Source organism: Lucilia sericata, unplaced genomic scaffold (genome assembly GCF_015586225.1).
Source record: "Lucilia sericata isolate MDLA Ls3-8-SP2 unplaced genomic scaffold, ASM1558622v1 Contig000086F_arrow, whole genome shotgun sequence".
In the NCBI taxonomy this organism is placed as follows: Eukaryota; Metazoa; Arthropoda; class Insecta; order Diptera; family Calliphoridae; genus Lucilia; species Lucilia sericata.
The window spans coordinates 335748-600000 of record NW_023994119.1 but is presented as its reverse complement, the minus strand read 5'-3'; the positions used below and the strand labels follow the sequence as shown (position 1 = coordinate 600000).

The 264253-nt window shown below is 31.1% G+C and overlaps 3 protein-coding genes across 4 annotated transcripts; 2 read left to right on the top strand and 1 right to left on the bottom strand.

Annotated features, from left to right (window-relative positions):
- Positions 1-23091: 23091 nt before the first annotated feature.
- LOC119599714 (trypsin-1) lies at positions 23092-169687 on the bottom strand. Of its 2 annotated transcripts, XR_005231093.1 has the most exons (4): positions 169374-169687; positions 77182-77568; positions 23578-23788; positions 23321-23515 (listed from the first exon to the last, which is right to left on the bottom strand). XR_005231093.1 is itself a non-coding variant. In XM_037949611.1 (3 exons), the coding sequence occupies exons 1-3, from the start codon at positions 169603-169605 to the stop codon at positions 23160-23162; spliced, it is 975 nt and encodes a 324-aa protein (XP_037805539.1). In that variant the 5' UTR covers positions 169606-169687; the 3' UTR covers positions 23092-23159. The 2 variants fall into 2 exon arrangements, 1 of the variants encoding a protein (XP_037805539.1); XM_037949611.1 differs by lacking the exon at positions 23578-23788 and having other exon boundaries at positions 23092-23515.
- An 11618-nt stretch (positions 169688-181305) lies between these two features.
- LOC119599715 lies at positions 181306-182082 on the top strand. The gene has a single exon (XM_037949612.1). The coding sequence runs from the start codon at positions 181306-181308 to the stop codon at positions 182080-182082; it is 777 nt and encodes a 258-aa protein (XP_037805540.1).
- A 57820-nt stretch (positions 182083-239902) lies between these two features.
- Positions 239903-242244, top strand: LOC119599720. The gene is made up of 2 exons (XM_037949617.1): positions 239903-239930; positions 239985-242244. Exon 2 carries the CDS (start codon positions 240065-240067, stop codon positions 242219-242221), a length of 2157 nt encoding a protein of 718 aa, XP_037805545.1. The 5' UTR covers positions 239903-239930; positions 239985-240064; the 3' UTR covers positions 242222-242244.
- The last annotated feature ends 22009 nt before the right edge of the window (positions 242245-264253 follow it).

Below are 264253 nucleotides of genomic sequence, written 5' to 3'. Positions count from 1 at the left end.
ATAGATCTGAAAATTTCTGTCTGACCTACTATCAAATAGTACTAACTTTAGTCAAATTTCATCGAAATCGATTTTTTGAGTTTGATCACTTGATATGAAATTCCCCATTTATATTTTTATTTACACATTTTTTCTGCATTTTCGCAAGCAAGTACTTAAAGTACACGGTGTAAAGCATCATATCCTCAATATTCATTGTTTCGTTTGGGTACTCATGTTCAAATGTTTGAATAAAAGAAATTCCCAACAAATTCCCAAGCTAGCTACATATGTTTTCGAATTGCGAATAACCCCATTATGGTTTCCAAATTCCCGATGTTTTTTGATTCCCGGGAATCGGGAAAAAAATATTAACATTCCCGGGAACCCGGGAATTCCCGATAAAATAAAAAATAATTAGAAAAGCGTTTACGCGATGTATTATTGAATTTTTGTAACTTAGAAATGTGTATATATAAAATCAGGGCAAATCAGGCAATAGTTTTGAAGCAGTGAAAAGATAAGGGTAACGGTATTTGGATTATATCGGTAACGTTATTTTAGCAGTAATGGTAGTGAGATTAAAGGGTATTTTAAATATAGGAAAAATTATTTACAAATAATATAAAATAACGGTAATTCGGTAGCGATATTTTAGAGATAACGGTAGTAGAGTTGAGGAAACGTGGCCAAGCTTTATTTAAATAAAGTAAATAAATTACTTTATTATTTTCTTTTTAAATACATACATATGCGTATGTCTGCATTAATATAAGTTTTAGTGAAATTAGTGTTTATTGACAAAATATGCATTTAATTATTAATTGTTTTCATAAAATATAGCACTATTTCAATAAAATTATATGTGAGTTGTCGTGATAAAATCAGAATTTTGTTACCCCTATGTATTAACATAAACAAAAAACTGACAATTTTTCTGCCGACGTTTTGTCAAGTGCCGTGATAAATATTTGTTAATATAGATATGTTTGATATGAGCGTTGAATATACTTATGTACCCCGTGTCTATATTAGACAAATATTTGTTATGCTAAACGACATTTATTAGAGTTATAACGTCGTTATGACAGTGTTGTATAAACAATTGTTTAGACAACGTTGTCTTGATAACAAACGTCATTGTATTATAAAATGTTTATAGAATTATGTTTTTTCTATTAAAATAATTTGTGCAAAATTTTAAAAATCAAGTACTAAACGGCTGAACCGATTTTCTTCAAATTTTCACAGCGTATTCCTGCATGTCTGGAATAGGTAATGGGCTACTTTATTTTGAAATTCCAAGTGGGCGGGGAGCCACACTTTTTTGATTTTTGAAAAAATAATATCCTTTTTTAAATAAAACCAATTGTCAGTATTTCTGTATACTTATTTTTGAGATTAACTGTATGTGGTACCAAGCCACCCATTGAAAGTCCGCCCGTTATTCTGTAAATGCTCTCATGAATGTTAAAGTTCTTCATGTAAAATTTGAACATTCTAGCTCTAATAGTTTCTCAGTGGGAGCTTCAAGCTCCACAGATGAAAGCCCGCACTTTATCCCCAAAATGTTCAGATGAATATTAAAATAATTTGAGCAAAATTTTAAGAATCAATTTCGATTAGTTTCCCAGATAAACGAAATTTTATATTTAATTCATATGGGAGGTGCAAAGTTCCCCATTGAAAGTCCGTCCGTTATACTCTAAATGTTCAGATGAATGTCAAAATTCTTCAAGTAAAATTTGAAGATTCTAGCCCTAATATTTTCTCAGATATACGAATTTTTCTATTTAATTCATATGGAAGCTATTATTTATTAAAAACAATTATGATAATTATTATTCACTACTTTTTTCCGGGTTATTTTGGTTACTTGAGTTCTCATTTAAGGTGTAGTTAAATAGGTACAAAATTTTCGTCACAAAAGTAAGTATACAGATAATTTCAATGTGTATTTGGCTTAATGATATTAACAAAATTCATGAAAATTTTACCTGTTTGAATGTAATTATTTTATAATAAAATATTCTGTACACTATAACATGGAAAAAATTCACTTTTTGTTCCGAAAAATTTAAATTTTTGGTAATTGATCTGAATATTATTTATAGGAGCATTTTTTCCTATTTAAGAACATTAAACCCCCGGAGTTTTGGATCGGGTATTCAATAATATCCCTCGTTTGTTCATTATGATGCATTGGAAGACGATATTTTAACTTTTAAATTAATTGTTTCTTTACAATAATTACAATCCATTGCGGAACATTGCCGTTTTTAACATAGTATAGAGTTCATATTCGATATTTAACGGCGATTTCCTAAAATTTATATCATAAAATGCGATTTTAATAATATTTGCACTAGTATCCATTAATTAAAACAAGTTTTTTGGTTCCAATCATCCATTACACATTCCTAAATACTACCAATAATCGTCAAATGGTGACCATGTCAATAACTTACACTACATATCGGTTCTGAAATTGATTATTGTCCAAAGAAAAGAAAATATATAGAATTATCCAAATTTTAAAGTTTATGTTGTAAGTCTTAAGAAATCGGAGTTAAATTTCGGGTTTTTAAGAACGTACTGTGTTCAGAATGGCCAAATCCATGCATATAACATTAATTTCGAAATAACAACTCTTTTCAAAATTCTATTTCCAATGCATCATTTGGAGGGTTCAATGACCACCAGATCCACAATCCGGGGTCTAAAGTGGAAAAAAATAACAACTCTTTTCAAAATTCTATTTCCAATGCATCATTTGGAGGGTTCAATGACCACCAGATCCACAATCCGGGGTCTAAAGTGGAAAAAAAATCGTAGAAATGAGAAAAAACTGTTCTACTAATTAATTCCGGAGCCAATCGGCCCAAATTTCAAGATTTCGGAACTAAAAGTAGATTTTTTCCAAGTTATTGTGTAAAAAATATTTTATTAAAAAGTAATTATATTAATACAAGTAAAATTTTCATAAATTTTGTTAATATCATTAAACCAAATATATACTGAAATGATCTGTATACTTACTTTTGTGACGTAAATTTTGCACCTTTTTAACTTTAGCTTAAATGAGAACTCAAAGAACCAAAATATGAAGAAAAAAAGTAGTGAATAATAATTATCATAATTGTTTTTAATAAATAAATGTGTTACTTTCTTGTTTTTTGAAAAAATAATAAGTTTTTTTAAATAAAACCAATCGTCAGTATTTCTGTATACTTATTTTTGTGATTAACTGTATATGAATTAATTACAAAATTCCGTGTATCTAGGAAACTCTTATATTTTTCAAAATTTTCATAGATAGATAGAAATTGGCGATGGATAAAAACAGGCGAACTTGCAATAATTTGCTTGACATCTCTCATATGTAACATATTGTAAATCTGGAAAACTATTGTAGTTAGAATCTTCAAAATCGTTAAGTGGGTTTTTTATTTATACATATTGCATTTAGGGTAGCAAATCACACTGGGTATAGCTAGTAAACATATAAACATATAAACTTATAAACATATAAACATATAAACATATAAACATATAAACATATAAACATATAAACATATAAACATATAAACATATAAACATATAAACATATAAACATATAAACATATAAACATATAAACATATAAACATATAAACATATAAACATATAAACATATAAACATATAAACATATAAACATATAAACATATAAACATATAAACACATAAACATATAAGCATATAAGCATATAAACATATAAACATATAAAAATTTAAACATTTAAACATATAAACATATAAACATGTAAACGTATAAACATATAAACATACAAAAAAACATACATTCATTTTTATATATATAGATAAAAGATAGCCTCCACCAGCAATCTGCTTCCAATTAAAACCCATTTAACTATCTAATTTTAAGATAATTTGGCATAAGTTTTGTGTCCGTATTATAAATTAGTAATTTCATTATGCATACATATATGGAACTTATTTTTGAAAAAAAGTTATGTTAAGTGATTTTCGGATGTGGACTTTTTACGGGTGCTATGACCTATTATCGGCTAATCTTGCCGATGCCAAAAAATTTAGGAGAATAATTTGTCTATTTACAAACCAGATTACAGTCGAGTTTTAGTCCGAAGTCAAAATTTTTAATGAATTACATATATTCGTTTAAGTGTTTTTCGAAACACATTTATGTCGAATTTTATCCCGATAACTTTGATTGTCATTGTGCATTTAAGTAATTTTTGGAAATGGTCCTTATATGGGAGTTGTGACCAATTATGGACCAATAAAGAATTTGATGATGATGATTTATATGAAGAAAAAAATTCAAGTCGAATGTTACTCCAACAGATTTATTAATCAATGCAATATGTGCGTTTAGGTGATTTCCGGAAGTGGACTTTATATAGGAGTTACGATCAATTACCGGCATATCCGAAAAAATTTCGTAGTGTGATTCATATGTACACAAAACATATTTGTGTAAAATTTTATCAAGATATCTTTATTTGAGAATGAAATATGTGCGTTTAAGTGATCTTTTGAAGTGGACCTTGTATAGGAGCTATTAAATATGGACCGATCCGGAAAAAATTTGTAGAATGATTTATATGCTCACAAAACATATTCTAGTCGTACTTTATCCCGATAGCTTTATTATTCAAAGAAATATATTCGTCTAAGTGATTTTCGAAAGTGGACCATATATGGGAGCCTATCTGGAAACATTTCGTAGAGTGATTCATATTTAGACAAAATATATTTGTGTAGAATTTTATGAAGATAACTTTATTTAACTTGAAATATGTGCGTTTAAGTGATTTTCGGAAGAGGGCCTTATATGGGAGCTATGACCAATAATGGACCGATCGTGGAAAAAAGTGTTAGAATGATTTATATGTACACAAAACATATTCAAGTCGAATTTTATCCCTATAACTTTCGAATTCAATGAAATATATGCTTTTAAGTGATTTTCAGAAGATCTTATATATGACCTTATAAAGAAAAAGATTCGTAAAGTGATTTATATTTAGACAAAACATATTTGTGCCGAATTTTATCAAGATAGCTTTATTTGACAATGAAATATGTGGTTTTAAAGCCCACTTCACACGAGCACACAAGTAATATGATCTGTCAAAATTTTGAGTAGAAAAATTTCGTAAAGTGATTCATATTTAGACAAAACAAATTTGTGTCGAATTTTATCAAGATAGCTTTATTTGGCAATGAAATATGTGCTTTTAAGTGATTTTCGGAAGTGGGCCTTATATGTGAGGTATGACCAATAATGGACCGATCCGCTTACTTATATGGGAGCTATGACAAATTGTGGACCGAATGAGATCTACGTTGACGATTTCTGTTCATATTATATTTGCATGTACAAAATATTGTGTTGATACCGATATATTTGAGGGACTTATTCACGATAAACTAATTTCCGAGAATATATATGTGATTTTCGGAAGTGGACCTTATATGGGAGCTATGACTAATTGTGGACCGAATGAGATCTACGTTGATGATTTCTGTTCATATTATATTTGCATGTACAAAATTTTGTGTTGATACCGATATATTTGAGGGAGTTATTCACGATAAACTAATGTGAAATATTCGATGCTGCCCTGAAAAAATAAGGTGTGACAAAATTCATCGAAATATCTTTGGTAGTTTATGAGAAAACTTCTTAAGAATTAGGAAAAAACGTAATTTTTTTCGAGGTTGTCTGAAATTTTTACTCATAGCTTTTTACGTTGTAAACCGATTGTGCTGATTTTTAATACCAAACTGCTTAGGATAATAATAAATATTTTGGGTGAATTTGGGTTATTTCAATTGCTTAGCTTTAACGTGAGCGTGTTTTACACAGACAGACAGACAAACGGACATAGCTAAATCGACTCAGAATTTCATAAGGACCCATAATATATATACTTTGTTGGGTCTTAGATGAACATTTCTTGGTCGGGAAAAAATCCGGGGAAATGTAGAAAAATGCAACCATGTTTATTGTAACACATTTTATACAACAAAAATGGACAGGTATTCCTTTAAAAAGTTGCCCGAGGGACACTTCAATGCAGACATACGCATATGTATGTATTTAAAAAGAAAATAATAAAGTATTTTATTTACTTTATTTAAATAAAGCTTGGCTAAGTTTCCTCAGCTCTACCACCGTTATCTCTAAAATATCACTATCGAATTACCGTTATTTCATATTATTTTTAAATAATTTTTCCTATATTTAAAATACCCTTTTATCTCACTACCATTACCACTAAAATAACGTTACCGAAATAATCCAAATACCGTTACCCTTATCTTTTCACTGCTTCAAAACTATTGCCAACCCTGATTTTATATATACACATTTCTAAGTTACAAAAATTCAATAAAACATCGCGTAAACGCTTTTTAATTATTTTTTATTTTATCGGGAATTCCCGGGTTCCCGGGAATGCGAATATTTTTTTCCCGATTCCCGGGAATCAAAAAACGTCGGGAATTTGGAAACCCTAGGACACACTTTGTATTAAAAAATTATAAGTAAATAGCTGTATTACTTCTCAGCAAAAAATAACTTCTAAGGAAGCGAAAAAGAAGTAGAATTTACTCCATGGAAGTACTGAAAAAGACCTGAAGAAGTGAAGATGCCATAGGACGGATGTCCTTTTTATTTGATTCCAAATTCACGTACTCTGTTTTTCATTTTCTGATCGTTCGTCCTTTTTAAAGGACTTTAAAGTTGGAGGTACATAGAATTTTAAAAAATTTTTATAAAATATTTGTAGTCACCCTATTATAGCAATATGGGTATCAAACGAAAGAGGACAATTCTAATATTTATATCTTGCATTTCGTTTTATTTTTTAAGAATAAAAAAATTTAAAAACAAGTAAGAAAGTATAGTCGGGCGTGGCCGACCATGTGATACCCTACACCAGTTATGAATATAAAATGTGATTTATTTTTCATAATAAAGCATTTATCTTCAATATTCCCTTGTTCCGATACATTTAGGCAATTTCTGGATGAAAAACTAATTTTCTGAAAGAGGCTTTATATGGGGGCTAGGGGCTAATATGGACCAAGCCCGATAAAATTTACATAATATATTTGTGTTTATAAGTTAATTTGGGACATTCAAGTAATTTTCTGAAGGGGACTTTGTATGGGAGCTAGGGTCAAATGGGGCCCGATCTTTATGAAATTTGGCAGGGTCATCAAGACTTCTATAAGACTTAGTTGTGCCGTATTTTATCGATATATCTGTATATTTAATATAATTATGAGCTCAGAAGCGCTTTTCGGGGGGTTCTGTTCTATGGGGGCTAGGTGAAATAATGGACCGATTTTAACCATTTTTCAATAGGCTTCGTCCTTGGGTCAAATAAAACGTGCGTGCCAAATTGCGACCTGTACCTTGCGCACAAGGTTTACATGGACAGCCAGTCAGACGGACGGACGGACATAGCTTAATCGACTCAGCAAACGATTCTAAGCCGATTGGTATACTTTAAGGTGGGTCTAGGACGAATATTTTTGTATGTTACAAACATCAGCACAAATCCAATATACCCTCCCCACTAAAGTGGTGTAGGGTATAAATATCCTTATAAAAGTTTATCCTTTATTATCCTTGAAATTTTATAATCATTTTTTCCAAAAAAATATATTTATAAAAAAGATATTAGAATGGAGTATATCTCTTTCAAATTTGGTGTTCATATCTCTATTTGTTTAACTTTTATTATTTTTTTTAATTATCCCAGATAATAAATTAAAAATTTTTTCACATCGGAAAACTTCAAAGTGTTTTTTAGCTAAAATAATATGAATAGAAATATGAAATTTGACAATGTGAAACGGAGTGTCATTTTCTCTATGATATAATTAAAAAATAATAATAATGTGGAAAACCTTGTAGGATATGAAAGTATAAAAACCACTAAGGATATTATTTTAGTTTTTATCATGTCATGTTAAAAATACTTTATGTGAAAGAATGTTGATATTTACCACTTTCAATTGATATCCATTAAATTGTTCTAAATCATATAAGTAGAAGTTTATAGTTTTTATTAAAAAATACAAAAATTAGGTATATCAAGGACCTCACCCCTCCTCACCATGAATAAAAAAGGCTGGAATAACTTTATTGCTAATTCTTGGGCAATCATTAGTCCGAAGATTATAGATTAGTTCGAATTATTTGGCATAATCGGTGGGAAAATAAATTTTTTGAGACATTTATTTTTTAAACTTAGGAGATGGACGTTTTGTCAAGCCTAAAAGAGTCATATTGTCAATGGACATAACTTCCACTTTTAAAAGTGTCATTATGTCCATAGTCTTTGTGACACTATTAAAACATAAATGTATTGCAAGGAAAGAATTGCTCTTAACTTTACTGTATGTTGTTTTTTGGATTCATTTAAAAAAGTCTCCAGAATTGGCGGTCTTCGGCCGGGTGCAGAAGTTTTAAACTTCGGTGTATTTGGCTATATCTATCAAGCCTTTTCATAATAAATGGACTATAGGTAATCCCTGGACTTTATGCCACTTTTCTCATGGATATTGAGACTCTTATCAAAGTGTAATAACCTCCATGGACATTATGACAAGCCACCATAAAATAAAGTTGTTTTTAACTTTCAAGTGATATTCTATGGTAAATATACAAATTATTTCCAACAAACATATTTTTTAATTTATGCATTGAACACATTGAAGACAGCAGACTACCAACTGCAATCTGTCAAAAATAAAATGTGAAGACGATTCTTTTGACGACAGCACAGCTACACGACCACTCGACTGCTTTTGTCGCTGCAGTCGAATTAAGCTAATTACTATTTTTGTCAACCACAAAAACAGAAACAGTGTTGCTAATATAATAAAAAATTGAAGTGCTTAAAAATAATATTTTTTTTTACTTTATTGAGAGAAGTTCTGATAACCATATTGGAATTAATTAATAATAGGTATGTAAATTATTACAACATATATATTTTTACTCAAAATAATAGTTTAAATCTTAATTACTTTGAAATGTTATACGTTTATTTTTTATTAATGTAAAAACAAAAAACGATAAAGTGACACCACTGAATTATAAATTCATATCAACAAGAAACAGCTGTTTATTTATATTACTTGTAGCTGTAGTCTTTAAAATAATTCAGTAGCTACCACACGACTACAACTGCAGCACAGCAGCATTTGTGTTCGTGTAGTCGTGTAGCCTGCTGTCTTCAATGTGTTCCAAGCATTAAGTAAATGTTTGCTTGCTTTAAAATTTTTTTTAACAAGAAACTGATAGAGATAAAAGCACGAAATTTTTCAGTCAGAAACTCCATAATATTCAATTTAACATATATTTTTTTCAAAAAAAAAAAAAAAAAAAATTGACTATAAAAAATAAGGATATTAAAGGATTAAAATTTTAAACGACATTTTTGTCTGTTTTTTTATTCTGGCATTTTCAAATTATTTCATTCGTAAGAATACTGCTATTCTCCTCTTTTATTCAATACCCATATTAACCTACTAGACCAAATCAAATTTTAGCTAAATATAATTATACTTACTCTTCCTTTCAAACTTTAAAGTCCTTTTAAAAGAAGAAACGACCAGAAAATAAAAAACCAAAAATGTAGTACAACTATATTAAGTATGTAGTTTCCAACGTATATGGTCTTGCTCATGTGTGCAACAATTTTTCCCAATTTGTTGTACGGTGTTATAGATTACAACTAATTTGACTTAAATAATATTACCCACCCTACCTGAATTTCGAGAATAAAGATTATTCACTAAAACGAAGAAATTTCGAAATAAAAATGTTCGAGAAGACTTCGATAATTTAAAATATTTTGAATCCTCGATAATTTTCCGCTAAGTAAATTTACAGGAAATCAAATTGTTAAATAAATATATTAAATATGATAAAATAAGTACTACCACCCTGACTATATTACCATTTATATATGATAAATCAGTTCAGAAAAAATCCAATAAATGTTTAAATTGTGGTAGCAAAAACATCGATTTATACAGTATAGGTAGGTCCATTTTCCGAAGTTCGCTTGATATTTAAGACACATGATTTGATGGAGGGTAAGATTAAGATAAGATTCGGCACAGCCGAATATAGCACTCTTACTTCTTTTATTTTAGGTGATTCTTTCATACACAGGCTTTACGTCCTGTATATGAACGTGCTGTCGTTTTTTTCCCATTTGAACTATTAAAATGTTGTTGGTGACTTTCCCGACAATTTTATGATGGCCGCTAAACTTCTGGGCCAGTTTGGCTGCGAAGTGGTCCACAGCAGAAGAAAGGTGATGATTCCGATAGTATATTTAGTCGCCAATCTTCGGAATCCATTCCGGGCGTCTCTCAACGAGATAGCGAGACATTCAAGAATTACCCTCGTTTGGGTAAAGGACACGGGGATATAATTAGCAATAATATTGCTGATATCTTGCGGCATCCCCCTAGCGGCCATTAAGAAACAAATACACAACATTTGTTTAAGTTCAGCTCAAGACCGGTGGTCTCAAGAACATACTTGCTCGATTGCTAAGATGCTATGGCCCTATATGGATCCTCACAAAACATCCTGAATATTAGGGCTAAGCAGAACACATCTAAGCACTCTGTTATTAGTTCTTACTGGTCATTCCAAGTTCGGAAAGCATGCAAGACGCATTGGTCTTCCATACAATGACTTTTGTAGGAGCTGTCAAAATGAGGAAGAAGTGGAAACAATTGAATCGATTCGTTCTCAGGCAATAGGGTCGACATACTTTTCTGATCTATCAACTGTTCAACCTGAACGTATTCTCGAATTTCTAAAATTGTCGAAATGGGTGTTCTTCACTTCTCTATAGGCTCGTTACCATCCTTATCTATTCAATTTATTCTTTACTCCTTAAATACTATATTTACTGTCTTGGACCTAGGTAAAGCTATACTCGTGGTAGTATACAGTCTGCAGAACCTAACCTAACATTTGAGGGAGTTATTAACGATAAAATATTTTCCGGGAATATATACCGTTGTATGGGGGCTATGGGAAATATTCGATCAATTGTAAAGATTTTGAACATTATTGATCACTGACCTGAAAAAATAACGTGTGACAAAATTCATCGAAACATTTTTGGTACTTTCTGAGAAAACTTCTTAAGAATTAGGAAAAAAACGTAATTTTTTTGAGGTAGACAGACGGACATGGCTAAATCAACTCAGAATTTCATAAGGACCCAGAATATATATATTTTGTTGGGTATTAGATAAATATTTCTTGGTGTTACACACGGAACGACAAACTTATATATACCCACTATCACCGCTGATGGTGGTGGAGTGTATAATAAATATGGAGGTATAGGTTTGTGATTTGTAACTGCACGTTACAAAGTTTCATATGATCAAAAATCTCCCTATCAAATTTTATGTGGATCGGTCCATAGTTGATCCTACCCCCATATAAGGTCAAAAAATGACTTTAACGCTCATTATTGGCTTAAAAATACTAGTATAGCAATGCAATTTGGCATAAATAAGTCTCTCATGATCTAAAATCTCTCTACCAAATTTTATGTGGATCGGTCCATAATTGACCCTACCCCCATATAAGGTCCCCTTCAAAAAAATTATTATAACGCTCATTACTGACTTAAAAATACGAGTATAGCGAGCCAAAATCTCTTAATCAAGTTTTTTGTGGATCGGTCCATAATTGACACTACCCTCCATATAAAGTCCCCTTCAAAAAATTACTTTAACGCTCATTACTGGCTTAAAAATACTAGTATAGCAATGAAATTTGGCATAAGTAATTCCCTTATGATCTAAAACCACTTTACTAAGTTTTATGTGGAACGGTCCATATAAGGTCCCCTTCAAAAAATGAATTTAACAATAATTAGTGGCTTAAAAATACGAGTAAAGCTATGAAATTCGACCCAAGTAAGTTTTATGTGGATTGGTCCATAATTGACCTTACCCCACTATAAGATCCCATTCAGATAATTAACTTAACGCTCATTACTGGTATGAGTATAGAGATGAAATTCGACATAAGAAAGTTTCTTACGAGCCAGAACCTCTCTACTGACTTTTATGAGATTCTGCATATGATTGACCCCCATATAAGCTCCCCTTCCGAAAATAACTTTAAAGCTCATTACTGGCTTAGAAATAAATACAACAAAAGCCATGAAATTCGACACACATATGTTTTATACGAGTTAAAATCTCTCTACCAAATTTATTGAGGATCGGTATACGGCATACGGTTTGATGGTGGGTATATGAGATTCGGCTCAGCCGAATATAACACTCTCGCTTGTTTTAATTTACAAATTTTTAATTATTTCTTTTTATACCCTCGACTACCATTAGTGGTGATAGAATGTATATATAAATTTGTCGTTCCAAGTGTAACACCAAGAAATAGTCATCTGAGACCTAAAAAATGATACATATTGGGTCATTATCAAATTCTGAGTCGATTTAGCTATGTCCGTCTATGTAAAACAAGCTCACGTTAAAACTAAGCAAAGGAAATCAACCAAATCGGTTCACGTTTTCACATAGCCTCCATATAAGTGGACCCATAACTGTTTAACAAGTTTTATACGAACCAAAATCTATCTGCAAAATTTTTATCAGCATCGGTCAATAATTGACCCTACCCTCCGTATAAAGTCCTCTTCTGGAAATGGCTTTAACACTCATTAATCGCTTCAAAATACGAGTACAACGATAAAACACAGATATATTTTATTCGAATGGAAATTATTCTACCAAATTTCATGAGGATCATTCCATAATTGCCCCTACCTACCATATAAGGCACCCTTAAGAAAATGACTTTAACGCTCATTGCTGGACATGTTTCATATAAATCGAAATCTCTCTAACAAATTTTGTGAGGATAGGTCCTTAAATGCGTTTAACTCCTATATAACACTCTAAAAAATGCATGTAAAATTACTACTACAGAGTATGTTAGATTTCATGTAAAAATATATTAAATGCTTATATTTAGACATAATATGTTTAACAAAATTATTTACATTAATTTATCTTCAAAAATACATACAAAATTAAGTATTTTAGATTTTTCGTAAACATGTTTCTAAAGATATAAACATTTTAGCTTTAAGTTTACATACTTTTTAGTAAAATTATTTGTTTAAGCACAAAACGTGTAATTTTACTTTTCAAGGTATGTATTGAATATGTCATAGTTTTAGTTTTAAAATAATAAAAATTAAAAATTATTGGAAACATATTTTCCCTTTAAATTATAATATAAGTGTTTATTATAAATATATATTATTATAAATATTATATATAATGCGTATTAAATATGTAAAGAGTGATGTTGATGTTAAATAATAAGAATTCTAAAAGAATTGGAGGAGAAAGCTGTTGTCTTGAGCTTTGTATTTTATAATAAGTCTATGACGATCAAGTTCTTACTCTTAAGGTGGAAGTACACAACACGCGTTTTACGCTTTTCAAACTTTCGCTTTACAAGCTGCCTTATATATATATATATATATATATATATATATATATATATATATATATATATATATACTATACCCACTACACTATACCCATATACACTATACCCACCTTAAAGTATACCAATCGGCTAGAATCGTTTTTTGAGTCGATTAAGCTATGTCCGTCCGTCTGGCTGGCTGTCCATGTATTGTATTGAAAATGGTTAAAATCGGTTCATTATTTCTCCTAGCCCCCATAGAACAGAACCCCCCGAAAAGGGCTTCTGAGCTCATAATTATGTTAAATATACAGGTATATCGATAAAATGCGGCACAACTAAGTTTTATAGAAGTCTTGATGACCCTGCCAAATTTCATAAAGATCGGGCCCCATTTGACCCAAGCTCCCATACAAAGTCCCCTTCAGAAAATTACTTGAATGTTCCAAATTAACTTATAAACACAAATATCGAGATGAAATTCAGCACAATAAAATATTATGTAAATATAAATATATTCACAAAATTTTATCGGGCTTGGTCCATATTTGCCCCTAGCCATATAAAGCCTCTTTCAGAAAATTAGTTTTTCATCCATAAATTGCTTAAATGTATCGGAACAAGGGAATATTGAAGATAAATGCTTTATTATGAAAAATAAATCACATTTAATATTCATAACTGGTGTAGGGTATCATATGGTCGGCCACGCCCGACTATACTTTCTTACTTGTTTTTTAATATTTTTCTTTCATTGTTGGTGAAATTTATTTCATTTTAGTTTATTCTTATTCTACACAAAACAAAATGCAACCATCAGCTGCCGACGCGTCAAAAGTTGAAAGTTGCTGAACTTTTCGCTGCAGACGCGTTACAAACTACAGTGTGTAACTTGTTAAATGAAAATACACTATTTCAACTTTTTTTGACAGAAGCCTATAACGCGCTGCCGCGTACAACGCGTGTTGTGTACTTTCACCCTTATAGTGAATATGTCGAAGTGCTTTACGTGAACACCTGTTGTGTTGGTCTTATTACACGGAGGTACTTTTTCAACCGCTGGGTGAGCTGACTACAGGTGGAAGGGGGCAGAGCCCTGCGCCGACAAATATTAACGGCGGCGGCGACTGACACTAAATATGTCGGCGGCGGCTTAAAATCGACTGTAAGCCGGCTAAGTTTTCAACTACGTTTAGTTTTTAATTTTTCTACGATTTTAAATAGAAACGGAATTCGAGAGATCAGAAAGTGGGATTTTGGAAGCAAATATATTGTTTATAACAACAAAACAGAGCAAGCTCAAAAGTTGTGTGAGAAATTATGCAGGGATGAAAAAAAAAAAATTCTTAAAAATTAAAAATAAATCCTTTCTCCAAGTTTTACTAGGATCTACCGATATTTAACCCTATCCTCCATATAAAACATATTGCAGAAAATCAGTTTACCAAAAAATAGATAAATAAAAAATTTTGCATTAAGAAAATGATCAATAACGTAAAAACAAAGATTTTTTATTTGTTTATTTACTAACTATACCCAGTGTGCTGTGCTACCCTAAAAGCAATATAACCCAATAAACATCGATTCAAACCTGTGAATATTTTTGAAAATTTTCTTAACTAAATAATGTATTTTCCAAATTGTTTTCAAATTTTAAAGTTTAGCCTTTGAAATACACATGATAATTTCAAAAAACGTTTAAAAAAATATAATGTGTGATATTTATAAAATTTTCAAAGTTTTGTTTTAATTGAACTTAGAAAAGTTTCTTTCAAAAAATAAATTATTTTAGAAAAATAAAAACAGAACATTTTTTCTACGGCAAGGGAGCGAAAAAACGTAAAAAATAGGAGAAATAATCGGAGATATAAAAGAAAAATATGCTAAAATAAATGTATGAATGTTTTATTTTCAGGTGATGTAAAAAAATATATGAATTTTGCAATATTTAGCATTATAATTAGGGTTTGAAATATGTATGAAAATAATAATAAAGAATACTTGAAATACGTTTGAAAATTTTTTTAGTTTCAAGCTTACCTCTAGCCTTTTTTTAAATTTGAAATACATTTGAAAAATACGTTTGATTTCTAACTGCCTTTTTGTTTGAGAAGGCCATAATTTTCCATTTGAAAACAAAAATTTTCAAATTTGTTCTCAAAAGCTATGTATGAAATTTGAATTGGTTTTCAAATACATATTTACATAATTTCAAAGGTTTTTGCTTATTGGGAAATAAGAAACCCACTTAACGATTTTGATGATTCTAACTACAATGGTTTTCCAGATATACAATTTGTTACATATGGGAGATTCCACGCAAATTATTGCAATTTCGCCAATTATTCCGAACGTTAACTAAGATTTTAATTTAATCTATGAAAAATTTGAATAATCTAATAGCTTCCCAGATATACAAAATTTTGTATTAAATTCATATAGGAAGTGCCAAGCCCCCCATTCTCTAAATGTTCTTCAGTAAAATTTGAAGATTCTAGCTCTAATAGTTTCTCAGATATACGAATTTTTCTATTTAATTCAAGCCCCCCAGATGAAAGTTCGCCCTTTTTTCTTCAAAATGTTCAGATAAATATTAAAGGTCTTCGTGCAAAATTTTAAGAATTTAGTTATATCAGTTTCCCAGATAAACGAATTTGTGTATTTAATTCATATGGTAGGTTCCGCTCCCCTCATTGGTAATCCCCCAATTTATTACCCAAAATGTTTACATGGATGTTAAAGTTCTTCCAGAACAACATCATTTAAAGGGATCACAAAGAGATTGAAAAATATTCCAAAAGTTTCACTTTGAAAACCTTATTAGAGTGTATGAAAACTCGCAACTCTAAAGGCAGACTATTCCTATTTTAGCGGTAATTTATGATTAAAATAAGTTAGAAGTAAGAGTTATATTCGGTAAATCATATGTCGTAAAAAAGCAAATTTTGGAAGTGGTCATATACATATATATATGGACTTTGATCATTAGATTAATAAGAACGTGACCGTGATTTTCGGATAAGGGGCTTAAATGTGGAATAGGATCAATTATGGACAAAGTTCTCTATAATTTAAAGTATTGTTATACCCTACACCACTTCAGTGGGGAGGGTATATTGGGTTTGTGCTGATGTTTGTAACGCACAATAATATTGGTCCTATACCCACCTTAAAGTATACCAATCGGCTCAGAATCATTTTCTGAGTCGATTTAGCTATGTCCGTCCGTCCATGTAAACCTTGTAATCAAACTACAGGTCGCAATTTTGAAGATAATTCAATGAAATTTGGTACATGATCTTCTATTGTCCCAGGGACGAAGTCTATTGAAAATGGTTAAGATCGCTCCATTATTTCACCTAGCCTCCATACGACTGAACCCCCCGAATAGGGCTTTTAAACTTTGTAATCAAACTGCAGGTCGCAATTTTGGAGATAATTCAATGAAATTTGGCACATGATCTTTTATGGCACCGTAGACAAAGTCTATTGAAAATGGTTAACATCGGTCCATTATTTCACCTAGCCCCCATACGACTGAACCCCCCAATAGGGCTTTTAAACTTTCTAATCAAACTACAGTTCGCAATTTTGGAGATAATTCAATGAAATTTGGCACATGATCTTTTATGGTACCGTAAACGAAGCCTGTTGAAAATGGTTTACATCGGTCCATTATTTCACCTAGCCCCCATACAACTGAACCCGCCGAATAGGGCTTTTAAGTTCATAATTATGTTTAATATACTCATATCTCGACAAAAAGCTGCAAAAACCAAGTTCTATACAAGATTTGATGACCCTCACGAATTCCATAATAATAGGTCCTCATATGACCCTAGCCCCTATAAAAAGCCCCCATCAAAATTTCACTTAAATGTCCACAATTTTATTCAACAATAAACGGCTTAAGTATGTATATCTGAGGTAATGTACAATTCAATTTAAATGCTTTATTATGGCAAATAAATCACATTATATTTTTGTCAAAGGTGTAGGGTATTATATGGTCGGCCTCGCCCGACTATAATTTCTTACTTGTTTTTAATTCTACCATAATTCTATCATAATGATAACTTTTGGAATGATGTATTAGCTATAAACTGATTTTCTATAAGATGGTTATATTGGCGGACCGATCCTCATAATTTTATTTTTCATAAATGTAGGTTTCGGTTCCTAAAAATGTTTTTTTCGTAGACATCGACATTTGAAAGCCATTTATGTGCGTTTAAGTCATTTTCTGAAGAAGATTTCATATACATATTTTCGTTCCAACAAAAATTGTTTTATTATGGTATTATTAAATACATAGAAAACGTTAAAATCAATTTATGAATGGGGCAGGGTCAATTATGGCCTATAGAGATTTCGATTGATATCGAGCCCTTTTTGCAAAATGGATGTAAGCGAGATAAATTTTCGTTCAATTAGGATACTGCGTGTTTAATTTTATGTTTATATATTCAATATTTTAGAAAATTCAAAAAGTACCAGTTAAAGAACGAAAAATTACCAGAAATACTCCATTTTAAATTTTCATTCACTCAAGTCTCTGATTGCTTAGTTTTGTGTTTTTAGGTTCATTATAATAGAAAATTCAAATAGAACCACTTGTAGAACGAAAAAGTTCCAAAAAGTCCCGTTTTATATGTTCTCACTTACTCCATGCCCTACAGGTTTAATTTTATGTCTATAGGTTCAATATTATAGAAAATTCAAAAAATACCTTTTGAAGAACGAAGAAGTACCAAAAAGTCCCCTTTTATATGTTATCACTTAATCCGGGCTGTACATTCTTAATTTCATATTTCTAGGTTCAATATTATAAAAAATTCAAAAAGTACCAGTCGAAGAACGAAAAAGTACTAAAAAGTCCCTTTTTATAGATTATAATTTACTCCGGGCTCTACATATTTATTTTTATGTTTCTAGGTTTAATTTTATGGAAAACTCAAGAAGTACCAGTCGAAGTACGTTAAAGTTCCCATTTTATAGATTGTCATTTACTCCAGGCTCTAAGTGCATAATTTCATGTTTCCAGGTTCAAATTTTGTAGCAAGCTCAAATAGTAGCAGTCAAAGAACGAAAAAGTACCATTTTATAGATTCACATTTACTCCAGGCTCTACGTGCATAATTTCATGTTTTTATGTTCAATTTAATAGAAAACTCAAAAAGTACCTTTTGAAGAACGAAAAAGTACCAAAAAGTCCATTTTTATAGATTCTCAAGTGCTTAATTACATGTTTCTAAGTTCTAAGTCAAAAAAGTACCAGTTGCAACATCGTATTGGGAGCCCGTTATTATGTATTCATATGTATAAGTTAATAAACCAAAAACAATTTTTTATAAAAAAGTACCAAAAATAGGTACAATTTTCACCTCTTAAACGTCCGAATATCCAAAAAGTACTAAATTCATATTTTTATTTGTTCGTCAAGTTATGAAGGATTCAAAAATATTTTTTGAATGTTCTCTGGTTTAAAAGATACATGGGGTGCAAAAGAAGTACCAAATTACAGTTTCTACCCGTTTATTCCCCAAAGGGGCCGAATTTGAAAAAATTACCGGATACCTGTCCGCTTTTTTTAAATGAACGACGATAAGCTTCAACTGTTTTTGTAACTTTTCTAGTTTGGGATATTTGAGGTTACCGAATTCACGTTTTTACCCTTTTTAACCCCCAAAAAATTCGAATTTTCAAAAATCCCGTCTTATTGGATACATTTGGGGGGAGACCAACCAAACCAACCAAATTTCAGCTCTTTAGCTTCAAGGCTCTAGGCTCTACGATGATGAATCAGTCAGTCAGTCAGTAACGTTAGAATTTTATATACATACGTATGTATGTATATAGATTTCGTGCATTGAATTATACTGTAAAAACATTGTAATGTTCGACTTGAATTCAAGTTTCGTTTACACTGGAGAATGCTATTGAATTAAAGTATAATGAAAGTGTATTTCAACACTTGAAATTTGAATGTTTGACTGGAATTAAACTTGTTTTAAACTTTAATTCCAGCAAGAATGCTTATTTGGTATAGTGTGACAACTATAAGGGATCTAAAGTCGACATAAAGCCCACAATGGTTAGTACCAATATTTTGCCCAAACAACATCTACATACCTAGCCAAGTTATATCCTCTAGGTCCGTGAAGACATTCTCTACAAAGCTATAAATTTGTATAAAAGGCGGCTTAACAATTGTTTCTTGTAAATATTCGGCCACCATAGTGTTTGGAGACAACAAGAGCTTCACTGAAAGGCACACCTGACAGACATCGCGCTCTATTATGGGTGTATGTTAGTAATTCTGCTGAGATCAATGGTATAATAATAAGTATGCATCCCAAGGATACCCCCTGAATACGGCAATCAGCTTCCGTTCATTGCCTCTAGGTGATAATATACCATGTCACCACTAGCCTCCTAGGAGGACATATACAATTGCCACTCTCCAAGAGAGTGGGACTTCTTCCACGAGACCCTCATGATGCCTTCTCTTTCTTTCTCTAATATAAGAGACGAATAATTAATTATTTAACATGTAATGTACTTACATTTTTTAATATTCTTCTAGATCTCACAAACAACAGGCCAAATCTATCAATATTTTTAGTAAAATACTAAAAATACTTTTATACTCTTCAATAAACAATTAATGTTATTTCCAAATTATATATATTTTATAATTTTTTTAAAAGAATTCAAAAAAATTTCAAAATTTAACACGTTCTGCGTTTGTTACAAACTCAAAATGTATGTAAAATGCAGAACATGATAAAAAAGAATTTGCTAAAAATTGGCGCGAAAACATGCAACTGCGCGCAAAAAATTGCAGAATTTTTCCTTCAAACAGATTTTGTTTGATGTCCCATTTAAATACATTGGTTTGACGACTTAGGAAACTTTGGTTTGTCAAACAGCAATGTATTTTTCGTATCTCGTGTTTGCTACAAACACTTACAAAGTGTTTGAAGTAAAAGCAGCGAAATAAACTTTTCTTCTCTCAATGAGAGAGCGATCACAATTCTCTCCGAAAACAACTCCGAAACCCTGGGTTGCTGTTCTCTCTATTTAATACACAATCTATCAACTGTTAATGTAAAGTAGTATTGCCAAGGTATTATCAAGGCGACCACCTTATTTGAGGTGGTGTTATTCAATCAGTTGATTATTTTTTCTTCACTTGACTCGCCTTGGGTGCATTCAGTGGTGGCAGATCTGCAACAATTAAAAGTATTGTATTAAAAAAAATAAACTTTTCTTCTCAATCGGTATGACATACCAGCAATGTAAAAAGGTGTAGCTCCGTTGACGCCAACGAAGTTGGTTTGAAGTAAAAGCAGCGACTCGAATTAGGCGCGTAAAACACGAAAATATCTGAGGCGAAGCATATACATCGAACGTTGAGCAAAGTTCTACACCACCGGTCAAATTTCAATGAGCGGCTTATTATTAGATGAAAGAAAACTTGCTTAAATGCAAACAAATTAATTTTATATTGTAAAATTCCATAAATTTAGCGAAAGTTTTCTGTAAATTGTACAAAATATGGAGAAATTTTCAAGCCGTATTAAGCTGAAAAATTTTCGGCGGCGGCGGCTTTGACATTTTGTTCGGCGGCTAGGCTTAGTCGGCTTAAGCCGAATCGGCGCAAGTCTCTGGAAGGGGGCCATTTTTCTACATGGTTCTACTTAGATATCTAATCTCTGACAATGGCTGCCTCTTTACTTAACTTCCGAAATGCAAAAACATAACTTCCGCTTACAGCCACGCAGACGGGATGGCCTCTGTTGAGAGTCGACAAACCGGAACCATCAAAGAAGATGAGGACTTGTTCTTATTCTCGGAGAACATACTGTGGCAAATCTGGTATGAACAGAGTAAACCCTAAACATACCTGGACAAGGAAGGAAAACTCAATGGTATCACTTGCTTAAGATACCTTTCATCCACCACCATACAACCCAGCACACTTCTTATTCATTCGACGCACTCTTAGAGAACAACATCCGTCACACGTGCATCCCGAATGGACCTTTCCAATAACCGGGGTATGACAAAGACCGAAACTCTGCCAGATTATGTGGTAGTGGTCCGATCCCATGTCAAATCATTCCAAGGAAATTCATTATAGTTTATTGAAACACTCAATTAACTCAAAAGGTATATGGTTTTATTAATATCTCTCGAAGATCAGTTATTTCTTTTTTAAATAGTTTCAGATCGCCGTGCAACAATACCGGAAAAAATTAATTTGTTTGCTAATTTTATAATGGTGGTTTTAATAAACCTAATTAAACCCCATAATTCCATAATACTATTATTATATTTATTTAATCTGTTACTTTACTAAATAACAATTTCTATTCCATAAAAGATCATTTAAAACAAATATTTGTTGTAATATATTCTGAAGGTGTGTAAGTTTAAATATTGGTATACAATTTTAAACACTTTAAATGTATCTCCACTTTCAACATCTATATTTTTACACTCAAAATGTTTAAATATTGGAATGTTGCTAAACATTTTTAAACATATAAGTGAGTAAAAATATTAAATTTGTATCCAGTATTTTTACATACAATGGGTTTAAAATTTGTAAATACTTTTCGATATGTATTTTTAGACTAATTATACTAGGGGTCTGGTTACCTACAATAAATAGTGTAAATTTAAACAAAACTTTATAAGAGTGAAGGTCTCCTTCAAAAAATAACTTTAACGCTCATTACAGTCTTAAAAATATGAGTACAGCAATGAAATTCGACATAAACCAGTTGAATGGGAACGAAAATCCCTTTAGCAAATTTAATGAGGATCGGTCCATTATTGACCCCATCTTCCATGTAAGGTGCACTGCAAAAATTATTCTAGCGCTTATTACTGACTTAAAAATACAAATACAAATTTTAAACGAACGAAGATCTATCTGCCAAATTTTATAACGGTCCATAATTGACCCTAACCTCCATATAAGCGCGCTGCAGAAAATTACTTTAATGCTCATTACTGGCACAGTGATGAAAATTAACATAAACGAGTTTTATACTAACCGAAAACACCCTGATCGATCCGTACCCGACCCTTCCCCCCTATAAGGCCCCTTTCAGAAAATTACTAACTCTCATCACTGGCTTAAAAATACGTGTATAGCGGTGAAATTCGACGAAATTCTATATAAAAGAAATGTGAATCTAAAAGCATCGGTGAATCTAAAAGCATTGACTCTACTCCTAATATGCATTTTTACAGAAAACCAGTTTATGGTTATGAAAATTGGACAAAAATTATTGTTTTCTAAAATTTATACATTTTTAATTCGGCAGAACTTTGTTCGTAATTGACTTAAGCGCTCATTAATATCGATTATAAAATTCAACATATGTATGTATGTAAATCTAATATGCCTGTAATACCTCGGTTATACTGGATATGATTTTATTTCCTTTAAAATTTGTTAAATAAAACCAAAATGCATTCTTTTAGATACAATTTTCAAAATAAGTTATTTTTATAAACAGTTATGTCAAAAAAAAAAAAAAAATAATATAATATATAATGTCACTCAAAATATAAATTAAAAATAAATTTTACACCAAACTTGTTTCATATTTATGAACACAAACAAGTGTTTTCTAAGTTAGACCTTATCCAAGGAATAAATTTACTAACTCTTGTATAAACTCCTGGGTAGCCTTCCCTACCACAACCAACTCCCCATGAAACAATACCAACAATGAAGTATTTAACTCCGTTAGAAAGCAATAATGGACCACCACTGTCTCCTTGACAAGAATCCATATTTGGCCTTCCAGCACAAAGCATAGTAGACGTAATTCTAGAGCTTTTGTATTTTTGGTTTCTGCATTCTGTAATAGACATTATAGGTACCTTAACTTGGTTAACGATGGATGGAAGTTCACCTCCTTCCGCAGTTCTTCCCCAACCAACAGCAGTTCCAATCCGACCTATAAATATATAAAAATATATTAGTTGCATTTTTTTTATCAATTCAACCAATAACTATTACATTTAATATTTGGGGTATGAGCAACGTGACCAGACATCCCGCCAAAAGCGGGATTATCCCGCTTAGACATTCACTTTTAAATAATAATTGTATTATAATTAGTTACAAATGAAAATTAACTTTTTGGAGCCGTGACTTTTAAGTTATAAAGTTGCGCTTTTTGCCGAGTGAGTTACAAGCAGTGTTGCCAAAACCTAATTGCGTAAAAGTGCTAGATTGTTTTGAAAAAAAAAATGCTAGAAAGTGTTAAAAATAAAGAAAAAAATGCTAGAAAAAGTTCTAACAAAAATAAGGTTTTTTATTGTAAAATATTTAAATTCAAATTTTTAAAATAAACTACATAAATGATATTTAACTTAGTACACAGAAAAAACTGAAAAACGATTTCAATTACCAAAACCTCGTTTTCAATTATTTTATTTTTTGAAGTTCAACCTATAACAAAAATTGTATATTCAATTAGTACTTATAATTGATTTCGTACACAAAATTTTTATTTTTTTTCTACTTTTGTTGTTGTTAAATACGTATTTGATTATACATTTTTATGAATCAAATACAAAACGAATTGAACCCTTTTAAAATTTTTGATTAATCGTTTAATTGAAAATTTGTTAAAATTAATTTTTTCTGTGTACGCAAATGGACCAACTCCACTTATTATGGGTCGATTTTAATACAGAACAAAATGTTTATAATAACTAGTTTTAGAGGAATTAGAAATGCTTATTCAATAAATTTTTTTGAATTTTTTAGATCGGAAGTAAACAACCAGATTCTGGAACTGCGACATTGCAACTAATAATATCGCCATTAATTCTCGAAAAAGTTCTGTCGAAATATGTTGTAATTAAAAAGTTCCGATGAAATCATTTCTTTCAATATTTCCATTGTTACAAATATTTACATTGGGATACTAGTCCAGATTTTAAAAACAACTACTTCAAACCAGTAGAAAAATACTTCGAAGTTATTGCAAGAAAATTTAATTATAATTGACGGTTTCCAAAAATTTATCTCAATCTCAACAATTTGAATCATAAATCGCTGGAAAAAGATCTAGTTCTAAAGAAGGTGTATATGTTCTCTAAAGCTTCTCTAGAACTATATCTGAGGATAGCAAAATCGAACTTAAATCATTGATTAAAGAATTAGTTCTAGAAACGTTCCATTGAACGAGTTTGTTGATGCGTAATGCAAAAATTTGTGGTTCTATCTAATTTTTAGATAACTTTTTTTTTGTCGAACTAATTTTGATTAGGTTCAGAAAAATGTATATTAATAGGCCAGATAGAAAACATTTTAATAGAATGATGTATCTATACACAGAACATACTCATGTCGAATTTTATCCGGATTTAATAATTTAATAACGAATTAAGTGGTATTAAGTGATTTTCAGAAGTTAACCTTATATGGGAGTTAAGACAACTTATGGACCGGTCCGGAAAAAATTCCGTACAATGATTTATGTATATACATTTTATACCTATAACTTTGATTGTCAATGTGCGTTAAGTAATTTTCGAAAATGGATCGACCACGAAATAATTTCGTATAATGATTTATATGAAAAAAAATCAAGTCTTATTTTACTCCAATAGCTCTATTAATTAATGAAATATATGCGTTTAGGTAAAAGACAAAACATATTTGTGTCGAATTTTCTCAAGGTAACTTTAGTAGACAATGAAATATGTGCGTTTAAGTGACTTTCAGAAGTGTACCTTATATGGGAGCTATGACCAATAATGGACCGATCCGGGAAAAAAGAGGTAGAATGATTTATATGTACACAAAACATATCCAAGTCGAATTTTATCCCTACAGCTTTAGAATTCAATGAAATATATGCGTTTAAGTGATTTTCGGAAGTGGACCTTATATGAAAACTATGGCCAACTATGGGCCTATCCGGAAAAATTTCGTAAAGTGATTCATATTTAGACAAAACATATTTGTGTCGAATTTTATCAAGATAGCTTTATTTGACAATGAAATATGTGCTTTTAAGTGATTTTCGGGAGTGGGCCTTATATGGGAGCTATGGCCAATAATGGACCGATCGTACACCGATGCGTACACAAAAGATATTCAAGTCGAATTTTATCCCTATAGCTTTAGAATTCAATGAAATATATACGTTTGAGTGATTTTCGGAAGTGGACCTTATATGGGAGCTATGACCAATTATGGTCCTATCCGTAAAAAATTTCGTAAAGTGATTCATGTTTTGACAAAACATAGCTGTGTCGAATTTTATCAAGATAGCTTTATTGGACAATGAAATATGTGCTTTTAAGTTATTTTCGGAAGTGGGCCTTATATAGGAGCTATGACCAATAATGGACCGAACCATAAAAAATTTTGTAGAATGATTTGTATATACACGAAACATATGCAACTCGAATTTTATCAATGAAATAATTCAATGAAATATGTGCGTTTAGGTCATTTTCGGAAGTGGACCTTATATGAGAGGACCGACTGAGATCTGCGTTGATATTATGATTTCTGTTCATATTATATTTGCATGTACAAAATTTTATGTTGATACCGATATATTTAAGGGAGTTATTAATGATAAACTAATTTCCGGGAATATGTACCTTTGTATGGGGGCTATGGGAAATATTGGATCGATTGTAAAGATTTTGAACATAATTGACCACTTTCCTGAAAAAATAATGTGTGACAAAATTTATTGAAATATCTTTGGTAGTTTCTGAGAAAACTTCAAAAGAATTAGGAAAAAAACGTAATTTTTTTCGAGGTAGTCTGAAATTTTTACTTATAACTTTTTACGTTGTGAACTGATTTTGTAAATATTTCGGGTGAATTTGGTTGATTCCCTTTGCTTAGTTTTAACGTGAGCGTGTTTTACACAGACAGACAGACGGACTCAGAATTTCATAAGGACCCAGAATATATATACTTTGTTGGGTCTTAGATGAATATTTCTTGTTGTTACACACGGAACGACAAACTTATATATACCCTCTATCAAAATTGATGGTGGTGGAGGGTATAAAAATCCTAAAATGTGCTAAAAAAAGTGCCAAAAAACATTTGAAAAATGCTAAAAAAGATGCTAGGTGCTAGATTACATTTTGGGTTCCAAATGAGTTTAAAAAGTGCTAAATTGGCAACACTGGTTACAAGAAAAATATCAATCCAAGGTTATGACCAGTATAACTTATCCTCACTTTAAGTGACGGTTCAAATAAAGTATATATATTCTGGGACCTCGTAAAATTCTAAGACGATCTAGCTCGATAGCGACCACAAAAAAGAGATATGAGATGAAATTTTCCCAAAATATTTTTTATTGATCAGAAATGTTCGGTATTGAAAATGGGCAAAATCGGTTAACGATTTCACATAGCCCCCATACAAATGTACCCCCGGAATATTGTGTAATAAGCTTCAAACGTTCACAAATTCGTTGTTTATGAAGCAAATGGCACAAAATTTCGCATAAGTCAGTTTTTTGAAATAAATAATAAATAAGAAATAAAATTCTGAATTATGGTGGACATAGGACCACAATTGGCCCTACCCCCCATATAAGGTCCCCTTTGAAAATTACTATAATGCTGATTACTGGCTTAAACATACGAATATAGCGATGAAATTTGACACACATAGGTTTCATGCAAGCCAATATCTCAAACTTTATGTGGATCGGTCCATAATTGACCCTACCCCCCATATAAGGTCCCTTTCAGAAAATGACTTTAACGCTCATTATTGGCGTAAAAATAAGAGTATAGCGATAAAATTTGGCATAAGTAAGATTGATATGAGCCAAAATCTCTCTACCAAATTTTATGTGGATCGGTCCATAAGTGGACCTACCCGCCCTTCAGAAAATAGTTTAATTTTGGCGTAAAAATACAAGTATAGCGAAGAAATTTGACATAAGTAAGTATCTTAGGAGCCACAACCTTTCCAGCAAATTTTATGTGGATCGGTCCATAATTGACCCTACCCACCATATAAGGTCCCCTCCATAAAATTACTTTAGCGCTCATTACTGGCTTAAAAATACGAGTATAGCGATGAAATTTCACTGAAGTAAGTTTGATATGAGCCAAAATCTCTCTACCAAATTTTATGTGGATCGGTCCATAAGTGGCCCTACCCGCCCTTCAGAAAATAGTTTAATTTTGGCGTAAAAATACGAGTATAGCGAAGAAATTTGACATAAATAAGTATCTTAGGAGCCAAAACCTTTCCACCAAATTTTATGTGGATCGTGCAATAAATGACCATATCCCCATATAAGGTCCCCAACAGAAAATTATTTTATCGCTCATTACTGGCCTAAAAAACGAGTAAAGCGATAAAATTCGATATAGTTTTGAATGAGCTAACATCTCTCTACAAAATTTTGTGAGGATCGCTCCATAATTGACCCTACCCTTCATTTGAGGTGCCCATCAGAAAATCATTTAAACGCTCATTACTGGTTTAAAAGAGCGAGTACTTCGATGAAATTCTACACTGATAAGTTCTATAGGAACCGAAATCTCTCTAACAATTTGTATACGGATCAGTTTATTATAACCCCACCCCATATAAATTCCCCCTCAGAAAATGACTACATCGAGAAAATACGAATACCGCAATTCAATTCGACATAAACTAATTTTATGCTAAAATCTCTCTACCATATTTTATGAGAATCGGTCCATAATTAACCCTAACCCCGTATAAGGTCCCTTTAAGAAAATGACTTTAATGCTCATTACTGGCTTAAAAATACAAGTAGATCTATGAAATTTGAAATAGACTGAAATCTTCCTACTGATTTATGAGAATTGGACCTCTTTCAAATATTACCCTGATGTTCTCATTAATATCGATATATAATAATAAAATATTCAAAATATCAAACAGTGATTTGATGGTGGCTATATAAGATTCGGCATAGCCGAATATAACACTTTTATTTGTTTTATATTAATTTTCTTCAACTTATAAATAAATACTGAATTACCTGTGTCTAATTTTTTATTAAATGGAGTTTTACTTTATAATCCTCTTTGGGAATGTAGGCGACGAATGTGACCCATTAAATGCCACAGCAACCCCGGTTAGGGGCAGCTTCGGCGAATCTGACTGTTTTGACAAACTCTAAAAATATGTAACTAATACTAATTTATCATAAGTTTTTGGTACGAGTTTTTATCATTCATTATCTTAGAAGAATAACCAGCGACAAAATTTTTATCTGTTGAATAAGTACTTAGATATAGAGCTCTAAACAAAAAGTGCCGAATCTGCCCCAGTCTCCCCTATACATTTTTATATACTATTTAACGTGATGAATTAATACATTAATTTACAATCATTAACTAAAAAAATTATGCATTTATGTTTGATAGATTAAAAATTAAGAGGTTTTAATTTATTTATGCATACATATATTCGAATGCATTTTTTTTAATTGCATTAAATTCAAAATGGTTATATTTTTTCAAACGGCTTATAGATTTTACTATAGACTTCATTAACAGCAACCTAAAAGAATATAATATTATTAATTTTAATGAGCGGGAAGGATGTGTTTCATTAGTTTTTCTTGAAAGAAAAACACTGCTTTTTCTGCAACGAGAAACTTTGATGCAAATATTTTCGCGGTTACGGAATATTATATTCCCCGCGGACCAAAAACTGGAAAAAAACATGGAAAATAAAAATAAAATGATGAATGTTACGGTGCAGTGTTGATCCACTCGTGTGTCGCGTGTCGTCGTCATCCTGCAATCGTGAGAAAAATACTACTACGGAGGTGGGTACCTTGGCCTCCGTGGCGGACAATGCGTCAAGTGTACAGCATGCCATTAACAAAAACATAGGGGTGAAAGAGTAGGATGTACTCGGAGCGAGCTCTAAGCTACCTCAACCTTTAAATATAGGTGAGGGTTCCAACTCTGAATCCTCAGAAGATAATATGAAGTAGGTCAAATGGTGAAACAGGTGAGTGATAGCATAGCTAAACAACCTATTATTAGAAAAGACTATCTGGAGCACAGAGGAGGAAGCTGAAAAAGATGCTTCAGGAAATCATAGTTACTCAATCCAACGACACTCCAAAGAAAAAATTAGACTCTCTCACAAGATCTGCGGAAAAGAGGATCAGGTCTCCCGAAGAGTTGACAACTGAGAATAAACCTAAGAAGAAAAAGAGCTCCCCGTCTTCTAATACACAGTCGAAGCCAATCCATACTTCACTCAAAGGAACCTCAAGTCAGAAATCTGAGAGTAAGGATGACAACGTCAAGATAGATATCCCGAAGACGACCACGTCGGCGAAAACAAACTCGAAGGTACGAGTATCTCAAAAGAAGCTCCGAAAAGCGAGGAAAGATAGGCTAGACAGTGGAAAAGGAAAAGAGCCACCATCTTACTCCAAAGTTGCCAAAAGAAGGCAGCGGGACGATCTCTGTTATGCAGTTTACGATGCCGGTAATCCGACAGGCAAAATTCCAGTAGACCAACAGAGTAAGGTAGAAGATCTGGTGAACAATAAGATAGTGGACCACGCAATCGCTTTAAATGGCAAACAACCAATAGAGAGCGTGAGCTGCGAGTTCAGAATTGGCGTGATGTTGATGAGGTTGGCATCTCACCAATGTGTTAGCACCCTAAGGAACTTGGTGGAAAGTATCCCTCCTCCCTGGGACGGCGCTAGGCTGGGACTGGCAAAGAAGAGCGAGCTTCCGGTGCTCTTAAAGTCCACTGTCTACATAAAAGGATGGGGCAGTAAACTGGCTAATGAACGTGTACTGGAAATTCTTGGTGGTCAAAATGCTGAGCTGGCCGTGGAAAAATGGGACGTCTTTTACAGGAAAGAAGAACCTGAGGAAACTTTATTTGTAACAGGTATCGACCAGAAATCTATGGCTAGTCTTGCCAAGAATAAAGGTAGGGCTTACTTCGCCTCTAAAGCTGTCATATTCAAAATTGGGAAGGTGCCGATTGGAAGGGCTGTTACAACAAGCCTCAAAAAGGACACTAAAATACCTAACGCCACAGCATCAGTAGCAACTACTGATAACGTTGAGGAGTAAAATCCTAAAAGCGAGGAAGATACCACTAACTCGCCAAAAGAAGGTGCAGCTGTCCTTTCCAAAATTGGGGAGGTGCCGATTGAAAAGGATGTCAAAACCGGCCCCGATAAGTACTCTAAAACACCTTAGACGGTACACTAACAGTACATTAACAAGTACTGGTAATTTTGAGGAGTCAAATCCTAAAAGCGAGGAGGAAATTACTCACTCGCCAGAAGACAAAACAGCAGTGCTGTCCAAAATTGGGAAAGTGTCAATTAAAAAGACTGATCTTCCTATGCCTGATAAGGACACCGCAGTGCCATCAATGGTACCCACTGCATCAATAGCCACTTCAGGTTACCCGGAGGAGTCAAATCTAACGAGCGGGGATGTGATCACTAGCTCGCTGGAAGACAGTTTAAATGGATGACAATGATTTAGGTTATTCAAATAAACCTCCATCGGAGCGAGACGGCTACCAACGCTCTGATGGCTAAAATTAACACAGGTTAGATACATATAGCTTTAATCCAGGAACCTTGGACGATTCGCAACAAGGTTTCTGGATTAAATCACGTAAATTTCCAACTTTTCTACGCTGATGTAGGGTCTCGACCGAGAAGAATTTATGTCACAAGAATTTATGTTTTCTCCTTTCAACAAGATTATCCACATCGGATGCAACGGTACTGAAGCAAGGTCGTGGCAACATATACCTTGCATCTGTTTACCTGCCTTTTGATTCTCCGACACTACCACCAACGTCGGAGCTGATGAAACTGGTAGAAGAGGCACAAAGGCAAAATAAGAAAATTGTAATAGGTTGTGATGCCAACTCCCACCATGTAGCTTGGGGTAGTACAAACACCAATCGCAGGGGACAAGCTCTTATGGATCTCCTTAATACTAAAGACTTGATCACATCGAACTTAGATAATAAAGCTACCTTCGTCAATAGAATCAAAGAAGAAGTATTATATATAACTATATGTTCAGAAGAGCTTACAAACGAAATTCAGGATTGGAGAGTTTCGGACGAGCACTCCTTTTCTGACCATCGGTACATAAGATTCAAAATACTACGGCCGCCACCAAAGCCGACAAAGTTTCAGAATAAGTCTAAAACTAATTGGACAATATTCGGTTCCTTACTAAAGAATCGTTTATGTCAGAACACTTAGACGAAAAGGAGAAATGCTCACAAGTGCCTTGGTTGAATCGTTCGAGGACAGCTGCCCTCTGCGAGAGCGGAGATCTGCCCAGGAGAAACCCTGGGTAACCGGGGAGATCCGGAACCTTGGTAAGACTCTTCGCAAACTATTTAATCGGGCACTGCGTAAAAAGACCGCAGTATACTGGGATAAGTATCGTAGTAAACTTGGTGAATATAAGAAAATTGTTCGTAAAGCCAAACGAGACTCCTGGAAACTTTTCTGTGAGACGGCGTAAATGACGTATCGAAGATAAAAAATTCCTATCCAAAACTCATGTCCAACCGGAATCTATGGTCGATGATACGGGCAGGAGGCTGGAGGATATGGAGGAGACAATGGAACTCCTAATGGACTCTCATTTTCCACCCGGTATATCGAATAACATAGATGAACCGATATTGGAGGAAGGGGAGGCTAACACGGAAATTGTAATTACATCTGATATGGGTAAAGGGGCAATCAAGAGCTTCGCTCCCATAAAGCTGCAGGGCCGGATGGCATTTTCCCGGCACTTTTACAGATGGAGGCGGGACTGGTTTCCGTACATCTGCCTCAAATATTCACTGCATGCTTGAAATTCACATATACCCCCATTAAATGGCAGGATGCAAGGGTAATATTTATACCTAAACCAGGGAAACCTAGCTATGCGGCACCTAAGTATTATCGATCAATAAGTCTTACGTCCTTCCTACTTAAAACTTTGAAACGGATAGTTGATAGTATGCTGAAAAGCTATACCCGACAAAGACCTAAAATTTAAGCAACATGCTTATGTAAAAGGACGATCGGTGGAAACCGCTTTAAACGAAGTTGTCCACTACATAGGTGCATCCTTTGAAAGCAAACTGTATACACTGGCGGTATGCATTGACATCGAAGGCGCCTTCAATAACGTGCACACTGATACTCTTATCCAATCCCTATGTTGACCGGGTGCTCCGTAACTGGATCAACCACATGCTAAGGAACAGATGGATAAGCTGCGAGATGTACGATATAACTATAAGGTAAAAGGTATTTCGCGGTATACCACAGGGTGGCATTTTGTCACCTTTACTCTGGGTTACCACGATTAATAGCCACTTAAGGACCCTAACCGAGAAAGGACTTAGACCTGTCTGCTATGCAGACGATGTCGTAATACTTTTAAAGGGAAAGGATCCAAATTACTTGTGTAGAAGAGCTGAGGAGGCTTTGAATACGGTTTTGAGCTGGGCTCACCCGAGAGGCCTAAAACGGAAATCTGTCTTTTCTCAAGAAAGACAAAAATTTCTACTTATACTGAACCTTGCTTCCTGGGCAAGAAGATACCAGTGACAGACAAAGTTAAATACTTAGGTGTAATCCTCGATCGGAAATTAAAATGGAGACACCACATAGAGGATAGGATCAACAAGGCACATCGGTGCTGAGCGATATGTAGGAGAACTATAGGCATGAAATGGGGTCTTAGTCCTACTATGACAAATTGGCTTTATAAAAGTGTAATTAGACCAATTCTAGCTTATGCTTCAATAATCTGGTGGAATGCTTTAGACAAAAAGTGCAATATCAAACTACTACAGGGAGTTCAGCGTACATGTTGCTTGGGTATAAGTGGTGCCATGTGTACTACTTCAACCAAGGCTCTGGAAACGTTGCTAGATATTCATCAATGTATACTGGACACATTGGAAGGTTATACACAATCATCGGACGTGCCTGATCGTATACAAGACACAGAATATGTCGGAAACTTTGAAACGCTGATCCCATATAGAATGTCTTGGTCAAGCGGAACATTAGAGCAAATATCATTAAGAATCCATTGTAACACGGATGGCTCTAAATTGGGGGACAAAGTGTTAAGTGTTACCAATTTTAATTAGCGGTTTAGCCGCGTTTTCGGCGAAAGAGAAATTTTGATGAAATTTCTTTTGTAGTTAACATATCCCTTCTTATATACAATTAACAACTTTTTTCATTCCTAAATTTAAATGAATTATTAATTCAAAAATCCGTTCAAATGAAAACCAGTTCATTTAATTTAAATTTTGTAAAGAAATTATATATTTACATGAATGAAATTTTTTATATTTTTTAATGCAAAAAACGTACTTTTTTTCGAACGGCTTATCGATTTTCGTATAAGCATCATTGTGAGCTACTGGTTGATGTTTAATATTACCAATTTAAATTAGCGGCTTGGGTGTGCTTCATCGATTTTTGTTGTGAAAGAAACCTCTCGTATTCAATCCACGAAATGCCTTGATTACAATTTTTTGATGCAAACCAATTCTTTCTATATAAACATTGATTACTAATAAAATTCAGAGTTTAAAATTTGTTTATAATGCAAAAATTCGCTAAAATAAAAAAAGAAATATTCGCAATTTTTTTGTATTCGCTCTAACATCTTAGCATGCTAATATTTTATCACGGCTTTATGATTTCAACATGCAAAATATGAAAGTATTTCGATCACGCGATATTTTGGGTATATTGAAGTTTCGCTGTTAGTGTGCTTCGCGAAAAGTCCTTTTTTTTTTTGAAACTTTCCAATATTTAAGCTTCTCCTACAGTGGTATCTTCTCGAGTACATAATTACAATGTCTATTTTTTCTTATTTCAAAATATTCTATAACCATAGAGCCGCAAATATTCTATACAAAAAAATGCAAATTTTGTTAAATTGACTTTCTTATTTGTAAGCCGCACTCATAATACCAAAAAGTTGTAAAAAAACTAGTTGGTTTGAATCAGTTTTTTGAGAAATTTTGTAGTAAGTAGAAAAGTAAGTAAAATTCGAAGGAAAGACTACTTCCTTTTCTACTAAAAAGAGTACTTATTTTTGTTCGTGATGTCCCAAAAAATCCCTTATTTTTTTGGCTAATAAGTTGTTTTATAAGTTGAGTTATTTATAGACTAATTTATAAAAAATTAAAAAATAAAAAGCCGACTCAGACAGGGGTTGAACTTGGAACCTTCCGGCTGCCAGTTCGCCACACAAAAAAATCCCTTATTTTTTTGGCTAATAAGTTGTTTTATAAGTTGAGTTATTTATAGATTAATTTATAAAAAAATAAAAAGCCGACTCAGACAGGGGTTGAACTTAGAACCTTCCGGCTGCCAATTCGCCACACTCTCTCTACACCACCGCTTAGCTGTCTTATTGTGCGTCAAATAATGGTTTTCACATACAAATACTATTTTATTTTCTGTTTGTCTAAAAATAAACATTTGCTAACGCGTAATAAAAAAGAAACAAATTGAGAAAATGCAACAGTTTTATTTTTTTGTTTATGTATTTTGATTTTTTTAGATTTTACCTACAACGTAAGTCATTAAAAAAGTAGTTCCTGGGTTGTTACATAACAGGTCAATCAGCCTTAATTTTATTGTAATAAACTTGGGATTTATTACTTAAAGTTATTAAAATGTTTAAACTTTAAATTTAAACATTTTGGTTAAAATAGAGATTCAAAATAAATATTCTGGTATTTTTAATAACTTTTCAAAATTTGGGTAATAAAAAATTTAAATAATAATTGTATTATATTTAGTGACAAGTGAAAATTAACTTTTTGGAGCCGTGACTTTTAACTATAAAGTTGTGCTTTTTGCCGAGTGAGTTACAAGAAAAATATCAATCCAATTTTATGACCAGTATGAATTTAACTTATCCTCACTTTAAGTGATGGTTAAAATACATCAGAACACACTTATATTTAACAAACAGGAGAAGGAGTTCCCTTTTTTATTTTTGCAATTGATATTTGACTATTCAGATTTTAGTCAGAATTCTCGAGGAACATACGAAATATGCTGTATAAAAAGTTTTATTTATACACAGGCCAACAAAAATTTAAAAAAAGGCGAAAGGTAGAAATGTTACTTAAAATTCGAATTTGAATTTTTTATATCACATCAGGTTTTCGTGTCACGTTTGCCTTACCTTTATTAATCAAAATTCAATCCTTAAGAATAGTATATCTTGGTCTCAAGCTAAAAATTTTTCCCTGTGTAATTTTTTAATTTTTCATAGAAATTTCATAGACGTTTCTCAATGCGTGAATGTTGTGCCGCAATAACGTTCAACCTATATATTTCGGTTCTTTTTGATCACATTGATACCAAATTTCGAACACACATTTTGTTTGAAACAATCTTTGAATAACAGTACCCAGCAAAAACAAAACAGTACCCAGCAAAAATAAAACGAAGTACTTCCAAAAGAATAACATTTATCAACACTTCAAAAGTAGCACTAAGTGAATTTTTTACCTTCTGTTGAAGTGATGTTTAGTGACATCCGAAGAAGCGAAAATAATTCTATTTTTTCATTGCTGAAGATATATTTTTTGTTCTAACTATATCTATTATTTACACCGATTTTTTATATAAAGCGTGAGCACCCTTTTGTTGTTTATTGCAAACTATGTAAAACAGCTGATTTTTATTATTACGAAAAAATTAAATTTAATGTATAAAGACTATAAACTCAATCACTAGAAAGTTCCCAAACTTATACTGGGGTTGTTTGATATTAATATGTGATTGAGGGCGGAATGGGGCCAGTGGTAAGCCCCTCAAAGTTGATAACCTCGGGTATTTATTTTTTGTTAAAAACTTGCCAAAAATCAATTTATGATCTGAATGAGCTGAAATTTTAAATATAACTACTCCTTGAGAAGGTCTGCAAAAATATGGTTACATGTGTTTGTTATCTTTTTTGCTTTAAGAGATATTTATGTTGGTTTAATTTTTTAGTGGGGAGGGTATATTGGATTTGTGCTGATGTTTGTAACATACAAAAATATTCGTCCTAGACCCACCTTAAAGTATACCAATCGGCTTAGAATTCGAGTCGATTAAGCTATGTCCGTCCATCTGGCTGGCTGGATGGCTGTCCATGTAAACCTTGTGCGTAAGGTACAGGTCGCACGTTTTAATTGACCCAAGGACAAAGCCTATTGAAAATGGTTAAAATCGGTCCATTATTTCTCCTAGCCCCCATAGAACAGAACCCCCCGAAAAGGGCTTCTGAGCTCATAATTATGTTAAATATACAGATATATCGATAAAATACGGCACAACTAAGTTTTATAGAAGTCTTGATGACCCTGCCAAATTTCATAAAGATCGGGCAACATTTGACCCTAGCTCCCATACAAAGTCCCCTTCTGAAAATTACTTGAATGTCCCAAATTAACTTATAAACACAAATATCGCGATGAAATTCAGCACAATAAAATATTATGTAAATATAAATGTATTCACAAAATTTTATCGGGCTTGGCCCATATTTGCCCCTAGCCCCCATATAAAGCCTCTTTCAGAAAATTAGTTTTTCATCCATAAATTGCTTAAATGTATCGGAACAAGGGAATATTGAAAATAAATGCTTTACTATGAAAAATAAATCACATTTAATATTCATAACTGGTGTAGGGTATCATATGGTCGGCCTCGCCCGACTATACTTTCTTACTTGTTATTTTTAGTTTTTTAAATGTTGCGGGCCTACGGAGGGTCTTAAAATTGTTTAAAAATATCCTCTAGATTTCGGATAAAATTCTAAATAAAACAAGTTAGAGTGCTATATTCGGCTGAGCCGAATCTTAAATACCCTCCACCAGCTACTATTATATCTTAAATCTACTACAATTCCAAGATTTATAAAAGTGTAATTAGACCAATTCTAGCTTATGCTTCAATAAGCTGGTGGACTGCTTTAGACAAAAAGTGCAATATCAAACTACTACAGGGAGTTCAGCGTACATGTTGCTTGGGTATAAGTGGTGCCATGTGTACTACTTCAACCAAGGCTCTGGAAACGTTGCTAGATATTCATCAATGTATACTGGACACATTGGAAGGTTATACACAATCATCGGACACAGAATATGTCGGAAACTTTGAAACGCTGATCCCATATAGAATGTCTTGGTCAAGCGGAACATTAGAGCAAATATCATTAAGAATCCATTGTAACACGGATGGCTCTAAATTGGTGGACAAAGTGGGGCTGGGGTTCTATATTGAAGACCCAGAAACAGAAATATACCACCGTTTACCAAATCATAAGACAAGCTTCCAGGCAGAAGTACGAGCAATAACGGAATGCGTAAATCGGATTAGAATAAATATGGCGCCAACAGCGCTTAATATATTTATCGATAGCCAGAAGGCAATTAGGGCGATATCAGGCGATAGAACTAAATCTAAGACCGTATTGGATTGTAAGAAAGCTTTAACTGAATACTCTCCCAGAGATAAGGTTTACATCATATGGGTACCAACCCACTCGGGAGTAGTCGGTAGCGAAAGGGCGAATGTAATGGCTTTAAAGGGTAGGGAGCTCGAGGCAGTTAACCTGACAAACGCGAAACCAACAAAAGCTGAACTAAAAATATGGGTGAGAGAATTCCATAAGGCCTCTTGGAATAATGAAACAGTGGGTAGAACCACGAAGATCCTATGGGGTGACCCTGATGAGAACAAGACTAAAAATCTCATCAAAATGAGCAAGTCTGAAGTTAGTGTGATGGTATGTATTCTGAGTGGACACACAGGACTACGAGCACATCTCTGCAAAATTGGACGTGCGGATTCAGACGAATGTAGAGCATATGGAGAGGACAGTGAAACTCTCGAGCACTTTCTTTGCCACTGCCAGGCATTCGTCGAAGTTAGATTCAAGTATCTTGGAAGTGATGTTATTCCGGAAATAACATTCCTGACTAAAACTGATTGGAAGATTCTTAAGAATTACGTTCAGGAAACTGGGTTTCTGAACACTGAAAAATAATTCATTCAGTGAATTTTTTTTTCATGATAAGGAGCGCACAACAGGCCCGATAGTGGCCTAGGTGTATTTCTTCGGATTTGATGTAGTATACATCCTCCTATCAACCTACCTACCTACCTAGCCAATAACAGCTTGTTTATAGTTATCTTCTGCTTCCATTTCTGAATTTAAATGAGTAAATATTATAAAAACCGTTAAAAAATCTATATAAAATTTGGAAATAAATTTTATACACATGACCGAACTTTTTTCAATACATTTAATACAAAATCGTACTTTTTTCTAAGGGCTTATCGATTTTGGTATAAGCATCATTGTCAGTTACCGATTAATGTTAAGTGTTACCAATTTTAATTAGCGGTTTAGCCGCGTTTTCGGCGAAAGAGAAATTTTGATGAAATTTCTTTTGTAGTTAACATATCCCTTCTTATATGCAATTAACAACTTTTTTCATTCCTAAATTTAAATGAATTATTAATTCAAAAATCCGTTCAAATGAAAACCAGTTCATTTAATTTAAATTTTGTAAAGAAATTATATATTTACATGAATGAAATTTTTTATATTTTTTAATGCAAAAAACGTACTTTTTTTCGAACGGCTTATCGATTTTCGTATAAGCATCATTGTGAGCTACTGGTTGATGTTTAATGTTACCAATTTAAATTAGCGGCTTGGGTGTGCTTCATCGATTTTTGTTGTGAAAGAAACCCCGCGTATTCAATCCACGAAATGCCTTGATTACAATTTTTTGATGCAAACCAATTCTTTCTATATAAACATTGATTACTAATAAAATTCAGAGTTTAAAATTTGTTTATAATGCAAAAATTCGCTAAAATAAAAAAAGAAATATTCGTAATTTTTTTGTATTCGCTCTAACATCTTAGCATGCTAATATTTTATCACGGCTTTATGATTTCAACATGCAAAATATGAAAGTATTTCGATCACGCGATATTTTGGGTATATTGAAGTTTCGCAGTTAGTGTGCTTCGCGAAAAGTCCTTTTTTTCGAAACTTTCCAATATTTAAGCTTCTCCTACAGTGGTATCTTCTCGAGTACATAATTACAATGTCTATTTTTTCTTATTTCAAAATATTCTATAACCATAGAGCCGCAAATATTCTATACAAAAAAATGCAAATTTTGTTAAATTGACTTTCTTATTTGTAAGCCGCACTCATAATACCAAAAAGTTGTAAAAAAACTAGTTGGTTTGAATCAGTTTTTTGAGAAATTTTGTAGTAAGTAGAAAAGTAAGTAAAATTCGAAGGAAAGACTACTTCCTTTTCTACTAAAAAGAGTACTTATTTTTGTTCGTGATGTCCCAAAAAAAATCCCTTATTTTTTTGGCTAATAAGTTGTTTTATAAGTTGAGTTATTTATAGACTAATTTATAAAAAATTAAAAAATAAAAAGCCGACTCAGACAGGGGTTGAACTTGGAACATTCCGGCTGCCAGTTCGCCACACAAAAAAATCCCTTATTTTTTTGGCTAATAAGTTGTTTTATAAGTTGAGTTATTTATAGATTAATTTATAAAAAAATAAAAAGCCGACTCAGACAGGGGTTGAACTTAGAACCTTCCGGCTGCCAATTCGCCACACTCTCTCTACACCACCGCTTAGCTGTCTTATTGTGCGTCAAATAATGGTTTTCCCATACAAATACTATTTTATTTTCTGTTTGTCTAAAAATAAACATTTGCTAACGCGTAATAAAAAAGAAACAAATTGAGAAAATGCAACAGTTTTATTTTTTTGTTTATGTATTTTGATTTTTTTAGATTTTACCTACAACGTAAGTCATTAAAAAAGTAGTTCCTGGGTTGTTACATAACAGGTCAATCAGCCTTAATTTTATTGTAATAAACTTGGGATTTATTACTTAAAGTTATTAAAATGTTTAAACTTTAAATTTAAACATTTTGGTTAAAATAGAGATTCAAAATAAATATTCTGGTATTTTTAATAACTTTTCAAAATTTGGGTAATAAAAAATTTAAATAATAATTGTATTATATTTAGTGACAAGTGAAAATTAACTTTTTGGAGCCGTGACTTTTAACTATAAAGTTGTGCTTTTTGTCGAGTGAGTTACAAGAAAAATATCAATCCAATTTTATGACCAGTATGAATTTAACTTATCCTCACTTTAAGTGATGGTTAAAATACGTCAGAACACACTTATATTTAACAAACAGGAGAAGGAGTTCCCTTTTTTATTTTTGCAATTGATATTTGACTATTCAGATTTTAGTCAGAATTCTCGAGGAACATACGAAATATGCTGTATAAAAAGTTTTATTTATACACAGGCCAACAAAAATTTAAAAAAAGGCGAAAGGTAGAAATGTTACTTAAAATTCGAATTTGAATTTTTTTATCACATCAGGTTTTCGTGTCACGTTTGCCTTACCTTTATTAATCAAAATTCAATCCTTAAGAATAGTCACTTTAAGTGATGGTTAAAATACGTCAGAACACACTTATATTTAACAAACAGGAGAAGGAGTTCCCTTTTTTATTTTTGCAATTGATATTTGACTATTCAGATTTTAGTCAGAATTCTCGAGGAACATACGAAATATGCTGTATAAAAAGTTTTATTTATACACAGGCCAACAAAAATTTAAAAAAAGGCGAAAGGTAGAAATGTTACTTAAAATTCGAATTTGAATTTTTTTTATCACATCAGGTTTTCGTGTCACGTTTGCCTTACCTTTATTAATCAAAATTCAATCCTTAAGAATAGTATATCTTGGTCTCAAGCTAAAAATTTTTCCCTGTGTAATTTTTTAATTTTTCATAGAAATTTCATAGACGTTTCTCAATGCGTGAATGTTGTGCCGCAATAACGTTCAACCTATATATTTCGGTTCTTTTTGATCACATTGATACCAAATTTCGAACACACATTTTGTTTGAAACAATCTTTGAATAACAGTACCCAGCAAAAATAAAACGAAGTACTTCCAAAAGAATAACATTTATCAACACTTCAAAAGTAGCACTAAGTGAATTTTTTACCTTCTGTTGAAGTGATGTTTAGTGACATCCGAAGAAGCGAAAATAATTCTATTTTTTCATTGCTGAAGATATATTTTTTGTTCTTACATTTTTACGAGTTAAAAAAATGTTATATTTGGGGTTTTGTATTAACTATATCTATTATTTACACCGATTTTTTATATAAAGCGTGAGCACCCTTTTGTTGTTTATTGCAAACTATGTAAAACAGCTGATTTTTATTATTACGAAAAAATTAAATTTAATGTATAAAGACTATAAACTCAATCACTAGAAAGTTCCCAAACTTATACTGGGGTTGTTTGATATTAATATGTGATTGAGGGCGGAATGGGGCCAGTGGTAAGCCCCTCAAAGTTGATAACCTCGGGTATTTATTTTTTGTTAAAAACTTGCCAAAAATCAATTTATGATCTGAATGAGCTGAAATTTTAAATATAACTACTCCTTGAGAAGGTCTGCAAAAATATGGTTACATGTGTTTGTTATCTTTTTTGCTTTAAGAGATATTTATGTTGGTTTAATTTTTTAGTGGGGAGGGTATATTGGATTTGTGCTGATGTTTGTAACATACAAAAATATTCGTCCTAGACCCACCTTAAAGTATACCAATCGGCTTAGAATTCGAGTCGATTAAGCTATGTCCGTCCATCTGGCTGGCTGGATGGCTGTCCATGTAAACCTTGTGCGTAAGGTACAGGTCGCACGTTTTAATTGACCCAAGGACAAAGCCTATTGAAAATGGTTAAAATCGGTCCATTATTTCTCCTAGCCCCCATAGAACAGAACCCCCCGAAAAGGGCTTCTGAGCTCATAATTATGTTAAATATACAGATATATCGATAAAATACGGCACAACTAAGTTTTATAGAAGTCTTGATGACCCTGCCAAATTTCATAAAGATCGGGCAACATTTGACCCTAGCTCCCATACAAAGTCCCCTTCTGAAAATTACTTGAATGTCCCAAATTAACTTATAAACACAAATATCGCGATGAAATTCAGCACAATAAAATATTATGTAAATATAAATGTATTCACAAAATTTTATCGGGCTTGGCCCATATTTGCCCCTAGCCCCCATATAAAGCCTCTTTCAGAAAATTAGTTTTTCATCCATAAATTGCTTAAATGTATCGGAACAAGGGAATATTGAAAATAAATGCTTTACTATGAAAAATAAATCACATTTAATATTCATAACTGGTGTAGGGTATCATATGGTCGGCCTCGCCCGACTATACTTTCTTACTTGTTATTTTTAGTTTTTTAAATGTTGCGGGCCTACGGAGGGTCTTAAAATTGTTTAAAAATATCCTCTAGATTTCGGATAAAATTCTAAATAAAACAAGTTAGAGTGCTATATTCGGCTGAGCCGAATCTTAAATACCCTCCACCAGCTACTATTATATCTTAAATCTACTACAATTCCAAGTGTAATTAGACCAATTCTAGCTTATGCTTCAATAATCTGGTGGACTGCTTTAGACAAAAAGTGCAATATCAAACTACTACAGGGAGTTCAGCGTACATGTTGCTTGGGTATAAGTGATGCCATGTGTACTACTTCAACCAAGGCTCTGGAAACGTTGCTAGATATTCATCAATGTATACTGGACACATTGGAAGGTTATACACAATCATCGGACGTGCCTGATCGTATACAAGACACAGAATATGTCGGAAACTTTGAAACGCTGATCCCATATAGAATGTCTTGGTCAAGCGGAACATTAGAGCAAATATCATTAAGAATCCATTGTAACACGGATGGCTCTAAATTGGTGGACAAAGTGGGGCTGGGGTTCTATATTGAAGACCCAGAAACAGAAATATACCACCGTTTACCAAATCATAAGACAAGCTTCCAGGCAGAAGTACGAGCAATAACGGAATGCGTAAATCGGATTAGAATAAATATGGCGCCAACAGCGCTTAATATATTTATCGATAGCCAGAAGGCAATTAGGGCGATATCAGGCGATAGAACTAAATCTAAGACCGTATTGGATTGTAAGAAAGCTTTAACTGAATACTCTCCCAGAGGTAAGGTTTACATCATATGGGTACCAACCCACTCGGGAGTAGTCGGTAGCGAAAGGGCGAATGTAATGGCTTTAAAGGGTAGGGAGCTCGAGGCAGTTAACCTGACAAACGCGAAACCAACAAAAGCTGAACTAAAAATATGGGTGAGAGAATTCCATAAGGCCTCTTCGAATAATGAAACAGTGGGTAGAACCACGAAGATCCTATGGGGTGACCCTGATGAGAACAAGACTAAAAATCTCATCAAAATGAGCAAGTCTGAAGTTAGTATGATGGTAATCTCTGCAAAATTGGACGTGCGGATTCAGACGAATGTAGAGCATATGGAGAGGACAGTGAAACTCTCGAGCACTTTCTTTGCCACTGCCAGGCATTCGTCGAAGTTAGATTCAAGTATCTTGGAAGTGATGTTATTCCGGAAATAACATTCCTGACTAACACTGATTGGAAGATTCTTAAGAATTACGTTCAGGAAACTGGGTTTCTGAACACTGAAAAATAATTCATTCAGTGAATTTTTTTTTCATGATAAGGAGCGCACAACAGGCCCGATAGTGGCCTAGGTGTATTTCTTCGGATTTGATGTAGTATACATCCTCCTATCAACCTACCTACCTACCTAGCCAATAACAGCTTGTTTATAGTTATCTTCTGCTTCCATTTCTGAATTTAAATGAGTAAATATTATAAAAACCGTTAAAAAATCTATATAAAGTTTGGAAATAAATTTTATACACATGACCGAACTTTTTTCAATACATTTAATACAAAATCGTACTTTTTTCTAAGGGCTTATCGATTTTGGTATAAGCATCATTGTCAGTTACCGATTAATGTTAAGTGTTACCAATTTTAATTAGCGGTTTAGCCGCGTTTTCGGCGAAAGAGAAATTTTGATGAAATTTCTTTTGTAGTTAACATATCCCTTCTTATATGCAATTAACAACTTTTTTCATTCCTAAATTTAAATGAATTATTAATTCAAAAATCCGTTCAAATGAAAACCAGTTCATTTAATTTAAATTTTGTAAAGAAATTATATATTTACATGAATGAAATTTTTTATATTTTTTAATGCAAAAAACGTACTTTTTTTCGAACGGCTTATCGATTTTCGTATAAGCATCATTGTGAGCTACTGGTTGATGTTTAATGTTACCAATTTAAATTAGCGGCTTGGGTGTGCTTCATCGATTTTTGTTGTGAAAGAAACCCCGCGTATTCAATCCACGAAATGCCTTGATTACAATTTTTTGATGCAAACCAATTCTTTCTATATAAACATTGATTACTAATAAAATTCAGAGTTTAAAATTTGTTTATAATGCAAAAATTCGCTAAAATAAAAAAAGAAATATTCGTAATTTTTTTGTATTCGCTCTAACATCTTAGCATGCTAATATTTTATCACGGCTTTATGATTTCAACATGCAAAATATGAAAGTATTTCGATCACGCGATATTTTGGGTATATTGAAGTTTCGCAGTTAGTGTGCTTCGCGAAAAGTCCTTTTTTTCGAAACTTTCCAATATTTAAGCTTCTCCTACAGTGGTATCTTCTCGAGTACATAATTACAATGTCTATTTTTTCTTATTTCAAAATATTCTATAACCATAGAGCCGCAAATATTCTATACAAAAAAATGCAAATTTTGTTAAATTGACTTTCTTATTTGTAAGCCGCACTCATAATACCAAAAAGTTGTAAAAAAACTAGTTGGTTTGAATCAGTTTTTTGAGAAATTTTGTAGTAAGTAGAAAAGTAAGTAAAATTCGAAGGAAAGACTACTTCCTTTTCTACTAAAAAGAGTACTTATTTTTGTTCGTGATGTCCCAAAAAAAATCCCTTATTTTTTTGGCTAATAAGTTGTTTTATAAGTTGAGTTATTTATAGACTAATTTATAAAAAATTAAAAAATAAAAAGCCGACTCAGACAGGGGTTGAACTTGGAACCTTCCGGCTGCCAGTTCGCCACACAAAAAAATCCCTTATTTTTTTGGCTAATAAGTTGTTTTATAAGTTGAGTTATTTATAGATTAATTTATAAAAAAATAAAAAGCCGACTCAGACAGGAGTTGAACTTAGAACCTTCCGGCTGCCAATTCGCCACACTCTCTCTACACCACCGCTTAGCTGTCTTATTGTGCGTCAAATAATGGTTTTCACATACAAATACTATTTTATTTTCTGTTTGTCTAAAAATAAACATTTGCTAACGCGTAATAAAAAAGAAACAAATTGAGAAAATGCAACAGTTTTATTTTTTTGTTTATGTATTTTGATTTTTTTAGATTTTACCTACAACGTAAGTCATTAAAAAAGTAGTTCCTGGGTTGTTACATAACAGGTCAATCAGCCTTAATTTTATTGTAATAAACTTGGGATTTATTACTTAAAGTTATTAAAATGTTTAAACTTTAAATTTAAACATTTTGGTTAAAATAGAGATTCAAAATAAATATTCTGGTATTTTTAATAACTTTTCAAAATTTGGGTAATAAAAAATTTAAATAATAATTGTATTATATTTAGTGACAAGTGAAAATTAACTTTTTGGAGCCGTGACTTTTAACTATAAAGTTGTGCTTTTTGTCGAGTGAGTTACAAGAAAAATATCAATCCAATTTTATGACCAGTATGAATTTAACTTATCCTCACTTTAAGTGATGGTTAAAATACGTCAGAACACACTTATATTTAACAAACAGGAGAAGGAGTTCCCTTTTTTATTTTTGCAATTGATATTTGACTATTCAGATTTTAGTCAGAATTCTCGAGGAACATACGAAATATGCTGTATAAAAAGTTTTATTTATACACAGGCCAACAAAAATTTAAAAAAAGGCGAAAGGTAGAAATGTTACTTAAAATTCGAATTTGAATTTTTTTTATCACATCAGGTTTTCGTGTCACGTTTGCCTTACCTTTATTAATCAAAATTCAATCCTTAAGAATAGTCACTTTAAGTGATGGTTAAAATACGTCAGAACACACTTATATTTAACAAACAGGAGAAGGAGTTCCCTTTTTTATTTTTGCAATTGATATTTGACTATTCAGATTTTAGTCAGAATTCTCGAGGAACATACGAAATATGCTGTATAAAAAGTTTTATTTATACACAGGCCAACAAAAATTTAAAAAAAGGCGAAAGGTAGAAATGTTACTTAAAATTCGAATTTGAATTTTTTTTATCACATCAGGTTTTCGTGTCACGTTTGCCTTACCTTTATTAATCAAAATTCAATCCTTAAGAATAGTATATCTTGGTCTCAAGCTAAAAATTTTTCCCTGTGTAATTTTTTAATTTTTCATAGAAATTTCATAGACGTTTCTCAATGCGTGAATGTTGTGCCGCAATAACGTTCAACCTATATATTTCGGTTCTTTTTGATCACATTGATACCAAATTTCGAACACACATTTTGTTTGAAACAATCTTTGAATAACAGTACCCAGCAAAAACAAAACAGTACCCAGCAAAAATAAAACGAAGTACTTCCAAAAGAATAACATTTATCAACACTTCAGAAGTAGCACTAAGTGAATTTTTTACCTTCTGTTGAAGTGATGTTTAGTGACATCCGAAGAAGCGAAAATAATTCTATTTTTTCATTGCTGAAGATATATTTTTTGTTCTTACATTTTTACGAGTTAAAAAAATGTTATATTTGGGGTTTTGTATTAACTATATCTATTATTTACACCGATTTTTTATATAAAGCGTGAGCACCCTTTTGTTGTTTATTGCAAACTATGTAAAACAGCTGATTTTTATTATTACGAAAAAATTAAATTTAATGTATAAAGACTATAAACTCAATCACTAGAAAGTTCCCAAACTTATACTGGGGTTGTTTGATATTAATATGTGATTGAGGGCGGAATGGGGCCAGTGGTAAGCCCCTCAAAGTTGATAACCTCGGGTATTTATTTTTTGTTAAAAACTTGCCAAAAATCAATTTATGATCTGAATGAGCTGAAATTTTAAATATAACTACTCCTTGAGAAGGTCTGCAAAAATATGGTTACATGTGTTTGTTATCTTTTTTGCTTTAAGAGATATTTATGTTGGTTTAATTTTTTAGTGGGGAGGGTATATTGGATTTGTGCTGATGTTTGTAACATACAAAAATATTCGTCCTAGACCCACCTTAAAGTATACCAATCGGCTTAGAATTCGAGTCGATTAAGCTATGTCCGTCCATCTGGCTGGCTGGATGGCTGTCCATGTAAACCTTGTGCGTAAGGTACAGGTCGCACGTTTTAATTGACCCAAGGACAAAGCCTATTGAAAATGGTTAAAATCGGTCCATTATTTCTCCTAGCCCCCATAGAACAGAACCCCCCGAAAAGGGCTTCTGAGCTCATAATTATGTTAAATATACAGATATATCGATAAAATACGGCACAACTAAGTTTTATAGAAGTCTTGATGACCCTGCCAAATTTCATAAAGATCGGGCAACATTTGACCCTAGCTCCCATACAAAGTCCCCTTCTGAAAATTACTTGAATGTCCCAAATTAACTTATAAACACAAATATCGCGATGAAATTCAGCACAATAAAATATTATGTAAATATAAATGTATTCACAAAATTTTATCGGGCTTGGCCCATATTTGCCCCTAGCCCCCATATAAAGCCTCTTTCAGAAAATTAGTTTTTCATCCATAAATTGCTTAAATGTATCGGAACAAGGGAATATTGAAAATAAATGCTTTACTATGAAAAATAAATCACATTTAATATTCATAACTGGTGTAGGGTATCATATGGTCGGCCTCGCCCGACTATACTTTCTTACTTGTTATTTTTAGTTTTTTAAATGTTGCGGGCCTACGGAGGGTCTTAAAATTGTTTAAAAATATCCTCTAGATTTCGGATAAAATTCTAAATAAAACAAGTTAGAGTGCTATATTCGGCTGAGCCGAATCTTAAATACCCTCCACCAGCTACTATTATATCTGAAATCTACTACAATTCCAAGATTTATTGAACATTACAAACGCCATATTCTTTTATATTTTTATAGCGCCCTAAGATATGCATTAGCGATATTTAGTATGTATACGCATGTGTGTGAAAGATGTAAGGATTTTCAAAATACATACATATATATAATTTTGTTCTACACAAATTGATAAAAGTAAAAGGACCTTGTATGGGATTATTATGTATATAAAGACAAAATTTCAAAATTCTGTATCTATATCATTAATTGGTAATGAATATAGTGCATTTAAGTGATTTTCTGGAGGGGACCTAGTATGAGAGCTATGACCAAATATGGACCGATCGTAAAACAATTTTATAGTGTAATTTATGTATATAAGAGCAATATTTTTGCTAAATGTATGGATATCAAGATTTGGTAATGAGTTATGTGCGTTTAAGTGATTTTCGAAAGGGAACCTTGTATGGGAGCTATGACCAAGGATGGACCGATAGGAAAACAATTTCACAGTAATATTTCTCTGTATATAAGCAATACTTCTGCTAAACTTTATATGGATATCTTAATTTAGTAATGAGTTATGTGCGTTTAAGTGATTTTCGGGAGGGGACCTTGTATGGGAGCTATGACCAGTTATGGGCCGATCGAAAAAAATTTCTCAGTAATATTTCTGTGCATATATGCAATACTTATACCAAATTTTATATGGATATCTTAATTAAGTAATGAGTTATGCGTGTTTAAGTGATTTTCAAGAGGGGACCTTGTATGTGAGCTATGACCAATTATGGACCGATCGGAAAATAATTTCACAGTAATATTTCTGTGCATATAAGTAATACTTGATATCTTAATTTAGTAATGAGTTATGCGCGTTTAAGTGATTTTCGGGAGGGGACCTTGCATGGGAGCTATGACCAATTATGGACCGATCCATAAAATTTTTCCTCTAAAAGAATTCCATTGACATAAGATTTTAATTTGTAAAATTTTGTGAAGATATCGACATTGTGACGAAAGTTATTAACAAAAAACCCATTTTCCGGGATTATGTACTTTTGTATGGGAAGTATATGAAATTGTGGACCGATTCTGGCAATTTTCAGCAGCGATCAAGCTCTTGTGTAGTAACGAATGTGTGGTAAATTACATCAGAATGTGTAAAAAATGCTTATTTTTTTCGAGGTTGTTTTAAATTTTGATTCATAACTTTTCCCGGTGTGAACCGATTTTGCCCATTTTCAATACCAAACAACTTAGGAAAATGAAGAACATTTTGGGTGAATTTGGTTATTGCTTCGTTTTATCGTGAGCGTGTTTTACACAGGCAGAAGGACATAGCTAAATCGACTCAGAATTTGATAAGGACCCAGAATATATACACTTTGTTGGGTCTCAGATGAATATTTCTTGGTGTTACACACGGAATGACAAAGTTATATATAACCTCTATCACCATTGATGGTGGTGGAGGGTACAACAAACAACAACAGTTATCTTGTCCCTATAAAAAGTTAGACGCATTCAAAATTGCAGCATGTAAAAAGTCCAGTATTTTTTGGGTTTCCCCAAAAAGTCCCTGTATTCTTTCTTTTACAGAAAAAAAAATTTTATTTGGAACTTAATACAAATTTTATATGATCCGAAAAGAGAACTTAATGTAGAAGCGTGTAAAATAAAACTTGGCTCACATCAGCGGACACTTCTCCCACCAGTCCTATCCAAACTTGGTCAATTTTGAAAAAATATTTTGATTGAAAAAACGCAAGGCACCGATCCTCACAACAATCACATATTTATATAGCCATAATGTTCCTTAAATATATACAAAGTATTTCTATTATCACACGGTAAATAACGGCACAGTGGTCACTTTTATCAAAAAACACATTTTTTGGAATAAATTTTTTCCGCTTTAGGAATTTCGGTATTTTTATATAGAAAATTAGATAAATGGTAACGGTATATTTATAGAAAGACTTGAATCTATCTATGTCCAATGTGTTCAATGATACCAAATACTTGTATAAAGACTGTAAACTTAATCACTAGAAAGTTCCCAAACTTATACTCCATTCGATATTTTTAATGCTTTTTTATGATTTGCAAGCTAATTACACCTATTAGTCCTGCCCCTGAAAAGGAAAAATTGTCCTTGGAAAGTATAATCTAAGAAATGACTACTGCGACGTTATTTACCGTGAGATAGTAGAAATACTTTGTATATATTTAAGGAACATACATACATATGTGGCTATAAAAGTATTGGTTCGTTGTGAGGATCGGTGCGTTGCGCTTTTTAAATTTTTTATTCAAATCTACATAAAAGGATGGGCAGTATACTGGTTAATGAACGTATACTGGAAATTTTTGGTGGTCAAAATGTTGAGTCTTTTAAAGGAAAGAAGAACCTGAGGGAACTTTATTTGTAATTGTTATCGACAAGAAATCTATGGCTAGTCTTGCCAAGGTAGGGCTTACTTCGCCTTTAAAGCTGTCATATTCGAAATTGGGAAGGTACCGATTGGAAGGGCTGTTACAACAAGCCTCGAAAAAGACACTAAAAACCTAAGACAACAGCATCAGTAGCCACTACTGATAACGTTGAGGAGTCAAATCCTAAAAGCGAGGAAGTTGCCACTAACTCGCCAAAAGAAATCGCCGATTGAAAGAGCTGTCAAAACCGGCTCCGCTGAGGACACTAAAACACCTAAGACGGTACCCAAAGCATCATTAGTACAGGTAACTTTGAGGAGTCAAATCCTAAAAGCGAGGAGGTAATCACTCAGTCGCCCGAAAAGAGAAGAGCAGTGCTTTCCAAAATTGGAAAAGTGGTGATTAAAAAGTCTGCTATTTTGTCACAAGATCTTATGTTTTCTCCTCTCACCAGGATTATCCACATCGGATGCAACGGTGCTAAAGCAAGGTCGTAGCATCTGTTTACCTGCCTTTCGATTTTCTGACACTATCACCAACGTCGGAGCTGATTAAACTGGTTGAAGAGGCACAAAGGAAAAATAAGAAAATTGTAATAGGTTGTGATGCCAACTCTCACCATGTAGCTTGGGGTAGTATAAACACCAATCGCAGAGGACAAGCCCTCATGGATTTCCTTAATACTAAAAACGTGATCATATTGAACTTAGGTAATAAAGCTATCTTTGTCAATAGAAACAGAGAAGAAGTATTAGATATAACTATTTATATTTTCAAAAGAGCTTATAAACGAAATTCAAGATTGGAGAGTTTTGGACGAGCACTCCTTTCCTGACCATCGGTACATAAGATTCAACATACTACGGCCGAGACCAAAGCCGATACAGTTTCGGAATAATTCTAAAACTAATTGGACAATGTTCGGGACCTTACTTAGGATCTGTTTATGTCAGGACTTAAGACCCGTTTATGTCAATGTCGAAATAAAGAGGACATAGACGCTAAAGTAGAAATGCTTACAAGTGTCCTGGTTGAATCGTTCGAGGACAGCTGCCCTCTGCGAGAGCGGAGATTATGCCCAGGTGAAACTCTGAGTAACAGGGGAGATCCGGAACCTTGGATCTCCCCTGTTGGATGTGTTTGGAACTCTTCCAAAACACATGTCCAACCGGAATCAGGAGGCTGAAGGACATGGAGGAAACGCCTAATGGACTCTCATTTCCCACCCGGTATATCGAATAACATAGATGAACCGCTATTGGAGGAAGGGGAGGCTAACACGGAAATTGTAATTACATTTGATATGGTTAAAGGAGCAATCAAGAGCTTTATTCCCTATAAAGCTGCAGATGCAGACATCCCCATTAAATGCCAGGATGCAAGGATAATATTTATACCAAAACCAGGGAAACCTAGCTATTCGACACCTAAGTCTTATCGATCGATAAGTCTTACGTCCTTCCTATTTAAAACCTTGGAATGGATAGTTGATAGTATGGTTAAAAGCAGTATACCCGACAAAGACCTAAAATTTTAGCAGCATGCTTATGTAAAGGGACTATCGATGGAATCCGCTTTAAACGAAATTGTCCACTACATAGGTCAATTCTTCGATAACAAATTGTATACACTGGCGCTATGCATTGACATCGAAGGCGCTTTCAATAAGGTGCACAATGATACTCTTATCCAATCCATAGACCAGTTTTATGTTGACCGGGTGCACCGTAACTGGATCAACCACATGCTAAGGAACAGATGGATAAGCTGCAAGATGTACGATATAACTATCAGGAAAAAGGTATTTCGCGGTATTATTAATAGCCTCCTAAGGACCCTAACTGAGAAAGGACTTAGACCTGTCTGCTATGCAGACTATGTCGTGATATCTTAAAAAGGAAAGGATCCAAATTACTTGTGTAGAAGAGCTGAGGAGGCTCAGAATACGGCCTTGAGACCTAAAATTTAAGCTACTAACTAAGGCTCTGGAAACGTTGCTAGATATTCCACCCATTGAAACATATTTAAAATATGAGGGGGCGCTTAAAGCCGAACGTCGCTTTACTTAGGCGAACTTGCCAAAAGCGGTTATAGGACCCGTTAGCAATGTATACTGGGTATTGGATAGTTATTCACAATCATCGGACGTGCCTAGTCGATTACCAGACACAGAATATGTAGGAAACTTTGAAACGCTGATCCCAGATAGAATGTCTTGGTCATGCGGATAACTAAAGCAAATACCAATAGGAATCCGTTGTTACACGGATGGCTCTAAACTGGGGGATAAAGTGGGCCTGAAGTTCTTTATTGAAGACCCAGAAACAGAAATATACCACATTTTACCTAATCATAACACAAGCTTCCTGGCCCGAGCAATAACGGAATGTGTAAATTGGATTAGAATAAATAAGGCACCCACAGGTCTTAATATATTTACCGACAGCCAGAAAACAATTAGGACGATATCAGGTGATATAATTAAATCTAAGACCGTATTGGATTATAAGAAAGCTTTAACTGAATACTCTCCCAGAGGTAAGGTTTGCATCATATGGGTACCAGGCCACTCGGGAGTAGTCGGCAACGAAAGGGCGAATGTAATAGCTTTAAAGGGAAGGGAGCTGGATGTAGTTAACCTGACGATGTAGACAAAACTAAAATATGGGTGAGAGAATTCCATTAGGCCTCTTTGAATAATGAAATGGTGGGTAGAAACACAAAAATCCTATGGGGTGACCCTGATGAGAACAAGACGAGAAATCTCCTCAAAATGAGAGTTAATATGATGGTACGTAATCTGAGTGGACACAGAATTACGAGAACATCTATACAAAATTGGCTGCGCAATATAGAGCGTTTTGAGACGATAAAAGATATAAATTTTTTTTGTCGGCCACGCCTACTTTCGAGTGGGCGGGGCTCCAAAGTTTAATACATTTTTGTGTATATCTTGAAAACTGTTTTGTTTACAATAAAAATTTATACATCAAATTAAAGGTATTGAAAATACCTTTCCAATGAAATATAACATGATACTAAAATATGGACCGACTATGGGTATTTCCCGGAAAATATATATTTTGACCCGACTTTTTTTTTTCATCTAAAAGAAATCGGAAAAAATTTCTATATAATTCTATTATAAATTTATATATATTAATAGCCAATGAATTAAGCTTTTATTTAAAGTATAAACCATTTCTGTATCTAATCAAATGAAAGAGATATTTGATTTCAAAAACCATTTATAAATGTCAAACTAAATATATGTTTAGTAAGTTTAAAACAGGGTTGGACATTTAAAAAATATTTTTTGTTTACACGGCTTTCTTTGCTTAATAAAGATTTCCTAAATAGCCGGCCTACAGCCGAGCGCAAGGATTTTCTCCTCTATGGTATGTCCAACACCGGCTTCGCTTAATAAAGATTTCCTAAATAGCCGGCCTAAGGCCGGGCGCAAGGATTTTCTCCTCTATGGTATGTCCAACACCGGCTTCGCTTAATAAAGATTTCTTGAATAGCCGGCCTACGGCCGGGCGCAAGGATTTTTTCCTCTATGGTATGTCCAACACCGGCTTCGCTAAATAAAGGTTTCCTAAATAGCAGGCCTACGGCCGGGCGCATGGATTTTCTCCTCTATGGTATGTCCAACACCGGCTTCGCTTAATAAAGATTTCCTAAATAGCCGGCCTACGGCCGGGCGCAAGGATTTTCTCCTCTATGGTATGTCCAACACCGGCTTCGCTTAATAAAGATTTCCTAAATAGCCGGCCTACGGCCGGGCAGAAGGATTTTCTCCTCTAAAGCTCAATATCTTGGTTTTTAAACAATCTAATTTATATACTTACCTATAAAGGCATTTTTTCCCGATTTTTAAGGTAAACCTCAAAAACATCGGGTCAAAAATTATGTTTCCCAAAATTGACCTATAATGGGTCCTTTTTTGTATATCATGTTACATATCATTGGAAAGGTCTTTGAAATACCTTTAATTTGATATATATATCGGTCCAAACAAATGTATATTTTTCGAGATATAGTCCTAAATATTTTGAACTTTAGAGACCCGCCCACCCTAAAGTAGGCGTGGCCTAAATGTCACTAAAACCGACTTAAGCCAAATAATATACTCAGTGAACATTTTTTGTTCAGGAAAAGGAGCGCACAACAGGCCCGATAGTGGCTTAGGTGTATTTCTTCGTATACTATACATCGTCCTATCAACCTAACCGAACCTTATTCAAATTAAAATATTTTTTTTTCACTGGCCCCCAATCCGCCTTCAATCACCTACAACTGTCTCTCAACTCGAAAACACCTCAGCTCCAAACATGTGAAATTTCATTGCTATATTTGCATCACTGTGTGATGCAAAATTAAAACCTCTATATCTAAAATTTTGACGTATAGGAAAAAAATTTAAATTGTTATTGGACATATCCCTTTCCAAAAATGTATAATATTTTCGAATGTTATTTTTGTAATAAAAAAGCCACAAAGACAATTCTAAAAAATCTGATAAAAATAAAAATAAAGTGCTAAAATTTATATTATTGAATTTTTTAATTATTATGTATGTTCTTAAAAACGCGCAAGCACCCCAAAATCAATAACAATTTTTAAATATTTTATCAGCAGTTTAGGTGTGTTTCGTCGAATTATCTTGCAACGCAATAAACACCGCGTTTTCGGCGAAAGAGAAATTTTGATGAAAATTCTTTTGTAGTTGACATATCCCATCTTATATACAATTAACAACTTTTTTCATTCCTAAATTTAAATGAATTATTAATCCAAAAAAAACTTTAATAGAAAACCAGTTCGGTTAATTTAAATTTTGTAAAGAAATTATATATTTACATGAATGAATTTGAATTTAATGCAAAACAAGTTAGAGTGCTATATTCGGCTGAGCCGAATCTTAAATACCCTCCACCAGCTAATTTTATATTAATACTTTTCTAATTGATCAAATATTTGTAGAAATAAGTTTTCTCATGTCTTAAATAGAAAAAATCCCAAGATTTAAACAGCATAAATCTATTACAATTCCAAGATTTTCTTTATATTTTAATAGCGCTTAGTGATATTTAGTAATTTGCATGTATGCATGTGTGTGAAAGATTTAAGGATTTTCAAAATACATATATATAATTTTGTTCTACGCAAATGCAACTAGTTAAATACGGTTAAAGCGCTTTTAAGGGCAGGACCTAATATTGGAGATATGACCAATTATAGACCGATCGTAAAAAATTCTTTAAGCAAAATTTCTGTACATAAAATCTATATTTCAGTCAAATTTTGTATCTATATCGTAATTTTGTAATAAGTTATGAGTGTTTATTTGATTTTCTGAAAGGAAACTTTTATGGGACCGAACGCACCCATGTTATGAACCGATCGTGAAAAAATCTGGAAATAGAATTTTTGTATATAAAACTAATATTTATGCCAAATTTTGTATCAATAGCTTTATTTGGTAAAGAGTAATGTGCGTTTAAGGGATTTTCGTAAAAGGACCTTGTATGGGAGCTATGACCAATTATGTATATAAAGACAAAATTTCAAAATTCTGTATCTATATCATTATTTGGTAATTAATATAGTGCGTTTAAGTGATTTTCTGGAGGGGACCTAGTATGAGAGCTATGACCAAATATGGACCGATCGTACAACAATTTTATAGGTTAATTTATGTATATTTTTGCTAAATGTATGGATATCAATATTTGGTAATGAGTTATGTGCGTTTAAGTGATTTTCGGGAGGGAACCTTGTGTGAGAGCTACGACCAGGAATGGACCAATCATGAAAAAAATTTTAAATAACATTTAAGTGTACAAAAATAATATTTATGCCACATATTTTATGGGTTATTAGGTAATGAGCTACGTGCCTTTAAGTGTTTTTCTGAAAGGGACCTTGTATGGGAGCTATGATCAATTATGGACTGATAGGAAAATAATTTCACAGTAATATTTCTGTGCATATAAGCAATACTTATACCAAATTTTATATGGATATCTTAATTCAGTAATGAGTTATGCGCGTTTAAGTGATTTTCGGGATGGGACTTTGTATGGGAGCTATGACCAATGATAGACCGATCCAAAAAATTTTCATTATAATATTTGTGTATATAAGAGCAATACTTGTGTCAAATTTTATATGGATATCTTCATTAACTAATGAGTTATGTGGTTTTAACTGATTTTCGGGAGGGGACCTTGTATGGGAGCCACGACCAGTTATGGACCGATCGGAAAAAAAAATTTCAGTAATATTTCTCATATAACAGTACTTGTACCAAATTTTATATAGATATCTTACTTTAGAAATGAGTTATGCGCGTTTAAGTGATTTTTGGGAGGGGACCTTGTATGGGAGCTATGACCAATTATGGACCGATCCAAGAAAACTTTCATAGTAATATTTCTGTATATAAGAGCAATACTTGTACCAAATTTTATATGGATGTCTTCATTTACTAATGAGTTATGTGGTTTTAAGTGATTTTCGGGAGGGGACCTTGTATAGGAGCTATGACCAATTATGGACCTATCGGAAAAAAATTTCACAGTAATATTTTTGTGCATACGGGCAATACTTTTACCAAATTTTATATGGATATCTTTATTTAGTAATGAGTTATGAGCGTTTAAGTGAGTTTCGGGAGGGGACCTTGTATGGGAGCTATGACCAATTATGGACCGATCGGAAAAAAATTTCTCAGTAATATTTCTGTATAGATAAGCAATACTTGTACCAAATCGTATATGGATATCTTAATTAAGTAATGAGTTATGCGCGTTTAAGTGATTTTCGGGAGGGGACCTTGTATGGGAGCTATGACCAATTATGAACCGATCGGAAAAAAATTTCTCAGAATTATTTCTGTACAGATAAGCAATACTTGTACCAAATTTTATATGGATATCTTCATTTACTAATGAGTTATGTGGTTTTAAGTGATTTTCGGGAGGGGACCTTGTATGGGAGCTATGACCAATTATGGACCGATCGGAAAAAAATTTATCGGTAATATTTCTGTATAGATAAGCAATACTTGTACCAAATTTTATATGGAGATCTTAATTAAGTAATGCGTTATGCGCGTTTAAGTGATTTTCGGGAGGGGACCTTATATGGGAGCTATGTCCAATTATGGACCGATCCAGAAAATTTTTTCTCTAAATGAATTCTATTGACATAAGATTTTAATTTGTAAAATTTTGTGAAGATATCGACATTGTGACGGAAGTTATTAACAAAAAACCCATTTTCCGGGAATATGTACTTTTGTATGGGAGGTATATGAAATTGTGGACCGATTCTAGCAATTTTCAGCAGAGATCAAGTTCTTGTGTAGAAACTTATTCATGGTGATTTTCATGAATTTATCTTGCAGAGTTTTCGAGAAAATTGCATCCGAATGTGTAAAAAATGCTTATTTTTTTCGAGGTTGTTTTAAATTTTGATTCATAACTTTTCCCGGTATGAACCGCTTTTGCTCATTTTCAATACCAAACTGCTTAGGACAACACTGAATATTTTCGGTGAATTTGGTGTACCTCCTTTGCTTAGTTTTAACGTGAGCGTGTTTTAGGCAGACAGACGGACAGACGGACAGACAGACGGACATAGCTAAATCGACTCAGAATTTGATAAGGACCCAGAATATATATACTTTGTTGGGTCTCAGATGAATATTTCTTGGTGTTACACACGGAATGACAAAGTTATATATACCCTCTATCACCACTGATGGTGGTGGAGGGTATAAAAACGTACTTTTTTTCGAACGGCTTATCGATTTTCGTATAATCATCATTATCAGCTACTGGTTGATGTTACGAATTTAAATTAGCGGCTTGGGTGTGCCTTATCGATTTTTGTTGTGAAAGAAACCCCGCGTATTCAGTCAACGAAATGCCTTCATAAAATTTTTTGATGCAAACCAATTCTTTCTATATAAACATTGATAAAAAATGAAAAATTCGCAATTTTTTTGTATTCGCTCTAACATCTTAGCATGCCAATATTTTATCGCGGCTTTATGATTTCAACAAAAACAAGTAAGAAAGTATAGTCGGGCGTGACCGACCATATGATACCCTACACCAGTTATGAATATAAAATGTGATTTATATTTCATAATAAAGCATTTATCTTCAATATTCCCTTGTTCCGATACATTTAAGCAATTTATGGATGAAAAACTAATTTTCTGAAAGAGGCTTTATATGGGGGCTAGGGGCAAATATGTGCTGAATTTCATCGCGATATTTGTGTTTTTAAGTTAATTTGGAACATTCAAGTAATTTTCTGAAGGGGACTTTGTATGGGAGCTAGGGTCAAATGGGGCCCGATCTTTATGAAATTTGGCAGGGTCATCAAGACTTCTATAAAACTTAGTTGTGCCGTATTTTATCGATATATCTGTATATTTAATATAATTATGAGCTCAGAAGCGCTTTTCGGGGGTTCTGTTCTATGGGGGCTAGGTGAAATAATGGACCGATTTTAACCATTTTCAATAGGCTTCGTCCTTCGTCAAATAAAACGTGCGTGCCAAATTTCATCCAATTATCTTGAAAATTGCGACCTGTACCTTGCGCACAAGGTTTACATGGACAGCCAGCCAGCCAGACGGACGGACGGACATAGCTTAATCGACTCAGCAAACGATTCTAAGCCGATTGGTATACTTTAAGGGTCTAAGACGAATATTTTTGTATGTTACAAACATCAGCACAAATCCAATATACCCTCCCCACTAAAGTGGTGTAGGGTATAAAAATTAAAAAGTATTTCGATCACGAGCTATTTTGGGTATATTGATGTTTCGCTGTTAGTGTGCTTTCGCTGTTAGTGTGCTTTCGAAACTTTCCCTTTTATTTTTCCAATATTTAAGCTTCTCCCACAGTGATATCTTCTCGAGCACATAATAACAATGTCTATTTTTTCTTATTTCAAAATATTCCATAACCATAGAGCCGCAAATATTCTATCCAAAAAAACTGCATATTTTGTAAAATTGTATAAATTTGTATAAACTTTGCCACCACGTAATTCTTTTCCTATAATTCGCACAGCAATTAAATTAGACCATAGTTCATTAGCAGAATCGACTTTCTTATTTGTAAGCCGCACTCATAATACCAAAAATTTGTGAAAAAACTAGTTGCTTTCAATCAGGTTTTTGAGAAATTTTGTAGCAAGTAGAAAAGTAAGTAAAATTCGAAGGAAAGACTACTTCCTTTTCTACTACAAAGAATACTTATTTTTGTTCGTGATGTCCCAAAAGAAATCCTTTATTTTTTGGCTAATAAGTTGTTTTGTAGGTTGAGTTATTTATAGAATAATTTATAAAAAATTAAAAAATAAAAAGTGTAAGGCAAGATATGCGGATACAAAGATACTCGCTTCCGTCGTATACATTTTTGGCATCATATTGCAGAAACCTTTTATTTCCTTTCCCTTATTATTTGTTCTTGACCATTACGATTAACAGTCCCCGTGTTTATAAATAAATTTAATGACTTCTGTTTTGGTTCTTGAGATTTTGATTGCTTAATCTCTTTATTTGTAGTAACATTTTTCCTTTGGTGTAACTTAACTTAGCGCACAATACAGGCTCATATACAGATGTATATTTTACATTGTGTTAAAATTTATTTACAGTTTAAAGTGCTGTGAAAATTGGATTAAACAAAACAGAACAACTCGATTGGTGTTTAAACTATTTTATTATATTATTTAAAATAGTAAACTTTTGTATTACAACAAGAGTAAATATGTATGAAATGATAAAAGGAAATACTAGTGTACACGAGGACAGATTGCAATTGTTTGATCATTTTCATAATTTCTGAAGAATAAGTCTAATGATTAAGATTTATTAAATCTGACTAATACCCATTTTCTTCTATAATGTATTTCACAACTAATTTCATCGTACTAATTTGCTTGAATTAAGGAAATCTTCGTCAAATTTTAATAATGTTTGACAAAACTTGCTATAATCAAAAGGTGGCATTATTCTCCATGACATTGCAAATGGACAGAGGTGTTATAATAGCTACCTTTCTATGAAGGATTTCTTTTCCGGTTTGCTGCGTGTAGGTGTCTACACGCAGTAAACCGGAATATTGAGTTTTCAATATTTTTCATTACAACATAAAATTTTGTATTGTTAAGTTTTTTAAATCTTTTTATAATAAATATTAATATAATTAAAATATACCTATTCACAAATCGTTCTTACATAAAAAAAATAAGTTTTCATTTAAATATTAATTTTATAAATCAAATTGAGTTTTCAATATTTTTCATTACAACATAAAATTTTGTATTGTTAAGTTTTTTAAATCTTTTTATAATAAATATTAATATAATTAAAATATACCTATTCACAAATCGTTCTTATAAATAATACCAACTATACTGCGAACAACATTACGTATAATTGCAAGTTACTAGACATTAATTACCCATTTGCCTTAAAGATTTATTAATTAAAAGTATTTTTGTTTTAAAAATACATAAAAGACACAGGTGAATTTAAATTTGTTTTCTTAAATCCTAGAAAGTTCACAGGTAAACTATATAATATTTTTCTTCAGAGGCCGTTGCTTAAAATAAATCTTTGGTTTTTAGCACCTATAACTAATTTACGACAATTGGATAATCTTTCTTGCATACGTTGCCAAATAACTTATTTTGACATATAGTCAAGACTCCGGAAAGATCATATTAATCAGACGTTTATTCACGATTACAGCAAGGTATACATATTTCAGTATATTTTTTTATATTTATACATAATAATTTTTTTTCTTTGAGCCACCACTGTTCCTTTTAATCTCATCGTCTATTTGATAATAAATGTACGTATGTCAATCTGTTAAGCTATTGCAAACGTTAGCAGAATCGCTCAGCTAGAAATGTGTATCCACATTCCAGACATTCTTTAAGAATTCTTTTGATAAAGAGGAAGAAGAGAAAGATCGAACAATTGCCTATGATCACATTTATTTTGAATGAGAAAGAGCATACAGTAATTACATGACAATAATATAAAATTTAACTTATTTAAAACAAAGAATTCAATTGAAAAAACTAAATCAACTCTTATCATCGGGCAAATCTACTAATTTATATCATCCTATACTGCCCAAAGGATTGATTCCTTCGAAGAATCTGGTTTAAAATCCCTTTGAAGATCTCATTTGATGGCTTAAATACCAACGTTATGTAATTATAGTGCAAGTTACTTACGAAAGTGTAATTTACGAAAACCTACTTAAAAATAAATATCTAAATGTGCAAATTAGTCAAAGAGTAAAAAAATAATAAGTCCAAAAACTCCAAACTTGTCATAAAAAAAGGTTAAGCTAGACAAGCTAAAATTAACAAATTAAATAATTTATTTGAAAAGTCTACAAATAGTGAATTTTCCTTATGAAAAGATAATTAAAAGAAAAAACCTTAAGCCAATTAAAAATCCTTAAAACTAGTTAAAACCCTTAAACTAGATATTGCACATTAAAATTTCTTTTTAAGTTGATTAAATAAGAATCTATAATTTAAAGATACACTATTTTAATTTTAATTAAGTATAATCATCTGCATTGAATACCCTTACTACAAGCATTACACGCTTGTACATTCGTACATGCATCTCATCTTCAGTACCAGCAGTTGCAGAGGCCTCTACATATGCATTTATATACAAACTTACATTGTAAATTCGGTGAGTGAGAAAAATAAATATTATCATATAGATATATATGTATGTATGTACGTATTTATCAAAAAATTTTAATAAAACAACAGTAACATTAATTACTCGCTCAGACTAATGTTTAATTTTATTAAAAGCTTTTGAAATGTTTGCTAAATATAATTTTTATTCTGTTTTATATCTGTTGTTTTGTTATCATTTGACTATTGAGTGCAGATAAACAAAATCTTATTTATTAGGTAGGTAGGGTAGGTAGGTCGATAGGTGGATGTGTACTACATCAAATCCGAAGAAATACACCTAGGCCACTATCGGGCCTGTTGTGCCCTTCTTATCATGAAAAAAAACTGAAAGAATTATTTTTCAGTGTTCAGAAACTCAGTTTCCTGAACGTAATTCCTAAGAATCTTCCAATCAGTGTTAGTCAGGAATGTTATTTCCGGAATAATATCACTTCCAAGATATTAACTTCGACGAATGCCTGGCAGTGGCAAAGAAAGTGCTGCAGAGTTTCACTGTCCTCTCCACATGCTCTACATTCGTCTGAATCCGCACGTCCAATTTTGCATAGATGTGCTCGTAGTCCTGTGTGTCCACTCAGAATACGTACCATCATACTAACTTCAGACTTACTCATTTTGAGGAGATTTTTCGTCTTGCTCTCATCAGGGTCACCCCATAGGATCTTCGTGGTTCTACCCACTGTTTCATTATTCCAAGAGGCCTTATGGGATTCTCTCACCCATATTTTTAGTTCAGCTTTTGTTGCGTCGAATGGTTTCGCGTTTGTCAGGTTAACTGTCTCGAGCTCCCTACCATTTAAAGCTATTACATTCGCCATTTCGTTACCGACTACTCCCGAGTGGGCTGGTACCCATATGATGTGAACCTTACCTCTGGGAGAGTATTCAGTTAAAGCTTTCTTACAATCCAATACGGTCTTAGATTTAGTACTATCTCCTGATATCGCCCTAATTGCCTTCTGGCTATCGATAAATATATTAAGCGCTGTTGGCGCCATATTTATTCTAATCCGATTTACGCATTCCGTTATTGCTCGTACTTCTGCCTGGAAGCTTGTGTTATGATTTGGTAAACGGTGGTATATTTCTGTTTCTGGGTCTTCAATATAGAAACCCAGCCCCACTTTGTCCCCCAATTTAGAGCCATCCGTATAACAACGGATTGCTACTGGTATTTGCTCTAATGTTCCGCTTGACCAAGACATTCTATCTGGGATCAGCGTTTCAAAGTTTCCGACATATTCTGTGTCTGGTATACGATCAGGCACGTCCGATGATAGTGTATAACCTTCCAATGTGTCCAGTATACATTGATGACGTGTCCTATAACCGCTTTTGGCCAGTTCGTTTAAAGTAAAGAGCCGTTCGGCTGTAAGCGCCGCTTCATATCTTAAATATGTTTCAATGGGTGGGTGGAATATCTAGCAACGTTTCCAGAGCCTTGGTTGAAGTAGTATACATGGCACCACTTATACCCAAGCAGCATGTACGCTGAACTCCCTGTAGTAGTTTGATATTGCACTTTTTGTCTAAAGCAGTCCACCAGATTATTGAAGCATAAGCTAGAATTGGTCTAATTACACTTTTATAAAGCCAATTTGTCATAGTAGGACCAAGACCCCATTTCATGCCTATAGTTCTCCTACATATAGTCCAGCACCGATGTGCCTTGTTGATCCTATCCTCTATGTGGTGTCTCTATTTTAATTTCCGGTCGAGGATTACACCTAAGTACTAAACATTGTCTGTCACTGGTATCTTCTTGCCCACGAAAAGACAGATTTCCATTTTTGCCGGGTTAACATTGAGTTCTCGGTTGAGCCCAGCTCAAGGTTGTATTCAGAGTCACCTCAGCTCTTCTACACAAGTAATTTGGATCCTTTCCCTTTAAAAGTATTACGACATCGTCTGCATAACAGACAGGGGTAAGTCCTTTCTCGGTTAGGGTCCTTAAGAGGCCATTAATCGTGGTAAAACAGAGTAAAGGTGACAAAATGCCACCCTGTGGTATACCGCGAAATACCTTTTTCCTTATAGTTATATCGTACATCTTGCAGCTTATTCATCTGTTCCTTAGCATGTGGTTGATCCAGTTACGGAGCACCCGGTCAACATAAAACTGGTCTAGGATTGGATAAGAGTATCAGTGTGCACGTTATTGAAGGCGCCTTCGATGTCAATGCATACTGCCAGTGTATACAGTTTGCTATCAAAGGATGAACCTATGTAGTGGACAACTTCGTTTAAAGCGGTTTCCACCTAACGTCCCTTTACATAAGCATGCTGCTTAAATTTTAGGTCTTTGTCGGCTATACTGCTTTTCACCATACTATCAACTATACGTTCCAAAGTTTTAAGTAGGAAGGACGTAAGAATTATCGGTCGATAAGACTTAGGTGTCGAATAGCTAGGTTTCCCTGGTTTAGGTATAAATATTACCCTTGCATCCTGCCATTTAATGGGGTTATATGTGAATTTCAAGAGTGCCTGGAAAATGCCATCCGGCGCTGCAGCTTTATAGGGAGCGAAGCTCTTGATTGCCCCTTTAACCATATCAGATGTAATTACAATTTCCGTGTTAGCCTCCCCTTCCTCCAATATCGGTTCATCTATGTTATTCGATATACCGGGTGGAAAATGAGAGTCCATTAGGAGTTTCATTGTCTCCTCCATATCCTTCAGCCTCCTGCCCGTATCATCGACCATAGATTCCGGTTGGACATGAGTTTTGGATAGGAATTTTTTATCTTCGATACGTCATTTACTCTCCAATCCTGAATTTCGTTTATAAGCTGTTCTGAACATATAGTTATATCTAATACTTCTTCTCTGATTCTATTGACAAAGGTAGCTTTATTACCTAAGTTCGATGTGATCAAGTCTTTAGTATTAAGGAAATCCATAAGGGCTTGTCCCCTGCGATTGGTGTTTGTACTACCCCAAGCTACATGGTGGGAGTTGGCATCACAACCTATTACAATTTTCTTATTTTGCCTTTGTGCTTCTTCGACCAGTTTCATCAGCTCCGACGTTGGTGGTAGTGTCGGAGAATCAAAAGGCAGGTAAACAGATGCAAGGTATATGTTGCCACGACCTTGCTTCAGTACCGTTACATCCGATGTGGATAATCCTGTTGAGAGGAGAAAACATAAATTCTTGTGACATAAGATACATGTTCTCGGTCGAGACTCTGTATCAGAGTAGAAAAGTTGGAAATTTACGTGATTTAATCATGAAACCTTGTTGCGAAACGTCCAAGGTTCCTGGATTAAAGCTATATGTATCTTACCTGTAGTAATTTTAGCCATCAGAGCGTTGGTAGCAGTCTCGCTCCGATGGTGGTTTATTTGGATAACCTCAATCATTGTCATCCATTTAAACTGTCTTCCAGCGAGCTAGTGATTACATCCCCGCTCGTTGGAATTGACTCCTCCGGGTAACCTGAAGTGGCTATTGTTGCAGTGGGTACCATTGATGGCACTGCGGTGTCCTTATCAGACATAGGAAGAGTCTTTTTAATCGACACTTTCCCAATTTTGGACAGCACTGCTGTTCTGTCTTCTGGCGAGTGAGTGATTTCCTCCTCGCTTTTAGGATTTGAAACCTCAAAATTACCAGTACTTGCTAATGATGCTTTGGGTACGGTCTTAGGTGTTTTAGTGTCCTTATCGGGGCCGGTTTTGACATCCCTTTCAATCGGCACCTCCCCAATTTTGGCAAGGGCAGCTGCACCTCCTTTTGGCGTGTTAGTGGTATCTTCCTCGCTTTTAGGATTTGACTCCTTAACGTTATCAGTAGTTGCTACTGATGCTGTGGTCTTAGGTATTTTAGTGTCCTTTCCGAGGCTTGTTGTAACAGTCCTTCCAAAACCTTTATTCTTGGCAAGACCAGCCATAGATTTCTGGTCGATACCTATTACAAATAAAGTTCCCTCAGGTTCTTCTTTCATGTAAAAGACGTCCCATTTTTCCATGGCTAGCTCAGCATTTTGACCACCAAGAATTTCCAGTATACGTTCATTAGCCAGTTTACTGCCCCATCCTTTATGTAGACAGTGGACTTTAAGAGCACCGGAAGCTCGCCCTTCTTTGCCAGTCCCAGCTTAGCGCCGTCCCAGGGAGGAGGGATACTTTCCACCAAGTTCTTTAGGGTGCTCACACATTGGTGAGATGCCAACCTCATCAACATCACGCCCATTCTGAACACGCAGCTCACGCTCTCTATTGGTTGTTTGCCATTTAAAGCGATTGCGTGGTCCACTATCTTATTGTTCACCAGATCTTCTACCTTACTCTGTTGGTCTACTGGAATTTTGCCTGTCGGATTAAAGGCATCGTAAACTGCATAACAGAGATCGTCCCGGTGTCTTCTTTTGGCATCTTTGGCGTAAGATGGCAGCTCTTTTCCTTTTCCACTGTCAAGCCTATCTTTCCTCGCTTTTCGGAGCTTCTTTTGAGATATCCTTACCTTCGAGGTTGATTTCGCCGACGTGGTCGTCTTCGGGATATCTATCTTGGCGTTGTCACCCTTACACTCAGGATTCTGACTTGAGGTTCCTTTGAGTGAAGTATGGCTTGGCTTCGACTGTATATTAGAAGACGGGGAGCTCTTTTTTTCTTAGGTTTATTCTCAGTTGTCAACTCTTCGGGAGACCTGATCCTCTTTGCCTCAGATCTTGTGAGAGAGTCCGATTTTTCCTTTGGAGTGTCGTTGGATTGACTAACTATGATTTCCTGAAGCATCTTTTTCAGCTTCCTCATCTGTGCTCCAGATAGTTTTTTCTTAGTAATAGGTATTTTAGCTATGCTATCACTCACCTGTTTCACCATTTGCCCTACTTCATCCTTTTTGGGATTTGCTATAATGGTGTTGTTATTATCTTCTGAGGATTCAGAGTCGGAACCCTCACCTATATTTAAAGGCTGACAAAGACATCCTTCTCTTTCGTCCCTATGTTTTTACTAATGGCATGCTGTACACTTGACGCATTGTCCGCCACGGAGGCCAAGGTACCCACCTCCGTAGTAGTATTTTGCTCACGATTGCAGGATGACGACGACACGTGACTCGCTAGTGGATCAACACTTGCCGCCGGTACTGGGTTATTTATTACCAAAGGGACATTTGTCATCACCCTTTTTATAGTACTTGCAGTCTTTGATACCAAGTGCTTTACGATAATCACCTAAAAGTTTATCCTTTTATTTTATTAATTATTAGATACAGAATTCCTATCTATCAATGTTAAAAAAAACAAATTAAGTTTTAAAAAGTTTTTTTTTACTAATAAGTTAGCTCAAGATTGTTGTATATACATCTAATAACGTATATGAGCAAATATCAAAGTTTTTTAATTCCTTTGAAATTGAACTTAATTGTTAATAACTTTGGTAAGAATAAAATGTCAAATAATTTTTTTAAAGGATTATATACACAAGACTTCCAGCCAAGACTAAATAATTTTTTCGCCGCCGACGCCCCTTAATAAAATACAAAAATTGGGAAAACAATGATTAGCTGATGTAATTATACACAGTATGATATATATCTTAATGTGCCCTGAAATATTGACTTATACGAACATTTGCTGAGTAGACATGAATATAATGACAAACACAATGGTTTGGGATCATAAATGTATTTAAAAGACGTCACTTTTATCTAAACACATTTTGCCAAGTCACATCATGGATGATGCTCAAATTTCGTCAAAATTATCGCCATTTGCAAGTTCTCTTAATATTTTAATAATATTTGATGGGGCGCATCAAAAAAGTAAAATAATTGTAGGTTTTGTGGGCCAAATAAAATGTACATAGCATCAAAAAGCATCACTCTATAAATATTTTATTCCTTCAAAATATAACTTTTTAATTGCATTCCCTTATAAATCAAGCTAGTAAATTCAGATATTACCTGTTTTTTTCTTAAATTTTACTAATTCGCGATTTTTCAAAAACTATAAGCAACAAGTTAAAAAATACTGAAATGAAATTTCTTACTGTGTATTTTTAAAATTTTTGAAAATAAATTTTATGGTATGTATTTAATGCTCTAAATTTGAATTATTTTTCCAATTATGAGCAATTTTGTTTCAAAAATAACATATATTTATTTTTAAGATTTTTTTAATATTTAGGTAAAAACCGCTATAACTTTTGCGCCCCTCGATCAAAATGATTAGCGCGACCGGATTCATCACGTGTTAGGGTCTGTTTATATTCACACAAAATATTTTGATTGTGCCATCAGAAAAATTTTTTGATTTTTTTTAACTCTAAAATTTAAAAAAAAAAAAACTTTGATAATTGCTTATAACCTATAAATTTCCTTATTTCAAATGTTAAAATTGACATTTTATTAATTTGTTTCATTCAATTATACTTAAAATTGAAACAAGTAAACTAATACACCTTAAGTTGCCATTTATATACCTTTTTTATTATATTGTAACCGGAACCGGTTCTTATTTAAGTTCGATATATCATTTATTTGATTAAATTCGGCTTTGGTTGGAAATGTTACTTAAAGTTAATCGTTTTAATATAGATTATAAAGTAAACTCGCATAATATCGGGTTTCTGTAAGCTCTTGGTAAATATTTAGTTTTTGTGTTAACATTTAAAATAAAAAATGAATTTTAATATGAATTGCTAAACACATAAAAAGTTTTCTTACTGCAATGTGATGTGAAGGTGTCAGTAATGGAGTTTGGGATCTTAGTTGATCGCTAGCGCTACTAAGATCATAGGAAGGGAGGGTTTCTAGGCGCGTCTCTACCCAAATACCACCAAGGGGAGACTTAATTAAAGAATAGTCGTTTCCGGTTGATGTTTTTTAGTTTAATTTCAGTTTAATTGATCTAAATACGGGGTTCTGTCATTATCTTTGTTGAGTTATGATCAATTATATGTCCATAACTATTTATATAGGAGTCTATAATATTATTTATGTAGCAAATTTTCGTCTGTTGACAAGCGAGATAACTGAGACAAGAATCCACCCCCACCCGACTGACCGCTAGTGTTTGCAATGGCTCCTCTAGTCCCTTTATCTCGATCCAGAGCATATTTCGTCAATAGTCACTTGTCACCTCTATGTGTTGTCAGGTATGTCTCTACTTATGAACGCAAGAAACAAAACAAAAAAAAAAATAATAATTACAAAAGCCGACTCAGACAGGGGTTGAACTTGGAACCTTCCGGCTGTCAGTTGGGAGAAGGAGTTCCCTTTTTTATTTTTGCAATTAATATTTGACTATTCAGATTTTAGTCAGAATTCTCGAGGAACATACGAAATATGCTGCCAACAAAAATTTAAAAAAAGGCGAAAGGTAGAAATGTTGCTCAAAATTCGAATTTGAATTTTTTTTATCACATCAGGTTTTCGTGTCACGTTTGCCTTACCTGTAATAATCAAAATTCAATCCTTAAGAATAGTATATCTTGGTCTCAAGCTAAAAATTTTTCCCTGTGTAATTTTTTAATTTTTCATACAATTTTCATAGACATTTCTCAATACGTGAATGTTGTGCCGCAATAACGTTCAACCTATATATTTCGGTTCTTTTTGATCACATTGATGCCAAATTTCGAACACACATTTTGTTCGAAACAATCTTTGAATAACAGTACCCAGCAAAAATAAAACGAAGTACTACCAAAAGAATAACATTTATCAACACTTCAAAAGTAGCACTAAGTGAATTTTTTACCTTCTGTTGAAGTGATGTTTAGTGACATCCGAAGAAGCGAAAATAATTCTATTTTTTCAATGCTGAAGATATATTTTTTGTTCTTACATTTTTACGAGTTAAAAAAATGTTATATTTGGGGTTTTGTATTAACTGTATCTATTATTTACACCGATTTTTTATATAAAGCGTGAGCACCTGATTTTTATTATTACGAAAAAATTAAATTCAATGTATAAAGACTATAAACTCAATCACTAGAAAGTTCCCAAACTTATACTAGGATTGTTTGATAATTATATGTGATTGAGGGCGGAATGGGGGCCAGTGGTAAGCCCCTCAAAGTTGATCACCTCGGATATTATTTTTTTTTTTTAAACTCGCCAAAAATCAATTTATGATCTGAATGAGCTGAAATTTTAAATATAGCTACTCCTTGAGAAGGTCTGCAAAAATATGGTTACATGTGTTTGTTATCTCTTTTGCTTTAAGAGATATTTATGTAAGTTTATTTTTTTATTTTTAGTTTTTTAAATGTTGCGGGCCTTAAAATTGTTTAAAAATATTCTCTAGATTTCGGACAATATTATAAATAAAACAAACAACAACAGTTATCTTGTCCCTATAAAAAGTTAGACACATTCAAAGTTGCAGCATGTAAAAAGTCCAGTATTTTGTAGGATATCCCCAAAAACGTCCCTGCATTCTTTCTTTTACAGAAACAAATTTTATTCGGGACTTAATACAAATTTTTTATGATCCGAAAAGAGAACTTAATGTAGAAGCGTGTAAAAAAAAACTTGGCTCACATCAGCGGACACTTCTCCCACCAGTCCTATCCAAACTTGGTCAATTTTGAAAAAATATTTTGATTGAAAAAAAAAACGCAAGGCACCGATCCTCACAACGATCACATATTTATATAGCCATAATGTTCCTTAAATATATACAAAGTATTTCTATTATCACACGGTAAATAACGTCACAGTGGTCACTTTTATCAAAAAACACATTTTTTGGAATACATTTTTTCCGCTTTAGGAATTTCGGTATTTTTATATAGAAAATGAGATAACAGCTAACGGTATATTTTAGAAAGAATTGAATCTAAATATGTCCAAAATTTTGTTTCGATATTTTTATCCGTTCAAATTTTACATTTACTCAACTTTTATATTAGTAATTTTAAAAAATCTCTATATTATGATTTTTTACTTTTTCGTAAATGATGTTCTACTGAAAGATACCTTATATTATGCATCTATTAAAGTTTAGTCCTTAAGTCAATATGTGTTCAATGATACCAAATACTTGTATAAAGACAATAAACTTAATCACTAGAAAGTTCCCAAACTTATACTCCATTCGATATTTTTAATGCTTTTTTATGATTTGCAAGCTAATTACACTTATTAGTCCTGCCCCTGAAAAGGAAAATTGTCCTTGGAAAGTCTAATCTAAGAAATGACTACTAATCTAAGAAATGACTACTAATCTAAGAAATGACTATTTACCGTGGGATAGTAGAAATACTTTTTATATGTTTAAGGAACATACATACATATGTGGCTATAAAAGTGTTGGTTCGTTTTGAGGATCGATGCGTTGCGCTTTTTTCACAAGGATTATCCACATCGGATGCAACGGTGCTAAAGCAAGGTCGTAGCAACATATACCTTGCATCTGTTTACCTGTCTTTCGATTTTCTGACACTACCACCAACGTCGGAGCTGAAAAATAAAAAAATTGTAATAGGTTGTGATGCCAACTCTCACCATGTAGGTTGGGGTAGTATAAATACCAATCGCGGATGACAAGCCCTCATGAATTTCCTTAATACTAAAGTCTTGATCACATTGAACTTAGGTAATAAAGCTATCTTTGTCAATAAAAACAGAGAAGAGGTATTAGATATAACTATTTATATGTTCAGAAGAGCTTATAAACGAAATTCAGGATTGGAGAGTTTCGGACGAGCACTCCTTTCCTGACCATCGGTACATAAGATTCAAAATACTACGGCCGAGACCAAAGCAGATACAATTTCGGAAAGTCTAAAACTAATTGAACAATGTTCGGGACCTTACTAAAGACCCATTTATGTCAGGACACTTTTCAATGTCGAAATAAAGAGGACATAGACGCTAAAGTAGAAATGCTTATAAGTGTCCTGGTTGAATCGTTCGAGGACAGCTGCCTTCTGCGAGAGCGGAGATCTGCCCAGGAGAAACTCTGCGTAACAGGGGAGATCCGGAACCTTGGTAAGACTCTTCCAAAACACATGTCCAGCCGAAATCAGGCAGGAGGCTGAAGGATATGGAGGAGAACACCTAAATGGACTCTCATTTCCCACCAGGTATATCGAATAACATAGATGAACCGCTATTGGAGGATGGGGAGGCTAACACGGAAATTGTAATTACATCTGATATGGTTAAAGGAGAAGTCGAGGGCTTTGTTCCCTATAAAGCTGCAGATGGAGGCGGGACTGGTTTCCGTACATCTGTTTTAGATATTTAAAATTGACAAATACCCCCATTTAATGGCAGGATGCAATGTAACGTGCACAATGATACTCTTATCCAATCCATAGACCAGTTTTATGTTGACCGGGTGCACCGTAACTGGATCAACCACATGCTAAGGAACAGATGGATAAGCTGCAATATGTACGATATAACTATCAGGAAGAAGGTATTTCGCGGTATACCACGATTAATAGCCTCCTAAGGTCCCTAACTGAGAAAGGACTTAGACCTGTCTAAGACTATGTCGTGATACTTTAAAAGGGAAAGGATCCAAATTATTTGTGCAGAAGAGCTGAGGAGGCTCTGAATACGGCCTTGAGCTGGGCTCAACCGAGAGGCCTCAATGTTAACCCGGCGAAGACGGAAATCTGTCTTTTCACAAGAAAGCCAAAAATTTCCTTGTTTAATGATCCTTGCTTCCTGTTCAAGAAGATACCCATGACAGACAAAGTTAAGTACTTAGGTGTAATCCTTGACAGGAAATTAAAATGGAGACACCACATAGAGGATAGGATCAACAAGGCACATCGGTGCTGGGCGATATGTAGGAGAACTATAGGCATGAAATGGGGTCTTAGTCCTACTAAAACAAATTGTCTTTATAAAAGCGTAATTAGACCAATTCTAGCTTATGCTTTAATAATCTGGTGGACTGCTTTAGACAAAAAGTGCAATATCAAACTACTACAGGGAGTTAAACGTACATGCTGCTTGGGTATAAGTGGTGACATGCGTACTACTTCAACCAAGGCTCTGGAAACGGTGCTAGATATTCCACCCATTGAAACATATTTAAGATATGAGGCGGCGCTTACAGCCGAACGGCTCTTTACTTTAGGCGAACTGGCCAAAAGCGGTTATAGGACACGTCATCAATGTATACTGGACACATTGGAAGGTTATACACAATCATCGGACGTGCCTGATCGTATACCAGACACAGAATATGTCGGAAACTTTGAAACGCTGATCCGAGATAGAATGTCTTGGTCAAGCGGAACATTAGAGCAAATACCAGTAGGAATCCGTTGTTACACGGATGGCTCTAAATTGGGGGACAACGTGGGGCTGGGGTTCTATATTGAAGAAACAGAAATATACCACCGTTTACCAAATCATAACACAAGCTTCCAGGCAGAAGTACGAGCAATAACGGAATGCGTAAATTGGATTAGAATAAATATGGCGCCCACAGCGCTTAATATATTTACCGATAGCCAGAAGGCTATTAGGGCGATATCAGGCGATAGAACTAAAGCTAAGACCGTATTGGATTGTAAGAAAGCTTTAACTGAATACTCTCCCAGAGGTAAGGTTTACATCATATGGGTACCAGGCCACGCGGGAGTAGTCGGCAACGAAAGGGCGAATGTAATAGCTTTAAAGGGTAGGGAGCTCGAGGCAGTTAACCTGACAAACGCGAAACCAACAAAAGCTGAACTAAAAATATGGGTGAGAGAATTCCATAAGGCCTCTTGGAATAATGAAACAGTGGGTAGAACCACGAAGATCCTATGGGGTGATCCTGATGAGAACAAGACGAAAAATCTCCTCAAATTAAGCAAGTCTGAAGTTAGTATTGTGGTACGTATTCTAAGTGGACACACAGGATTACGAGCACATCTATGCAAAATTGGACGTGCGGATTTAGACGAATGTAGAGCCACTGCCAGGCATTCGTCGAAGTTAGATCCAAGTATCTTGGAAGTGATGTTATTCCAAAAATAACATTCCTGAATAACACTGATTGGAAGATTCTTAGGAATTACGTTTAGGAAACTGAGTTTATGAACACCGAAAAATAATTCAGCGCACAACAGGCCCGATAGTGGCCTAGGTGTATTTCTTCGGATTTGATATAGTATACATCCTCCTATCAACCTACCTACCTACTATATGCATGAAATGAAGTCTTAGTCCTACTATGACAAATTGGCTTTATAAAAGTGTAATTAGACCAATTCTAGCTTATTCTTCAAAAATCTGGTGGACTGCTTTGGACAAAAAGTGTAATATGAAACTACTACATGGAGTTCAGCGTACATGCTGCCTGGGTGTGAGTGGTGCCGTGGGTACTACTTCAACCAAGGCTCTGGAAACTATGCTAGAGATTCCACCCATTGAAACATATTTAAGATATGAAGCGGCGCTTAAAGCCGAACGGCTCTTTACTTTGGCGAACTTGCCAAAAGCGGTTATAGGACACGTTAGCAATGTATGTCAGACACAGAATATGTTGGAAACTTTGAAACTCTGATCCCAGATTGGTCAAGCGGAAAACTAGAGCAAATACCAATAGGAATCCGTTGTTACACGGATGGCTCTAAACTGGGGGATAAAGTGGGCCTGAAGTTCTTTATTGAAGACCCAGAAACAGAAATATACCATATTTTACCTATTCATAACACAAGCTTCCTGGCAGAAGTCCGAGCAATAACGGAATGTATAAATTGGATTAGAATAAATATGGCACCCACAGGTCTTAATATATTTACTGAAAGCCAGAAGGCAATTAGGGCGATATCAGGTGATATAATTAAATCTAAGACCATATTGGATTGTAAGAAAGCTTTAAGTGAATACTCTCCCAGAGGTAAGGTTTGCATCATATGGGTACCAGGCCACTCGGGAGTAGTCGGCAGACGAAAGTGTAATAGTTTTAAAGGGAAGGGATCTTGTTTAGTTAACCTGACAAAACCAAAACATAGGTTTCATGCAAGCCAATATATATCCACCAAACTTTTTGTGATCCCTTTAAGGAAATGACTTTAATTACTGGCTTTAAAATACAAGTAGATCTATGAAATTTGAAATAGATAAGGAACTGAAATCTTCCTACCGACTTTTATTAGAATTGGTCCATATATGTATATATAACACTACACCCTATATAAATTAATATATTTAATTCGAAAGAGCACTGTCTATAGTTAAACCCCCATTAATGGACCTCTTTCAAATATTACCCTGATGTTCTCATTAATATCGATATATAATAGTAAAATATTCAAAATATCAAAGTTTATTTAAATGGCAGTGATTTGATTGTGGGTATATAAGATTCGGCATAGCCGAATAAACACTCTTACTTGTTTTTAATAAAAAAGCAACAAAGACATTATTAAAAATCTGATAGAAATAAAAAGGGGGTTAATGAAATGCTAAAATTTATATTATTGATTTTTTTCTGAGTTAATTGTTATGTATATGAATACTCTCACAGAGGTAAGGTTTGCATCATATGGGTACCAGGCTACTCGGTAGTAGTCGGCAACGAAAGGGCGAATGTAATATCTTTAAAGGGAAGGGATCTCGATGTAGTTAACCCGACAAAACCAAAATATGGGTGAGAGAATTCCATAAGGACTCTTGGAATAATTAAACGGTGGGTATAAACACAAAAATCCTATGGGGTGACCCTGATGAGAACAAGACGAGAAATCTCCTCAAAATTAGCAAGTCTGAAGTTAGTATGATGGTACGTACTCTGAGTGGACACACAGAATTACGAGAACATCTATACAAAATTGTATCTTGGAAGTGATGTTATTCCGGAAATAACATTCCTGACTAACATTGATTGGAAAATTCTTAGGAATTACGTCCGGAAAACTTAATAAAAAAGCCTCAAAGACAATTCTAAAAAATCTGATCAAATAAAAAGGGGGTTAAGAAAATGCTAAAATTTATATTATTGAATTTTTTCGGAGTTAATTGTTATGTATGTTCTGAAAAACGCGCAAGCACCCCAAAATCAATAATAATTTTTAAATATTTTATCAGCAGTCTTGAAGGATGATGTAAAATTAAAACCTCTTTATATAAAAATTTTGACGTATAGGAAAAAAAATGTTAGTTAATTATCGAAACATATAACATATATTCAAAAATATATGTTTTATTCCATAAGCAAATAAAAAGTATTAATTTGTAAACTAGTGTTATTGTAAAAATTACAATTTTTCAAAATTTTTAATAAAAAAATCAATATAAAGCTTATTTCAGAAAATTTTCGCACAATTTTCTTATAAGTATAAATAGAAAACAATATGTTAATCATTTACCTGCTGGGTCATAATTATAGCGAGGAAGACACACTGGTTTAATAATTTTAGAAAATATTATAGGTTTCCTTAATTTTAATAACGCGATATCATTATTATACGTATCAGGGTCGAAATTCCTATGTTTGGTAATACTTGTTACCGCTCTTTGGATAGCTTTAGACTCAGAGGTAATTTGTTGATCGTGGTCTCCAAAAATTACTCTTATTTTGGACCTTCGTAGTTTTTTTACACAATGTGCAGCTGTCAGAACATAATCTTTTGTGAGTAGGGACCCACCGCAATGAAACTTTCCATCATAAACAATGCGTGCCATCCATGGAAATTGATTTACACCCGTAGGTCTACCACCAACAATTCTTATTTCTTCGTTTGAAAACCCACAATCTGTAATCAGTTCAAAAATATTTTATTATATTACTTATTTTTTAGTTTACATTTATAGCCAATGAATAAAAAGAAATGAATGTCAATGTGACATTGTTTTAACAATGTCAATAAATTTAACCCATTAGAATCCAACCATCTTAAAATCAATAAATTTAAATTTGTTGTTGCAAATTATATCTTATTATGGGTTAATTTAAAATAAAATTTAAAAACAAAAAATTTTTAAATTTTGGAAATGCGGTTTTTGGGCTGTACTCGGATGGGAACAGCGGTACAATATGGGTAAAAATACAAATAAATAAAAAAAAAATTAAAAGCTATTTTTATTATATTTGTTTGGTACTTTCCTACATAAAAAATCGAATCAATTAGTATTGAGAATTTTTCCATTAGATTAATTATGAAATGTATTGAAATTCTCTGTGAATTACCATATTCAGTGCACTTTTTCGACACTTTATTCATATTTGTGTTAAAATAAATTAATTAAAATTCATCACATGCGATGTATTCTTCACTGACACTACTGTCATACACTTCCCATTCACCAAAAGTGTTGTCTGGCAGATCTCCCAGTAATTAACTGTATTTATCAATTCCTTTTTCATCAATTTCTTGGCAATTTTTGGAAAAATAATGGAAAAATCTAAATGTGAACTGATTTTATTATAAAGATAATCAGTAACAACTACAAGCCATCTAAAATATTTACCAAAAAGGACATAAAAATCCTTAATAGATAATTAAGATATATGAACAAATAGGCATGGGCAGTCCGATTGTACCCAAGCGAGTACACCAATATTTAAGCTTATAAAAATTAACTTAAAAACTAATTTTTAATTATTTTTTAACAAAATCCTAATGGGCTGATCTGTTTACTTTATTTTTCTGTAATATTCTAATCCATTCAACTCAAAATGAATGAGTGTGACATCAAATTAAAATGAAAGGGCGTAAAATCGAAAAATTGAAAAACTCTGTTGACAAAAAAATTATCTAAAATTTACCATTATGTTTTTATGACTTTATAATTCGATACATTTACTCTTTAGATCCTAAAGTAATGTTCCAAAAATCAAATTTTACAAAAAACTCAGTAATACGGATAATCTAGTGTTATAAAACTGTTTTTTTTTTTTTTTTTGTACCCAAGCGAGTACAGTGGGAACGAATGGGTTAACGGCACACAGTGCACAGTGTTACATTTTGTCAGTGAGGGGAACTTAACTATTTTTTTTTTTTGCCTTAGTGTGAATTTAATATGAGAGAAAATTGTCCAAGTAACACATGTCAACGATAAAAAAACGTTTTAAATAATTTTCACTAGTCCTAGTATTATTTGATAAAAACAAAGCATTATCCACATTTTTATATTTTAGTCCCCGTGTGTCTCAAATATTAAATTTTTTAATTTAACAGAAGTTACGAATATCGACCATCTCTGCCTCCAGACTTAAACTTTTAGTTATAAGGACGATAGGACTACGTTTACTGGTGTAGCCAAAGCTCATAAGTGGAAAATGGTTTTTGCTAAAATTTTAACAATTAATTTATGTATTTGGAATGTAACAGCAGATAATTTGAATATGTATGTATGTACATATTCAATTGTCATTTCAATATTATATAAAACACGAAAATAGGTCAAAATTTGTAAACGTTATTATAAATTCTTCAGATCATTTAGAGTCACAAAACACTTAACATTTAAAAAAAATTAGCGCATTTTGGGAAATATTCTTATAAAACTATGTCATTACATTAAATATATTGATATTAACATAAAAGTGAGTTTTATCATCATTACATTAGATAGTGTAAAACTTATTTGAGATATAGTCATAAATAGAAAATAGATGGCAGTTCCAAAACTCCATTTTCAAACTTTTGACAATTTTGTTAAGCAAATTTTAGAAATAAAATCTCTATGTGACTTGTACTGTGAAGATCAAACTCAAGCTTTGCAATAGTGAAATATTATCTTGTTTTCAATCGATTTTTAACTTAGGAAGAGTATATAATGAAGACCCGTTTTTTAGATGACACCGAAATAATCGAAATTAATTAATTAAAATATATTTTTATAATAATTATTATATAAACTGTTCGTAATATATGAACTAAATATTTAATACCATTTTGCGAGAAAATAGTGTGTGATAGAGAAAAATCGATATCAGATTAGTTTTCAGCAGCTAAAAATACATTAAAATCAATCGAATTGGTTTTAAAAGTTTTACAAAACTTTATTTAGTTGGCCTGTGTAATAAACAAATGTACATATTTCAAAGTAAAGAACTGTGAACGGCGTTGCCACTTTGCTCCAAAAATCATTTTATGGTCACCGATTTTAAAGTTATGTTACTTATTTTAAAGTAAACAGTAGTAAATCACGGGAGCCAAAAAATTAGAACTGTATTTCGACATTATCACAGCGAACAGAGTGAGTAAACATGACTATCACAGCCACTATAGTGGGAAGGGTATTATGCGTTTGTGCTGAAGTTTGTAACACCGAAAAATATTCGTCTACCACACCTTAAAGTATACCAATCGGGTCAGAATCACTTTCTAAGTTGTTTAAGCTATGACCGTCTGACAGACGGCGTCTGTGTGTCCATGTAAACCTTGTGTGCACTCTACAGGTGGCAATTTTCAAGATAATTTGATGAAATTTGACGCATACATTTCTTTTGACAGTGCTGATACAAAGTCCCCTTCAGAAAATGACTTGATGGTCAAAATTTACTTATAAACACTAAAATCACTATGATATTCTGCATAAATAACTGAATAAATAACCTCTGCAAAAATTTATAAGGACAGGGCCCCATTTAACCCCTTTTTTGGAAAATCACTTTTTTGTCAAAAAATTGTTAAAATATTTCTGAATTAAGGTAAATATTAAATTAAATACTTTATTATTAAAATAATAATCAAAATTTGTAACATAATCACTGGTGTATGGTATCATATGGTCGGTCATGCCCGACTATAAATTCTTACTTGTTTTCAATTTTCTCAGTAAATTTTTAATTTTTTAATGATCATAACTTTTTCGTTTTAAAAGATTTTAAAGTGAATTAAATTTTGAAAAATTATTTAACTTTCAAGATATTTCTTTAAAAAATAGTCTTTATGTATTTTAAAAGATCTTAAACTTAAAAAACGTCCAAATTTCCAAAATTAGGAAGTTAGTAGACATATTTCCAGAAATGGATTTATCGTTAATAACTAAATCAAAATTTTGCACAGAAACCATACTAGCAACGTAGATCTCAGTTGGTCCACAATTGGTCATAGCTCCCGTATAAGGCCCACTTCCGAAAACCACTTAAACGCGCATTTTTCACTGATAAATAAAGCTATCGAGGTTAAATTCGACATGAATATGTTTTGTGTATATATAAATCACTCTACGAAATTTTTTTTGAATCGTTCCATAATTGGTCATAGCTCCCATATAAGATCCACTTCCGAAAATCACTTAAGCGCTCATATTTCATTAACTAATGAAGCCATCGGGGTAAAATTCGACATAAATATGTTTTGTGTATATATAAATCACTCTACGAATTTTTTTCAGAATCGGTTCATAATTGTTCATAGCTCCCATATAAGGTCCACTTCCGAAAGTCACTTAAACGCTCATATTTCATTAACTAATGAAGCTATTGGGGTAAAATTCGACATGAATATTTTTTTATATATATAAATCAATCTTCGAAATTTTTCAAAATCGGTTTATAATTAGTCATAGCTCCCAAATCACTTCCGAAAATCACTTAAACGCGCGTATTTCATTGATATATAAAGCTATCGAGATAAAATTCGGCTCGAATATGTTGCTCTACGAATTTTTTTCTGGATAGGCCCTTAATTGGTCATAGCTCCATATAAGGTCCACTTTCGAAAATAACTTTAATGCATATAATTTCTTAACTAATAAAGCTATCGAGGTAAAATTCGACGCGAATATGTTTTGTATATAATAAATCATTATGCGAAATTTTTTCCGGATCGGTCCATAATTGGTCACAACTCCCAATAAGGAACTTGCACAATGAGAGTTAAAATTCAACTTGAATATGTTTTGTGTATATATAAATCAGTATATGCAATTTTTTCCGGATCGTCCATAAATAGTCATAGCTCCCATATAAGGTTCACTTCTGAAAATCACTTAATCATTTAATAATGAATTATATGGTAATAATTCATTATTAAATGATTATATCCGGATAAAATTCGACATGAGCATATTCTATGTATAGATAAAACATTCTGCTAAAATGTAAAATAAATTTTTTCGACCTCATCAAAATAAGTTCCATACATGCATAAAAAATTACTAAATTATAGTACCCTCACCACGGAAACAAAACATATGCCGAGTTATCTTAAATCTAGATAGTTAAATGGGTTTTAATAAAAAAATAGCAAGCTGGTGGAGGGTATTTAAGATTCGGCATAACCGAATATAGCACTCTTACTTGTTTTAGTTTTGCACCGTTGTCCAAGTTTGGAGATGTTTTATGAAAGTATTTTATATAGGAACCGTACCATTTATGAACATTTAATGATGTTCATGTTTATTCATGAGTAAAACGCAAATTTGTTTTTAAAAATCCGTTAGCAATTGACGACGTTATTGGTATTTTTCTTTATACAAAATTGTTCAAAAACTGATTTCTGAAGGAAAATTCCACCTAGAAAAATTTGGTGGAAGGATTTATGTTTATATAAAAGTTATTTATTCTGAATTTCATCATGATATTAATATTAAGATCAGTAACTTAGTTGAATCTGAATCGATTTTAAGTTTCTCCACGGATTTAGAAAACATAAGCTGAGGCTAGAGTATTCAAAAAACCGGTCTGTTTCAGAAACCGGTTTTCGAAAAATTGCGTTTTCTAAAAAAACGGTATCAAATATGGTTTTAAGTGTAAAAACCGGTTAACCGGTTTTTTAATTCATTGTAATTTTTTCTGCAAAAATTATGTATAAATTTTACGAAAATAACTCATAGACGTTTTCAAATACAAAGCGGGAATATATACGTATTTGTAGAAAGATCAATTTGATTACACATTTGAAATTATAATTCCAAAACAATATTTAAGACATCTTATGAAAATAGTTAAAATTACGTTATCGAAAAAGCGTTAGATCAACTTCTTAACAAAGATATACTATATATGGGAAATTCTTTTTTTGTTTTAGATTTTAAGAAATCAACTTTATGCATTAAATATTTCTTTCGTTTAATACTTTGAAAATTAAGTGATGACGAATTTTTATTCACAAGACTTGAAGGAGTACGCCCATAAAATTTTGTGGTCGAGAGTAGTTCCATGTTAGAGAAATAAACACTCAAAGTTAAAATTCCTCAAAAATGTGATTGAAACCAAGTAGTTTTTTTTAAAACTTTTTGATATTATGACTGCGGCTTGCAACTTAGAAAGTTAATTTTGCTAATGTAAGCTGTATACACTTGTTGAATGACTATAGTCCATATTTATTTGTTGTACGATTTATAAGTAAGGAATTACGTGGTCGCAATGTTTTGAAACCAAATTTATACAATCTTACAAAATTTGCAATTACCTGTCGTTTGATGGGTAATTTGGGTAAACTATAAAAAGAAACCAAATTTAATAATATATTTTGTGTGCAAAATAAATAAATTAATTTGTTATATTGTCTAGATAGTCCTTATGTTTGATATCACGCTTTTTAAAACTTGAAAAATTTGCAATGACTTAAATTAATTGTGGATTTTTAAAAAAAAAGTCCATGAAATTTCCTTACAAAAGTATACGAATTTTTCCTGTATTTCATATTTGATCATATTATACGCAACACAAATTTTAGAATCGAATGGTTTTTATGTGTAATATTGTTTTAAGGGGCTACTGTCCACGGAAAGGATATATTTTTGGCCCATTTGGTCCACAATTTTGGGGAATTTGTACCCGCTTTTCATGTAATATCATTAAAATGGCGATTTTTGGCCATAATTGTAAATTTTCTCCTTTTTTCCAGAGATAAAACAAAAATTTGATGTTGGGACTTAAAAGACCCCTTGGGGTATATAAAAATAATATTTTTTGTCACAAGAATCTGTATTTAAACGTTCCAAGATAAATTATTCGGATAATTCTTCTGTCGCTAATTCAATATATTGGAACTTAAGTCCATTTTTATAATACTAGGATCAACTATTTTCGGAGAAAGTTTTCTGGTATATATTCTTTAAGATATCAGCTTTTATACATTTAAAGCTTTCAATGTGTTGTGGAAGTGTACAACTCCAAAAGATGCCTCGAAAAAACACCATTCAAAATAGTAAAATCATTATTTTTATATATCAATGGCCTCCATGCTGCATGGCACGATATTATTATGATCTAACTCAAAAATGTTGATATGTGATTAAATATTATTTACTATGATCAAATTAAAATCAAAATTTTGGAGTTACAGTGTTATTGTAAGCGTGAAAGTTACGAGTAGTAAAAACTGAAATCTACTATATAGAATGGCGTTTTGTTAAGGCATGTTTTGGGGTTGTATACCGCTATAATATATTGAAAATTTAAAATATATTAGTGCCAATATGTGCATGAATATACACTAGACAACGAAAAGGGACTTATGATCCAGATAATTCAATTAGAAACTGAAAAACGATACCGAAAATACATCTTTGAAAGTTTAAGTACAGATTCTTATAACAAAAAATATTATTTTTAGATACCCTATGGGTTCTATTAAATTCCAATATTAAATGTTTTATCTCTGGAAAAAGGGTGAAAACATTATAAATAAAGCCAAAAATCGCCATTTTAATGATATTATATGAAAAGATGGTACAAATCCCCCAAAATTGTAAGGTATCTCTACGGGAGAAGCTTAAATATTGGAAAAACAAACGTGAAAGTTTCGAAAAAGCGCTTTTTCACGAAGTACACTAACAGCGTAACTTCAATATACCCAAAATATCGCGTGATCGAAATACTTTTAAATTTTACATGAAATCATAAAGCCGCTATAAAATATTAGCATGCAAAGATGTTAGAGAGAATACAAAAAAAATTGCGAATTTTTCATTTTTTACTTTAGAGAATTTTCGCATTATAAACAAATTTTAAATTCTGAATTTTATCAGTAATCAGTCTTTATACAGAAAGAAATGGTTTGCATCTTGAGTTACAAGACTACTCGACGAAGCACACCTAAACCGCTAATTAAAATTGGTAACACTTCACATTAATCGGTAGCTGACAATGATGCTTATACCAAAATCGATAAGCCGTTAGAAAAAAGTACGATTTTGCATTAAATGCATTGAAAAAAGTTCGGTCATGTATGAAATTTATTTCCGAAATTTATATAGATTTACATTTTAACGGTTTTTATATCATATACTCATTTAAATTCAGAAATGGAAGCGGAAAATAATTATAAACAAGCAGTTATTGGCTAACCACAAAAATATTTGCATAAACGTTTCTCGTGTGTATTAATTCATCGTGTGTATTAATTCGTTATGTTAAATAGTCTATAAAAAATGTGTACTTAGTTTTATAAAATAATATTTTTTGAAGAGGTTAAAAAAACTCTTAAAAAGCGAATTTATCCACGAATATTTAAAATATTTGGGTAAAATTAATTTGCATTTTGGGTCCTTCGTTATGGGTTATATCCACGCTTATATTTTCGAGTTTAATCTAAAAACGTAATTTTGGGAATTTTTTAAACTGTTATCTTTAAACCGCTATAACTTTGGCGGTTTTTGCTAAAAATTATTCACGAGAAGATAATTGTACTTTATTTTAGACAATGTCCACACAAAATATCGTTGATGTGCTATTAAAAAATTTTCATCATTTTTTTTAACCCCAAAACCTAAATTAAAAAGAGAATTTCCCATATGTATGTATATAGAGTGTGCTCGATGAAATGGTGCGTAGGTTAGATGTTATGCCAGATCTCATCTAAAATTCTCAATTTTCATAAAAATTAATATTACAACTTTTCATCTAAGAGTACACATTAGGATAAAAAGACTTTCCCCAAAATTAATTTTTTTGCTTCGGTAAATGTTGATGGACTATTTATAGAAGTCCCTTCACGGTCAAAAAATTAAATATTTAGATGGAAAAATTAACACAAAATGTATATAAAAGTTGTTATTTTTTTCTAAAATTTAAAGAAAATTTCATCCATAAAAAACCGGTTAACCGACACAAAAAACCGGCCAGTCGAATAATTCGAATATATGAACTATTCGAAACCGGTCGGTTTTCAAACAAGGAAAAAACCGGTTTCCGGTTTCGGTTTTTGAATACTCTAGCTGAGGCCTTTATAATGACATATATAACGTTTAAGTAGAGATATGTGTGAGTTTCACCAGCAAACATATTTTTTACTATACCCCCCACCACGATTAGTGGTGATAAAGGGTATATATAAGTTTGTCATTCCGTGTGTAACACCAAGAAATATTCATCTGAGACCCAACGAAGTATATATATTCTGGGTCCTTATCAAATTCTACGTCGATTTAGCTATGTCTGTCCGTCTGTCTGCCTAAACACGCTCACGTTAAAACTAAGCTAAAGAAATAAACCAAAGCAGTTTGGTATTGAAAATCAGCAAAATCGGTTCACAATGTTAAAAGTTATCAGTACAAATTTCAGACTACCTCAAAAAAAAAAATTAAGTTTTTTTTCGTAATTCTTAAGTCGTTTTCTCAGAAACTACAAAAGATAATTCGATGAATTTTGTCACACGATACTTTTTTTACGCATCAATCAATTATGTTGAAAATCAAAAGAATCGATCCAAAATTTCTCATTGCCCACATACTAAGGTACATATTTCTGGTAATAGATTTATCATTAATAACTTAATCAAAAATATCGGAACAACTCAAAATTTTTCACTTATAAATATAATATTTACAGAAACCATACTACCAACGTAGATCTCAGTTGGTCCACAATTGGTCATAGCTCCCATAAAAGGCCCACCTCCGAAAATCACTTAAATGCGCATTTTTCACTGATAAATAAAGCTATCGAGATAAAATTCGACATGAATATGTTTTGCGTATATATAAATCACTCTACGAAATTTTTTTCGAATCGGTCCATAATTGGTCATAGCTCCTATATAAGGTCCACTTCCGAAAATCACTTAAACGCTCATATTTCATTAACTAATGGAGCTATCGGGGTAAAATTCGACATGATTATTATACCCTACACCACTATAGTGGGGAGGGTATTATACGTTTGTGCTGATGTTTGTAACACATAAAAATATTGGTCCTACACCCACCTTTAAGTATACCGATCGACTCACATTTTGAGTCGATTAAGACATGTCCGTCCGTCCGGCTGGCTGGCTGGCTGTCCATGTAAACCTTGTGCGCAAGGTACAGGCCACAATTTTCAAGATAATTTGATGAAATTTGGACCAAGTATGTTATGGTTTTTTATGCCATAATTACGTCAAATATACTATTATCTCTCTAAAAAGTGGCACAAATAAATATAAATGACACTGCAGATTTTCGTAATGATCGGCCCTTATTTAACCCTAGCCCCCATACAAACCCCCCTTCAAAAAATGTCTTAAACGTCTAAAATTGACTTGTAACCATTTGTATCGCAATGAAACTCAACATAACTAACTGTTATTAAAAAATATATCCTCATATATCTTCATGGTGTAGGGTTTTATTTGGTCGGCCATGCCCGACTATACTTTCCTACTTGTTTTTTATATATATAAATTAATCTTCGAAATTTTTTCCAAATCGGTCCATAATTAGTCATAGCTCCCATATAAGGTCACTTCCGAAAATCACTTAAAATCATTGATATATAAAGCTATCGAGATAAAATTCGGCTCGAATATGTTGCTCTGCGAATTTCTTTCTGGATAGGCCCTTAATTGGTCATAGCTCCCATATATAATAAAGCTATCGGGGTAAAATTCGACGTGAATATGTTTTGTATATAATAAATCATTATGCGACATTTTTCCCGGATCGGTCCATAATTGGTCACAATTCCCAATAAGGATCATTTCAGAAAATAACTTAAATGAACAATTTCATTGACAATAAAAGTTATCTAGATAAAATTCAACTTGAATATGTTTTGTGGAGATATAAATCAGTAAATGCAATTTTTTCCGGATCGGTCCATAAATAGTCATAGCTCCCATATAAGGTTCACTTCTGAAAATCACTTAATACTATATAATTCTTTATTAAATGATTGTATCCGGATAAAATTCGACATGAGCATATTCATTTAAAATAAATTTTTTCGACCTCATCAAAATAAGTTCTATATATGCATAAAAAAATTACTAAATGATAGTACCTCCACCACGGAAACAAAACATACTCCGAGTTATATAAAAAGAATCTGCAGTATTACTAAAGATTACAGCAAACTCGTTTATACTGATTTTTGTATTGATCGGACCTTATTTTATACCTAGTTCCAATGCAAATCCTCCTTAAGCAAACTACTTTAATTCCATAATTCTCTTAATTACATCACTATGAAATTCAGCATAAATAACTTTTATATAAATCTAAATCCACCAAATTGTATGAGGATCGGCTCATATTTAGCCCTATCCCCCATATAAAGCATCTTTCGGAAAATTAGTTTTGGAAAAATTTTATATTAAGAAAAAGATCAATAACGTCGTCAATTGCCAACGGATTTTCAAAAACAAAGTTGCGTTTTATTCATGAATAAACATGGTTTTCTAATCAGTTAATAAATGGTACGATTCTTATATAAAATACTTTCGAGAAACATCTACAAACTTGGACATCGGTGCAAAACTAAAATAAAAAATATGTTTGCTGGTGAATCTCACACGGATAAAAAGATAAATTATCTCTGCAGGTTCCTTAAATCCGTGGAGAAACTTAAAATCGGCTCAGATTCAACTAAATTACTGACTTATAATATGGGGGTAGGAGATTTTGAATCATATTAAACTTATTTATGTTGAATTTCATCGCTGTACTCGTACTTTTGAAACAGATATGCCCATTAAAGCTGTTTTACGATGTGTTACAAACGGAATGACAAAATCAATATAGGTACTAAAGACGTGCAGTAGTACACCACAAAGTATTTGTAAAACAAATACACCATGGTGAGTACCTAATACTATAAGTATAAATGAGAGAATGAGTGTAACTGATATTGTATGCTTTTGCTTGTGCTCATCTACTCTATCCACAAAAACAATACCAGTTGCTTATGGTTTTGAGTTGAATACTGTATTGTATTTGTTTCTTGCTCTCAAATAACTGTTGTACTACAAATATTTTTGACTATTTGTTGTTACTTATAGTAATACAAAGAATCTATATTGATGCAGTATGTTTATTTATATTAAATAAGATTATTTCAAAACAAAAGAAAAATATGTAATAAATGAATAATAAATTAGTGAATATTTTTATATTTATTTTTTATTTATTTATATTTTTATTTAATATTCTAGTTCAGTTCTAGTTAGTTCTAGTTCAGTTTTCAGTTTTTTTATTTAATATTTATTTAAACTGAAAAACGATTTCAATTACCAAAACCTTGTTTTCAATTATTTTATTTATTGATGTTTCATTTTTGATTGATTTCACACAACATTTTTATTTGTTTCTAATTTTTTTGTTGTTAAATACGTATTTGATTATACATTTTTATGATTCAAACACAAAATGAATTGAACCATTTTAAAATTTTCGTTTAATAGTTTAACTGAATTTTTTTAAAATCTGTTTTTTTCTGTGATATTTTCTGATAGTAATTCAACATTTTCTGAAAATAATTCTAGTGAACTTTTGAGGATATTGAAATTAAATTTTACATAAATATTCTTAGGTGGTCTCCAGAGTTATATTTTTTAATCGACATAAAATCAATAATAAATGAAAAGAAAATATATATATATTCCTTATCATCATATATTTGATAAAAAAATTAAAATACAACATTTAAAAGAACATTTTTTTTTAATTTTAAAAAGTGTCTCTCAAAAAAAGTCTAAGCCTAATATCTGATCTAAAGAAAAGTGTAACGAGAAACAGCTTTTTGTGATTTAAAGTGGGCACAAGTCTCAAATGATGTGTATTGTCGTAGTGAACTCGAAAAAAAATAAAAAATAATTTTCCCACCTATTGAAAATAATGATCTCAGTACAAATTATAAAAAAAGTTTCCTACATTTTTTAGAAAAAATAATCATAAAATTGTTTGAAGTACTTTTATTCCACAGAATTACTTTTAGTGCTTCAGAATTCCTACATAAATTAAAAAAGTCATTAAGTAAAAAGCTAAATATTTTTGTAAACTTTTCTTAAAATTACGATAATTTTTACATATTTCGAAAAAATTCAAAATCTGTGTCCTTTGTAATGCGCTAAATAAAAGTCTTTTTGTGGACCAAAAATATTCTTACAAATTTTACAATTTAGGGAATATTTGAGATGAATTTCGACAAAATTTAAAAACTTATTTTTTGGAAAATTGTACTGAGATCAGGATTTTCTAAGGACCCTTTCAAAAGTTTTGTTTGGTATTTTTTCATTAAAATGTTTTTTTTTTTAATTCGGATCATAAATGCACTTTTATTGATTTTAAAAAAATTGAGTCGAGGTGACCAATTTTAAGGGCCTTACCACTGGACTCCATTGGACCTACGGAGTCTACAGATTGTAAGTAGATACGCAAACACCTCAGCTCTAACTATGTTAAATTTTGCTACGATATAGATCACGAGATACCGAATATACATTATAAAATAATAAAAAAATGTTTCTAAACAACTGTGTTTTTATACGCTTGCAGCATACAATAAGTTATTTGTTGTACAACCATCATTATCTATTTTATTTGTTTGGCAAACGTATAGCAAAACAAGTATGTTACTCTTATTCTCTTTGTACTCACTCACACAACCTATGTTTGAGAAAATAACAATATCAACTTGTACCAGAACTACTCAACTACTCATCAATACGCACTCACCGTAGTAGACACTACAAAACTTGTGCAAACAGTTGTAACTGTGCATGTCTTTAATAGGTACACCCCATCTTTTTTGATGGTGGGTATGACAACCACTAGCATGTTTTTGTTTTTTTTTTTTCACAGTCAGTGGCGTGAATGAAATTATTATTTTTTAAGATTAAAAAAGATTACATACACATCTTTTAAATGTTGGAAAAAATAAAAGACTATGGTGAGGGGTATATAAAATTCGGCACAGCCTAATATAGCCTTCTTATTTTTTTTCAAATCAAAATATTTTTTACTTTGTTCTCACTCTTTTTTACACTTAGTTCTCTCTCTTTCGGATCATAGAAGATTTGCATATAGTCCGAATAAAATTTGTTTCTAAGAAAGAAACAATATATGGCACATTTTACATGTTTTAACTTTAAATGCGTCTAACTTTTTATAGGGGCAAGATAACTGTTGGGAAGTTTTTTTGTTTTATTTAGAACTAGCTCGTTGCTGGACCTAAGTAATACAAATTAAAAAATATTTGATTAAGTAAAATAACTTTTATTTTAGTAAAATAATAATTAAACATAATGTTTATAAATTATGTCATTCTTTTGTACACAGAAAAAATTATCGGTAGTTTATTTTCAATTAACATGTTTTTACCTTTTTTTAATTTTAATTTAAAAAATGTTTTTATTTGTCTTAATTATCTCGTTGTTTAAAATCTAAGTTTATAAATTTGATTAAATTTTTTATTGATTCAATTAATTTTTTAATTCAAGTTTCTTGACAATTTATAAAACACTTTGTATGTTCAAATTTGATAATAAAGTGATATTTTTTGTAAATTCTTAACGAATTGTTAAAGGTCAAGTATTCCTTTAACATTGTGGGTAATCAATTAATAATTTGAATTTTCTACCAAACAAACTAATTTATTCGATTAATAAATTAATAAAAATTAGATTTAATTTTTATTATATATTTAATTTATACATTTAATGAATTAATAAATTTTAAATTTTGTCTCAATTATTGATATTAATTGTTCTGATTAATTCGTTATTTAAAAAAAACGTATTTTTTAATTTTTTACAAATTTGATAATTGATATCATAATTTTGGTGATAGGTGCAAAATTTGCTTGATACAATTACTTTGTTAATTGAATTTGAATTTTCTACCAAACAAACTAATTTATTCGATAAATAAATTAATAAAAATTAGATTTTATTTTTATTATATATTTAATTTATACAATTAATGAATTAATAAATTTTAAATTTTGTCTCAATTATTGATATTAATTGTTCTGATTAATTCGTTATTTGAAAAAAAAAGTATTTTTTTTAATTTTTTTTACAAATTTGATAAGTGATATCATAATTTTGGTGATAGGTGCAAAACTTGCTTGATACAATTACTTTGTTAATTGAAACATATATTCAGTTTTTTCTGTGTATTATGCTAAAATTTATTGCAATGTTTTATGATAAACCAAATTTTTTGGTTTAACCCTCATTGGTCAGTATGAATAGTATAGCTGACCTTGCGAAAAACATGGAGTTTCCAGATTTAACCCACAGACTTCCATCGACTGACCTTGCGATTTATTTATGGTCATAGCAATCGCTAGACGCACTGGAAACTGAATACGTTTAATTTCGAATTTCATATCAGACGATGTAATTGGTATACGTGGAATTAGTACGTTTTCTCCTTTGTATTTACCAGTTAATATAGTTGCTTCAATAATATTGTTTAACAATTGTTTTACAACCAACCTAGTCCCATTACATAGACGTGGTGGATTTATATTTCGTAAAAGAAAATTTGGTACACCAATTTTTATTCCTAAATATGAGGCGGTGTACCAGGGAAATTAAGAGAATTCAAAAATTCCATTGGATAATTTACAATTTGATCGGAATCCACAACACTATCAACTGATTTGTATTTTTTAGCTTGACCATTAATCTTGTTTTGAATTTCGAGGTTGATTTCATTGACGGTATGTTTTTTGTTGCTAATATAGCGCGATCACTGAGCCATTAATAACTGGTATAATTACGTATTATATTAGGATATACCTTTGAAATTAAATTTTCTATAGATTCAATAGTAACACACAAGTCAACAAACAGGTAATGTTATTAAGCCTGTTATTCCGTCTATAGGAAATTTGCCATTTCCAATGTTCAACAACTGTTTTGCAAATAAATGGGCTGATTGGTCGTTTTGTAAGTTTACTCGCATATTTTCAGTAAGATATAGTTTTTTTTAAAATCGCCATAAATAAGATGCTTTCAAACATGCGTTTACCTCGTCCGCTGGTGTTGATTGTGTTATAACAGGTAATGTTTGCCTAAAGTCGCCTGATAATAAAATAAGAGCATTCCCAAATTTTTTTTCATTAACACGCAAATCTCTAAACATTCGATCCAATGCTTCCAAAGCCTTCTTGTGCGACATTGTGCATTCATAATTTTGCATTGTTGGAGAACCATAAACATAATGCTTTATTTACCATCTTTTAACATATTTCTTCAATAGAAATTAGTGCTTGATTATAAATAGCCGGGATGTACTGCAGTTCTGGATCTGAATTGTCGTTACGTGCTTGCCGTAAAATATCTTCGGTCATATCATCTTTATACTATTCCCACAATTGTAATGGATTTGATGGGCAACATGATGATATTATGATTGAGAATAATGTTCGAATTTGATATGGAGAAGCTGAAAGTGAAGCATCTTCAAGTGATTTATCCCAATTTTCAATTTTTGAAATATTATATTTTTTTCATTTTGTAGCAATGACAAAAATAATTGGGAAATATGTTTTGGAGCAACAAATAAATAAATATGGTCCTTTATACCTATTGTAATGAACAAATTCGCAAACAGCTAAGAAACTGTCTCTTTCTATTGGTCTTTGGTGCTCTAATAGATAAAGAGAACTAACGGGAGCCATTGACAATGCTAGATGTCAATCGGGTGGGGGATTCTTGTTCTCCTTAATCTACTTTTAATAGAAAGAATTCTATTTGTTTACATAAATATTATTATAGACTCCCTAAAAACCTATAATAGAATGGACCGGAAGTTTGTATAAAAAAAGATGTAAAACATAACCCCAATTAAAATCAACATAAATATACGGAAAACTAACAACATCAACCAAGAAAACGCCTCTTAACCCTCCCTACCTTTGATCTTGACGGCGAAAATATTTAAGCCAAGATCGCACATCAAAAACACTTATTATCAATTTAGCTATACATATTTAACAAATATTTATTCATTTCAAATTTATAATTTTAAAAGTTAACGAATAATGAAAACTTTTCATAAAAAAAGAAAATTAAAATCTTATCCTAAGATTTTTTCTTAAAATATTTAAGATATGATAAACAAAACGTTTAATATCTACCAAAATAAAAATAAATGAAAAAAAAAAAAAACAAGTAAGAAATTATAGTCGGGAGAGGCCGACAATACCCTACACCTGTTACAAAAATAAAATGTGATTTAGTTTTCATAATAAAGCATTTAAGTTGAATTGTGCCTGGCCTTGAATTATACTTGGACATTATGGACATTTAAGTCAAATTTTGAAGGGGGATTTGTATAGGGGCTATGGTCAAATTCATGAGAGTCATCAAGGCAAGTTTGGAACTTGGTTTTGCAGCTTTTTGTCGAGATACGAGTATATTAAACATAATTATGAATTTAAAATCCCTATTCGTCGGGTTCAGTTGTATGGGGGCTAGGATAAATAATGGACCGATATTGACCATTTTCAATAGGCTTCGTCTCCGGTACCATAGAAGATCATCTGCAAAATTCCATTGAATTACCTTCAAAATTGCGACCTGTAGTTTGATTACAAGGTTTACAAGCCATATTCTGGTGTTCAGTTATATGGGGCCTAGGTGAAATAATGGAGCGATCTTAACCATTTTCAATAGTTTTCGTCCCTGGGACAATAGAAGTTCATGTTCCAAATTTCATTGCATTATTTTCAAATTTGCGACCTGTATTTTGATTTCAAGGTTTACATGGACGGACAGACGGACGGACATAGCTAAATCGACTCGAAGATGCTAAGCCGATTGGTATACTTTAAGGTGGGTATAGGACCAATTTTTTTTTTTTTGTTTCTTAGTACATATTAGCTTAGTATAACAGTGATGTAAGCAAATTTTTTTTTTTTTTTTTTTTTTTTCGGGTTTTAATTAGGATGGCGGTACATTAAGCACTCATATTGCCAGGTTATCACACGTTTGTCCAGAGAAAACCCCACCAACCGACCTATACCTTCATATAGGAAGTTGGAGCATCCGGACTTAATTTCATCAAAAGTATTAATGGTCTCCACCAGAAAATAGTTTTAGAGTTTTAATGGTCTCCACCAGTAAATATTTGAGTTTAAATGGTCTCCACCAGGTTATATCGTGAGTATTTTATGGTCTCCACCAGTTAAATACATAACCTCACTCTGAGGTAAAACGAAAGCACGCGTTTAATGAAGACAACGCATAACTTAGAACAGTTATACGAAGTAGTGCATTAAATTAGTGCGGGGTGAGAAGTAATTCTGTCGAAAGCCCAGCAACAAGCACAAGCCTGACCGTCCTTAAGAAATAAAAACGATGACGCGAGAGTTGTTCCCCAACTCAGACCTGAATTACAACTGCAAATTTTTTTTAATTTAAGAGATCATAACTAGTAAAGATAAACATTTAAATGTTGACTCACCGAAAAAAATGTTGCGAAACACAGCTGTTGATGAGGCCTCTTCAAACGCTGCTGAAAATGTTGCTGATACTAGCAATGTCTCTTATAATTTGTAGTTAAGTGACAGGGTTGGAGATAGTTGTATATACTTAATATTAAGGGTTAACTAAATAAATTTAAATAAAAAATAATTAATGATGGTGATATAAACAACCAAAATTAAACTTCATTGAGCATTATTACGAGAATTTTTAGTGTTAACTTTAAGAATTTGTTGTAGATTTAAATAGCCAAATTGTGTTTTAAAATGTTTGAATTTATATTGTATTGTTGTTGTATTTTAGTTTTGTATGATATGTTATCTGAATATTTTATTTAGTTTAAATTAAACAAAGATTTTAGATTTTTAATCACTATTTTTTTAAATATTTTAATACTATTTTGAAGTTTAATTTTAGTATAATTAAATGTAGTTCTAGTTACAATGCTTTTTTTTTCTGTTTTTTTACACTTTTTGATGATGATGAGGATGATGGTGATATTGAAGTGATAATGATGATTAACGGAGAATTTACAGATTTTAACTAAATTCTTGTAAAATTTTTAATTTAATTATTTTGTATTTGGCTTTTCTTTAACTTTTTCTTTCCACTGCATTTAATTTAATAAACATCGTGTTCATACCGCTAGTAAAGAATGCTGCTAAACTCTTCTTCTTCCTAAGCTTCTCACAATCCCCTTGTGTTGTTGTTTTCTTTCGGAATTTCTATTTTTTTGTTATGTTGCTAATATATTTATTATTAAACAATTATCAAATTTTTCGAGCAGTGTTGGCTAATACAATAAGTACACTGTATTTTCTTTTTTAGAACTGCAACTTTTTGTGATAAATTATCGGGATTACAATAAAAATTAATTTCTTATGAGGAGAAAAATATGAAATCTCAAGAAGATTAATCTTGCGGAGCAAACGCATGCACAAGGCAGTAATATAGCAAATGGATGTTAAAAAAATTTTTGGATTAGAATAAGTATCTTCACGATTAGATAAAATAAAATTTCATATATTTTGCTTATTAAAGCAAACTTTGCAACAAATTATTATTAAAAATATTTTTTAATGTTGTTATATCATAGGTTGGATTAAAAAGAATTAATAGACATTTTTCTTTGTCCCAGAAAACCTTGTGTTAGAGGGGAAACAGGATAAAACCGTTGTTTTACTGGCTTTGAATGGCCAACATCAATTGTATGTTCTATAAGACTAGTACGACCTAATCCTTGTTTTTCAAAGTTAGGAAAAACTTAATAATAGTAGCTAATTGTTGACGTTGGGATGGGGTTAATGGATATTCTAAATTTGAGTCAGTTGATAAACTTTCGACTACAGATTTATTAGGAGAAGAAGTGGGGTTTATATCAGATAATGTAAATACTATATCCTGTAGGTTTTCTTTCCCTGAGGCATAAACAAAGATTTCCGGCGCTAAATTAAAGACCTTCCAGAAATCTAATCCTAGAATTAGTTTCTGTGTAATGGTTGGAATAATCAAAATTTTCAATTTTCGAGTCATGTTCTGAAACGTAACATCTACAATCAAGAAACCAATAACTTTTAGTAATCTACCACCGGCAGTTTTTACACATGATTTTGAAGGGACAAAGGGACCTAATTCTTTAAAAGACAAAAACTTTACGGCAGCATAATAAGGTTTATCATTGGTGTTATTAATAATTGCGGATACTTTATATTTTGAAAATAATTTGCGAGTTTTGTAAAAATTACGTATACGCAATGTAGAGCGTTTTTGTTTTATCGTTGGTATTGATATAAGTGCATTACATTAAAAAATTTCTTTTCTTTTCTGTAAATAATTTTGTAGTTTTATATGATATGGCAAAATTGGATGAACTTTTCTAGCAATATTTTAATCTTTCGATATTATATTGGGATTATTTAGAACGTTTTTATTTTTATTATTTGAAAAGTTATTAAACTGAAATTCAAGGGGATCTGATATGATAAGACTTATGGGCGGTTTCGGGCAAGGTTCTGGGCATTCCAGCACATTTTGCACACTGGAGCTTGTATGTATTTTTTTGTGCCACACCCATAGCAAAAAATGTTTCGGGTTTCAAGGCAATCTTCCCAGTGGTGTCCTGGTTGATCGCAGTTTCAGAATTTAAACTCAAGATTCGTTTGCTGAACAGCATCAATTGCTAAACCAGGAGTATTTAATCTAATTCGGATCAATGAAATCCAAGTCTTGTGGACCATCTACCTTAGAAACTTGACGTCTAACTCCGATATTTGGATGAAATTTCGCAACCATATTTTTGCGAAAATAATCGTCACCTAACAGATGCTCTCTTACCTGAACGAGTTTTCGAAGATGAGCAATTGAATAAATTGGGCCATATAACAACTCGTGTCTAATTTCGGGACGAAGGTTGCGGGTCAATATTTCTATTAATTCGGATTCTTGAATTGGCGTTTCGAGTTTATCTAACATGACAGAAATATTTTCATAAAAAGATTCAAATGTTTCGTTAGGTTTCATTTTACGGTTTCGGATTTCTTCCTAGATATCGAAACTAGAATTGAATTTTTTGCACTGGTATTTGAGTGCTACGCAAAATCCTTCCAATCTACCAAATCAACTTGCTTGTGATAGCGCCAATACCAGTCACGAGCTTTTCCGGCTAATAAAACATGCAAATTCTTACAAATCAAAGATAAATCATTGTTGAAGTTTTCACGAGCTAAACTTCGAACACGGTATAAAAACTCATCGACACTGATCCCATTGGAAGAACCATCGAATTTTATGTTCCAGTTCTAGATTATCGAGGTGATCTTATCAGATCGAATAGCAAAATGTTCATCAAAAGATGTACTATTTCTAGAATTAGAACGAAACTGGTCATTATTTTGATTTGTATTTTAAGATCTGGGTGGTTGTTGAGGAATAAAATAAGGAACATTTCGAGGTTGTGTAGTAGAATTATTCTGAATTGGTATAGATTGAATATTTGGAATTGAAACTGGTTGAACATTTGGATTTTGAGTTTGGGCTATTGGAGCTAAATTAAGGTTTTGTAATAATCGTGAAACTGTATTCTCTATCATATAATTTAGTTGTGCATAATCAAATACCTGACACTGTTGATTATTATGAGGAGAGTTATTCACATAAGTATTTGGTGGATTTCTTTGTGGAGTGGATAAAACAAAATTTGAATTACCTTCAGCTAAAGAAGTTTCAGTATCATGAAATAGCTTGACTTCTAATGAAATGTTTTACGTGTGCATTTTCAGCACCACGAGGTCTTCTTTGCGGTTGATTTTTAGCTTTTTCTATAGGTTGTGTTTGGATTGGGAAATCAATTTTTTATGTTCTGACAAAGTACATGGTCTTTTGCAGTTTGGACATTCAGAAGAATTGGACAAATACGTTTTTATGCAAGAACGATGAAATTTATGACTGTATTCAGAAATAAGCACACATTCTTGCCCCTCACACACCCTAGCATTGCAAACCTTACAGTTCTGTTCTGTATTGTCAATCACAGTCTCTGTAGCCTGTGGAGGAGGAGGTGATCTTTCCATCATTATGGTTATTAATAGTTTTCAAAAACCAAAACAAAATTATTGAAATGAATCAAAGGCAAATTATCAAATCAACTAAATAAAATGAGCAAATTCGAAAATAACATGCAAAAGTTTGAAAATGTCACCTAAAACTTCTTCTATTTTAATAGCAAAACTGTGCAAATTCTAACAAAATATCAAAAATCCAACCATTTTAAAATAGTAATAGAATATTTCCAAAACAAAAACAATTGAAAAAATTAAATTCTATAGATTACTTTTATAAACAAAATAGTTACTCAGAAAAAGCAATCAAACTCGAACTCATCTGATAGAAAATTAAACCCATAAGTCGCTAATGTTGTTTCTGAAAGAACATTTTAACAAAAACAAATCTTTAGCTTTACAATAAAGCACAAAAGTTTTGTAACTTTATTTTTATACGAAAATTAGATTTTCCTTTTGAAATATACAAAAATCCAAACAAATAAAGCAAAATAATCAGTGTTTCGAAATTTACAGAAAAAATAAATTATATTTCTTTAGAGATTATAGAAGATGACAATATTATTCGAAATATGAAAGGAAGACTAAACAAAGATAAGTAAGAAGTTTCTTTACAAAAATCATAAAAAGAAACTTTATTTTTTTAGTATAATTAATAAGTTACGAAATTTTTAGGTTTCTTACTATTGTGATGTGAGCAAAAGGATTGAAACGTAACAGTTGTCAGATTAATAATATGGTTGATAGAGGAAAAAAAACATTTCTATTGAGTTTAAAAAACTCATTTACTCTATATTTTTTGATTTACAAACCGACATGCTAAATATTGAATAACTAAAATAACTAGTATTATTGGACAATAAAAAGCAAGCTAGCAAATATATTGTATTTCTGAATAAATACCAGGATGTCAGTAACTAGTAAAATCAAAAAAAGATAAAATAATGTTGTTTAATAAACCGTCACAAAAGTTTTAAAGTTTAAATGAGATTCCATCTGAATATAAAAGAAATTAACGATATCCTTTGGTCAATATATTCGATCTTTTATATCTTCAAATAATTGAAAGAATCAAAAATTTATTTATATATCAGACTTTCTCTCACCTATGTAAAACCTAAAAGCTCTATGAGTTAACGAAATTTAAATAAAAATGATGTTTGAAGTTATAGCAAAAGAATAATACTTTTCAGTACTATAACTAAGTTTTCCAGCCCCACGTTGGTCGCCAATTTATGTAATGAACAAATTCACAAACAGCTAAGAAATTGTATCTTTCTATTGGTCTTTGGGCTCTAATAGATAAAGAGAAGTAACGGGAGCCATTGACAATGCTAGCCGTCAGTCGGGTGGGGGATTCGTGTTCTCCTTACCCCACTTTTAATAGAAAGAATTGTATTTGTTTACATAAATATTATTATAGACTCCCTAAAAACCTATAATAGAATGGACCGGATGTAAAACATAAACCCAATTAAAATCAACGTAAATGTACTGAAAACTAACAACATCAACCAAGAAAGCTGTAGTGGTATTCTGCAAGATGCAATGGAGAAGAACCCGCCTTTTAATCCGCCCTACCTTTGATCTTGACGGCGAAAATATTTAAGCCAAGATCCCATATTCGCAATCCTAATCCTTCACATCAGTAAGAAAACACAAATCTTTATTCATTTCAAATTCATAATTTTAAAAGTTAACGAATATTGAAAACTTTTTATAAGAAAAAGAAAATTAAGATCTAATCCTATGATTTTTTCTTAAAAAATTTAAGATATGATAAACAAAACGTTTAATATCTACCAAAATAAAACTAAATAAAAAAAATAAATAATAATTTACACTAATTTATGACAAAGTATCATATTATCTATGAATTATACGTAGGGTAATAACAAAGAAACAAAAAAAAATATGTATAGATATTTAAATAAAAGAATCTGCAACATGAATTGTTGCTAAAAAAATTGACTGAACTTGAATTTTTTTGTTTCTTAGTATTAGCTTAGTATAACAGTGATGTAAGCAACTTTTTTTAAATTAAGAGATCATAACTAGTGAATATAAACATTTAAATGTTGACTCACCGCAAAAAAAATGTTGCGAAACACAGCTGTTGATGAGGCCTCTTCAAACGCTGCTGAAAATGTTGTTGATACTAGCAATGTCTCTTATAATTTGTAGTTAAGTGACAGGGTTGGAGATAGTTGTATATACTTAATATTGAGGGTTAACTAAATAAATTTAAATAAAAAATAATTAATGATGGTGATATAAAGAACCAAAATTAAACTTCATTGTGCATTATTACGAGAATTTTTAGTTGAAGCTTTAAGAATTTGTTTTAGATTTAAATAGCCAAATTGTGTTTTAAAATGTTTGAATTTATATTGTATTGTTGTTGTATTTTAGTTTTGTATGATATGTTATCTGAATATTTTATTTAGTTTAAATTAAACAAAGATTTTAGATTTTTAATCACTATTTTTTTAAATATTTTAAGACTATTTTGAAGTTTAATTTTAGTATAATTAAATGCAATTATAGTTACAATGTTTTCTTTTCTGTTTTTTTACACTTTTTGATGAAATAATTTGATGATAATGATGAAGATGAGGATGATGGTGGTGATATTGTAGTGATAATGATGATAAAAGGATTTGGAGAATTTACAGATTTTAACAAAATTCTTGTAAAATTTTTAATTTAATTATTTTGTATTTGGCTTTTTTTTAACTTTTTCTTTCCACTGCATTTAATTTAATAAACATCGTGTTCATACCGCTAGTAAATGTTGCTAGTGTTTCATTTGTTTAAAGAATGCTGCTAAACTCTTCTTCTTCCTAAGCTTCTCACAATCCCCTTGTGTTATTGTCTTCTTTCGGAATTTCTATTTTGTTGTTATGTTGCTAATATATTTATTATTAAACAATTATCAAATTTTTCGAGCAGTGTTGGCTAATACAATAAGTACACTGTATTTGCTTTTTTAGAACTGCAACTTTTTGTGATAAATATTAGGGATTACAATAAAAATTAATTTCTTATGAGGATCAAAATATGAAACCTCAAGAAGATTAATCTTGCGGAGCAAACGCATTCATGTTAAGAAAATCCTTGGATTAGAATAAATATCTTCACGATTAGATAAAATAAAATAAAATTTCTTATATTTTGCTTATTAAAGCACACTTTGCAACAAATTTTTATTAAAAAAAATTTTTACGTTATATCAAGGAAAAAGAATTAATAGACATTTTTCTTTGTATCAGAAAACCTTGTGTTAGAGTTTATTTCGGCAATATAACGAGGTTTCCTGTCGAAGATACATGTGTCAATAGGCGTTGATATGCATTAAATGCGGCTCAAGGTTGCATTAATAAAAGCGTTGCCACTTTTGTATTTATTAACATATCGAGCTATACTGATAAATAAAAACAACGTTATATGTTTATATGTTTATATGTTTATACGTTTATATGTTTATATGTTTATATGTTTATATGTTTATATATTTATATGTTTATATGTTTATATGTTTAAATGTTTATATGTTTATATGTCTATATGTGTATATGTTTATATGTTTATATGTTTATATGTTTATATGTTTATATGTTTATATGTTTATATGTTTATATGTTTATATGTTTATATGTTTATATGTTTATATGTTTATATGTTTATATGTTTATATGTTTATATGTTTATATGTTTATACGTTTATAAGTTTATATGTTTATATGTGGTACTTCCCATATAAATTAAATACAAAAATTCGTTTTGGAAACTATTACAGTTAGAATCTCAAATTTTGCACGAATAACTTTTACATCCATTTAAACATTTTGGGTAATAAATTGGAGGACTACCCATGAGGGGAGCGGCACCTCCCATATTAAATACAAAAATTCGTTTATCAGGGAAACTAATGGAACTAAATTCTTCAAATTTTGCACGAAGAACTTAAATATTCATTTGAACATTTTGAAGAAAAAAAGCGGACTTTCATCCCCCCATGAGTTAAATAGAAAAATTCGTATATCTGAGAAACTATTAGAGCTAGAATCTTCAAAATTTACTTGAAGAATCTGGACATTAATCTGAACATTTAGAGTATAACGGGCGGATTTTTAATGGGGAACTTGGTAACACCCATATGAATTAAATATAAAATTTCGTTTATCTGGGAAACTATTAGAACTTGATTCTTAAAATTTGCACAAATTACTTTAATATTCATCTGAACATTTTAGAGAAAAAAGTACGGACTTTAATCTGGGGAGCTTGAAGCCTCCATATGAATCAAATAGAAAAATTCGTATATCGTATATCTTCAAAATTTACATGAAGAGCTTTGACATTCATCTGAACATTTAGAGCATAACGGGCGGACTTTCATCGGGTGGCTTGGCACAACATATATGAATTACATAAAAAATTTCGTGTTATATTATTCAAATTGTAGTTAGAATCTTCAATATCGTTAAGTGGGTTTTTTATTTGTACATATTGTTTTTAGGGTAGCAAAGCACACTGGGTACAGCTAGTATTCTTTATAGGTAAGGTTTGTTTGGTATTGAAAATGGGCAATATCGGTCCACGTTTTCGGATATCCCCCATATAAGTGGACCCCTCAAAAACAGCTTTAAGGAGCATATCTTTTTTAAACTACGAGTATGGCGATAAAATTCGACATAAATAAGTTGTATATGAGCCAAAATCTTCCTACCAAATGTTATGAGGATCGTTCCGAAATTGACCCTAATCCGCATATAAGATCCCCTTCAGAAAATTACTGTAACGATCATTACTGGCTTAAAAATATGAATGTGGTGATGCAATTCGACACACATACCTTTTATGCTAGCCAAAATCTCTCTACGAAATTTTATGTGGATGGGTCCATAATTGACACTCCCCCTACATAAGCTCCCCTTCAGAAAATTGCTTTAACGCTCATTACTGACTAAAAATACGAGTATAGCGGTATTCGACTCAAGCCAAAATCTCTTAACCAAATTTTATGTGAATTGGTCCAAAATTAAATACGAATAGAGCGATGAGATTCGAAACAAATGAGTATTATTCGAACCGAAACCTTTTTATCAAATTACTACAATCGGTACACAATTGACCCTACTGCCCATATCCATTTGCATGTTCACGGTTAAAAACTTGAAGAAAAATATTTTGATTTTAAAACTATTTTGTTAATTCAAAAGAGCTGGGTTCATAATTGACTTAAGATATATTCCCAATATCACTCTGATGTTTATAGGGAAGCATTTCTTTTACGGTATACGGTTTGATGGTGGGTATATGAGATTCGGCAAGGCCGAATATAATACTCTCACTTGTTCACTCTTTTTTGGTGCTCTACGCCAAAAATTTCAGAAATAAATATCTAATATTACTCTCCAAATGAGAATCTTAATATCTGTAAAATTAAAAAAAAAAAATATGTAATATGCGAAAATCTAAAACTAATTCGCTATATATCGGACAATAACTAAACTTTACAAGAAATTTGGTCACGTTTCGTCCAGAAGTTTTTGAGTTTATCGATTACGGGAAAATTTTACTCTTTTATTTATATAGATTTTGTCAGAAAATAGGGGATATTTTTTATTTTTGCGGCCATCCGTAGGACCGACACAATTTAAATATAAAAATAGATCGGGGAAATTTAGGAATAAAACAATTTAAACCTAAATATCTCTTAAAGCAAAAGAGATAACCAACACATGTAACACACATGCATTTTTTGTAGATCTTCTCAAGGTAAAGGTACATATATTTTAAATTTCAGCTCATTTATATTCAGGATTTTTGAAGATTTAAAAAAAATTAATACCCAGGTTATAAACTTTTACGGGTTACCCACTGGTCCCTATTTCGCCTCGATCACCTTAAACTCTCAATCAACTTGAAAACACCTCAGTTCCAAATTTCATTTAAAAAATAAATGTTTCTAAACCACTGGGGCATTATTTGTTTATTTTTTCAAATTTTCCATTATTTCTTTATTTTTATTTACAGTGCAAGAAATTTACTCAGAATTTTGCTGACAAATTGGATCCAAAGTTTTAAGTTTTAATTACTCAATTACTTTATTAACCTTTGTCAAATGTAAACCTAAAACTGTCAATCAACTTGAAAACACCTCAGTTCCAAATTTCATTTTTATAAATAAAATAACCAACAACAACGCTAAACGAAATAAAACCAGAGTTTAAATATTAGTAATTGCTTTGTTAGGGATTTAGAATGATAGAAAGATTTTTTTCCAGTGTATATTCGGATCGCTCCGAAGAAATGCAACGCTGTTCATAATTAATTTGCAACTCTGTCCCAAAATGTTAAATGTCAAAAACTTTGCACGTGCTATCTTCTGCTTGGCTAACTAAAATAACGGTAAAATATCGTACGAGGATTTTTTTTATATATGAATGAAATAAAAGTACTGATGCAAGAAAAGAAAAATCAAAATGAAAAAAAGAGGGACACGTTTTGTTAGTCAGTTGCAGTTGGATTTTTGGCGAGAAATAAATTAAACCGGGATTAAAAGATTTAATGCGGAAATATAAATTATTATGCTAAAAAGAATTATTCATGTGTTAAGAAAAAAAAAAAAACAATACAATTTAGAAAAAAAACTGAAGATAGATTTTTAATCTGTGAAAATAAGAAATAAACTTGAAATTAAAATAAAGAAAAGGAAAATTTCACCAAAAAAATTAAAAGTAAAAAGATAAAAAAATATTAATATTAAAATTAAAATTAATTAAATTTATACCCTATATAAAATAAATTAAACCTAAATAATGTTTGTTCTAAAATAATAAGAGAAAAAAAAAAACAAAAGATAAATGCTTAAACCAAATATAAAATAAATTAAACCTAAATAATGTTTGTTCTAAAATAATAAGAGAAAAAAAACAAAAGATAAATGCTTAAACCAAATGACAATGAGCTGTAATACTTAAATAAAAAAAAAATTAAGCTAAATTGTGTGAACAACACGTGAACTTCACTTCACAACTTTAGGTTTTGAATTTGGACCTTATAGGCCAACCAGGGGCCCGGCGAGGGGTCCTCAAATTAGGACACCTCGGCTATGTTAAATTTTTAAAACGATCCTATTTCTTCATTTGAGTTCCGATTTAAAAAAAATTTCGTATATAGAATCTCCTCATCGAGCACTATAAAAAATGTCGTAGCAGTAAATTATCTCTTATAGTTTAGGAGATATTCGCTTTTGAAAATTAAAATTTTAAAATTTTTACCGTCCTTACTTTAGTTTTTTTGATAATAGCGGGTCCAAATATTCCCGATATGTAAAAATCATGACTGAGTCCAAAGTTATAGGCATTTTAATTTAAAAAATAAAAAAAAAGCGATTTTTTGTCATTTTTTTGGGAAAAAAGTATCTTTTTCTTTTTAAGTTATCTAAAAAGTTTCTAAGAAGATGTATATAGAATTTATACTTTTTGAAAAGCTGACTTTACATAAAGTACGATAAATGAAACAAAACCTAAAAATTTTTGATACCGAGGGGACCAGGTCCATCCAAAAAAACCCTATTTTTTATGGAAAATTCAATTTTGAGCAAAAATTCTCAAATCGCATAGTCGATATCAAATTATAGTGACCTGTTTTATATGACCCAATATGTTCTTAATCATTTTATAACGGGTTTCGATAACACCGCCCCTGGTATGGATATAATAGGCAAAAAACCATAAAATCCCATTTTTGGGATTTTTTAAAACTTTTTTGGGAATTCCGGGATTTCTAATAAGAAAATTCGAAATTCTTATTTAATTTTGGATTTTAAGTAAAAAAATCTACCTAACTGTAAAATTTCATCAAAAAATATTCATAAATAAAATTTTTATTGCAATTTGAAAAATTTGTATCTTCGCAAAAACTGAATAAAAAATATTTTTTAATTTTTTTTAAAAAAAGTATTCCGCGAATTCCGAGATTCTATATACGAAATTTTTAAATCGGAACTCAAATGAAGAAATAGGATAGTTTTAAAAATTTAACATAGCCGAGGTGTCCTAATTTGAGGACCCCCCGCCGGGCCCCTGGTTGGCCTATAAGGTCCAAAATCAAAACCTAAACTCGACAACACCTCCTCTTTGTGCATACCAAATTTCATTAAAATCGGATTAACCGTTTAGAAGTTACCGAATTATTTCCCTCTTTTTTTTTTCCTATACCACTGTGCAACGCCACTAACATTCCAATTTATCTGATATCCATCCATATTTTTATTATCCTGAATTTTGTCGGTTAACATCCTATCCAGCAACATCAACATTTAACCACATAACCCAGCAGCCATGACAGTCATCGGTACATCTTCAATCTCCTGCTACATGTAGTTTCAAAGCAACAGTCCCCATTGTCAACTTATTATACGTAAGATATCATAAATTAGAATAAGTTTTGTAATTACATACATTAACTAATAATAGTACATCTGCATATGTAACTATTCTTAATTTTTTTTATATAATATTTTCCTTCTCACTAACAGATTTATTGAAAAATTGTTATCTAACTATTATTATCTATTGTTATATCTAACTATTTTATAAGTAAGGAACAAAGGCATTATTGAATTTATAATGTTTTACATATATATATATATTACTTTTAATAAACACAGAATTAAAATGAATTCCTCATAATCTAATTTTGGTTCAATAAAACGAAGGTTAATCGAGAGGTATGTGAGTAAATAGTGATTTTGGAAAAGGGTATGAATATCGAGTGTCAACGTTACCAAAGGCGTAGTCACCCTCGACTATTGGGAGGGAAAAAGTGCACTCAGAATGACCTGAACTCCTAGTCATCCTCTTTGTTGTAATTTTTTATCATTTATCCTTATTTGTTTGACTAACGAAAACTACATTTCTTTAAAAGTGGCAACTAATGATGGCATGAAATTATAGTTCTATGCTTATGCGTCGATGAATCTTGGGTTAGAAACTATGTACATGTACATGCCAAAGACCTTTAGTTTCACACAATTCAATAATTATTTTTAAATCGAGCGTAACATAGGAAATCTACTGCATGGTGGCAACGTATGACAAATACAAGTTTTAAGGGAAAATTAATTTAAACAAGTTATCTATATAATAACCATTTACGTATGTTTGGATTATAGAGGGAAATATTATGATAAAGGAAGAATGTTCCATATCCAAATATTTGTAAAAAGGGAGATAAATTCCAAAGTTAAATTAAAGAAGATGAGATAAAAAGTATCAACGATTTTTATTCTTTTCATTCATTCATAAAAGTTGTAAACCTCTTCAGAATACCATCATGCTCACTTGAATGGCTAAGATAATCCAAAAGTGAAATGTCAGAAGATCTCAATCATTCAACATTTATGCATTAGATTATTTTTTTTCAATTCTCTTGAGTAAAGGCTCTCTTAAAATCTGCAAGGCTTTAAAATTTTATTTTGTTTTATTCACACAAGATCATGTTTTATGAACAGTAATTCACTATTGGTAAAACATGATCAGTGTAATTTAGACAGAGGCGGTATATTCTGTTGGAAATTATGGTAGATAATACTAGGCATCAGTGTGACCAGGTCTCAAAAAATGTTGCGGCTAAATCCCATCCAAAATAATGCTAGAAAAAATGCTAAATTGATTTTAAAATGCCAAAAAAAATGCTAAAATTTTTTAAGTGTTTTTATGAACAATTCATATTAATTTGTAACTGAAATTCATTGTAATTTATAACAAGTAAGAAAGTATATTCTGCCGTGGTTGACCATATGAGTATAAAATTTGATTTATTTTTCGTAATAAAGCATTTATGTTGAATTGAACCTTGGTTCCGATATATTTAAACTAATTTTCTGAGAAAGGCTTTATACATTTGTATATGTATGGGGGCTAGGTAAAATAAAGGACGGACTTTAACCATTTTTAAAAGGTTTTGTCATTGGATCAAAAAGCATACGTGCTTATTGTTTTGAAAATTTCAACCTCTACCAGACGGTCAGACTTACATGGCTTAATCGATTCAGAAAATGATTCTTAACCGATAAGTATACTCAAACGTAGTATAGTGGAGTAGGGTAAAAAATTAAGTTCCGTGGTATTAAGATAAACAGAAATGCTAAAAATTATTTCGAAATTTTTGTAAATTTAGCAATATGTAATGTCTCTAACTTTAAAATATTTCTGTATGCAAAAATTACATAAAAACTCTATTAATTACACTAGTTGCTCATGGTATAAAACCTATATGTGTTTTCGGAAGAAAAAGTATAATATTTCTAGTTTTACTTTTTTTTATATAAACAATTTTATTTGTCTTCCTCAAAACACTTTATAAATGGTTTTCATGTCACAAAAATATTGAAAATTCCGTTGAAATAATTTTAAATCTCGGTGAATAGATGTCAGGTTTATAACTCATAATTCCAAGATTTTTTCGGAAAAATATATATGAGAATGTATGAAATGAATTGAGAGATATATTCAAATCCGTAAGTTTGTAATTCTGGAATAAATCGTCAATAATATTTTCGAAATTTTTGTATTTTTTTAATTAAAAAAAAGTGACAAAAAAATTACTAAAAATTTGGTAAAAATAAAAAGAACAGAAGGTAGGATGAGAAAGTCTTAATTATATATTATTAATTTTTTTCAATAAATTAACAAGAACTCCTGAAGGATGATAAAAATTAAAACCTCTTTATTTCGTATAGGAAAAAATAAAATTTGTTAATTAACCGTCATATATAGCCTTTTCCAAAATTATATGTTTCATTCCATGAGCAAACAAAAAGTATTAGTTTGTAAAATAGCGTACTGAACGTATTTGTAAAAATATATGAAATCTCTTGAATTATTTCTATCACCTCGAATTTAAAAAAGCATTGGGCTCCAGAAAAATATTTGAGAATACAACATTTTAAAGTATTCACTTGTATTGGCGTAATTTTAAGTTATTTATCTTTATGAATCTTTTTGCATTATTTTGAATTACAGTGCAAATTATTACATTTCTCATATTTCTTGTTGCTTGTGTTTGGGTAGACATTTAATTCTGATTTTTTCCGGTTAAACCTATTTCCAATATAAATCTTTTTTGCAAAAATTTGTCTTTTTTTTTGTTTATATACTAAAATTGCAAAAAAATCTAAAAATGCTAAATGCTAAATTAAAATTTTACAGCTAAATCAAAATAAAAAATGCTAAATCTAGCTGCAAAAATGCCAAAATGGTCACACTGCTAGGCATGTTTAGAATCAAAATCACTGTTTACTCACATTATTTACTCGATAACTGGAGTTTTTGTGTGAGGAAAAGAAATTTAATTACAATATCAACTAATATTAAAACTTATATTACAGAATACTTTCTAGAAAACATGAAAATGTATATTACTCTTCATTACATTTTTTTGCTTTCTTAAAAAAAAGGATACGTAAAACTTTTATAATATTATTATGAACACGCGAAGTTCTTCGAGGGGATCAATAAATAGTTTAAACTCAAGTAGAGGTAGGGGAAAAACCGTTTTAACTCCTAAATCTACGAGGTCTTTAGAAGATTTTCCAATTTCAACCTCTGAAAGAACGCAAGTGGTTCATTCACCTCCACCAGGAGAAAATAATCAGATCCATTGTAATCCAGAACAGGAAAATACAACCAAGTCGTTAGAAGATTTTCTAATTACAACAGTTTCAGGAGCCCGGGTAGTTCATTCACATCCACCTGGAGTGAACACTCACCCAACCAATCAGGAAAATTTGAGTCTAGCTTTTATAAATGATCGTTTTCTATCTACGGAATTAGTTGAAAACGAAGACACAAATTGCAAAAGATGATGCACAAATTGCAGAGCCAACTACACAAAATACAAATGATGAATTGTTAGTGGCTGTACAAGAGGCCATACGGTCATCTCAGGAAGAATTTAGAGCGGAAATTAATGCTCCCCCACCCCCACCCTATTCAAAATGCTTCAACTAGGTCTCAAGAGCCTAGTTTACCACCAAATATATCCGATAATATTAAACTTAAGAAATGGAAAATTAATTTCGATGGCACGGGCAATGTATCAAATTTTCTTTTAAGATTGATACGTTGGTAAAGAGAACTCGTTGTTCTGACGAACACCTTCTTTCAAATTTCCAAATATTTTTAGGCGGTAAAGCAGAAGAATGGTATTGGGGTTTTATAAAACAAAATGAAGACCCATCATACTCTTTCCTTAAATTTTCGATTTCTCGTAAATTTGGCAAGTTAGAATCAGATGATGAAATTTTGATAAACAAAAAAACCTTACGATACTTTTCACTCTACAATAGTCGCAATGAATTCTCTTATGAGAGAACCTTTAGTTGAAGCGAAGTTAATAAGGATTTTAATGAGGAACGTACATTCCAATCTAAGAGTTATGCTTTTTAATACAGATCCAAGAAGTTTACATAGATTGAGGGACCTCGCCCGGGATGCAGAAAAGGTTATTACTGAAAACAAATCTTCCTTCTTGGATAATAAACCCACGCGCCACAGAAATGAAATTGAAACAATCTCTGTCGTGGAAGAGGAATCCGATTTCGATTCCGATCCCCAGATAGAAGCACTACTGTTTTCTAGACGCACGTCAAAACCAGACTATTCAAAAATTAAATGCTGGAATTGCTTATCTCTAGGTCATTCCTATATATATTGCCCAGAGGAGACTAGGTGTGGCTTTAAGTGTGGTGAACGAGGTGTAGTAACTCCCAAATGTAAGAATACACACCAGGAAAACAAAAAGCGGAGCGAGATGGCCACCGGGGACTCTCGTTCCAAAAATTTCTCCCCGAAGTCACAATAGATCATACGACAAATCTTCCACAGGAAGAGGAATCGGGATCAATGATCTCGGAGAAGAAATCTTCTTCATTTTATTTAATAGATAATACTGAACCTACCTCTGTAAAACCCTCCTCTAAAATATTGAATTGTAGGTCTCGATATCGGAAGAGGAGATCATTTCGTAAGTTAATAGAATCATCAATATTGAATCATGGGAAGGATGATAGACCGTTTGCAAAAATTGAGATTTTGCAAGAACATATTTTTGGTTTACTGGACTCTGGTGCAAGTGTTTCGGTGTTGAGAAAGAACAGTTTAAGTTTTATTGAGAGAAATAATATTACCCTAAGACCCTTTCGTTCCTTTATATCTACTGCAGATGGGTCTAAGAATTTGGTATTAGGCCACTGCAAATTACCCGTGGTATACAAGGACATTACTAGATTTATTAATTTTTATATTGTACCCTCTTTATCTCAAGAAGCCTACTTAGGTTTCGACTTCTGGCATACGTTTGCTATCGCCCCTAATGTAGTACCAATGGTTGAGTCATTTGATTTGGATCCGATAGAGAGTAAAGATACTTGTTTTCACGAATTAACAGCAGAACAAAAATTTCACAAGGTTAACATGGACACACAGATGAATATTATGATAAAATATAAAAAATTATCCAGATTTAAAAATAAGTTCCAAAAATCGATTTTCTAAAACTTTTCTGCAACACCGACATAATAAATAATCAATAAAGTATGCATTCTGAGTAAGCATACTAATAAGATATACCTGAACTTTAAAAATTACAAAACCATTACCTTACTTTATTGCATTTTGGAAGCTTTTTTAATTAAGTAAGCATTGTATTGCTTCTACCCAATTTTATCGCTTACATTTTCTGATAATTTTTTTGCTGGGATGTAACAGAAGCTAATTACTTTAAACATTTACAGGAAATGAAAAATTTGGTGTGCAGATAATAATAATGTCCGCTTTAAATTTTATAAAATGGTTGATAGCCTTGATGTGATCTGTGATCGGTTGGATAGCTGTCCATGTATACTACTTTATAAGCTAGGGACTGGTCAAAGCAATTTGATCTATAGTCAGAACAAAGATTAGGCTATAGTGTAGCACAGACTATAGAATAGTCTATATTCCAGTCTATAGTCCAAACTGTAGACAAGACTTTAGTCCAGACTATAGAATATATGATAGTCCTGACTATAGACTAAACTGTAGTCCAGACTATAGTCCTGAGTATAGACTAGACTATAGTCCAGACTATCGACTAGACTAGAGTTTAAACTATCGACAAGACCCTCGTTCAGACTATAACCTATACTATAGTCCAGATAAGAGACTAGACTCTAGTCCATTATTGTCAGGATGATAGTGTATAGTCCAGACAAGTGTGTACTATAGATAAATGTAAACCTGTGAATGATACATTTATTTATTTTATTGTTCCATCCATGTAATACTTATAAAGCCTATAAGCCCAAAAATATCAATACATATTACAAAGTAAAAAATATATGCCTTAGAATATTCATACAAATTATATATCAAAAAATAAATTAATTCTATCAAATATTTATTTCAATGGCTTTATAACTAATTATTGTGTCGTTTCTAAAATTTTGGAGCAGAAGTTAGCAATCGATCGTTTATATTTATATATGTGCATATTTCAATGCATTACTTATGTACATATGTATATTATAGTTTATGTAAAATTTTAAATTACACATTTGTCATAAATAATTTCATGAAAATTTAAATATTCTTTTATTATTGTGGCAACGTAACATATAATAATTAAGAGAAAAGGAAACTTCAAAAAACCTTATTTTAAAAAAATTATTTTTATCATGGTAATAATATCCCAAATAATTGAATTTAGGCATTTATGTAATATCATGCTCCCTATTGCTAGGCCGGCAAATTTTACCGCAAATTTTAGAATTCTAACGGTGAGTTGGAATCTCTCGCAAAATTCTGCTCATTTATATATTTATATGGATGTTAAAATCAGTGCCGCCAGATGTGTATATTTGTCCCCAAATTGGGGATTTCAACTTTTATTTGGGGATTTTCGTAAAATCTGGGGATTTTTTATAATTTTTGTGTTATTTTTGGGGATTCTTATATTTTTTACTATTATTAACAATTATTTTTTTAGTTTTTAGTTTAGTTTTTTATATAAGGGTATTTAAAACAGGGTTCGCACCTTCCCACTCCGATTTGGAGAAATTGTTATCATACTCTTCGAATAAATACAAAATTCAAAGTTTTAAATTGTTCGATTTTTTTTTATGGTTATGTGTTCTAGCTTGAAAATTTTTGTTTTTAAATAAGGATAATAAATTCAAAAACATATTTGAGTCAAGTATATCTCAAAAAAAGATATCTTCAATTTTTCTTTTGTTTTTGCTCGAAATTTTTTAATTCTTTTTGTTCATCAAAGATAAAAAATTTAAACTGGCGATCCTCATGGTCCTATTCAGATTTTTGTATATGTTGTCGCTGACATTATAATCTAATTTTAGTATAGGAATTATAAAAAATTAACATTTAGAAAAAACCGACAGTAGTAAAATAGAAAAAATCCGAGTCGATCACCGTAATATCAAATAAAAGAGGATAATCTATGGAAAACAAAACTATATTTTGTTTTTACTTTTCTAGACAAAAAAGTGTATATAATGTCTTTTAAAAATTCATCCTTTATATCCTTGAGAATTTTCAATATATTTTTCTCCAAAAAATATATATTGAAACCTTATGCATTCTTTACCACATACTTAAATATTGTTCCTATAGCATTATTACTTAGGTAGGTAGGTATGTTGATAGGAGGATGTATATTTCATAGGGTGATCGATTATTCGACATTCTCTAAAAACCGGTTTTCGAATAGTTGACATTTAAAAAAACCGATTTTTCAAATTCAGAAAAAGCCGGTTAACCGGTTTTTCATTATGAATAAAAAAATATATTTTAATTTGAAAAAATTAATGTTTATGTTTAAATTTGATTAATAAAACATGGCCCAAAATGATTTTTAACAGTTTAAAAGATTATAACTTTAGATCTAGTCGTCTAATTTACATTATTTCTTTAATATAAACAAGTAAGAGTGCTATATTCGGCTGAGCCGAATCTTAAATACCCTCCACCAGCTACTTTTATAATAATACTTTTTTAATTGATCAAATGTTTGTAGAAATAAGATTTCTCATGTCTTAAATAGAAAACCCCCAAGATTTAAACAGCTTAAATCTGTTACAATTGCAGGATTTATTGAACATTACAAACACCAATTTCTTTTATATTTTTAAAGCGCCATAAGATATGTTTTAGCGATATTTAATAATTTAACCTAGTATGGGGATATGACCAATTATGGACCGATCGGAAAAAAATTTCACAGTAACATTTCTGTATATAAGATCAATACTTGTACCAAATTTTATATGGATATCTTACTTAAGTAAAGAGTTATGTGCGTTTAAGAGATTTTCGTAAGAGGACCTTGTATGGGAGCTATGACCAATTATAATGGACCGATCGGAAAGAAATTTCACGATAATATTTTTGTATATAAGAGCAATACTTGTAGCAAAATTTAATTTGGATATCTTAATTTAGTAATTAGTGATGTGCGCATAAGCGATTTTCGGGAGGGGACATTGTATGGAAGCTATGAGCAATTATGGACCGATCCGAACAAAATTTCACTGTAATATTTCTGTATATAAGAGCAGTACTTGTACCAAATTTTATGTAGATATCATAATTTTGTAATAAGTTATGCGCGTTTAGGTTATTTTCGGGAGAGGACCTTGTATGGGAGCTATGTCCAATTATGGACCAATCCAGAAAATTTTTTCTCTATATGAATTCTATTGAATTTTAATTTGTAAAATTGTTTGAAGATATCAATATTCTGACGGAAGTTATGAACAATAATCTCATTTTCCGGAAATATGTACTTTTGTATGGGAGGTATAAGAAATTATGGATTATTATGAATTATTGATTCCAAAAATTTTAAACAAGAATAAATTTCATGTTCAAAAACAAATGTGTAATGATTTTCTTGTAATTATATTGCATAGTTTTCGTGAAAATTGCATCAGAATGTGTAAAAAATGCTTATTTTATCAGAGTTGTTTTTAATTTTGATTCATAACTTTTCCCGATGTGAACCGGGAAACTGCCTAGGACTATAGGGAATATTCTAGCCAAATTTTAATAATTTATTTCACTTCGTTTTTACGTGAGCGTGTTTTACACAGACAGACGGACGGACAGACGGACATAGCTAAATCGACTTAGAATTTATAAGGACCAAGAATATATATACTTTGTTGGGTCTCAGATGAATATTTCTTGGTGTTACACACGGAATGACAAAGTTATAGGTATATACCCTCTATCACCACTCATAATGGTGGAGGGTATAAAAAATTAGGAAAAAAGTGGGATACTTCTGTTAAACATAAGGTACTATGTAATCCTATCTTATTCTAAAAGCCCTGTTTAGGAAATTTGCATAAGAATTTTAACACTTCAATAAAATTTCAGCCGTAAATTAATTATTGGAATATAATGTTAAGATTGATAAAATTTAATCAAACAGTTATCAATTTTACAAATAATTTTTTTAATTAATTAGGAAAATCACAAAAGTTTAACCAAAGGAGCTTTAGAAAAATATACGATAGTTTCTCGACTCAATAATTTCTAAAATTTAGACGGTCTGTATTATTATTTACTTAAAAATTTCATTTAATAAAAGTATTCGAAACCGGTTTTTAAAAAGTGAAAAAACCGCCTTATTTGATATTCGAAAAATCAACATTAAGAAAAAAACCGACACGGTTAAAGTAGAAAAAACCGGTTGAAAAATCGAGTCGATCACCCTAATATTACATCAAATCCGAAGAAATACACCTAGGCCACTATCGAGCCTGTTGTGCGCTCCTTATAATGAAAAAAAAGGAACTGAATGAATTATTTTTCAGTGTTCATAAACTCAGTTTCCTGAACGTAATTCCTAAGATTCCTCCAATCAGTGTTATTCAGGAATGTTATTTCCGGAATAACATCACTTCCAAGATACTTGGATCTAACTTCGACGAATGGCTGGCAGTGGCAAAGAAAGTGCTCCAGAGTTTCACTGTCCTCTCCACATGCTCTACATTCGTTTGAATCCGCAAGTCCAATTTTGCATAGATGTGCTCGTAATCCTGTGTGTCCACTCAGAATACATACCATCATACTAACTTCAGACTTGCTCATTTTGATGAGATTTTTCGTCTTGCTCTCATCAAGGTCACCCCATAGGATCTTAGTGGTTCTACCCACTGTTTCATTATTCCAAGAGGCTTTATGGGATTCTCTCACCCATATTTTTAGTTCAGCTTTTGTTGCGTCGAATGGTTTCGCGTTTGTCAGGTTAACTGCCTCGAGCTCCCTACCCTTTAAAGCTATTACATTCGCCCTTTGGTTACCGACTACTTCCGAGTGGGCTGGTACCCATATGATGTGAACCTTACCTCTGGGAAACTATTCAGTTAAAGCTTTCTCACAATCCAATACGGTCTTAGATTTATTTCTATAGCCTGATATCGCCCTAATTGCCTTCTGGCTATCGGTAAATATATTAAGCGCTGTGAGCGCCATATTTATTCTAAACCAATTTACGCATTCCGTTATTGCTCGTACTTCTGCCTGGAAGCTTGTGTTATGATTTGGTAAACGGTGGTATATTTCTGTTTCTGGGTCCTCAATAAAGAACCTAAGCCCCACTTTGTCCCCCAATTTAGAGCCATCCGTGTAATAACGGATTCCTACTGGTATTTGCTCTAATGTTCCGCTTGACCAAGACATTCTATCTGGGATCAGCGTTTCAAAGTTTCCGACATATTCTGTGTCTGTGTCTGGTATACGATCCGATGATAGTGTATAACCTTCCAATGTGTCCAGTATACATTGATGACGTGTCCTATAACCGCTTTTGGCCAGTTTGCCTAAAGTAAAGAGCCGTTCGGCTGTAAGCGCCGCCTCATATCTTAAATATGTTTCAATGGTTGGAATATCTAGCAACGTTTCCAGAGCCTTGGTTGAAGTAGTACACATGGCAGCACTTATACCCAGCATGTACGCTGAACTCCCTGTAGTAGTTTGATATTGCACTTTTTGTTTAAAGCAGTCCACCAGATTATTGAAGCATAAGCTAGAATTGATCTAATTACACTTTTATAAAGCCAATTTGTCATAGTAGGACTAAAACCCCATTTCATGCCTATAGTTCTCCTACATATCGCCCAGCACCGATGTGCCTTGTTGATCCTATCCTCTATGTGATGTCTCCATTTTAATTTTCGGTCAAGGATTACACCTAAGTACTTAACTTTGTCACTGGTATCTTCTTGCCCAGGAAGCAAGGTTCAGTATACGTAGAAATTTTTGTCTTTCTTGTGAAAAGACAGATTTCCGTTTTTGCCGGGTTAACATTGAGCCCAGCTCAAGGCCTTATTCAGAGCCTCCTTATTACTTAAGTCGCTAAAAATATATATTATTACTCTAATATTAAAAAAATAATTTCTTGATAAATAAGGAAATCTGTGTTAGTAAAATACTGAACAGGACGAAAAAAATAATATTAATATATAAAAAATACTATCAATTTTATAATTTCATCCTTTATATGATATTGCTATTTTCAGAGAGGTCCTACATAATGTGACGACCATGAACACAAGGATATAAATATTTGAATAAATTAAAAAAATATATCCTTGAAAGTTTAAAGTCCTTCAAAAAGGAATGAAAATTATACGATCTCTACTTTCACTCGTATTTGGTTTTGTTCTAGTCCAAAAAGAAATGTCCATTATTTTACTCATATTTATTTCCTTATTTATCAAGAAAATATTTTTTGGCATATTAGAGTATAATATAGAAACAAATTTTAACCTATATTTATTATTATGAAGGATAACATTTTCATAAATTTACAAATTAAATATTAAACTTCAATCTTCAAAAATATATGTACATAAATTTTGGACTACGATAAAACGTAACGAATTTGAGAATTTTAGAGAACTTAATGCAAAGAACGTATATTCGAAATTGCATTTTTTTGTTCATATTTTTTAAAAATTATCCATATTGATATAAACTTCAGGAAGGTTTTCGGAATAGATCTTTTAATTAATTTCCTAGAACAAATCATTTTTGTTAAATGTTATCTTTGCCATGTCTGTCTGTGCGACTGTTGAAATTCATCAAAGTCCGTCCATAAATAACGGAGATATGAACAAAAATCAGAGACAACCTCTGAAAATTTCATCATGATGACGATTGCAGCTGTATTAATATATGCATGGCTGTTTTATCTGTATTCCGGGGGCCTATATGGAATCAAATTCCTAAATTTCTCTTTTTAAAAATCAAACAGTACCTATCAATGGAAACTCGGGGGAGTTTTCCCGTTTTTCTTACCGAGCGCGTCCCCGGGTGGCGGATAGGGGGTGGTGATGGACCATCTGTCCTCCCCAGTTTTTAGTTTGAATCAAGCTTAGGGAGGGCAGATTGTCCACCACCTGGGAATATTATATTCCCCGCGGACCAAAAACTGGAAAAAAAACAACATGGAAAATAAAAATAAAAAGATGAAAGTTACGGTGCAGGGCCTAAATAACCCAGTACCGGCGGCAAGTGTTGATCCACTCGCGAGTCACGTGTCGTCGTCATCCTGCAATCGTGAGCAAAATACTACTACGGAGGTGGGTACCTTGGCCTCCGTGGCGGACAATGCGTCAAGTGTACAGCATGCCATTAGCAAAAACATAGGCGTGAAAGAGAAGGATGTACTCGGAGAGAGCTCTAAGCTACCTCAGCCTTTAAATATAGGTGAGGGTTCCGACTCTGAATCCTCAGAAGATAATAACAACACCATTATAACAAATCCCAAAAAGGATGAAGTAGGGAAATGGTGAAACAGGTGAGTGATAGCATAGCTAAACTACCTATTACTAAGAAAAGACTATCTGGAGCACAGAGAAGGAAGCTGAAAAAGATGCTTCAGGAAATCATAGTTAGTCAATCCAATGACACTCCAAAGGAAAAATCGGACTCTCTCACAAGATCTGAGGCAAAGAGGATCATGTCTCCCGAAGAGTTGATAACTGAGAATAAACCAAAGAAGAAAAAGAGCTCCCCGTCTTCTAATACACAGTCGAAGCCAAGCCATACTTCACTTAAAGGAACCTCAAGTGAGAATCCTGAGAGTAAGGGTGACAACGTCAAGATAGATATCCCGAAGACGACCACGTCGGCGATATCAACATCGAAGGTAAGGGTATCCCAAAAGAAACCCCGAAAAGCGAGGAAAGATAGGCTTGACAGTGGAAAAGGAAAAGAGCCGCCATCTTACGCCAAAGTTGCCAAAAGAAGACACCGGGACGATCTCTGTTATGCAGTTTACGATGCCGGTAATCCGACAGGCAAAATTCCAATAGACCAACAGAGTAAGGTAGAAGATCTGGTGAACAATAAGATAGTGGAACACGCAATCGCTTCAAAGGGCCAACAACCAATAGAGAGCGTGAGCTGCGAGTTCAGAATGGGCGTGATGTTGATGAGGTTGGCATCTCACCAATGTGTGAGCACCCTAAAGAACTTGGTGGAAAGTATCCCTCCTCCCTGCGACGGCGCTAAGCTGGGACTGGCAAAGAAGAGCGAGCTTCCGGTGCTCCTAAAGTCCACTCTCTACATAAAAGGATGGGGCAGTAAACTGGCTAATGAACGTATACTGGAAATTCTTGGTGGTCAAAATGCTGAGCTGGTCGTGGAAAAATGGGACGTCTTTTACATGAAAGAAGAACCTGAGGGAACTTTTTTTTTAATAGGTATCGACCAGAAATCTATGGCTAGTCTTGCCAAGAATAAAGGTAGGGCTTACTTTGCCTTTAAAGCTGTCATATTCAAAATTGGGAAGGTGCCGATTGGAAGAGCTGTTACAACAAGCCTCGAAAAGGACACTAAAAAAGAACACAGCATCAGTAGCAACTACTGATAATGTTAAGGAGTCAAATCCTAAATGCGAGGAAGATACCACTTACTCGCCAAAAGAAGGTGCAGCTGCCCTATCCAAAATTGGGGAGGTGCCGATTGAAAGGGATGTCAAAACCGGCCCCGATAAGTACTCTAAAACACCTTAGACGGTACACTAACAGTACATAAACAAGTACTGGTAATTTTGAGGAGTCAAATCCTAAAAGCGAGGAGGAAATTACTCACTCGCCAGAAGACAGAACAGCAGTGCTGTTCAAAATTGGGAAAGTGTGGATTAAAAAGACTGCTCTTCCTATGCATGATAAGGCCACCGCAGTGCCATCAATGGTACCCACTGCATCAATAGCCACTTCAGGTTACCCGGAGGAGTCAAATCCAACGAGCGGGGATGTGATTACTAGCTCGCTGGAAGACAGTTTAAATGGATGACAATGATTGAGGTTATCCAAATAAACCTCCATCGGAGCGAGACAGCTACCAACGCTCTGATGGCTAAAATTAACACAGGTAAGATACATATAGATAGTAATCCAGGAACCTTGGACGACTCGCAACAAAGTTTCTGGATTAAATCACGTAAATTTCCAACTTTTCTACGCTGATACAGGGTCTCGACCGAGAACATGTATCTTATGTCACAAGAATTTATGTTTTGTCCTCTCAACAGGATTATCCACATCGGATGCAACGGTACTGAAGCAAGGTCGTGGCAACATATACCTTGCATCTGTTTACCTGCCTTTTGATTCTCCGACACTACCACCAACGTCGGAGCTGATGAAACTGGTCGAAGAGGCACAAAGGCAAAATAAGAAAATTGTAATAGGTTGTGATGCCAACTCCCACCATGTAGCTTGGGGTAGTACAAACACCAATCGCAGGGGACAAGCCCTTATGGATTTCCTTAATACTAAAGACTTGATCACATCGAACTTAGGTAATAAAGCTACATTCGTCAATAGAATCAGAGAAGAAGTATTATATATAACTATATGTTCAGAAGAGCTTATAAACGAAATTCAGGATTGGAGAGTTTCGGACGAGCACTCCTTTTCTGACCATCGGTACATAAGATTCAAAATACTACGGCCGCCACCAAAGCCGATAAAGTTTTGGAATAAGTCTAAAACTAATTGGACAATGTTCGGTTCCTTACTAAAGAACTGTTTATGTCAGAACACTTTTCAATGTCGAAATAAAGAGGACATAGACGCCAAAGTAGAAATGCTCGCAAGTGCCTTGGTTGAATCGTTCGAGGACAGCTGCCCTCTGCGAGAGCGGAGATCTGCCCAGTAGAAACCCTGGGTAACCGGGGAGATCCGGAACCTTGGTAAAACTCTTCGAAAACTATTTAACCGGGCACGGCGTAAAAAGACCGCAGTATACTAGGATGAGTATCGTAGTAAACTTGGTGAATATAAGAAAATTGTTCGTAAACGGCGTAAATGACGTATCGAAGATAAAAAAATTCCTATCCAAGACTCATGTCCAACCAGAATCTATGGTCGATGATACGGGCAGGAGGTTGGAGGATATGGAGGAGACAATGAAACTCCTAATGGACTCTCATTTTCCACCCGGTATATCGAATAACATAGATGAACCGATATTGGAGGAAGGGGAGGTTAACACGGAAATTGTAATTACATCTGATATGGTTAAAGGGGCAATCAAGAGCTTCGCTCCCTATAAAGCTGCAGGCCGGATGGCATTTTCCCGGCACTCTTACAGATGGAGGCGGGACTGGTTTCCGTACATCTGTCTCAGATATTCACTGCATGCTTGAAATTCACATATACCCCCATTAAATGGCAGGATGCAAGGGTAATATTTATACCTAAACCAGGGAAACCTAGCCAGAGATGCAAGCCGTAACGGCGCGACTGGCGGCTAGCTGATTTTTTTCAACAAGCCACGCCGCCGCCGATTTACTCGGCTGAGCGGCGGCTTAATTGCGAGCCGATTTAAAAAAAACTTAAATATACATAGTTTTATGAATGTAACTTTTTACAATAATCATCCCAAAATACAACACTGTTTGCCGGTTACATTATTATATAAATCCGAATACTGATTATTAAAAGCATTCGGTTACATAGAATCGGTTATAGATTTTTTATTAAAATTTTAAAATTCAAATTCAACGTTGGTTTTTAATTTAAAAAGTGAAAATTTAAATAAAATTAGTAATGAGTCGAAAAATAAATAGTTATTTTAAATTAAAAAACGACAAGACACAAAATACGGAACAAGCCAGTTCCGAACCAATCAATGACACTGAAATACTCGGTGCCCAATCATTCCGTACCGAGGATGAAGTCTTGGAGAGCAGTTCTGATGATGATATCGCCCTTATTCAAAATTATGCCGATCATCAAGTCGGTGAATACCAACAAATTCTACGGCGCAACAAAGCTGCGAAGGAAGTGGCCAAAATTGTTCTGAGCGAGAGAAGAGGAACAGGGTCAATAGTCTGGGACTATTTTGGCACTTTGACCCTCCGCGGGAAGTCAATTTTTGAAAAATACCGGTTTTGCAAATTATGTTTCGAAATTGAGCATACAACTTTAAAAGGGTAAGTTCATTTTTATAGTCATTTTTACGTTTTTGATAAAAATGAATGCTATATATAGTTTCGGCGTATCCACCTCAACTTCTAACCACATTACGCACCTAAGAAGCGTACACGAAATTGAATTAAAAACAAAGAATTCAGAAATTAGTTTAAAAAAACCACTGAAGCTCTTTCAGGATCATCTTCAAGTAAGAATAAAAAAAAAGAGGATGAAAAGTTTGCCAATGCTAGAAGAATCGCCGAAATGTGTTGTTCAGATCTGCAGGCATTCAACATAGTTGAAAGGAAAGGGTTTCAAAAATATATATCTCATTTAAAACCTGAAATGGAATTTCCCAGAAGCCGAACTATAGCCACTACAGCGTTGCAGGATGTATATGAAGTCTACTTAGGCATAGTTAAAACTATTTTGAATGATGCTCCCAAACAAATTTCGATAGTGTTAGATTTGTGGACAGACAATTACAAAAAAAATGCATACATGAACATAAAGGTTCATTATTGCAAAAATTTTGAAATGGTTTCAGCATCACTAACAACAGAATGTTTTTCCCACCCCCATACCGGCTCACGTATTGCCGATACAGTAACATCAACATTAAGTAAATTTAAAATAAATGATAGAGTCATTCATGCAGTAAGCGATGGAGGATCCAATATAATATCGGGTTTAAAAATATCTAACATATTGCGATACGAGTGCTTGGCGCACTCACTACATCGCTTCTTGGTCCACGACATTCTTGAGCACTACGAAGTTGAAGCAATTAAACAAACAGTGAAAAAACTTAAAGAAGTGTATAAAAAGTTATCATATGCCACAGAGGAGTTGGCTTCAATTCAAAAAGACTATAAGGACGATGGTTTAATTGATATGCTTCTACAAAGCAATGAAATTGCGGAGTCATTGCAATTAGAGGAGGAGTTTGGATTGTCAATTGAAAAGGTACAAGAGGAAGGATCCACCACCTTAAAAAATTTCAACCATACCCGTTGGAATACACTTCTTTATATGTTCCGAAGTTTCTCTAAAAATTTCAATGCTATAAATATTGCCTTAATTAAAGCGGGTAAGGAAGCTTTTATATTTAATGAAATGGAGAAGCAGCTTATTAAGGGGTCTATGGAATTCTTGGCAATTTTTGAAAAAGCCACCACATATTTACAAGGCCGAAGTTATCCAACAATTTGCAGTGCAATACTTTTTTTACGAAAATATTTTAAGCCAGCTCGAAAATAATGAAAGCGTGGCTGAATTTGGAATAATGATTTCGTTATACAACTTTACGAAAGAAAACTTTAACAAACGTTTTAAAATAAAAAAAATTCATGTTGTCGCCGCGTTGCTGGATCCGTGCTAACGTAACTGGCCAATTTCGGACAATTGGTTAAAAAAAATTCCAAAGAACAGCCAAATGGATTTAAACCAAGTTTTAGATGTTGAGTACACCGAAGGCCTCTATATCACAAAAGAAGATTTAATTTATAAAGAATTATTAAAAATATTAAATGACAATCCCCCGGCTCCCGTTGAGCATATTGTTGAACAACCCGGGCGTTCAAAAAAAACCGGTGAGTAAAAAAACTTATAATTTCATATGTAAGTTTCTGTAATCTTCATGTATTCAAACACTTTCAATTACAGAAGATATCCCAACTTCGAAAGGAAATGTTAGATTTTGTGGCATCAACCAGCACGCAAACAACAAGCCATTCCAACATCTCACGGGAAATAAAAACATATTTTGATGCACCACAGGAAGATTTGGAATGTTTAGAATGGTGGAAAAAAAATGAAGAGGTTAGTATTATTTTAAAACCTTTAACAGTTCAATTTTTGATAAGATTTCTTTTGTTTTAAGTATTATCCCAACTTATCCAAAATGGCTAATTTTTGTTTTGTGATTCCTGCAACTTCCGCATCATCAGAGGAAGCATTTTCTGTAGCTGGTGCATGTATAACCGCCAAGAGAATCCCTAAATCCCTTTACCGTAAAGAGAACACTATTTGTGCATGATAACAACCATTTGGTAGAGCCAATACTAAATATTAAGTAATTTTCCTATTATAATCCAGACTGTGCCAATCAAAAGTACTACGATCTCTTTAATTTTATGTTTTTTTTTATTTATTAATTGTTAAATGAATAAAACATTGTTTTTTACGTTTTGTTTAAGCTTATTTATTTTTCTTCTCCGAGAATGACGTTTGTATTTACGTTTTTTATGCTTTAATTCGGCGCAGCTGATTTTTTTTTAAGCCGATAAAAACATCGGCGCAAACTTCCTGAGCCGCCGCCGCTGAAAATTTTTGGATTTCAGCCGCCGCCGAAAATTTTCAATCGGCTTGCTTCTCTGGTGGCGATTTATGTTCATTAAAGTTTTGTCTATATAAAATTTCGTAGCTTTACTGATATGTTTAATGCATTTATGAGCATTAAAATAATTTGCTGAAGGGATCTTATATGGGGGCTAGGATCAAATAAAGCCCGATGTCCGCCATTCTTTACTATATAATTTTTAAATACCAAAAAATAACAGGGTCCAAATTTGATCAGGATTACTAGCTACTCATCATATTTATTTCAGTTTAATCTCTTTTCCAAGGAGCCACTTTTATGGGGATCATGAGAAATCGTGAATCTACACTTACAAAATTTTATACACTGCGCCCGAAAGGCACAGCAAAACATTTGTGTCAAATTATATCAAATTATCTTCAAAATAGAACCTGTACGTAAGGAAAAAGTTATAAGAAAATGTGCTATGTCCAGCAAAAAATAAAAATTCAGAAATATAAAACGTGCTAAGTCCTAAACAAGTAAGAAAGTATAGTCGGGCGTGGCCGACCATATGATACCCTACACCAGTTATGAATATTAAATGTGATTTATTTTTCATAATATCGCATTTATCTTCAATATTCCCTTGTTCCGATACATTTAAGCAATTTATGGATGAAAAACTAATTTTCTGAAAGAGGCTCTATATGGGGGCTAGGGGCAAATATGGACCAAGCCCGATAAAATTTTGTGAATATATTTACATAATATTTTATTGTGCTGAATTTCATCGCGATATTTGTGTTTATAAGTTAATTTGGGACATTCAAGTAATTTTCTGAAGGGGACTTTGTATGGGAGCTAGGGTCAAATCGGGCCCGATCTTTATGAAATTTGGCAGAGTTATCAAGACTTCTATAAAACTTAGTTGTGCCATATTTTATCGATAAATCTGTATATTTAACATAATTATGAGCTCAGAAGCCCTTTTCGGGGGGTTCTTTTCTATGGGGGCTAGGTGAAATAATGGACCGATTTTAACCATTTTCAATAGGCTTCGTCCTTGGGTCAAATAAAACGTGCGTGCCAAATTTCATCCAATTATCTTGAAAATTGCGACCTGTAGCTTGCGCACAAGGTTTACATGGACAACCAGCCAGCCAGCCAGACGGACGGACGGACGGACATAGCTTAATCGACTCAGAAAACGATTCTAAGCCGATTGGTATACTTTAAGGTGGGTCTAGGACGAATATTTTTATATGTTACAAACATCAGCACAAATCCAATATACCCTCCCCACTAAAGTGGTGTAGGGTATAAAAACCACCATAAGTATCCAACAGCATTATTTTTAAATTGTTTTACAGCTGATATTAAAAAAGAAGAAATCTTAGAAGAAAACTGCGTTTACAGATTTTAAAAATATGAAATAAAGCAAAAGTTATGAAGTTTTTTGCTTCTCCTATAAAATTTACAAAAGAGGACTTGTTACGTTTGCGTATTAAGCTCTCGATATGAAAAAAAAAAAATTGTAGTTGTTTGTAAGCTGCAATATGCAATAGCTTGTATGGTTAAATATTTTTTGTAGGGTAAGGAAATTCTGCTGACGCTAAGTTGATACACATACACTATCCCTTCAAACATTTAGAAGACAAAACTATTGCGCATCACCCCAGACGCCACGTCAGAAACGCTTCTGGACGATTGTCAGACGAGAACGCACATTTTACAAAAACAAAATACATTGATTTCGAATTTTCGTCTTCTAGAAATATACTTTTAAGTTACTTCCGGATGATAGTTAGAAGAGTGCAATTATTTTGCTTAAACAAAAAACCATGACTGTTGAATTTTTTTCATCTGGAAGTATACGTTTTAGTGACTTCTGAATGAGAGTTGGGTGAGAACACACATTTTACAATAACAAAATACATTGTTTCCTAATTTGTATCTTCTTGATTTGTATGTTTATGTCACTTCTGGAAGACAGTTTGAAGAGTGTTCACAATAATGTTGTATTTTATTCATCTGGAAGTGTGGATTGTAGTCACTTCTGGACGATTGTCAGACGAGAGCACACATTTTACAAAAACAAAATACATTGATTTCTAGTTTTCGTCGTCTCGAAGTATACTTTTAGTTTACTTCCGGATGATAGTAAGAAGAGTACAAAAACAAAAAAATATAAATACTCCATTTTTTAGCGTAAACGCGAAAAAATAAATAATGCAGAAATTTTGCTAAGTTCAGTGATGTTTTGTGTTTTGTCAAGTCATGTTCAGTTTTAATTATTCATTGTAAAACTTAAATGAGTTATTGAATTTAATTTTCATAAAAAAATAATGTAATTAATATATTGTGAATCTTAAGTAATAAAAAACAATATGACAGTGTTGTGTTAAAAGTCAACTGTTAATAAACATTTAAGAAGGTTTTGTTAATTGGTGAAGTTTATTAAATATATATCAAAAAGTAATTATCTTCAAGGATTATATAAAGAAAATTAAGAAGTAAGTTGTCATATTTTACATTAAAATACTATTTTAGGAATAAGTTAACAACTCTAAACGGCTTCCATTTCTATTATTTTTAAACGAAGTCTAATACGTTTAATTAAAAATGTTTTTATATTAAATTTCGTATCTCTCTTAATAGGTTTAGGAGTTATAAGCATTTAAAGGCTTTTTCAAGTTGTTCGTTTCGGCTTTCATTTGATGAACATTGCATTTTTAACCTATTTAGATTTATATGAGTTAAATCTTAACTTTCAATATTTTTTAAACTATTTGCGCGTTTAGGTCCTGTTTCTAGATTACGTATGATCACTTTGAGCTAAAATTTTATTTGTATTTCATTATCGTAACAAAAAAAAAATACATTAAAATTTTACTTAAAGTATTTAAATGCTAGCTGGAGTTATTATATTCAAATTAATACTACTGTTTTATACATAAATTATTTTTTGACTTGGGTCACTTGACACGAAATTGCCCATATAAGATATTTAATATTAAAATCAGATATTTTTAAGACCACCTTTTTTAAATACAATTTTATTAATTTTCATATAGCTTTGGATTTAATTATTCTAATTATAGATACTTTTTTAGTTATTAGCACCAGGTCTTCTTATGACCTACCATATGATACTAATATTCTTAAAATTGAGCATGCCGTTCCCAAGATATTGAACTTAAGTAGATAGTTTTTAAACGTGCTCACAAACGGCCATCGATTGACGAGGAATATTTTGGGAACCATTATAAAACATAACAAAGATATTTTGAAGCTGGGTAAAATATTGAATTTAACATGAAGATATTTTCTTTAAAACTGTCCAGCTCACTAATGGACAACACTTAACCGAAAATATTTTGGGTAACATCTTATTACATAACAGCGAATATTTTGAGGAGGGTAACTCAAGCACCATTTTTTGTGAGTCGGTCTAATGTGCATGTATTACTTTTTTTTAGATTAGTTGTTAAATCAATTATATTTTCTACTATTTTAATTTCAATTATTTCAATAAAAACTATAAAATTTCATTTTATTTAGATTTATTTTTATAAATTTTATTTTGGTATACAAATAGAAGAAGAGAATACTCTTCTTCTAGAAGAAGAGAAAACTCATCTTCTAGAAGAAGAGAAAACTCATCTTCTAGAAGAAGAGAAAACTCAACTTCTAGAAGATAAGATAGGAACACTTCTAGATGATACTAAGTAGTCACTTAAAGAAGTGACTTCCTAGTTGCATCTAGAAGAGTCTTTGGCAATAACTTACTTCCAAGAGTTATCTAGAAGTTTTTCTGCGGGTCTTCCAGAAGTATCTTCCACGTTACCCTTAGACGTTCTCCAGCTCGGCATCAGTTCTTCCCGACTGGTGACAAGAATTCTTATACTTCCGCAACATCGCTGGCGAGCTTTTAGCACGTTTGGGAGTTTCACACGGGTAACTTCCGCAATAGAAAATGTTTGTAGGGATAGGTTTAATTATTCTTCTTTTTATAATGAGCAATACCAATTGGTTTGCTCTCAACTTGAAAAACAAAATCAAATCAGTTGCTGATCAGCACTTGTTGAAGTAAGGTCTGTGCGCGACGTTTTTAAAATACACACAGAAATACAACAACAAAATTTTGTGAAAGCCGAATTAATGTAGGAGAACATGAGAGAACAGTTGATAGTTTTTTATATATAGACTTTGATATACGCTGACTGTCAAATCCATAATAAATATTTGACAGTTAGCATATACTTTATAGTTTGTAGTCATTTTATTAGTATACTTTTATTTTGAATTGAATTCTGTTCTCTGCTGCTTTACCATAATAAATATTTGACAGTTAGCATATACTTTATAGTTTGTAGTCATTTTATTAGTATACTTTTATTTTAAATTGAATTCTGTTCTCTGCTGCTTTACCAACACAAATAAAACTATGGTAGTCTATGGTAGTGTGTTTGAGCACCACTGCTATAAAGCCACGATCGGCAACTCCTATACACTGTGTAATTTGGCCGTTACTAAATTTACACAGACTACTCACACCCATAGAAAACACAATTCAGTCTCATATAAGCTGTCATTGAAAGAGTTTGTGTTGTCCTCGTTTCATGCTTTGCAATGAATATGAAAGAAAATATATTAATGCAGGGATAGATATTTCTAATTATTGTTAAATAAAATAATTTTGAAAATTTATAAGTAAATGAACACTTAATTTAAACCAAAGACTATATAACATCGAACTTATGAAACTTACGAACTTGAAATAAATTTAATAATATATTAAATAATTAAAATTTTAAAAGTGAACAATATAAAATTGAATTTATGAACGAAGTTGAAGATTTCACAGAAAGATTGGAAAATATTAATATATCAACCAACATGGAAGCAATAAAGGAAAGGAGAGATGTTTTTCTACAAAATGTTAAACTGTTGCAACCGTTTGATGGGAACAAGAGCTATTTGGCACTATTTGTAGACAGTGTTTCCGCAATGATACCATCAGAAGCCACAAATTCTGAGGAAGAGAACAACCAACGGATTGGATCACTTTAAAACAGCTACCAATAGAAGAATTTGGTGAGCGAACGCCTGTTACAAGGCTTATATTAGAAATAAGTAATATTAAATTTAACAAAAATGATAAAGAATTTTGCGATAAGTTAAACAGTGAGGTTTGTAAGATTAAAGATGAAATTAGATTAAAATCAGATGATATTTCTACTAGGAACTTTTTAAATACCGAATTGAATCGAGTGTGTTTATCTCAATTAAAGAAAGAGTTACCAAATCATTTAATTTAAGCATTAATAAATGCAAACTTAGCTAAAGATCTAAAAACTGCAATCAAAATTTTAACAGAAAACGGTGAACTAAACTCCACCACCAATAAGATAGTGGACCATGCAATCGCTTCAAAGGGCAAACAACCAATAGAGAGCGAGAGCTGCGAGTTCAGCATGGGCGTGATGTTGATGAGGTTGGCATCTCACCAATGTGTTAGCACCCTAAAGAACTTGGTGGAAAGTATCCCTCCTCCCTGGGACGGCGCTAGGCTGGGACTGGCAAAGAAGAGCGAGCTTCCGGTGCTCCTAAAGTCCACTGTCTACATAAAAGGATGGGGCAGTAAACTGGCTAATGAACGTATACTGGAAATTCTTGGAGGTCAAAATGCTGAGCTGGCCGTGGAAAAATGGGATGTCTTTTACAGGAAAGAAGAACCTAAGGGAACTTTATTTGTAATAGGTATCGACCAGAAATCCATGGCTAGTCTTGCCAAGAATAAAGGTAGGGCTTACTTCGCCTCTAAATCTGTCATATTCAAAATTGGGAAGGTGCCGATTGGAAGAGCTGTTACAACAAGCCTCGAAAAGGACACTAAAAAACCTAAGACCACAGCATCAGTATCCACTACTGATAACGTTGAGGAGTCAAATCCTAAAATCGAGGAATTTACCATTAACTCGCCAGAAGAAAGTGTAGTTGCCCTTTCCAAAATTGGGAAGGCGCCGAAAAAATGAACATGCTACTTTCCAGCGTCTAATGAATTCGGTATTAGGTGATTTAGTTGGTACTCATTGTCTTGTTAATTTGGATGACATCATTGTCTTTGGTACCTCACTGCAAGAACATGTAGTTTCATTGGATAAGGTATTTATGCGGTTAAAGGATGCGAATTTAAAACTACAGATACATAAATGCGAATTCATGAGATCGGAGGCAGAATTTTTAGGACACATTGTGACTTCGAATTGTGACTTCGAATAAAACCGAATCCAAAAATGATCGAAGTTCTCAAAAATTTTCCAATTCCAAAAAATGAGAAACAAATCAAACAATTTCTAGGGCTTGCTGGATTTTACCGGAAATTCATAAAAGATTTTGCAAAAATATGCAAGCCCACTTGTTTGAAAAATGGACACAAAGTTGATTGTCATAACAGCGAATATGTTAAGGCATTCGAAACAATAAAACTACTAATAACAAGTGACCCTATATTGAAAAGTCCAGATTTTACAAAAATGTTCACTCTTACCACTGATGCTTCTAATGTAGCGTTAGGAGCAGTACTTAGTCAAGGGAATCACAAAATCTGTTTTGCGAGTAGAACTCTCAACGAACATGAGATAAACTACTTTGCTACAGAGAAAGAACTTCTAGCGATTGTTTGGGCAACTAAATACTTTCGGCACTACCTATATGGTAGGAAATTTACCATTAACAGTGACCACAAACCCCTGCAGTGGTTGAATAATTTAAAAGAACCCAACTCCAAGTTACAGAGGTGGAAAAAAAGTTAAATGAATATGACTTTGATGTGAAATACATTCCGGGGAAAGAAAATAGAGTGGCCGATGCCCTATCGCGAATAAATAATTTCTAATGTCATATGAATGATATAGCTTCTGACATGGCAACCATACACTCAGCAGATGAAGACAATTCTAACTTTATATTCATAACAGAGAGACCGTTAAATGTTTTTCGTAGACAGTTTTTATTTAGACGAGCTCCTGTGGAAAAACAAACACTAAAAATTATATTTAGAAATACTAGAACTATTATAGACTATGTTGAGATGACGTAAGACTTGGCAAAGAAAATTATTTTGGAAAAACTTGGTATTGTACCAAAAGTATATTTCGAAAACGATAATGATTTTGTACTATTTCAGTCTGTATATGCGAATCTTGTAAGGCAAACGAAGAAAAATCGTATTTTAAGGGCTACAAAATTATTGCAGGATATAACATCTTATGATAGGTTCAAAGAAATAATTTTGACTATACATTTGAAAGGGTTACATCAAGGAATAGAAAAAAATACCAGCAGAATTTAAGAGAGAATACTACTATCCCAATTATGATTCGGAGATATCAAATATAATAAATAATTGCGACTTATGTAATCAATGCAAATTCGACCACAGAGTTACAAGAATGCCTTTTAAAGTCACACCTCCTACATACTATATTCGAGATAAATATATTATTGATATTTAGAAGTGGGACAATTGTTCATACCTAACCTGCATTGATGTTTTCTATAAATATGCTATGGTAGAAAATCTAAACCACACTAACTGGGCTGAAGCAAAAAGAGCATTATTGAAAGTGTTCAATGCCATGGGTCCCCCAAAAGTAATTAAAACTGATCAAGATGCAGTATTAGTCAATGTAAGTTTACAAGAATGGTATAAGACTTAAAACATAGGGCTCGAAATTACAACTGGAAAAACAGGAATAGCAGATATTGAGAGACTGCATAAAACTTTAAATGAAAAATTAAGAATTATTAACACTGGCAATGATCAGGAATTAAAGCAAGTAGCAGTTGAGCAAACAGTTTTCACTTATAATCATATCATAAGACACTCAACCTCTGGGGAAACTCCTTACAATATTTTCTTTAATAATCAACCTCTTACAAAAAAAGCTCAAACTGTAAAGAAAAATAGGATAAATAATGCTAATAAAAATAGGAAAGATTATGAAATAGATACATGCAGAAAATTGGATGCAGAAAATTCAAGAAAGCGATTAGATAAAAAAGCAAATCCATTCAAGCATGCACAAGTCTTGAGTAGGGAAAATTATGACCATTATATAGTTAACCGTCTTGTATATACCCGAGCAAAATTACGTATATCAATACCCACATTCCCGGGTATGTCATACAATTTATATGTCTATTTCATCTTTTTATATATATCTAGTGTATAATTTAGATAAATTATTAAAACTAATTAATAAAACGCCAGTACAAATAAATTAAATAGTTTATGATAACATACCATTAAATTTTAGTCATTTTTTAAAAGTCTTCTCATTGTTTTCTTAATTACAAAAATATCATATGCAAAAAAACCTAAAGAAAAACCCCTACCTAACGTATAATATACATTATGCAGAATTTGACTTTGTAAAATTTTGACTTCAAGAAGCAATTACTCAGTGACCGGGAAAGGTAATTGAAAAATTGTTTTCTATATTATTTATTAAGGAATATAAAATCAATTAGCATTTTAAAATTTAAACTTAAATATTTTTGTTTATATGAGAATAAAATTATTATAATCAGCATAATTTTAATTTACTAAGTCATATACAATAAAAAAAAAAAATATTTCATCAAAATCGGCCCATATTTGTAAATGTTACAGGGTCCATAAAAAAATACTCTCATAATAATATCTCTTCCAGGAATCAAAACAAAGATGATATACATACTAGTAACGACAGTAGCTATTCAGACGATACAAATTCAGGAGATAAGCAGTGACAGGGGTTACATAATACTACAGAAATGAACAATAGACATACCTGATAAGTATAATGAACTCATAATAAAGATTAATAAAACATAAATTCTATTAGCATGTGAATTATTAGAAAAAGAATTTAATGAAAACGAATTTTTGCCTGCAACTTGATTAGGAGATACCTTAAAATAGCTGACGCTGAAAGGAAATTGTTCAACATTAGACACAAACGCGGACTTTTCAACGCTTTAGGTAGTGGAATTAAATTTTTGTTTGGAAGTCTTGGTGACGAGGACAGACATGAAATGCAGAGCCGATTGAAGGCAATAGAAGATAGCGCGCTAACACAGAACAACATTTTATATCACATAAAGAACGAAACTCAATTTATTAAAAATTTGAAAAATGCCACTAATGTATTACAGAATCAGACAGTTAGGAAGGTAGTATCGGATGGATTTTTGGATAACATCAAGAGTTATTACGAACATTTAAAAGGCATTCAAGCATTTAAGTAAATAAGGTATTCTAAATCCGAAATTAATAGACCCAGATAAAAATTCTGAATTAAATACAAATCAATTAGAATATATTAAAACTTCCTTATGGCAAGGGGAGGACGTGTTGTATTTCATAGTTAAAATTCCTAATACAATGAAATCTTATCTCATTTTAAAAGTAGTTCCCCTTCCTTCACGTGACAATCATTTTGAGTTAAATTTTGACTTGAATGAGAAACTTACAAATATTGATAATTTGTTTTATGAAATAAAAGGTTCAAGGATAAAATTTTTAGAAAATAAGTGTAACAGGAATTTGTTAAATAAAAATGAAAGTGAGTGTGAATTCATAATTAAACATGAAAAAGAAATAAATTTTATTGAACCCAGCTTTATTATTACAAAAAATATTAATGAAACGATTTTGAAACAAACTTGTAATGATTTAGAACAAAGAATAAAAAATCGAAATCTGAACTTTTTTTCAAACTGTAAAATAAGCATTAATGAACTTGTTTTTGAATCCTTTAATGATAATAATAATTTTTTGTATGTTCCATATGTTAATGATATCGTCAATAAGGCATTGATAGAATTACCTAACACTACTTTAAGTGAATTAAAATTAACCCCACATAAAATGAAAGGGGAATCAATATTACTTATGTAATTTTAACAGTTATTGTGATTATATTAATTTTATTAATAATGTTTCAATATTACAAAAACATGATATAATAGTCAGAATATTCGCGAGGACGCGAATGATCTTGAAGGTGGGAAGGAGAAGTATCATAAGAAACTTATTTCCATAGATTTATTCCCAGAGATTTAGTTGCTGATTTTTGCTTTTATTTGTTTCCCAGACGTAATAAAATACTTTTTGTAATTTGACTTCTTAATAATTTTTATACCCTACAGCACTTTAGTGGGGAGGGTATATTGGATTTGTGCTGATGTTTGTAACATACAAAAATATTCGTCCTAGACCCACCTTAAAGTATACCAATCGGCTTAGAATCGTTTTCTGAGTCGATTAAGCTATGTCCGCCCGTCCGTCTGGCTGGCTGGCTGTCCATGTAAACCTTGTGCGCAAGGTACAGGTCGCAATTTTCAAGATAATTGGATGAAGCCTATTGAAAATGGTTAAAATCGGTCCATTATTTCACCTATCCCCCATAGAACAGAAATATATAAATATACAGATATATCGATAAATTACGGCACAACTAAGTTTTATAGAAGTCTTGATGACCCTGCCAAATTTCATAAAGATCGGGCCCCATTTGACCCTAGCTCCCATACAAAGTCCCCTTCAGAAAATTACTTGAATGTCCCAAATTAACTTATAAACACAAATATCCCGATGAAATTCACCACAATAAAATATTATGTAAATATAAACATTCGCAAAATTTTATCGGGCTTGGTCCATATTTGCCCCCTAGCCCCCATATAAAGCCTCTTTCAGAAAATTAGTTTTTCATCCATAAATTGCTTAAATGTATCGGAACAAGGGAATATTGAAGATAAATGTTTTATTATGAAAAATATTTCATGCAAGTCAAAATCTCTCTACCACATTTTATATGGATCGGCCAATAATTGACCCTACTCCCCTTATAAGGTCCCCTTAAGAAATTTACTTTAACCCTCATTACTAGCTTAAAAATACGAATATAGCAATAAAATTTGACATAATTCTATTACGAGCCAAATTTTATGCGGATCTGTCCATAATTGACCCTATCGCTCATATAAGGTCCCCTTCAGAAAATGACTTTAAAGCTAATTACTGTCTTAAAAATACGACTATAGCAATGAAATTCGACACACATAAGTTCCATGCGAGACAAATCTCTCTATCAAATTTTATGTAGATCAGTCCATAATTGACCCTACCTCCCATATAAGGTCCTTTTCAAAAACCGACTTTAACGCTCATACTGGCTTAAAAATACTAGTAATTTGACATAAGTAAGTTTCGTACGAGCAAAATCCTCTCTACCAAATTTTATGTGGATCGGTCCATAATTGACCTTACCCCCCATATAAGGTCCCCTTGGCGCTGCGAATTATGGCCCCAGGTAAAATGGCCCCAAAATATAAAACGAAATATGGCCCCAACAAAGATACAGGAAACAAAAACACGAAATTTTTGTTTTTTTTTTTAATTTTTTTTGGGGTCATACTGCATTTTGCAGAAAAATAAAAATGGCCCCAATGTTGTGAAATGAAGAAATACCCCAAAACAATTTTTTTTCTTTTGGGGCTAATTTTCATTCTTAAATTTTGTAAAATACGTGAATATTAAAAAATTATAAAATTACTATTTATAAATATTTTATGAAAATTCAGAACATTATCACGCGATATTTTATACATAAAATACAACAAATATTATTACATAAAATATTTTTTTATTAAATCGCGCGATTTTATAAAAAATATTTTATGTAATAATATTTGTTGTATTTTCATAAAATGTTTGTTAATTTTGAACATTCTTGAAATATTTTTTGTAAAATCGCGCACATATTTGCGGTGGGGTGTCATAATGTCCATTGGCGTTATGACACACAAAAAAGTTTTATAGTATCCATGGACGTTATGACAATTTTTAAAAGTGTTATAATATCCATTGACATTGTATCACTTTTAAAACAGAACTGTATTTGTATTTGTAAAGAATTTAAGAAAGGGACACTCTTACCCCGAAAAGAATTTATCCTAAATTTGGTGTATGTTGCATTTTGGATTCCTTTTAAAAAGTGTTCTGGATAGCAGGCCTTCGGCCGGGCGCAGGGGTTTTAAACTCAGGGGTATTTCGAATACCGGCTTCGCTAAATTAAGCCTTCTTTTGATAAATTGACTCTTTGGAATCCATGGACTTTATGTTACATTGCTCATATGCATTGTGACACTTTTGAAATTGTTATAACGTCCATGGACACTAGACTCAATTTAGTGAGTCATAACGCCCATGGAAAATACGACACTGGACTTTATGGCACGCCACCTACATTAGAATTAAAATTAAATGGGGTGAAATTTCATTTACGTTTTTGGGGTAATTGTTCATTACGAAAAATTAACCCAATATTTGGAGCCACTTTTCATTTCAACCTTGGGGAGATTTTTCCTTAATATTGGGGTGATTTTTCTTAAAAAAATTTAGGGTTATACTTAATAATGAGTTTTGACCCCAACATTGGGGCAATTTTTCGTTTTATATTTTGGGACCATTTTACCTGGGGCCATAATTCGTAGCGCCGGGACCCTTCACATAATTACTTTAACGCTCATTACTGACTTAAAAGTACGAGTATAGAGATGAAATTTGACATAAGTAAGTTTATTACGAGCCATGACCTAAGAATTTCATGCCGATACTAAACACTCTCACTTGTTTAGTATCGGTTGTGAAACAATTTAAAAATAATGTTGTTGTTTTTGCTGTTGTTTTTAGTACTTTTCTATTTCTGAATTTTTATTTTTTGCTGGACTTAGCACATTTTCTTATACTAACTTTTTACTTACGTACATGTTCCATTTTGAAGATAATTTGATATAATCTGTTCAAATGTTTTGCAGTGTCCTTAGGACGAAGTGTATAATATTTAGTAAGTATAGGTCCACGATTTCTCATAGCCCCCATACACATGTCTCCTCGGAAAAGACATTAAACAGAAATAAATATGTTGAGTAGCTAGTAATCGTGATCAAATTTGGAGCAAGTTATTTTTTGTATCCAAAAATTATATAGGGCTTTATCTGATCCTAGCCCCCATATAAAATCCCCTTCAGGGAATTATTTTAACACTCATAAATGCATTAAACATATCAGTATAGCTTTGAAATTTTATATAGACAAAACTTTAATTAACTTAAATCGCTACACGAATTTTTATGAGTATCGGTCCATATTTGACCATAGCTCCCATATAAAGTACCCTTGAAAAAATTACTCTATATCAGTGTAGTGCCGAAATCCGACATAAACAAGTTTTATGAGACCCAAAAACTATTTACAAAATTTTATGAGGATAGGGCAACGTTTGACCCTACCCCAAAGACTTTAAAGCGCACAACTGGCTTAAAGTAGCATTATTGCGTTGGAATTCGACGTTAACAAGTTTAATAGAAACCAAAATTTCTTTACTAAATGTCATGAGATTCGGTCCATAATTTACGCTATTCTCTACATACATCATCACTCTTAAAGAAAATCAGTTTATTGTCAATATTTACTTGTTTTTCTTTTTTTTTTAAATATTCCATGATTTCTTACTCAATTGAAGATTTTACAAACTACACACTATTTCCTAGACGTTGATGTTCAAAATATTTGATATTTCTTTTTACATTACTAATTAATGCGTTTATAATAGCAAATTGTAAGGACTTACTTTTTCTTTTTATATTTTTATTGTTTTGAGGACTTAGCACGTTTGCATTCCACAGCAAAAGTTAAAGTAAAAATAAGATAATGTTTTGATTGTAACATGTGCATTTCAAGTTACTAGAGTTCGCCCAGCGGTCGAAATTCAACCAGAACCAATGCTGGAAAAATTGCATAAATATGCTAAAATAAAACCCTATTTTTGTAGTTCAAATCTGTGATAAAAAATTAACTTTATTGATATTATCAAGGTGTATAATTTGCTTTGATTAATGTTTTCTTTTAGAAAATGTGATAGGATAGAAGTTTAAAACCTCAATTGTCAAAATTAGTTATACAACTTGTTTTTCAAAAGTATTTCAAATATTTTAAAAGTAAAAAATAACGAACATTTTTTCTATCAACTTATTATTCCCTACACATATACGCTACCTTCACAATGCTGGAGTACTCTACTGTACACACCAGTAAAGAAATGTTAGCTGTTCAAAATACAGAGTGGAAATGTTCACAACAATGTCAAAACAATAAAAATATTTAAAATAAATAATGTCTTATCTAATTATAAATAAATTTTATTTGGATGTCATTAGTAGTCCATCCATCAGATTTGTATATGCTGTATAAATTATCCCTTATAACACTCGACAAAGACTTCAGCAGACCAACATTTATTAAATAAACGATAAAAAGTACGGTTAAACACTCTTCATCCCAAAAGATATGATTTATATTTAGCAGTTTTATCTAGCAGTTTCATCTTTTTTTATATAGCATATAACCATCACCTATTCATCTTACAGTTTTCACTTTACACTACTATTTCCTAATTGGTTAGAATCAGGGTTTCAAAAAACTGCTAATTGCAGTCGCAAATTACTAAATATTTGACTAAATTTAGTACCATGCTTAAAAAATAGTAACTCGTTAAAATTTCCCCTTACAAGCTAACTGAAGTCAGTCAACTGTGTCAACACATTGCTGCAATAACTTGCAAGTGGTTTTGTTTTTCTTCAGCAGCCACACACACAAGCAGCGGCCATGTTAAGTTTTTCAACTCAGCCGAACTGAACACAACGACTGAACAGTAAAAACAGTTTTGCGTGTGCTGCTTACGTATTGCTTAGTTTTTGGTTTCGTTTTCTTACTAAGGGACGTAAAAAAACTGATAGTTTGACTTGTTAGTACAAATCAAGCCGACTGAACAATAAAACTTGATGGGTTGTTTGTTCATTAAGACTTTGTTATTGTATGCAATTTGTTTTAGAATATTGTATGTTTTTGTGTTTAAATTTGACAAAGGTAAACAAAGTAATTGATAATTATTGCTAATAGAAATTGTTAATTAATTTAAAATTTATAAAATTATAAATTACTATACTTATAAATTTAGATATTTTCTTTAAATAAAAATTGATTTAAATTTAAGCATTTTGATGATTTTTTAGTGAGATTTTGTTATTGTATGTATGTATGTATATTAGGGTGGGTCGAAAATAGGCTTTTCGCTCGGATCAACATCTAATAGTGAAATTATGTTGTATTTTAACGTCAAATGGAAGACTGTAAAATATTATTCAATTATTTTGAGGGTAAGAGCCCGCGCATCGCCGCCAAAGTTTGTAAATGCGTTTATATGGGAAAAATTGCACTTTTTGGAGTTTTTTCACAAAATGATGCTTTAAGTATTAATTATTGCACCATTTTATAGCAAAATCGTAATGTCTACATAATTGTCTTTCCAAAAAGATGGAAAAACTCAAAATTGGTTAAATAAGTTTTGAGTTATTAAAATTTCCCCCGAGAATTTTGGGATTCTGAAGTAAATATAAGAAAATTTTTGTTAGTTTTGAAAAATTTTACAAAAAAATATTATGTTTATCTTTATAAGGTTCACAAATGTGCTAGTACGAATTTTTGTTCAAATTGGATAACGCTTACTCGGTTTAGTCTGTGGTCAAAAAAGAGCCATTATTTTAACAGCATCTCCAAAACTCCATTTTCAAACTTTAAAAAATTTTGTTAAATGGATTATTAAAAATGAAAGTTTTTTATGCTGGATATTATAAAGGATATATATAAGAATTAAACACAGAAAGAATGAGCTTAATACCTCTCATAGTTTTACCGTACCTGCGATGTGAATTTGAAGGATTTCGGGAAAAAGGCAATTTTTGCCAATAATTAAGTAAAAATTATATTATTACCAATTGTTGCTTAATTTTGATCAAGTAAATTGCGATTATTATTTCCGAGTCCATGGAAAGTTAGTTCTAATCAAATTTTCGAAACTAAAAATCATTAACCCTTTAAACACCGGTGTCAAAATCAAATTTTTGAATTTAATGTTCTTGAAGAAATAAGAGCATGATGTTGTTAATTTGTTGATGGATATTGATGAAACTTCTTAGAAGTTATTCTTACTACATTCAAATTCAATCCATTAAATCTTTAAGAAAGTTAATTTTAGAAAATTCCTTTTTAAAAGTGTTTTTTGTAGTGTTTAAAAAATCGGTCTTGAATTGACCCCAAGTATGACAGAGGGTTAATTTTTGAAGAAGTTTGATTCCTAGATTTCTGGATATATTTTCGTGTAGTTTGTCAAAATCAATTCATAATTAAATACACAATATTTTGCTATTTATATTAAATATACAAAAACTTGATTTTGACCCCGGTTTTTAGAGGGTTAATGATTTTTAATTTCGGAAATTTTATCAGAAATAATTTTTCATGGACTCGGAAATAATAATCGCAATTTAATTGATCAAAATTAAGCAACAATTGGTAATAATATAATTTTTACTTAATTATTGGCAAAAATTGCCTTTTTCCCGAAATCCTTCAAATTCACATCGCAGGTACGGTAAAACTATGAGAGGTATTAAGCTCATTCTTTCTGTGTTTAATTCTTATATATTCTTTATAATATCCAGCATAGAAAACTTTAATTTTTAATAATCCATTTAACAAAATTTTTTAAAGTTTGAAAATGGAGTTTTGGAGATGCTGTTAAAATAATGGCCCTTTTTTGACCACAGACTAAACCGAGTAAGTGTTATCCAATTTGAACAAAAATTCGTACTAGCACATTTATGAACCTTATAAAGATACACATAATATTTTTTTGTAAAATTTTTCAAAACTAACAAAAATTTTCTTATATTTACTTTTATATGTCTTCAGAATCACAAAATTCTCGGGGAAAATTTTAATAACTCAAAATTTGTTTAACGAATTTTGAGTTTTTCCATCTGTTTGGAAAGACAATTTTGTAGACATTACGATTTTGCTATAAAATGGTGCAATAATTAATACTTAAAGCATCATTTTGTGAAAAAACTCCAAAAAGTGCCATTTTTCCCATATAAACGCATTTACAAACTTTGGCGGCGATGCGCGGGCTCTTACCCTCAAAATAATTGAATAATATTTTACAGTCTTCCATTTGACGTTAAAATACAACACAATTTCACTATTAGATGTTGATCCGAGCGAAAAGCCTATTTTCGACCCACCCTAATATACATACATACATACATACATACATAATACATACATACATACATACATACATACATACATACATACATACATACATACATACATACATACATACATACATACATACATACATACCATACATACATACATACATACATACATACATACATACATACATACATACATACATACATACATACATACATACATACATACATACATACATACAATAACAAAATCTCACTAAAAAATCATCAAAATGCTTAAATTAAAATCAATTTTTATTTAAAGAAAATATCTAAATTTATAAGTATAGTAATTTATAATTTTATAAATTTTAAATTAATTAACAATTTCTATTAGCAATAATTATCAATTACTTTATTTACTTTTGTCAACATTAAACACAAAAACATACAATATACTAAAACAAATTGCATACAATAACAAAGTCTTACTGAACAAACAACCCATCAAGTTTTATTGTTCAGTCGGCTTGATTTGTACTAACCAGTCAAACTATCAGTTTTTTTTACGTCCCTTAGTAAGAAAACAAAACCAAGAACTAAGCAATACGTAAGCAGCACACGCAAATCTGTTTTTACTGTTCAGTCGTTGTGTTCAGTTCGGCTGAGTTGAAAAACTTAACATGGCCGCTGCTTGTGTGTTTGGCTGCTGAAGAAAAACAAAACCACTTGCAAGTTATTGCAGCAGTGCGTTGACACAGTTGACTGACTTCAGTTAGCTTTTGAGGGAAAAATAAATACTTGAACTTTCTTCAGTTCAGTCGACATTTAAAAAAATAAAACTAAAAACTAAATATTAAACCCTGGTTAGAATAACCCTTTTTTTATTACTCACTGACACTGAATCAATTCGTTAATCCATCATTTAAATCTTCCAAATCAATCAAAACTAATAATTATGTACCGCTATTCAGTATTTTATTTCACCGATTTTTTTTCGTTAAACATAATTGAAAAGTATCGGCAGTGTAACGACCAATAAAAAGTTCACGTTAATAATTTTGTATTTTAAAAATATTTCAATACATAACTTTTGACATTCTTGTATTTTTCCGATCTTTGTCTTTAAAATATTATACGGTCGTTAAAAAGTTAGGGAATTGAAAATTCATTAATGTAACCGATATTTGTCGTTACTTTACGATATCAATACTTAAAATTAAAAAACAATTACTGATGTCCTACCAATATTTTTCCAGGTCAAATACCAATATCAGTACATTGTTTGACATATCTTGAGGTGTCCCCAAGCATTATTTACACATCTTTTTATATTCCCAGTTCGTTGTTTCCTCGGGAATGTACTTCAATTTAATTATCTTGAAAATTTTAAATAACGAAAAACCTCCAATAGAAAACTCTGAATATAAAACTGAAGTCCTAATTCTTATAAGAATATTCCTTTCGATTTGGTAACAATCGTAACGATATTATAACAAAATAGATCATTATCTGATTCACAATTTAGCTCTTTACACAAAAATATGAAACAATAAAATCCTATTTTCGCTTTGCCTAAGCCTGTTTACATACATATTTGTTTACAAAAATCTTATTAAAAACAACAACAAAAACAAATATTATGCGAAATACAAAAAGAAAACAGTAACAGAGAAGTTAAACGTTTCTGCACTCTCCTCTCTTTTTTTAAAAAACTAAACATCACGGTTTAATTTTTTTTTTGTTTCTTGCTTTGTTTGTTTTTAATTTCAAGAATACGTACGTGTGACTATTGTTTCTATGTATTAGTAACAACTTTAAACGCTTATAGCTTAATATATATATTGTGCACATCTGCGAACAAATACCTTTAAAATGATATATTTTTTGCCAAGACCAGATGTATACTGTAAGAGTAAAAGGGGTCACAAAAAATCGTCTTACCTATTAATTATATAGATATTACCATTCTGCATTAAAATCTCAATTTATGTAAAAAGTGGACTTGTTACGTTTTCGTACTAAGCTAAAATGTGCAGAAAGTGTCTAACAACGGTGTCAACTTACAAATTTTATCTTGCAATATTGTCAGTAATGCTTTTTCTAACAACGTTGCAAAAGAAAAATTGCAAGTTCACACAATTGTTGGACATTTTCTGCACATTTTACTGCCAACCGTGCATCAGAGCTTTAACGATATGTTTATATTTTAATATTTCATACGCATTCATATGAGAGAATGTGCATTTTGGTTACTATAATATTAGTAATTTTAATCTCTGTTTTTATACCCTTCACCTTCGTGAGAAGGGTATATATAAGTTTGTCATTCCGTTTGTAATTTCTATAATATAATTTTCCGTTAGACATGCTTTCGAGAAGATCGCTATTTAAAATTAGCAAAATCGGTCCATAAATACCGGAGATATGAGCAAAAATCCGAGACAACCTCTGAAAATTTCATAAAAAAGACAATTTTTTCATGCTTTGATATACGCAACAACAACAACACTGCTTATTCATTTAGTATTTCGTTTCATGTGTTTGGGTGGCTGTGTGTTTCATTGCCTTGTGTATATTGTTTTTGTTTCTTGGTGCATTCAGTTTCGTATGTTTGGATGTCTGTTGGTTTCATTGCGTTGTGTATTTTGTTTTTGCTTTTTTTTGGAGTATTTCGTTTCGTATGTTTCATTGCCTCGTGTATATTGTTTTTGTTTTTTGGTGTATTCAGTTTCGTATGTTTGGATGTCTGTTGGTTTCATTGCGTTGTCTATTTTGTTTTTGTTTTTTGTGTATTTCGTTTCGTATGTTTGGATGTCTGTTGTTTTTACCAGTGTTTACTTTTACTAATATATTAGTCAGCATTTGCCGCAAAATAAATTTAAATAGCATTGCTACTAAATATTGCCGTTCTGTTTTTATGTTTAACTAGAAAAATTGCGACGTTACACTGCAATCTCTAGCAGCACGAATGAACAGTATTAATCTCTTGTTTGTTGTACAAGAAAAAAATATATTTTTGTGCTATAGCAGCGCACACTCAAATCTGTTAAACTAATATGGCTAGTATTGATGATATTTTTATTTGCGCTGAGTTTTTTCTAGTAGCAATTAAATTTTGTTTTGCAACTGCTAGCTGCAAATTTATTTATTGTTTTTTTATATTTTATTTTATGAATAAACAGTTATACCAGTGTTACCACAATCTCTAATTAAGGATAATTATTTTTCGCAACATAAAAAATAGTTTGTAAAATATACATAGTGGCACCTCCCATATGAATTAAATCGTTACAGAAATCGTTTTTCTCGGAAACTATTAGAGTCAGAATCTTCTAATTTTGACGAAAAACTTTAACTTCATTATGAACATTGGGAAAAAATGGGCAGACTTTTATTAGGGGGCTTGGAACCTCCATGTGAATTAAATAAATATGTACACTATCGGACAAAATAAAGTGCAAAAGTGCTCATGCTACATTTTTCCATCGAAAAATCGGTTAAATGATTATTGAAAATGGATTTTTTTTTCAAAATCATTTAGTTTATATACAATGTTACAAAAATAACAATAAAACTAAATTATTGTGCTCAAAATTTTTCTGTATAACATCTAGAATTAAAATAAATTCACTTTTTTGTCGGACAAAATAAAGTGTAAATTTTATATATCATTATTTAAATTTCTTGTATATCAAAATTTTTTATCTATTTTGGTTCTGATTTGAATATCTGGATCTACTCAAGCCATTTTTGTAATTTTTTTACCATTATTATTCGCAATCGCTTTCACTTTCCCTTGCTTTCTCCCATACTATTATTTTCAAAAGAAATCCGTTTTTGTTCGCTATTTCAGCGGAATTTTGTGATCAATTGTGGTCAAATATTAATCTATTAGATTTAGGGCGATGCTCTGAGCAGGTCATTCAAATTTTTCAGTGTTTTTTTTTTTTTTTTCTTACAATAATGTTTTTGACCTTAGTCGTATGTTTGAAGTCATGAATCGGTTGAGGCATTAAGTCTCCCAAACCCATTTTTACGGCATTTATTTCAAAATTTTTATTAAATACGCTCGTGAATTGCTCATTTGTTATTGCTTACTCCATTTTCACTAAGATTCTCGCTCTTAAAGTTGAATAATGTAACAATACCGATAGCCCTCCACCATAATGTTTAAAACCTGGGGTATTGTTTTTAAAATTTTGTATATTGAAGGGCTTAACTCACACTCATTGTCGACATTTCAAAATTTTCGGTAGAAATTGGGACTCATCTGACCAACTACGTAAATTTGAGCTAAAAATTACGAAATTAAATACTAAAATCGAAAAAATTTTTAAGCTTTTAAATATGTTGGTGAAAGATTGAAGGTATGGGTCAGTTGACTCTTCGTATGTGTCCAATTTTTAACGTTAGGTGTGAGGAACCTAGGTGAAATTTATTCAAAAAGCTCCAATGAACACTATATAAGCATATTACAGTCAAATCTTAAGATCAGTGCCTTGGAAATGGACTTGGGCAACTTTATATTTCGGCAAGATAATAAGCTTAAGCACTTGATAAAGTTAAAAAAATAACATTTCCGTAGGAAAAATCACTGAAAAATTGCAATGTCCTGCTCAGAGCACCGCCCTAAATCCAATAGATTAATTTTGGACCACAATTTATCAAAAAATTCCGATGAAATAGTGATCTAAAACGTATTTCTTTTGAAAATTATCATATGGGGATAGCAAGGGGAAGGGAAGGCGATTGCGAATAATAATGGAGAACAAAATTACCAAAATGGCTTAAGTAGATACAGATATTAAAATCAGAACCAAAATAGATAAAAAATTTTGATATATAAGAAATTTAAATAATGATATATAAAATTTACACTTTATTTTGTCCGACAAAAAAGTGAATTTATTTTAATTTTAGATGTTATACAGAAAAATTGTAAGTACAATAATTTAGTTTTATTGTTATTTTTGTAGCATTGTATATAAACTAAATGACTTTGAAAAAAATTCCATATTCAATAATCATTTAACCGATTTTTCGCTGAAAGAATATACATGAGTACTTTTGCACTTTATTTTGTCCGATAGTGTATATGTTATTGAAAATATGGCTACCCCATAAAACACAACTCAAATTAAAAGCGTTCTTTAGATGTTTTTATTATTTTGTTCTAATGAATAAACATTTTTGAGCAATGTAGTTGTAAGATAATATGCTTATACTTATAACAATTTTATAACCAAATGATAGTTTTAAATATTTTTTGTTGTAGAAATTAATAAATTTATAATCACCTTGTATAAAACAGGGTGAACACACATAATTAAAATATTTTTCGTTGAATTCTAATGAGCTTACTTTACAAATTATTCAAATCACACTTTTAAAATGTGGAAGATTATTATATAATTTTTTTTTGAAGAAATGTAGTTAATATTATTTTGTAATACATTAAGGAAAAAAAACAAACAAATATCAAGGTAGTATTTTCTGTATTATATCATACAGAAACTATGAGAATATTTAAACTATATTTTAATAATTAATGTGTCAATCAGTACAGGATATTATAGGTCGAATATCATCGATATATGGATGATAATAAATATACATATTGATATCGACATACATACATATGTACATACATACATACATACATACATACATACATACATACATACATACATACATACATACATACATACATACATACATACATACATACATACATACATACATACATACATACATACATACATACATACATACATACATACATACATACATACATACATACATACATACATACATACATACATACATACATACATACATACATACATACATACATACATACAAGTTTTAGTTTTAGTTTTAAAACTCTGAGAGCGTGTAGAAAAAAAACGAACTGTGTTCTTCTTGGTGTAATTTTACTCTGATCTTTATTAATTTCAATTCTTAAGTTTAGCTTAAAAATAATGTATTGGCTGTACCAATACATTCTTATTTTCTATAAAGATGCCGATTGTGCATTTTCAAACAAAGGCATCTTTGGTGACAAATCTTATTTTCTATAAAGATGCCAATTGTGCATTTTCAAACAAAGGCATCTTTGGTGAGTATATTGTTTGCACACTGTTGATCAATACAAATCAACAGTATGCAAACGTTTTGTTTACATTAACCATCTTGGTGGTCTTTGATAAAATATTTGGTTACAAACTAAAACTAAAGCAAAATAAAACAAAACAGTAGGGCAGCACTTAATGCTTCCCACTATGTTTTGTCAATTCATACCGGAATTGACATGGGAAAACCGGATATCGGGTTGTCCGGAGGACTCGCACATATAACTCCCCCTTCGTTAAGATTCGAGTCCCTTCGAATCCCAATATATTTCTTAATTCTAATCAATATGTAGCATAATATAAATACAAAAATTAATGTATAAAGTACATAAAAGTTATGGTTACTTTGTTGTTTTTTTATAGTTTCTTTAATTTCATTTATATTTGTAAAATTTAATTCGGGCAATAATTCTGTCATATTAACAGGCAAAACATTAAAATTTGGTATAATTACATTTAATCGACTTTCAAATCTCTTAATTTTAAATTCATCAATTTTAATTTCACAATTTTCAAAGTTAACAAAATAATTTCCCTTTAAGGGATACGAAAAATTAGTACACGAATCATACAAAATGCTCTCCACATTAATCAACAACATGAAATTATTATACTTTGTTACTTTTAAACTTTCATCGACCACACCTGTGTATGTTCTATTAAACCATTTCCTATTCTGTTCCACGACCAATCGAATATTCTGCAAGTATTTTTGCATCTCATTATTTATTTTTACTTGTTTATTTAAATTATTAATAATACTCTTCTGATTCAAATCCACATCTTCGAGATGATTTTCTATTCTCAATCTGTCCTCATCGTCCATATTACCAAACAGCCAATTTATCAGTCTACCTCCTGCATTTATTAATGCCCTTTTTTTTCTTGAATTTGTGTGAATTTTAAGTGTTTGCAACGAGTGTTCTAGCTCGTTAATTTTCCTATTAAGGCTTATAGAAAGCCAACCATCATCCATCCCAAAGTTATGAGAAATACCCAATCTTAATTTTTGAATTGTATCCCTAATGTCGCTTACATCGATCACGTGGATTAAATCTGAGAAACTTTCAATTATGTTGAGAGGCTCACCCTGTAACACCGCATAACCCGCCTGGGTCTCGATACCTCCAATCCGGACCGCAGACTCAGTGCATGGGGCCAACCAAAACAGCAGTAGTACCAGGATGGTCAACATTGCCGTTCCCTGAAAAAGTTTTCAATGGTCTTTTAATATTTGCCAAATCCATCTTATTAGGATTATTAGCATTGTATTTTAAAAATCTTTTAGCCGTTTTTTGTCTTTGGGCTCCGGGGTTTTTCATATACAACTCCCGATTATCATAGTTGGGAACTTTCCCCCTTTTCGAATTAACCCTATTAATAGCCTTCCTCTTCCTATCACCCATATATTGAGCAATTTTCCGATGATCTATATCGGAACGGTTCAAAAGGTCAATTGGTTTCATATTTGTCGTGGAGTGAATTGTGCCATTGTAAAAGCCTATCGCCTTAATAACTAGCTCCTCCACATCTACATTTTCGTTACTTCGTTTTAGAATTCGAATGTGTTCCAAGAGAGACAAATGCATTCTCTCTATGTCGGAATTACCCGTATGAGAATATGCTGTTGTGAAATGCGTTTGAATATTCCTTTCCGCACAAAACAGTCTTATCAAAGCGTTATTGAACTCATTGTCCATTATCAACAACTCCGGTTTGCCAAGTAAGGCAATCCTTTCCTGAATCTTTACCTTGACCGTACACATATTTTTATCCGTAATTTTATGCACAGACCCCAATTTAGTAAATCTGTCTATTGTGGTCAGGAAATATGTTCTATGAATCTGAAAAATATCCATATGAACAATCATGTTTGGTCTTTCAGGTGTTATAGTATGATTAAAATGTTTACGATAAGGATTTCTATCGTACTTATTTTCATTGCATATTCTGCAAGAATTTATAAATTTATTTATATATTTTATTAAATTTGGATAAAAATAGGAGTCTTTTAGTTCCCCAAAATTCTCCAAAACACCTCTATGGTTCCCGCTATTATGAGTATTCTCAATTATCCCATACATTTCCTCTTCGTTAGGCATGTCAACAGCCAATTTCGTACATTTAATAAATTTCAAATTCCGATCATTACCAAACAACGATTCCAACCTTCTCTGGACTATACAATACATATTATCTGGAAGTTCGGAATATATGCCGACTCTTCCTCTTTTTAACGTTCTTCTAAATAAATCGTTCAAATAATGTTCATTACGCAAATCACCCTCACTTACGTAAACTATATTATACTTTCTATACAAAACTTCGTGTTCCCGTTGCTTAGTTTTCGAAATTCTTATTTGTGTTCTATATTTGTTCACAACAGAATCACTTATAAAAAAATTGACACTGCCATCATCTTCCTGTTGGCTATGTACCGTTGCCATTTCCTCCGATATTTCAAACAGTGATTTAATATCACAATCTTCAGTTCCCTCAACGTCGGATTCTAATCGACTTAGGAAATCCGCAACCTTATTATCTTTTCCCTTAACATACTCGATATCAAATTCATATTCAGCGAGCATAATTTTCCATCTACTCAATCTGGAATTTGGCTCCTTTAGGGAAGTCAACCATTTGAGAGGCTGGTGGTCAGTGTTGACCAAAAACTTAGTCCCAAAAAGGTAAGGACGAAAATATTTAGCGGCCCATACTATAGCCAAGAGTTCTTTTTCTATTGTACTATAGTTTTTCTCATGATTATTCACTGTTCTACTAGCATAACAAATGGGTCTATCACCCTGGCTAAGAACAGCACCCAATGCGATATTACTAGCGTCCGTAGTAAGGACGAATTTCTTATTGAAGTCCGGATAGGACAGTATTGGTGGGTTTGTTATGATTCTTTTTAATTTTCCGAATGATTCAATGTAAGAGGGATCATCAATATTTATCTTGACATCCTTTTTTAAATATTTTATTATTGGTCCGGCTATAGAAGAATAATTCTTTATGAATTTTCTATAGTATCCCGTAAGACCTAAAAATGATTTGATTTGTTTCACAGTACCTGGAATAGGTACCTTATTAATCACCTCAATCTTGGATGGACAAGGTTTTAGACCATTTGGTGTAACTATGTGACCCAAAAACTGAGTTTGTCTAGCCAAAAAACTACATTTATTCATTTGAACTTTTAAATTATGTTCATTTAAAACAGAAAATATCCTTGTCAGGCTATTCAAATGTTCCTCCAATGAAGATGAGAAAACTAATATATCATCCATATAGATGACGCAAATTTTATTGATGTAATCACTTAAAACGTAATTCATCATACGCTGAAAGGTGGCGGGTGCATTTTTTAAACCGAATGGCATTCTGATAAACTCATAATGTCCCATTGGTGTTGAGAAGGCTGTCTTCTGAATGTCCCTATCTTCCATCTTAATCTGGTGGAAGCCTTTCGCAAGATCGATGGTGGAAAAATATTGTGCCCTACCCAATTTATCAAATAGAGAATCTATATTGGGCATTGGGAATTTATCCCCCACGGTTATATTATTCAGATTTCGGTAATCAATGACAATACGCCATTTTCGTTTACCATCATTATCAAGTTTCTTCGGTACTATCCATAAGGGTGAGTTATAAGGCGATTTACTCGGCCTAACTATTCCCTGGATTAGCATATCCTTTATCTGGGTTTCAATTTCCCTTTCGTGTGCCTTAGGGTATCTATATATTTTCGAATACACCGGTTTATCCGATGTTGTGACAATACTATGTTTAACCACATTAGTTGTTGTCAGAGCTTGACCTTCTTGATAGAATGTAGCTCTATTTTTCCTTAAAAACACATCTAATTTGCGTTTTTCCTCATTATTCAAATGTTCTGGCAAATCTATGTTACCAAAGTCTATGTTTTGCAATTCTAAAGTTGCAATTTCATCAAAGCTTACATCAACCGGCTTTGAATAGAACAATATTTCGACATTATTAACCCAAAGTCTCATATTATAGAAATCTATTATGACACCCATTGGCATCAATACATTATTTCCGATTATACAATCGAAAGCTTTATTTTTTAAATCAACAAGTTTGACAGACATAGTTTCATCCCCTGCATTAAACTCCAAAGGGACATTAACTATAACCTCTTCATCTACCATCTTAGTACCGGTTAATGTATTCAATCTCATTTTGTTCCTAAGTCTTCTTTTCAAAGACAACCCCTCGAAAATCCCATAGTCACCCAACGTAGTTGCAGCTCCGCTGTCAACTAAACATCTAATTTTAACGTTATTGATTGTGAGTGAGACTATCGGTAATTGGGATCCGGAGGCGGTACATGAAAATTTTCGTTCATGTCAATATTTTCCACCTCCATTGGTACGGGTCTATTATTATTGTTCTGATTTGAACCGAAACGTCTATTCTGACCTGAACCTCTTTGGTCACAACCAGCATTCCTATATTGACCTGAACCTCTTCGGTCATAATTAACATTCCTATATTGACCTGAACCCTTTTGGTCATAACCAGCATTCCTATATTGACCTGAACCCCTTCTCTCAAAGTTATTCCCACTGTGTTGGGCCATGTTCTGAGGATTTGGTCTATATAATCTATTATCATCATTATTCTGTCTATAATTTCCCGTCTTTCGTCCTTTATCGAAATTCTTTTCCCGGGAGTTATTTGTATACGAATTTTTTCGTAAGTAGACGTCCTTCATTAAATTGTTCTCAATAAGGTATGATTGCGCACCAGAAATGGTAGCAATGTTATTCTGAATGAGTAATGTCTTTATATTCAAAGACAGAGAATTTAAATATATCTCAAAAATTAATGTTTGATTTATATCTGGAGAAAACATAGCGTTATTCTCTGGATTGAGACTATATTTAGTGTTCATGAGATTTAATATCTCACTTAACTTATGGTGGAGTTCCTCCACGCTCAAAGCCGCTACGTTCATGGCTTGGTTTCGCAACCCCAAAAACGACTCCCTTACACCAAATTCTTCTCGAAGTTTGGCAATAATTTGTTCCCACGTTGGGACCACTAATGTTTCAATTGCTTTCAAGGCTTTACCTTGAAGACGGTTGGCTAAAACCGATCTAATAGTTGCCTTGTGTTCCTCTCCCACTAAGGATAACACCGTATTTACGTCGCGCAAATAACTTGTTAGAGCATATTCTGTTGACCCACTGAATGGTGGTAAGCTACGAGCCTCACGTAATCCTTCTATCAATGTTAACGACATTCTTACTATTATCCTTCTTCTCTTTTCTTACAATTCCTCAACAACTGATTTTTCAACTTATTTAACTATTCCAACTATTCTCCGTTAATATCGGATTCTAAATTCTATTGTTAGTATATACTTAATTTTATACGCATATATATACCATTCCTTCCGTAATCCGTTCCTTTCAAGAATACGGGTTTCAAATAAAAATGGTATATATCGGTCACTCATCAATTGGTAACCGAATAAATTCTATCGCACTACGGGAGGGTCCCTTGGGAATCACCAAAGTCGACAAAATAAAAAAAAATTTATTTGTTAGTGTCACGATTTCTTTTTAGAAATCGAATCTTTTTTCCTATTGTTAATTTCTAGTTAATTTCTTTTTATATTAAATAAGTTTAATTTATTTATGAAACTTAAAATAATTATTATACCTTACAAAAATTCCCTTTTTTTTTTTTTTGTTCTCGGCTGTTGTTGTTCTTTAATGCTATTATTGTTACTGTTGGATTTGTTGTTACTGTTGATTTTGTTGTTACTGTTGATTTTGTTGTTACTGTTGGATTTGTTGTTACTGCTGGATTTGTTGTTACTGTTGATTTTGTTGTTACTATTGGATTTGTTGTTACTGCTGGATTTGTTGTTACTGTTGATTTTGTTGTTACTGTTGGATTTGTTGTTACTGTTGTATGACTGGTCCTTTGGCCAACCAGTTTATTTCTTCCTTCAAGTGCTTTGGCCGCACTTTATTATTTTCCAAGGTGATGGAAAATGTGTGTTTTTTTTTTTTTATTTTAATTTTATCTTTATTTATAGACAAAATTATTTCACTCAAACAAAAAAATGTTTTTATATTAAAACTTTCACGTTTTAATAATTCATTTAAAATGTTCGCTTTTAAATGTTTTTTATAATACTTTGTTTTAATAAAACTCTTTTACGTTTTTATTATTATTCAAATTTATTATTTTATTTAATTAAAACTTGTACGTTTTAATTATTGTTTAAAACTTGGACTTCAATTTTTCTTTTATACAAAAAAAATTATTCTTTAAAAATTATACTTTTTTAAAAACTTCTTATTAGGTTTCTTTTAAAGGATACTATTTTTCACTTAGTATCCTACCGACTGCGCCAGTTTTAGTTTTAGTTTTAAAACTCTGAGAGCGTGTAGAAAAAAAACGAACTGTGTTCTTCTTGGTGTAATTTTACTCTGATCTTTATTAATTTCAATTCTTAAGTTTAGCTTAAAAATAATGTATTGGCTGTACCAATACATTCTTATTTTCTATAAAGATGCCGATTGTGCATTTTCAAACAAAGGCATCTTTGGTGACAAATCTTATTTTCTATAAAGATGCCAATTGTGCATTTTCAAACAAAGGCATCTTTGGTGAGTATATTGTTTGCACACTGTTGATCAATCCAAATCAACAGTATGCAAACGTTTTGTTTACATTAACCATCTTGGTGGTCTTTGATAAAATATTTGGTTACAAACTAAAACTAAAGCAAAATAAAACAAAACAGTAGGGCAGCACTTAATGCTTCCCACTATGTTTTGTCAATTCATACCGGAATTGACATGGGAAAACCGGATATCGGGTTGTCCGGAGGACTCGCACATATAACTTACATGCGTACAAATGTGAAGTGTAATACCGAATTTAAACTCATGAAATGTCATAAAACTGTCAGTGTACTTACATACATACCTACATATGTTTATTTACAAATTGCAGCAACAATATTGCCAAAAAATAATAAATAAAACTACAACTGGCAGTAGCAAAACCAAAATAAAGTTACATTGCTGCTAGGAAAAACTAAACGCAAACAAAAATAACATAAATACTCGCCATATTAGTTTAACAAATTTGAGTGTGCGCTGCACAGTGGGGCAGAATGGAAATTTTTTGGAAATAAATCTGGCATTTCTAAACGGCTGATCCGATCGGGATAAAATTTGGCGTGAGCGTAGCCAAGGAGTATTCGAGTTTAAGTTTTGAAGATGAACCCTGCAGATGCCCCAGGGACGGCGCTGTGGCGGCTCAAAGTAGGGTACCTACGATATGTAAAATTTTTAAACTCGTGCCATTTTTTTGAAAAAACATGCTTGGACATACTACTTATCTCTTATAATATCCGAGTTATAGGCATTTAAAAATTTAGTGATACAAAATTTACCATACCTTGGTCCGCCTTTTTTTGAATACCGGGCGTAATTTTGGACCAAATGGACTCAATTTTTTCTTGTTAGTTAGACAACAAAATTTCCAATAATATACAAAAAATTTCAGATCAATATCGTTATACGTTTTTTAATTTAAAAATTCAAAAAATTTTAGATTTTTGGCGTTTTTTTGCCAAAAATGTGTCTTAACTCTTTTATTAATAAAATAAATTTTTTATTAAGAACATATAACAATTTTATAGTTTTCTAAAAGGTATCTTTACGCAGAACGCTTTGGCGTAAAAAACTTGTCCTATTTTTTGAAAATGTTGCCACTGCGTCCTTCCGAATATGACCTATTTTTTATCAAAACTTCAACTTTGGGCGACATGTTCTAAAATCCCAAAGCTGGGATCAGAAAACTGAAAGCAGTTTTTGAAACCTCAATATGTTTTCTATTTACTCCAAAAGTATTTTCCCAGCCCTGAAAGAAATGTGGACCCTATGGGCAAAAAAGTAAAAAATCCCATTTTTGGGATTTTCATTCCTATTTTTGGGAATTGCGGGATGCCCTTTGACCTTTTCAATTTTTTTTTGCATATTCTTATTTGAAATGACAAATTTAACAAGCGTTGAAAATTTCATTGAGTTTTGTTCATAAATAAAGATTTTGTCATATATTACATATTTGTTTAATTTCTAAAACTATGATTTATATCAACATTTTAATAGGATCGCAGATAGCTACAACAATTTAGTCCATATTTATCCCTTAATATCATTTTTTAGTTAGATATGGAAATTCTCGACCCTTTACAAAAAATTTCAAGCCAATATCTCAATTACATTCAAAAATATGTTCATTTAAACCTGTGTCCTTTAATTTCATCTTTTTCATATTTTAGTATTAAGTATGACAGCACATATTTAAATCTTATATTTACCTATTTTCTATTTGTTTGCTTATCCTTATAATTGAAAGGTCCTATTATGCTTAAATTTTCAAAAATTTATAACTATTTTTTACCTAAATTTTTTCGACAGATCATTTCGTTCTGTTTCGTTTATGATCATGTAGGTAAAAATGTACAGGTAATGATAATTTCGATTCATTCACTAATAAGAAATATCAATGACTGAATTACAGGTTATAGTAATATAGTCCTAAATGTTAATAGGTAGACAACTCGTAATTTTTTACTTTGGAATACCTGTATCGGAAATGACAAGAATTGGTATATAAGTAAACTTCTCAGATTTTAAGTACCATATTTAATAAATCTACAATGAAGATTACATTAAAGTACGAAGAGTTGTGTTCCGTTTTATGGAGTATATCTTCAAAAGGGCCAGAAAGAATTGAAGACATTTCAAATTATATAAAAACTACATATAGTAGAAAAGTAGACAAAACAGGCATATCAAAAATTGAAAACTTTTTAAAACTTTTTGATGTAAAAAGTAAGTCTGTGGATGGAAATCAAAAGAAATTTCGATTAAAATTTTGTAGTTGGATGGAAACTACTACGGAAATCTCAACTTACAACACATCAATAGGAGCGCCTTGCAAGTCATACGAAGACTTATGTTCAAGGTAAAAAAAAGAGGGTCACACAAAAACTTTTTTCAATCTCAAATGAGGAAATTGCTGATACATTTAACGAAATGCTGAAAAAGGAAAACCAACATATGGATGTCGTACATATTGCAACTATTCTTCCTAATGCATCACCAAAACGACTTAAGCGAATTGTGGAAAGTATACCAACTCCAACATCATAATCAAATTTTACTGAAGAGGAAGCAATAGCGCTTATGTTGGAACTGGGTCTCAGTCGAAATAAGTACCAAATATTAAGAAAAGCTCTGCATGAAAAAGGACACAATATATTACCATCATACAAGGCGATCCAGGAAAAAAAAACAAACTATCCTACTAAATCAACAAAAAATAATGAAGAATTGAAAGAACTGAGAGCTGCGGAAAAAAGCAGAATCCAAGAAGAATTTAAAGTTCAGATGGGATTAAACATCGACAAACCACTTTCAAGTTGCGGTAGTACAAATGACGGTAATACGTCGAGAAGGTTTTTTCGTGATTTTGAAATTACTTCAAAAATAACTGGAATCGACAAGGAGTTGCTTCGAAGAGTTAAAACTATTTTAATGGCACTGAATAGTAAACATAAAATTAATGAAAATCAATTTGGGGAATACACATCTGAAATTTCTAAATTACTTGTATCTCTGTATCCATGGAGGGAACTAACACCAACAGTACACAAAGTATTGTGTCATGGTCAAATAATAATTGAATCGAATATTCTTCCACTTGGAGAGTTAACAGAAGAAGCCCAGGAAGCGAGGAATCGAAATTTTAAGCATGTTCAACTATTCAGCTCAAGAAAATGCTCCAGGCAATCACAGAATGAAGATATTTTTAATAGTTTACTTCTATCTTCTGATCCTGTTCTTTCAACTATGCGAAAAAGATGGATTTGTTATGAAACTCTATCATCTCAAAACAAGGAAGATTTAAAGGACTTATATTACCTTCTGGATATGTATACCGGTATGACAGATTATTTTATAGAAAATAAGTAGTGTTAGGAATTAACTATATAAGTAGGTTGTAAGAATTAATTGTATTATGTTTAAGATAAACAGTTCAAATAAAAAAAGCTATTATACTAACTGATGATATTGTATTAAATTGTGTTTTATATTTCGGTGGGCGGGAAAGGTAATTTGTGTGGGGTGATTTAGGTGTTGTTGTGCGTGGCTCATAATAAAATTATAATTTTTTTTTATTTAATATACAATATTATAATAAAATAATTAACTAAATAATTTTTAAAAATTGTCCAAATATTTTATTCAACACCAAATGTATGTTCTGTCATACTTAATACTAAAATATGAAAAAGATGAAATTAAAGGACACAGGTTTAAATGAACATATTTTTGAATGTAATTGAGATATTGGCTTGAAATTTTTTGTAAAGGGTCGAGAATTTCCATATCTAACTAAAAAATGATATTAAGGGATAAATATGGACTAAATTGTTGTAGCTATCTGCGATCCTATTAAAATGTTGATATAAATCATAGTTTTAGAAATTAAACAAATATGTAATATACGACAAAATCTTTATTTATGAACAAAACTCAATGAAATTTTCAACGCTTGTTAAATTTGTCATTTCAAATAAGAATATGCAAAAAAAATTGAAAAGGTCAAAGGGCATCCCGCAATTCCCAAAAATAGGAATGAAAATCCCAAAAATGGGATTTTTTACTTTTTTGCCCATAGGGTCCACATTTCTTTCAGGGCTGGGAAAATACTTTTGGAGTAAATAGAAAACATATTGAGGTTTCAAAAACTGCTTTCAGTTTTCTGATCCCAGCTTTGGGATTTTAGAACATGTCGCCCAAAGTTGAAGTTTTGATAAAAAATAGGTCATATTCGGAAGGACGCAGTGGCAACATTTTCAAAAAATAGGACAAGTTTTTTACGCCAAAGCGTTCTGCGTAAAGATACCTTTTAGAAAACTATAAAATTGTTATATGTTCTTAATAAAAATTTTATTTTATTAATAAAAGAGTTAAGACATATTTTTGGCAAAAAAACGCCAAAAATCTAAAAATTTTTGAATTTTTAAATTAAAAAACGTATATTTTTGGATCTGTAAACGATATTGATCTGAAATTTTTTGTATATTATTGGAAATTTTGTTGTCTAACTAACAAGAAAAAAATTGAGTCCATTTGGTCCAAAATTACGCCCGGTATTCAAAAAAAGGCGGACCAAGGTATGGTAAATTTTGTATCACTAAATTTTTAAATGCCTATAACTCGGATATTATAAGAGATAAGTAGTATGTCAAGATCTTTGTATTTGGGTGAAAAACAAAAAAATGGCACGAGTTTAAAAATTTTACATGTCGTAGGTACCCTACTTTGAGCCGCCACAGCGCCGTCCCTGGGGCATCTGCAGGGTTCATCTTCAAAACTTAAACTCGAATACTCCTTGGCTACGCTCACGCCAAATTTTATCCCGATCGGATCAGCCGTTTAGAAATGCCAGATTTATTTCCAAAAAATTTCCATTCTGCCCCACTGTGCGCTGCTAAAGCACAAAAATATATTTGTGTTGGCCTGCAATTATGTCTGCCTGCTACTAGAAATTGCAAACACGAGTTGCAATTTTTATATTAATACGAATATATATGACTGCAATTTTTAGTAGCAAAGTGATACAAAAATGATAAAGTTTCATATTTATTTTATAGTCATATACAAGAGAGGTGGTGCTAGTATGCATATTTAAACGCTGGTTTTTACTGCCATGTGTATTTTGTTTTTTTGTGTGTTTATTTCGTTTAGCGTTGTTGTTGTTCGTTTTGCTATAGCTATAATAATGATATAAACGGGAAAATGAAATAAATTAAAATTTTATAGAATTGATATTTTTAAATACACTGTGGTGAAGGGTATATAAGAATCGGCACAGCCGAATATAGCACTCTTACTTGTTTATAAACAGAACAACAAATCATTAGTTGTGTTTTTTCGAAGTTTATATAAATTTTCAGTACAAATTTAATTTCATGGAAAGTATGAATGGCATGGCAACTTTAAATGTAAAAGAGAGAAAATTCGTAAACAAATTAAAATAAATTTTAATTTGATGCCGATTTCAATATAAAAAAAATATCCGTCTCCGCAGCCGATATATTGTATTTCTACTCTAAAAATTAAGTATGCACAGAAAAAAATATCGTAAGTAATATTAACGAAAAATTTTAGTAAACCCTTAACGAAAAAATCTACAGGTTTTTTTATTCAAATCTATAGAAATTTTATTCATATAAACGAATTTCTTCATATTTAGTAATTCATTTTTGTTAAAAAATTTAGTCAATTTAAACTGTTGCTTTGAATAAATTTCTTTATATTTACATTGAAAAATTTTGTTAAATCAACAGAAATTTGGTTAAAACAGTGGTAAAATAGTAAAATCGGAATTATTCAAATCTACACCTAAAATAGTTAATTTAGGAAGTTATTTCATTCCGTTGGGGCTTTTTTTAATTTTAAAATTGGGGAATTATTTCATAACGGAATAAGTCCCCAAATTTGAGGACTTATTTCATTTTTGTTTTGGGGAGTTATTTCATGACGCCAAAAAAACACAATAAAATACAAAGAAGAGGAAATAATGAAATAGTGCTGTAGCTTTAAAGAAATTTCGTTAAATTTAACTATTTTATTTAAATTATATAAAGACATGTAGAACTGAAGAAATTTCTTAGTTTTTTTTTTTTCAATATAAAAGAAAAAATTTGAAAGAATTCTTGTGTACATTATTTCACATTGTGGTTCCCTTTAAAGTGTTTGTGTTATCAAATAATTATTTTAATAAATAAGATAAGAAAATTTGATTGCACAAAATATTAAATATATACGTGTAAATATTGTGCTTATAAATACGAATTTAAAATGTTTTTTAATATGAAGTGTTTTATACTTATGTAAAAACATATTCTGTCAATTTATCTACAAAAATAGCTGAAAGTATTGTGAATCTCTGGTAAGACCTCGTTGTTTTTTTTATATAAATATACATACATATAGCACTGATATTTGTTTTATTATTTAGGAATATTACTACATAAAGCAATCTGGAAGGAAATCCAAAGATAAATTATACAACAAATATATGAATACATATAATGCGTAAGCTGAAATAATATGGCGTTGTCCAAGAGAGGCCTTATTTCAATAAAACACTGGATACATACAAACGAATTTTAAATGACCGGCTCCACGTTGTGTCACATGCGAAATGTACTTCTGACATATTAAACAAATGGTCACAGGTAAGTTATTCTTTAAAACTCAACAACATATTTATACATTTAATGTCATGTTTGTTTATTTCTTGTAGGTAGATAAGGAATTCAATTATATCCAAAAACAGTGTGAGAAAATTTCTCCTTAAAAATTCACTCCGTGTTTGCAGATAGCATAAAGGAACAATCTTGTAAACATTTATCCCAAAATATGAAGTAAATGGATAACATAAGTAGTTAGTTTGAAAGGAGAATGTATATAGTATATCAAATCTGAAGAAATACACCTAGGCCTTATCCATATATAATTTTAAAAAATATATAATTTTATTTGTTTTCCAAACCTTTTATAACTGTCTTTTTATACCGTCAACAAAAACGTGTACAAAATTTACCATATGAGACTCTCAACGAAGCTTTATTATTGATGTCTTATGTTTAAAACATATTTAATTCACACCTATCAAAACATTTGATATAAAACCTTAAAAAACGTATTTTTTACTCATTACTTAAAACGTCTTTCAAAATTGTTTCACAATATTTGCTTAAATGTTAATTTACTTATTTTTATTACTTCTTATAATAAATTTGTACTTTTAATTTAATTATATAATTTAGCTTTTTATAATTTTATTTTGTCAAAAACATTTTCTTTTACTATCAATGACAATATTATATAACTTATAAACAATAAAGAAAAACAAGTAAGAGTGCTATATTCGGCTGTGCCGATTCTTATATACCCTTCAACACAGTGTATTTAAAAAAATCAATTCTATAAAATTTTAATTTATTTCATTTTCCCGTTTATATCATTATTATAGCAATAGCAAAACGAACAACAACAACGCTAAACGAAATAAACACACAAAAAAACAAAATACACAAGGCAGTAAAAACCAGCGTTTAAATATGCAGCACTAGCACCACCTCTCTTGTATATGACTATAAAATAAATATGAAACTTTATCATTTTTGTATCACTTTGCTACTAAAAATTGCAGTCATATATATTCGTATTAATATAAAAATTGCAACTCGTGTTTGCAATTTCTAGTAGCAGGCAGACATATGTAGGTATGTATGTAAGTACACTGACAGTTTTATGACATTTCATGAGTTTAAATTCGGTATTACACTTCACATTTGTACGCATGTACGCATGTATGTATGCATGTATGTATGTATGTATGTATGTATGTATGTATGTATGTATGTATGTATGTATGTATGTATGTATGTATGTATGTATGTATGTATGTATGTATGTATGTATGTATGTATGTATGTACATATGTATGTATGTATATTTATTATCATCCATATATCGATGATATTCGACCTACAATATCCTGTACTGATTGACACATTAATTATTAAAATATAGTTTAAATATTCTCATAGTTTCTGTATGATATAATACAGAAAATACTACCTTGATATTTGTTTGTTTTTTTTCCTTAATGTATTACAAAATAATATTAACTACATTTCTTCAAAAAAAAAAAAAAAAAAATTATATAATAATCTTCCACATTTTAAAAGTGTGATTTGAATAATTTGTAAAGTAAGCTCATTAGAATTCAACGAAAAATATTTTAATTATGTGTGTTCACCCTGTTTTATACAAGGTGATTATAAATTTATTAATTTCTACAACAAAAAATATTTAAAACTATTATTTGGTTATAAAATTGTTATAAGTATAAGCATATTATCTTACAACTACATTGCTCAAAAATGTTTATTCATTAGAACAAAATAATAAAAACATCTAAAGAACGCTTTTAATTTGAGTTGTGTTTTATGGGGTAGCCATATTTTCAATAACATATACATATACATATTTATTTAATTCACATGGAGGTTCCAAGCCCCCTAATAAAAGTCTGCCCATTTTTTCCCAATGTTCATAATGAAGTTAAAGTTTTTCGTCAAAATTAGAAGATTCTGACTCTAATAGTTTCCGAGAAAAACGATTTCTGTATTTAATTCATATGGGAGGTGCCACTATGTATATTTTACAAACTATTTTTTATGTTGCGAAAAATAATTATCCTTAATTAGAGATTGTGGTAACACTGGTATAACTGTTTATTCATAAAATAAAATATAAAAAAACAATAAATAAATTTGCAGCTAGCAGTTGCAAAACAAAATTTAATTGCTACTAGAAAAAACTCAGCGCAAATAAAAATATCATCAATACTAGCCATATTAGTTTAACAGATTTGAGTGTGCGCTGCTATAGCACAAAAATATATTTTTTTCTTGTACAACAAACAAGAGATTAATACTGTTCATTCGTGCTGCTAGAGATTGCAGTGTAACGTCGCAATTTTTCTAGTTAAACATAAAAACAGAACGGCAATATTTAGTAGCAATGCTATTTAAATCTGAAAAAGTTTAAATATTTTTAGTATGACGAGTGATAAAAATGTGTATTTTGCGGCAAATGCTGACTAATATATTAGTAAAAGTAAACACTGGTAAAAACAACAGACATCCAAACATACGAAACGAAATACACAAAAAACAAAAACAAAATAGACAACGCAATGAAACCAACAGACATCCAAACATACGAAACTGAATACACCAAAAAACAAAAACAATATACACAAGGCAATGAAACATACGAAACGAAATACTCCAAAAAAAAGCAAAAACAAAATACACAACGCAATGAAACCAACAGACATCCAAACATACGAAACTGAATGCACCAAGAAACAAAAACAATATACACAAGGCAATGAAACACACAGCCACCCAAACACATGAAACGAAATACTAAATGAATAAGCAGTGTTGTTGTTGTTGCGTATATCAAAGCATGAAAAAATTGTCTTTTTTATGAAATTTTCAGAGGTTGTCTCGGATTTTTGCTCATATCTCCGGTATTTATGGACCGATTTTGCAAATTTTAAATAGCGATCTTCTCGAAAGCATGCCTAACGGAAAATTATATTATAGAAATTACAAACGGAATGACAAACTTATATATACCCTTCTCACGATGGTGAAGGGTATAATTACAAGAATTAAAAAAAAATACAAGTTAAAAAATACTTTACTGTTTGAATTTATATAAACATTGTCTCAGATAATGAAAGAAAATGTTTACTGGGATTTAGAAATAAACTAAAATGTGGTAGTAAAAATGAAGAAAAATTCTTCATTATTAATAAAAATATTATTAACGAGAACTAAATTCATTAGTTAAATTGAAGAAATTTCTTCAAAAACAAGTAAAAAATATATTCAAATTAACTACCTCAATTAGTTATAAGGAATAAAAAATATTAGTTAATTTAACTAACACCCTTAAACAACGAAACGATATTAGTAAATATGAAAAAATTTACTAAAATACAAAAAATTAACGAACAAATCTGTAATATGGAATAAAATTTTCGTTGGCTGTATAATAACAAAATTTCTTCATATTTACACCCCATTTTAGGTAAATTTTTGGTTCTGTGTAGATAACAATGCTCCCAAGTTTTCAAAATACATATATACACCCTGTGATGGTTTGTGAATTTGATAAGAAAAATTTAATTGCCAGATACAAAATTTCAAAGCAAATTGGAAAAAATTTTTCAAATTTGTCCAAACTAAACAAAAATTTAATTGCTGCTAAATAATTCGTGTTAAGCAGTCATACTGTTTCATTCGAAGTTTTTATAGTTATAGACATAGATAATACACATAGATTGCTAACTAAAGGTACTGTCAAAATTTCCATCTGTAATAGTTGTACATATTGTCTGATAGATATGAAAAATTGCATATGTAAAATACATATGTAATTTTTTCGATTAGAGCGTGCTCCATTTTCGTATGAAAAACATAAACAAGACAGCTGTTTTGCTTTGAAATAACATTTTTTGAAAAAAGTAAATTAAAAAAAAAATGAACAGGAAAAGTAAGTATATTTTAATTTTTAATAAACTAATTTATAATTTTAAAAATTTTTACATATTAAAAAGACAGCTTTGATTACATTATAGGTTATGTCATAAGGAAAAACACAGGCAGGTGTGATATCAAAAATTATGAATCGTATGTAAAATAACAATTTTGACATACATTCGGAATTACATATGGATAAAAAAAGTGACAGTACATATGTAAAATACATGTCGTCTAATACCACCTTAAAGCTTCCATGTTCTGTGTGAGTTCAACAAAAAACTATAACAACAAATATATATTTCAAATCCAAAATTCGCACAAAAAATGATTTGTACACAATTTTTATAACACACATTATTTATTTTTAAAATTATTTTAATATATTTTCTTTATCAAGATCTTTTTAATTTTTACAAACCAAAAAATTATTTTTTTAACTATTTGACATTACATTTATTGTTTTTCTAATTTCAAATTGAAGGTGCAGAGTAGCATTTTTAGTAGTAAACAAATTTATGAAAATCGAAAAAATTAAAGAATTTTACATTTTAACAAATATAGAATGCATGAAAAATATTATCATGCTTTTATAAACGCAATCTACAATTTAAAATGTAATAATTTAAGAAAATTAATGCAATAAAAACATTGTACTTTTATTTCGACCGATTTTATGCAACTATGTTGCCATTTTATGTGTGGTAAAAAGCTTTTATACACTAACACTTCTAAAGAAAATCTTACTAATACATATTTAGAGTTAGGTTTTTATGACAGCTGAGTTAGATTTTTTTCCGGGAGAGTTGGGATTCTACGGCAATATTCTATGGTTATAGATATAAATTTCGAAAAAAACACAGTTGTTAGCTTTGAGTTTTTAACTACAGCTTTTCTGGCTAAAAATAATTACAAGTTTGCTACTTTAGCTACTTTTAATATTAATTAAAAGTTACTATATTTATAAAGAGGTCGTTCAACAACTGGTCCTTTAAAGTTAATTTATGTTCAGTCTACTCTCAACGAACAAATATAAACGGGTCTTCCTTTTCACACATTTCACAACATTTTCACTGCAGATATAACAAGAGACTGAAAATAACTGGGGCACATAACCAAAGTGATTGAATTGTGATTTATTTTTGTTTTTCAAAATTAATCACTCAGCATAACAGTGATGAAATGATTTTTACTTAAATGGTTTAGTATAACCTTTACTACTTTTGTTTTGTTACTTATGATTTTGGCTGAGCACTTGGTTTTTGTACTCCTTTTTTCTCTTACTTATATGAGAGTGTGTTGTTTGCTATGATTTCTGAAGAAAGTATGTGTGTATGTGTGTCCTAAAAGTGTATTTACATTTGCGATTTATTGTTTTGCTTTTAAAAATAAAAATCATAAGCAGATCTTTTCAAAAATGTTTATAAAGTTAAGTATCTTGGCACAATTCTTGACACCAAATATAGTTGAAGTTTAGATGAGAAACACATTAACATCTATTTTATATATCTGGTTATATTTGATCAAAAAAACAAATTTCAGACGACAAAGTTTGATACATTTCTTCCAATGGTATTCAAAGCTTCTAAGCTGATATTTCAATTGGTATTGTCATAGAATTAAATAATTATCGTTAAAAGTTTTTTAATTTGTAATATTAAAATTATAATTTTTAAATTTTATTTTAAAATCAAATATTATTAGGTTTTGTTTCCGACATAAAATTAAAAAAAAAAAACTTGAATGACAAAACTTGTAAAGATTCTCGTCGATTTCGCACAAAAATCTATATAAATAAAAATTAAAGTGTGTTTGTATGTATGTTTGTTTGTTTGTGCTTTATAGACTGCTAAACGGCTAAACGTTCCACGCCCATATTAAGAAAATATTAAATTAGTATATCTAAGATAATATAACAGCTAGAGTCTTCAAATTTTGTCGGAGCAACTTTAGTATCAATATAATTATTTAAGACAAAAAGTGGGCGGAATAGCATTAGGGGGCGTGACACCTCCCATATAGATTAAATACAAAAATTCGTTTATCTTGGAAACTATTACAGTTAGAATACTAAAAATTTGCACGAGTAACTTTAAAATCCATGTAAACATTTTGGGAAATAAATTGGCGGACTATCCATGAGGGGAGCAGCACCTTCCATATTAATACAATACAAAAATTAGTTTATCTGGGAAACTAATTGAACTAAATTCTTCAAATTTTGCACTAAGAACTTAAATATTCATCTGAACATTTTGGAGAAAAAAGAGCGGACTTTCGTCATGGGGGGGCTTGGAGCCCCCATATGAATTAAATAGAAAAATTCGTATATCTGAGAAACTATTAGAGCTAGAATCTTCAAATTCTACATGAAGATCTTTGACATTCATGTGAACATTTAGAGAATAACGGGCGGACTTTCAGTGGGGTCTTGGCACCCCCTATATGAATTAAATACAAAATTTCGTATATCTGGGAAAATATTAGATTTATTTTTAAATTTGTCATCGATTACATTAAAATCTTAATTAACGTTCTGAAAAATTGTATCTCTGGAAAACATTACAGTTAGAATCTTCAAAATTATTAAGAAGTTTTTTATTTATATTGCTTTTAGGGTAGCAAAGCACACTGGGAATAGCTAGTATTTAATAAAAATAAGTATTTATTAATTCAACAATTAAGGTTTAACCTGTAAACAGACATATGTATGTATATTAATTTCGGTTTCTGTATTACCCACTATCACAAATCAAATTACTAGAATATAGATTTTAACAAGACAATGGATAACATTTAGCTATCAGTCAGAAATGATCAATTATTCAGGACATAATACGTTTTGTTATCTTAATTAAAAATTTACACCTATTATATTGTCCACATATATAAAAAACATACATTTTCTTAAAGTAAGATATGTTTTGGATCTAAAAAATATAACTTCTTTATTTTTTTGTAGTGTTCTACATTTTATAACGAAAGTCATACAATTCCCATTTTAATTGTAAATATATTAAATAAAAGTGCATTTTAATACAACATTAATAATACATACACTGATTGTAAATTAAATGACAAATTAGTATAAACTTACCACAGTCACAAGTTTTTATATTTATGTCTTCATAATCGGTTTCCTCGTCTATACTATCTCCGAAAACATTTGAAATTCCAGAACCAATTCGGAATATTGCATCGAAAAGAAATTTGCTTGTGCGATTTTGAGGCTTCTTAATTGTAAAATCGTCATTACACTTTGTTAGTAATTTGCATTCGGCAATATTATTGTATAAAAATAAATATAAAAAAATACGAATTAAAAACATTTTGGATGCAAATTATGCATTTTTATTGTATCATGTCATTATTTGTTAAAATTTTCATGTTATATTTTTAATTTTTTAAGTCAAATGAATAACGATAAGTAAAAACTAACACTAAAATAAAAATCTGTACATAGTTATGTGCTGTATACATCATTGAAAAGAATATGTTACATTGAAACATTTACTAAATACATAATACTGCCAATTAATTTTTGACATACACAGCTTAAGAGTTGATTTCAGCATTTTAAACATAAGGTTGATTGATTGAAAATTCATTGCACTCTAATATATTAATACTAAAATTTAAAATATTGATAATAAGTTTTTCCGACCAAACGCAATTTTTTGACCGCAACCATCAACAAATATGGTGGTATATTCAGCGGTCACACGGGTGAAGGTTGAGAAATTTTCTATTGATAAGGTTTGTTTGGTATTGAATATGAGAAATATCGGTCCACGATTTCACCTAGCCCCCATCCGGAATAAAGCTTAAAGAGCCATAAATATGTTAATTAAGCAGAAGTTAATTTTATGCACCCAAAAATTATGCTTTAATGTATGTTTTATAAGAAGGAAATTATAACATATAAATAGCAGACAGAAGCATGTTTTTTTAAAAACATAGCCGAGCGCATTCCCAAATATGAAATCTTTGATATCGGATTGGAAATAAAAATAGCATGCGAGTTAAACAAACAACAACACAAACACTTCTGTTAAGACAACCGTAACTGATGATTTTATAAATAACATTTTAAGCAATAAATAAAAATGTAACCCAAGTCCATTTCCTCAATTCCAAGAATTGTAGCAGTTAAAATAAAGCAATAAATAAGTTTGTAATATTTAATATTAATCAGCAATAATGTAAAATACTGAATTAATATGATTATGCAGGAGCATAACACAGTGATACAGCAAAAAAAATGCTGGGGTTCTCATATACCAATTCCATTTCGTTATAGTCCATAGAGTAGGAATATATTTTTAATTTTTCCCGATCACTTCGTTTAGTTCCTTTTTAAGAGCAAAAGATGTGAAAAAGAGCTATTTTTGAAGTTTTAACTTTAAACAAATATATGTTTCCAAAATTTATGATTAATGTCTTGGTTACGGCCATTTAAGTAAAAAAACTCACACTTTTTTCACAATTTTTAATTTTCATACTGCTCTACGTTGGCCATGAAGCAGTAACTTTAGCTTTTATTACATTTGAAAAAAGGCACATTAAGTTGGGTTTCCAATGATGGTCAATTTATAATAATCGATGAAAAAGGTTATGAGTTCTGCTAAGTTTTATAAAAATATTGCATATTTCTTCCATACAAAAACGTTCACGTTTCTGGTTTTCTTTGTAACAAGTTTAAAAAATGTTTATCAACATTTTTATACAAAAATTAATTTGTATGGAGAAAACCAAAAATTGGCATAAATCATCCAGTTTTTCATAGATTTTTATGAAATAACAAGTTTTAGAAACCTTCCTTTATGTGATTCTTCAGGAAAGTAATAAAAGATGAACTCACTGCCTCATGGCCAAAGTAGAGCATGATAAAAATGAAATTTTTTTAAAAAAGTGTGAGTTTTTTTACTTAAACGACCGTAACTCAGACGTTTGACCATAAATTTTGGATTTCTTTTTTTGGATTAAAAGGCAACACTTGTATCATTAAAAAAATATGGAATTTGAAAAACGGATGAAAACTACTAAACTCATGATTTTTCAAATTTAAAACTTCAAAAATGGCTCTTTTTCGCATCTTTTGCTCTTAAAAAGTGAGTTAACGAAGTGATAGGGGAAAACTAAAAATATATTCGTACTCTATGGACTATAACGAAATAGAATTGGTATATGAGAACGCCTGCATTTTATTTTACTTCACTTTTGTATCACAGTGTAATGTTTGTTTTTATAATGAATGTTTTGTTATAATAATGAACTGTCAAATATTCTTTCTTTTTGTATTTTCTTTATATTACTTTATGTTATTTTTTCTTTATTCATTCCTCTTTTATACTTCAATAAAGATACTTGAATGTAAACAACGTGTACATTAGAGTGGGTCGGTCTCTATGGACAAAAAAAAGTTGTGTCAGTCACCCCCTAGGATTAAAGATATGTTAAAAACATTTCCAAAAATATAAAAATTATTTTTTTGCCACGCCTAGAAATACCGCCCTTTTTATACCCACCATCAAAAAAGATGGGGGTATATTGATTTTGTCATTCCGTTTGTAACACATCGAAATATTGGTCATAGACCCATAAAAGTATATATATTCCGGGTCCTTATTAAATTCTAAGACGATCTAGCCATGTCCGTCCGTCTGTCTGTTGAAATCACGATAGGGACCACACGAGAGGAGCTAGACAGTTGAATTTTTGTACAAATATTCTCTATTGTTAAGGTTTGTTTGGTATTGAAAATGGGCAATATCGGTCCACTTTTTCGGATAGCCCCCATACAAGTGGACCTCCAAAAAACAGCTTTAACGGGCATAACAGCTTTAGAAGTACAAGTATAGCGATGAAATTCGACATAAATAAGTTTCATATGAACCAAAATCTTTCTGTCAAATTTTTTGAGGATCGGCCCATAAATGACCCTACCACCCATATAAGGTCCCTTCTGAAAATTACTTTAACACTCATTACTGGTCCCAAAATGCAAGTATAGCGATGAAATTCGGTATAAGTATGTTTCTTACGAACCAAAATCTCTCTACCAATTTTTTTTAGGATCGGCCCATAAATGATCCTACCCCTCATATAAGGTCCCCTTTAGAAAATGACTTTAACACTCATTACTAGCCTAAAAATTCGAGTATAGCGATGAAATTCAGTATAAGTAAGTTTCTTACGAACCAAAACCTTTTAACCAATTTTTTTAGGATCGGCCCATAAATGACCCTACCCCCCATATAAGGTCCCCTCCTGAAAATGACTAACACTCATTACTGGCACCAAAATGCAAGTATAGCGATGAAATTCGACATAAATAAGTTTCATATGAGCCAAAATCTTTCTACCAAATTTTTTTAATGATCGGTCCATAATTGACCCTACCCCCCATATAAGGTCCCCTTTAGAAAATTACTTGAACACTCATTACTGGTCCAAAAATGCGAGTATAGCGATGAAATTCGGTATAAGGAAGTTTCTTACGAACCAAAATCGCTCTACGAATTTTTTATAAGATCGGCCCATAAATGACCTTATCCCCCATATAAGGTCCCCTTCTGACAATGACTTTAACGCTCATTATTGGCTAAAAAATACGAATATAGCAATAAAATTTTACACAATAAAGTTCCTCGCGAGCCGAAATCTTTTTAATAACTTTGATGTGGATAGGTCCGTAATTGGCCCTACTCCCCCTATTGGGTCCTTACACACGTAAGTTTCTTACGAGCCAAAACCTGTGTACCAATTTTTTTGGATCGGCTCATAAATGACCCATCCCCAAATTAAGGTCCCCCTCTGCAAATAACTACAATGCTCATTACTGGCTTAAAAATATGAATGTGACGAAAAGTTTAATCTCTCCACCAAAGGGAGGATCGGTATATAATTTACCCTACCGCCTATATAAGGTCCCCTTCAGAAAATTACTTAAACTATCATTACTGGCTTAAAAATATGAGTTATCAAATATGGTTATGAAATTCGCTCCGAATTTCATGCGGAATGTGTCGGTAATACACAAAAGATTCCCTTCAGGAAAGAGTTTTGGCTAATAAACTACGAGTGTTCCTTATTTAAAATAGTATAGCCCTGAATGTACAAAATTTTATGAGTATCGGTTCATAATTGACGCTCACGGTTTAAGAATTAAAATAAAATATTTTTTTTTAATTAATATTTTGTTAGTTCAAAAGAGCTCGGGCCATAATTGACTTAAGCCATATTCCAAATATCACGCTGATGTTTATAGGGGAGCATTCCTTTTACGGCATACGGTTTGATGGTGGGTATATGAGATTCGGCACAGCCGAATATAACACTCTTACTTGTTGTTTTTTATATATTACGTCGTCATTTTAAGTCCGATCGTTACATATGATATATCAATATTTATGGCTTGGCTGTAGCTACATTTCATCCTTAGACGATTTTTAAATTAGACGTAACATTCTATGCCGGACTTCTGATATCTCGGATCCTTCCCCAAAATCTGAAATTGTGGCTATACAATAATAAAGAGATTTTAGTTATATGAAATATAGGCTTTTGAAATGCTCACTTTTATGCATAAATAGCTATTTTATAGATATTTAAAAATGTTCATATATTCATTATCAACCGTTCTCACAACAAATAATTAATTTGCCAGGAAAAACCGTCGAAAACATTTTTTTGGAAAATGAATTATAAAAATGTAATTTTTGTCAGTTACAAACCCTTCCAGATCCTACTTCCTATCAAAAAAGAGGAAAGTTTATTATAACCTACAGCACTATAGTAGTTTAACTTTGTCCATCCGACTTGTAATCAAACTACAAGAAATTTTCCAGATAATGCGATGCAAATAGGCTGATATATTTAATTTTACCCAAGGACGAAGTTGTTTGAAAATTGACTAAATCGGTCCATTATTCCCCTAGTCCAGGGGTCGGCAAACTATGGCTCGCGAGCCAAATGCGGCTCTTTGGATGTGGAGCTGTGGCTCTTTAGTTTCATACACACATTTTATTTATTTTATAAAAGAATATTTATATATTTTAAAATTTTTCGGAATTGATTAACGAGCAGTGTATTAATACTAACAAAACAATTCGCAAAAGTTTCTACAATATACATACAGAACTTTTTAACTTTGCTTAATCGTTCTGTACATGAACGAAACAAAAACATATACTTTTTGAGTGAGAAAGAAAGAAAACAACACAATTAGCTTTTCGCTCATTTCCTTGCTTTTACAATCGTACGTTTGAGAATAAATCCTCATTAAACCATTTGGAATTGGATCTCTTGAAATGCAAAGTTTAAAAGCAAGTTGGAAGAGTTAGGTAAAAAGCCAACTAATAAATGAAAATTTAGAGTCATTTTTGAAACTTTAAACAACAAGTTATGATCCAATCTTTCTAAAGCCATACAAACCTATCACTCCCATTGAATTTGTTCCATGTACAAGTTAATATTGTAAGAAAATTTTTAATTCTTTAAAGTGTTAATTGAAAAGTTCCTAAAAACAAACAAACAAACTCCTACGAAGTGCAATTAAATAAAATGTAGAACATGATCATACATTCCGAAATTTTCGTGTTTTTCGAATTAAAAGATATTTTTTGGAAATTTAAAATATAGTAACTAATTTATGTGGAGAGTTTGGATACAGTTAAATACTAAAAACTTGGTCTATATGAAAACTTTAAACTTTAATCTTTTTTTAAAGAATTTTATATTTTTTGAACGCTTTCTATAAAAAGGTGCCAAAAAATTAAAAATTTTTAAATATTGCACGTTTTAATGACAGTGATCTATGAAAGATTGATATATTTTTTGCATAAAGGTTTTGGCTATAAATAAATAATTGACCAGAAAGCGTATTATGGACCCATCCTTACAAAATTTGGTAATGAGATTTTGGATCCCATGAAACTTGTTTGTGTTGATTTTCATCACTACCCAGCAAAAAGAGACGTGCAAAAAAAGTAGTAAATGCATGGGTTGAACTGATAATGAACTGGTTCATATTTAGGGGAAACATGCATGATTTTAACATTAGCGTGTCATTGGCATGCATGGGTTCGTATTTGCAAAAATAGTTCGTCATTTAAATGAGTTCTTATAACCAATGAATATTCGATGATTCTCAAGCGAATTTTCATTGGTGCACTATATTTATTTAAAAATGCATTAATGGTATTTCGATTTAATTATCAATATTTAAATAATTTTTTTGAGTGATATTGATAAAAATAGAATAAGATAAAACATAACTAACTGATTTTGATTGGATTTAAATTCATGCAGAGGAAAAATACCCATTGTGTTTTAAAATCCGTTTAGCAGTCTTGGTTTTTTCCTTCTCTTATTAATGGACTTAATATTACTAATTTCATTGGTCTTAATATTACTAATTTTAACAAAAATCTAATAAAAAATTAATGTCATTTTTAATCTTTACTGTATGAAATTCACGTTTTCGTTAAATCTCCTAAGAGAATACCAAATTACAGTAAAATATTACAATTCCTATAGTGGAGTTACATGAGTGAATTTGGGTGCATTTTTCATGCCTTCACTGATGACAAATTTATTAGAATTTAGGCATGTATTTAAAACGCATTAAATAGAATACTTACTAAAGAAGTCATGAATATCCCTTCTTCTTTAACGACATCAACATTTTTTTGCTGGTTATACTTGTATTTTAGACTGTTGTACGTATTTTTGTTCTTATAAACTTGTTTATGACGAATTTCACCACTATGCTAGTATTGCCTGTTTTGAGCGTTAAAGCGTGGGGATCTAATATGGAGGATATCAATTATGAGCCGATCATCACCAAATTTGGTTAAGTTATTTTTGTTCCTGTTTGTGTTGAATTTCGTCATAATACTGCTATTATTAAGCCAGTTCTGGTTGTTAAATTAAAATTTGGAAGATAGATTTTTGTTATTATACAACTTGTTCTCATACAACTTGTTTATCTCGAATTTCGTCGCTATACTGCTACTGTTAACCGTCTTATCTATATCCGAGAAAAATTACGTACATCAATACCCAACATACCCGGGTATGTCAGACAATTTATATGGCTATTTCATCTTTTTATACATTTCTAGTGTATAATTCAGATAATTGTTAAAACTAATTTAATAAAACGTCTGTATATATAAATTAAATAGTTTTTGATTATAAACCATTAAATTTTAGCAATTCTTTTTAGAGTTTTCTTATTGCTTTCCTATTAACAAAAATAGGAATTGTAATATTTTACTGTAATTTGGTATTCTCTTAGGAGATTTAACGAAAACGTGAATTTCATACAGTAAAGATTAAAAATGACATTAATTTTTTATTAGATTTTTGTTAAAATTAGTAATATTAAGACCATTAAAATTAGTAATATTAAGTCCATTAATAAGAGAAGGAAAAAATCAAGACTGCTAAACGGATTTTAAAACACAATGGGTATTTTTCCTCTGCATGAATTTAAATCCAATCAAAATCAGTTAGTTATGTTTTATCTTATTCTATTTTTATCAATATCACTCAAAAAAATTATTTAAATATTGATAATTAAATCGAAATACCATTAATGCATTTTTAAATAAATATAGTGCACCAATGAAAATTCGCTTGAGAATCATCGAATATTCATTGGTTATACGAACTCATTTAAATGACGAACTATTTTTGCAAATGCGAACCCATGCATGCCAATGACACGCTAATGTTAAAATCATGCATGTTTCCCCTAAATATGAACCAGTTCATTATCAGTTCAACCCATGCATTTACTACTTTTTTTGCACGTCTCTTTTTGCTGGGTAGTGATGAAAATCAACACAAACAAGTTTCATGGGATCCAAAATCTCATTACCAAATTTTGTAAGGATGGGTCCATAATACGCTTTCTCGTCAATTATTTATTTATAGCCAAAACTTTTATGCAAAAAATATATCAATCTTTCATAGATCACTGTCATTAAAACGTGCAATATTTAAAAATTTTTAATTTTTTGGCACCTTTTTATAGAAAGCGTTCAAAAAATATAAAATTCTTTAAAAAAAGATTAAAGTTTAAAGTTTTCATATAGACCAAGTTTTTAGTATTTAACTGTATCCAAACTCTCCACATAAATTAGTTACTATATTTTAAATTTCCAAAAAATATCTTTTAATTCGAAAAACACGAAAATTTCGGAATGTATGATCATGTTCTACATTTTATTTAATTGCACTTCGTAGGAGTTTGTTTGTTTGTTTTTAGGAACTTTTCAATTAACACTTTAAAGAATTAAAAATTTTCTTACAATATTAACTTGTACATGGAACAAATTCAATGGGAGTGATAGGTTTGTATGGCTTTAGAAAGATTGGATCATAACTTGTTGTTTAAAGTTTCAAAAATGACTCTAAATTTTCATTTATTAGTTGGCTTTTTACCTAACTCTTCCAACTTGCTTTTAAACTTTGCATTTCTAGAGATCCAATTCCAAATGGTTTAATGAGGATTTATTCTCAAATGTACGATTGTAAAAGCAAGGAAATGAGCGAAAAGCTAATTGTGTTGTTTTCTTTCTTTCTCACTCAAAAAGTATATGTTTTTGTTTCGTTCATGTACAGAACGATTAAGCAAAGTTAAAAAGTTCTGTATGTATATTGTAGAAACTTTTGCGAATTGTTTTGTTAGTATTAATACACTGCTCGTTAATCAATTCCGAAAAATTTTAAAATATATAAATATTCTTTTATAAAATAAATAAAATGTGTGTATGAAACTAAAGAGCCACAGCTCCACATCCAAAGAGCCGCATTTGGCTCGCGAGCCATAGTTTGCCGACCCCTGACCTAACCTAACCATTTGTAATAGGCTTCGTTTTCGATATCATAGATCATGTGCCAAATTTCATTGAATTATCTTCAAAATTGCGACCTGTAGTTTGATTACAAGGCTTACAAGCCCTATTCGGAGGTTCAGTTGTATGGGGGATAGGTGAAATAATGGACCGATCTTAGCCATTTTCAATAGGCTTCGTCCCTGTGAGAATAGAACCAAATTTCATTTAATTATCTTTAAAATTGCGACCTGTAGTTTGATTACAAGGACGGACAGACCGACGGAAATAGTTAAATCGACTCAGAAAATGATTCTAAGCCGATTGGTATAAGGTGGGTATAGGTCCAATATTATTGTGCGTTACAAACATCAACACAAACCCAATATACCCTCCCCACTAAAGTGGCGTAGGGTATAAAAATAAAACATATTTTAGTTATGCTCATATCTGGTATCATATGATATTCTTTAAAAATATGTAACTATTGAAAAGAATCATAAAATAAATTTATCACATTTTATAAAAATTAGTATAAACGTTTTTAAAAATTGTTAAAAAAAAGAAACATGCAAGTAGTTGTATAGAAAAAACATGAAAAACATTTTTGTAGGTTAGGTTAGGTTAGGTTGATAGGAGGATGTATACTACATCAAATCCGAAGAAATACACCTAGGCCACTATCGGGCCTGTTGTGCGCTCCAATTCAAGAAAAAAAAAAAAAATTGTTCACTGAATGTATTATTTTTCCATGTTCAGAAACTCAGTTTCCTGGACGTAATTCCTAAGAATCTTCCAATCGGTGTTGGTTAAGAATGTTATTTCCGGAATAACATCACTTCCAAGATACTTGGATCTAACTTCGACGAATGCCTGACAATGGCAAAGAAAGTGCTCCAGAGTTTCACTGTCCTCTCCACATGCTCTACATTCGTCTGAATTCGCACGTCCAATTTTGTATAGATGTGCTCGTAATCCTGTGTGTCCACTGAGAATACGTACCATCATACTAACCTCAGACTTGCTCATTTTGAGAAGATTTCTCGTCTTGCTCTCATCAGGGTCACCCCATAGAATCTTTGTGGTTCTACCCACCGTTTCATTATTCCAAGAGGCCTTATGGGATTCTCTCATCCATATTTTTAATTCAGCTTTTGTTGCGTCGAATGGTTTTGCGTTTGTCAGGTTAACTACATCGAGCTCCCTTCCCTTTAAAGCTATTACATTCGCCCTTTCGTTGTCGATTACTCCCGAGTGGCCTGGTACCCATATGATGTGAACCTTACCTCTGGGAGAGTATTCAGTTAAAGCTTTCTTACAATCCAATACGGTCTTAGATTTAATTCTATCACCTGATATCGCACAAATTGCCGTCTGGCTGTCGGTAAATATATTAAGCCCTGTGGGCGCCATATTTATTCTAATCCAATTTACACATTCCGTTATTGCTCGTACTTCTGCCTGGAAGCTTGTGTTATGATTAGGTAAACGGTGGTATATTTCTGTTTCTGGGTCTTCAATATAGAACCCCAGACCCACTTTGTCCCCTAATTTAGAGCCATCCGTGTAGCAACGGATTCCTACTGGTATTTGCTCTAATGTTCCGCTTGACCAAGACATTCTATCTGGGATTAGCGTTTCAAAGTTTCCGACATATTCAGTGTCTGGTATGCGATCAGGCACGTCCGATGAATGTGTATAACCTTCCAATGTGTACAGTATACATTGATGACGTGTCCTATAACCGTTTTTGGCTAGTTCGCCTAAAGTAAAGAGCCGTTCGGCTGTAAGCGCCGCCTCATATCTTATATATGTTTCAATGGTTGGAATATCTAGCAACGTTTCCAGAGCCTTGGTTGAAGTAGTACACATGGCACCACTTATACCCAAGCAGCATGTACGCTGAACTCCCTGTAGTAGTTTGATATTACACTTTTTGTCCAAAGCAGTCCACCAGATTATTGAAGCATAAGCTAGAATTGGTCTAATTACACTTTTATAAAGCCAATTTGTCATAGTAGGACTAAGACCCCATTTCATGCCTATGGTTCTCCTACATATCGCCCAGCACCGATGGGCCTTGTTGATCCTATCCTCTATGTGGTGTCTCCATTTTAATTTCCGGTCAAGTATTACACCTAAGTACTTAACTTTGTCTGTCACCGGTATCTTCTTGCCCAAGAAGCAAGGTTCAGTATATGTAGAAATTTTTGTCTTTCTTGTGAAAAGACAGATTTCCGTCTTCGCCGGGTTAACATTGAGGCCTCTCGGTTGAGCCCAGCTCAAGGCCGTATTCAGAGCCTCCTCAGCTCTTCTACACAAGTAATTTGGATCCTTTCCCTTTAAAAGTATTACGACATCGTCTGCATAGCAGACAGGTCTAAGTCCTTTCTCGGTTAGGGTCCTTAGGAGGCTATTAATCGTGGTGACCCAGAGTAAAGGTGACAAAATGCCACCCTGTGGTATACCGCGAAATACCTTTTTCCTGATAGTTATATCGTACATCTCGCAGCTTATCCATCTGCTCCTTAGCATGTAGTTGATCCAGTTACGGAGCACCCGGTCAACATAAAACTGGTCTAGGGATTGGATAAGGGTATCAGTGTGCACGTTATTGAAAGCGCCTTCGATGTCAATGCATACTGCCAGTGTATACAGTTTGCTATCGAAAGATTCACCTATGTAGTGGACAACTTCATTTAAAGCGGTTTCCACCGATCGTCCCTTTACATAAGCATGCTGCTTATATTTAAGGTCATTGTATGGTATGCTGCTTTTAACCATGCTATCGACTATCCGTTCCAAGGTTTTAAGTAGGAAGGACGTAAGACTTATCGGTCGATAGGACTTAGGACTTTTGTAAAACTTAGCATAACACTTTAATTTTTCATCGATTTTTATAAAATAAAATAAAATGTTTAATTTTTATGTACCTACGTGATTTTCTTATTAATTAATAGAATTAAATGCTGAATATGCAATTTTTGTATTGTAAATTAATTTGTGGGGATTCTACCTGTTGTAAATTTTACTTTATAAATTTTAAATAATCACTATTTCATTTTACTTTATTTTTATGTACATAAATATTTCTTGAATTACTTGTCATTAATTTTTATTCGTTTTTGAATTTACAATAAATTTTTTATTTAAAAAATATTTTATAAAAAAACGTTTTTCAATATGTCGTTAGCCTTACCAACGTCTCCGCTTGAGATTTCACGTGTTTCAGTAAAAATTCCACCATTTTGGAAAACCAATTCAAAATTGTGGTTTAGCCAAATAGAAAGCCAATTTTTTAATTCCGGTATTTCTCAAGATGCCACGAAATACCATGCACTTGTTGGGTCCGTTGAAAGTGATATCCTCAACGCTGTAAGCCACATAATTGAGAATCCTCCAACACAAAATATGTATGACACTCTCAAGTCCGCCTTACTTAATGAATTTCAAGATTCCGAGGAAAAACGACTGCAAAAATTGTTGGAAAATATTCAGTTGGGTGATAAACGTCCCTCTACACTGTTGCGCGAAATGCGGCAATTATCATCAGGTAAGATGTCGGACGATATGCTGAAATCTTTATGGTTCCAACGTTTGCCAGCAACTTTAAAAGCGGTGTTATCAATAAGTTCGGATAGCTTAGATAAACTGGCGGTCATGGCTGACAAAATAAATGATCAGCTTGATTCTTCTTCTCTTTGTCAAGTTAGTACGCCTAGCCAAACTCCACTTGAACAAATAGAAAAGCAGATAAGTGAACTTATTCAGCGCATTGATGCAATAAATTCTCCTCTATCCCATGGAAGAAATCGCAGCCGTAAAGAAGCAGAAGCAATAGCAGAGGCCGAAATGTATCAAGAAACTTATGTTGGTATCATTTTACGTTCGGCTCAAAAGCGACTAAATGCCGTCCTCCTTGTGCACAGCAAGCGGAAAACTAAAAACTCCTTCGTCTAAGGTGACGGACGCGGGAGACTTGAAGATAAGTCGCCTGTTCTTACGAGACAATATATCTAATCATAGATTTTTGATAGACACAGGAGCCGACGTCTCTGTCATTCCCGCAACAACACAAAACAAACGTAATAAACCTGGTTCATTAGTACTTCAAGCTGCAAACAATACCGTTATTAATACCTATGGTGAAAAAATTATTCATCTAAACCTTGGACTTAGAAGAGATTTTGTATGGAAGTTCTTAATAGCAGATGTTCCACAAGCAATTGTAGGTTTTGATTTTCTTGACCACTACGACCTATTGGTAGATGTTAAAAATCGCGGAGATCTGAGAATCTGTTTCTCAAAATTCTCCTTTCTATTCCCTACTCAAACAAATTGCCACCAGTAAAACATTCAGTTACCCATCATATAACAACACAAGGACCACCAGTTCATTGCAAACCAAGAAGATTACCTCCTGAAAAGCTTGAAATCGTTAAGAAGGAATTCGAATATATGATGCAGTTAGGTATTTGCCGTCCTTCTAAAAGTAGTTGGTCAAGCCCCCTTCATTTAGTGCCAAAAGGAAATAACGAATGGAGGCCGTGCGGGGATTATCGGTCATTAAATAAGATAACTGTTCCAGATAGATACCCAGTGCCTCATATACATGATTTTTCGTCTAATCTTCATGGTAAGAACATATTTTCTAAAATAGATATGGTAAAAGGGTATTTCCAAATCCCCGTTGAAGAAGCTGATATTCCGAAAACCGCAATTATTACACCAAATGGGCTTTTTGAATTTACGCGAATGACATTTGGTTTATGCAACGCTGCACAAACCTTTCAGCGATTTATAAATGAAGTGGTACAAGGATTAGATTTCTGTTATGCGTATATTGACGACATCCTTATTGCTTCAAGAGACGTAGAGGAACACAAAACTCACCTACGACAGTTGTTTGAGAGATTACGTTCTTATGGTCTGACTATAAATATCAGAAAATGTGAATTTGGTAAGACAGAACTTTGTTTCCTAGGATATCTAGTTACACCAAATGAAGCGGTTAAGAACTACAAACATCCAGAAACCATACATGAGTTAAGCCAGTTTCTGGGTATGATAAATTTTTATCGGCGGTTCATTCCTAATGCTGCCGAGGCACAAGCAGTTCTTCATAACCTTAAAAAAGGCAGAAAAAGAAAGATAAACGCAAGATTGAATGGACTGATGAACTCAAAGCTGCTTTTAAAACCTGTAAGAATCAGTTATCAAACGCTTGCTTACTAACATATCCTGTTAAAGATGCTCCTCTTTCCCTTTATGTGGATGCTTCTGATTTCGGTATGGGAGCAGTACTCCAACAATTTGTAAACAATCATTGGGTACCTTTGGGTTTTTACTCAAAAAAATTTACAGAAACTCAACGTCGTTATAGCACTTATGACCGTGAATTACAAGCGGCATATTCTGGTTTAAAACACTTCCAGTACTTCCTTGAGGGACAACGTTTTTCTATATATACTGATCATAAACCTATAACATTTGCTTTTTCACAGCGTCCTGAAAAGGCTTCACCTAGGCAGCTTCGTCAATTAGATTATATTGGTCAGCATACTACGGATATAAGATACATAAAAGGACAAGAAAATATAACAGCAGATGTTTTATCTAGACTTGAAATAATCCAAATGCCTTCAGCCATAAACTATGAAGATTTAGCTAAAGATCAAAAATGTGATGAAGAACTACAAGAACTCTTGTCATCTACCAACCATAGTTTAATTTTAAAAAAATTTAAAGTACCAGGATCAAACTTGGAACTATACTGCGATTGTTCTACAACAATAATACGCCCATTTATCACGAAGTCTTTTCGAAAAGATGTTTTCGATATGGTGCATAATTTGTCACATCCAGGATCCAGATCATCCGTCATGGTGTCTGAACGTTTTGTCTGGCCATCTATGAAAGCAAATATATCATCATGGGCTAGAAATTGCTTAATATGTCAGAAATCTAAAATCACTAGACATACAAAAACGAAAATTGGAAAGTTTCCAGTACCAGATGAGCGATTTCAATTGGTCAGCATCGATATTGTTGGACCTTTACCTATATCAAAAGGCTACCGCTACTGTTTAACGTGCATAGATCGGTTTACCAGATGGGCTGAGGCAATACCCATAGAAGATATAAGCGCTCCAACTGTAGCAAGTGCATTTCTTTTTGGATGGGTTTCAAGGTTTGGTATTCCTAGTCAAATAACTACTGATCAAGGCAGACAATTTGAGTCGTCCCTATTTCAAGAATTTTCTAAGGTAATTGGTGCAAAAGTTGTTCACACTACTTCTTATCATCCACAGGGTAATGGTCAGATTGAAAGATGGCATCGTTTTCTAAAAAACGCCATTAAATGCCATACTGATACAAAGTGGGTAGATGCGTTACCATTAGTACTGCTTGGGTTACGATCATCTATCAACCCAGATGTTGGATATTCACCTGCGGAGATGACATACGGAACTACTTTGAAAATTCCAGGTCAATTCGTAACAGAGACGACATACAAAACAAATAATGAATGGGTTTCAAATTTTTGTGAACAAATGCAAAAGATAACTACGCACGAAGTTAAAAGACATGGAAAAAAACCAATTTATATTCCACAAGATCTTGAGACATGTACACATGTATTTCTAAGAAAAGATGCTGTACTCAAACCATTACAACAACCATATAGTGGACCCTATCTGGTCCTAAACCGAAATGACAAAACGTTTACAATAAAAACAAGTAAGAAAGTATAGTCGGGCGTGGCCGACCATATGATACCCTACACCAGTTATGAATATTAAATGTGATTTATTTTTCATAATATCGCATTTATCTTCAATATTCCCTTGTTCCGATACATTTAAGCAATTTATGGATGAAAAACTAATTTTCTGAAAGAGGCTTTATATGGGGGCTAGGGGCAAATATGGACCAAGCCCGATAAAATTTTGTGAATATATTTATATTTACATAATATTTTATTGTGCTGAATTTCATCGCGATATTTGTGTTTATAAGTTAATTTGGGACATTCAAGTAATTTTCTGAAGTGGACTTTGTATGGGAGCTAGGGTCAAATGGGGCCCGATCTTTATGAAATTTGGCAGGGTTATCAAGACTTCTATAAAACTTAGTTATGCCGTATTTTATCGATATATCTGTATATTTAACATAATTATGATCTCAGAAGCCCTTTTCGGGGGGTTCTGTTCTATGGGGGCTAGGTGAAATAATGGACCGATTTTAACCATTTTCAATAGGCTTCAATTCAATAAAACGTGCGTGCCAAATTTCATCCAATTATCTTGAAAATTGCGACCTGTAGCTTGCGCACAAGGTTTACATGGACAGCCAGCCAGCCAGCCAGACGGACGGACATAGCTTAATCGACTCAGAAAACGATTCTAAGCCGATTGGTATACTTTAAGGTGGGTCTAGGACGAATATTTTTATATGTTACAAACATCAGCACAAAGCACCTGCAAGAATATTAAATAATCTTCAGGATATGGAATCCACAGCAATCACAAACAATCATCAAAAAAACAATCAACGTGTTAATAAGAGAGTTCGTTTCTGAAATGTTGAAACTGGTGGGGGGTATTGTGGGGATTCTACCTGTTGTAAATTTTACTTTATAAATTTTAAATAATCACTATTTCATTTTACTTTATTTTTATGTACATAAATATTTCTTGAATTACTTGTCATTAATTTTTATTCGTTTTTGAATTTACAATAAATTTTTTATTTAAAAAATATTTTATAAAAAAACGTAAATTGTGTTTTTTCAAATTTATAAAAAATTGTTTTCGACCATATCCCTAGCAAATTAATTGTTTGTAGTTTGAACTATACAGGTATTATTAAATACCGGTAAAATAGCTATTTATGCATAAAAGTGAGCTTTTCAAAAGCCTATATTTCATATAACTAAAAGCTCTTTATTATTGTATAGCCACAATTTCAAATTTTGGGGAAGGATCCGAGATATCAGAAGTCGCGTATAGAATATGACGTCGAAATAAAAAATTGTATAAGAGTGAAATATAGCTAAAATCAAGCCATAAATATTGATATATGATATGTTACGATCGGACTTAAAATGGCGGCGTAATATATAAAAAACAAAATGGGCGGTATTTTCGGAAATGTTAACATATCTTTAATCGTAGGGGGTGACTTACTCAACTTTTTTTTCGACCCACCCTAGTGTACATGATTTAATACATACGTCTCATTGTAACTATGAAAAATAAAAATAAATCAGTTGGTGATTATGTAAGGTTGAGAATTCTCCCAAATCGTAATATTTCTTTAAACAAGTGAGAGTGTTATATTCGGCTGTGCCGAATCTCATATACCCACCATAAAACCGTATGCCGTAAAAGAAATGCTTCCCTAAAAAACATTAGGGTGATATTACTCATCAAATTTACTGAGGAGAACCATATTGACCGTTTTTCATAAAATTTTTTATAATTTTTTTTAGACCATTTTTAATTTATATAAAACATGTTTACATAGAATATGACTTCCGGACACTTTCCGCATGAAATTCGGTAGGATGATTTACGTTCCTATACTCGTACTTTTAAGCCAGTAATGAGCGTTAGTAGTAATTATCTGAAGGGGACCTTCAGGGGTAGGGTTAATTTTGGACCGATCTACATACAATTTGGTAGAGAGGATTTTGCTCGTAAGAGACTTAGTTATGTCAAATTACTCGTACTTTTAAGCCAGTTAAAGTCGTTCTTTGAAGGGGACCTTCTATAGGAGGTAGGGTCAATTATGGATCGATCTACGTAAAATTTGACAGAGAGATTTTGGCTCGGATGGAACTTTTTGGTGTCGAATTTTATCGCTGTACTCGTATTTTAAGACACTAATTAGCGTTAAAGTCATTTTCTGAAGGGGACCTTATATGGGCGATAGGGTCAATTATAGACCGATACGCATAAAATTCGGTAGAGGGGTTTTGGCTCGTAAGAGACTTATGTCAAATTTCATTGCTATACTCGTATTTTTAAGCCAGTAATGAGGGTTAAAGTCATTTTCTTAAGAGGACCTTATAAGGGGGGTAGAGTCTTATTGACAGATCCATATAAAAGAGATTTGTACTTGCATGAAACTTATGTGTGTCGAATTTTATCGCTATATTCTTATTTTTAAGCCAGTAATGAGTGTTGTAGTAATTTTCTGAAGGGTACCTTATATGGGAGTAGGGTCAATTATGGACCGATCCTCATAAAATTTGGTGGAGAGATTTTGACTTATATGAAACTTAATAAAGTCGAATTTCATCGCTATACTCGTACTTTTGAAACAGATATGCCCGTTTAAGCTCTTTTTCGGGGGTCCACTTGTATGGGGGCTATCCGAAAACGTGGACCGATATTGCTCATTTTCAATACCAAACAAACCTTACCTATAGAGATTATTTGTGTGCTCATTCCGTTCGGACTCTATTGTGCTCTCAACAGACAGACAGACGGACGGACATGGCTGGATCGTCTTAGAATTTAATAAGGACCCAAAATATATATGCTTTTGTGCGTTTATGACCAATATTTCGATGTGTTACAAACGGAATGAGAAAATCGATAAACCCCTTATCTTTTTAATGGTGGGTATAAGAAAGGATTACAAAATTGGCGCAGTGTGTTTAAAAAAATGTTAGTTTTATAAAATTTCAATATATTTAATTTATCCCGACTCTTTACTTACATACTTTAGCAATGGCAAAACAAACAACAAGAACGCCAAACGAAATAAAAAATACACAATTTAATGAAACCAAAACACATCCAAACATACGTTTTTTCCGATAAGCAATGTTGTGGATGCATTTATCCGTTATTTATAGACGGATTTTGCTGATTTGATGATTTTCGAAAGCATGTCTGGCAGAATTATAGAAGATTTGGATCCCAAAGATATGGGGTCTTCAGAAAATTGATTTCAACAGACGCTATCTATAAGGATCCAGAATATATATACTATATAGGGTCGGAAAATTATATTTTGTAAATTACAACAACCCTACAGAAAATTTTCAGAATCTCGGAATTGTAACCAATGTTGTGTGCTTTACTTTGTGTTATTTATAATATAAAATCTGGATATGATGTTTGAATTTTTTAATCAAATTTGCATTACATCTTAATGTACTTGTTAACTTTGTACTTGATTAACATTGTATGTATGTATATGAGAACAGAAAATCAAAATATGAACAAATGAGATTGTTATATTCGGCTGTGCCGAATCTCATATACCCATTACACCGTCCAACAGTAATTTTCATACACCAACCAAACCATATACATACGAAAGCACACATCATGTGGTATAACTGCGTACTCAGTTTTTCATTTTCTGATCGTTTGTCCTTTTTAAAGGACTTTAAAATTGGAGGTACATACAATATGGGTTTCAATCGAAAGAGGACAAATCTAATATTTATATCTTGCATTTCGTTTTATTTTTTAAGAATAAAATGATATAAAAAATATCCTTATAAAAGTTTATCCTTTATTATCCTTGAAATTTTATAATAATTTTTTCCAAAAAATATATTTATAAAAACGATATTAGAATGGTGTTTATATCTCTATTTGTTTAACTTTTATTATTTTTTTTAAATTATCCTAGATAAAAATTTTTCACATCAGAAAACTTCAAAGGTTTTTTACTAAATAATATGAATAAAAATATTAAATTTGACAAAGTGAAACGGAATGTCATTTTCTCTACAATATAATTAAAAAATAATAATAATGTGGAAAGTAATAAATTTAGTTGAAAGTATAAAAACCATTAAGGATATTATTTTAATTTTTATCATGTCATGTTAAAAATACTTCATGTGGAAGAATGTTGGTATTTACCACTTTCAATGGATATCCATTAAATTGTTCTAAATCATATAGAAGTTTATAGTTTTTATTAAAAAATACAAAAATTAGGTATATGAAGGACCTCACCCCTCCTCACCATGAATAAAAAAGGCTGGAATAACTTTATTGCTAATTTTTGGGCAATCATAAGTCGGAAGATTATAGATTTGGTCGAATTATTCGGCATAATCGGTGGGAAAATAAATTTTTTGACCTTTATTTTTTAAACTTTGGAGATTTCATGGACGTTTTGTCAAACCTAAAAGAGTCATGTTGTCAATGAACATAACATCCACTTTTAAAAGTGTTTATGTCCATGGTATTTGTGATATTATTAAAACAAAAATGTATTGGAAAATGTGAGTAGGATTTAAGAAAGTGGTACTCTTATCCTGAATAGAATTGCTCTTAACTTTGCTGCATGTTGTATTTTGGATTCGTTTAAAAAAGTCTTCAGTATTGGCGGTCTTCTGCCGGGCGCAGGAGTTTTGAACTCCGATGTATTTGGAATACCGGCTTCGCTATATCAAGCCTTATCATGATAAATGGACTATTTGTAATCCATGGACTTTATGCCACTTTTCTCATGGACATTGAGACTCTTATGAAAGTGTAATAACCTCCATGGATACTATGAAACTGTTTGGTTTGCTATAACGTCCATGGACATTATGAACAGCCACCATAAAATAAAGTTGTTTTTAACATTCAAGTTATATTCTATGGTAAATATACAAATTATTTCCAACATTATCCAACATATTTTTTAATTTAAGTAAATGTGTATAACTAAACTTTTAAATTTTTTTTTACAAGAAACTGATAGAGATAAAAACATTTTAGTCGGAAACTCCATATTATTCAATTTAACATATATTTTTTCCAAAAAAAAAAAAAAAAAAAAAAAACAAGTAAGAAAGTATAGTCGGGCGTGGCCGACCATATGATACCCTACACCAGTTATGAATATTAAATGTGATTTATTTTTCATAATAAAACATTTATCTTCAATATTCCCTTGTTCCGATACATTTAAGCAATTTATGGATGGAAAACTAGGGGGCAAATGTGGACCAAGCCCGATAAAATTTTGCGAATATGTTCATATTTACATAATATTTTATTGTGGTGAATTTCATCGGGATATTTGTGTTTATAAGTTAATTTGGGGCATTCAAGTAATTTTCTGAAGGGGACTTTGTATGGGAGCTAGGGTCAAATGGGGCCCAATCTTTATGAAATTTGGCAGGGTCATCAAGACTTCTATAAATCTTAGTTGTGCCGTAATTTATCGATATATCTGTATATTTAACATAATTATGAGCTCTGAAGCCCTTTTCGGGGGATTCTGCTCTATGGGGGATAGGTGAAATAATGAACCGATTTTAACCATTTTCAATAGGCTTCGTCCTTGGGTCAAATAAAACGTGCGTGCAATTATCTTGAAAATTGCGACATGTACCTTGCGCACAAGGTTTACATGGACAGCCAGCCAGACGGACGGACATAGCTTAATCGACTCAGATAACGATTCTAAGCCGATTGGTATACTTTAAGGTGGGTCTAGGACGAATATTTTTGTATGTTACAAACATCAGCACAAATCCAATATACCCTCCCCACTAAAGTGGTGTATTATTCAACCATTTTTGTGCAATAAGGAATTTAAACTCCGTGGCGGTTGCTACGAGTACTTTTACCAAATGTACGACTTTGTTAAGAAATCATCAAAAATTAGCTAAACCAGACACTTTTGTCGCAAATTAAATATCTATAAAGATAGCAAACAAATCATCATATTTAATAATGCTAAGTGTTTTGTTGATATTTTATTCTTTATATTTTATTTTTATAAGAGAATTTTGTGTCGGTTGCTACAAATTTTGTGACGGTCATTACGAGTACGAATTGAATAATCTTTTTAATATTTTTTTAGTTTATATTTGTAAATATTTAGCAACAGGTTGCCTTTATAAAAATTTAATTTATATGTGCTCAATCTTAATACTGCCCTATTTAATAATTTTTTAAGATTTTATTTTTAGTCTAATTTTTTTTTTTACGGTAAGAGTATACGATATTTGATTCCCTCCTAAGTAGCTGAAATAGTGCTGTTTTTGTAGTTAAGGTAAAGACTTTATATTTTTCCATCGGATATGTAACTCATGCTCACTGTTTTTAATGTACATTTGGTCAACAAAATGATATTTAACGCCTTTTGGGTTTGCAGAGAGGTATAACAGTCCCTGGCTGTGTTGAGAAAAGCTTACCGAGACTTTATTGCACTCCAGAGTCTAACTTGCACAGTTGCCCCCAAGCTATCGACCGCTCCCTTTCCATTGCTAGTGGCAAAAAAAGCCCACTCAATTTTAACTCCCCAGTCTTTCATACTATAATATACACTAGAAATGGTAAACCTATTTTTAAATTGCGCTGCGCATCCGTCTGAAAAATCGTCATTTTTCTCAAATTGGGGTATTTCAACTTTAGGTCATCAATAACTGTTTTTAAAAACAACCACACCGATATCTTATTATGTAATAAATCGTTAGTTATTACCACAAAGCTTTTCACAATTTGACAATACGCAGGGTGGTGTCACCAAAATGCACTTTGTATCTCATCTTGCGACATTATAGTAAAGTTTCTCCAAGTACATTCTAAACTTTTCAGGATCACTCTTTAATTTTTCTCGACTTTTTTTTTCCTTGTAGCCACATCCATGTTAACTACAATGCAAAAATTATTTTGTTATAAAACTGATAAATTGTGACGGTCAGGGAAACCTACTTGATGTTATGAAAACTGTTAATATTTATTGCTTAATCACATATTTTTACTTACGACAGGTCAATTTAAAATAAAAGTCCCTACAAAAGTCAATTATATAATATTTACTTTTCAATATATTTTGTGGCGGACGTTACACAAAATCAGTAGCAAATTATTTTATAATTTTATGACTAATACAAACCTGAATAATTTAAATTTTTCTAAAAGAACACGTGCGTAGCTTTAAGAACAAACTAAATTTTACCGTCTATCAAAGTGATTGACGTACAAAAATGGATTGTTATTACAATAATTTTTTTAAACTACTTCATTGACTTTGAAACTCTTATAGTTTGAAGAAAAATACAACGAAAATTAGTAAAAATTTTGAAAAAAAAATATTCTGAATTATGTTAGTTTGGATTATAATGCTTGCAATTTTGGTATTATAATGTACAATTATTTATACCATTTCTTGGTAACGATTACTGTGGAATGGCCCCTATATAAGAGCAAATTCGAATAAATTGTTTGGTACCTTTTTGAAAGCACAATTTTTCTGGAACAAATGAATGCAAATTTGAATCGTTTGAGTTTTATGTGTGATATATAGATTTAAATACGGAACATTTTGTAAACTTAATTCTCAAAAAAGTATATTTCTAAGCGAAAAGGGGAAAAATTGTATTATTTTTATTATTACTTTCCACTAATGCTACTTTTTCTTTCTTCAAATGATACTCTGTATGTTTTATAATATGAATTCAAAACATGATTATTTAACATACACGGTCCTCCTTGAATAAGATTCTTTAAGAAAGAACTTTTTAGTACTGTTTATCTCATAAATGGTACTTTTTGAATTTTCTAAAATATTCAACCTAGGAACATAAATTTTAACATACATGGTCTTGACTGAATAAGTGGGTATTCTTTGGTACTTTACCATTCTTCAAATGGTACCTTTTGGTTTCTCTATAATGGTTAACCGGAACACATCCTTATTAAATAAGAATTTTTGTACTTTTTCGTTTTTTCGATGGTACTTTTTAATATTTTTACAATATTGAACATAGAAATATAAAATTTAAAATATAGTGAATGAGAATCTACTGAAAGGGACTTTTGGTACTTTTTCATTCATCAACTTATATTTTTTGAATTGTCTATAATATTGAACACAGAAACATAAATTTTTTTATTAAATAGATATTTGATATCATTTTTTTTTTCAAATAGTAATTTCGAAATTTTCTATAATGTGGAAGCTAAACGAATGAAACTAAAAATACAAGCTTCTCCCTGAATGCGAATTTATTCACGTGATATTGAACGTAAAAAAACTGAAGCATTAAAAAATATTTAAATCAATTTTAATTTTCTATAAAAGTAAACAAAATTTTGTATGTATTTAATTTTGGTTAGGGTAGCGAAGCACCCAGGGTATGCTAGTATTCAATAAAAGTGTCAAATAAGTCAAAAATAAATATTTTTAATTTTTTTTATAAAATGGTTCTGTTTTGAGTGTAGTATGATTATTTATCAAAAAGAATTTAAATTTATTTCATTAAGTTTTTGAAAAATGTTGTAAAATTATTGAAATTTTGAATTTAAAGTATTTTTTTCTATATATATATATATATATATATTTATTTTTCAAAGAGTACAAATATATATATATATATATATATATATATATATATATATATATATAAACTAAAAATACAAGCTTCTCCCTGAATGCGAATTTATTCACGTGATATTGAACGTAAAAAAACTGAAGCATTAAAAAATATTTAAATCAATTTTAATTTTCTATAAAAGTAAACAAAATTTTGTATGTATTTAATTTTGGTTAGGGTAGCGAAGCACCCAGGGTATGCTAGTATCCAATAAAAGTGTCAAATAAGTCAAAAATAAATATTTTTAATTTTTTTTATAAAATGGTTCTGTTTTGAGTGTAGTATGATTATTTATCAAAAAAAATTTAAATTTATTTCATTAAGTTTTTGAAAAATGTTGTAAAATTATTGAAATTTTGAATTTAAAGTATTTTTTTCTATATATATATATATATATATATATATATATATATATATATATATATATATATATATATATATATATATATATATATATATATATAAAACCTGGATTTATTTTTTATTTTTCAAAGAGTACAAAGAATATACCTTCATTTCCAATTTAATTTTTTAAGTTATCGCTTTTCATTAAATGCTATTTTTATTAAAAAAATGTGTATTTTTATGTGTTTTAACATATCGATGAACAATAAGTTAAAATTAAAGCTCCCCTGAATTAATCTCCATTTTTGACAATTTCAACCCTCTGTGCGACTGTCAAATTTTTATTCGCTTTCTCTCTCATGTGTGATGGCTTTATTACATATTGGGTTTAGACCAACGATGGCCAAACATGCCCCTGCGGGCATTGTATTATTCTCACTTATACACATGCAATACGAATATTCTCAGCAACAAAACAAACTATACACAAAACAAAAACAATTTCATTTAGTTGCTCTCTTTATGAAATGATACACAGAGAATATTTTTAAAAGCCGTTACCAAAGTAATTTAATAAAGTAGCGACATGAGTTGTTGTACAACAAACGTCTACAAAAACCACAGGCAATTTGTTTTTGTTCGAAATACTCACTTGTCAAAATTTGTTTACAAAAATGAACCAATAATTAATGGAAAATATGGCATTATTGTTGTACTTTCCAAAAATATGTTGTTATTTATTTTAAAAGTCACAAAGTTTTCTTTATTTTTTAAAAATTAGAACATTTTTAAAAATATTACACTTAAAATACACTATTTTCACATTCAATACAACAAATTACTCAGAAATTTGTACAAAAGCAAGCGTTAAAATTAAAACAAATATGGCAACATAAACATTTTTGACAAGTAAGTCCACAAATAGCAAGTTTAAAAAAAATAGTCAGCTGTTCAAATGAGTCTACTTTATAAATTTACTTTGGCCGTTACAAATAAATGTTTGTATGAATACTTTTGCTAGATTTATTAGGTAAATAACTATTTACAATTATATTTGTATTTTCATTTATTCAAGCAATTAATCGCCAAAATTTTATCGATTAACCGATTAACGGTTAATCATTTGAACACTTATAGAAGGACATACATATGTACATAAATACATCAACACATGCATTAATACATTCTTACACATGCTCCAAAAATATTATTCAATAAATAAAGTAATTTTTGTTGATTAAATTACACCACACTTGATTTTTATACCCACCATCAAAAAAGATGGGGGGTATATTGATTTTGTCATTCCGTTTGTAACACATTGAAATATTGGTCATAGACCCACAAACGACTGTCTGTCTGTCTGTTGAAAGCACGATAGAGTCCGAACGGAATGAGCTAGAGGATTTTCCACATATATTTCATATAGGTAAGGTTTGTTTGGTATTGAAAATTGGCAATATCGATTCACGTTTTCGGATAGCCCCCATACAAGTAGACGCCCGAAAAAAAGCTTTAACGCATATCTGTTTTAAAAGTACGAGTATATCGATGAAATTCAATACAATTAAGTTTCATTTAATCCAAAATCTCCATACCAAATTTTATGAGGATCTCCACCAAATTGTGGATCGGTCCATAATTGACATTACCTCACTATAAGATCCCCTTCAGATAATTAATTTAACGCTCATTGCTGGCTTAAAATTACGAGTATATAGATGAAATTTGACATAAGTTTCTTTTTATGAGAATCTGCACTTGATCCCCATATAAGCTCCCCTTCAGAAAATGACTTTAAACCTCATTACTGGCTTAAAAATACGAGAAAAGCGATGGAATTCGACCTACATATGTTTTATACGAGTTAAAATCTCTCTACCAAATTTATTGAGGATCGGTCCATAAGAAAATTACTTTAACGATTATTGCTGACTTAAAAATACGTGAACAGTTATGAAATTTGATATAAAAAACATTTATAGGAACGAAAATCTTTATACCGAATTTCATGCGGAAAATGTCGGGAAGTGATATTCGATTTAAAGATGTTTTATATGAACCAAAACCGGCCAAAAAAACTTTATGAAAAACGGTCAATAATTAACCGTATCTGTCATATAAGGACCTCTTCAGTTAGTTTGAGGAGTAATATAACCCTGATATTTATAGGGGAGCATACCTTTTACGGCATACTTTTTGATAACGCCGCACAACAAATTGGGAAAAATTGTTGCACCCATGAGCAAGACCATATATGTTGGTATACACCACTAAAGTGGTGTAAGGTATAAAAATAAATAAATTAAAATTTTAAAGGACATTTTTTCGTTCTGACATTTTAAAATTATTTCATTCGTAACAATACTCTCCTCTTTCATTCGATACCCATATTGACCTACTAGACCAAACAAAATTTTAACTAAATATAATTATACTTACTCTTCCTTTCAAACTTTAAAGTCCTTTTAAAGGAAGAAACGATCAGAAAAATAAAAAACCAAAAATGTAGTATAACTATAACAACATATATGGTGTTGCTCATGTGTGCAACAATTTTTCCCAATTTGTTGTGCGGCGTTATCAAAAAGTATGCCGTAAAAGGAATGCCTCAAACTAACTGAAGAGGTCCTTATATGATAGATATGGTTAATTATTGACTGTTTTTCATAAAGTTTTTTTGACCGGTTTTGGTTCATATAAAACATCTTTAAATCGAATATCACTTCCCGACATTTTCCGCATGAAACTCGGTAGAAAGATTTTCGTTCCTATAAATGTTTTTTACATCAAATTTCATAACTGTTCACGTATTTTTAGTCAGCAATGATCGTTAAAGTAATTTTCTTATGGACCGATCCTCAATAAATTTGGTAGAGAGATTTTAACTCGTATAAAACATATGTAGGTCGAATTTCATCGCTTTTCTCGTATTTCTAAGCCAGTAATGAGATTTAAAGTCAATTTCAGAAGGGGAGCTTATATGGGGATCAATCAAGTGCAGATTCTCATAAAAAGAAACTTATGTCAAATTTCATCTCTATACTCGTAATTTTAAGCCAGCAATGAGCGTTAAATTAATTATTTGAAGGGGATCTTATAGTGAGGTAATGTCAATTATAGACCGATCCACAATTTGGTGGAGATCCTCATAAAATTTGGTATGGAGATTTTGGATTAAATGAAACTTAATTGTATTGAATTTCATCGATATACTCGTACTTTTAAAACAGATATGCGTTAAAGCTTTTTTTCGGGCGTCCACTTGTATGGGGGCTATCCGAAAACGTTAATCGATATTGCCAATTTTCAATACCAAACAAACCTTACCTATATGAAATATATGTGGAAAATCCTCCAGCTCATTCCGTTCGGACTCTATCGTGCTTTCAACAGACAGACAGTCTTTTGTGGGTCTATGACCAATATTTCAATGTGTTATAAACGGAATGACAAAATCAATATACCCCCCATCTTTTTTGATGGTGGGTATAAAAATGAAGTGTGGTGTAATTTAATCAACAAAAATTACTTTATTTATTGAATAATATTTTTGGAGCATGTGTAAGAATGTATTAATGCATGTGTTGATGTATTTATGTACATATGTATGTCCTTCTATAAGTGTTCAAATGATTAACCGTTAATCGGTTAATCGATAAAATTTTGGCGATTAATTGCTTGAATAAATGAAAATACAAATATAATTGTAAATAATTATATACCTAATAAATCTATCAAAAGTATTCATACAAACATTTATTTGTAACGGCCAAAGTAAATTTATAAAGTAGACTCATTTGAACAGCTGACTATTTTTTTTAAACTTGCTATTTGTGGACTTACTTGTCAAAAATGTTTATGTTGCCATATTTGTTTTAATTTTAACGCTTGCTTTTGTACAAATTTCTGAGTAATTTGTTGTATTGAATGTGAAAATAGTGTATTTTAAGTGTAATATTTTTAAAAATGTTCTAATTTTTAAAAAATAAAGAAAACTTTGTGACTTTTAATATAAATAACAACATATTTTTGGAAAGTACAACAATAATGCCATATTTTCCATTAATTATTGGTTCATTTTTGTAAACAAATTTTGACCAGTGAGTATTTCGAACAAAAACAAATTGCCTGTGGTTTTTGTAGACGTTTGTTGTACAACAACTCGTGTCGCTACTTTATTAATTTACTTTGGTAACGGCTTTTGAAAATATTCTCTGTGTATCATTTCATAAAGAGAGCAACTAAATTAAATTGTTTTTGTTTTGTGTATAGTTTGTTTTGTTGCTGAGAATATTCGTATTGCATGTGTATAAGTGAGAATAATACAATGCCCGCAGGGGCATGTTTGGCTATCGTTGTGTATAGTTTGTTTTGTTGCTGAGAATATTCGTATTGCATGTGTATAAGTGAGAATAATACAATGCCCGCAGGGGCATGTTTGGCCATCGTTGGTCTAAACCCAATATGTAATAAAGCCATCACACATGAGAGAGAAAGCGAATAAAAATTTGTCAGTCGCACAGAGGGCTGAAATTGTCAAAAAGGGAGATTAATTCAGGGGAGCTTTAATTTTAACTTATTGTTCATCGATATGTTAAAACACATAAAAATACACATTTTTTTAATAAAAATAGCTCTTGCGGGCTTTTTTATTTTTTGGGAATTAATTACATGATTTAGAATTTTCGCTGTAGCTTTATAATGAAAAGCGATAACTTAAAAAATTAAATTGGAAATGAAGGTATATACTTTGTACTATTTGAAAAATAAAAAAATAAATCCAGTTTTTTATAAATATATAGAAAAAAAATACTTTAAATTCAAAATTTCAATAATTTTACAACATTTTTGAAAAATTTTACAACATTTTTGAAAAATTTTACAACATTTTTGAAAAACTTAGTGAAATAAATTTAAATTTTTTTTGATAAATAATCATACTACACTCAAAACAGAACCATTTTATAAAAAAAAATTAAAAATATTTGTTTTTGACTCATTTGACACTTTTATTGAATACATTCAAAATTTTGTTTACTTTAACAGAAAATTAAAATTGATTTAAAAATTTTTTAATGCTTCAGTTTTTTACGTTCAATATCACGTGAATAAATTCGCATTCAGGGAGAAGCTTGTATTTTTAGTTTCATTCGTTTAGCTTCCACATTATAGAAAATTTCGAAATTACTATTTGAAAAAAAAAATGATATCAAATATCTATTTAATAAAAAAATTTATGTTTCTGTGTTCAATATTATAGACAATTCAAAAAATATAAGTTGATGAATGAAAAAGTACCAAAAGTCCCTTTTAATTTTATTTTAAATTTTATATTTCTATGTTCAATATCGTAAAAATATTAAAAAGTACCATCGAAAAAACGAAAAAGTACAAAAATCTCTCTCAGTAAATTCTTATTTAATAAGGATGTGTTCCGGTTAACCATTATAGAGAAACCATTTGAAGAATGGTAAAGTACCAAAGAATACCCACTTAGAGAATATTATTCAGTCAAGACCATGTATGTTAAAATTTATGTTCCTAGGTTGAATATTTTAGAAATTTCAAAAAGTACCATTTATGAGATAAACAGTACTAAAAAGTTCTTTCTTAAAGAATCTTATTCAAGGAGGACCGTGTATGTTAAATAATCATGTGTTTTGAATTCATATTATTAAACATACAGAGTATCATTTGAAGAACGAAAAAGTAGCAAAAGTGGAATAAATTCTACCTTAGTGGAAAGTAATAATAAAAATAATACAATTTTTCCTCTTTTCGCTTAGAAATATACTTTTTTGAGAATTAAGTTTACAAAATGTTCCGTATTTAAATCTATATATCACACATAAAACTCAAACAATTCAAATTTGCATTCATTTGTTCCAGAAAAATTGTGCTTTCAAAAAGGTACCAAACAATTTATTCGAATTTGCTCTTATATAGGGGCCATTCCACAGTAATCGTTACCAAGAAATGGTATAAATAATTGGCAGATATGTACATTATAATACCAAAATTGCAAGCATTATAATCCAAACTAACATAATTCAGAATATTTTTTTTCAAAATTTTTACTAATTTTCGTTGTATTTTTCTTCAAACTATAAGAGTTTCAAAGTCAATGAAGTAGTTTAAAAAACTTATTGTAATAACAATCCATTTTTGTACGTCAATCACTTTGATAGACGGTAAAATTTACTTTGTTCTTAAAGCTACGCACGTGTTCTTTTAGAAAAATTTAAATTATTCAGGTTTGTATTAGTCATAAAATTATAAAATAATTTGCTACTGATTTTGTATAACGTCCGCCACAAAATATATTGAAAAGTGAATATTATATAATTGACTTTTGTAGGGACTTTTATTTTAAATTGACCTGTCGTTAGTAAAAATATGTGATTAAGCAATAAATATTAACAGTTTTCATAACATCAAGTAGGTTTCTTGCATTGTAGTTAATATGGATGTGGCTACAAGGAAAAAAAAAAGTCAAGAAAAATTAAAGAGTGATCCTGAAAAGTTTAGAATGTACTTGGAGAAACTTTACTATAATGTCGCAAGATGAGATACAAAGTGCATTTTGGTGACACCACCCTGCGTATTGTCAAATTGTGAAAAGCTTTGTGGTAATAACTAACGATTTATTACATAATAAGATATCGGTGTGGTTGTTTTTAAAAACAGTTATTGATGACCTAAAGTTGAAATACCCCAATTTGAGAAAATGACGATTTTTCAGACGGATGCGCAGCGCAATTTAAAAATAGGTTTACCATTTCTAGTGTATATTATAGTATGAAAGACTGGGGAGTTAAAATTGAGTGGGCTTTTTTTGCCACTAGCAATGGAAAGGAGGCGGTCGATAGCTTGGGGGCAACTGTGCAATGTAGAATCTGGAGTGCAATAAAGTCTCGGTAAGCTTTTCTCAACACAGCCATGGACTGTTATACCTCTCTGCAAATCCAAAAGGCGTTAAATATAATTTTGTTGACCAAATGGACATTAAAAACAGTGAGCATGAGTTACATATCCGATGGAAAAATATAAAGTCTTTACCTTAACTACAAAAACAGCACTATTTCAGCTACTTAGGAGGGAATAAAATATCGTATACTCTTACCGTCAAAAAAAAAAATTGACTAAAAATAAAATCTTAAAAAATTATTAAATAGGGCAGTATTAAGATTGAGCACATATAAATTAAATTTTTATAAAGGCAACCTGTTGCTAAATATTTACAAATATAAACTAAAAAAATATTAAAAAGATTATTCAATTCGTACTCGTAATGACCGTCACAAAATTTGTAGCAACCGACACAAAATTCTCTTATAAAAATAAAATATAAAGAATAAAATATCAACAAAACACTTAGAATTATTAAATATGATAATTTGTTTGCTATCTATATAGATATTTAATTTGCGACAAAAGTGTCTGGTTTAGCTAATTTTTGATGATTTCTTAACAAAGTCGTACATTTGGTAAAAGTACTCGTAGCAACCGCCACGGAGTTTAAATTCCTTATTGCACAAAAATGGTTGAAAAATTTATTTTTTTTTTCTTGAATATCTTTAAAAGGACTATAGTACTCTTTGGAATATGCTTAAATGTATTAATTTCTGTTTTCATTTCGAAATTATAACAGTTCAAATGTGTACAAATGAAACGACCGTCACCGTGGAATGACCCATAGGCCTTAGTACTCGAATTCCAAAATAATATACCAATAGCTTATTTTGTATGAGTAAATAAACTACTTTTTTAAAAGTTTAGAAAATTGGCTCAATGAGTTTGAATAAAATTAAATTTCCCGTTTTTCCCCTTTTTGTACATTTTTCCCCAGTGGAATAGCAAACATTTTGTCAATAAATATTAGTGCGTAATTTAATGGGAATGCCTTCATAAAACGAAAAAGTTTTCTTAATGTGTTAAAAAGTACCAAAAATACAGTTTTCTCCCTTTTACATCCAAAAAGGGCTGAATTTTAAAAAAGTACGAAACAGGTGTCTCCTAATTTTGGGAGATATATTCAAAATATTTACAAAAATGTTATTTTGTTTATAAGTTAAAAAGTTATAAAGGGCCAAAAAGGGTACAAAAATCACTTTTGTTACATAATTTCACCCCTTAAATGTACGAATTTCAAAAAAGTACCAGACACCCATCTGCTTATTTTAATAGTAGATACATGTGCATTTCAAATTTTTCTTGTATCACTAATATTAAGTAATATAATTAAGAAAACCAGTTTTACCCATTTTTTCCCCTTTTTGTACAAATTTCCAAAAATCCCTCCTTAGTGGATCTATATAACCAAAAACACATCTACTGTCAAAATTCTATGATTCTAGGTTCAGCCGTTTGGGCTGTGCGATGATGAATCAGTCAGTCAGTAAAGCTACTCTTTTATATATGGGAAATTCTCTTTTTAATTTAGATTTTGGGGTTAAAAAAAATGGTGAAATTTTTTTAATAGCATATCAACAATATTTTGTGTGGACATTGTCTAAAATCTTAGAAGTACAATTATCTTCTCGTGAATAATTTTTAGCAAAAGCCGCCAAAGTTATAGCGGTTTAAAAATAACAGTTTAAAAAAATTCCCAAAATTACGCTTTTTACATTAAACTCGAAAATATAAGCGTGGATATTACCCATAACGAAGGACCCAAATATTTTAAATATTCGTGGATAAATTCGCTTTTTAAGAGTTTTTTCAACCTCTTCAAAAAATATTATTTTATAAAACTAAGTACACATTTTTTATAGACTATGAGGAATTAATATATTAATTTACAATCATTAACTAAAAATATTATTTTATCGCGGCTTTATGATTTCAACATTTCAAGAAAAAAACAATTTCCCATATCATGAATTCCATGAGAAATCAAATAAGAATTGACCGATGGTCTTCAGATTTCTTTAATTTTTTGTAAACACATACTCTATTAGACACATAAGACATAACAACATTAAATTCTTAAAAATTTCAAGAAACGCGATTTTTATGGCCATTTTAATTTGTTCGAAAACTACAAAAAATCAAAAAGGTATAAAACTTTAAACCTTTATATCTTTGAAGGTTTATATCGGATTTTTTTGATTTAGAACCCAATCTATTACTGTGGATGTGCTCTTTCAGTCTAATATAATTTTTATATTAAAAAGTTTAAGATAGTGCATTATTTATGGAAATGCACTTTTTTAATGCATTTTTGAAATCGTTCTCCCTGTTTAAAATTTTTTAAAAGTGCATAAGTCGATTATTTGAAGCTTTTTATGCATTTTATGCATTTCTAAATAATATTTTTTAAGATGGATGCATTTTTGATGCAAGTGCACCTTGAGAGCGTTTTCCAAATTGTTCTCCCTGTTGAAAGTATTTTAAAATATCATAAATCAAAACTTGCTATTTTTATACCCTTCACCTTCGTGAGAAGGGTATATATAAGTTTGTCATTCCGTTTGTAATTTCTATAATATAATTTTCCGACCCCATAAAGTATATATATTCTGGATTCTTATATCCCAGATATCGGCGAGATCCGAATCTTCAATAATTCTGTTAGACATGCTTTCGAGAAGATCGCTATTTAAAATCAGCAAAATCGGTCCATAAATACCGGAGATATGATATGGAGAGACAACCTCTGAAAATTTCATAAAAAAGACAGCAACACTGCTTATTCATTGAGTATTTCGTTTCATATGTTTGAATGGCTGTGTGTTTCATTGCCTTGTGTATATTGTTTTTGTTTCTTGGTGCATTCAGTTTCGTATGTGTGGATGTCTGTTGGTTTCATTGCGTTGTGAACTTTGTTTTTGCTTTTTTTTTGAGTATTTCGTTTCGTATGTTTCATTGCCTTGTGTATATTGTTTTTGTTTTTTGGTGTATTCAGTTTAGTATGTTTGGATGTCTGTTGGTTTTATTGCGTTGTGTATTTTGTTTTTGTTTTTTCTGTGTATTTCGTTTCGTATGTTTGGATATCTGTTGGTTTTACTGCCTTGTGTATTTTGTTTTTTTTGTGTGTTTATTTCGTTTAGCGTTGTTGTTGTTCGTTTTGCTATTGCTATAATAATGATATAAACGGGAAAATGAAATAAATTAAAATTTTATAGAATTGATATTTTTTAAATACACTGTGGTGAAGGGTATATAAGATTCGGCACAGCCGAATATAGCACTCTTACTTGTTTTTAGTTTAAGTTAGTCAAATGCCCATAAAAAATATATACATTTTTATTTTATATAAATTTATCAATAATGCACTTACAATTTATCAATAATGCACTTTCTACATGCAGAAAAATGTAGAAAATGCACCCAATATGAATTTGCAACAAAAATGCATTTATCTTAACAAATATTATTTAGAAAAAAGTGTTATAAAAGTGTACATTAGGGTGGGTCGAAAAAAAAGTTGAGTCAGTCACCCCCTACGATTAAAGATATGTTAATAATATTTCCAAAAATATAAAAAATATTTTTTGCCACGCCTAGAAATACCGCCCTTTTTGTTTTTTATATATAACGTCGCCATTTTAAGTCCGATCGTAACATATAATATATCAATATTTATGGCTTAACTGTAGCTATATTTCAATCTTAGACAATTTTTTAATTCTACGTCATATTCTATGCGAGACTTCTGATATCTCGGATCCTTCCCCATAATCTAAAATTGTGGCTATACTGGAATAAAGTATATTTAATTATATGAGCTATTAGTTTCTAAAATGCTCACTTTTATCCATAAACAGCTATTTTACAGGTACTTACAAATACCTGTATAGTTTTAACTATAAACAATTAATTTGCTAGGGATATGGTCGAAAACTATTTTTTCAAATTAATTTACAATACAAAAATTTCATTCTGCCCCCTATTTTAACACAAGAAAGATAATTTTATTCAGCATTTAATTTTATTAATTAATAACAAAATCACGTAGGTACATAAAAACTAAACATTTTATTTTATAAAAATCGATGAAAAATTAAAGAGTTATGCTTTATAAAAATATTTCATGTTTTTACCATAAAATTACTTGCATGTTTCTTGTTTTTTTAACAATTTTCAAAAATGTTTATACTAATTTTTATAAAATGTAATAAATTTATTTAATGGTAGATTAACTTTTCTTAAATAGTTATATATTTTTAAAGAAGTTCTTGAAATAAAAAATATTACTCGGGAATGGCCGACCATATGATACCAATTATGAGTATATCTAAAATGTGATTTCTTTTTAATAAAGCATTTATATTGAAATTTGCCCATTACTTTTTAAGCAATTTATTGATGAAAAACTGATTTTCTGAAAGAGCCTATCAAAATTTGGTGGAGGGATTTATGTTCATATAGGAGTTAGATATGCAGATTTTCATTATAATGGTAATGTTTAAGAGGGAAGGAATTACAATTAAGAGCTCCGATCTAATCCATTTTCAAACAACTTCGTCCTTTGGTAAAATTAAATATTTGAGCCTATTTTCATCAAATTATCTGGAAAATTGCGACTTGTAGTTTGATTACAAGGTTTACATGGACGGACAGTCGGACGGACATAGCTTAACCACTATATTGGATATACATACATAGTTAACTTTCTGCTATTTTGAAAGCAAGTAGGATCTGAAATGGTTTGTAACTGAAAAAATAAAAAGGATTTCTGTTTTATATAGTTCATTTAAAAATTTTCGACTGTCTTTCGTGGCAAATTAATTGTTTGTTGTGAGAACGGTTGATAAATACTTGAACATTTTTAAATATCTATAAAATAGGTGTTTATGCATAAAAGTGAGCATTTTAAAAGCTAACAGTTTATATAATTCAATGTACTTTATTCCAGTATAGCCACAATTTTAGATTTTGGGGAAGGATGCGAGATATCAGAAGTCGCGCATAGAATATGACGTCGAATTAAAAAATTATCTAAGAGTAAAATATAGCTACAGTTAAGCCATAAATAGTGATATATAATATGTTACGATCGGACTTAAAATGGCGGCGTAATATATAAAAAACAAAAAGGGCGGTATTTCTAGGCGTGGCAAAAAAATATTTTTGGATGACTGACACAACTTTTTTTTGTCCATAGAGACCGACCCACTCTACTGTCCATGTAAACCTTTTGCGCAAGGTACAGGCCGCAATTTTCAAGATAATTTGATGAAATTTGGACCAAGCATGTTTTTTGGCACAAGGACTATTGGCTATTGAAAATGGTTGAAATCGGTCCATTATTTTACCTAGCCCCTATACAACCGTACCTCCCGATTTGCGCTTTTTATGCCATAATTACGTCAAATATACTATTATCTCTCTAAAAATTGGCACAAATAAGTTTTGTATAAGTATAAATGACACTGCAGATTTTCGTAATGATCGGCCCTTATTTGACCCTAGCCCCCATACAAACCCCTCTTCAAAAAATGTCTCAAACGTCTAAAATTGACTTGTAACCATTTGTATCGCAATGAAACTCAACATAATTAACTATTATTTAAAAATATATCCTTTTCCCAAATTTAATGAGGATCGGCCCATGTTTGACCTATACTCCTATATAAAGCCTCATTTACAAAATTTGTTTTTTATCAATAAATTGCTTAAATACTTTGGAATTAACGTAAAATTCAACATAATAGTTTCTTTGTGAAAAATAAAAATTTTTAAAATATACTCATGGTGTAAGGTATTATATGGCCGGCCATGCCCGTCTATACTTTCCTACATGTTGGAAATATGAAAGATATGTCTACATTTGTGAAATAGTTCATTATACATTTTATATAGATTTTGTGAAAATTTTGCAATTTTTAAATTTGTAACTATGTCTCTATTCAGTTGATTTTTAGAAATTTGCAAGATATTTTTACATTTTATAGAGATTTTGTGAAATCTTTGCTTTTTTAAATTTGTAACAGAATGTAAGACTATTTGTAGAAAATCAACTTTTCAGTAAATTGTAACATTTTGTGAAATATTTCACTATTTGGGTGACTTTTTAGAAAAAACCGAAGAAAAATGTCCTAAAAATCGACTGCTCAGTAATGTTCAAGATTTTTTGAAATATTTCACTGTTCAGTTGACTTTTTAGAAATTTTCAAGATATTTAAACTTTTTATAGAGATTTTGAGAAATCTTTGTATTTTTTTCATTTGTAACTGAATGTAAGACTGTATCTAGAATATAAACTATTCAGTAAATTGCAAGATTTTGTGAAATATTTCACTATTTGGGTGACTTTTTAAAACAAATCATTGACAAAATTCGAGGATTTTGTGAAATATGTCTCTATTCATTTGACTTTTTAGAAATCTGCAAGATATTTTTACTTTTTATAGAGATTGTGTGAAATCTTTAAATTTTTTAAATTTGTAACTGAATGTAAGACTGTTTCTAGAATATCAACTATTCAGTAAATTTTAAGAGTTTGGGAAATATTTCATCATTTGAGTGACTTTCCTGAAAAATCGTTGACAAAATTAAACGATTTTTGAAATATTACACTATTCAGTTGACTTTTTAGAAATATGAAAGATATTTGTACATTTGTCATATATTTCACTATTCAATTGACCTTTTAGAAATGTAAGACTGTTTCTAGAGTATTAACTATTCAGTAAATTGCAAGATTTTGTGAAATAGACCCACCTTAAAGTATACCAATCGGCTTAGAATCGTTTTCTGAGTCGATTAAGCTATGTCCGTCCGTCCGTCCGTCCGTCTGGCTGGCTGTCCATGTAAACTTTGTGCGCAAGCTACAGGTCGCAATTTTCAAGATAATTGGATGAAATTTGGCACGCACGTTTTATTTGACCCAAGGACGAAGCCTATTGAAAATGGTTAAAATCGGTCCATTATTTCACCTAGCCCCCATAGAACAGAACCCCCCGAAAAGGGCTTCTGAGATCATAATTATGTTAAATATACAGATATATCGATAAAATACGGCATAACTAAGTTTTATAGAAGTCTTGATAACCCTGCCAAATTTCATAAAGATCGGGCCCCATTTGACCCTAGCTCCCATACAAAGTCCACTTCAGAAAATTACTTGAATGTCCCAAATTAACTTATAAACACAAATATCGCGATGAAATTCAGCACAATAAAATATTATGTAAATATAAATATATTCACAAAATTTTATCGGGCTTGGTCCATATTTGCCCATAGCCCCCATATAAAGCCTCTTTCAGAAAATTAGTTTTTCATCCATATATTGCTTAAATGTATCGGAACAAGGGAATATTGAAGATAAATGCGATATTATGAAAAATAAATCACATTTAATATTCATAACTGGTGTAGGGTATCATATGGTCGGCCACGCCCGACTATACTTTCTTACTTGTTACTTTTTATAGAGATTGTGTGAAATCTTTACATTGTTATACCCTACACCACTTTAGTGGGGAGGGTATATTGGATTTGTGCTGATGTTTGTAACATACAAAAATATTCGTTCTAGACCCACCTTAAAGTATACCAATCGGCTTAGAATCGTTTTCTGAGTCGATTAAACTATGTCCGTCCGTCCGTCTGCTGTCCATGTAAACTTTGTGCGCAAGGTACAGGTCGCAATTTTCAAGATAATTGGATGAAATTTGGCACGCACGTTTTATTTGACCCAAGAACGAAGCCTATTGAAATGGTTAAAATCGGTCCATTATTTCACCTAGCCCCCATAGAACAGAACCCCCCGAAAAGGGATTCTGAGCTCATAATTATGTTAAATATACAGATATATCGATAAATTACGGCACAACTAAGTTTTATAGAAGTCTTGATGACCCTGCCAAATTTCATATAGATCGGACCCCATTTGACCCTAGCTCCCATACAAAGTCCCCTTCAGAAAATTACTTGAATGTCCCAAATTAACTTATAAACACAAATATCCCGATGAAATTCACCACAATAAAATATTATGTAAATATAAACATATTCGCAAAATTTTATCGGGCTTGGTCCATATTTGCCCCCTAGCCCCCATATAAAGCCTCTTTCAGAAAATTAGTTTTTCATCCATAAATTGCTTAAATGTATCGGAACAAGGGAATATTGAAGATAAATGTTTTATTATGAAAAATAAATCACATTTAATATTCATAACTGGTGTAGGGTATCATATGGTCGGCCACGCCCGACTATACTTTCTTACTTGTTTAAATTTGTAACTGAATGTAAGACTGTTTCTAGAAAATCAACTCGTCAGTAAATTTCATCATTTGAGTGACTTTCCTGAAAAATCTTGAAAGATATTTCTACATTTGTCAAATATTTCACTATTCAGTTGACCTTTTAGAAATTTGCAATATACTTTTTGTAGAGATTTTCTGAAATAAAAAAATAGTTGACAAAATTAGAAAAATTTCCTAAAAATCAACTGCTCAGTATATTACAATATTATGTGAAAGATTTCACTATTCATTTGACTTTTTAGAAAATTGCAAGATATTTCAAATTTTTATATAGAATTTGAGAAATCTTTGCATTTTTTAAATATGTAACTGGATGAAATTCTGTTTCTGGAATATCAACTATAAATTTCAGTACATAGCAAGATTTTGTGAAATATTTCACTATTTATGTGACTTTCTAAAAGAAATCATTGACAAACTTAGAAGATTTTGTGAAACATGTCTGTATTCAGTTGACTTTTTAGAAATTTACAAGATATTTCTACTTTTGTTTCTAGAAAATCAACTGTTCAGTGCATGGCAAGATTTTGTGAAATAATTGACTATTCATTTGACTTTTCATAAATTTGCAAGATATTTCTACTTTTGTGAAATATTTTACTACTCAGTTAAGTTTTTAGAAATTTTTATAGAAATATTGTGAAATGTTTGCATTTATTTCAAATTTGTAGCTGAATGTAAGACTATTTCTAGAAAATTAACTCTTCAGTACATTTCAAGATTTTGTGAAATATTTCACTATTTCCCAGGAAAAACTTACATTGAAAAGTAATGAGTTAAATAGCTAATAAAACCTCTTTTCACTACTTCTTCATTAGCATTTTAAGTCATTATTTTAACACGGTGATGTCATTGGAGGCAAGTACTTCTACGCACGCTTACAAATAGGGACTTAAAGAAGTACTTGCAATTTCCCTTACAAAACAGTTGTTGAGTAAGTTGTTTTGTTTTTTAATAATAAAAAGAGCCAGCTAGAATACGAACCAGGGCTTCGGTTTGTTAGTCAAATGTTCTACACACTGCACCACTGCTTAGCTATTTTATTGCGCGTCAAATAATGGTTTTCTCAAACAAAACTAATTTTGTTTTATTTTTTTTAAAACACAATTCTTAAAACGCAATTAAATAAAATGTGCAAACAAAATGACAAAGCCGAAAATAAAGTACTTCTATATCAGATTATAAGAAAGTCATTACTAGAGTACTTCTATGTAATGCAGACGGTAAGTAGTAGTCATTGAAAAGTAAGTGGTTATGGAAGTACAACCCATTACCGAGTTTTTGCTGGGTTAGTTGACTTTCTAGAAAAAATCGTTGAAAAACTTATAAGATTTTGTGAAATATTTCACTATCCAGTTGACTTTTCATAAATTTGCAATCTGTGGAATATTTTACTATTCATTTTTTTACATTTTTTAAATTTGTAAGTGAATGTAAGACTATTTGTAGAAAATCAAATTTTCAGTAAATTGTAAGATTTTGTGAAATATTTCACCATTCAGTTGACTTTTTAGAAATATGCAAGATATTTCAAATTTTTATAGAGAATTTGAGAAATCTTTGCATTTTTTATATATGTAACTGGATGAAAGACTGTTTCAAGAATATCAACTATAAATGTCAGGATTTTGTGAAATATTTCACGATTTATGAGAAAAGAAATCGTTTACAAAATTAATACATTTTGTGAAATATTCATTTGGCTTTTTAGAAATTTGCAAGATATTTCTACTTTTGTTTCTAGAAAAGAAACATTGCAAGATTTTGTGAAATATTGCACTATTTGGTTGACTTTATAAAAAAATCGTTGACAAACTTAGAAGATTTTGTGAAATATGGCTTTTTAGAAATTTGAAGATATTTCTACTTTTGTTTCTAGAAATTCAACAGTTCAGTACAGATTTTGTGAAATATTTCACTGTTTGGTTGACTTTCTGGAAAAATCGTTGAAAAACTTATAAGATTTTGTGAAATATTTCACTATCCAGTTGACTTTTCATAAATTTGCAATCTGTGAAATATTTTACTACTCAGTTGAGTTTTTAGAAGTTTGAAAGATATTTCTACTTTTAATAAAAATTTTGTGAAATCTTTGCATTTTGTAACTGAATGTAAGACTATTTCTAGAAAATCAACTCTTCAGTAAATTGTAAGATTTTGTAAAATATAACACATTTTATAAAATATAACACTATTGAGTCACTTTCTAGAAAAAAACGTTGACAAAATTAGAAGATTTTGTGAAATATTTCACTATTCAGTTGACTCTTTAGAAATATTCAAGTTGTATCAAATTTTTATAGAGAATGTGAGGAATCTTTGAATTTTTTTTTAAATTTGTAACTGAATGAAAGACTGTTTCTAGAAAATCAATTGTTCAGCTGCAAGATTTTGTGAAATATTTCAGTATTTGTGGGACTTTCTAACAGAAATAGTTTACAAAATTAGAAGATTTTGTGAAATATGTCTCTATTCAGTTGGCTTTTTAGAAATTTGGAAGATATTTCTACATTTGTTTCTAAAAAATCAGTACATTGCAAGATTTTGTGAAATATTTCACTATTTGGTTGACTTTCTGGAAAAATCGTTGAAAAACTTATAAGATTTTGTGAAATATTTCACTATCCAGTTGAATTTTCATAAATTTCTAATCTGTGAAATATTTTACTATTCAGTTGAGAGTTTAGAAATTTGAAAGATATTTCTACTTTTTATAAAAATTTTGTCAAATAATTAAATAAAAACCGTTTCTTTATTTTTTTACGACTTTATTGTCGTGATGTTCTTAAACAACTAACTTAAATTATATCATTTGTTTATCAACTAAAACTCTGACAGACATTCCGTCAGCAGTTTTACATTTGAATTTATTTATGCTGAAAGAAATATGTATGAGTTGTTTTCATATTTGAATTTATTTATGCTGACAATGTATTTATGTATTATAACAATAACACATACATATCAACAAGCAAACGGGAGTTTACTATTGTGCAAGGATTGTGTATCCATAACACCCCCGGACGAAGATGCTTGCCCATTTTCCAAAGGAATAATGGGTAAGTTAACTGTAACTTGAGTTTTCTTATTTTCTTTAATCTTAATATAGGTGTAGATACATAAGACAACAATAATAATTATTATAACAGTGGCAATAGGTACATACTGTATTTTCTCATGATATTTTAATTCTTTGATAATTTTGATATTTTCCATATGTTTGTAATGTAATTCTTCTAAAGTTATTGATTCATTAGTGGTTATATTTCTAATAGGATTTGGAACAATAATAGTGTCTTGATAGTTTTTCTTATTATACCATTTATCCAAATAAATTTGACAATTTTCAATATAAATTAAATAGTTTCCATTTAAAGTAAGTGGGAACTTATTACAAGTATGATTTACATCAAAGTTTCCGTTAATTACTACAATAGCATTAATTCCAATCTCTATCACCTCCGTTAAAGTGTTAATTTCATAATTACATGTCATTTGATTTTGATTAAATATATTTTGAATACAGTTATCTTGAACTTTCTTTAAGTCTGATTTTTTGTTAGTTTTTTTATAAACAGTGTTTTGCTTAACAATATAGTTCTTATTATCTAATACAATTTGTTTTTTATTCTTGTTTGGAATTGGTTGGATAACAATTTCTTTATATGTTTCAGTTTCCATATTAGGAATCCTAATTATAAAAATTATGTTTTTATCATGCAATGCAACATCCAATTCGATGTTTTTAATTTTGTCTATTGTAATGTTAAAGTCGTTAATCTCTTGATCGGTAAGTATGTCTCTAGTAAGAGTCCTTAATTTAGAAGCCAATAATAACTAACTTGTTCAATTATTTTTTCTATATCGAGCCCATTTCGCACAAAAGACGTAACCGACAAAAACTAAATTTTACAGGAGAGCATTTTTTTTAATTATCTTCGAAGTAGGACATAGCATTATTCCAAAACTCCGTTAATAAATGTTATTACATCTAAAATGTAGGATGCAGTTTGTTTCGATTTTATATTGACGCTATATCCGATTTTTTTATGATATAAACAATGTTGAGGCGGTTACGTCTAAATTCTCTGTCAAAAAAAAATAAATTTTTGTGTATATCTCTATATATTATGCATAAATCTGAAAATTAAGATTGTAATAAATATTTTTCATAAGATTTTAAGACCATCTAGCGATGTCTGTACGTCAGTCTTTTTGTTGAAAATCGGATAGGTTCCGAACGTTATGAGCTAGAGTGATGAAAATCTCCAAAAATGCTTATTGATGACAAATGTTGTTTTGTGTTAATAATGGGCAAAATCGGTTCATGATTGCACTTAGCCCCCATACAAGTGCCCCCCGATTATAGTTAAAACATTCATAAATATGTTGTTTATGTAGCAATCGCTATAAAATTTTGAAGAAGTCAGTTATATATACCTGTAAATTATGTTGGGAAGTATGACAGATGTCAGGCAATATTTGACCCTATATAGACCCTTTTAGACAATGATTTTATGACCATAGCTGTCTTAAAAATATCAGTATAGCAACGAAATTTGATGTATGATGATGTTTTAGGATGGGTTCCTATGCCCCTCATACAGAAAATAAGTTTACAGTTAATAAATCTCTCAAAAATTAAGAAAGTATGATGAAATTCTACAAAAAACATTTTTTTTTTTTTCAAAACTAATCACGCGTTTAAGTTCTATAGACCTCGCTGCACAATTAACCAAATTCCTCGTTAAAGGCCGTATTCTGAAAATCACCCTGATGTCCACATTAGTAGTACAATTCACCATATATCGAATAAATAAGTAAATTCTGGTACTATTGATTCATTAAGAGTCCATATACAGGTCCGCCTTCCGAAATCCACAAATTTACAACCAAATATAAGATTTGGTTACATATTAGTAATATAAATGCAATGTAATTAGTAATTAGAATGAACTAAATTCATAAAAATTAAAGAAAATTATAAATTTCAGCACATAAATTGCAATGGCATAGTGATAATTACATGAATTTATTACAATTATACTCAGATATGTTGCATTTCATTCACAAACAAATTTAATACGTTAATTTGTTCAAAATTTTTCTATGAATTTAATATATTTTAAAAGAAAATTTAGACGTAACCGACACCTTGCTGTTACAATATTCATAAACAGAAAATAAATGTGTATTTACGTCTTTTTTCTTTTTCTTGTAAAGTTGAAACCATTGGATCTATAGCTACGAAATTTTCAGAGATGATGCTAAAAGACCTAAATTATCGATTTATATAAAAAACCGAAAATCGAAAATCAAGTCGCTTACGTCCATTTTGCAAAAAGGGCTCGATATGATCTAATTCGTATTGTAATTCGAATTTTCTAACTTGTGTTAGAGTTTCATTGATTAATTGTTTATTTTGTATAATAGATATAGTTTGTAAATTTCCCAAGTCAGACAGTTTTACTAGTTGATTTTCAAAATGTTCGTTTATTGAAACTTGTTTATTAACTTATTCGATAATGTTTCTGTTATTTTCTGTTATGATTTTTAATTTAGTTTCTATTTCAATTCGGTCGTTATCATCCATAACACCGATATCCATTTAAGTCCCGTTCCAAATACGTTTACTAGTCCTCTAATCTGTCTATGCCTAGGTATAATCGAATATAATTACTTTTCAATATGTCTAATTTGATGATTTAAGTATTCGTTCTTTAATGGTTCTATTTCAAAATTCAATTCCTTCACATAGTCGGAATATTTTTCTGTGTTGAATATATGTAGTATTTTAAAATAATTTTCAATAAGAGCCACTTCTCCCGTTTGTATTAAAGTAAATCCGTTTCCATACCTCAAATCAGTTGTCAGTAGTTTTTGTGCTAGGGCCAGAGATGCAAGCCGTAACGGCGCGACTGGCGGCTAGCCGGCTAGCTGATTTTTTTCAACAAGCCACGCCGCCGCCGATTTACTTGGCTGAGCGGCGGCTTAATTGCGAGCCGATTTAAAAAAAAAAACTTAAATATACATAGTTTTATGAATGTAACTTTTTTACAATAATCATCCCAAAATACAACACTGTTTGCCGGTTACATTATTATATAAATCCGAATACTGATTATTAAAAGCATTCGGTTACATAGAATCGGTTATAGATTTTTTATTAAAATTTTAAAATTCAAATTCAACGTTGGTTTTTAATTTAAAAAGTGAAAATTTAAATAAAATTAGTAATGAGTCGAAAAATAAATAGTTATTTTAAATTAAAAAACGACAAGACACAAAATACGGAACAAGCCAGTTCCGAACCAATCAATGACACTGAAATACTCGGTGCCCAATCATTCCGTACCGAGGATGAAGTCTTGGAGAGCAGTTCTGATGATGATATCGCCCTTATTCAAAATTATGCCGATCATCAAGTCGGTGAATACCAACAAATTCTACGGCGCAACAAAGCTGCGAAGGAAGTGGCCAAAATTGTTCTGAGCGAGAGAAGAGGAACAGGGTCAATAGTCTGGGACTATTTTGGCACTTTGACCCTCCGCGGGAAGTCAATTTTTGAAAAATACCGGTTTTGCAAATTATGTTTCGAAATGGAGCATACAACTTTAAAAGGGTAAGTTCATTTTTATAGTCATTTTTACGTTTTTGATAAAAATGAATGCTATATATAGTTTCGGCGTATCCACCTCAACTTCTAACCACATTACGCACCTAAGAAGCGTACACGAAATTGAATTAAAAACAAAGAATTCAGAAATTAGTTTAAAAAAACCACTGAAGCTCTTTCAGGATCATCTTCAAGTAAGAATAAAAAAAAGAGGATGAAAAGTTTGCCAATGCTAGAAGAATCGCCGAAATGTGTTGTTCAGATCTGCAGGCATTCAACATAGTTGAAAGGAAAGGGTTTCAAAAATATATATCTCATTTAAAACCTGAAATGGAATTTCCCAGAAGCCGAACTATAGCCACTACAGCGTTGCAGGATGTATATGAAGTCTACTTAGGCATAGTTAAAACTATTTTGAATGATGCTCCCAAACAAATTTCGATAGTGTTAGATTTGTGGACAGACAATTACAAAAAAAATGCATACATGAACATAAAGGTTCATTATTGCAAAAATTTTGAAATGGTTTCAGCATCACTGTTACTGTATCGGCTCACGTATTGCCGATACAGTAACATCAACATTAAGTAAATTTAAAATATATGATAGAGTCATTCATGCAGTAAGCGATGGAGGATCCAATATAATATCGGGTTTAAAAATATCTAACATATTGCGATACGAGTGCATGGCGCACTCACTACATCGCTTCTTGGTCCACGACATTCTTGAGCACTACGAATTTGAAGCAATTAAACAAACAGTGAAAAAACTTAAAGAAGTGTATAAAAAGTTATCATATGCCACAGAGGAGTTGGCTTCAATTCAAAAAGACTATAAGGACGATGGTTTAATTGATATGCTTCTACAAAGAAATGAAATTGCGGAGTCATTGCAATTAGAGGAGGAGTTTGGATTGTCAATTGAAAAGGTACAAGAGGAAGGATCCACCACCTTAAAAAATTTCAACCATACCCGTTGGAATACACTTCTTTATATGTTCCGAAGTTTCTCTAAAAATTTCAATGCTATAAATATTGCCTTAATTAAAGCGGGTAAGGAAGCTTTTATATTTAATGAAATGGAGAAGCAGCTTATTAAGGGGTTTATGGAATTCTTGGCAATTTTTGAAAAAGCCACCACATATTTACAAGGCCGAAGTTATCCAACAATTTGCAGTGCAATATTTTTTTACGAAAATATTTTAAGCCAGCTCGAAAATAATGAAAGCGTGGCTGAATTTGGAGTAATGATTTCGTTATACAACTTTACGAAAGAAAACTTTAACAAACGTTTTAAAATAAAAAAATTCATGTTGTCGCCGCGTTGCTGGATCCGTGCCAACGTAACTGGCCAATTTTGCACAATTGGTTAAAAAAATTCCAAAGAACAGCCAAATGGATTTAAACCAAGTTTTAGATGTTGAGTACACCGAAGGCCTCTATATCACAAAAGAAGATTTAATTTATAAAGAATTATTAAAAATATTAAATGACAATCCCCCGGCTCCCGTTGAGCATATTGTTGAACAGCCCGGACGTTCAAAAAAAAACCGGTGAGTAAAAAAACTTATAATTTCATATGTAAGTTTCTGTAATCTTCATGTATTCAAACACTTTCAATTACAGAAGATATCCCAACTTCGAAAGGAAATGTTAGATTTTGTGGCATCAACCAGCACGCAAACAACAAGCCATTCCAACATCTCACGGGAAATAAAAACATATTTTGATGCACCACAGGAAGATTTGGAATGTTTAGAATGGTGGAAAAAAATGAAGAGGTTAGTATTATTTTAAAACCTTTAACAGTTCAATTTTTGATAAGATTTCTTTTGTTTTAAGTATTATCCCAACTTATCCAAAATGGCTAATTTTTGTTTTGTGATTCCTGCCACTTCCGCACCATCAGAGGAAGCATTTTCTGTAGCTGGTGCATGTATAACCGCCAAGAGAAGCCGACTAAATCCCTTTACCGTAAAGAGAACACTATTTGTGCATGATAACAACCATTTGGTAGAGCCAATACTAAATATTAAGTAATTTTCCTATTATAATCCAGACTGTGCCAATCAAAAGTACTACGATCTCTTTAATTTTATGTTTATTTTTATTTATTAATTGTTAAATGAATAAAACATTGTTTTTTACGTTTTGTTTAAGCTTATTTTTTTTTCTTCTCCGAGAATGACGTTTGTATTTACGTTTTTTATGCTTTAATTCGGCGCAGCTGATTTTTTTTTAAGGCGATAAAAACATCGGCGCAAACTACCTGAGGCGCCGCCGCTGAAAATTTTTGGATTTCAGCCGCAGCCGAAAATTTTCAATCGGCTTGCTTCTCTGCTCAGGAAACGATTCTAAGCCGATTGGTATACTTTAAGGTGGGTCTAGGACGAATATTTTTGTATGTTACAAACATCAGCACAAATCCAATATACCCTCCCCACTAAAGTGGTGTAGGGTATAAATATTTGATACAATTTGAAGATTTTGTGAAATATTTTACTAGTCAGTTGAATTTTTAGAAATATACATTTGTGAAGTAGTTCATTATACATTTTATATAGATTTTGGGAAAATTTTGCATTTTTATACCCACCATCAAAAAAGATGGGGGGTATATTGATTTTGTCATTCTTCACTTGACTTTTAGAAATTTGAAATATACTTTTTATAGAGATTTTGTGATATCCTTATATGTTTTTAAACTTGTAACGGAATGTAAGACTGTCTCTAGAAAATCAATCTCTATTTGTGTGATTTTCTAAAATGAATCGCTGACAAAATTAGAAGATTTTTGTGAAATATGGCTTTTGGAAATTTGGAATATATTTCTACTTTTGTTTCCAGAAATTCAAAAGTTCAGTACAGATTTTGTGAAATATTTCACTATCCAGTTGACTTTTCATTTTGTGAAATCTTTGCATTTTTTAAATTTAAAACTATTTCTAGAATCAACTCTTCAGTATATTGTAAGATTATGTGAAATATAACAATATGGAGTCACTTTCTAGAAAAAATCGTAGAAAATGTCCTAAAATTACCTATGTTGACTTTTAAGAAATTTGCAAGATATTTTTACATTTTATAGAGATTTTGTGAAATCCTTGCTTTTTTTAAATTTGTGGCAGAATGTAATAATATTTGTAGAAAATCAACTTTTAAGTAAATTGTAACATTTTGTGAAATATTTCACTATTTGGGTGAAATTTTAGAAATTTCCTAGATATTTCTTTGTATTTTTTTAATTTGTAACTGAATGTAAGACTGTTTCTAGAATATTAACTATTCAGTAAATTGCAAGATTTTGTGAAATATTTCACTATTTGGGTGACTTTCTAAAACAAATCATGGAGAAAATTCTAGGATTTTGTGAAATATGTCTCTACTCAGTTGACTTTTTAGAAATCTGCAAGATATTTTTACTTTTTAAAGAGATTGTGTGAAATCTTTACATTTTTTAAATTTGTAACTGAATGTAAGACTGTTTCTAGAAAATCAACTCTTCAGTAAATTTTAAGAGTTTGTGAAATATTTCATCATTTGAGTGACTTTCCTGAAAAATCGTTGACAAAATTATACGATTTTTTAAATATTTCACTATTCAGTTGACTTTTTAGAAATATGAAAGATATTTCTACATTTGTCAAATATTTCACTATTCAGTTGACCTTTTAGAAATTTGCAATATACTTTTTGTAGAGATTTTCTGGTATGAAAAAATGGTTGACAAAATTAGAAAAATTTCCTAAAAATCAACTGCTCAGTATATTATAATATTATGTGAAAGAAATAGAAAATTGCAAGATATTTCAAATTTTTATATAGAATTTGAGAAATCTTTGCATTTTTTAAATATGTATGTAATTGGATGAAATTCTGTTTCTTGAATATCAACTATAAATTTCAGTACTTTGGAAGATTTTGTGAAATATTTCACTATTTATGTGACTTTCTAAAAGAAATCATTGACAAAATTAGAAGATTTTGTGAAATATGTCTATATTCAGTTGACTTTTTAGAAATTTACAAGATATTTCTACTTTTGTTTCTAGAAAATCAACTGTTCAGTGCATGGCAAGATTTTGTGAAATAATTGACTATTCATTTGACTTTTCCTAAATTTGCAACATATTTTTATTTTTGTGAAATATTTTACTACTCAGCTAAGTTTTTAGAAATTTTGTGAAATCTTTGCATTTATTTCAAATTTGTAGCTGAATGTAGGACTATTTCTAGAAAATCAACCGTTCAGTACATTTCAAGATTTTGTGAAATATTTCATTATTTGGTTGACTTTCTAGAAAAAATCGTTGACAAACTTAGAAGATTTTGTGAAATATTTCACTATCCAGTTGAAGAAATTTGCAAGATATTTCTACTTTTGGGAAATATTTTACTATTCAATTGAGTTTTTCGAAAATTTAAAGATATTTCTACTTTTTATAAAAAATTGGTGAAATCTTTGCATTTGTAGGAAATCAACTTTTCAAGATTTTGTGAAATATTTCACAATTCAGTTGAGTTTTTAGAAATTTTTCAAGATATTTCAAATTTTTATAGAGAATTTGAGAAATTGTTGCATTTTTTAAATACGTAACTGGATGAAATACTGTTTCAACTATAAATTTCAGGATTTTGTGAAATATTTCACTATTTATGTGACTTTCTAAAAGAAATCGTTGAAAAACTTATAAGATTTTGTGAAATATTTCACTATCCAGTTGACTTTTCATAAATTTGCAATCTGTGAAATATTTTACTATTCAGTTGAGTTTTTAGAATTTTGAAAGGTATTTCTACGTTTTATAAAAATTTTGTGAAATCTTTGCATTTTTTAAATTTGTAAGTGAATGTAAGACTATTTGTAGAAAATCAACTTTTCAGTAAATTGTAAGATTTTGTGAAATATTGTGTGACTTTCTAACAGAAATAGTTGACAAAATTAGAAGGTTTTGTGAAATATGTCTCTATTCAGTTGGCTTTTTAGAAATTTGGAAGATATTTCTACTTTTGTTTCTAAAAAATCAGTACATTGCAAGATTTTGTGAAATATTTCACTATTTGATGATGTTCTAGGTAAAATCGGTGACAAACTAAGAAAGCAAAGATTTAAAAAGATTTTGTGAAATATATCTCTATTCAGTTGCATTTGCATGATATTTCTACATTTGTAAAATATTTCACTATTGAGTTGACCTTTTAGAAATTTGCAATATACTTTTTATAGAAATTTTGTGATATATTTGCATTTTTTTAAATTTGTAACTGAAAATCTACTGTTCAGCTGCAAGATATTGGTTGACTTTTTAGAATTTTGCAAGATATATCAAATTTTAATAAAGAATTTGAGAAATCTTTGCATTTTTTATACCCTACACCACTTTAGTGGGGAGGGTATATTGGATTTGTGCTGATGTTTGTAACATACAACTTAAAGTATACCAATCGGCTTAGAATCGTTTTCTGAGTCGATTAAGCTATGTCCGTCCGTCTGGCTGGCTGTCCATGTAAACTTTGTGCGCAAGGTACAGGTCGCATTTTTCAAGATAATTGGATGAAATTTGGCACGCACGTTTTGATTGACCCAAGGACAAAGCCTATTGAAAATGGTTAAAATCGGTCCATTATTTCACCTAGCCACCATAGAACAGAACCCCCCGAAAAGGGCTTCTGAGCTCATAATTATGTTAAATATACAGATATATCGATAAAATACTACACAACTAAGTTTTATAGAAGTCTTGATGACCCTGCCAAATTTCATAAAGATTGGGCCCCATTTGACCCTAGCTCCCATACAAAGTCCCCTTCAGAAAATTACTTGAATGTCCCAAATTAACTTATAAACACAAATATCGCGATGAAATTCACCACAATAAAATATTATGTAAATATAAACATATTCGCAAAATTTTATCGGGCTTGGTCCATATTTGCCCCCTAGTTTTTCATCCATAAATTGCTTAAATGTATCGGAACAAGGGAATATTGAAGATAAATGTTTTATTATGAAAAATAAATCACATTTAATATTCATAACTGGTGTAGGGTATCATATGGTCGGCCACGCCCGACTATACTTTCTTACTTGTTTTAATTTGTAACTGAATGTAAGACTGTTTCTAGAATATCAATTATTCAGTAAATTGCAAGATTTTGTGAAATATTTCACTATTTGGGTGACTTTCTAAAAAAAATCATTGACAAAATTCGAGGATTTCGTGAAATATGTCTCTATTCAGTTGACTTTTTAGTAATCTGATATTTTTACTTTTTATAGAGATTGTGTGAAATCTTTAATTTTTTTTTTAAATTTGTAACTGAATGTAAGACTGTTTCCCAAGGACAAAGCCTATTGAAAATGGTTAAAATCAGTCCATTATTTCACCTAGCCCCCATAGAACAGAACCCCCCGAAAAGGGCTTCTGAGCTCATAATTATGTTAAATATACAGATATATCGATAAAATACTGCACAACTAAGTTTTATAGAAGTCTTGATGACCCTGCCAAATTTCATAAAGATTGGGCCCCATTTGACCCTAGCTCCCATACAAAGTCGCCTTCAGAAAATTACTTGAATGTCCCAAATTAACTTATAAACACAAATATCGCGATGAAATTCAGCGCAATAAAATATTATGTAAATATAAATATATTCACAAAATTTTATCGGGCTTGGTCCATATTTGCCCCTAGCCCCCATATAAAGCCTCTTTCAGAAAATTAGTTTTTTATCCATAAATTGCTTAAATGTATCGGAACAAGGGAATATTGAAGATAAATGCTTTATTATGAAAAATAAATCACATTTAGTATTCATAACTGGTGTAGGGTATCCTATGGTCGGCCACGCCCGACTATACTTTCTTACTTGTGTGAAATATATACAGATATATCGATAAATTACGGCACAACTAAGTTTTATAGAAGTCTTGATGACCCTGCCAAATTTCATAAAGATCGGGCCCCATTTGACCCTAGCTCCCATACAAAGTCCCCTTCAGAAAATTACTTGAATGTCCCAAATTAACTTATAAACACAAATATCCCGATGAAATTCACCACAATAAAATATTATGTAAATATAAACATATTCGCAAAATTTTATCGGGCTTGGTCCATATTTGCCCCCTAGTTTTTCATCCATAAATTGCTTAAATGTATCGGAACAAGGGAATATTGAAGATAAATGTTTTATTATGAAAAATAAATCACATTTAATATTCATAACTGGTGTAGGGTATCATATGGTCGGCCACTCCCGACTATACTTTCTTACTTATTTTAATTTGTAACTGAATTTAAGACTGTTTCTAGAATATCAATTATTCAGTAAATTGCAAGATTTTGTGAAATATTTCACTATTTGGGTGACTTTCTAAAACAAATCATTGACAAAATTCGAGGATTTTGTGAAATATGTCTCTATTCAGTTGACTTTTTAGTAATCTGCAAGATATTTTTACTTTTTATAGAGATTGTGTGAAATCTTTAAATTTTTTTTTAAATTTGTAACTGAATGTAAGACTGTTTCTAGAAAATCAACTCTTCAGTAAATTTTAAGAGTTTGTGAAATATTTCATCATTTGAGTGACTTTCCTGAAAAATCGTTGACAAAATTATACGATGTTTGAAATATTTCACTATTCAGTTGACTTTTTAGAAATATGAAAGATATTTCTACATTTGTCAAATAGTTCACTATTCAGTTGACCTTTTAGAAATTTGCAATATACTTTTTGTAGAGATTTTCTGAAATGAAAAACTAGTTGACAAAATTATAAAAATTTCCTAAAAATCAACTGCTCAGTATATTACAATATTATGTGAAAGATTTCACTACTGATTTGACTTTTTAGAAAATTGCAAAATATTTCAAATTTTTATATAGAATTTGAGAAATCTTCATTTCTCATTTTTTAAATATGTAACTGGATGAAATTCTGTTTCTGGAATATCAACTATAAATTTCAGTACATTGCAAGATTTTGTGAAATATTTCACTATTTATGTGACTTTCTAAAGAAATCATTGACAAAATTAGAAGATTTTGTGAAATATGTCTGTATTCAGTTGACTTTTTAGAAATTTGCAAGATATTTCTACTTTTGTTTCAAGAAAATCAACTGTTCTGTGCATGGCAAGATTTTGTGAAATAATTGACTATTCAGTTGACTTTTCATAAATTTGCAAGATATTTCTACTGTTGTGAAATATTTTACTACTCAGTTAAGTTGTTAGAAATTTTTATAGAAATTTTGTGAAATCTTTGCATTTATTTCAAATTTGTAGCTGAATGTAAGACTATTTCTAGAAAATCAACTGTTCAGTAAATTGCAAGATTTTGTGAAATATTTCACTTTTGATTGACTTTCTAGAAAAAAACGTTGACAAACTTAGACGATTTTGTGAAATATTTCACTATCCACTTGACTTTTCACAAATTTGCAAGATATTTCTACTTTTGGGAAATATTTTACTATTCAATTAAGTTTTTCAAAAATTGAAAGATATTTCTAGTTTTTATAAAAATTTTGTGAAATCTTTGCATTTGTAGGAAATCAACTTTTCAAGATTTTGTGAAATATTTAACAATTCAGTTGAGTTTTTAGAAATTTTTCAAGATATTTCAAATTTTTGTAGAGAATTTGAAAAATCATTGCATTTTTATACCCTGCACCAGTTTAGTGGGGAGGGTATATTGGATTTGTGCTGATGTTTGTAACATACAAAAATATTCGTCCTAGACCCACCTTAAAGTATACCAATTGGCTTAGAATCGTTTTCTGAGTCGATTAAGCTATGTCCGTCCGTCCGTCTGGCTGGCTGTCCATGTAAACTTTGTGCGCAAGGTACAGGTCGCAATTTTCAAGATAATTGGATGAAATTTGGCACGCACGTTTTATTTGACCCAAGGACGAAGCCTATTGAAATGGAAATAAGGTTAACTTTTAAATTTGTTACATATATGGATGAAAATAATAGTGCTAGGTAAATTTTCTAAAAGATGTTTAGTTTTCTCTAATTAATTTGTCACTTAAAAAACATTAGGTAGGCATGTTATATATCAATGGAAAGGTAATTTTGTCTATTTTTCAAAACTGTATATAATTTTTGAAAATTAAAAAATTCGCGGAATACTTTTTTTAAAAAAAATTAAAAAATGTTTTTTATTCAGTTTTTGCGAAGATACAAATTTTTCAAATTGCAATAAAAATTTTATTTATGAATATTTTTTGATGAAATTTTACAGTTAGGTAGATTTTTTTACTCAAAATCCAAAATTAAATAAAAATTTCGAATTTTCTTATTAGAAATCTCGGAATTCCCAAAAAAGTTTTAAAAAATCCCAAAAATGGGATTTTTTGGTTTTTTGCCTATTATATCCATACCAGGGGCGGGGTTATCGAAACCCGTTACAAAATGATTAAGAACATATTGGGTCATATAAAACAGGTCACTATAATTTGATATCGACTATGCGGTTTGAGAATTTTTGCTCAAAATTTAATTTTCCATAAAAAATAGGGGTTTTTTGGATGGACCTGGTCCCCTCGGTATCAAAAATTTTTAGGTTTTGTTTCATTTATCGTTTTTTATGTAAAGTTAGCTTTCCAAAAAGTATAAATTCTATATACATCTTCTTAGAAACTTTTTAGATAACTTAAAAAGAAAAAGATACTTTTTTCCAAAAAAAAAAAATGGCAAAAAATCGCCTTTTTTTAATTTTTTAAATTAAAATGCCTATAACTTTGGACTCAGTCATGATTTTTACATAATTCTTTCACTGCTTGATATATAAACTTGTTGTTAAGCGAATAAAAAAAATGGCGAAAATCGGGAATATTTGGACCCGCTATTATCAAAAAACTAAAGTAAGGACAGTAAAAATTTTAAAATTTTAATTTTCAAATGCGAATATCTCCTAAACTATAAGAGATAATTTACTGCTACGACGACATTTTTTATAGTGCTCGATGAGGAGATTCTATATACGAAATTTTTTTTAAATCGGATCGTTTTAAAAATTTAACATAGCCGAGGTGTCCCAATTTGAGGACCCCCCGCCGGGCCCCCGGTTGGCCTATAAGGTCCAAATTCAAAACCTAAACTCGACAACACCTCCTTTGTGCATACCAAATTTCATCAAAATCGGATTAACCGTTTAGAAGTTACCGAATTATTTCCCTCTTTTTTTTCCTATACCACTGTGTGGTGGGTATATGAGATTCGGCACAGCCGAATATAACACTCTTACTTGTTTTAATTTTGTAACTGAATTTAAGACTGTTTCTAGAAAATCAACAGTTCTGCTGCAAGATTTTGTGAAATATTTCACTATTTAGAAGATTTTGTGAAATATTTCACTACTCATTTAACATTTTAGAAAAATGTCCTAAAAATCAACTGCTCAGTAATTTTCAAGATTTTGTGAAATATTTCACTACTCTGTTGAGATTTTAGAAATTTTGTGAAATTTCAATATAGTGCAAGATATTTCTACTTTTTATAAACATTTTGTGAAATCTTTGCATTTTTTTACATTTGTAACTGAATGTAAGACTATTTCTAGAAAATCAACTCTTCAGTAAATTGTAAGATTTCTAGAAAAAAAATCGTAAAAAATGTCCTAAAAATTTAGCAGTCGATATTGTTAAAGATTTTGCGAAATATTTCACTATTCAGTTGACCTTTTAGAAGATTGCAAGATATTTCATCTTTTTATAGAGATTCTGAGAAATCTTTGTATTTTTTTTTTTTAAATTTGTAACTGTTTCTAGAATAACAACTATTCAGTAAATTGCAAGATTTTGTGAAATATTTCACTATTTGGTTGATTTTCTAGGAAAAATCTTTGACAAATTAAAAGATTTTGTGAAATAGTTCACTATTCATTTGACTTTTTAGAAAAATGTCCCAAAAATCAACTGCTCAGTAATTTCCAAGATTTTGTGAAATATTTCACTATTTAAGTGACTTTCTAAAAAAAAATCGTTGACAAAATTCGAAGATTTTGTGAAATATGTCTCTATGCAATTGACTTTTTAGAAATGTACAAGATATCTTTACATTTTATAGAGGTTTTGTTTTTTTGCTTATTTTAAATTTGTAACTGAGTGTAAGACTATTTCAAGAACATCAACTCTTCGGTAAATTGTATGATCTTGTGAAATATTTCACCATTTCAGTGACTTTCTAAAAAAATGAAATATTTTACTATTCAGTTAAATTTTTAGAAATATGAAAGATATGTCTACATTTGTGAAATAGTTCATTATACATTTTATATAGATTTTGTGAAAATTTTGCATTTTTTAAATTTGTAACTGAATGAAAGACTGTTTCTAGAATATCAACTATTCAGTAAATTACAGGATTTTGTGAAATATTTCACTATTTGTGTGACTTTATCATAAATCGTTGACAAAATTAGAATATTTTGTAATACATGTCTCTATTCTCTCTTTTTAGAAATTTGGAAGATATTTCTACATTTGTGAAATATTTCACTATTCACTTGACTTTTCTTGATTTTCTAAAATGAATCGCTGACAAAATTAGAAGATTTTTGTGAAATATGGCTTTTGGAAATTTGGAAGATATTTCTACTTTTGTTTCTAGAAATTCAAAAGTTCAGTACAGATTTTGCGAAATATTTCACTATCCAGTTGAATTTTCATTTTGTGAAATCTTTGCATTTTTTAAATTTAAAACTATTTCTAGAATCAACTCTTCAGTAAATTGTAAGATTTTGCGAAATATAATACTATTCAGTCACTTTCTAGAAAAAATCGTAGAAAATGTCCTAAAATGACCTATGTCTCTATTCAGTTGACTTTTTAGAAATTTGGAAGATATTTTTACATTTTATAGAGATTTTGTGAAATCTTTGCTTTTTTAAATTTGTAACAGAATGTAAGACTATTTGTAGAAAATCAACTTTTCAGTAAACTGTAACATTTTGTGAAATATTTCACTATTTGGGTGACTTATTAGAAAAAATCGTAGAAAAATGTCCTACAAATCGACTGCTCAGTAATGTTCAAGATTTTTTGAAATATTTCACTATTCAGTTGACTTTTTAGAAATTTCCAAGATATTTCAACTTTTTATAGAGATTTTGAGAAATCTTTGTATTTTTTAATTTGTAACTGAATGTAAGACTCCTTCTTGAATATTAACTATTCAGTAAATTGCAAGATTTTGTGAAATATTTCATTATTTGGGTGACTTTCTAAAACAAATCATTGACAAAATTCGAGGATTTTGTAAGATATGTCTCTATTCAGTTGCCTTTTTGCAATCTGCAAGATATTTTTACTTTTTATAGAGATTGTGTATAAACCTTTTGTGAAATCTTTGCATTTTTTACATTCGTAACTGAATGTACGACTATTTCTAGAAAATCAACTCTTCAGTAAATTGTAAGATTTCTAGAAAAAAAATTGTAGAAAATGTCCTAAAAATCGAGCAGTCGATATTGTTCAAGATTTTGCGAAATATTTCACTATTCAGTTGACTTTTTAGAAGTTTGCAAGATATTTCAACTTTTTATAGAGATTTTGAGAAATATTTGTATTTTTGTTATACCCTACACCACTTTAGTGGGGAGGGTATATTGGATTTGTGCTGATGTTTGTAACATACAAAAATATTCGTCCTACCACCTTAAGTATACCAATCGGCTTATAATCGTTTTCTGAGTCGATTAAGCTATGTCGGTCCGTCTGGCTGGCTGGCTGGCTGGCTGTCCATGTAAACCTTGTGCGCAAGCTACGCAATTTTCAAGATAATTGGATGAAATTTGGCACGCACGTTTTATTTGGCCCAAGGACGAAGCCTATTGAAAATGGTTAAAATCGGTAAATTACTTCACCTAGCCCCCATAGAACAGAACACCCCGAAAGGTGCTTCTGAGCTCATAATTATGTTAAATATACAGATATATCGATAAAATACGGCACAACTAAGTTTTATAGAAGTCTTGATGACCCTGCCAAATTTCATAAAGATCGGGCCCCATTTGACCCTTGCTCCCATACAAAGTCCCCTTCAGAAAATTACTTGAATGTCCCAAATTAACTTATAAACACAAATATCGCGATGAAATTCAGCACAATAAAATATTATGTAGATATAAATATATTCACAAAATGTTATCGGGCTTGGTCCATATTTGCCCCTAGCCCCCATATAAAGCCTCTTTCAGAAAATTAGTTTTTCATCCATAAATTGCTTAAATGTATCGGAATATTGAAGGTAAATGCTTTATTATGAAAAATAAATCACATTTAATATTCATAACTGGTGTAGGGTATCATATGATCGGCCACGCCCGACTATACTTTCTTACTTGTTTAAATTTGTAACTGTTTCTAGAATAACAACTATGCAGTAAATTGCAAGATATTGTGAAATATTTCACTATTTGGTTGATTTTCTAGGAAAAATCTTTGACAAATTAGAAGATTTTGTGAAATATTTCACTATTTGTGTGACTTTATCATAAATCGTTGACAAAATTACAATATTTTGTAAAATATGTCTCTACTCTCTCTTTTTAGAAATTTAGAAGATATTTCTACATATGTGAAATATTTCACTAAAAAAATATTTTTCTAAAAAATCGTTGACAAAATTCGAAGTTTTTGTGAAATATGTCTCTATGCAATTGACTTTTTAGAAATGTACAAGATATTTTTACATTTTATAGAGGTTTTGTGAAATATTTGCTTATTTTAATGTGTTGTTTCTAGATAACGTGTGAGTAGTTTGAGTTAAAATTTTACTTGTATTTTGTTTTTGTTACAATAACAAAATACAAGTAAAATTTGTGCTCAAACTGCTCGATCGGTATTTAGAAACAGCACATAAATCTGTAACTGACTGTAAGACTATTTCAAGAATATCAACTCTTCAGTAAATTGTATGATCTTGTGAAATATTTTACTATTTCAGTGACTTTCTAAAAAAATACTTGATACAATTAGAAGATTTTGTGAATTATTTTACTATTCAGTTGAATTTTTAGAAATATGAAAGATATGTCTACATTTGTGAAATAGTTCACTATACATTTTATATAGATTTTGTGAAAATTTTGCATTTTTTAAATTTGTAACTGAATGAAAGACTGTTTCTTGAATATCAACTATTCAGTAAATTACAGGATTTTGTGAAATATTTCACTATTTGTGTGACTTTATCAGAAATCGTTGACAAAATTAGAATATTTTGTAAAATATGTCTCTATTCCATCTTTTTAGAAATTTAGAAGATATTTCTACATTTGTGAAACATTTCACTATTCACTTGACTTTTAGAAATTTGAAATATACTTTTTATAGAGATTTGTGATTTTGTGATTTGTAAGACTGTCTCTAGAAAATCATTCACTATTTGTGTGATTTTCTAAAATGAATCGCTGACAAAAAAAAATTTTTTTTTAAACAATTAATTTTTATTTACAATCTATCCTAAAGGATAATAAGTAAATTGTATAAAGTTTAATACGGTGACATTGATTGTTGAACTCCAATGAGAACAACAATATTGTCTTAAAATACAATTTTTATAAGCTTATTTAAATTTTAGTTAATAATATTTACATTATTTACATTATATTTTTATATAAATTGTTATTTACAAATATATACAAGATATTTTGATACATATTTAATTAGTGTCGAAATGGCAAGTCCAATATATGGTTCCTCTTCTGTCTTCTTACTTCGTTTGTGTCATCTAGGAGTTTTATAGCCAGCAGATTACTTAACCTCTGTAGGTAATTTTCACTTAATCTGGAAATTTCCTCTTTAACCATTGGGATTGATAGATCATCATGGATAGCTTTGTTTGATATAAACCATGGAGCGTTGACAATTGACCTTAAAGTTTTTGATTGATATCTTTGTAGGATTTCGATGTTAGAATTACTGGCGGTTCCCAATAATTGTATACCGTAAGTCCACACTGGTTTTAATATAGTTTTATAGATTATTAGTTTATTTTCAAGACTCAGTTTGCACTTGGAACCCAATAACCAATAGAGCCGTTTGCTTTTTATATTTAAATATTGTTTTTTAGCTTTAATATGTATTTGCCAGGTAAGTCTACGATCAATGTGCAATCCTAAGTATTTCACGTTATCACTTTGCGGAATGACGCAATTATTAAGAATTACATTTGGGCAGTTTCCACGACGCAGAGCAAATGTTACATGTGTAGATTTTTCATCATTTCAATTTCGTGTAGTTGTCTTTGTAGTTGTATTGATGCAACGTTAGGATCGGCGCTAGAAGCTAGTATTGCAGTATCATCAGCGCATGTTGCAACCAAAATATTATTTGTAACTGGCATGTCTGATGTGAATATTGTATATAAGGTTGGCCCTAAGACACTGCCCTGGGGAACTCCAGCTTGGATATGGTATATTTCCGAAAAAGCTCTATTTACCTTTACGTAATAATGTCTATCACTAAGATATGATTTTAGTATTAGATAAAAATGTGTTGGAAGTAACTTTTGGAGAAAGTGACTAGCAAACTTATTGGGCGATACGATGTAACAGCATTTTCAGGTTTTTTTGGTTTAGGTACCATTACTACTTCGGCACATTTCCATTGTGTCTTAAAATTGAATTAAATACCCAACAAAAAAAATTTGAAGTTGTTAAAGAAGAAGGGATATTTTCATGATTTCTTTTGTACGTATTCTATTTAATGCGTTTTAAATACATGCCTAAATTCTAATAAATTTGTCATCAGTGAAGGCATGAAAAATGCACCCAAATTCACTCATGTAACTCCACTATAGGAATTGTAATATTTTACTATAATTTGGTATTCTCTTAGGAGATTTAACGAAAACGTGCATTTCATACAATAAATATTAAAAATTACATTAATTTTTTTATTAGATTTTTTTTTTGTAGGTACCTACCTACCTAGTAATATTAAGTCCATTTTAACATTAATAAGAGAAGGAAAAAACCAAGACTGTTTAACGGATTTTAAAACACAATGGGTATTTTTCCTCTGCATGAATTTAAATCCAATAAAAATCAGTTAATTATGTTTTATCTTATTTTATTTTTATCAATATCACACAAAAAAATTATTTAAATATTGATAATTAAATCGAAATACCATTATTAATGCATTTTTAAATAAATATAGTACACCAATGAAAATTCGCTTGAGAATCATCGAATATTCATTGGTTATAAGAACTCATTTAAATGGCGATCTATTTTTCCAAATACGAACATGCATGTTTCCCCTAAATATGAACCAGTTCATTATCAGTTCAACCCATGCATTTACTACTTTTTTTGCACGTCTTTTTTTGCTGGGTATAAGAGTTAATAGTAATATAGCTTTCTTTGATAGAGCTTGGACAACTTTCCCGTCAATAGAGTCGTATCCTGGAGATTTTTTGCAATTAAGGTTATTAATTTCCTCTTGAACTTCCTGTGGTTAGATGTGTTTAATTGGCCAATCCATCGGACAAGGACTATCTAAATAATTATTTATATCGTCTGTATCAGGACCATTATTTATATCATGAGGCTGAAAAGTTTTATATAAATGCAAAGCAAATGCTTCCGATTTTGTTTTATCGGTTCTACACCACAATCCATTCGCATCTTTGATTGGTGGGTCTTTTCAAATATTTTGTAGCATGCCATAAACAATACTCATCATTATTATCAATATTAAGATTTTTTAGGAAATTTCCAACTTGATAATTTTTTATTTCTTGCAATCGGCATTTAAGATCCTTAGTTGCTTTATTTAGGTTTCGTTTGTCATTGGGATTTCTGGTTGCCTGCCATACCCTCCTTAACCTTCTTTTGTTCCTAATCATAGCTCTTATTTCGGTATTCACAAAAAATGACTTTGCTGATGGTGATTTGTTATGTTTGGTGTTGATAAAAATCCTGCTTCATGAATAAGATTATTGAAATTTTCGACAACATCATCTAACTCGGAAGTTGATTTTATTTGTGAAACAGTTCATATTAATTCTATTGCTGAGAATTTTATATTTTTTTGATTGATAATGTAAAAATGTATTAAAGTTTACTATAAGTGGTGTATGGTCAGAGCTAAGATCATCACAATCTGTTATTTGTAGAAGATTATTATTTATACCGGTATATACGACAAAATCCAATAAGTCAGGTATCTTTGACAAATCTGTAGGCCAATACGTGGGACTTCCAGTAGAAAGAATATAATAGTTGTTATTAGTTATACATTTATAGAGTTCTCTACCTTTAGGGTTTATCAATCTAGAGCCCCACCAATGATGTTTAAAGTTGAAATCACCTCCAACTATAAATCTTGGTCCAAGAGATTTGAAAAATATATAATAGCACATACAGATATATTAATTGAGTCACAAACAATTTCGATACACGCAGCTTGAAGGTACGGTTTTCTTATTTCATTAAAAATGTCATATTGTATCGAAGATTTTATTAATATTGCTGATCCTGCATGTGCTCTATCGTCTGGATGGTTGGCGCATATTAAATCATAGTCTTTAATTCGGAAAAAGGATCTGGTAGTAAAATGAGTTTCGGATACAAGAAGGATGTCAATAAAAGTAGTTTTAAGAAATAATTTTATTTCTTGGGTATGATTGGAAAGCCCATTGGCGTTCCATATTGTTACCCCTGGGGTAGCTGCATAATTTTGTTATTAGAACAGACATCATGCCTATAAGCTTGTTTGTCAACTCTATTTGATTCTCTATTAGTTTTTCTATTTTTTCAAATGGATTGTTTAGCTGTTTACTCCGTAGAATGTCAGAGTATGAACTATTATTATTATTATTAATTTGGTGTAAATTTGGAATTGTGTTTTGGGTTATATTAGGGAAATTTTCATTGTTGAAGGCATATTGGTTGTTTTTATCTCTTCTATATAAATTATTGTTTTGCAATCTTCTTTTCAACATTTGTTTATATACAATACAACCTTTATAGTTAGCTAGATGATTTTGTAAGCAGTTAACACAACGTGGAGGAGTTTCATTGTTTTTGGAGCAATCTGTGGTAAGATGGCCTAATCCACATTTTACGCAGTTTTCCTGTTTGCGGCAATATCTTTTGGTATGACCAAACTCTTGACATCGGTGGCATTGCACAATATCGTTAGTTTTTCTTGTGGGTTCAATATTTACAATTGCATTATCAATATATTTAATATCGTAAATAGTTTTGTTGTTTGTAGCTGGTTCCAGGTCAATGTAAAATATTGGAAGTGGGACTTTCGTGATCCTGCTTTGTAGGTTAGTGATGTTTCTGACTTTGTGTCCATATTTTTCAATCTCTCTTTTAATATCGTCGATGGGGGTTGAATGGTGTAGATTTTTTACGACTACTCTATACGATCGTTCTTGTTTAACTTGGTAAGTATGAAATTTAAGTTTATTTATTATTTAGATATGTAACAATTAATCTATACGATTTAATATTTTTTATCATTAACCTAATTTGGCCATCTCTTAGAGACTTATAATTAAAATCGTCGGATGGAATTATTTTAGAAAAAGATTCAATAATTTTACTAACGTCAGCAACACAAGGTATAAATATAGGAGGAGGTTTTGGTACATTATCATTATTATCATTCTGTTCATTATCAGTATTATTATTCTCTTCATCAGTAGAGTCTATTTCATTATTTTCGTTATCAAGTGTAGCAAAACGATTGCTGCTTTGAGAGGTTGCTTGTTTTGACGTACTAGCAACGTTGTTGTTTATGTTTGGAATGCAAGCATTGTTAAAATTGTTTTTATTATTTAATGTAGTTGAATTGTTGTTATCAATACATTTTCTTTTGTTTTGAAATATTTTGGGTGATTCACTTTTACGGCGTTTTAACATAGGCAAAGTAACTACCTGCCAGCTAATATCATCATCACTAATATCAGTGCCCTCAGACATGATGAGGGCAATGAAAATTGTTTGTGTTCACAAAAATGTTTGTATATTTATTGTTCTTGTAATAAGACAATTTTAGTAATTTATTTATGCAAAATATATTTCTTTTTTTTTTTTTTTTGTTTAAATTGTTTACACTCTTGAAGCAAAAATATTGTATATGCGTACGCTATCGCGGTCTTAAGAAGACTACTGACAAAATTTGGAAGGTATTTCTACTTTTGTTTCTAGAAATTCAAAAGTTCAGTATAGATTTTGTGAAATATTTCACTATCCAGTTGACTTTTCATTTTGTGAAATCTTTACATTTTTTAAATTTAAAACTATTTCTAGAATCAACTCTTCAGTAAATTGTAAGATTTTGTGAAATATAACACTATTGAGTCACTTTCTAGAAAAAATCGTAGAAAATGTCCTAAAATTACCTAAGTCAGTTGACTTTTTAGAAATTTGCAAGATATTTTTACATTTTATAGAGATTTTGTGAAATCTTTGCTTTTTTAAAATTTGTAACAGAATGTAAGACTATTTGTAGAAAATCAACTTTTCAGTAAATTGTAACATTTTGTGAAATATTTCACTATTTGGGTGACTTTTTAGAAAAAATTGTAGAAAAATGTCCTAAAAATCGACTGCTCGATTTTTTGAAATATTTCACTATTCAGTTGACTTTTTAGAAATTTCCAAGATATTTCAACTTTTTATAGAGATTTTGAGAAATCTTTGTATTTTTTTAATTTGTAACTGAATATAAGACTGTTTCTGGAATATTAACTATTCAGTAAATTGCAGGATTTTGTGAAATATTTCACTATTTGGGTGACTTTCTAAAACAAATCATTGACAAAATTCGAGGATTTTGTGAAATATGTCTCTATTCAGTTGACTTTTTAGAAATCTGCAAGATATTTTTACTTTTTATAGAGATTGTGTGAAATCTTTACATTTTTTAAATTTGTAACTGAATGTAGGACTGTTTCTAGAAAATCAACTCTTCAGTAAATTTTAAGAGTTTGTGAATTATTTCATCATTTGAGTGACTTTCCTGAAAAATCGATTCAGTTGACCTTTTAGAAATTTGCATTATACTTTTTGTAGAGATTTTCTGAAATGAAAAAATAGTTGACAAAATTAGAAAAATTTCCTAAAAATCAACTGCTCAGTTTTTTACAATATTATGTGAAAGATTTCTCTATTCATTTGTCTTTTTAGAAAATTGCATGATATTTCAAATTTTTATATAGAATTTGAGAAATCTTTGCATTTTTTAAATATGTAACTGGATGAAATTCTGTTTCTGGAATATCAACTATAAATTTCAGTACATTGCAAGATTTTGTGATTTCTAAAAGAAATCATTGACAAAATTAGAAGATTTTGTGAAATATGTCTGTATTCAGTTGACTTTTTAGAAATTTACAATATATTTCTACTTTTGTTTCTAGAAAATCAATTGTTCAGTGCATGGCAAGATTTTGTGAAATAATTGACTATTCATTTGACTTTTCATAAATTTGCAAGATATTTCTACTTTTGTGAAATATTTTACTACTCAGTTAAGTTTTTAGAAATTTTTATAGAAATTTTGTGAAATCTTTGCATTTATTTCAAATTTGTAACTGAATGTAAGACATTTTAAGATTTTGTGAAATATTTCACTATTTGGTTGACGTTCGTTGACAAACTTAGAAGATTTTGTGAAATATTTCTCTATCCAGTTGACTTTTCATAAATTTGCAAGATATTTCTACTTTTGGGAAATATTTTACTATTCAATTGAGTTTTTCAAAAATTGAAAGATATTTCTACTTTTTATAAAAATTTTGTGAAATCTTTGCATTTGTAGGAAATCAACTTTTCAAGATTTTGTGAAATATTTCACAATTCAGTTGAGTTTTTAGAAATTTTTCAAGATATTTCAAATTTTTATAGAGAATTTGAGAAATTGTTGCATTTTTTAAATAGGTATGTAACTGGATGAAATACTGTTTCAACTATAAATTTCAGGATTTTGTAAAATATTTCACTATTTATGTGACTTTCTAAAAGAAATCGTTGAAAAACTTATAAGATTTTGTGAAATATTTCACTATCCAGTTGACTTTTCATAAATTTGCAATCTGTGAAATATTTTACTATTCAGTTGAGTTGTTTGAAATTTGAAAGGTATTTCTACTTTTTATGAACATTTTGTGAAATCTTTGCATTTTTTAAATTTGTAAGTGAATGTAAGACTATTTGTAGAAAATCAACTTTTCAGTAAATTGTAAGATTTTGTGAAATATTTCACCATTCAGTTGACTTTTTAGAAATATGCAAGATATATCAAATTTTTATAAAGAATTTGAGAAATCTTTGCATTTTTATACCCTTCACCTTCGTGAGAAGGGTATATATAAGTTTGTCATTCCGTTTGTAATTTCTATAATATAATTTTCCGACTCCATAAAGTATATATATTCTGGATCCTTATAGGTAGCGGAGTTGATTAAGCTATGTCCGTCTGTCTGTCCGTCTTTGTGTTTGTTGAAATCAGTTTTTAGAGGACTCCAGATGTCGGCGAGATCCGAATCTTCAATAATTCTGTTAGACATGCTTTCGAGAAGATCGCTATTTAAAGTCAGCCAAATCGGTCCATAAATACCGGAGATATGAGCAAAAATCCGAGACAACCTCTGAAAATTTCATAAAAAAGACAATTTTTTTCATGCTTTGATATAAGCAACAACAACAACACTGCTTATGAGTATTTCGTTTCATATGTTTGGATGTCTGTTGCTTTCATTGCGTTGTGTATATTGTTTTTTTCCTTGATGTATTCATTTTCGTATGTTTGGATGCTGTTGGTTTTACTGCCTTGTGTATTTTGTTTTTGTGTGGTTATTTCGTTTAGCGCAGTTGTTGTTCATTTTGTTTTGCTATTGTTATAATAATGATATAGTCAGAAAAATGAAATAAATATAAATTTTAATAAATTGATATTTATTAAATACACTATGGTGAAGGGTATATAAGATTCGGCACAGCCGAATATACCACATTTACTTGTTTAAATTTGTAACTGAATGTAAGACTATTTCTAGAATATCAACTATTCAGTAAATTGCAGGATTTTGTGAAATATTTCACTATTTATGTGACTTTCTAAAAGAAATCGTTGACAGAATTAGAAGATTTTGTGAAATATGTCTCTATTAAGTAAGGTTTTTAGAAATTTACAAGATATTTCTACTTTTGTTTCTAGAAAATCAACTGTTCAGTGCATAGCAAGATTTTGTGAAATATTTGACTATTCATTTGACTTTTCATAAATTTGCTAGATATTTCTACTTTTGTGAAAAATTTTACTACTCAGTTGAGCTTTTAGAAATTTTGTAAAATTTCAGTAAATTGCAAGATTTTGGGAAATAATTCACTATTTGTGTGACTTTATAAAATAATTCGAAGATTTTGTGAAATATGTATCTATTCAGTTGAGGTTTTAGAAATTTTGTAAAATTTCAGTAAATTGCAAGATTTTGGGAAATAATTCACTATTTGTGTGACTTTATAAAATAATTCGAAGATTTTGTGAAATATGTATCTATTCAGTTGACTTTTTAGAAATTTGCAAGATACTTTTACATTTTTTGGATTTTGGAAATCTTTGCTTTTTTTAATTTGTAACTGAATGTAAGATTTTATGAAATATTTCACCAATTGAGTGACTTTCTAGAACCAGTCGTTGACAAAATTAGAAGATTTTGTGAAATATTTCACTATTCAGTTAAATTTTTAGAAATATCAAAGATATTTCTACATTTGTGAAATATTTCACTATACATTTAATAGAAATTTTGTGAAATTTTTGCATTTTTTTAAATTTTTAACTGAATGTAAGATTGTTTTTTAAAAATCAACTGTTCAGCTGCAAGATTTTGTGAAATATTTCACTATTTAGAAAATTTTGTGGAATATTTCACTATTCATTTGACTTTTTAGAAAAATGTCCTAAAAATCAATTGCTCAGTAATTTTCAAGATTTTGTGAAATATTTCTCTACTCTGTTGAGATTTTAGAAATTTTGTGAAATTTCAGTAAATTGCAAGATATTTCTTTCATTTTGTGAAATCTTTGCATTTTTTTACATTTGTAACTGAATGTAAGACTATTTGTAGAAAATAAACTCTTCAGTAAATTTTTAGATTTCTAGAAAAAAATCGTAGAAAATGTCCTAAAAATCTAGCAGTCGATATTGTTCAAGATTTTGCGAAATATTTCACTATTCAGATGACCTCTTAGAAGTTTGCAAGATATTTCAACATTTTATAGAGATTTTGAGAAATCTTTGTATTTTTTTTTTAATTTGTAACTGTTTCTAGAATAACAACTATTCGGTAAATTGCAAGATTTTGTGAAATATTTCACTATTTGGTTGATTTTCTAGGAAAAATCTTTGACAAATTAGAAGATTTTGTGAAATAGTTTACTATTCATTTGACTTTTTAGAAAAATGTCCCAAAAATCAACTGCTCAGTAATTTTCAAGATTTTGTGAAATATTTCGCTATTCAGTTGTTTTTTTATAATTTTGCAAGATATTTCAAATTTTTATAGGGAATTTGAGAAATCTTTGAATTTTTTATACCCTACACCACTTTAGTGGGGAGGGTATATTGGATTTGGGTTGATGTTTGTAACATACAAAAATATTCGTCTTAGACCCACCTTAAAGTATACCAATCGGCTTAGAATCGTTTTCTGACCCAAGGACGAAGCCTATTGAAAATGGTTAAAATCGGTCCATTATTTCACCTAGCCCCCATAGAACAGAACCCCCCGAAAAAGGCTTCTGAGCTCATAATTATGTTAAATATACAGATATATCGATAAATTACGGCACAACTAAGTTTTATAGAAGTCTTGATGACCCTGCCTAATTTCATACCAAGTCCGCTTCAGAAAATTACTTGAATGTCCCAAATTAACTTATAAACACAAATATCCCGATGAAATTCACCACAATAAAATATTATGTAAATATAAACATATTCGCAAAATTTTATCGGGCTTGGTCCATATTTGCCCCCTAGCTCCCATATAAAGCCTCTTTCAGAAAATTAGTTTTTCATCCATAAATTGCTTAAATGTATCTGTTACCGACAATTACAGACCCTACTGCTATTTTTGCAACCTTTCCAAATTTTATAATTATTTAAATAACTTTACAACACTGTATTTATATTACTATATTCTTATTATACATACTAAATTCTTGCCATTGTTAATAGTTAATAAGAAAAGCTTAAAAAACTAAAACATTAATCTCAGGTAAAATTTATTAAATATTGTTATGAAATAAAAAATAAAGTATTTCGCTTTCAGAATTTTAAAGTGACAAACTGCTGAAATAAACTTAGTTTGTTTTTATTTTTAACAATTCTTAAAAATTCTTATGACCCATTATGGCTAAGAATATGGCGGAAAATATTACCCTTGCTGCCAACTGCATTTTATGTAGCGACCCGGATGATGGAAACATGATAACCTGCTCTAAATGCCTTCACTGTTTCCATAGTAGCTGTTGTGACCTTAACGACGAAGTTGATATATTTAGATGGAAATGCCAGGATTGTTTTGCTGCGATAGCACAACAAGATGACTCACATAACCCCAAAACACTACACAGTACAAATGAATCTAGTGTTGAAGTTATTGAGACACCAAAACAGCATCCACAAACATCAACAAGTCCAACAACAAAACACACACTAGCAGTCCAGCGGGGTATTAGTATTAGAAAAAAGCTTGAACTGCAGCAGCTAGAGGAGGCGATGTTGTTAAAACAGGAGTTTTTGAGACGTAAGTACCAATTACTACGTGATGAAGCTGATAAATGTCAACAGATCGACAATGTACGGCCAGTGTGTAAGAGTAACAAAAATGCCACAATAGATGACCCACCGTGTGTACAAAGTTGTCAACAAAATGTAAATATTAGCAGACTCCAAGAAAGTACGTCATTAAATAGTTCCACCTTTGGGCGAGTTGCCAATTTAAGTGACGATTACCATCCTTTAGCACAGACACGAACCATTTCCCCAGTTACTACAATAAGTGGCAGCACTACAGAAAACTGTCAAAACATCAATAATGATGACGTCATTCAACAAAACAGGAATGTTACAGGCTGTCAACAGATGGGATTTAATACAATTGTAAACAACACACAATCATTAAATTATTTAAGAGCAACAAATAATTGTGGGAATAATTATTTAAATACGACGGCGACCCAATTAATGTCACGGCAATATGTTTGCAAAGATTTGCCATGCTTTAACGGAGACCCGAAAGAATGGCCAATATTTATAAGTGCCTATGAACACAGCACTCAGGCAGCCGGCTACACAAATGAAGAAAACCTCATAAGACTACAAAACAGCCTACGTGGTAAGGCACGGGACGCAGTAAGGAATTGTTTAATGCTCCCGGATATGGTTCCAGATATTATTAGAACTCTAAAAATGTATTATGGCAGACCCGAGTGTATTATAAAAAACTTAATTGAGGAAGTGCGCTCGTATTCAATACAGCGGGGCAAATTGGAGTCCCTAATAGAATTTTCATTCGCGGTGAAAAATCTTACTGCCACTATTCGTGCATCGCATTTAGAACAATATTTAATTAACCCTACCTTTTTGCAGGAGCTAGTAGACAAACTACCAACAGACACAGTACTACAGTGGGCTTTATATTCCAAAGATATTCCCCATCCTAATTTGACAAATTTTTCAGACTGGTTGTATATGGTAGCAGAGGCTACTTGTAAAGTGACTGTTCCTGTATTTGACACCAACAATAACAAAAAGCCAGCAAAGAAAGAGGGGCGTTTAAACACACATAAGTCGCAGACCCTACAGTATCAGTGTATAATTTGTAAAGACCCACATAAACTGACCCAGTGCGAAAAATTCAAGGAGCTGTCTGTTGCTGAACGTTGGGATACAGTCAAGGTAAACAATTTATGTCGCGTCTGCCTTGGAAAACACAGGCGCAGGTGCTGGTTTCAGAAACAATGTGGGGTAAACGGTTGTACTGTACGACACAATGCATTATTGCACAATGATGAGCAGTCATCAGGTGGTATAGTTAATAACCATAGATCTTCTAGTGAAGGTGAGTCCTTTTATTGTGTAGTACCAGTGACGCTTTATGGAGGAAACAAATCTGTCCAAATATACGCTCTTATGGACGATGGCTCGACTCTTACACTTTTAGAGGAGAAGATCGCTAACCTTTTAGGTGTGAAAGGTATTAATGATCCACTTTGCATAAGATGGACTGGTGACGTCACTCGCTATGAAAATGACTCTAAAAGGTTGGATTTAAATATTTCTCCAGCTAGACACAATTCGAAGATTTTCCCAATCAGCAACGTGCATACCGTAAAAAGTTTAAATTTATCAAGTGAGACTATGAATGTCGAAGGTGTCAAAAAGAAATATACTTATCTCAAAGACATTCCACTGGAAGGTTATAGCAATGTAGTACCATCTATGATAATTGGTGTGAATAACCCAAATTTAATTACATCTATTAAAGTACGCGAAGGTGGCTGACGGCAACCAGTGGCATCGAAAACAAGGTTGGGGTGGACTCTTTTTGGTGGAGGCTCGAAGACTAGTGGAAAACTTAACTTTCACAAATGCAGTTGCGATAAAGTTCATGATCTTGTAAAACAATTCTTTTCTGATGAAAGTGTGGGTATTACTTCAACACAGTCAGTGCTTATGTCAAAAGATGATGAGCAAGCTTTACAAATACTAAATGACACTTGCACATTTCATAATGGCTAATATGAAGTTGGACTTTTATGGAAAGTGGACCCGCCAGAGTCGCCAAATAGTTTTCCAATGGCAATAAAACGCTTAAAGTGTTTTAAACGAAAAGCACAGTGGGACCCCAACCTGGCCGATAATTTAAAACTACAAATTGCCAATTTAGAAGAAAAGGGCTATGCTCAAAAGTTACCTATTGAAGTATTACAGCAAAAAGAAACCCACTTACCCACCTTTATAGTAAGGAACCCACATAAACCAAATAAAATACGACTAGTGTGGGATGCGGCCGCTAAGTCTGGCGATTTTGCTCTCAATGACTTTTTGTTTAAGAGTCCTGACTTACTAATTCCCGTTATAAATATTTTATTCAAATTTAGAATGGGACCTATAGCGGTATGCGGCGATATTGCAGAAATGTTTCACCGCATAAAAGTTCGTAAAGAAGATGCAAGTGCGCAGCGTTTTTTATGGTGGGACGAAAACAATTCCCTCTTGGTATACCAGCTAAATGTACTCACTTTTGGAGCCACATGTTCGCCTTGTATTGCGCATTTTGTTAGAGACAAAAATGCTAGACAGTTTGGCGATGAAAGTGCAATTGACGCTATTACAAAACAACATTACGTGGATGATTTTGTTGACTCTACAAACACAATTGAAGAAGCTATCGATTTGGCATTAAAGGTAAGAAATGTTCATGCAAAAGGAGGTTTTGTCATGCGCAACTGGTCATCAAACTCCCTAGAAGTTTTGAAAGCGCTTGGAGAAACAGAAGGACCAGACCAAAAAACTTTTGAAAGTAACGTGAATGTGACTCAGTTTGAAAAAATTCTTGGGCTATATTGGGACTCAAAACAAGATGTTTTCAAAATGAATTTAAAATTTGTGCGACTTCATCGTCCTATTCTGTCTGAGGACTTAGTGCCTACAAAGCGAGAGGTTTTACAAGTTCTAATGTCCGTTTTTGACCTCTTAGGCTTTGTGACTTGTTTCATGTCATATTTAAAAGCAATTCTACAAGAAATATGGCGAAGCGGTATTGATTGGGACCAGCCTCTTAATGTAGACCTCTTTAATAAGTGGAAGAATTGGCTTACATTTTTGCCAATTTTTCCCACGATATCCACACCACGTTGCTATTCATTAGCACTACAATTCCATGATTACAATGCTGAATTGCACACCTTTGTCGACGCAAGTGAAGATGCCTATGCAGCCGTTTCATATTTTCGTATTGCTTTCAGAGAAAATGTTGAAATAATACTAGTCGCGGCGAAATCAAAAGTGGCCCCACTTCGACCCCTTTCTATACCACGCCTTGAATTACAGGCAGCAACTATTGGTGCTAGGCTAATGAAGACAATTATGTGTCACGACATTAAACTGCAGCGAAAGATATTGTGGACCGACTCAAAAACAGTTTTGTCTTGGTTAAGCGGAGATCCTAGAAAATATAAACAATTCGTGATGTTTCGAGTTGCGGAAATTTTAAAATTCACAAATATTAACGAATGGCGTTGGGTTCCAAGCTCAATGAATGTTGCTGACTTTGCAACAAAGTTTAGACCAGCTACTGATAATTACAAGGATTGGTTTGAGGGTCCATCTTGGCTGAAACTACCTGAAAGTCAGTGGCCAGTTACCCCCCAACAGAACGCAGACGATGCTGATAAAACTGAAATTCGACCCCGTTATCTAAACATACACTATCGTACTTCGACAATGATTTCAATTAATTTTGAGTATTTTTCTAGTTGGTACCGACTTAAAAGAGCTGTGGCAAATTGGGTATTGTATGTTGAAAGAAAACTACAAAAGTTACGGCAACAGAAATTTGTTGAAATGCTAAATTCATCACATCTGGTTAAGGCAAAGAAGATTATATTGAAAATGACCCAAATAGAAAATTTTGCGGATGAATACGCTGCACTACAGAAGGGTAGACCCAATATTAAAGGTGGTGCCTTTGATAAACTTAATGTTTATATGGATGATGATGAAATTGTCAGAGTGAAAAATAGGGCGCAGTATGCTACAACAGCTTGTGGAACTCAAAGAGATTTAATAATATTGCCAGGTAAACATCATGTTACATTATTATGGATTATCACCGAGCTTACCACCACTTAAACCACGAGACGGTTCTAAATGAAATACGTCAAATTTATTTTATATTAAAATTAAGAGCGATATATAAATCTATTCGCAGAAATTGTCAGCAATGTAAAATCGTTACTGCGAAACCTATCTCGCCTCAAATGGCTTATCTGCCACCAGCACGTCTAGCAGCTTTTCAACGACCCTTAACCTTTGTTGGAGTCGACTATTTTGGCCCAATAGCTGTGACATTTGGCAGAAAATCATTAAAACGATGGGGAGTAATATTTACGTGCCTCACAATAAGAGCCATACATATAGAAATAGCCCATACACTCTCAACAGACTCTTTTTTAATAACGCTTAGAAATTTTATAGCAAGGCGCGGTACTCCTGCTGAAATTTATAGTGATAATGGCACAAATTTTAGAGGTGCTGATCGGATTCTTCAGGATGAGTTTAAAAATATAGAGTTCAACAAAGTACAAACTGACATGGCTTATAAAGGCATTTTATGGAAATTTAATCCGCCAGCCGCTCCTCATATGGGGGGAGTTTGGGAGAGGTTAGTGAGGTCTATCAAAACTATTTTATACAAAATATCTCCTGCGCAAAGATTCACCGACGAAAGCTTAAGAAGTGTTTTAATGGAGGTGGAATTGATAGTAAACTCAAGACCGAAGACCAGGAGGCCATCACCCCGAACCATTTTCTTTTGGGTAGCTCCAATGGTTCAAAGCCATTATGCTCAGCCGATAACATTGATTATAAAATGTGTTTGCGTCAAAGTGAAATATTTGCTAATTTATTTTGGCGACGCTTTGTAAAGGAGATGCTACCGATATTGACACGTCGAGGCAAATGGTCACAACGATCTAAACCAATTGAAGTTGGTGATATTGGCAGCGAGGAAAAGTTACGGAGGTCACAAAAGCAAAGGATGGTCAAGTGCGAAGAGCTAAATTGAAAACTATGAATGGTGTTATTGAGCGACCCGCGGTAAAGTTGGCAGTTCTGGATGTCGGCAATAGACATGAGTAAGACTCTCAGTGACTCATCTTACTGGGGGGAGAACTGTTACCGACAATTACAGACCCTACTACTATTTTTGCAACCTTTCCAAATTTTATAATTATCTAAATAACTTTACAACACTGTATTTCATACTCCTTTATATTACTATATTCTTATTATACATACTAAATTCTTGCCATTGTTAATAGTTAATAAGAAAAGCTTAAAAAACTAAAACATTAAACTAAGGTAAAATTTATTAAATATTGTTATGAAATAAAAAATAAAGTATTTCGCTTTCAGAATTTTAAAGCGACAAACTGCTGAAATAAACTTAGTTTGTTTTTATTTTTAACAGTATCGGAACAAGGGAATATTGAAGATAAATGTTTTATTATGAAAAATAAATCACATTTAATATTCATAACTGGTGTAGGGTATCATATGGTCGTCCACGCCCGACTATACTTTCTTACTTGTTTAAATTTGTAACTGAATGTAAGACTGTTTCTAGAATAACAACTATTGAGTAAATTGCAAGATTTTGTGAAATATTTCACTATTTAAGTGACTTTCTAAAAAAAATCGTTGACAAAATTCGAAGATTTTGTGAAATATGTCTCTATGCAATGGCCAGTTACCCCCCAACAGAACGCAGACGATGCTGATAAAACTGAAATTCGACCCCGTTATCTAAACATACACTATCGTACTTCGACAATGATTTCAATTAATTTTGAGTATTTTTCTAGTTGGTACCGACTTAAAAGAGCTGTGGCAAATTGGGTATTGTATGTTGAAAGAAAACTACAAAAGTTACGGCAACAGAAATTTGTTGAAATGCTAAATTCATCACATCTGGTTAAGGCAAAGAAGATTATATTGAAAATGACCCAAATAGAAAATTTTGCGGATGAATACGCTGCACTACAGAAGGGTAGACCCAATATTAAAGGTGGTGCCTTTGATAAACTTAATGTTTATATGGATGATGATGAAATTGTCAGAGTGAAAAATAGGGCGCAGTATGCTACAACAGCTTGTGGAACTCAAAGAGATTTAATAATATTGCCAGGTAAACATCATGTTACATTATTATGGATTATCACCGAGCTTACCACCACTTAAACCACGAGACGGTTCTAAATGAAATACGTCAAATTTATTTTATATTAAAATTAAGAGCGATATATAAATCTATTCGCAGAAATTGTCAGCAATGTAAAATCGTTACTGCGAAACCTATCTCGCCTCAAATGGCTTATCTGCCACCAGCACGTCTAGCAGCTTTTCAACGACCCTTAACCTTTGTTGGAGTCGACTATTTTGGCCCAATAGCTGTGACATTTGGCAGAAAATCATTAAAACGATGGGGAGTAATATTTACGTGCCTCACAATAAGAGCCATACATATAGAAATAGCCCATACACTCTCAACAGACTCTTTTTTAATAACGCTTAGAAATTTTATAGCAAGGCGCGGTACTCCTGCTGAAATTTATAGTGATAATGGCACAAATTTTAGAGGTGCTGATCGGATTCTTCAGGATGAGTTTAAAAATATAGAGTTCAACAAAGTACAAACTGACATGGCTTATAAAGGCATTTTATGGAAATTTAATCCGCCAGCCGCTCCTCATATGGGGGGAGTTTGGGAGAGGTTAGTGAGGTCTATCAAAACTATTTTATACAAAATATCTCCTGCGCAAAGATTCACCGACGAAAGCTTAAGAAGTGTTTTAATGGAGGTGGAATTGATAGTAAACTCAAGACCGAAGACCAGGAGGCCATCACCCCGAACCATTTTCTTTTGGGTAGCTCCAATGGTTCAAAGCCATTATGCTCAGCCGATAACATTGATTATAAAATGTGTTTGCGTCAAAGTGAAATATTTGCTAATTTATTTTGGCGACGCTTTGTAAAGGAGATGCTACCGATATTGACACGTCGAGGCAAATGGTCACAACGATCTAAACCAATTGAAGTTGGTGATATTGGCAGCGAGGAAAAGTTACGGAGGTCACAAAAGCAAAGGATGGTCAAGTGCGAAGAGCTAAATTGAAAACTATGAATGGTGTTATTGAGCGACCCGCGGTAAAGTTGGCAGTTCTGGATGTCGGCAATAGACATGAGTAAGACTCTCAGTGACTCATCTTACTGGGGGGAGAACTGTTACCGACAATTACAGACCCTACTACTATTTTTGCAACCTTTCCAAATTTTATAATTATCTAAATAACTTTACAACACTGTATTTCATACTCCTTTATATTACTATATTCTTATTATACATACTAAATTCTTGCCATTGTTAATAGTTAATAAGAAAAGCTTAAAAAACTAAAACATTAAACTAAGGTAAAATTTATTAAATATTGTTATGAAATAAAAAATAAAGTATTTCGCTTTCAGAATTTTAAAGCGACAAACTGCTGAAATAAACTTAGTTTGTTTTTATTTTTAACAGTATCGGAACAAGGGAATATTGAAGATAAATGTTTTATTATGAAAAATAAATCACATTTAATATTCATAACTGGTGTAGGGTATCATATGGTCGTCCACGCCCGACTATACTTTCTTACTTGTTTAAATTTGTAACTGAATGTAAGACTGTTTCTAGAATAACAACTATTGAGTAAATTGCAAGATTTTGTGAAATATTTCACTATTTAAGTGACTTTCTAAAAAAATCGTTGACAAAATTCGAAGATTTTGTGAAATATGTCTCTATGCAATGGACTTTTTAGAAATGTACAAGATATTTTTACATTTTATAGAGGTTTTGTGAAATATTTGCTTATTTTAAATTTTTAACTGAGTGTAAGACTATTTCAAGAACATCAACTCTTCAGTAAATTGTATGATCTTATGAAATATGTCATCACTTTCTAAAAAAATACTTGATACAATTAGAAGATTTTGTGAAATATTTTACTATTCTGTTGAATTTTTAGAAATATGAAAGATATGGCTACATTTGTGAAATAGTTCACTATACATTTTATATAGATTTTGTGAAAATTTTGCATTTTTTAAATTTGTAATTGAATAAAAGACTGTTTCTAGAATATCAACTATTCAGTAAATTACAGGATTTTGTGAAATATTTCACTATTTGTGTGACAAAATTAGACTTTTTTGTAATATATGTCTCTATTCTCTCTTTTTAGAAATTTGGAAGATATTTCTACATTTGTGAAATATTTCACTATTCACTTGACTTTTAGAAATTTGAAATATACTTTTTATAGAGATTTTGTGATATCTTTATATGTTTTTAATCTTGTAACGGAATGTAAGACTGTCTCTAGAAAATCAATCACTATTTGTGTGATTTTCTAAAATGAATCGCTGACAAAATTAGAAGATTTTTGTGAAATATGGCTTTTGGAAATTTGGAAGATATTTCTACTTTTGTTTCTAGAAATTCAAAATTCAAAATAGAAATTCAGTACAGATTTTGTGAAATATTTCATTATCCAGTTGACTTTTCATTTTGTGAAATCTTTGCATTTTTTTAAATTTAAAACTATTTCTAGAATCAACTCTTCGGTAAATTGTAAGATTTTGTGAAATATAACACTATTCTTTCTTTCTAGAAAAAATCGTAGAAAATGTCCTAAAATTACCTATGTCTCTATTCAGTTGACTTTTTAGAAATTTACAAGATATTTCTACTTTTGTTTCTAGAAAATCAATTGTTCAGTGCATGGCAAGATTTTGTGAAATAATTGACTATTCATTTGACTTTTCATAAATTTGCAAGATATTTCTACTTTTGTAAAATATTTTACTACTCAGTTAAGTTTCTAGAAATTTTTATAGAAATTTTGTGAAATCTTTGCATTTATTTCAAATTTGTAACTGAATGTAAGACTATTTCTAGAAAATCAACTGTTCAGTACATTTTAAGATTTTGTGAAATATTTCACTATTTGGTTGACTTTCTAGAAAAAATCGTTGACAAACTTAGATAGTGAAATATTTCACTATCCAGTTGACTTTTCATAAATTTGCAAGATATTTCTACTTTTGGGAAATATTTTACTATTCAATTGAGTTTTTCAAAAATTGAAAGATATTTCTACTTTTTATAAAAATTTTGTGAAATCTTTGCATTTGTAGGAAATCAACTTTTCAAGATTTTGTGAAATATTTAACAATTCAGTTGAGTTTTTAGAAATTTTTCAATATATTTCAAACTTTTATAGAGAAATCATTGCATTTTTTAAATATGTAACTGGATGAAATACTGTTTCAACTATAAATTTCAGGATTTTGTGAAATATTTCACTATTTATGTGACTTTCTAAAAGAAATCGTTGAAAAACTTATAAGATTTTTGAAATATTTCACTATCCAGTTGACTTTTCATAAATTTGCAATCTGTGAAATATTTTACTATTCAGTTGAGTTTTTAGAAATTTGAAAGGTATTTCTACTTTTTATAAACATTTTGTGAAATCTTTGCATTTTTTAAATTTGTAAGTGAATGTAAGACTATTTCTAGAATATCAACTATTCAGTAAATTGCAGGATTTTGTGAAATATATCACTATTTATGTGACTTTCTAAAAGAAATCGTTGACAGAATTAGAAGATTTTGTGAAATATGTCTCTATTCAGTAAGCTTTTTAGAAATTTACAAGATATTTCTACTTTTGTTTCTAGAAAATCAACTGTTTAGTGCATGGCAAGATTTTGTGAAATATTTGACTATTCATTTGACTTTTCATAAATTTGCTAGATATTTCTACTTTTGTGAAATATTTTACTACTCAGTTGAGCTTTTAGAAATTTTGTGAAATTTCAGCAAATTGTAAGATTTTGGGAAATATTTCACTATTTGTGTGACTTTATAAAATAATTCGAAGATTTTGTGAAATATAATCTATTCAGTTGACTTTTTAGAAATTTGCAAGACACTTTTACATTTTATAGAGATTTTGGAAATCTTTACTTTTTTTAATTTGTAACTGAATGTAAAATTTTATGAAATATTTCACCAAAGTCGTTGACAAAATTAGAAGATTTTGTGAAATATTTCACTATTCAGTTGAATTTTTAGAAATATGAAAGATATTTCTACATTTGTGAAATATTTCACTATACATTTAACAGAAATTTTGTGAAATTTTTGCATTTTTTTAAATTTTTAACTGAATGTAGGATTGTTTCTTGAAAATCAACTGTTCAGCTGCAAGATTTTGTGAAATATTTCACTATTTAGAAGATTTTGTGGAATATTTCACTATTAATTTGACTTTTTAGAAAGATGTCCTAAAAATCAATTGCTCAGTAATTTTCAAGATTTTGTGAAATATTTCACTACTCAGTTGAATTTTTAGAACTATGAAAGATATTTCTACATTTGTGAAATATTTCACTATACATTTAACAGAAATTTTGTGAAATTTTTGCAGCATTTTTTTAATTTTGTAACTGAATGTAAGACTGTTTCTAGAAAATCAACTGTTCAACTGCAAGATTTTGTGAAATATTTCACTATTTAGGAGATTTTGTGGAATATTTCACTACTCACTTGAGATTTTAGAAATTTTGTGAAATTTCAGTAAATTGCAAGATATTTCTACTTTTTATAAACATTTTGTGAAATCTTTGCATTTTTTTTTACATTTGTAACTGAATGTAAGACTATTTCTAGAAAATAAACTCTTCAGTAAATTGTTAGATTTCTAGAAAAAAAATCGTAGAAAATGTCCTAAAAATCTAGCAGTCGATATTGTTCAAGATTTGGCGAAATATTTCACTATTCAGTTGACCTTTTAGAAGTTTGCAAGATATTTCAACATTTTATAGAGATTTTGAGAAATCTTTATTTTTTTTATACCCTACACCACTTTAGTGGGGAGGGTATATTGGATTTGTGCTGATGTTTGTAACATACAAAAATGTTCGTCCTAGACCCACCGTCTGGCTGGCTGGCTGTCCATGTAAACCTTGTACAGGTACAGGTCGCAATTTTCAAGATAATTGGATGAAATTTGGCACGCACAAGGACGAAGCCTATTGAAAATGGTTAAAATCGGTCCAATATTTCACCTAGCCCCCATAGAACAGAACCCCCCGAAAAGGGCTTCTGAGCTCATAATTATGTTAAATATACAGATATATCGATAAATTACGACACAACTAAGTTTTATAGAAGTCTTGATGACCCTGCCAAATTTCATAAAGATCGGGCCCCATTTGACCCTAGCTCCCATACAAAGTCTCCTTCAGAAAATTACTTGAATGTCCCAAATTAACTTATAGACACAAATATCCCGATGAAATTCATTACAATAAAATATTATGTAAATATAAACATATTCGCAAAATTTTATCGGGCTTGGTCCATATTTGCCCCCTAGCCCCCATATAAAGCCTCTTTCAGAAAATTAGTTTTTCATCCATAAATTGCTTAAATGTATCGGAACAAGGGAATATTGAAGATAAATGTTTTATTATGAAAAATAAATCACATTTAATATTCATAGGGTATCATATGGTCGGCCACGCCCGACTATACTTTCTTACTTGTTTTAAATTTGTAACTGAATGTAAGACTGTTTCTAGAATAACAACTATTGAGTAAATTGCAAGATTTTGTGAAATATTTCACTATTTAAGTGACTTTCTAAAAAAATCGTTGACAAAATTCGAAGATTTTGTGAAATATGTCTCTATGCAATGGACTTTTTAGAAATGTACAAGATATTTTTACATTTTATAGAGGTTTTATGAAATATTTGCTTATTTTAAATTTGTAACTGAGTGTAAGACTATTTCAAGAACATCAACTCTTCAGTAAATTACTATTCAGTTGAATTTTTAGAAATATGAAAGAAATGTCTACATTTGTGAAATAGTTCACTATACATTTTATATAGATTTTGTGAAAATTTTGCATTTTTTAAATTTGTAATTGAATAAAAGACTGTTTCTAGAATATCAACTATTCAGTAAATTACAGGATTTTGTGAAATATTTCACTATTTGTGTGACTTTATTATAAATCGTTGACAAAATTAGAATATTTTGTAATATATGTCTCTATTCTCTCTTTTTAGAAATTTAGAAGATATTTCTACATTTGTGAAATATTTCACTATTAACTTGACTTTTACAAATTTGAAATATACTTTTTATAGAGATTTTGTGATATCTTTATATGTTTTTAAACATGTAACGGAATGTAAGACTGTCTCTAGAAAATCAATCACTATTTGTGTGATTTTCTAAAAGTATATATATTCTGGATCCTTATAGGTAGCGGAGTTGATTAAGCTATGTCCGTCTGTGTGTTTGTTGAAATCAGTTTTAGAGGACCGGCGAGATCCGAATCTTCAATAATTCTGTTAGACATGCTTTCGAGAAGATCGCTATTTAAAATCAGCAAAATCGGTCGATAAATACCGGAGATATGAGCAAAAATCCGAGACAACCTCTAAAAATTTCATAAAAAAGACAATTTTTTTCATGCTTTGATATAAGCAACAACAACAACACTGCTTATTCATTGAGTATTTCGTTTTATATGTTTGGATGGCTGTGTGTTTCATTGCCTTGTGTATATTGTTTTTGTTTCTTGGTGTATTCACCCAGTAAACAATTTTTTCAGACATGTCTGATGTCAGAAATTTTCTGAAATAATTCTTATACTTTATCAGAATTTTTAACGAATTTCTAAATTTTCTTTTAGACATTTTACAGAATAATCGGCAAACTGTTTGTTAGACTTTTCTGCACATTTTCTGAAGTATTAAACGATTAACATCAGACTTGTCTGCATATTGTCGAAAGGGAATTTCAGTGTTACGACAATTACAACAATTATGTGCAGATTAGCACATTGGCGGAGGACAATTTGTTTTTTTATTCCTATATTATTTTTTAGACATAAAGGAGAATAGTCTGTACATTTTCTGAAGTAAAATATAAAATGGCTTAAGAATTATATCCGATAAATCTGCACATAATCTGAAGAGAATTGTTTTTGTAACTTCGTCAGACAATTAAGCGAATAATATACATTTCCTTTAGATATTTAACAGAATAGTCTGCACATTTTCTGATATTTTTAGCTCGGTCATTTTGTTCCCATTTTCAGTGCTTTTGTAAGAAAACTTTGCGACAACTCTGCAGATTATCTGAAGGAAATTTTGTTTTTAATAAAAATCATGCACAAACTTGTTTATATTTTGAAATTCGTCATCTGTACTTTAAAAGGGAATTTATGTTTCTTTTTTTTTATTTTCTCAGTTGGTCTTTGTAAATCAAGTAAACAACATCTGCATATGTGATAATTATTGTTTAAATTTCATTAAACTTTGTTAATATACAAAAATTAGCAAAAAATTACATAATTTTTTATGGTTTCATTTTATAATTTCAAATAGATGTATGTAATGAACTCTATTTTCGTATATAATATGTAAATAGTAAACCATACTATTTTATTAATTTTAAAATTAATCTATAAGTTTCTATTATTTTTTTATGTACCCTTAAGAAATCATGAATAATGGAAGCTTATAAATTATTATTAAAATTAATAAAATTAAACCATAATAAATTATATATATGAAAATAGTTTTCATCAGACGTTGATCAGAATAGTCAGCCCATTTTCTTATACTTGATCAGACTTTTGTACGAACTGTCGGACATTTCATCAGACATTTATCCGACATCTATCAGACTTTCTTATACTTGATCAGACTTTTGTACGAACTGTCGGAAATTTTATCAGACATTTATCAGACATCTATCAGACTTTCTTATATTTGATTAGACTTTCGTACGAGATGTCGAAAGAATGTCAGACATGGTATCAGACATTTGTCCGACTTCAATAAGATTTGTCGAAAATTCCTACAGAATTTCCCCAGGAAGTTACATCAGATTTCGTACCGAATTCTGACCGACAACTCTGCACATTTTTTCGAATTTCCTCAGACAAAGAGTTCCGAATTCCGAGCAACCTTTCACACGATTTTCGTAACGAATTCTGACGGAATTCGGATACGAAATCGGCAACTTGTGAAGACTGTCGGTACGAATTCGTTACGAATTCGGCAAAAATTGTTTAGTGGGCAGTTTCGTATGTTTGGATGCCTTTGTTTTTTGAGAATTTCGTTTCGTATGTTTGGATGCCTGTGTGTTTCATTGCCTTGTGTACATTGTTTTTGTTTCTTGGTGCATTCAGTTTCGTATGCTTGGATGTCTGTTTCGTACGTTTCATTGCCTTGTGTATATTGTTTTTGTTTTTTGGTGTATTCAGTTTCATATCTTTGGGTGTCTGTTGGTTTCATTGCGTTGTGTATTTTCTTTTAGTTTTTTTTTTGTGTATTTCGTTTCGTATGTTTGGATGTCTGTTGGTTTCACTGCCTTGTGTATTTTGTTTTTTTGTGTGTTTATTTCGTTTAGCGTTGTTGTTGTTCGTTTTGCTATTGCTGTAATAATGATATAAACTGGAAAATGAAATAACTTACAATTTTATAGAATTGATATTTTTTAAATATGTACACTGTGGTGAAGGGTATATAAGATTCGGCACAGCCGAATATAGGACTCTTACTTGTATAAATTTAAAACTATTTCTAGAATCAACTCTTCAGTAAATTGTAAGATTTTGTGAAATATAACACTATTGAGTCACTTTCTAGAAAAAATCGTAGAAAATATCCTAAAATGACCTATGTCTCTATTCAGTTGACTTTTTAGAAATTTCCAAGATATTTTTACATTTTATAGAGATTTTGTGAAATCTTTGCTTTTTTTTAATTTGTAACAGAATGTAAGACTATTTGTAGAAAATTAACTTTTCAGTAAATTGTAACATTTTGTGAAATATTTCACTATTTGGGTGACTTTTTAGAAAAAATCGTAGAAAAATGTCCTAAAAATCGGCTCAGTAATGTTCAAGATTTTTTTAAAATATTTCACTATTCAGTTGACTTTTTAGAAATTTCCAAGATATTTCAACTGTTTATAGAGATTTTGAGAAATCTTTGTATTTTTTTAATTTGTAACTAAATGTAATACTGTTTCTAGAATATCAACTATTCAGTAAATTGCAAGATTTTTTGAAATATTTCACTATTTGGGTGACTTTCATTGACAAAATTCGAGGATTTTGTGAAATATGTCTCTATTCAGTTGACTTTTTAGAAATCTGCAAGATATTTTTACTTTTTATAGAGATTATGTGAAATCTTTACATTTTTTTTTAATATGTAATTGAATGTAAAACTGTTTCTAGAAAATCAACTCTTCAGTAAATTTTAAGAGTTTGTGAAATATTTCATCATTTGAGTGACATTCCTGAAAAATCGTTGACAAAATTATACGATGTTTGAAATATTTCACTATTCAGTTGACTTTTTAGAAATATGAAAGATATTTCTACATTTGTCAAATATTTCACTATTCAGTTGACCTTTTAGAAATTTGCAATATACATTTTGTAGAGATTTTCTGAAATGAAAAAATGATTGACAAAATTAGAAAAATTTCCTAAAAATCAACTGCTCAGTATATTACAATATTATGTGAAAGAAATAGGAAATTGAAAGATATTTCAAATTTTTATATAGAATTTGAGAAATCTTTGCATTTTTTAAATATGTAACTGGATGAAATTCTGTTTCTTGAATATCAACTATAAATTTCAGTACTTTGGAAGATTTTGTGAAATATTTCACTATTTATGTGACTTTCTAAAAGAAATCATTGACAAAATTAGAAGATTTTGTGAAATATGTTTGTATTCAGTTGACTTTTTAGAAATTTACAAGATATTTCTACTTTTGTTTCTAGAAAATCAACTGTTCAGTGCATGGCAAGATTTTGTGAAATATTTGACTATTCATTTGACTTTTCATAAATTTGCTAGATATTTCTACTTTTGTGAAATATTTTACTACTCAGTTGAGCTTTTAGAAATTTTGTGAAATTTCAGCAAATTGTACGATTTTGGGAAATATTTCACTATTTGTGTGACTTTATAAAATAATTCGAAGATTTTGTGAAATATATATCTATTCAGTTGACTTTTTAGAAATTTGCAAGATACTTTTACATTTTATAGAGATTTTGGAAATCTTTGCTTTTTTTAATTTGTAACTGAATGTAAGATTTTATGAAATATTTCACCAAAGTCGTTGACAAAATTAGAAGATTTTGTGAAATATTTCACTATTCAGTTGAATTTTTAGAAATATGAAAGATATTTCTACATTTGTGAAATATTTCACTATACATTTAATAGAAATTTTGTGAAATTTTTGCATTTTTTTTAAATTTTTAACTGAATGTAAGATTGTTTCTTGAAAATCAACTGTTCAGCTGCAAGATTTTGTGAAATATTTCACTATTTAGAAGATTTTGTGGAATATTTCACTATTAATTTGACTTTTTAGAAAAATGTCCTAAAAATCAGTTGCTCAGTAATTTTCAAGATTTTGTGAAATATTTCAGTACTCAGTTGAATTTTTAGAACTATGAAAGATATTTCTACATTTGTGAAATATTTCACTATACATTTAACAGAAATTTTGTGAAATTTTTGCAGCATTTTTTTAATTTTGTAACTGAATGTAAGACTGTTTCTAGAAAATCAACTGTTCAACTGCAAGATTTTGTGAAATATTTCACTATTTAGGAGATTTTGTGGAATACTTCACTACTCACTTGAGATTTTAGAAATTTTGTGAAATTTCAGTAAATTGCAAAATATTTCTACTTTTTATAAACATTTTGTGAAATCTTTGCATTTTTTTTACATTTGTAACTGAATGTAAGACTATATCTAGAAAATAAACTCTTCAGTAAATTGTTAAATTTCTAGAAAAAAAATCGTAGAAGATGTCCTAAAAATCTAGCAGTCGATATTGTTCAAGATTTGGCGAAATATTTCACTATTCAGTTGACCTTTTAGAAGTTTGCAAGATATTTCAACATTTTATAGAGATTTTGAGAAATCTTTTTTTTTTTTTATACCCTACACCTCTTTAGTGGGGAGGGTATATTAGATTTGTGCTGATGTTTGTTACATACAAAAATATTCGACCTAGACCCACCTTAAAGTATACCAATCGGCTTAGTATCGTTTTCTGAGTCGATTAAGCTATGTCCGTCCGTCTGGCTGGCTGGCTGTCCATGTAAACCTTGTGAGCAAGGTACAGGTCGCAATTTTAAAGATAATTGGATGAAATTTGGCACGCACAAGGACGAAGCCTATTGAAAATGGTTAAAATCGGTCCAATATTTCACCTAGCCCCCATAGAACAGAACCCCCCGAAAAGGGCTTCTGAGCTCATAATTATGTTAAATATACAGATATATCGATAAATTACGGCACAACTAAGTTTTATAGAAGTCTTGATGACCCTGCCAAATTTCATAAAGATCGGGCCCCATTTGACCCTAGCTCCCATACAAAGTCCCCCTTCAGAAAATTACTTGAATGTCCCAAATTAACTTATAAACACAAATATCCCGATGAAATTCTTATATATTATGTAAATATAAACATATTCGCAAAATTTTATCGGGCTTGGTCCATATTTGCCCCCTAGCCCCCATATAAAGCCTCTTTCAGAAAATTAGTTTTTCATCCATAAATTGCTTAAATGTATCGGAACAAGGGAATATTGAAGATAAATGTTTTATTATGAAAAATAAATCACATTTAATATTCATAGGGTATCATATGGTCGGCCACGCCCGACTATACTTTCTTACTTGTTTTAAATTTGTAACTGAATGTAAGACTGTTTCTAGAATAACAACTATTGAGTAAATTGCAAGATTTTGTGAAATATTTCACTATTTAAGTGACTTTCTAAAAAAATCGTTGACAAAATTCATCAACTCTTCAGTAAATTGTATGATCTTATGAAATATTTCACCACTTTCTAAAAAAATACTTGATACAATTAGAAGATTTTGTGAAATATTTTACTATTCAGTTGAATTTTTAGAAATATGAAAGATATGTCTACATTTGTGAAATAGTTCACTATACATTTTATATAGATTTTGTGAAAATTTTGCATTTTTTAAATTTGTAATTGAATAAAAGACTGTTACTAGAATATCAACTATTCAGTAAATTACAGGATTTTGTGAAATATTTCACTATTTGTGTGACTTTATTATAAATCGTTGACAAAATTAAAATATTTTGTAATATATGTCTCTATTCTCTCTTTTTAGAAATTTGGAAGATATTTCTACATTTGTGAAATATTTCACTATTAACTTGACTTTTAGAAATTTGAAATATACTTTTTATAGAGATTTTGTGATATCTTTAAACATGTAACGGAATGTAAGACTGTCTCTAGAAAATCAATCACTATTTGTGTGATTTTCTAAAAGTATATATATTCTGGATCCTTACAGGTAGCGGAGTTGATTAAGCTATGTCCGTCTGTCTGTCTGTCCGTCTGTGTGTTTGTTGAAATCAGTTTTTAGAGGATATCGGCGAGATCCGAATCTTCAATAATTCTGTTAGACATGCTTTCGAGAAGATCACTATTTAAAATCAGCAAAATCGGTCCATAAATACCGGAGATATGAACAAAAATCCGAGACAACCTCTAAAAATTTCATAAAAAAGACAATTTTTTCATGCTTTGATATAAGCAACAACAACAACACTGCTTATTCATTGAGTATTTCGTTTTATATGTTTGGATGGCTGTGTGTTTCATTGCCTTGTGTATATTGTTTTTGTTTCTTGGTGTATTCAGTTTCGTATGTTTGGATGCATGTTGGTTTCATTGCGTTGTGTATTTTGTTTTTGTTTTTTTGAGAATTTCGTTTCGTATGTTTCATTGCCTTGTGTATATTGTTTTTGTTTTTTGGTGTATTCAGTTTCATATGTTTGGGTGTCTGTTGGTTTCATTGCGTTGTGTATTTTGTTTTAGTTTTTTTTGTGTATTTCGTTTGGTATGTTTGGATGTCTGTTGGTTTCACTGCCTTGTGTATTTTGTTTTTATACCCTACACCACTTTAGTGGGGAGGGTATATTGGATTTGTGCTGATGTTTGTAACATACAAAAATATTCGTCCTAGACCCACCTTAAAGTATACCAATCGGCTTAGAATCGTTTTCTGAGTCGATTAAGCTATGTCCGTCCGTCCGTCCGTCCGTCTGGCCGGCTGGATGGCTGGCTGTCCATGTAAACCTTGTGCGCAAGGTACAGGTCGCAATTTTCAAGATAATTGGATGAAATTTGGCACGCACGTTTTATTTGACCCAAGGACGAAGCCTATTGAAAATGGTTAAAATCGGTCCATTATTTCACCTAGCCCCCATAGAACAGAACCCCCCGAAAAGGGCTTCTGAGCTCATAATTATGTTAAATATAGAGATATATCGATAAAATACGGCACAACTAAGTTTTATAGAAGTCTTGATGACCCTACCAAATTTCATAAAGATCGGGCCCCATTTGACCCTAGCTCCCATACAAAGTCCCCTTCAGAAAATTACTTGAATGTCCCAAATTAACTTATAAACACAAATATCGCGATGAAATTCAGCACAATAAAATATTATGTAAATATAAATATATTCACAAAATTTTATCGGGCCTGGTCCATATTTGCCCCTAGCCCCCATATAAAGCCTCTTTCAGAAAATTAGTTTTTCATACATAAATTGCTTAAATGTATCGGAACAAGGGAATATTGAAGATAAATGCTTTATTATGAAAAATAAATCACATTTAATATTCATAACTGGTGTAGGGTATCATATGGTCGGCCACGCCCGACTATACTTTCTTACTTGTTTTTTTTTTGTGTGTTTATTTCGTTTAAGCTACGTTCAGACCTGTAAAATATTTGGTCCAAATATTTGTTATAAAATATTTATAAAGTTGCGTCAAACAATCGCAATATTTATTTCATGTTCAGACTTGAACAAATATTTGATGGTATTGTTTTATCAAACAGTGCAAAAATAATTTGGTTCAAACACACACATGTTTTGCAGCCACAGAATATCGTATATTTTCATGCAAGAAAAAAGCAATTTGGCAATTTGTTTTAATTTTAACTATTTTTATTAGGTTTAAAATTAAATTTTTATAATAAAAGTGTATAATATTAATATATAACACGATTGAAAAAACTTTGTTTGTCGAATCTGAACATAAAATATTTCATGTTAACAAACAGCAATGCAAATGATTTTCATAAAACAAATTGATTTGCTGGCAAATAAATATTTTCTCATTGTTTCATCAATGTGAACACCAAAAGTCAAATAATTTACGTCATTTTGGTAAAATAATTATTTGATCTTGCAAACCAAATGTAAGATCAAACAGCGTCAATGACAGCTGTTCTTTGTTTATTTTCTGAAAAAGAGTGTTATCACCTCATACAAAAATGTAAATAGTCGCTTATATGACTGGTTTTATTTTATTTTTTATAAAATATAAATCTGAGACAAAGTTGTGACATTTAATTGAAATTCAAGCAATTGCGTAAATTAATGATAATTATTATTTTTGTTGTTTGTTTTGTTATTTATTGGTTGGTAACAACATACTATATATAGTTATACTACATAATATATGCATCTATAGTCTAGTTTGCAGTCTAGTCCAACGGTTCCCAAATTACAATTAAATAAGAGATACTGTTATCTCGGAGTATGAAGTTAGGCCACATTTCATAATTCAAGGACAAGCTTATCGCAGATTTAAGTTTGTCAAATTGTAAACAAAAGTGTTCTTGTTTGGAAGGACTAAAATAATATATTTCCGAAACAGAGGTGACTCTTTATTCGTCTTCAATACGTTAATCCAGGTAATTTTAAATATAAATATTCCATTCCGACGTGAAACATCAGAAAATGCATAAATAGTCAAAACCATGCAGTAAAATTCACAGTACTTTCGCAAAGAGTTCAAGTCATATATTATGCGGATAAACGCATTCCGAAACAATATCGAAGAAGTTCAACTTTCTTATATTATTTTCCAGAAAAATTAGCTAACATACTCAGATTACCCGTCTGCAATCGCAAAAAAATTTTGCAACGTGACTCTTTAAGCACATGTCGACGATATTTGATGAAGAAACCTTTTCGTTACCTTAAAGAAAAATGAACGTGAAAGATCTCACGATCATAAAATTAAACATCATGTTAACATTTCAACAATGAAGTCATTCTATCTTCAAAAATAGGCAATTGAAACTTCTCTGAAATATTAATTATTCTCAATGTACGGGAATATTTTATAGAAATGACATATCTACATCTGTTTGACCTTGGGATTTATGGACTATGACAATTTTCGGATGAACAATTACATATTTAGAACAATAACATATCAAAATATGTATGGGGGTCCGCGAATTTAAATAAATTCCTCAAGGGGTCCGCGAAGTAAAAACCGGGGGAACCGCTGGTCTAGTCTATAGTCAAGCTATAGTTTAGTCTATAGTCTTGTCTATACTCTAGTTTATAGTATTGTTTATAGTCTAGTCTATAGGTTATAATCTAGTCTATAGTTTAGTAATTAATTGAGAAATTATTTAATTAATTTATTACTCAATTTATTTAAACAATTATTTATTATATTAATGGATATAAAAATATATTAATAATAAACAATTCTCTATAATTTTCAATTTTATAGATATGTAATGTAATGAAAATTATTTATAATTTGGTTATTTCCGGGCTTATAGCGATTTTTTTGAAATCGCTATAAACCGTTCCAAACAACCAAGGTTTTTCGCTACATTGACTATACTAAATAGCAACAACATGACAGTAAAGATCCACCATCTATCTCTTTTCCACTTACATTTCAATACCTTGTGCAAGTCTATCTATGTCTTTTCCACTTGCACAAGGTATTGAAATGTAATTTGTATTTTTTTGTTGTAAAATTTTGATGAAAAACAATATTAAATGAAATTCTAGAATATATAGAAGTTATTATTCAATGATATAGCTTTTTAGTAAATATAAACACATATATTTTTGGCTTTTGGTTTGGTTGCGCATTAGCTGTTCTTGTTGTTATGTTCCTCTTTGCCTGCAAACAAAATCTTGTTTTTTTACTGTTTTATCCGTCAATTGTTTTACGAAATTATTTGTTGTAATGTGAACACCGGGCAAACAAACTTTTACTATTTCTATTGAATTGTGTTTGGCTTTGTTTCTTCAAACAAAACGTCAAAATAGAAATACTCATTTTAAGCACATTATGAAATAAAAATGTATTTAATTTTTTGTTTTTAGGCAGAAATTTCTATGAAATCGTAAAAAATATTATTAAATAGTTTTTTTTTAACGTTTAACAAAAATGTTTCATGTTTGGTGTTCACATTGTGTTCACATTAAGAAAATATTTGTAGGTTGACAAATAAAAATGTTTCACGAAAAACAGCTGATATTTTGTTTGCTCTTCAAAAATATTTTGTGTTCACATTACAGCCAACAAATATTTGATAAAAAACGTCAAATATTTGATAGGTGTGAACGTACCTTAAAGGTCCATAAATACCGGAGATATGAGCAAAAATCCGAGACAACCTCTAAAAATTTCATAAAAAAGACAATTTTTTTATGCTTTGATATAAGCAACAACAACAACACAGCTTATTCATTGAGTATTTCGTTTTATATGTTTGGATGGCTGTGTGTTTCATTGCCTTGTGTATATTGTTTTTGTTTCTTGGTGTATTCAGTTTCGTATGTTTGGATGCCTGTTGGTTTCATTGCGTTGTGTATTTTGTTTTTGTTTTTTTGAGAATTTCGTTTCGTATGTTTGGATGCCTGTGTGTTTCATTGCCTTGTGTATATTGTTTTTGTTTCTTGATGCATTCAGTTTCGTATGTTTGGATGTCTGTTGGTTTCATTGCGTTGTGTATTTTGTTTTTGCTTTTTTGGAGTATTTCGTTTCGTACGTTTCATTGCCTTGTGTATATTGTTTTTGTTTTTTGGTGTATTCAGTTTCATATGTTTGGGTGTCTGTTGGTTTCATTGCGTTGTGTATTTTGTTTTGGTTTTTTTTTTGTGTATATCGTTTAGTATGTTTGGATGTCTGTTGGTTTCACTGCCTTGTGTATTTTGTTTTTTTGGTGTGTTTATTTCGTTTAGCGTTGTTGTTGTTCGTTTTGCTATTGCTGTAATAATGATATAAACTGGAAAATGAAATAACTTACAATTTTATAGAATTGGGACTCTTACTTGTTTAAATTTAAAACTATTTCTAGAATCAACTCTTCAGTAAATTGTAAGATTTTGTGAAATATAACACTATTGAGTCACTTTCTAGAAAAAATCGTAGAAAATGTCCTAAAATGACCTATGTCTCTATTCAGTTGACTTTTTAGAAATTTCCAAGATATTTTTACATTTTATAGAGATTTTGTGAAATCTTTGCTTTTTTCTAATTTGTAACAGAATGTAAGACTATTTGTAGAAAATCAACTTTTCAGTAAATTGTAACATTTTGTGAAATATTTCACTATTTGGGTGACTTTTTAGAAAAAATCGTAGAAAAATGTCCTAAAAATCGACTGCTCAGTAATGTTCAAGATTTTTTGAAATATTTCACTATTCAGTTGACTTTTTAGAAATTTCCAAGATATTTCAACTTTTTATAGAGATTTTGATAAATCTTTGTTTTTTTTCAATTTGTAACTGAATGT

What these genes read in the sequence shown, in the direction of transcription:
- LOC119599715 (XM_037949612.1), top strand. Translation starts at nt 181,306, where the DNA reads ATGTCGTTAGCCTTACCAACGTCTCCGCTTGAGATTTCACGTGTTTCA.
- LOC119599714 (XM_037949611.1), bottom strand. Translation starts at nt 169,605, where the DNA reads ATGTTTTTAATTCGTATTTTTTTATATTTATTTTTATACAATAATATT. An exon ending in TATAAAAACTTGTGACTGTG is followed by an intron (nt 77,569 to 169,373) that starts GTAAGTTTATAC and finishes AACTGATTACAG; the next exon opens with ATTGTGGGTTTTCAAACGAA. An exon ending in CTATAATTATGACCCAGCAG is followed by an intron (nt 23,516 to 77,181) that starts GTAAATGATTAA and finishes ATATATTTATAG; the next exon opens with GTCGGATTGGAACTGCTGTT.
- LOC119599720 (XM_037949617.1), top strand. Translation starts at nt 240,065, where the DNA reads ATGGCTAAGAATATGGCGGAAAATATTACCCTTGCTGCCAACTGCATT.